Source organism: Notolepis coatsorum (genome assembly GCF_963971535.1).
Source record: "Notolepis coatsorum genome assembly, chromosome: 10".
NCBI lineage: Eukaryota > Metazoa > Chordata > Actinopteri > Aulopiformes > Paralepididae > Notolepis > Notolepis coatsorum.
This window is the reverse complement of record NC_140174.1, coordinates 78,395,562-78,623,061: the sequence shown is the minus strand read 5'-3', so window position 1 is coordinate 78,623,061 and position 227,500 is coordinate 78,395,562. Positions and strand designations below refer to the sequence as shown.

At 44.8% G+C, this 227,500-nt stretch overlaps 2 protein-coding genes across 2 annotated transcripts; one reads left to right on the top strand and one right to left on the bottom strand.

Annotated features, from left to right (window-relative positions):
* Nucleotides 1-62,247: 62,247 nt before the first annotated feature.
* LOC311235601 (uncharacterized protein) lies at nt 62,248-172,926 on the bottom strand (the record flags this gene model as incomplete). The annotated part of the gene is made up of 6 exons (XM_084323066.1): nt 172,821-172,926; nt 172,265-172,490; nt 86,795-86,881; nt 85,300-85,369; nt 62,761-62,916; nt 62,248-62,450 (listed from the first exon to the last, which is right to left on the bottom strand). The coding sequence occupies exons 2-6, from the start codon at nt 172,400-172,402 to the stop codon at nt 62,248-62,250; spliced, it is 654 nt and encodes a 217-aa protein (XP_084179192.1). The 5' UTR covers nt 172,403-172,490; nt 172,821-172,926.
* Nucleotides 172,927-219,290: 46,364 nt separating this feature from the next.
* neurod2 (neuronal differentiation 2) lies at nt 219,291-222,446 on the top strand (the record flags this gene model as incomplete). The annotated part of the gene is made up of 2 exons (XM_084323454.1): nt 219,291-219,337; nt 221,338-222,446. Exon 2 carries the CDS (start codon nt 221,343-221,345, stop codon nt 222,444-222,446), a length of 1,104 nt encoding a protein of 367 aa, XP_084179580.1. The 5' UTR covers nt 219,291-219,337; nt 221,338-221,342.
* Nucleotides 222,447-227,500: the final 5,054 nt, after the last annotated feature.

Below are 227,500 nucleotides of genomic sequence, written 5' to 3'. Positions count from 1 at the left end.
ATAGCTGTGGATGAGTCCACTGACACCACTGAGAAGCCTATGTTCTGAAGAACCGTTCATGTTCTGAAGAACTGTTCATGTTCTGAATTGTTATTGCTAAAGATTGAGAAGATTGGATCAGTTGTACTTTTTTTTTGGAATACTTGAAACCCTTTTTTTGTGGAATATTTTATGCTGCCCAGCCTCACCCAGACTCTACCTCCAGCGGCCCCCAGGTAAATTGAGTTTGAGACCCCTGATCTACAGTATAGGTCCACGCAGGCCTTTCTAAATGGGTCCACTGTGTAATGAGAGAAATGGAGGCTGTCAGAGCCAATAAGTAGGTGTCTGAGTGGAATAAGGCTTGATAGCACAACAGGAAAATTGTGAGGGGAGCATACAATCTTACATGTTTTCTTGTAAACATTGTTACATATGGACTATGTTGGATGGTCTTCTCTGTTTGTGAAGGTGTAACTATCATTGGTATTTGTTTATTTTTACATTTACATTTTTAAAGCCCTTATTGTGTAAACTATCCCCCTACATCACAACACTGTTGGGATGGAATCTCTGAACCTATTCTACATGTTCAAATTACAAAATTTTGCTCTGTACTAGGAAAAAACAAATTTTTCCAATTGACTCTGAATGCTGGAGGTTCTTCCTTCTTTTGCTGCATTTAAAAGTATGATCTCTGAGTACTGTGTGTCGACTTGTAAATGCTGTAAATGAGGTTAACCTCAGTGTCTTAGGTTTGAAATGAAATCTGGCCACTTAGTTCCCAGTCCCAGAAGCCCAGTCCCTGATCATTATATTCCCTATCAGAGGGAAAATCCCTTCCACCAGAGGCAGTGAAGCCCATGTTAAAAAGCGTATGTTCACCTAAATCACGAGAGCTCATGACAGAGTAATAAAAACGACTGCTGTCTCGAGCAGCTGTAGGCTACTGTTTATTTACAGCACTGTACCTCTGGAGCAAACCTCCAACTTGACAACGTGGCACTTTTTCAAACCTGTAGCCTGTCCTGCAATCTCTCGTAGCCATCGCTAGGACTCCCTAAAAGCCAGGTGTCTCAGCACCATAATGGAATGACCTCTACTGAGGTCTCCCTAAAAGTCAGGCGTCTCAGCGTTGTAATGAATTACCTCTACTGAGGACTCCCTAAAAGCCAGGTGTCTCAGCATTGTAATGAATGACCTCTACTGAGGACTCCCTAAAAGTCAGGCGTCTCAGCATTGTAATGTCATCCTTTCTTCTCTGATGACAGATCTGATGAAGTGATATTTTATATACACATGTTTACACCTCTGTCGGCACACAGGGTTTCTAGCGTACACTGGTCAGATTGGCTGTGGGTGAGAATGTCTCACCGTAGTCTATACCTTCCCTCTGACTGTAGCCTTTAGCTACAAACCTGGCCTTGTACTGGTCGTGGCCTTCAATACCCTCCTTGATTGAGTACACCCATTTTCCTCCCACTGTCTGTCTACCCTCTGGTAACTTGGTTAGAGTAAAGATATGGTTGTCCTCTAGGGACCTCATCTCCTCATCCATTGCTCTCTCCCATTTTCTTGACTCAGGGGACACCATGGCCTCTTTAAAGGTCTGAGGTACACCACTCACTACTCTGTAGCAGTAATCTATGCTGGTAAGTGTACTGTCATCCTCGTCACTTTCTCTCTGGGCATAGTCTTTCAGATACTTTGGGGGTTTATGTTCCCGGGAGGGATATCTCCCACTGCATGAGGCACGTGATAGGGTGCTTCCCGTCATCATACTCTGGGGGTTGTTGACTGTCTGTCTGCATGTCTGTGCTCAGTACACTAGGCTGTGGTGTCTCTCTTTCTTCACACCCTACTCTGGAGTCCAGCTCTGGCCCCTGTGTCTCGTTCTCACAGGTTGTCTTTGTGACTAATTTTACTAGCCTGTGTTTTTGCACTTTCCCTTTACCGGGATAGTAAACTAGAAAAGCGGGGCTGATTGATTGATTGATTGAAAACTTTATTAACAGATTGCAGAATGGGTACAGTACAGTACAGCTCAATACATACAATTGTTAAGGGGATGCAGACCAGAGAAAGACTTTCGTCTTGTTTACATCAGGGTCCCCCATTTTCAATTCATCGTAACATATATGACATACATGACATACAGATAGACAGTACTGCTACATCTATACATTTATGACATACCAGATTTGCAATTACTGTACTGTTTGTGATACAAACCACACACACACACACAGGGGAGGGGATGTTGTCATGGCCAGTGGCCTTGTTAGGTTGGAGGGCGCTCAGTTTTTTGAGTACCTCATCTGTTGTTACCATTTCCAGTTTGAAGTCGTCTTTGTGGACCCCTAGGTTCTTGTAGTATGCTACTATGTGTTCTACCCCATAATGCCCTGAGTGGGAGGGTAGTTTGTTTACCAGTGTTGTGGCTATGTTTGTGAAGAAACTATTTAAGTAATTGGCTACATCCAGCTTTTCTGTGATGAGCGTGTTGTCCGTCTTTATGTTTATGTTTGAGAATCTGGTTTTAAGTTTTTTACTGCAGCCTAGTTGGTTATTGAGTAATTTCCAAAGTTCACGTGGTTTGTTTTTGTTTTCCTCGGTTTTGTCATTGATGAAATATTTTTTTGCTGTTTTGATCATGGAGTTTACATCATTTCTTAGTCTGTTTCTTTCCAGTTTGAGTTCAGTCACGTGGGCTTGGAGTTCACTGCTCGTGCTTATGGTAAGCTTTGACTGACTTTTATGAAACTCAGAGCATTTTTTGTCTCTGGTTTTCATAGCGGTCAGTATTTCAGCGTGCATCCACGGCTCCGCGCGATCTTTTACCCTGGTGGTTCTTAGGGGGGCCATGTTGTTTAGTATCGTTGAAAATTTGGTTTTGAAGCCAAGCCATGTTTCTTCAACCAGTGTACCATTGAGCTCATCTGACCAGTCCAGACCCTCCAGTCCAAGGTTAAAGGCCTCGCTAGAGTAGGTTTTGAGGTCTCTAGATGTGACTGTTTTGTGACAGCCAGCCTTTTGTTTTAGCTTTTTGCGCATACAGAATATCATATAATGATCACTTAACCCGCATGCTATAACCCCTTTATTGGCGATCTTGGACTTGTCAGAGGTCAGGATGAGGTCAATGGTAGTCTGAGTTGACTCACACACACGTGTGGGTTGTGTGATTAGCTGGCTGAGGCCGTGCAGATCACAAAACCTATTGTAGGATTTGAAGACGGGTGCATCTTTTTGTTGCATATCCGTGTTCCAATCCCCAATAAGAATCATTTCTGTATCCTCAGCTCCAGCTAAGCACGCATCCAACACATCATAAAAGCCATTTTGGTCTGGCGGTCTGTAAATTGTGCCGAGTAGAACAGATTTAGCCCTTTCAAATAGAATTTCTACAAAAACAGTTTCAATAGCCTCATGATCTAGGTCTGTACGGTTAATAAATTTGGTGTCTTTATGGATGTACATACAGACACCTCCTCCATGCCTGTTCCTGTCATTGCGGACTAAAGAATAGTTCTCTAATTCAATTTCCGGGTCTGTTACTGCCCTTGTCGTGCCCTACAAAGAGTCCTTTTTCACACCTGGACTCGAGCTTTCCTCTGTCCTGCTGGTAAGCATAACACACTGACCCAAACTTGTGCATTCTGGCTAGATCACACCTTTTTCCTGTCAGTGCTGTATACGGGGTGGTGTCCGTGTGCTTATTAAAACACCGATTTCTGGTGTAAGTGGCTTCTTGTACCGCATAATGCCATAGACTCTTGGATAAGTTACCATCTGTTGTAGCCAATTTAATGATTTTCTGCAGTTACTTCATTGAATGAAGGCACTGTGTTACCGTGAAGGTGTTGACCAATTAGCTGGCAGTGGGCACAGGAGGCAGGGCTCAGATGTGCTCAGGCGCAGCCTATATGTATGTGTTCACAGGTGTGCAGCGGGAGGGAATTGGGTAATTATCACAGGGAAGCCACACTGTCTTTTAACCGTGCGCGTTTGTTTTGTTTTCAGTTATATTGAGTCACTTTTTGGGTTTTATTTTGTAGCACTTATCCTGTGTTTAAGTTCCAGTTTAAACACAGAGTTTACAGTATGCTTATATTTGTCCACACTGCAAGTAAGAATAAAAACTCTCAAACATACTCAAGGAGAAGACATCATTTTATTATCAACAAGCACCACTCGTTGGTAAGAGCTTCACCCCGTATTCCCTCACTGGCATCTTTTCTTGTTAGGTTGCCCTTACACAAGTTAAAAGACAAGCTTCCAAACAAGATTGTTTTGAAGACAGACAGACACGGAAGGAGTCAAGGAACAGCGCCCCTTTCATTGACGTTTCTGCCGATTCAAACCACGATATCAACACGCAACGCGGAACAACACATCAAAGAAGCTACGGTGAGACGGATTCATGAATGAATGAAATAAAGTTGTGGAAGGAGTGGCCTCGCGCAACTGGATATAGGCAAATCCCATCAAGAATTCTAAGTAAAACCTCCGCCTATTGCTTGACATTATAAACATGAGTAACGTGGGGAATCAGGAAATTAACGTTGAAATGGATGCAGCTGTCAATCAAAATGAAACAGAAAATGAACTTGGCAAAAGGCTTTCTAAGCCCACGTTTAAAGCTTTGGAAACAAAAATCATGTTATTGCATAAAGAAAGGAACTTTGGGCTGAAACAATTGTGTAAAATGGCTAAGGAGTTGGATCAAATGATGGGCTCAAATGAAAATATTTCCGTCATGCAAATCAAGCATGACATATTGTGGAAGTTGTATGGTGAAACTACACGGTTGCATGAATCACTAAAACCTCTATTGCCTGACGACGAAATGTCTAAACAAACAAAATGGTTTCAAGGTCACATGCACAATGTTAATCAGATCATTGACAAAATGAAGAAATGGGTGCTTTGTAACAGGGAGCAGTGCACGCACACACACGTTGATGACAATGATTATGAATTCAGTGGTGTGCCCAATGCAACTGAGGTTGTGGTTGATCCAAAGAACAATGCTGTGTCGAGTACAAATGAGGTTCTGAATAACGACGGTTCAAATAACAATGCTGTGTCGTATACAAACGAGGTTCTTGATAATGATGGTTCAAATTTCAACACTGTGTCAAATGGAAATGAGGAGGTGGATAGTATTGGGCCACATGACAGTGTTTCCAATACGGGTAAATCAAGTGTGTCATGTGGTAGCTCTACCAGACACTCAATGTCATCAAACATGTCTGCATCCATCCTGGCGCAGGCCGAGGTGGCGGCACTCTTGGTAATGGAAATGGCTTTAAAAGAAAGTCATGAACTGGAAGCCCAGGAGTCACAATTAAAGGCACAAATGGAAGCCCAGGAGGCACAAATAAGGAAAAGAAAGCAATTGCTTGAAATACAAAGTCAAATCGCTGCTCAGACAGCTAAGGTGACTGTTCTCAGGGTCTGACATTGAAAGTAGAGTTACAGACGGAATGAACTCTTATGTGTCAAAAGAAAAGGCTGCTCTCAACCCCTCTGCTGTACAATTCATTCAAGGAACCAAAACAAAACCAAGTGCTCCAACTCTCACTGCAAGCATGCCACAAAGATCTCAACACCTACCTCATGCTGTATATCCACCACAGCAACCCATTCAAAGCAGTGAGGATCAAGGCAATATTTTTACGATCATGCAGAAGCAAAATGACATCACAGCATTACTTGTGCAACAGCAATCTTCCCTATCACTACCCCCCAGGGATATACCAATCTTTGATGGAAACCCTTTTGAGTACAACACATTCATTAGAGCCTTTGAACATGGAGTGGAAGCAAAGGCTGCTAACAGTGTGGACTGCTTGTACTACCTGGAGCAGTACACTCGAGGGCAACCTAAAGAGCTGGTAAAGAGCTGTCAACATATGCCATCCGACAGGGGGTATCAAAAGGCTAGAACGCTTCTGCATGAACGTTTTGGAAATGAGCAGAAAATAGCCACTGCATATATGGAGAGAGCTTTTGGATGGGCACCTGTAAAATCAGAGGATATCAAGGCCTTACAAGCATTTTCATTATTTCTACGCATCTGCTGTAATGCTATGGAGGACATCAGCTACATGTCTGAGATGAATATGCCATCAAACCTACGGGCAATAATCATGAAGCTACCTTACAAACTCAGAGACAGATGGAGAAACATTGCTTTTGAGCATCAGGAGAGACACCATCGTCAAGCAGGTTTCAGTGACATTGTCAATTTCATTGAAAGACAAGTGTCTATTGCATCTGATCCACTATATGGGGACATTCAAGACACTGCTGTCTCAATGTCAGAATTGAAGATTGGAAATAAAGCATCACAGGGACGCACACAGGAGAAAGGAAGCAGTTTTGCTACATCCGCGACATCTGTTGAGTATGAAAATCAAGAAGAGAGAGACTTACCTGATAAACCAACAAGAGGGTTCTGTCTGCTGTGTGAAGAGGGCCACAGTTTGGAAGCATGTCCTAAGATGGAGAAGAAGCAGCATTGTGACAAGATTGACTTTCTAAAAAGGAAGGGTGCTTGCTTTGGATGTCTATCTGTCGGGCACATAAGTTCACAGTGCCACAGCAGGCTGTCTTGCAGGATATGTAACCTGAGGCACCCTACCATTTTCCATATCCATGAAAGGGAATGGAAAGAAATAAAATCACAACAAAAAGACACGAGATGAAAACAGTATAAGTCAAGTCACCATTCCCAAGACTTGTGGCCAAATAGGGGCCGGAGAACAGAATTGCGTTTTTTCTATTGTGCCTGTACAGATCAAGGCAAAGAAAGGCAGCACAATCTTAAAAACGTATGCATTCCTAGATCCCGGCAGTTCATCCACTTTCTGCTCTGAGCAACTGATGAGGAAGCTCAATGTGAGAGGAAGGAACACTAGATTCCTAATGAAACCAAGAAAGCTTTGTCAACAGTCACGTCATCTCGGGACTAGAGGTCGCTGCACTAAATGGTGACACCTACATTGAGTTGCCCGATGTGTACACCAAACATAAGATGCCTGTGACTCGCGATAACATTCCACGACAGGACGATTTGTATGCTTGGCCATATTTGAACACTGTGGAAATTCCTGCTATTGATGCTGATGTGGAGCTGTTAATTGGAACTAACACTCCAGAAGCAATGGAGCCATGGGAGGTGATAAACAGCAGGAGTAGAGGACCTTATGCTGTTAGAACCCTTTTGGGATGGGTTGTCAACGGACCATTGAGAGGAGGCAATGAGAGTGGGATTGGCTGCCCCACAGTCACAGTCAACCGCATATCCATTGCTATGGAAGATCAGTCAAAGGAGCGTCTTTCAAAAACCAAACCTATAAAAGCTGAGAAGGAAAGGACCCTCAAAGAGAAAGACAAGCCCAAGGAGGAGAAACCTAAGGCTCACAAAGAGGAGAAAAGATCCAAGGAGAAGTCGTCCTCAAAGGCTGGCAGGAAAAGTGAACAGAAAGAGGAGAAACATCTGCAGGTGGACAAGGAGAAGAACACCAGGGAGGAGAAGGAGAAATCTAAAAATGAGAAAGCACCAAAGGAGGAGCAAGAATATGAAGGCTACGACGTCAACAACCGTTTCCTGAACACGGAAGATACCAAGCTCAGTGCCTCCGACGACCACCACGACAGGTGGGCCTCAGACCTCTCCTCCGATTCCTTCCTCTACGGGGACGACAGTTGGGACAGTCCTGTGAAGGAGTACAAGGAATACAAATCCCACAAATACCGTGTAGCTAAGTTAAGTGATTCTCCAGGCCTCTCTGACTCCCATAGGAAAGACTCAACACCTGATCAAGATGAAATGGACCACTTTCCAACAGGAATAACAAAAGAGAAAGACCACAGAGAGAAGAAGGAGGAAAATGGCATATTTGACATGGCTAAAGAGAGGAAAGACTCCCTGGAGAAACACAACAAAGATAAGAGACTCTGTGAATGCTACACACACACAAGGAACACAAGGAACATAAAGACAATGTCAGTTGACTCTAATCAGGAAAAGAAACAGGAGCCAAAGGACAGAAGGAACTTTGTCGCAGGAGATGTCGTCATGGTTGCGGACTCTAATGCCCCTCGTGGATCCTGGCTGTTGGGCAAGGTATTGCAGACCTTTCCCGACAGACATGGACTTGTGCGATCTGTGAAAGTTCAGACCAAGTATAACATTCTGGAGCGACCGATCACCAAGATCTGTCTTCTTTTGGAAGCTGACTAGATTGATACCCATTTCTTTTGGATTACATGAACTTTGAACATTACGAATTGAATACCAATGTGGACTATGTACTTGGCTACAATCATTTGCATGCATTGAATTGTTACGTTTTATACAGTATCAATTGGGGGCCGGTGTGTTGTAGCCAATTTAATTATTTTCTGCAGTTACTTCATTGAATGAAGGCACTGTGTTACCGTGAAGGTGTTTACCAATTAGCTGGCAGTGGGCACAGGAGGCAGGGCTCAGATGTGCTCAGGCGCAGCCTATATGTATGTGTTCACAGGTGTGCAGCGGGAGGGAATTGGTTAATTATCACAGGGAAGCCACACTGTCTTTTAACCGTGCACGTTTGTTTTGTTTTCAGTTATATTGAGTCACTTTTTGGGTTTTATTTTGTAGCACTTATCCTGTGTTTAAGTTCCAGTTTAAACACAGAGTTTACAGTATGCTTATATTTGTCCACACTGCAAGTAAGAATAAAAACTCTCAAACGTACTCAAGGAGAAGACATTATTTTATTATCAACAAGCACCACGCGTTGGAAAGAGCTTCACCCTGTATTCCCTCACTGGCATCTTTTCTTGTTAGGTTGCCCTTACACCATCTATTAGCTTACACCTAGCCATTTCGAAAAGAGTGCGTCCTTCCCTCTCTGCTATCCCGTTCTGGTGCGGGGAGTAAGGACAGGACGTCTCATGTCTTATCTTGTTCCTTCTCAACAGTGATTGGAACTCTCTATTTGTGAACTCGGTTCCGTTATCTGACCTCAAGCATTTTATGTTGTCATAAGGGGGTACATCTGCAAGGAATTTCTCTGTGGCTTGGAGTGTGTCACTCTTTGCTTTGAGAAAGTAAACAAACACTGTCCCTGTACACACATCTGTAAAAGACTGTACATATTTAAAGCCACCTATGGACTCATTGTGAGAGTGGGTTTTAAGCAGAGCCCAATCGCTGAACACAGGAGAGGAGAATGGAGCGTTTCAAGGGGTTTTAATGATATTCCCAAGCAGGCAAGAATTACACCCAGAAATGTACAACAGGTATGAATAGGGGGATAACGGGGGCAGGCGCACTCCAGTGCCACTGCAGACGGGAGACACGGTTTCGTGTTTGAGAGAGGGAGCTGGAACTCCTCTGTAAGCTCCAGGGGGGTCCAGACAGGAACACGCTGGCACGGAGGTCATGGGCACAAGAGAGGGAAGTTAGTACAGGGATGATCACACGGGGATACGAATTATGCAGAATGTAATATCATAACTGTCTATTACTTTTCTTGCAATTGAGCCAATTTTCCTTAGGTACGGTTTTGAGGGGTGTGTTCAACAGAATGTAGTATCAAAAACACATTCACAAAAAGTATGGGTTACTGAATGCTGAACTGCACTATTATAATCACTAAGCCAGACCTTACCTGTGTCCCTGTATCACTTGTCTCTGCTGCCCTTTGATTAAAAAACGTCCCTATGTCCATTTTCCTTTTTTTGGGGACATATTTCAGTTAGTCACAGTAAAAGTCACCTAGTAAAAGTGAGATAATTGACAATATCAAAACATGCTAGGGCTGTACCGAATAGTTCGAAGCTTCGTTCATAATGTTGACATTCGAATTCTAAATCAACATACAAAAATTGTAATAATTTTTTATTTTTTTTAAATTTTTTTTAACATTTTTATTTGCCAAGGTATGGCGAGTGCCATACCTTGCCATACCAAAATGACGCCCTTGATTCATTTCACATAGAATCAGTTTTAACACAGTAGATAAGTACATTTTAGGCACTGTCATTTACAATAGATGGAATTTATAAATAGACAGATACTGTAGATATGGTAGGATTTATAGATATGGTAGATCATAGATACTGGAGATACTTTTATGGATAGTTTTATATTAGCATAAAACCTGCAATATTATAACATTCGCTATGACTATTGCATGTATCGTGTAAGCCTTAACGTTCCTCGTCATCACGGGAAGGAAAAGCCTGTTGTGTAGTTTGTTGTGTATTTCGTATGTAAAGCATTATTCAAGGCTAAGCCTGTTCACCGTGTATTTCACGCTATTTGTTTGCCTCCGTGTTTAGTTAACCGTTTTTTGAGAATACGTTTTCTCCACCTTTATTTTCTCGTATGCTGTACAGTCAGATTATTGTTTTGTGTTGTTTGGAGACAAACCTTTCTCCCCTTTATTTGATCGCATTTTGTATGACTTTTTATGATCGGCGGCTCAAATAAACACTGTTACTTTTTGGCTAATCTACACCTGCATCCTCATCTCCTCTGTTCTGCACTGTATTTAGGTCCAACACGTTAAATCCATTCGTTATAACGGGAGGTGCTTGAGCTGGAACCCTGGGACGATGGGAGGTGCTTGAGCAGGGGCCCTGGGACGACGGGAGGTGCTTGAGCTGGGGCCCTGGGACGACTGCAGCCGTTGATGATTGGGTTGGAAAGTGGCAGCGGTGTGACACCATGTAACACCAGTAATAGAGCAGAATGATAGACCGTGCCAAGGGATTTAAGAGTGGAAAGAGCAGCATTTCAATAAATAAAATCACCATAATCCAACACATAATCACACAACCAATATATCATGATTTCCAATATCCAAAATAACTTCATGATTTATTTTTAAATAATGAATGTCATCCTTGTATTCATAAAGCATGCATGAGATAGATCTGCATGTCTTAATAATAATAAATTGTATTTGGTGGCACCTTTCACGACACCCAAGGTCACCTTACAGATCATTAAAAAAACACAGCAAGTCAGTTAAACGTTGATGTTAAAACAAACAACAGGAAGTATAAAACGGTGAAGTTAAAATAACAAAACAAACAAACAGCAGGGGGTATAGGACAGTGACACAGCTTATAGTGAATATGCGAGTTTAAACAGATGGGTTTTCAGTTGTGATTTAAATGAGGATAGGGAGTCAGACTGTCGGACATGTGGGGGCAGGGAGTTCCAGAGTCTGGGAGCCGAGCAACTGAAAGCTCGGGCACCCATGGTGTTGAGGCGTGAGCTGGGGATGGATAGGAGTCCGGTAGAGGATGAGCGGAGGGTGCGGGAGGGGGTGTATTCCTGGAGGAGGAGGTTTTTGAAGTCGATCCGGTAGTGCACAGGGAGCCAGTGTAATTGAATGAGGACGGGGGTTATATGGTCGGATGAGTTGGTGCGGGTGATGATCCTGGCAGCAGAGTTTTGTATCATTCGGAGTCTGTTGAGTTTGGTGGGAAGGAGAGCGTTGCAGTAATCGATCCGAGATGTGACAAATGAGTGGACCAGGGTTTCAGTGTTTGATTGGGACAGAGATGGGTGGAGGTCTTCTTTGGCAAGAGGGTGTAACTGTTTGACCTGGAAGATCTAGAATGGATCTTCATGAGCTCAATACAAATATTGCTCACAAATTAAATATTTAAAGTCAAAGTCAAAGTCAACTTTATTGTCATTTCCCATTGAAGTCCCAGAGGGCTTCAATTACATATAAATCTTCATGGGAGTTTCCTAAAACACCACCACTAAACATTTAGGCCTGACAATAGTTGTTCCTATGATTAAATGTAAGATTATTAAGTATTTTTGGAGTTTTGTAAATATATTTTTTTTTATTACAGGGGAAAGTAATGATGGTCTTTGAATGTCTTTGGATCTGAATGGTCTTTGAATGTGTAGCTTACATTAACATGAAAGGGGATATATTTATGTTTCTGAGTTACTTAATTCATGTTTCACAATAGTATTACACATGGTTTAATGCATTTCCATTGTATAGTTGACGATGATAAACAACACACATCAATAAACAATAAAAAATTTACCTACAGTATAAGCTCTCATTTCTCCATTGTGACCTCCACAGGTATTTTTATTATCATTATTATCATTTATAATTTATTTTTACATCCAATTATATAGGTCCAAACATGTTACCAATGCAGGTGCACATTTCACCATTAGCAGGTAAACATGTTGTAGGGAACACATTGTGTTTAAAGAGCTGCCATCCATCATAGCAGAAAGCTTTGAGTCCTTTTTTTAACAAGAGAACTCGAGACAGGAATAACATAATGCCCGGCAATCAGCAACAACTCTCTCTTTCTGCAGTCACTGACTAGTGCCTTGTCTCCATTAGCTACGTTCAGCCTGGCTCAAGGCAGACTGACTACAGTAAAACATAAGGCAGACTGTCTACAGTACAACACATGGCATATTAATTATTCTACATTATTACATGGCGTTTTCACATTCGCCGAAATGCTTGCTTGTGATTGGTCAATAGCGCGCGTCAGAGGTCAGTTATCAGACAATAATGACCGCTGTGGGACAATAATGACCGCTGTGCGCAGCTGTTCGCAATCAAGCCCACTACAACACTGTATCAGTGCAGCCAATCAGACACACCTGCCGGGCTGCCCGCGATAATAATAATCACTTTATTTGGGCTGACAGAGCCACAGAACAACTGCGATTTGTCAAATGAATTAGGTATATTGTTAGTAAGTTAGCCATGTAATAAGCGGGATAATGTATAGCTTTACTCGGTCATCATCGCAAAATAATTGACCTTCACTGACGTTTAAAACACCTCGCCGAGGCGGCTCTGTATTTTAAACTACGCGTCGGTCAATTATTTTGCAACAATGACCTCGTTACATACATTATCCCTTACGTAAAACACAAGGCTGACTGACTATGCTACAGTAAAAGGAATTATCAGAAAGAAAATGTAATGTCTATTTTTAAACCTTCAGCAACACTAAGCTGTTTCCATTTTGAGCTCCGTATGAGATACAAAGAGTATCTTAATCTCTATCTTGATTGGCCAACCACATTCCAAGGCCAAAACAACAGCTGCAATACCATGACCCCATACTGTATCCATGTGGCAACTATGACAACAAGCTAAACACAACAAAAACACAATACAAAACACACATCTTGTACATATTGACAGTGGCAATTTGCAAGACTTTGAGAATCGCTAGTAAATTCCAATATTGAAAAAAAAAAAAAAAAAACCTGGTAGCATCTAACAATATTGTTGGAGTCAGGTGACAAAATTGTATCTCGAAAAGGTCAAGATTCCTTTTAGGGAATTGTTAAAAAAGTTCAGATTTTTCAGTTGGCAAACCATGCGATTTTAATATGATATAATAATAATAATAATAATAATAATAATAATAATAATAATAATAATAATAATAATAATAATAATAATAATAATAATAATAATAATAATAATAATGACTTGGATTTATATAGCGCTCTTCATGAGACCCAGAGCGCTTCACAGAGTCCATTATTCGTTCATACACAGTCATACAGGTGGTGGTAAGCTACAATTGCAGCCAGAGCTGCCCTGAGGCAGACTCACAGAAGCGTGGCGAATAATCAACGCCTACGGCCCCTCCGACCACCACCAACATTCATTCACATGCATACACATTCATACGAGGCAAGTAGGTTAAGTGTCTTGCCCAAGGACACAACGGCAGTGGGATGGACATGGGCTTGAGCGGGATTCGAACCACCAACCCTTGGATCATTGGACAACCCGATCTACCCCTGAGCCACGCCGCCCCACAGTTGTGAATGGGTTTCATTGGGCCCTGCTGTGATCATGAAGCTTATTCAGAACATAAAGGACCACATACACTTTAACAAGTATACAGAGAAAATTGAATTAAAGTGAAAAACATGCAATAAAAAACTACAACACGCAAAATGGAGTTACAGCGTGTAACGGGATGGAGAAGAGGCAGAGACTAAACAAAGCTTGACTGACCGAAACACAGTCTTTTTTATTAAAAACGTGTCTTTTACTAAACACAACCAAATTACTTACAACAACGTGAACATAAAACCAGGTCTTCTCTGACCAAAATCCTCCCTCGAAATGAAAGAAACCAAAAACGTAAATTGATCCAAAGCCAACAGCTGGGACACCTGTTCTCTGATGAGGAGGCATGGCCTCGTTACTTCCCTCATGTGTCTCACCAGCTGACTGACTGACGGCTCTGCTGCTCTTCCACACAGTCACATGACAGTGGTGATATGGTGTCATCCCTCCTTCTCTCTGCTTCCCGCTCTCCTCTTCTTATCCCCCCCCTCTCCTCTCACCCCCTCTCTCAGCCTCTGTGAGCCTCCTGGGACAGCACCCGTCCCAGGGACCTCGGCATCTTGATGGTCGTCCTCATGTGAGGTGACTCTCTGCCACCGCCAGCAGCCCCTCCCTCTCCCACCACAGACCTCTTCGGTACGCTCACGCACCGCACTTCCTGCAGGACAGGCGGGGTTGTGGGGGGTCCCCGCTGCGCCCCGGCCGCGTCTATATTAATCCCAGCCCAAGAGTGCTTCGCGTTTCTCTGATTGGCCACGACGCCCATGTGACCGCGGCGCGCGGCAGAGCGGTAGAGCGGAAATAGGCTGCTGCCTCCGCGTCAAGAAAGACAGACAGGCATTCTATTGCCATGCTCTGCGTCAAACTCTAACCTTAACCAACTCCGAAAGAATGCCTAAACTTAACCCTAACCTTAACCAACTCCGAAAGAATGCCTAACTAAACTTAACCCTAACCTTAACCAACTCCGAAAGAATGCCTAAACTTAACCCTAACCTTAACCAACTCCGAAAGAATGCCTAAACTTAACTGGCGAAAGAATGCACGTTTATATAGAGAGATGATAAATTAATTAAACGTAAAAATTGAAAAAATTGAAAAAATTGAAGTGATTCGAACTTGTCACCAACGCACCGCACCGCAGGCTCCACAGCAAGGCGGCAAACGAGTTGAGCTAACCGTCGAAGTTAAAACAGGGGGGATTAGGGCTGCATAATGCCGCGGCAACCTCTCGCTCTGCCGCTCTGCCGCTCTGCCGCTCCGCTCTGCCGCTGCCGCTCTGCCGCGGGGCGGTTTTATATCTGCATCACACCAGGTCTGCAGTGTGGGAAAGTATTTTCTCTCTCCTTGAAGCAGACTGTGTTTATCGTGCCGTCTGCCTCATTTTGTTTACGTCGACCAACCAATCAATTGATCTCATTATGTAACTGAAAGGTCTCTGAATATCTGATGTGTATGTGTATGATCGCGTTGCCATCAACCTGTGCTGAGGCTGCGGCTGCGGCACAGAGTTCAGGCTGTGCCAGTGTGCAGTGTAGCTCTGTCCTCGCTGCCAGTCATACTCCTGCAGGCTACAGGCCCCTGCTCTGCCCAGCCCGCCCTCCTGCACACTATAGGCCCCTGCTCTGCCCAGCCCGCCCTCCTGCACACTACAGGCCCCTGCTCTGCCCAGCCCGCCCTCCTGCACACTACAGGCCCCTGCTCTGCCCAGCCCGCCCTCCTGCACACTACAGGCCCCTGCTCTGCCCAGCCCACCCTCCTGCACACTACAGGCCCCTGCTCTGCCCAGCCCGCCCTCCTGCACACTACAGGCCCCTGCTCTGCCCAGCCCGCCCTCCTGCACACTACAGGCCCCTGCTCTGCCCAGCCCGCCCTCCTGCACACTACAGGCCCCTGCTCTGCCCAGCCCGCCCTCCTGCACACTACAGGCCCCTGCTCTGCCCAGCCCGCCCTCCTGCACACTACAGGCCCCTGCTCTGCCCAGCCCGCCCTCCTGCACACTACAGGCCCCTGCTCTGCCCAGCCCACCCTCCTGCACACTACGGGCCCATGCTCTGCCCAACCCGCCCACCAGGACACTCGCACTGTTCATCCCTTCCGTCCAGAAGCCCAAATCAGACTCCAACATCAGAACGGTTGTCGTGTAACATCTCGTCCGTCTGACTCCGCTACGTCGGGAAATTGTCTCTCCGTTCTTAATTCAAATTCGATCTCACTCTGGATCTCAGCCGGACCTTGACGTTTGCTTGCTTCCTCAGATGTTCCATGTGTGTCCTGCCTGCTGTCAGAGTGATTGATCTCTGGTTAAAGTCAGTGGGGCAGGTCTTTCTGTGCTCCTCCTCCCCAGTGGAGAGACGTTGTGAGGGTTGTGTTTATATAGTGTCCTGTCTGTTTCCACTGTTGTTTCAGAGTAGCTTCATCAGCCACCTGTGTGCTGCTGAGTTTGGACACCAATCAACTAGCTGGCAGCGTGAGCCGGGAGATAATGAGGCTAAAGCCTGAAGCCTTGACACACACACACACGCACGCACGAGCACGCGTACGCACACTCACACACACACACACACACACAAACACACACACACACAAACACACACACAGACACTGTACACGTACATGCACACGCACACGCACACACACACACACACACACACACACACACACACACACACACACACACACAGACACTCTACGCGTACATGCACACGCACACACACACACACACACACACACACACACACACACACACACACACACACACACACACACACACACACACACACACACACAGCGTGTGCACACAGACACAGATGGACAGAGAAAAACAAACACACATCACATCCAGAAGGACACATAGACACTCTCACACACACACACACACACACACACACACACACACACACACACACACACACACACACACACACACACACACACACACACACACACACACACATACACACAAACACACAAACACACAAACAGACACTGTACACATACATGCACACGCACACGCACACACACACACACACACACACACACACACACACACACACACACACACACACACACACACACACACACACACACACACACACACACACACACACACACACACACACACACACACACACTTGAGAGATAACGAGTGATGGAAGGATTAAATCCTCCAAAGCCCTCTACACACTTCCACCCAGGGGCGTATCTAGACCCAGCACTTCAGTAGGGCACAGAAGGGCACCAAAAACTATGAAAAAATTTGGCCGGTTTTGGCCGGTTTGTGGGCGAAAATGGGTGGATTTTGTAACTATTTTTTTTTAACTTTATTTCGGTTTTAGGGTTAGGTTAGGGTTATGTTATTTAATTATTTTGGGGAGCCAGCCCCCCAAACTCCTGAAATGCATAGAAATCTATGAAATAAATAAAACAATCTGACATTTATATTAAAAAGAGCTAGCCACCCAAACCCCTAAAATACATAGAAATCTATGCATTTTGGAACAGTTACTATATATATATAGTCAAGAAAGCATTTAGTCATACTTAAAGTTTAAAGTGCTTTACTTGCATTGAACATTGCATTGAACATTGAACATTGAGGAGACATCATTAGAAAGCACAATGTATGTTTCCATAGTTACGCAGATGACACACAATTGTACATCTCCGCTGAACCAAATGATCACACAGCTATAAACTCCATTTCCGCCTGTCTCTTAGCAATAAACAAATGGATGACGAACAACTTCCTAAAATTAAATGAGGGCAAAACTGAAATCCTACTAGTCGGTCCTATAACAAAAAGAGAAATGTTACAGAGCAATATGGGGCAACTTACTCCTTGGATCAAACCCGAAGTTACAAGTAAGTAACCTACACTGGCTTCTGGTAACATTTAGAATTGATTTCAAGGTCCTCCTCCTTATATACAAAGTATAAACATTGCGATCATCTACTACTGGTCTATTGAAGGTTCCAAGCCACAGTCTAAAGAAAATCAGGGATGCAGCCTTTGCTAACTATGCACCAAAGTTATGGAACACACTACCTATGGACATTAGGGAAGCTAGATCTCTTAATATTTTCAGAAATAAGCTAAAAACGTACCTCTTCACCATAGCCTTCTAATACACCCCGCTGTTGATTGTACTGTAGCACTATTTTACTCTGGCCATTCTATTGCATAATTTTACTATCTATTCTACTATTCTATTATTGCACTGTATTATTGGTGTGCAAACCAGTCAACTTACAAAAAAGAGCCTGTTGGAGGATTTCAACAAGATAAATGCAGTGTAAAATATTTCACTATAATATTTCAAAGCGAAGTAAAAAACATTATAATAATTATTTGATCATGTTAAATGATCATTTGATCATGTTAAAAAAGGGAAAATAAAAAACATTTGTTAAAAAAATAAAATTATCACTGGGGCACAGATGATCATCAGTAGGGCACGTGCCCTACTGATAGTGGTCTAAATACACCGATGCTTCCACCCCACTGTTTACTACTCTGTCACCCCCCCCGCACACACACACCTTAACCCCACCACGCATCCCATCAGCTCCTAAAGCCATATCCAAACATATCCAGCCATGTGTTTGTGTGTGTGTGTGTGTGTGTGTGTGCGTGTGCGTGTGTGTGTGCGTGTGTGTGTGTGTGTGTGTGCGTGTGTGTGCGTGTGTGTGTGTGTGTGTGTGTGTCAACAAGGCCAGACAGATCCCCACCACCACCACCTCTAAAGCCAGCCATGACAATTCTTCTCATCTGAAGCCTTTCTGCAGAGTGTCAAATCTCCTGTCTCAGCCAGGTCTAAGTTTAGATGCTGCTTGTAAGTTTCTCCTAATACAAGCTCAGTTATGCAATCCCAAGACCACAGTATGCACAAATAGGCATTTTTAAAACAGGCAATATTTGTACTACATGCGAAAAACTGCATGGTTTTCGGATAGAAGACTGGAAGTGGTCGTGGTTTATACCAGACATTTTCTTTTGCAATGCAAAATAGTTGCACCTTCAAAGCATCAAATTAATTTAATATTGGCATATAATTAATTATGATTAATTAATTATAACTAAGTTTTATGAACTGTCTGAAGTTGAACCCCCCCTTTTACTGGGGGACATTGAACAATCAGAAACAGAAAAAGATAGCAAGTTTCAAGTTTGTTTATTATTTGTCACAACAAAATACAGAATACTTTATGATGTATGAGCCCCTGAGAGTGTGCTACTGTACATACAGTAAAAAAATAAGTTATTAAGAAGTAAGTAAAAAGTAAGTCGTTTTTGACGGCAGACCTACAGGTAGTTTTTGAAGGCAGACCTACAGGTAGTTTTTGACGGCAGACCTACAGGTAGTTTTTGAAGGCAGACCTACAGGTAGTTTTTGACGGCAGACCTACAGGTAGTTTTTGAAGGCAGACCTACAGGTAGTTTTTGACGGCAGACCTACAGGTAGTTTTTGAAGGCAGACCTACAGGTAGTTTTTGACGGCAGACCTACAGGTCGTTTTTGATGGCAGACCTACAGGTAGTTTTTGACGGCAGACCTACAGGTAGTTTTTGACGGCAGACCTACAAGTAGTTTTTGAAGGCAGACCTACAGGTAGTTTTTGACGGCAGACCTACAGGTCGTTTTTGATGGCAGACCTACAGGTAGTTTTTGACGGCAGACCTACAGGTAGTTTTTGACGGCAGACCTAAAGGTAGTTTTTGACGGCAGACCTAAAGGTAGTTTTTGACGGCAGACCTAAAGGTAGTTTTTGAGAGCAAACACATGGTGGTGCTCATACATGACTGACTTCCTGTCATTTTATGTGCCAACTCTTAGATGGACCACAGCCGACCTCCTGTTACCCTGCATTGTAAAACTAAACAAGTGGTGAGAGTGCTTTCAGCTACTACGCCCCAAAACTTTGGAACACTCTCCTGCAGGTCATTAGGACAGCAGACTCGGTTGACACTTTTAAAAAACAACTCAAAACTGACCTTTTTAAACTATCTTTATTATCTTTATTTTATTGTCTTATTTTTAGTGCTGTCAATAGATTAAAAAAATTTAACTAATTAATCTCACAATTTTCTGTAATTAATCTAGATTAATCGAGATTAGAAATGGCATTTCTCTACTTAAGACCAGGGACGCGGGAACTAGGGGTGCGGCAGGGGCAGCAGCACCCCCTGCTGGCGGGGAGTGTAACTGCAACTGCAAGGTTGTTTTGGATTTTATTCCAAATTTGTAACCGAGGCTACTCATGTCACAGAGCAGAACGGCACTGCAGATTTACCCTACTCTTGGAATTCATTCAGATCGTCATAGGGGCGCTGTCTCGATAATGCAGTGTTATTAACAGCGTGTAGCCGACGCATGAACCGGTTGGGATTCGAATAGACGCGGCCTGGAAGCGTCAACGCGGAACTGGAAATCCGTTGGTAAAAAAAAATAGACACAGCGGCTGCGCCCTGGGATCGTTTTGGGACGCTGAATTCGCAGTAAAGGAATATATGAACAAGCCAGCAGAACTATCCGAGCCCCCGGGAGGGTGGTCGAAGACCTTTTGCATGTCGGCGATCATGTATGCGGGGAACGAATTGCAGAGAAAGGGCGCAACAGCCAGGTGGGGTAAGCTGGGCTGTGATGTGTGCATCATCAGAACGATTACATTGTTTGTCTCGCACGCTCAGAGCGCGGAGTTGGGCAGCGGTATCCTCTAGTGAACGAGAGTGTTGGTTATGACGTGACAGACAGTGGAGCTGTTTGCAGATAGCGAGCATTTTGACGTGTTGCGTGGTGGCGATGTCTCGCAGACAATACAAGTATAATCATATAATATATATATTTTATAATTTTTTTTTAATTATATATATAAAAAAAAGAATTAATCAAAAATTCATCGATATCTCAGCACCCCCACTTCCCGCGGACTTCCCGCGTCCCTGCTTAAGACCGAAGCTTGTAACAGATATTTACTTGAGTAAAATCATGGAATGAATGTAAAATCAACACAAATAAAGTATATTTAGGCTACGTTTAGACGGAGAGAGTCTGAACAGAAACCGCAAAAGTCGTCTTACGGTCTCACTTTTAATTTTGCATTTAGACTAGCGTTTTGGGATGGAATTCTCCGTGCAGACGAGGCTGTAACAACTCGAGACGACTGAGCCCCGCTGTCACACGATTGGCGCATATGTCACATGATGTGCTGTGAAGACCCGCCCTATTCTGCCTCTGATTCGCAGACTGTGGGTGGGGAATGTGATTGGACCAAAGCAGAGTCACTCACAGACAGTGGGTCCAGTCACGCCGCGGGACAAATTCTTGTGTATTTAAAAGTACTGCCAATGTAGCCTTCAGGTGATCAGCATGGATAGAATCAGACATGCTTTGTTTACGCTTCTAGGCTACTGGCGCATGCCTGTGATGTAAGCAGTACGCGCGACGAGAGCCTTGACAACCCTTTCGTCATCGTTTTATGCGGTTTGACAGTTTAGATGATAGCGCAAAGGTTTATCGTTTCTAGGAATTCCACCCTGGAAGGTAGTCTCACTTTTTTGCGGTTTCACCCCGTAAAAACGCTGTTTCCGTATAAACGAAAGGCACATCCGAAAAAATATTTTTGCGGATTCACCTGCTAGCGTTTCCGTCTAAACAGGGCCTTAGATTCAAAGACTATTTTAATAGCTTTCTTTGAATACAGCCTCTCTCCTGTGAAATACAAATGTTCAACTAAACCATCAACATTGACTCAGCTAGACCTCTTTCTTATATCCGCAGCTCTAAAATTGAAGATGTTTCACTCCATAGATTAATCTAGATACATTTATTTTAATGCTTTAAATAATTTAAATTAAACTCCAAAGTTAAAGCCTTACTTATTTTTCTTTATTTCTATAATTTTTATTTAATATTTTATTATCGTTTTTATCATTTTATTTGTTCTTTTTACAATGTCTTATTTTACTTAATTTTTTTTTATTGTTTACTGTCTAATTTCGCTATTATTATTATTTATTTATTTATTTGTATTATCCTTTTGTTTTGTTTTTTGTGTAAAGCACTTTGAGCTGCAATCTGTATGAATGGTGCTATATAAATAAACAGCTATTATTATTAATAATTTGAATAGGAAAGATTCAAAACATGTTTAATGCATAATAGACAATAATATTGACATACAGTGTTGAGCTGCATCTCAAATTATTCCTTAGGGTCCCAGCTTTCCAGCGGTGTATGGAACCTGTGACTTTGATCTTGGAACCACTTTGAAAAAGTCTTAAGTTAATGACCCTTTATGAGCTTTTGTTTTGAGTTTTTTGCTCACAGTCCTACCTTTCCCACTCTCTGAAGATAGTTGTTATATAATAATAATAATAATAATAATAATAATAATAATAATAATAATAATAATAATAATAATAATAATAATAATAATAATAATAATAATAATAATAATAATAATAATAATAATAATAATATTGTTCAATAACAATAAAAAAAAAATCTAAAGAATAGCTTAACTTGCTAATTCTCATTGAAAACTGAGCCTCTCCTAAACTCTGGCAATGCCCCTGCTAAACAGTCTTGAAATTGCACAAATTGGGTATGACTGCCATCCAAAAAAAGGTGTCTTGCTAAAATCTCTATGTTAAAATAGTACCAAATTACAGAACATTTCATAAATTCAAGGTCTTGAGGTCTTTCTGTGGTCAATAATGGATCTGTGATGCACCAAAGTTGTGTAACTAATGCTATCAATCCAAATCTTGGTTCAGCAATCTATTACACATAAATCTGTTTTATTTATATAGAATTGCTTAACCTATACAGAACCATTCTGTTTTTATTATGTCTCCTCTTCTCAATTTAAACATCACAGTGACTCAGGGCTAGATTTACTGAGATAAAAACTGCTGAACGAGGCAGCTATAACCATAAAATAAAAGGTGCTATAGGCTACTGATATTCAGGCCTAGAGGCACAATTACCCCTTATCCCCCACCTCACATACCACAGCTCCTAATCCTCACTGCTGGACACTTAAAGGTGCTGTAAGTGTTATTTTGTTGTTAAAATAAGTGTTAAATAGCTCTACATTTGCACATTATTTTACTTGTTTCAAGCAAATAATTGCTTAAAACGAGTTTTCATTTCTTATTTTTGTTGTGTCCATGTGGAGTTCTCTCTGCTGTTTGAATAACGTGGGATGTATTTCTCTGTTTACTACAGAGTGGAGGGACTTGTAGACCCATGTTACTGACCAAACACTTTATATCAATGATGGCTGTCAGAATGTAGAGCTATTTTAACATGTAGACCACTTATTTTCACAAAAAATACCACTTACAGCTTAAAGCCATATCCAAACTCCACCAACAGACACCAACACACGCAGTCTTGTCAGAGAACAAGTGTGCGTGTGTGTGTGCGAGCGCGCGCGTGTGTGTGCGTGTGTGCGTGTGTATGTGTGTGCAGGGCCGGATTAACCACCGGGCCGTCCGGGCCACGGCCCGTGGGCCTCTAGTGACGAGGGGCCTCAAAAAAAAAACTTAAATTTCTTATTTTTTTGGAGGCCCCTCGTCACTCGAGGCCTTTTGGAGGCCCCTCGTCACTAGAGGCCCCAAATATGTTTAAATTTTTTTAATGTACTATATACCTGTATGTCATGTATGTCATGATGTCATATATGTTGTGCATGTCATACATGTCACTATGAATTGAAAATGGGGGACCCTGATGTAAACAAGACGAAAGTCTTTCTCTGGTCTGCATCCCCTTAACAATTGTGTGTATTGAGCCGTACTGTATTATTTGTACCCATTCTGCAATCTGTTAAATACAATTTTCATTAATTCATTAATTCACAGACAGTAACACAGGACAAAAACACATTTCAACCCCCTCCCTTCCCTAATTATAATTTAAATTGACATTCACGTAAAAGTAAGCTTACTATTCTAACATTATATTCTTGTCTCCAAAGTGTGTGCATGTTTTTTTTCTTCCTGAGAATGGCGCCATCCCCCCATCTGAACATGATGTGTTTTTTTTCTCTTCTTGATTGATTGATTGAAAACTTTATTAACAGATTGCAGAATGGGTACAGTACAGTACAGTACAGCTCAATAATTGTTAAGGGGATGCAGACCAGAGAAAAACTTTTGTCTTGTTTACATCAGGGTCCCCCATTTTCAATTCATCATAACATATATGACATACATGACATACATGACATACAGATAGACAGTACTGCTACATCTATACATTTATGACATACCAGATTTGCAAATACAGTACTGTTTGTGATACAAAAATAGTCCAGAAAAGAGCGTATATACATTTGACGTAGAAACTGTACATTGGAGGAGGTTGGGTAGGTGGGGTGGGTTTGGGGGGGTGGGGGGGACTGTACATTGGAGGTGGTTGGGTGAAGGGGGGGGGGGGTGGGTAGGAGGGGTGGGTGGGTGGGGGACACTGTACAACTGTACAAGCAAAACTGTACATTGGAATATTGACAAAACCATACTTGGTCATTTACTGTACATTGGAGGGGGTTGTGTTAGGACATTCACAGGGGCCAGTTTCGAATTGCAGTCTCCCGTAGGTGTTCTTTGAGAGTGTTTTTGAAAGTGGGTAGTGATTCACATTCTTTTACAGCTTTGGGTAGGGCGTTCCACATTGATGTGGCATAATTGCGAAACGTGTTTAGTCCCTTGTTTGAGCCGAATCTGGGTTTAACATGATTTGTGGAGCTCCCTCTGGTGTTGTGATCGTGGTATTCACTGACCTTTGGGAAGTATTTTGACATGTGCATGGGTACCTTGGTCGTGTAGTGTATCTTGTAGACCAGGCCCATTGCAAGTTGCTGTACTCTGTCATCTACTCTACGCCATCCTAGCTTGTCAAAGTGGGCAGGGGTGATCAAAGTCCTTTTAGCTTGGTCCTCAGAGCCCACCACTTCTAAATATTCTATATATTTTTTAAAGTGACATATAAAAACGCCACTGTGCGCACGTGTACTGTATGTGTGTCTGGGGGGGCCTCCACAAGAATCTGGCCCAGGGGCCTCTGAAGTCTTAATCTGGCCTTGGCGTGCACGTGTGTGTGTGCGCGCGTGTGTGTGTCAACAAGGCCAGACAGATCCCTACCACCACCACCACCACCTCTAAACTCTAAAGCCAGCCATGACAATTCTTCTCATCTCTTAAGCCTTTCTGCAGAGTGTCAAATCTCCTGTCTCGTTTAGATGCAGTAAGTTTAACGCTAAACCCTCTTAGACTGTGCATGTCGGGTAGAATATCTTTCAGAGGCTGTAGTGGGGCTGAGTGAGGATTGTGGTGTTACAAAGAGAGACGTCGAGGAATCCATAGATACCAACCATGACATGCTAGTTTACGGTAAAGGGACTAATTATAAACAACATTTTGAGGTGAAACATTGGCATGGCTGTTTTCAAAGGGATTCCTTGACCTTTCACCCCAATTATCTCTCCTTTTGGGGAACGGATTAGAGAATGAATTTCACCTTTAGTTTTATTCATATAGAATTGCTTAGCCTATACAGAACTGTTTTTATGACGTCTCCTCTTCTCAATTTAAACATCACAGTGACTCAGGGCTAGATTTACTGAGATTAAAACTGCTCAACAAGGCAGCTATAACCATAAAATAAAAGGTGCTCTAGGCTACTGATATTCAGGCCTAGAGGCACAGTTGACGGTAACATAAACCACGTTGTCATGGCTAGCGTCAGCCTGCGGAGTGCGAGAGCGTGGCTGTCTGCAGGCGGCAGATAGCGCTTGTGGGCGGTCAGTCGTACGCACTACTGCCTCTTTGTGTTGCAGTAAGAGCAGAGACAGTCTACAGTATATGATGAGGAGACGCAGGCGCACTGTGGCAGTTTTGATGACAAAATCCATAGCACTAAAGATGGCAGCAACAGAGAAACTATAAAACCATGCATATTCAGTTAATTCATTCAATTCATATGCGATATGATTTTCCATTGAGGAAAACTATAATCTGCTTAATCTTGAGGTTAAATGTGACTTTTAACTCATTCAGCGCCAGCTATTAGACGTAGCAAGGCCACGCTTTAAAAGATAGGAGTGGGTCACCTTGTTTGTAGAGCTATAACTATATTCTATGGATACAATACTATGGCCCATTTTACATCACCTATCTATCGTTCAATATGTGAAAAAGAATACATTTTCCATCCATACATTCCCGTGTTATACCGTGGTGAATATAAGTATGGTTCTAGAGCGGTCTGGGGTAATTCCCGAAATGCTGAGTTATAGCCTTATAATGTACGTCAATTCTACTATAGACGTTGCCGTTTCTTGCCTGTACACGCTACTATTCCCAAATCACATCTATGTCATAGGTATTATGTTTCATCATGAGTGCATGAAAGGGGGGGGGGGGGGGGGGTCGTTTCTGATTATTTGATTGTCAGTAACGGCATTCGTATTGAACACTAAAAACGCTCATCAGCCCGATCGGTATAAAAGCATTGCAAGATCAACAGATAGTCCTTACCTGTGATGGGGAGTATTCCAAAAATAATATTCCAATTGTTTGATCGCCATCTGGTACATCCGATGTCCATTTGGTCCACGGCATAACCCACCACAACATATGGATCGGAGATATTTTACGCGCTTCAATGGAACCGGGAGAACCTGCTCCACTCGGCCGACAAGAAAAAGTGAGACCGGAGACATTTGGCCATTACACAGGCCAAGATACAAGGTTACAAAGGGTGCTCGATACCGCCGTTTAGCTGGATGCGGCCGGTATTGCACTTTGGCGATCTCAGACTCATTCCCTATGGTAACACCAAGGTCCCTGGATGAATAATGAATAAAAATATAGAATAAAAGAAATAACGATGAAAACCCGACTATACTCTGTCTGGCGCTGAACGGTTGGCGAGTTAACACAACTTTCCTCGGGTCTGGCGCTGATTGAGTTAAATATTTATAAAGGTCCCCTCCACTCAAAAACAAAATATATCTATTTTTTTTACAGTTAACTAATCTTGAAGGTATGATTTTGACTATACAGATTGTTATTCATTGATAACTTCACCAGAGCACCCTTTTCACATTCTTCCACTCAGTACTTCCTTCAAATCTGAGCCGGCTTCCAACTAATCCTGGGAACCTATCATGGTCTCTATTGCCCAGCTGGCCACTGTCATCCATCCAGAAAATGCTGACATGAAACTTGTATTATAAGTTGATACCTGTCTAGTGTATATGCACAAAAACTATATATTTTTCCAGTGAATCTCTTAGTTATAACAAGATTGTGTACGCTGTTGTGTTTGGGTGAATCACATTTTTGGTGAACGTTTTAGGTGGAAAAAGAAAAAGTTAACCAGCTCGGGGGAAGACGTGAGGTGGGAAGGGGGCGGGGGGTGTCCATACATCCTTGCGTTCTCAATGAGGGCAAAGGAGTAGGGATGCTGCTAAGACATTTCAGTCGTTTATAGTAGCAGTAGGAAGCAGAGGCAGCTATTGTAGGTAAGGTGCAACTAGGCCAGGTGGGCTTAGGGCTCAGTTCAGGGAAACTAGGATGAGCAAAGCAGGTCCCACAGAAAGGAGGAAGTTGGTAGTGGAGCAGGTACGTCAACAAGAGGAAGTAATGAGGTGTATAAAGGCTGTGGCCCAGGCTAAACACGGACAGTGGATGAAGAGGAAGCTTAGCTGGAGGGACCTGTGGAGTATGGAGGAAAATCTTATACAATTCCAGATGGGGCTACTTATGATTTGCTGCCATCACCACAGAACCTAAAACAGTGGGTAGATGGGGACCCATCGGATCCACTGTGTTCAGAGATGGCAATTTTGTGGCATAGGCCTATTCTGACAGGCTGTAAGACTAGTCTTTCTCAAGGTCGGCATACATGGTGACATTACCCCGGTTTTGAAGGAAAACCCATTGTTCCACAAGAGATTGTTACAACTAACTTGATGCCCCGATAATGTTTTTTGCCGCCAATACCAATACCAATAGACACCAATTTCCTCTCTGTGCACTTGGTAGCCTAGCTTAGCACAACTGAATGGAAGCGGATACGGACCACTAGCCTAGCTGTTGGCCAAAACATCTCTCCCAGAGTTTGAATTTTATTTTAAGTTTTAGTGATTCGTATCCACTTCCATTAATTTGTGCTAAGCTAGGCTAGCTTGCAGCCGGATAGCTTTCTACTGAAGGCACAGAGAGGAAATTGGTGTCTATCTTCTTGTCTGACTCTGGAGAAGACGGTACGCGCATAACAGAGATAAATAGAGATAACAGGCATGTGTCCTTGTGTTCACTTCACACACACAAACACAGCCACTACAAAACACACACACCTGCCTACAACATCCCGCTATAGTGGCTTTAGCAGAGCCAGGTAAGAGTTGTTACTACCCCTAAGGTCAGAGGCAGATGACGGACAGATAAGTGGTGGGGACAGGAAGAGATAGAGAGGAAAGAGGCCAGATAAGGAGGACAGACATGGCAGAGCGGCGGAGCTGTAAGAGGAGCAGGACACATAATGGAATAATGGACATTTAGCTAGAGCAGGGCCGGGGGAAAGTAGGGGGAACATAGGGCCCACAGGCCTTATTTGGCATTTCCGGGCCCTCCAGAGGGTTCAAAGGGGGGAGTGAGAAGAAAATGTCTGATCTGTTTTGGATGCAATTTGAGGCGTAGAACGTTAAAAAGAGAAAAAAATTACTTTTCTATTTTCACAACTGAATAAACTGTTAGATGGAAATAGCTGGGATCCTGCATGGCCCTCATTCATCAATAATGCATAGAAAGTGTTCTATTTTTGTTCCTAAGCACGGAATTTAGAATGTCTCTACACACAGAAAAATCTGGATTTATCAAACGTGCGTACACAGGTCCTACGCACACCTGCAAGTACTCCGTGTTGATAAATGCCACTTGTTCTACGCTCCACGCTCGTGCACGATTTTAAGTATTTTAAGTATTTACATACAGGCGGCTGAGTGGCGCAGTGGGCAAGGCGCTCGCCACTAACGCAGGAGATGCTGGTATCGAGCCCAGCTCTCGGCGTTGCTACGGCCGTCATACTAACACAATTGGCAATGTTAGAGGGTGGGAAAGCCGGTGGGTGGGGATTGGACGTTGTGGACAGCGACTCCTACAGGTCGGTTGGGTGACGCCGGTACGGCGGAAACAGGAAGTATCGGGGGCAGCGTGAGCCTCCCACGCGTTACTCCTCGCCACTGAGAGTTTGAGCTGTTGCTGTGAAAAGATGCGACAGGCTGCCTCCTCGTGTACCGGATGGGACACGTGATGCAAGGCTTCTATCCTCACTACAGCCGACCAGTGGGAGGCATAGTCTAGCAACGTTCAAGACAGGGGAGGGAAGAATTGGAAATACGAAATTGGGATGGGAGAAAAATTGAAAAATAAGGAGAAAAAGTGGATAAAAAAAAAGTATTTGCATACAGAACCGCCCGTAATTAACCATATACGGTAATGAAACACCCCCATGAAATGTGGAAAAATGGACTAAGCCGAGCGAACGCGTGTTATGGGATACGCGGCAGGCTGACAGACGTGTACAGTGTACACGGTGATGTCGGATATATTAACTTCCTAAAGAGTCAAGACCATTGCTGCCTGGGCAGCGCAAAACACTAATAAAGACCGTTAACCACTGTTTGGCATTTGTGTCATTAATAACCATGCTGGAATATGAATGCCTTTTTTCGTTTCGTTCTTTTAAAGTTCGATTAATACCCAGCTGGATTAAAGTTCCCCGTCAATTTGATTCCAAATCGCGACGGATTCTCTGTCAATTTGCTACCTGCATGGTTTAATATGATTTGTAGAGGCATACAATCTATTTTGATGTCGGTATTATAGCCTATATAAATTATATATAATAGCATAGCCTACATTATGCAACAGTAATTTGCGCATAACGCATGGCACAGACACGGAGCCGCGCGAAGCCTGCATACAGTAAACTAACTTGATCGTTAATCTAACTGTTGTCCTTGTATCTTTACGCTTATGAAAACATTTAATAATATTTATAGGCTATAGGCCCTCGATTGGCCATAATAGCCTATTCTCAAATGGCTAAATCTCCTCGCTGACGGACCCAAGTATGTCTCCAAGGAATCGTGGGGCTCTGGGGAAGAAAGGTTGGGAATCCCTGCATAGACTATCCTTTATAATGTTATAGGCTATTTTATTTACAGTAGTCTATTCATGATTTTTTTCCCATAGCCGTCTCAGTTATGCTGTGGCTGAGACAGATCGGGATTAATGAAGCTGCTATATACTGCTTCTCGGCTACGAATTAAAGCCACGATTGAAAATAATGTACTTCCTTTCTTGACAATATAGCCTACTATAACAATAATATGAGAGCATACAAGAACAATGAAACTCACTGCCTATGTGGTCAATAAAAACTTGAACTTGAATTCCATCACGTCTGTGTGCGGGAGCTCACAAGGCTGTTGTCACAATGTAAATAAAAACGTGCACTGAAAAGTTACAGTATGTAGATGGTTGATTATTTGTCATCAACCCTTGCAAAAGTGTTATTTAATTAATTGAAAACAGCATATGTAAAAGCAAACTGGCAATAGAAAATATGTTAAAAATAATCTAGTTGATAAGTCAAGATAGACTGTGCTCACAAAATATAACACTGGGTGCTGAAATCCTGTGGAGTATATTAGAAAAAGAAAGCAATACGCTTGGACCAGCACTCACAGATTTTGATTATTTAATGGCAGCCTGAAACAAACATGTTTCGGAACTATTTATGTTCCTTCCTCAGTGTTGATGGCTAGCAAATGTTCTCACCGACTATAATTTTTATATACCAAGTGTTGTGAAGGATCAGATTAAACCGAATATATATATTTATTTATGGATATATATTTAATAGTATTTGTATATCGTTTGATATCCCTTGTATATTCTTTGTACATATACACTGAATATCCCTTTAGTCTACTACAGCCCATAATAGTTCATTCTCTCATTGGACAAGAACCTGGCGCCAGCAGACAGGCCCCTTGAGTCAAGTTCAATAGTGCCGATGAACATGTCCCAACTAGCCCCGGTTCCGCGTAGGAATACGGCTACCGAAATACGAATGGTACTATTTGTTCACCGTGCATATAAATAGGGCGCAAGTAAAGTAGAACTTTCTTTTAGTCCATTAGTCCTTTACCCTCCAACCTAGTAACAGACGTGAAGCCTCACCCATGACCCACGTGTGGTGCAGTATGGCCTATTTTGGCCCCAGAATAGGCATTGAGACCTCGTGTAAATTCATAGCTGAATTGTCATAGTTTGGCACTGTACCGTCGAGTGGGACGTATTTCTATTAAGTAATAATAGTCTATTATGTATGGTGCATCGTTCGGTTAAAGTTCTAAAGTGAGCAGCACCCCCATCGTTTCCTCGCGTTATCTAGAGTCTTAACCAGGCTGGGCAGACCACGCGTGGTGCTTTCATCCGAGGAGTTCTGGGCGAGGACGAGTGGACCTGCACATTGGATTACCTACCCGGACGACTGCTGAGCCTATACGGCATGGAATATCTATTTGCTTTGGGTGCTTTGATTTGTGGAGCGGATAACAGCCAACGCCAGTGAGTGTTGGAATTACCCCCGAGAGGAGCCCAGGTGAGACGGCGCTCAACCCAGACCGAGGCCGCCTCGCTTCTCCTTCGTTGTGGACCTACAGCTACCGTCTACAAGAGGGCCCAAGTGTATTCATCTGTGGATCAAGATCCTGCGGGCACTGTTTTCTGTACCTGAATTCTCCCCAGGAATCGTTGGCCAGATGGGATGCAGCTGACGGCTCTCCAAACCCCCCCCCCCCCTTACTGACTTACAACCAGCAGGACCCCTTTAGTATCCCGCTATAATCCTTAAGTACCATCGCTATAGTTTCCCTAAAGAACCAGGTTGTATACTTGCTTCCTGCGTAACCAGAGATTGGACATTCAGTGTTGATTTGCCTACGAATACTCATTTGCCTTACAAGTGCATTCAAATCATAAATGTAATTAAGTGAATGTTGTATATACCCTTTGCTATATTAAACCTTCGACTGTTATATTTGTGTGGACCTGATTTCATATGTGGGAAAGTGTTCATCATACTTAGATATCGTGTACTGGATGGCCAGAAGTTAAAGTACATCAAGCGGTAGTGGTTTAATGATACCATACTTATCAATACAGTCAGGGAATTGTACCCCTCAGTTACACCAAGCAAAGCAGGAAGTGACATCATCCACAGGTGTGTTGAGAGTTGCTATAAGGTCGAATTTGACCCAGGAAGTACTTTGATACCAAGAGTCCATTCTTAAGTCAAAATTACCACAATATAGAAATAATAAATGTAGATATAAAATATATAAACATAAAATTGTTGTTATACTAGAAGCACAAATAAAACAAAAATAATAACATCTAGTATGTATGGCTAGATAGATGCACTCTAATGCCTTATTCATTTTAAAGGGGAACAAACAGGAAAAAACAGGAAAAAACAGGAAAAAAGGAAAAAACATCACCACTTCGGTGTACTTGAGGTTGTTGGTCAACTCACCTCTAAACAGGTTGTTGGTCAACTCACCTCTAAACAGACCTTTAAATATACCTGAGACGTCTGTTCGAGAAAATCTCTGTGTGAATGTCCAACAAAATTAAATATATACAAAGTACATTCAAACTTATTACATAAGTATACCCGAAACTAAATTGCATATATCTTACCCCTATTTTTTATGGGCTAAAAATAGATATTTACTGACTTACTAAATAAAAAAAAATTCCCTTGAGTGCCTCTGTTGACAGCCTTGCATCATTACATCAGATAATTGTATTTGGACTTGAAATATTCAAAATGGGGAAGGTCCTAAAATAAAAACGGGTAAACACTTTTTTTCTTCGTGTAAATATAAAATTTTATTTCCTGTTTTTTCCTGTTTGTTCCCCTTTAAAATGAATAAGGCATTAGAGTGCATCTATCTAGCCATACATACTAGATGTTATTATTTTTGTTTTATTTGTGCTTCTAGTATAACAACACTTTATGTTTATATATTTTATATCTACATTTATTATTTCTATATTGTGGTAATTTTTACTTAAGAATGGACTCTTGGTATCAAAGTACTTCCTGGGTCAAATTCGACCTTATAGCAACTCTCAACACACCTGTGGATGATGTCACTTCCTGCTTTGCTTGGTATATAAACATTATAGTCGGTGAGAACATTTGCTAGCCATCAACACTGAGGAAGGAACATAAATTGTTCCGAAACATGTTTGTTTCAGGCTGCCATTAAATAATCAAAATCTGTGAGTGCTGGTCCAAGCGTATTGCTTTCTTTTTCTAAAAATAATCTAGTTCCCTTAAAACGCTAACGCTATTAAATAAAAATATATAGTTGAGGTTCAAATAAGAATATGACTTGGCCAGGAAAAAAAGCAAATTGCACGCTCCATGGTGACTCTTTCTTGTGCGCGAGTGTGCCCGGTGTAGATGCGCTCCTGTTGGGGTTGATCAGAGGAGTCATCCATGGCTTCAGTAGATAGCCCTGATCCCCTGCATTTAAGTGATATTTTAATTACAGATACCCCAGTAATAACATTACAATTTAATTAAATAAAATTAGGCCTGGGCCGTGCGTTCCTCCTGGCCACCGGCAATGACTTATCAGCCAAATGCAACGATAAACCATGATGCATTCATTCGGAAAAACCTATTCCAAATGATATTTATAGGGTTTGACAATAATTACACTAATGTTGCTATTTTACAATTAACTATAATGAATTACGGGCCATACCAAACACGTCAGTGTTGAAACTAATGCACAAAAGCTTGCAGTTTTCTTATTCTACCGCTTGGCGCCATATACGCACGGTCTGAGCTGTGCGTATATACGCACAATCTCAAACACACGTTCAAGTTGATAAGTCCCACACTTTGCTTAGAAATGATCGTACGCACGGTTTACGCACATATCTGTGCGTATGCACCATTGATAAATGAGGGCCCCCAGTCTGGAGCAGGGAAGCTACCTGGAAAGCGTCATGGTGTTGTTTATTTTATGCAGGCTTACATGCTCATGGTATTTGTTTGCAATTACAAAGAGATATCTTCTAGGCTTGTTTGGTTCATTCTGGCTCAACAATATTTAGATTTGTTCAATTGTTCAAAATGGTTTAGATGGTTGTATTACAAAACTACACAGTGCAACTTTAATCATATTGAAATGGTAAATGGTGCAGTTATATAGCGCTTTTATCCAAAGCGCTTTACAATATTTGTTCCTCACATTTTACCCATTCACTCACACATTCACACACACCGATGGCGGAGCAGTTAGGGGTTAAGTGATTTACTCAAGGCCACTTCGACATGCTGCCCGGGAGGCGTCTATTTTTTTACCAACGGATTTCCAGTTCCGCGTTCGCGGTCTGCGATCTGATTGGCCACTGACGTTTCTGGTGCGATCTGATTGGCCACTGACGTTTCTGGTCATGTGACATGTGCGCCCAATCGCGTGACGCCTGTGTCTTTGCCCATTTCCGCCTTGAACGGCATGCAAACTACCTAACGCCTAGTTTATCACTGTAGGTTAGAGTTTGGAATCAGGGCTGGTGTTCTATCGCCCTGCTCTAAGACAAACTCTAACCTTAACCAACATCGAAAGAGTGCCTAAGCTTAACCGGTGAAAGAAACAGGCATCACGCAATTGGCCGCACATGTCACACGACCAGAAACGTCAGTGGCCAATCAGATCGCAGAACGTGCACGTGGAACTGGAAATCCGTTGGTAAAAGTATTGACGCGCCCGGGAACAGGAATTGAACCGGGAACCTCCGGATTACCAGACTACTACATATCAAAGAACCCACATAGACCAATTTTTGTCTTTTTTAGAGGGCGATAGCAGGTCAACAGTAGATGCCACATAGAAGTGGTGCAGCTCAGCTACCATTTGTTACACAGATTTGGTGCAAAATGTGTGATGGTTGTAGTTTGTTCCTTTGTGTTTTTAGTGTGTATGTAGTGTTTGTGTTCTATCCCCTGCTTCCCCCTCCCTCCTCTGTTAGCTCCTCTCCTGCAGCGTGGCAGGGGGCGTGGCTGATGAGGTGGCACACCTGAATCCACTCATCTCATCCTGCAGACAATAAAACCTTGGTTTGATCTCCACTACATTAAAAACCTACTAAACAGAAAAAAAGGGCCTTCATGGCAGGGGACACAGAGCGGGCCAAGGCTGTCTAAAAGGAGCTCAGGGCAGCCAAGGAGCTATAGAGACAGACTGGAGGAGAGACTACAGAACAATAACACCAGAGAGGACAGCTATAGAGACAGACTGGAGGCTACAGAACAATAACACCAGAGAGGATGAGCTATAGAGACAGACTGGAGACTACAGAACAATAACACCAGAGAGGACAGCTATAGAGACAGACTGGAGGCTACAGAACAATAACACCAGAGAGGATGAGCTATAGAGACAGACTGGAGGCTACAGAACAATAACACCAGAGAGGACAGCTATAGAGACAGACTGGAGGCTACAGAACAATAACACCAGAGAGGATGAGCTATAGAGACAGACTGGAGGCTACAGAACAATAACACCAGAGAGGACAGCTATAGAGACAGACTGGAGGCTACAGAACAATAACACCAGAGAGGATGAGCTATAGAGACAGACTGGAGACTACAGAACAATAACACCAGAGAGGACAGCTATAGAGACAGACTGGAGGCTACAGAACAATAACACCAGAGAGGATGAGCTATAGAGACAGACTGGAGGCTACAGAACAATAACACCAGAGAGGATGAGCTATAGAGACAGACTGGAGGCTACAGAACAATAACACCAGAGAGGATGAGCTATAGAGACAGACTGGAGACTACAGAACAATAACACCAGAGAGGATGAGCTATAGAGACAGACTGGAGGCTACAGAACAATAACACCAGAGAGGATGAGCTATAGAGACAGACTGGAGGCTACAGAACAATAACACCAGAGAGGACAGCTATAGAGACAGACTGGAGACTACAGAACAATAACACCAGAGAGGATGAGCTATAGAGACAGACTGGAGGCTACAGAACAATAACACCAGAGAGGATGAGCTATAGAGACAGACTGGAGGCTACAGAACAATAACACCAGAGAGGATGAGCTATAGAGACAGACTGGAGGCTACAGAACAATAACACCAGAGAGGACAGCTATAGAGACAGACTGGAGGCTACAGAACAATAACACCAGAGAGGATGAGCTATAGAGACAGACTGGAGGCTACAGAACAATAACACCAGAGAGGACAGCTATAGAGACAGACTGGAGGCTACAGAACAATAACACCAGAGAGGATGAGCTATAGAGACAGACTGGAGACTACAGAACAATAACACCAGAGAGGACAGCTATAGAGACAGACTGGAGGCTACAGAACAATAACACCAGAGAGGATGAGCTATAGAGACAGACTGGAGGCTACAGAACAATAACACCAGAGAGGATGAGCTATAGAGACAGACTGGAGGCTACAGAACAATAACACCAGAGAGGATGAGCTATAGAGACAGACTGGAGACTACAGAACAATAACACCAGAGAGGATGAGCTATAGAGACAGACTGGAGGCTACAGAACAATAACACCAGAGAGGATGAGCTATAGAGACAGACTGGAGGCTACAGAACAATAACACCAGAGAGGACAGCTATAGAGACAGACTGGAGACTACAGAACAATAACACCAGAGAGGATGAGCTATAGAGACAGACTGGAGGCTACAGAACAATAACACCAGAGAGGATGAGCTATAGAGACAGACTGGAGACTACAGGCCAATAACACCAGAGAGGACAGCTATAGAGACAGACTGGAGACTACAGGCCAATAACACCAGAGAGGACAGCTATAGAGACAGACTGGAGACTACAGGCCAATAACACCAGAGAGGACAGCTATAGAGACAGACTGGAGGCTACAGAACAATAACACCAGAGAGGATGAGCTATGGAGACAGACTGGAGGCTACAGAACAATAACACCAGAGAGGACAGCTATAGAGACAGACTGGAGACTACAGGCCAATAACACCAGAGAGGATGAGCTATAGAGACAGACTGGAGACTACAGAACAATAACACCAAAGAGGATGAGCTATAGAGACAGACTGGAGGCTACAGAACAATAACACCAGAGAGGACAGCTATAGAGACAGACTGGAGGCTACAGAACAATAACACCAGAGAGGATGAGCTATAGAGACAGACTGGAGACTACAGAACAATAACACCAGAGAGGACAGCTATAGAGACAGACTGGAGACTACAGGCCAATAACACCAGAGAGGATGAGCTATAGAGACAGACTGGAGACTACAGGCCAATAACACCAGAGAGGACAGCTATAGAGACAGACTGGAGACTACAGAACAATAACACCAGAGAGGACAGCTATAGAGACAGACTGGAGACTACAGAACAATAACACCAGAGAGGACAGCTATAGAGACAGACCGGAGACTACAGAACAATAACACCAGAGAGGATGAGCTATAGAGACAGACTGGAGACTACAGAACAATAACACCAGAGAGGATGAGCTATAGAGACAGACTGGAGGCTACAGAACAATAACACCAGAGAGGATGAGCTATAGAGACAGACTGGAGGCTACAGAACAATAACACCAGAGAGGATGAGCTATAGAGACAGACTGGAGGCTACAGAACAATAACACCAGAGAGGACAGCTATAGAGACAGACTGGAGACTACAGAACAATAACACCAGAGAGGACAGCTATAGAGACAGACTGGAGACTACAGGCCAATAACACCAGAGAGGATGAGCTATAGAGACAGACTGGAGACTACAGGCCAATAACACCAGAGAGGATGAGCTATAGAGACAGACTGGAGGCTACAGAACAATAACACCAGAGAGGATGAGCTATAGAGACAGACTGGAGGCTACAGAACAATAACACCAGAGAGGACAGCTATCGAGACAGACTGGAGGCTACAGAACAATAACACCAGAGAGGACAGCTATAGAGACAGACTGGAGGCTACAGAACAATAACACCAGAGAGGATGAGCTATAGAGACAGACTGGAGGCTACAGAACAATAACACCAGAGAGGATGAGCTATAGAGACAGACTGGAGGCTACAGAACAATAACACCAGAGAGGATGAGCTATAGAGACAGACTGGAGGCTACAGAACAATAACACCAGAGAGGATGAGCTATAGAGACAGACTGGAGGCTACAGAACAATAACACCAGAGAGGATGAGCTATAGAGACAGACTGGAGGCTACAGAACAATAACACCAGAGAGGACAGCTATAGAGACAGACTGGAGGCTACAGAACAATAACACCAGAGAGGATGAGCTATAGAGACAGACTGGAGGCTACAGGGCAATAACACCAGAGAGGATGAGCTATAGAGACAGACTGGAGGCTACAGAACAATAACACCAGAGAGGATGAGCTATAGAGACAGACTGGAGGCTACAGAACAATAACACCAGAGAGGATGAGCTATAGAGACAGACTGGAGGCTACAGAACAATAACACCAGAGAGGACAGCTATAGAGACAGACTGGAGACTACAGAACAATAACACCAGAGAGGATGAGCTATAGAGACAGACTGGAGGCTACAGAACAATAACACCAGAGAGGATGAGCTATAGAGACAGACTGGAGACTACAGGCCAATAACACCAGAGAGGACAGCTATAGAGACAGACTGGAGACTACAGGCCAATAACACCAGAGAGGACAGCTATAGAGACAGACTGGAGACTACAGAACAATAACACCAGAGAGGATGAGCTATAGAGACAGACTGGAGGCTACAGAACAATAACACCAGAGAGGATGAGCTATAGAGACAGACTGGAGACTACAGAACAATAACACCAAAGATGATGAGCTATAGAGACAGACTGGAGGCTACAGAACAATAACACTAAAGAGGATGAGCTATAGAGACAGACTGGAGGCTACAGAACAATAACACCAGAGAGGACAGCTATAGAGACAGACTGGAGGCTACAGAACAATAACACCAGAGAGGATGAGCTATAGAGACAGACTGGAGACTACAGAACAATAACACTAAAGAGGATGAGCTATAGAGACAGACTGGAGGCTACAGAACAATAACACCAGAGAGGACAGCTATAGAGACAGACTGGAGACTACAGGCCAATAAAACCAGAGAGGATGAGCTATAGAGACAGACTGGAGACTACAGAACAATAACACCAGAGAGGACAGCTATAGAGACAGACTGGAGACTACAGAACAATAACACCAGAGAGGACAGCTATAGAGACAGACTGGAGACTACAGAACAATAACACCAGAGAGGACAGCTATAGAGACAGACTGGAGACTACAGAACAAAAACACCAGAGAGGATGAGCTATAGAGACAGACTGGAGACTACAGAACAATAACACCAGAGAGGATGAGCTATAGAGACAGACTGGAGGCTACAGAACAATAACACCAGAGAGGATGAGCTATAGAGACAGACTGGAGGCTACAGAACAATAACACCAGAGAGGATGAGCTATATAGACAGACTGGAGACTACAGGCCAATAACACCAGTGAGGATGAGCTATAGAGATAGACTGGAGGCTACATAACAATAACACCAGAGAGGATGAGCTATAGAGACAGACTGGAGGCTACAGAACAATAACACCAGAGAGGATGAGCTATAGAGACAGACTGGAGGCTACAGAACAATAACACCAGAGAGGACAGCTATAGAGACAGACTGGAGACTACAGAACAATAACACCAGAGAGGACAGCTATAGAGACAGACTGGAGGCTACAGAACAATAACACCAGAGAGGATGAGCTATAGAGACAGACTGGAGGCTACAGAACAATAACACCAGAGAGGACAGCTATAGAGACAGACTGGAGACTACAGAACAATAACACCAGAGAGGACAGCTATAGAGACAGACTGGAGGCTACAGAACAATAACACCATAGAGGATGAGCTATAGAGACAGACTGGAGACTACAGGGCAATAACACCAGAGAGGACAGCTATAGAGACAGACTGGAGACTACAGGCCAATAACACCAGAGAGGACAGCTATAGAGACAGACTGGAGACTACAGGCCAATAACACCAGAGAGGACAGCTATAGAGACAGACTGGAGGCTACAGAACAATAACACCAGAGAGGATGAGCTATAGAGACAGACTGGAGACTACAGGGCAATAACACCAGAGAGGACAGCTATAGAGACAGACTGGAGACTACAGGCCAATAACACCAGAGAGGACAGCTATAGAGACAGACTGGAGGCTACAGAACAATAACACCAGAGAGGATGAGCTATAGAGACAGACTGGAGGCTACAGAACAATAACACCAGAGAGGACAGCTATCGAGACAGACTGGAGGCTACAGAACAATAACACCAGAGAGGACAGCTATAGAGACAGACTGGAGGCTACAGAACAATAACACCAGAGAGGATGAGCTATAGAGACAGACTGGAGGCTACAGAACAATAACACCAGAGAGGATGAGCTATAGAGACAGACTGGAGACTACAGAACAATAACACCAGAGAGGATGAGCTATAGAGACAGACTGGAGGCTACAGAACAATAACACCAGAGAGGATGAGCTATAGAGACAGACTGGAGACTACAGAACAATAACACCAGAGAGGATGAGCTATAGAGACAGACTGGAGGCTACAGAACAATAACACCAGAGAGGATGAGCTATAGAGACAGACTGGAGACTACAGAACAATAACACCAGAGAAGACAGCTATAGAGACAGACTGGAGACTACAGGCCAATAACACCAGAGAGGATGAGCTATAGAGACAGACTGGAGACTACAGAACAATAACACCAGAGAGGACAGCTATAGAGACAGACTGGAGACTACAGAACAATAACACCAGAGAGGACAGCTATAGAGACAGACCGGAGACTACAGAAAAAAAACACCAGAGAGGATGAGCTATAGAGACAGACTGGAGACTACAGAACAATAACACCAGAGAGGATGAGCTATAGACAGACTGGAGGCTACAGAACAATAACACCAGAGAGGATGAGCTATAGAGACAGACTGGAGGCTACAGAACAATAACACCAGAGAGGATGAGCTATATAGACAGACTGGAGACTACAGGCCAATAACACCAGAGAGGATGAGCTATAGAGACAGACTGGAGGCTACAGAACAATAACACCAGAGAGGATGAGCTATAGAGACAGACTGGAGGCTACAGAACAATAACACCAGAGAGGATGAGCTATAGAGACAGACTGGAGGCTACAGAACAATAACACCAGAGAGGACAGCTATAGAGACAGACTGGAGACTACAGAACAATAACACCAGAGAGGACAGCTATAGAGACAGACTGGAGGCTACAGAACAATAACACCAGAGAGGATGAGCTGCTATAGAGACAGACTGGAGACTACAGGGCAATAACACCAGAGAGGACAGCTATAGAGACAGACTGGAGACTACAGGCCAATAACACCAGAGAGGACAGCTATAGAGACAGACTGGAGGCTACAGAACAATAACACCAGAGAGGATGAGCTATAGAGACAGACTGGAGGCTACAGAACAATAACACCAGAGCGGACAGCTATCGAGACAGACTGGAGGCTACAGAACAATAACACCAGAGAGGACAGCTATAGAGACAGACTGGAGGCTACAGAACAATAACACCAGAGAGGATGAGCTATAGAGACAGACTGGAGGCTACAGAACAATAACACCAGAGAGGATGAGCTATAGAGACAGACTGGAGGCTACAGAACAATAACACCAGAGAGGATGAGCTATAGAGACAGACTGGAGACTACAGAACAATAACACCAGAGAGGATGAGCTATAGAGACAGACTGGAGGCTACAGGGCAATAACACCAGAGAGGATGAGCTATAGAGACAGACTGGAGGCTACAGAACAATAACACCAGAGAGGATGAGCTATAGAGACAGACTGGAGGCTACAGAACAATAACACCAGAGAGGATGAGCTATAGAGACAGACTGGAGGCTACAGAACAATAACACCAGAGAGGATGAGCTATAGAGACAGACTGGAGACTACAGAACAATAACACCAGAGAGGACAGCTATAGAGACAGACTGGAGGCTACAGAACAATAACACCAGAGAGGATGAGCTATAGAGACAGACTGGAGGCTACAGAACAATAACACCAGAGAGGATGAGCTATAGAGACAGACTGGAGGCTACAGAACAATAACACCAGAGAGGATGAGCTATAGAGACAGACTGGAGGCTACAGAACAATAACACCAGAGAGGACAGTTATAGAGACAGACTGGAGACTACAGAACAATAACACCAGAGAGGACAGCTATAGAGACAGACTGGAGACTACAGAACAATAACACCAGAGAGGACAGTTATAGAGACAGACTGGAGACTACAGAACAATAACACCAGAGAGGACAGTTATAGAGACAGACTGGAGACTACAGGCCAATAACACCAGAGAGGATGAGCTATAGAGACAGAATGGAGACTACAGAACAATAACACCAGAGAGGATGAGCTATAGAGACAGACTGGAGGCTACAGAACAATAACACCAGAGAGGATGAGCTATAGAGACAGACTGGAGGCTACAGAACAATAACACCAGAGAGGATAAGCTATAGAGACAGACTGGAGACTACAGGCCAATAACACCAGAGAGGATGAGCTATAGAGACAGACTGGAGACTACAGGCCAATAACACCAGAGAGGACAGCTATAGAGACAGACTGGAGACTACAGAACAATAACACCAGAGAGGATGAGCTATAGAGACAGACTGGAGGCTACAGAACAATAACACCAGAGAGGATGAGCTATAGAGACAGACTGGAGACTACAGGCCAATAACACCAGAGAGGATGAGCTATAGAGACAGACTGGAGGCTACAGAACAATAACACCAGAGAGGACAGCTATAGAGACAGACTGGAGGCTACAGAACAATAACACCAGAGAGGATGAGCTATAGAGACAGACTGGAGACTACAGAACAATAACACCAGAGAGGATGAGCTATAGAGACAGACTGGAGGCTACAGAACAATAACACCAGAGAGGATGAGCTATAGAGACAGACTGGAGACTACAGAACAATAACACCAGAGAGGATGAGCTATAGAGACAGACTGGAAGCTACAGAACAATAACACCAGAGAGGATGAGCTATAGAGACAGACTGGAGGCTACAGAACAATAACACCAGAGAGGACAGCTATCGAGACAGACTGGAGGCTACAGAACAATAACACCAGAGAGGACAGCTATAGAGACAAACTGGAGACTACAGAACAATAACACCAGAGAGGATGAGCTATAGAGACAGACTGGAGGCTACAGAACAATAACACCAGAGAGGATGAGCTATAGAGACAGACTGGAGACTACAGAACAATAACCCCAGAGAGGATGAGCTATAGAGACAGACTGGAGACTACAGGCCAATAACACCAGAGATGATGAGCTATAGAGACAGACTGGAGACTACAGAACAATAACACCAGAGAGGACAGCTATAGAGACAGACTGGAGACTACAGAACAATAACACCAGAGAGGATGAGCTATAGAGACAGACTGGAGACTACAGGCCAATAACACCAGAGAGGATGAGCTATAGAGACAGACTGGAGGCTACAGAACAATAACACCAGAGAGGATGAGCTATATAGACAGACTGGAGGCTACAGAACAATAACACCAGAGAGGATGAGCTATAGAGACAGACTGGAGACTACAGGCCAATAACACCAGATAGGATGAGCTATAGAGACAGACTGGAGACTACAGAACAATAACACCAGAGAGGATGAGCTATAGAGACAGACTGGAGACTACAGAACAACAACACCAGAGAGGACAGCTATAGAGACAGACTGGAGACTACAGGCCAATAAAGCCAGAGAGGATGAGCTATAGAGACAGACTGGAGGCTACAGAACAATAACACCAGAGAGGATGAGCTATAGAGACAGACTGGAGGCTACAGAACAATAACACCAGAGAGGATGAGCTATAGAGACAGACTGGAGACTACAGAACAATAACACCAGAGAGGACAGCTATAGAGACAGACTGGAGACTACAGAACAATAACACCAGAGAGGATGAGCTATAGAGACAGACTGGAGGCTACAGAACAATAACACCAGAGAGGACAGCTATAGAGACAGACTGGAGACTACAGAACAATAACACCAGAGAGGATGAGCTATAGAGACAGACTGGAGGCTACAGAACAATAACACCAGAGAGGACAGCTATAGAGACAGACTGGAGACTACAGAACAATAACACCAGAGAGGACAGCTATAGAGACAGACTGGAGACTACAGGCCAATAAAACCAGAGAGGATGAGCTATAGAGACAGACTGGAGGCTACAGAACAATAACACCAGAGAGGATGAGCTATAGAGACAGACTGGAGGCTACAGAACAATAACACCAGAGAGGATGAGCTATATAGACAGACTGGAGGCTACAGAACAATAACACCAGAGAGGATGAGCTATAGAGACAGACTGGAGGCTACAGAACAATAACACCAGAGAGGATGAGCTATAGAGACAGACTGGAGGCTACAGAACAATAACACCAGAGAGGATGAGCTATAGAGACAGACTGGAGACTACAGAACAATAACACCAGAGAGGACAGCTATAGAGACAGACTGGAGACTACAGGCCAATAAAACCAGAGAGGATGAGCTATAGAGACAGACTGGAGGCTACAGAACAATAACACCAGAGAGGATGTGCTATAGAGACAGACTGGAGGCTACAGAACAATAACACCAGAGAGGATGAGCTATATAGACAGACTGGAGGCTACAGAACAATAACACCAGAGAGGATGAGCTATAGAGACAGACTGGAGACTACAGGCCAATAACACCAGAGAGGATGAGCTATAGAGACAGACTGGAGACTACAGAACAATAACACCAGAGAGGATGAGCTATAGAGACAGACTGGAGACTACAGAACAACAACACCAGAGAGGATGAGCTATAGAGACAGACTGGAGGCTACAGAACAATAACACCAGAGAGGATGAGCTATAGAGAGAGACTGGAGACTACAGAACAACAACACCAGAGAGGATGAGCTATAGAGACAGACTGGAGACTACAGAACTACAACACCAGAGAGGATGAGCTATAGAGACATACTGGAGACTACAGGCCAATAACACCAGAGAGGACAGCTATCGAGACAGACTGGAGGCTACAGAACAATAACACCAGAGAGGACAGCTATAGAGACAGACTGGAGGCTACAGAACAATAACACCAGAGAGGATGAGCTATAGAGACAGACTGGAGGCTACAGAACAATAACACCAGAGAGGATGAGCTATAGAGACAGACTGGAAGCTACAGAACAATAACACCAGAGAGGATGAGCTATAGAGACAGACTGGAGACTACATGGCAATAACACCAGAGAGTTTCAGCACCTCTACAACCTCTCCCTGAAGCTGGAGAGGGTGCCCCAGCTCTGGAAGACCTCCTGCATTGTCCCGGTGCCTAAGAAGGGACACACGAGTGCCCTCAGTGATTACAGGCTAGTTGCTCTGACATCACACGCCATGCAGACCTTTGAGAGGCTGGTCCTGCAACACCTCAGGTCCCTGGCACGTGACTCCCTCGACCCCCTGCAGTTTGCATATCAGAAAAACATCAGTGTGGAGGATCATCTACATGCTCCATAGAGCCTACACACACCTGGAGAGAGAGGCTTCTTTGACTTCTCCAGCACCTTCAACACCATCCAGCCTTTGAGGCTAGCGGAGAAGCTCACAGTGATGCAGCTGGAGCATGGCCTGGATCACTGACTAGTCACCAACAGACCACAGTATGACTGTCAGATGTGCTGGTGAGCAACACCAGCGCTCCCCAAGGAACTGTGCTGTCACCCTTCCTGTTCACCCTCTACACCTCCGACTTCTGCCATAACTTGAGAGGGTGCCACCTGCAGAAGATCTCAGATGACCCCTCCATTGTGGAGCTACAGCAACCACCTCCAACTCAATATCGGCAACACCAAGGAGATATGGTGGTGGACTACTGGAGAGGCAAGAAGAGGCCTCCCCCAACTCCCATCACCCTCTGAGGGGATGAGGTGGAGACATACACAACACATTAGACTGGTCGGACACAGAGGCCCTCTACAGGAATTGACAGAGCAGGCTGTCCTTCAATGTGTACAATAGACTGCTGCAGTTGTTTTACTAGTCTGTAGTGGCCAGTGTCCTCCTTTCTGCCCTTGTATGCTGGGGGGCTACATCAACTCAAGGGACACCAGCAAACTGAAAACCGGCCATGGGCTAAAACAGCAACATTTTGTTGCTGAATGATTACGTTTGCATGTCCAAGTTAAAAAGAAACGCAGTTTTGGCAGGAAAACGCAGTTTTGGCAGGAAAACGCGCTTCCCTAGCGGGAACGCTGAAAAGGTGTTTTCGTTTTGGAAACTCGCAGACAATGGTGCCATGTAATTTGCGCGAGCCGGATACGGAGCCGTTCGGCCCAATGCCCATGCGCAGTAGAGACCGACGCCAAATTCTCCCCCTCCCAGACCCATGTCATGTCAACAAACCCTTACCACGCAAGAGTCGACTGCATGAGCAGCTCAGAGCTCCTCTTTCAACATAACAAGCATTAAACAAAATGGCCCAGTCATCTATTCACGTTTGTTTAATACATGAGGCGTTGTCTAATGTTATCTAGCTACTGATAGCTCCTGATATCAACGTCTGATATCATCAGTTTGGCATTCGTTTTCGCAGGTGCTGGCTGGCTAGCGTCGCTCGTGAGCTAACGTTAGCTACCTAGCTAACGTTACTCTTTAAACAAAATGGCCCAGTCATTTATTCACTTTTGTTTAATACATGAGGCGTTGTCTAATGTTATCTAGCTACTGTAATGGGAATTATTAAAGGACAAACGATGAGCCGCTTACATTAATCATTCTGAGTCATTTCCACGACACTACTGATAGCTCCTGATATCAACGTCTGATATCATCAGTTTGGCATTCGTTTTCGCAGGTGCTGGCTGGCTAGCGTCGCTCGTGAGCTAAAATTAGCTACCTAGCTAACGTTACTTTCAGACCCTGTTAGTCAAGTTGAACTATCGCTCTGGGGACGCTGATTAATATAACAAGCTACAACAGTCTGCATTCCCTTAACAATTGTTTGTATTGAGCCGTATTGTATTGTACCCATTCTGCAATCTGTTAAATAACGTTTACATCCATTCATTCTGCTAGCATTAACGTTACTTCGCTGCTAGCCACAATGCTATACTGTTATACTGGCATATCCCAATCACGTTAGCATGTAAGCTAACAAAATCGGCGATATTTTTGTGAGACTAAACTCCGCTCTTGGTGGTCAATTGTGTTGATGTTAGTTTTGTTTCATCAACAAATCTATGGCCCTAGTGTAACCGCAGCCTGAACATGCTGGTGAGGAAGGCTAGCTCTGTAGTGGGAGTCGAAACTGGTCAAACAAGAGGTGGTGGCAGAGAGGAGGATGAGAAGGAAGCTGAAGGAAGAAACCCCTCCCACTCCATGTATGAGGAGCTAGTCATTGAACAGTTGTACAGTGTTTCCCCCCCACCCAACCCCACCCCAGCTACCCAACCTCCTCCAATGTACAGTTTTTACGTCAAATGTATATACTCTCTTTTCTGGACTCTTTTTGTATCACAAACAGTACTGTATTTGCAAATCTGGTATGTCATAAATGTATAGATGTAGCAGTACTGTCTATCTGTATGTCATGTATGTCATATATGTCCTGATGAATTGAAAATGGGGGACCCTGATGTAAACAAGACGAAAGTCTTTCTCTGGTCTGCATCCCCTTAACAATTGTGTGTATTGAGCTGTACTGTATTGTACCCATTCTGCAATCTGTTAATAAAGTTTTCAATCAATCAATCAGTCAAGATGAGGAGCACGTTCAGCCAGACTCACCGCCTCGACCCGTCCTTCGTGCCGGCGGCCATCACCAGGCTCCATAACCGTAGCATGGACTGCTGCCAGCAGCTGGAGAACTAACGGCTGCAGAACTACAGTATTAGGAATGCCTGACCACTAAGTGTGTCTGACTCTTAACCACCAAAACCTGCACAGACTACAACATTATGACGTATATCATGCCAGTTAGGGTAACTTGTGTATACCATTTTCTTTTTCTCTTTCTCATAGTATACATTCAGATTCAAATTCTTTATTGCCTATATTTATTGTAACATATAATATAACAGATAGGGCATACAGACCCTCATCTGCACCTTTGTTTACACTATTTACTAGGGATGTCCGATATTATCGGCCTACCGATATTATCGGCCGATATCGGCATTAAAATGTGATATCGGAAAATATCGGTATCGGTTTTCAAAGAAAAAAAAAATATATATATATATTTTTTTTACATTTCTATAACCTTTATTTACCCAGGCAAGCAAGTAAGAACAAATTCTGATTTTATTTATTGTCAAAAGTATGCATAATGTTGTGTTAATTCCACAGCAAGATATATGTAATGTTAATTACCTGAAATTATTTAAAAAATTTGGGGGGGAAACCCTGCATATATCGGTATCGGTTGATATCGGTATCGGAAATTAAGAGTTGGACAATATCGGTATATCGGTATCGGTAAAAAAGCCAATATCGAGCATCCCTACTATTTATTTTCTCATATTTTTATATTCAGAGTTCATTATACTGTTTACACACGTCTATATTCAGATGTCATTTTATTGCCTACTGTATATTTATATCTTTCTACTATTACCCTGCCCATAACTGTACCTCCCCTCCCTCCCCCATGGTGCCATGACACCCGAATTTCCCCAAGGGGATCAATAAAGGAATATCTCATCTTATCTTACTTAGTGCTCAGAAGCCCCCGGCCCCCATGGTCAATAAACCCAGGAAAGCCATATATTCTCCAGATGCCCAGCAGGTGGTTGTAAAGTTTCAGAGATCAGTGGTGGAAGTAAACCATTTCTTAAAGGGGCACTTCACCAAAAAACAATGCTGATTTATTTTTGCACATAATCTCACACACATCCAAAAACGCTAAACAGTTTTGCACACATTAACCCTTTGGTGCGTTATTGAAATCATCTGGGCTTGCACGCACCACGTGCACGCGCGTTCCCGGCGCGTGCGCGCGCTCCCGCGAATGCGCATTTAATGTCCCCTCGCTTGAGCACAGACTAAAGACAGTGCCTAATTGCCTCTACGAATGGAATGTAACACATGTCTTCACAACAAGTTAGGTGTGAATGTATCTGAGAACGTATTTAACACACCTGACGACCGGCGCTATTGATATGCAAATAGCGAGTACTTATCTGGGGTAACCCCGTCCCATGAAGAACGCATGCCTCGTGTGGCAGTGAAAAGGTTAACCTTCTGTATTGTCACAGTGAAAGGGTTAACCCTTTGGTAGAGTGGTAGTGAAAGGGTTCATTTAGTTTGACGGTTATTGAGAGTAAATTTGTTTGAATATGATGTCATTGGGGACATTGAATCCTTATGTTGAATTAATTACAGCTTCATGAAATTATGTAGATAAAAAAAAAGTCAATACTTTGTTTTATAGGGACTGCTACCTTATCATTTCATTGAGGGCTATGGTGACATCTAGTGGTCAATGGCAGTATCAACAATGACCACTAGGTGACAGCAGAGCATTTACTTGGCCAGCGTGGTTGAATCAATATAGCAAGCAATATTCACATCATATTTTTGTTTTGGGTTGTGAACGGACGGACGAGCGGCTGCCTCTTCACTTCCGCTCCCATGTTAACGGACGATAGTAGGCACACTCTAGTCATAGATATCTATGGGCACACTGGCCGCGAGCGGGAGCGCGCCTCGCGAGCAAGCTATCTTTTCGCTTCATCCTATTTGAGGCGGTGCGGGAGGCATTGTCACAGAAATACAATTGAATATCTGCATTCTTACCACAGATATAAATGTTGTTCAACCAGCTGTGTCTGTATCTGCAAATAAACGCCTCGAATGTTTGTCTGTATGTTTGTTTATACCTATATTACAATGTTGCATAATAATAATTGTTACAAAGGATCAGATTAAACCGAATATATATATTTATTTATGGATATATATTGAATAGTATTTGTATGTCGTTTGATATCCCTTGTATATTCTTTGTACATATACACAGAATATCCCTTTAGCCTACTATAGCCCATAATAGTTCATTCTCTTATTGGACAAAGGACCAGGCGCCAGGGGACCAGCCCCTGGCGTCAAGTTCAAAGGTACCGACGAGACATGTCCGTACTAGCCCCGGCTCCGCTCAGGGATACGGCTACCGAAATGAGAGTGGCACTATTTGTTCACCGTGCATATAAATATGGCGCAAGTAAATGTAGAAGTCCCTTACCCTTCGTCCCAACTTAGTAACAGAACGTGAAGCCTCACCCACTATGCAACGTGCGGTGCAGTAGGGCTCGTATTGCCCCAAAATAGAGTCGTGTTATCCTAATACGTTTGTTCAACGTATTGTTCGCTCCTTGCTAGTAAAAGCCTTCATTACGAGTCAAAGACCACGTGAAGTGAGTAATTGTGCGTCTACATAGAGCACTTATTGCCGCGTGCTAATAGGATAGTAACGTCAAGTTCAACTGTGAACTACCGCGCACCGGAGGATCTCCCCGGCGCCAGCAGAGCCTTTTCCGGCAGGATTATTATTATTCTTCATTGCTTTGACTGTGGCTGCTGGAGCAGAGAACCGTCTACCCCGCTGCTGTGTGGGATCTACCGTGAGGACATCATTCGAGCCCGTCTCAAGGAGAGACTCCACGGCTTCACCTGTGCGGCGCGCACCCTGGGATTACAGCTGCCGTTTTCATCCGCTGCTCCAGGGAGTAAGATCGCCCCCCGAGCAGGGCTTGTTGAAGTCCCTGTGGAACCCATTGACTTTGCATAGAGCATTGCCTCCCCCTGCTGGCTTACAACCGGTAGTACCCCCCTTCCAGTATCTCCAGCTATCTCCCAGGAGTACCAGAGATATAATTCCTAATATTCATTATTGACTTGCCTACGCACATTCTTTGCCTTATAAGCGCATCTAAGTAATGTAATATAATACTTTTGCTGTAATAAATATTCTAAACGAGTATTTGTGTGGAAACCGTTTCATTGTGGAGGAGTTCTCATCTGATATACTTGTGTACGGTATGGCCAGTAATGTACATAAGACGGTAGTGGTTTAATGATACCATACTTGATTAATACAGTCAGGGAATTGTACCCCTCAGTTACAATTGGTCCTTCGAGCCCCGGATAATAATTAGCGTAATATTAATATAATATTAATATTGACATGGCCGATGACGAACACTCCACAAACGGTTCTCCTAAGCTAGATCGCCCGCAGCGCAGACGGCAGCCACCTCCCTATCTAGAGGCATACGCTGTCAGTCCAATACCTAGCTTTAAAGGGAAATTAAATACGGATAAAATAACTAAAGCGGATAGTAAAATTATGTCCGACCCTATCAACCAGGCTACCCCGCCAACAGAGGCCCTAGTGGGTTCTAATGTAACTGACCAAGCTCACGGTGGGGACCAGGAGGGAACTGACACGACTTTATCCCCAGACAACGTCGACGAGGTAGTCCCCGGAGAGCTCCAGGATAAAGAAAGCCCTCCCGGGATGGAACCCGACCCACCACAAGAAGAGACGCGCACCCAGGAGACGGATCTCCTCGGTACGCAACAGGAGAACGGATCTCCAACAAGTACCGCCGGGAGCCGATCGCCCCGAACGGCGTCTTCCCCCAGCGAGGCGGACAAGATGCTGGCGCAGGCACTCATCGCCACCCTGGCAGCCTCCACCGAACGCGATCGACTTCAAGCGCAACAGACGCGCGAGCGCGAACATTTTGCAGGCGAGCGAGAGCGCTTCCAGGCGCAACAAAGGAGTGAAGACGACCGCATAAGACTGGAGACCAGACGCCTCCAGACAGAAGAGAACATTGAGAGAAGCCGTGCCGATGCAAAGCACGCCGCCGCCAATGCACAGCGCGACGTCGCAAATGCACAGCTCCACGCCGCCCATGCCAGCGCCAATGCCCAGCGCGACGCCGCCAACGCACAGCGCGACGCCGCCCAGGCCAGCGCCAATGCGCAGCGCGACGCCGCCAATGCCCAGCGCGAAGCAGCGCGCGACGCAGCCCATGCCCAGCGCGAGGCAGAGCGCGACCGGCTGCAGGCGGAGCTGATGGACAAACTGGTTGCCATGGCGACACCCCCTCACTCTGCACGGAGCTCTCAGAGATCGTCAAGACATGGGTCTAGGACACATTCCCCTACCCGACGAAGCGACCCGGGACCCCGCCAACAGGAGGATCCTGTCCACGTCTCCGAACCCCCTCCCCGGCCGGTCCATACGAGACCCAGCAACCGGGAAGAACCGGACCACGCAGAGAGACTGAACAGAAGACTCCAGGTCCTAGCAGAGGGAGAGGAGGAGGAAGAGGAGGAATGTCAAGCCGACCAGCAGCAACGTACTCTGGCCCAGGAGGCCCAGTACAGCCCCGACCAGCAGCAACGTACTCTGGACCAGGAGGTCCAGTACAGCCCAGAAGTTAGCCCCGAGGCCCTGCGCTACAAACCCCCGACTCCACTCACGGGTGAGTTTGACGCACCGCCAGCCCCGAGGGACAGCACCTGGGTACCCGACCTTCGGTACCCACCAAGTACCAGCCCAAGACGACACGCACGGGGAGACTCGCCTAGGAGGCCTCTTCCCCAACGCTCACCGATGTGCCAGTCATCCATGTCATCGTACCTTGGCACACCGACGTTTCCAGACTTCACCCATGAGAACCGAGCACAGTACACGGAGCTACGGATGTGCTTAGAGACAATGATGGTTGATGTAGCTGATGAACGCCACAAGTATGCTACCCTATTGAAGCACCTCAAGGTGCCCCGAGCGCACAATATAGCGCTGGCCTATGCCAACTCTACTACCCCATACACAGCGGCTCTAGCAGCACTCGATCAACGTTACGGACGCGTATGGGACTATGTGATACAGGAGATAAGAGACATTGACCGTCTCCCCCCAGCCAGAGACAACAGAGCATTAGATGACCTGTCTATCAAGGTACAGTCCCTGGTAGGGATGCTGGGGTCCCAAAAGGAAAAGGGTATCTACGAACTGTACGCTAACTCCAACGTAGAGAGGATATTAGAGAAGCTCCCTCCCGCCCGACAAGAGCGCTTCAGGCGGCAGAGAGACTACCGCGACCCCAACGGTCCAGAGGCATCCCTCCTAGATCTATCTGAGTTCCTCGCCAGGGAGGTCAGTAGCCTACGACTCGACACGTTCGTATGGAGTGGACCAAGCCCAAGACTCGGACCTCGGGGACAAACGGATAACCGCCGGTTGGTGACCGTTATGCACCAAGCCGAATCAGTACCGCAGCACAAGAACCACAACACCCCCTCGACGAAAGAGGACCAGTGGAAGATTGAGTGCCAGTACTGTGAGGGAGAACATCGGCTGTACCAATGCGACACTTTCGGTAAGCTGACCACGGACGAGGTGAGTCAGTGGACCAAGGACCACCGCCGCTGCTTCCGCTGCGCGCGCAGCCACCTAGCAGCTGAGTGCCGCTTGAAGAAGAAATGCAGCAGGTGCGGTGGCACCCACCTGGAGGTCCTGCATGACATCAACAGGCGTCACCCAGGACAACAGAGTGGGCCCGTCGCGGTAATGTACCATGCCAAGGCGGTGGCACCAGTACCGAAGAGCCACCAGACCGCTCCCTACTGTACCTACTGCGATGGCGGACACTGGCTGGCACAGTGCGCCGAATATAAGACACTGAACCCCGTCCAAGTGGACCAGTGGCGTGAGGCGGCCCAGGCGGGCGCCGCTTACCGCGCAGCACGGTGCGGAGCCCACCAGAAGGTCCAAGGCAACCAACCAACAGGAGTGCTCCACATTGACCAGCATAGCGGGACCCCCCGAGTGCTCCTCAAAGTGGTCAGAGTGCTCCTGAGCTACGAGGACAAGGTCCTGGACACTTACGCCGTCCTGGACGATGGGTCTGAAAAGACTCTCCTCCTCGCTTCCGCAGCAGCCCAGTTGGGCCTGCGGGGTGTCAAAGATACCATGACCATACGCACCATCAGAAGGGACCAGAAGACCATAAAGGGTGAAAAGGTCTCCTTCAAGATAGCAGCGGTGGACCAGCCCGAGAAGCAGTATAGTATAACTAACGTCTTCACCAGCCACGACATAGGCTTGTCTCAGTACACCTACCCCATCCCACAGCTGATGGCTAAGTATGTGCACCTACGTCAACTACCTATACCGCTTATCGACGGCGCCACACCGACCCTGCTCATCGGCTCCGACCACGCGGACCTCATTCTCCCAATTGAGGCGGCCCACGTCGGACCCAAAGGATGCCCAGTCGCGGTTCAGACCCGACTGGGATGGACGCTCCAGGGCCCCCTCTACGGACTTGACAGTCAACCCACGTCTACACGCTGCCTACACACAGAGGCGAGCGACACCGGCCTCTCCCCCGTACAGCAGAGGCTATTGACATTAAGCGAGAGGCCCGTGAGAGAACCGTGGGTACCAGAGGGAGTTCGGAACTCCACCCCCCTCAGCTGCGCTTCAGACGTAGCTGACCTCGAACCCAGCACACCAAGCGACTCCTTGACGGGGCGGCCGGGACCGGCCCCTCCTCAGATGGGGTACAGAGCAAACAAGAGAAACAGACGGAGGAGGAGAAAGCACAGCCAAGCACAGATCGAAGCAGTCTCAGGCCCGCTTCCTCCTAAGCCCCCCTTCATCCCGTCCAGTCGTCATGACCATAGACCAGTCACTACCCCGAGCTGCGTGGCCGGCCGGCCGCGTAAGCAAAGTGACCACTGGTGCCGACGGAAAGGTCAGAGTGGCAGAAGTGCTCGGCCAAGGGCGGACCTACAACCGACCCGTGGCGAGGCTGATAGAGTCGCCAAGGCTCCCCGACTCGCTTAATGACGACCATGACCCCTGACTTTGTGACCTGCCTACCCTCACAACGGACATTGAGTAGTGGACAGTGCGGTTAATCTGTCTCTGCTTAGCTAATTAGGTGGGACTAATTAGGGGGCGGCTGTTACAAAGGATCAGATTAAACCGAATATATATATTTATTTATGGATATATATTGAATAGTATTTGTATGTCGTTTGATATCCCTTGTATATTCTTTGTACATATACACGGAATATCCCTTTAGCCTACTATAGCCCATAATAGTTCATTCTCTTATTGGACAAAGGACCAGGCGCCAGGGGACCAGCCCCTGGCGTCAAGTTCAAAGGTACCGACGAGACATGTCCGTACTAGCCCCGGCTCCGCTCAGGGATACGGCTACCGAAATGAGAGTGGCACTATTTGTTCACCGTGCATATAAATATGGCGCAAGTAAATGTAGAAGTCCCTTACCCTTCGTCCCAACTTAGTAACAGAACGTGAAGCCTCACCCACTATGCAACGTGCGGTGCAGTAGGGCTCGTATTGCCCCAAAATAGAGTCGTGTTATCCTAATACGTTTGTTCAACGTATCGTTCGCTCCTTGCTAGTAAAAGCCTTCATTATGAGTCAAAGACCACGTGAAGTGAGTAATTGTGCGTCTACATAGAGCACTTATTGCCGCGTGCTAATAGGATAGTAACGTCAAGTTCAACTGTGAACTACCGCGCACCGGAGGATCTCCCCGGCGCCAGCAGAGCCTTTTCCGGCAGGATTATTATTATTCTTCATTGCTTTGACTGTGGCTGCTGGAGCAGAGAACCGTCTACCCCGCTGCTGTGTGGGATCTACCGTGAGGACATCATTCGAGCCCGTCTCAAGGAGAGACTCCACGGCTTCACCTGTGCGGCGCGCACCCTGGGATTACAGCTGCCGTTTTCATCCGCTGCTCCAGGGAGTAAGATCGCCCCCCGAGCAGGGCTTGTTGAAGTCCCTGTGGAACCCATTGACTTTGCATAGAGCATTGCCTCCCCCTGCTGGCTTACAACCGGTAGTACCCCCCTTCCAGTATCTCCAGCTATCTCCCCAGAGTACCAGAGATATAATTCCTAATATTCATTATTGACTTGCCTACGCACATTCTTTGCCTTATAAGCGCATCTAAGTAATGTAATATAATACTTTTGCTGTAATAAATATTCTAAACAAGTATTTGTGTGGAAACCGTTTCATTGTGGAGGAGTTCTCATCTGATATACTTGTGTACGGTATGGCCAGTAATGTACATAAGACGGTAGTGGTTTAATGATACCATACTTGATTAATACAGTCAGGGAATTGTACCCCTCAGTTACAATAATAATAATAAGCTCTTGCTGCTGCTGGGGCTACACGCTGCTCTTTCAGGAGTACAGTCACACTGATCATCATTCTAAAATGACTGACTTAGCATATAGAGGCATTTACAGCTGTCCCAATGTAAATGTGCCTTCCTCTGTGCGCTTCCGCGCGCTCAAGTCGTAGGTCCAGTGTGCCTGACCAGGCGCGCGATCTCACGAAGCCCGGGAGCCGCCGTTAAATTCATTCGTTAGCAGTGTGCCCGTGCCGTTAGGGCTTGTGTCCACCAGGGACGTTTTATGAGTTGTCAGCTCCTTTCTGTCATTCATTTCTATGCTGGAGAAGCGACAGGCACGCTCCTCTTCCCAGAGCCGCGCCTCACGTTTTATGAGCTCTCGGCGGCAGCGTTTTTGGTCGGATCGCTCCCAGCTCATAAAGTTGAAACTAGTTAAACTTTTTGGAAAGGAGCGCGGTCATCAAGGTACTCATCGAGGAAGGGGCGGAGCCGCGGCTGGCGCGAGCCTCAGAAAAACGTATTTTTTTTCTTTTTTCAAATCGGTCCGCCTTGAAAAAAAGGCTTTGAGTGGACACATAGCCTTAAGGTGCAACTCCCTCCCCTAAAACCAGTGGTGCAGTCGTAATATGGGCCAAGGCCAAACGCCACGTGCACGCGCATACATGTTCCCTCGGTTGCGCACAGAACAGATGATATCCTTCCACGCAGTCGGGAGATCAAGCAACCCCCCACCTACAGGGCTTGTATTTGGTTGTCGGTATCCTATTATTGTGAGGTTCGCCTCTTCCCTGGACCTTTAATTCCTGTTCCCTGGACCTTTTATCTTCCCTGGACCTTTAATTCCTGTTCCCTGGACCTTTAATTCCCTGTCTCCTCACTTCACCAGCCCCCACCCTCGCGTTGTCGTTGTTTATGTATTGCATTCCCTGCCTCGCTCCGTTCCTTTAAGGTACTGTGAGGTTTCTGTGTTGATTGGTCCTTGCCGAACACACACTTCTAAGTCAAGTATCAATTACCATCTCGCACCTGATGTGTGTTCTAATTAGCGCCCCAGTGGGCTTTAAATACCTCGATCTTCCCCCCAGTCCTCGTCGGGTCGTTCTCTATCTGTAAGCTCCTACGGGAGATTCTCTATAACAGTATCTTATCTGTATCTGTATGCTGGTTCATCTCCGGCGTGAGACGAGGTGCCAGCCACTCCAGACGTCTAGCCTGCGCGCTCCTACTCCATCCCTGTAAGCAGCTCTGGCCCTCGCCCTGTCCGAGGCCTTACCCTGTTTTCTCTGTCCCTGTCTCCAGCCCGCCTCCCCGGGCCTCTGTCCCTGTTCCCCTCTCCAGTGCCCCTGTTCCTGCCCTGTCCTTTGCCCTGGCCCTGTTCCTTTAGCCTTAGCCCCTTAGCCTGCTCGCCTCTTAAAGGCACAGTGCCAATTTTCCCTAATTCTTGTTTCCAGTATTTTGTGTTCTCCCTTAGCCTGCTCGCCTCTTAAAGGCACAGTGCCAATTTTCCCTAATTCCTGTTTCCAGTATTTTGTGTTCTCACTTAGCCTTCCCCTTAGCCTGCTCTCCTCTTAAAGGCACATTGCCCTTTTTCCTTGTTCCAGTGTTTTTGTGTTCTCCCTTAAAGGGACAGTGCCGCTTTTTTGTTTGTATTCAATAAATGCCCTGTCTTGGCTTACTCTCATACCTGTCTTGTGTTGTGCGATTGGGGTCGGTTACAAACCATAACAATTATTATGCAAAGTCTAGGTGATAAGTGCCGGCAGCCGGGGTATACGGGCCGAGAGTCATTTTTGTGTCGTCGCGCCGTATACCGCGACCGGCACTTATCACCTAGACTTTGCATAATAATAGGATGCGCGTACTTCTGCCTCAGTGACGAAGCCCAAACGTCGTTTGACCGCGTATGCCCAGCACTGCACCCCTGCCTAAAACCTACAACTGTGATTCTGCCATTGAGCAAGGCACTTAGTTCCCAGCAGCTCCAGTGGAGTTGGATGTACTTTATACAATGGCATGCACATTTCTTGATTCTGATTGGCTGAAACAGTCAAGTTAGACGTTGTTATTTCGTATAACACACTCCACGGGACCCCAGATCCCTCCCACAACCGATTTTTTTTTTCTATGAGACTGAATGAATCCGCCATAGACAGACAAATGGAAGTATGAATATATTTTGAACGAATCCTCCAAAAAAGATAGTCAACTGGAATATGTTAGTTCGTTACACATATGTTGGATTATGTAATTGGTTTGTCATGACCCATTGTGAAACAAAAGAAAAATCACGGATAAAAAAAAAAAAAATAGCCGTCACACAAAGCGATTTCACTGGATGTCCCGGACACAATGAAAGTATGGATATATTCGTAACGAATAATTAAAAAAAGATACAGTCAACTGGAATATGTTAGTTGTTTACACATATGTTGGATTATGTAATTGGTTTGTCATGACCCATTGTCAAAACAATAATAAATCGCGGGATTTATATGGTTTGTTGTTAGATGGCATGCTTTGTAGCACCTGCCTCTGCTTCTAGACACGGAGGCAACTTTATTTTTTGACCTACTTTTTCTGTGGATGGTTTTGTGAATAAATCTCCATTATGCTTCAATTACTGTGTGTTTATTGTATAGCAATAAGGTTGGGTGAATTGGGCCATTGTATAAAAGCATTACATCACTTGAAGTCGTGTGTTATACTGATTAGATCACGCCTAGGGGGGTATAACTACCCTCCGCTGCGCGTCTAGGCGTGATCTAATGAGTATAACACACTCCCGCGCGTGATGTAATGCTTAAATAGACAACTCCCAGAACCACAGGAGTTAATAATCCATGCAACTTTGTTGTGTTAAACCACTAGTTACAATGCTATACGCGTCTTGGTATTTTGCTGAAAAAGAGTGTTACCTTTCCCTAAATAAATGTTGAGACACACACACACAATATATGCATTTTTTATTAGCAATGAACAAAAAAAATCATTTACTTCATAAATGAAAAAGAAAATAGACACAAAACTCATGCAATATATCCCACATGCCTTAATACGCACAGAACATGCATTGTGCTCCGGTTCTTCACTCAATCACCATGTAATAATAATATCAAAGCAGAGAAAGTCTGCTGCTTTCTGAAGTCTGAAAGTCTTCATTCTAGCGGTTAGTCACAGAAATCTGCCCTGGTCTATAGTTTGGCTTTGGGCTGCATTCAAATACAGGCCTATAGTGCAGGAGTGATACCCAAAGAGAGCCTTCTTTACTGTGAGCAGCACAGGTGTGATGTTGACGTGGCTCCGTAGCGGGTTAGTCTGGCCTCATTAACTGAGACGTTAGAGTGTTATAGAGATTTTCAAGGATGTCACTCGAAAGATACAATTCACTTTTAAATGCAGTTTTTTTTAAGCATCTTCTTGGCCTGCTTGCCAGATAGAGCATCACACATGAAGAAATGAGGAAAAGCAGTTGGAGCGTGCGAGACAGCGACTCGTCAGATTTTATTAAAACAGAACAAAAAAAACAATTTCTTGATTCAGAACAATTTGATCATGGATGAACAAAATATTCAATGGGAATGGTTGATTTGAATTTCATGGACTTTTTAAGCACCTTGTTAAAAAAGGAATTCCAGGCCTTGATTTATAATTTGTTTTTATCAAGCACTTTAAGCACTTCAAGGGTGTGTGTCCTGCCCTCTGCTCAGTGAATCAACAGTAGAATGAGAGTCTGTATACCGTGGGTCAAATGGTGGCTGGAACAGCAGCCTGGCAGCTGAGGTCTGACACCACAGGCAGCAACACGGTCTCACCAGAAAACTAGTACTAATCCAGCACAGGAAAAAAAACTACATAATGTACGTTATGTTATAGCCATGAATTATGTATTTACTGTATTGTATCTGCAAAAGGTCCAAAACAAAAACGCATCAACCAGGAGTTGAACCAACAACAAAAGATTTTCTGAAAATGTAAAAAGTTCAAAGAATTTGAATATATAATATATGTACTTATTTGTAATATATACACATGTTAAATTTTCGATACAATACGTAAATATATTACCTATGGCTATAACATAATAGCTTTTTTTCCCTGTGATCGATTAGTACATTTATTTACATATTTTTAAGTGAGATCGGGCTGCCATTGGTTAGCGTTAACCGAGTGTGTTAACATCACCATTACACCGGTAATCTCAATAAGGACCGCCCTCTAGGGTGTTCTGAATTTAATACAATGGTTAAAGACGTCTTCAAAAGGAGTGTATACACGTGAATAATACAAAAAAAATAAAAAATAAAAACAAGAGGATGTCATAAAAATGGTCACTTTATCTCCCATGGTCTCCATACTATTTGGAAGCTGTACTTTATAAGAATGACATCGCTGCCTCTTTGACTAGTGAGACAGCTTGGCTGGAACCACCCATTGTAGTGTTATTGTCTATATAATGATCTTAGCAGAAATCTATGAATTTGAGGAAACAGTATGTAAATGTTTCTAAAATTGAGTATACCTAATGTCTTTCTGAAACTGAGTATACCTCATGTCTTTCTGAAACTGAGTATACCTAATGTCTTCTTGAAACTGAGTATACCTAATGTCTTCTTGAAACTGAGTATACCTAATGTCTTCTTGAAACTGAGTATACCTAATGTCTTCCTGAAACTGAGTATACCTACTATCGTTCTGAAACCGAGTATACCTAATGTGTTCTTAAAACTGAGTATACCTAATGTCTTCCTGAAACCGAGTATATCTAATGTCTTCCTTGGTCAAGGTGGGGGGGTTGGCTGATATAGGGGGGTTACTCTTTAGCTGACAACAGGTAGATGCATACCATCACATACAGACCTAGAATCATAAGAAGAGAGACAGTGTCGCCATAGAAACATTAGACAATGGATTCCCCGTTACCACTCACATTGTATGCAATACGCAGCATTGTTTCCCAGTGCTGTTTAAACGTTGGGGCTGTGACCCATCCTCTTCATATTATTCTAGCAGGAGACCAGGGTTGTTATGTGTTATTATTAAACACATGTGTTATTATTATAAAAAAAATAAATAAAAAAAAGGTCTACACATGATGACAAAACATTCAAGCTTCCTCAACAACAACAACACCACCAGAGGTTTGGTGACCGAGGATGCAGAATTGTCATTGGAACATCAAGGAATGCTGTAGAACGCTTGTCCCATGACACCCCATTAATACTTTACTTGAGCAAATGGTAACACAACCTCATCATACATATAAACCTTGGCTGCCCCCTTTGGCTTAATTCCATTCTCAAATCTTGGACCCTACTCTTTCCTTGGCTGCAATTCTCCCTCTTCATTCTTCACCTGCTCATTATTCATCTGGTTCTACACCTCTATCACAATCCCTCCATCCCTCTTTCTCTATCCCTTCCACATGCTTTTAGTGTCTCACTTACTACATACGCACACACACACACACATGGATGCACGCAGGCACACACAGGCACACATAAACACCAGTGAGGAAGATAGACAAATGCAGGTAGACCAAGATAAAAGCAAGACACACACTCCCACACTCGCTAACAAACACACACACACACACACACACACACACACACACACACACACACACACACACACACACACACACACACACACACACACACACACACACACACACACACACACACACACACACACACACACACACACACACACACACACACACACACACACACACACACACACACACACTATGTTAGTCAGACCATCATTAATTCATCCTCATGTACAAAAGAAAATCCCATAATCATTTCCCTCTTCTCTCACAGAATGACTTCTCTCTTTCCTTTCACTTTCTCTTTCTCCTCCTCCTCCTCCTCCTCCTCCTCCTCCTCCTCCTCCTCCTCCTCCTCCTCGTCATCTCCGTGGGGGGGTCTGAGGAGGCTATAGTGGTGGGCACTTCCTTTTGAGTTGACCTTTGACCCTGGCAAGAAGGCCGACTGACCAATCACAGGTCTGTTGCATTCTGGGAAATGTGAGGAGAAAAAGTAAGTTAGCCCATATGGAATTTAACTATATTAAAATGTATAGTATTCTTGTGTTTTTATGTACAGACTATGGCGAATTACCACATAAATACTACATATTTGGTTTACCACCAGCATTTCTACATAGTGACATACAACAAGTGATATACAACAAGGAATACAATAGTTTTATTATAGCTCATTTTCAATTAGGGACTAGGGTGTGATAAGTGTAGTTAATACAACAATATGTGCCTGCCTATGTGCGTGTTTGCGTTTTGGGAGTGTGTAAGATTCCAACCCTCCCACCTGTAGCCAGCGTCGGGGTTAGCTTGAGGCTCTCCTGCGCCTCCTCATTCTCTTCCTCGTGCTCCTCCTCCCCAGAGGAGGGTTCATCTCTCTCTACGGAGCCAGAGGAGTCCAGGCCAAGAGCCTTCATGTGAGCCTGAGCCATCCTCTGGACATCTGAGAGAGAGAGAGAGAGAGAGAGAGAGAGAGAGAGAGAGAGAGAGAGAGAGAGAGAGAGAGAGAGAGAGAGAGAGAGAGAGAGAGAGAGAGAGAGAGAGAGAGAGAGAGAGAGAGAGAGAGAGAGAGAGAGAGAGAGAGAGAGAGAGGGTGAGAGGGTGAGAAGGTGGGAGAGAGAGAGGGGGGGAGAGAGGGTGAGAGAGGAAGAGAGATTGAAAGATTGAATTTAAAATACTTTCTACATACGCTCCAAGCTGCACTAGAATGTACAGAGTGGAGTGTGTTCCGCGACAACACAGATAATATTAATGACTACATGGAAACAGTGCTGAACTTTGTTTGTACTTTGGTAGAAGAAACAATCCCCTCTACCACAATTAGGGTTTACCCAAACCAAAAGCCTTGGGTAGACAAATCCGTCCGCGAAGCTCTGAAGGCACGCACCTCAGCCTGCAACGGCGGGCTTGTGACAGGCAACATGAATGACCACAAGGTGGCAAGATACAATGTTAGGAGGACAGTAATAGAAGCAAAAAGGCACTACAGGGATAAAATTGAACTTCAATATGAACAGGCTGACTCTAGAGCTATGTGGCAGGGCCTCAGAACGGCGACCCCCTCTGCGTGCCCCCCTGTCTCCGGAGGTCTCGTAGCGGTGACCGGAGTGCCGGATGTCCCGCGATGATGTCGGGGAGTTCGCGACCCTCTCTACGCCGCCCCCTATCTCCCTGTCTCCGGCTGTCCCTGAGCAATGACCGGAGTGTTGAATGTCCCGTGACTAAGACGGGGAGGACGTGACCCTCTTTGCGCCGCCCCTGTGCCTCAAATAGATCCGCTATCAGCTCTATCTTTAATCTTTCAAAATGTTCAGTTGCTATTGCATGCACTCATCTGTGTTTCACTACACACATGAGTGCATGCTTACCAACTGTCCGTCTGCAACACTACTATCACCGACATCTAAGAAGGGAGATCCCCCCTTGAATGGCCCTTCTAAGGTTTCTCTCCTCCACACTGCCTGTGGAGCTTTTTTCCCTATTGTTAGGTTTTAGTGAGTTTTTCCTTACCTTCGCGTGGGGTATGTCTGGGAGTGCTTGCATTCTTTCATTTATTTGCATTCATCTAAAAATGTTTGGACCTTATGGTGTTCTTGTTCTGTCCTTGACTTATTGTTATGTTTTCTTCTTGACTTGTTTAAAGAAGACCTGTACGGCCCATGGGGACATTAACGTGTGTTGTCGGGCCCTATAAATAAATTTGATTTGATTTGACAGATTACAAAGGCACCTCCCTCAAACTGAACAGTGACATCCAATTGGCAAATGATCACAATACCTTCAATGCGAGGTTTGAGGCTGGAAATAACAGCACCAGCCTACAAACCACTGCAATGGAGGGGGGGGGGGGCACTGCTGATGGAGACTCAGTGTTCAGGATAACAGAACATGAGGTGAGGAGGACCTTTAAGAAAGTGAATATCAGGAAGGCAGCAGGACCGGACGGTATCCCTGGCCGCGTCCTAAAAGTCTGTGCCGACCAACTGGCCCCCGGGAATTCACTGACATATTTAACCTGTCCTTAGAACAGGCTGTCATCCCCACCTGTCTGAAGAAGTCCACCATCATCCCTGTACCCAAAAAATCCAAGCCCGCTTGCCTCAACGACTACCGCCCTGTAGCCCTCACCTCCATAGCCATGAAGTGCTTTGAGAAGCTAGTGAAGGGCTACATCTGTTCCTCCCTCCCCATCAACCTGGACCCCCTGCAATTTGCATACCGCCCTAACAGATCCACGGAGGATGCCATAGCCCATGTGCTGCACACAGCAGCATCACACCTGGACAAGAGGCAGGGGAACTATGTGAGAATGCTGTTCATTGACTACAGCTCAGCATTCAATACCATAGTCCCCTCCAAACTCATAGCCAAGCTCAGGGACCTGGGCTTGAACTATGACCTCTGCCAGTGGGTCTTGGACTTCCTGACGGGTAGACCCCATGTGGTGAGAGCAGGCAACTGCACCTCCTCATCCATCACGCTCAACATAGGGGCCCCCCAGGGCTGTGTTCTGAGCCCCCTCCTCTACTCCCTGTACACACATGACTGCGTGGCACAGCGGAACAACAACACAATCATCAAATTTGCTGATGACACAGTAGTGGTGGGCCTGATCTCTGCCAACGACGAGAGGGCCTACCTGGAAGAGGTAGAGAATCTGTCACAGTGGTGTCAGGAGAACTGCCTCTCCCTGAACGTCAGCAAAACAAAAGAGATGATTGTGGACTTCAGGAGGTCGGGGGTCAAGGACTACAGCCCCCTCAGCATCGACGGGGCACCGGTTGAGAGAGTGAACAGTTTCAAGTACCTCGGAGCCCACATATCCGAGGACTTGACATGGACCACACACATTGACAGTGTTGTGAAGAAGGCACGACAACGCCTCTACTTCCTCAGGAGCCTAAGGAAGTTCCAAGTCAGTCAGAAGATCCTTAGGAACTTCTACTCATGTACAATAGAGAGCATCCTGACTGGCAACATCACCTCCTGGTTTGGGAATAGCACTGCACAAGACCGTAGCAGACTACAAAGAGTGACACGCTCAGCCGAACGCACAATTGGAGGGGGGCTTCCCACCCTCCAGAACATTTACAACAAGCGGTGCAGGGGGAAGGCTAAGAGAATCATCAAGGACTCCAGCCACCCGAACAACTGCCTCTTTGAACTGCTGCGGTCAGGCAAGCAATACCGGAGTCTTAAGGCGAGCACAGAAAGACTCAGAAGAAGCTTCTATCCCCAGGCCATCAGGCTGCTCAACGAACAATAAACACTATGCAACAACCATCAAATGCACACAGCACACACTCACTTAAACAAACAACACACTGCAGCACCCACTCTCCACACTTTAGATCACCTAAACACACTTTACACTTTATATTTATTGGTAAAGGATTTGCACTACAACTCGTACACCTTACTGTAAATTGTACCTAAATTGTACCTCATCCCATTTCTGCTCTGCACTATATAGTATTGTATATTAGTACATTGCATAGTATATTGTATATTGTATGGTAACTCAGTTCCTTCTATTCTGCATCGAACATTGTACATATGTCTATACTAAACACTGTGACCTCTATTTTTACTTCTATTTTACATGCTATACTATTTTATTTCATTTTATTTCATACTTATCTTGTCTAGCACAGTCTTTGGAGCGTAACAGTAAGAAGCATTTTGTATAAAAGTATTCTGTACTTCTGTATGACAACTATTAAAGAAACTTGAAACTTGGTAAACGGTACCCTATCCCCCCCCTCCCAGTGAGCTGTGGTGTTCCACAAGGTAGCATACTAGGTCCGCTACTGTCCTAATTTATGCAAATGACATGTCGTCAGCTTGTGACTGCAACTTGTTCCTGTTCGTGGACGACTCAGCCCTGCTGGTCTCTGACAAGAACAAGTTACAGGTTGAAAAAACCCTCAGCTCGGAGCTAGGCAAAATCTGCACCTGGCTCGCTGATAACAAACTATCATTACACCTGGGTAAAACAGAGTCCATTTTCTTCGGTTCAAATAACAAACTCAGCAAGACCGACGGCTTCTCAGTTACAGTGGGTGACAATATTGTCACAAGGAAAGATTAAATTACATACCTAGGTTCCATCCTAGAGGCAAATCTTTCCTGTGACAAAATGGCATCCAATGTAATAAAAAAAGTCAACCAACGAACTAGATTCTTGTACCGGATCTCCTCTCTGGTAAACAAGAATACCCTGAAGACTCTGGCAGGAGCACTCATTCAAGGGTACTACGACTATGCTTGCACCTCATGGTACCAAAGCACCTCAAAAGCGCTAAAAACAAAATTACAAACACCACAAAACAAACTGGTCAGACTACTGCTTGAGCTTACTCCTAGAACCCACCTCACCCCTACCCACTTTGACAACCTAGGATAGCTTAGAGTAGACGACAGAGTACAGCAACTTGCAATGGGCCTGGTCTACAAGATACACTACACAACTAAGGTACCCATGTACATGTTAAATTACTTCCCAAAGGTCAGTGAATACCACGATCACAACACCAGAGGGAGCTCCACAAATCATGTTAAACCCAGATTCGGCTCAAACAAGGGACTAAACACGTTTAGCAATTATGCCACAACAATGTGGAACGCCCTACCCACAGCTGTAAAGGAATGTGAATCACTACCCACTTTCAAAACCACTCTCAAAGAGCACCTACAGGAGACTGCAATTCGAAACTGGCCCCTGTAAATGTCCTAACCCAACCCCCTCCAATGTACAGTAAATGTCCTAAACCAATAATACACGAGACCCTCTTCTTGGGACCAAGTAAGGATTTGTGGATAATCCAATGTACAGTTACCCCACCCCGCACATTTTTGCAAGTCCAAAATTAATGTTGTTGTTTACATGTTGCAGGCGTGTATCCCTACTTCTCTTTTCCCCCACATGGAATGCACCTGATTGGATACATGACTGGTGCTCTAGTGTGACATCTGGTGGCTGAATGTTATCTATACAGCACCTTTAAATAAAAATAGGAAAGTATTTGATGTACCAATGTATTTTATATAACATTCAATTCTTGATCCATTGACCTCTAAATGTGATGTTACAGTGGTATGTGGTCCAGTTATGCTGCTCTGATTACATCCTCTCAAAGTAGGCAGGCTTATCGACGTATGTATTGCTATTAACACTTTGAGTGCCACGGACGCTTTATGTCGTTAGTTCATACCGACTGTTGAATGCCAGCAACGCTATATAGCGTTTGTTTGTCGTTTTTTTTCATTATTAGCGATTTGAATTCATAATTCATCAATCGAGCCTCAGGTTAGTGCAGCAACCTCTCTCTGAGCTCCATTGGGAAAATACCGCCCCCTATCGTCTCTCCCTGTGTAACTGCACCCCATTGGATTAGACTGGGGGGGGGGTCCAGTTTCCTCATTTTACTTTTCCGGCAAGCCATCTGAAGAGACCGAAGTGATTGCCGAGCCAGAAAACAGTGTGGAATACATATTTACAGTACCCAGCGCTGAATCAATAAACGCAATCGATATTTGGAATGGCGATCAGGAATTGGAATAATCTTTTTGGAGAACATCTAATCTGAGGTAAGGAATCTATTTTACCAGTCTTGGTGTAATCGGATCTGTTTTCACAAAGATATCAGTGTTTGCCCTTCTCTAGCGTGCATAAGTACACATATACTATCGATAATCTAGCGTTTATTTGAAAACGATTCATAAATAGGCCGAATTCTTTTTTGTGTATTCCAGAATATTCCAGTAAATGCCGTTTATCACGGAATATTTATATTTTCCTGAAACTTTCAAGAAAACAAAGGCTTTTCAAATTGCTATAAAACGGAAATGAACCGATTAAAAAACAATCCGTTTCGACAATATTGACTGCAAACAAGTCATTGATAAGCGACGGGCAGATTAGACACATAGCCATAATTTAAGACATAGATTATGCGTTCACAACGCTATCATTGAAGTGGGTGCTGGCATTCAACCATGTTTTACCATGTTAACCAGTGGCACTGATAGTGTTAAGGCTGAGACCACTTAAAAAAAAATTGCATGTGTAAAAAAAAAGAAAATATTTAAAAATACTTTTTTCTTAACCCTTTCTCCGCCGATGACGTGTTTACACGTCTTTCCTCGCCATGCGTAATCTGCCAATGACGAGTTACGGCGTCTTTGAGATCAATATTTCATATTTTCGTCATGGTATTCACATTTCACCCACGGAATCTTAGCTGGTGTTGTAGGACTCCACTCAACTCTGTAACGCTTCAATTCCGCCACCTGGTAGCCGATCGGCGAGTTGCCAAAACCGGAAGTGGCCGAAAGTGCTTAGTCCGTCCCCTATTCTGTCCGGCCACTCGCTATCGCTCGCGGGACTCTATCCAGACACCGTGCATATCGATCCGTTGCCATAACTCAATAAACAACATGATTGGACGTGTATTAGTATTATACAAACCGGAAACTGGATCACCTAGATCAACATCCCATAATAGCGATCTTTTTGCTCCACGCTCATCACCAAACGGTAAGAGGAGACTGGGGTGAGTTTCAGCGTTTTTCTTTACCATTTTCGATACAAACTGCTCTGATCTATATATCACCCATACTACATAAATCATTTAACGTCGGTCATAGAATTATAAACGACCCCCCCTCCCCCCTCCGGTCAACCGCAGATGATCAGTCAACACGTCTAGGACCGTGTACAGTTGAAATGTTTAATCTGGCGTCGATCGGTATCAAACTGCATTTGATGATCTAATATATGCATTTATGGCTATATCTCACGTTCTATGAAATACTGCAGAAAACGATAAAAACATATTTATACTCTAGACCGTATTATTGTATGAATGTGTGAATGAAAAAGTAAAACGTTCCTACATCCTGAACGATAGATAATTGATGTTGAATGGGCCATAGTAATGTCAATTTAGCAATACAATTAAAAAAGTTATAGCCCTGCAAAGAAGGTGAACATCTCCATAGACAAATAGAGCTGGCAGAGAGGCTACAAGGATGGATATAAGCTCCGGCAATGAATGGGTTAAAAAATATACATATATTTATTTAACCTTCGTTTGTGTCAACTACAGCATCGTAAAAACTACAGTGAGTGCATGTGACACACACACACAAACTAACGTTAAATAATATTTTTTTCTTTTTTTATCTTTCTAGGGCTTAACTTAGTGTACAAGCAAATGTACCCTACTTCAGTACTAGAATAAAAAAAATACTTAGTTACTTTACACCACTGGTGAGTGACTTTGTGAGTTAGTGACATAGCCGGTCTAAGTGGTCCTTTGCTTTGCATTTAATTTTTTTTTATCAATTTGGCCCAGGTTGAACACAACTGCATTAGGATATCTCTGACCATTACAGGGAACATCTTATGTATCTTTTCAACAATTCTATATGAAGGAACAAGTCTAAATCCTCCAGTGTATTGAACATGCTGTTTTTATTTTTTTTATTGATCTTTTTTCCCCTCCTTTTTCGGTTTTTCTCCCATCCCAATGTTAGTCGTTATGCCAATTCCCAATCCCCTTCCTGGTCGCGTGTATCACTTCCGCAACGGATTTAGTCGGATTTCGGTTTCCGGGTTCGCCTGATTGGCCACTAAGCCCACGTGACCCTACGCTAGCACGCCCCCCTTACCCCGCTTATGCCTGAGAGTCACACACAGCTAGCGGCAGGCAGAGAGCCTTGCTACTACTAGCCGAGTGATGAATGAAGCTGTATCTGTTTCACCTAACAGCACTATTGCTCCGTGATCATAGCCATCCATCTCTAAAGCTAACCACTATTTGTAAAAGCCACAACCACGTTACCATATGTAATAATGTAAATCATTGTGTCGTTGTACATATTGTGTATACACCGTTAGAAGCTAACGTAGCTTAGCTTGGTAGCTATTGTTGTGCTAACGCCATCCCGACACCCAGCTTGTTGGCCAGCATGAATGCCCGATGTAGAAGGCATAGACGCAGGTCGCTTGTTGGCCGGCATGAGTGCCCGATTTGGGGTGGTTCTCTCCTCTTTGTGTGCCTTTGTCCTTGCGGGTGTTCTGCCGGGGGAGCTTGTGGACGCGACAATAGTGGTGGTTGTAGGGTGTTTGAGCTTGTAGCGCTAGTTAGCTCATAGCTATAGTTAGCTTCTAACGGTGTATACACAATATGTACAACGGCACAATGATCAAACACCTTATAAATACTATTTATAAATACTATACATGTCCATAAGTTCCCTGGCAGAATACTTGTGAGGACAAGGGTATACAAGGAGGAGAGAACCATTTTAAATCGGGTATTCATGCTGGCTAACAAGCTGGGTAGCTATGAGCTAACTAGCGCTACAAGCTCAAACACCCTACAACCACCACTATTGTCGCGTCCACAAGCTCCCCCGGCAGAACACCCGCAAGAACAAAGGCACACAAAGAGGAGAGAACCACCCCAAATCGGGCACTCATGCCGGCCAACAAGCGACCTGCGTCTATGCCTTCTACATCGGGCATTCATGCTGGCTAACAAGCTGGGTGTCGGGATGGCGTTAGCACAACAATAGCTACCAAGCTAAGCTATGTTAGCTTCTAACGGTGTATACACAATATGTACAACGACACAATGATTTACATTATTACATATGGTAACGTGGTTGTGGCTTTTACAAATAGTGGTTAGCTTTAGAGATGGATGGCTATGATCAGGGAGCAATAGTGCTGTTAGGTGAAACAGATACAGCTTCATTCATCACTCAGCTAGTAGTAGCAAGGCTCTCTGCCTGCCGCTAGCTGTATGTGACTCTCAGGCGTAAGCGGGGTAAGGGGGGCGTGCTAGCGTAGGGTCACGTGGGCTTAGTGGCCAATCAGGCGAACCCGGAAACCGAAATCCGACTAAATCCGTTGCGGAAGTGATACACGCTTCCTGGTCGTTGCGCACCTACCCCCTACAGTCGGTCTGGGAGAGTGGAGGCTATCACATGCTTCCTCCGACACATGTGTAGCCAATCAACTGCTTCTTTTCACCTGGCAGCGCGGACTCTCACTGGGAGAGTGTAACGTGTGGAAGGATCACACTACCTCACCCAGATCCTTCCCTTGCTGTGCAGGCGCCCCGACCGAACTGTAGGAGTCGCTGTTTACAACGACCAGGACCCACCCTCACCGGCTTCCCACCCACTGACACTGCCAATTGTGTCAGCACGGACGGTCGACCAAGCCGGAGGTACCGCTGCCAGTCGGATTCGATCCCACTGTCTCTGCGGTGGTAGACAGACGCTTAGTCTGCTGCGCTACCCGGCTGCCCGAACATGCTGTTTTTGGTAGATAATATCACAAACACAATTATAAATAATTTTGTTCCCTGCCTGGCTACCCAACACCCAAAAGTTAAAATAAATTTTTTTACACACTGGGCAGTGCATTAGTTAGGCTCCAAAAAGCACAGATAATTGATTCATCAAAGCGAATGCATCCCTTTTGTTCCCATTGTGACATCGCAGAGGGGAAGTAATCCTGAACAACGTGTTAATCTGAAGACTTCAAACCCTGGCTAAAAACCAAAAGGAGTACAGTACATTATTATGTAAGTTCCCCTAGTGCCTAAACAACATGCAGACACTCCACCACATGTCCCCTTTAACCCGTTCACTACCAAATGGTTAACCCTTTCACTGTGACAAGACAGAAGGTTAACCCTTTCACTGCCACATGATAAAGGGTTAAAGGCCCACTTGCATGTTGTATTTTTGTTCAATAAACAATGTGACTAGGCCAACGGTGACTTTCATGAAGAGGGGAAAAAATGTTGTGAAATTGACCCAGTTTTAGCGTTTTTATCAAACATTTTGTCCGCCCAACCACAACCACGTAGATATTTTAATCCATGGTTCATAACGTGCGCGTGTCATCTTAATGATGACGTCACACAAGGTACAGGGCAGCAGGGGGCCTGAGAATCACAGGCAGGTAGTGGCAGGAAGCAAAGAGCCTTCTTGTTACTACTAGGCTAGCCGAGGATCTAGTATCTGTTTCACCTAACACTATTGCTCCGTGATCATAGCCATTTATCTCTAAAGCTAACCACTATTTGTAAAAGCCACAACCACGTTACCATATTTGTAAATACTCATGTAAATCATTGTGTTGTTGTACATATTGTGTATATAACGTTAGTAGCTAAGTTAGCTAGCTTGCTAGCCAGCATTCTCGAAACTCCTAATATGCCCCGATTTAAAATGGTTCTCTCCTCTTTGTATACCTTTGTCCTCACAAATAAAGTATTCTGCCAGGGAACTTATGGACACGACAGTAGTAGTAGTTATAAGGTGTTTGAGCTTGTAACGTTAACGTTAGTTAGCTATCGTGGTAGCACGTTTCGTGACTGTGATGCACCGAGTGCTATCCGAGGGGCTACTATCGTATCAACATGCCGTGACGTGTAGCTTGCTAGCCGGCATGATGCGTGTGCAGTGCTTTGCCCCACAGGTCTGAGAAGAGGACCTGCACATTTTACTCGTTCCCCAAACTCTTTTAGGGGGCTTTCTTACATGCCCAGATTTAAAATGGTTCACGACAGTAGACATAATGCTAACGTTAGCGGGGTAACGTTAACGTTAGCCAGAGTCATATAGCCAGCTTGGTACTATGACCCGGACGGGGATCAGGTGACAGCCTAACTGATGAATAGAGCTGCTGTACTGAACAACAGGCTGCCTAGTGGTACATGTCGTTCTTTTTTTACGACATTAAAAACCTTATAACTACCTTGTTTCAACCAAAAATGCAGTTGTAGCTGGTCCATCAAAGTCTCACCGACGATTAAACCCATTTGCGTCTTGTAAGGCGTCCATTTGGATCAAGGAAATAGCTTTCTGCACTCGTCAAACTCCATTGTAGTGGATCAGAAGTAGGGGAAAGTTACCTGCAGTGACGTCACGGCACTGATAGCGTCTGATAAGCTTTTTGATTGGCTCCATACATGTTATTCGTGCGTGGACATTTTTAACCCTTTCTGAGTGGAATTTCCGCCGTCAAATGGAAAAAAATGTATAATGAAAATAGATACCAATGATGTAAACTACCCATAATTGAAGAGTAGGGTTTAACCTGCAAGTGGGCCTTTAACCCTTTCACAGCCACACTACAGAAGGTTAACCCTTTCACTATCACACTACAGATGGTTAACCGTCTGTAGTGTGGTAGTGAAAGGTTAACCTTCTATAGTGTGGTAGTGAAAGGGTTAACAGTGAACACCAACACACTGGCAGTTTTTGGTCGTCGTGACACAACAGACATTTAGAAACACTTCCGACAAGTACTGAGACAGTACAGTTCCCCATAGTGCTTGGTACACACACACACACACACACACACACACACACACACACACACACACACACACACACACACACACACACACACACACACACACACACACACACACACACACACACACACACACACACACACACACACACACACACACACACACACACACACACACACACACACACACAGAGAAATACATGGATTTGCACTCAAGTGGAAACACTACACATGCCATTAATGCGGTTGCCACTGTGTGTGTGAACTTGACCAGATGAAGCACTCAAATGAAGAGCCTCTTCAACTGCATTTGTACAGTAATTCCATGAGTGGGTGACCGTGGCCCCATCACCTGGAAGCACAGTGTTTACAGGCTTTAAAGGGGAACTATGTCCATTTTCATTATTCAGACATGTTATTCCTATATATTCCTATATTCCACCCACAAAGCTGGCAGCACCCTGGATCTCATATTCTCCCGGGCCGTGACTCCAGCATAATTAACACCATGGTAACAGTATCAGATCACTTCTTTCTATCCTTTTTACCAACTCTAATGCTAAACCCCCAAACCACCCACTCCAACTCCAACTGTTTAATTCAGACACAACCAACGCTTCCTGTCCCCCTCCACCCTCTCCTCTGACGTCCTGTCTGCTCTCCCTTCAGATATGGCAACCTCCACCCACCTATCTGCCCTCTCAACCTCCTTCGACAAGCTCCGTCCCTGAGCCTGCCAGCCATTCCATACCCAGACCATGGCTGACAGATGCAGTGAGAGAAGAAAGACAGAGCCTGACAGTGGCCGTTCAGGAAGAGACAGCACTGTATCTCTCTCAAACAAAGCCCCATGTTCTCCAGTGTTATCCCATAATATCTGAGTTTGCAATGCATGTCAGGTACCACAACAGAACAATTTTGATTGACAGTCGATTCTGCCAATTACGTCACACCGCTTGCACCCACCTCTGCTGTTCTTACCACCAATTGGCAAGCGCTTATTCTTTTTTTTACTTACGGAAAGTCCGCCATTAGGCTAAACGAGAAATCAAAACAAAACTCCCGCTAATAACGTGAGCTCCCCGCCGCCCACTAGTACCAGCGCTCCGCAGGAGGAGGACCAAACTAGGCATGATGATTTTACTGCAAATAATGTTATAATAAAAGCTTTTCTATACATTTGTCTGATTGATTGATTGAAAACTTTATTAACTGATTGCAGAATGGGTACAATTCAGTACGGGCTCTCTGAGCAAAGGAAGGAACAGCGATATGAAGATACCAATGCTTGCTATGGTCGGGTAAATATGCTGATGTTATTGAACATGTAACTATATGTAACGTTAATGCCACAAAAACGAATGCCTTTGTTAATCATAACGTTGATGGAGTAGCGTGTGTGGGGGGGTTGTGCAGTTTGCTTAACTAAAACCCCATGGTACGCTACTGAAATGTTGTTTTCAAAGTTTGAACATGTGTACTGGTTAGCTCAACACGTTAGCTTAACGTTACATGTAAGTAGTAGAACGAATAATCTAATTCAGATTCAGGGTATGGTCACCCAGGTTCTGAGTAGGGATGGGTATCGTTAGGATTTTATCGATACTACTACTCTTATCGATACTGCTTAACGGTTCGGTACTTTATCGATACTCTTATTGGTTCTTTTTGATTATTTTGCACGAAAAAAAACAATTAATTAAGAACAGAATCGACATTGCTTTATTATTCTTTTATATAACTATATAAATATAAAAATAAATATAAATAAATATTATTTCTTCAGCAGCAACAGCAGCAGCAATGTTTTAAATGTGTCTGAATTATAGACTTTTTATAATTAACAACAAATGTAAGATAAAAAAGTTGGAGTCATACAATACTATTTTGATTGACAGTCGATTCTGCCAATTACGTCACACCGCTTGCACCCACCTCTTCTTCTTACCACCAATCGGAAGCTCTCATTCGTTTTTTTACTTCCGGAATTTCGGTCATTACTCTACTCGGAGCTCAGGCTAATAACGTTAGCTCCCCGCCAGCCACATTGACAAGTACCAGCGCTTATACATTACTGGCAAATGTCTTGTTGCACTTGTGGCAACAAGCGTTGTCAGCATCGACTTTAGTAAAATAGACCCATACTTTTGAACGTTTCGTTCTGTCCGCCATGATGAGAGCAGAGCTGTCTGTACTGTAGCCTACAACAGCACCTGTGTGTGTGTGAGTGAGTGTGTGTGTGTGTGTGTGTGTGAGCACAGCACAGCCCGCTCCTCGCGCAGGCAGAGAGACTGAGGCAGGAGAGATATAGAAAACAGCCAACAAGATTAGTTTGCGACGTTTAAATTCCTCAAAAAAAAACTCCATAATTTCTCGAGTACCGATAGCAGTACCGATAACGTCGGAGCTTATAAATACTCCGGTCTTTTCTAATATAGTACCGGTTCCCGTTTAGAACCGGGGTCCGGGGGTCATCCCTAGTTCTGAGTTAATTTAGGAGTGAAATGCGAATGAAAGGGTTGAAATCAGTACTCGCAAGGGTGCCCCCAAATATTTTTTTCCATTCGCACAGGCTATTTTTAAGGGCAATATGCGACGCCCTCGTCGCACTGTACAGCCCTGTAGATGACACTGAGAGCACCCAGGGGAATGTTCTGAGTTCATAGATACATTTTCTATTTCAGAACTGAGAACACTATTATAGTGTCATGGTCCCAGCCAGGGATCATGCTCCAACAATATGAACAGTGCTTTTCTGCCGCCCTCTGCTGGCCAAACGCAGCAGCTCCAGATATTGGACTTTATTCTGGATGTTATTAATGGTGCTGTGTTTTATCTGTTCATGTTGTGTGGTGTGTAGCTTGTGTTTTAAAAGGTTTATCTTTACATGTTTCCTTAAAAGGTTTATCCTTACATATGTTCCTGAAAGGTTTAACCTTTTCATATGTTTCCTTTAAGGTATCCTTTTCATGTTCCTTAAAGGTTCATCTCTTTTGCATATGTTTTTATAAGTGTTAATACTTATAAGTGTTTCCTTTAAGGCTCATTCCCTTTAAACATGTTTTTAATAGTGTTAACATCTTTACATATGTATGTTCCTTTAAGGGCTGTTTGTTTTACATGTTTCCTTTTAGATATTCCTTTACACATGCTTTTAACAATGATGTGAGTTCTTTTACTAATGAGTGCCAGCTGGTATAGGCCAGGCATGGCCAAGACAGGTGACACAAGGTATTTAGTCAAATAACTCACATCATTGTTAAAAGCATGTGTAAAGGAATATCTAAAAGGAAACATGTAAAACAAACAGCCCTTAAAGGAACATATTATGTAAAGATGTTAACACTATTAAAAACAAAAGCACTGTTCATATTGTTCGAGCATGATCCCTGGCTGGGACCATGACATATAGAATGAAGCTCATTTATGTATAAAAAATTAAATATACATTGTGTGCGTCCATAAATTCAGTCTCCCATTTATTGTCAATGGAGCAGCTCCAGACTTTAGCCTAGCTAGAGTTTTAAGCTATGCTAATGGTCCGTATCTGCCGATTTGTGCTAAGCTAGGCTAGTTTGCAGCCGATAACTGTCTATCTTGGAAATTGAGTAAATTGGTATCTATCTTCTTGTCTGACTCTAGAGAAGACAGGAAGCTTATTTCTCATAATGTTGGCATGTTCGTTTAATAAATGAGTACCTCAGACAAAGAACCATATAACTCAATTTGAAGTTTTCAGAGGAGTGTTGTGTTCATTCATAGTTAAAGACAGTAGAGGTCAACTCCTTTCTTGTGATGTATCACATTCACACTAAGTGATTTGGATTGGCTTTACAACAGCAAAATACATGGGCCGTCCAAATAATGACCACGGAGAACAGAGTTATATGGTTCTTCAGTGCAAGGGTTAAATTATTGTTGGATGTAAAAGTCACAGACTCAAGTTTCTCATTAATTTCCTTTCACTGTACGATGATTTCCGTTAATTTCCATCACAGTCCTGTCCTGCTCTTTGCTTCTATAATGCTAACTCACTGATCATTTTGCATATACACCACACACACACACACACACACACACACACACACACACACACACACACACACACACACACACACACAAGCACAAGCACAAGCACAAGCACAAGCACAAGCACAAGCACAAGCACAAGCACAAGCACACACCATGCACACTCTCCCCCTCTGAGGCTCCAAGGTCACAGAGTCCTCTGCAGCCAGTAAGCACACATTGGAAATGAAAAACGTGCAAGCAGGATATTGCTCTGGTCTTCATAAACAGTATGTCTGTGTGTGTGTGTGTGTGTGTGTGTGTGTGTGTGTGTGTGTGTGTGTGTGTGTGTGTGTGTGTGTGTGTGTGTGTGTGTGTGTGTGTGTGTGTGATTGTGAGTGTAGGCTATGCGTGTTACTACCATCAGCCTCCTGTATTATTGCAAGTGGACATTCGCAGGCATATGAACATGCTCAGTAGATATGCTCCTGTGTGTATAGTCCTGTGTGTGTGTGTGTGTGTGTGTGTGTGTGTGTGTGTGTGTGTGTGTGTGTGTGTGTGTGTGTGTGTGCGTGTGTGTGTGTGTGTGTGCATGTGTGTGTGTGTATTGCAGTTGTGTGCCCCATTCTGTAATCCTGGATTTATGCTGCAGTGTCACAGCTGTCTGCCCTTAATCTCATGATGAACACACGTGTGCGTGCGCACACACACACACACACACACACACACACACACACACACACACACACACACACACACACACACACACACACACGTCACACACACTACAGCTATTTGACTCATTATAGCCCAAACGGATACAGCCCACATGGTGTTATGGCCACAACAGCATTAGGTTAGATCTGCCACATTTTAAATGGTCTTCTATCTGTTTGTTTGGTCTTCTAACCGGTTTTGATTGGTTCATAGCCGTGGTATAATGAGCATAATACAGCTATGATTCTAATTCCTTTTCATAAGTCAGTATCACTACGCGTATGAGGGGGAAAAAACTTTAGCATAACGTTACTGTGGTTTAAGCAGCTACACCTGCCCTGGGTCAAGCTAATCAGACCTGGGATCAGCTACACCTGCCCTGGGTCAAGCTGATCAGATCTGGGATCAGACCTGGGATCAGCTACACCTGCCCTGGGTCAAGCTGATCAGACCTGGGATCAGACCTGGGATCAGCTACACCTGCCCTGGGTCAAGCTGGACAGACCTGGGATCAGACCTGGGATCAGCTACACCTGCCCTGGGTCAAGCTGGACACAGGATAAATCTGCAACCCTCACACACACTTTGACTTCTCCAGCACCTTCAACACCATCCAGCCTTTGCGGCTAGTGGAGAAGCTCACAGTGATGCAGCTGGAGCATGGCCTGGATCACTGACTAGTCACCAACAGACCACAGTATGACTGTCAGATGTGCTGGTGAGCGACACCGGTGCTCCCCAAGGAACTGTGCTGTCACCCTTCCTGTCTGTCATGATGTTTCCATCTGCTCTGGCTTGTGCCATCTTGCCACCTCTTCAATAAACTGCACTGTGCTGTTCATACCACCTCTGCCTGTGACTCTGTGTCAGAGAGCCCTGTAGAAAGACACTTTGGTTGAGTCAGTGTGACACCGTTTTTCTAGGGGGTACACAACAAATGGCAACACAGTATGAAAATAAATAGCTAAATAAGTTGCATAGCATAATTTTGAACATTATTATTTACTAATGAAAACTATTTAAATTGAAGTGTGTCCTTACTTTCATATTGCCGTAGACTACTTAGTAACCATTTTATAAAAGCAATAGCTCACTTCAGGAAGTGAATCAAGTTACACCTCTGCTTCACGTCGGGCCAAACGCTGCCCCTTAGCTGTGATATATTAACCATATACCATGAGCTGTGATATAATAAAAACCATATACCATGAGCTGTGATATAATAACCATATACCACGAGCTGTGATATAATAACCATATACCACGAGCTGTGATATAATAACCATATACCACGAGCTGTGATATAATAACCATATACCACGAGCTGTGATATAATAACCATATACCTATGAGCTGTGATATAATAACCATATACCACGAGCTGTGATATAATAACCATATACCTATGAGCTGTGATATAATAACCATATACCACAAGCTGTGATATAATAACCATATACCACGAGCTGTGATATAATAACTACAGATGAAGCCAAAAATAGTCCTGGAACCACTGTTTGGGGACTGTTTGGGCATCGTTAACGGTAACAATGACCAGCGGGGGCGCTCGAATACAGCTGGTGACAACGTGCCGACGTGCCTGCTCTCAGTTCATTCAGGAAGAGCTCCGCCCTCGACAAAGGGAGAGTGAGGCAGAGAGAGAATGAGAGCGAATGGACCAAATGCACTGTGTTCTGACCACATGTGTTTGGCTAAAATACATAGTATTGTATTGTATGTATAGTATTGTATCATGCCTCGTTTTATAAAATGTCCTTTGGGCGCAAGCTTTTTTTTTTTTTTTTTTTGTCGCCGCTTTTATTATGAAATTCGTGGCTCTGTGCCTCACTTGTTCAAGTGTTCAACTTGACCGACCATTGCCCGTGTCTGAGACCATACCATTTGCATCGATTCCCTGGCCGTGCAGACAACCAAGATATTCGCCAGAAGTGGATTAAGAATACCAACCGAAAGGACTTTGTTCCCACTAAAAACAGCACGGTAGGTTTTGTCAGTCGACAATCTCACAATGGCAAATGTTAGCATACAGCTGCCTAGCCTAGCGTCTAGCCTTAACATGGTGAAAACACGTCTTTAAGCTATTGTATTGTACCCATTCTGCAATCTGTTAATAAAGTTTTCAATCGATCAATCACTAGCTAGCTAGCTAACGTTACCAAACGATATATTGATTGATTGAAAACGTTAACAGATTGCAGAATGGGTACAATACAGACCAGAGAAAGACTTTCGTCTTGTTTACATCAGGGTCCCCCATTTTAAATTCATCAAGACATTTATGACATACACAACATACAGATACACACTACTGTTACATCCAGACATTTATGACATACAGGATATACAGACAACTCTGTCTATATATAGACAGTTTCTAAAAGAGAATATCTACATTTGAGGGGGAGGAAACTGTACATTGAACTGTACATAACTATCAATAGACTAGCTAGCTATTTGTCTGTATCTCTGTCTAGATAGATGCATGATTAGCTATTGATAGTCTGTGTCTGTTATATCAATTCAATATTGCCAGAGACAATTGCACTGCTACTTGCTTGGCAACATTGTAACAAAATGCAGTCGTGCCAATAAAGCATTATTGAATTGTATTGACAAGAAGGCAAACTTTTTTAGTAATCCAGACAGTTCCCACACCTAATAATTGGCCGTCTGTCTAGATAGGTAAGTAGATAGATGCATTAGCTACTTATAGTCTGTGTCTATTTTCATGTCATTTTCCATACCCAGTTCTCTTCTCTAATGTATTTTCTTTTTATGTTGCAGGTACCTGTCAAACTGGAGACTCTTTCCACTCCATCGCCTTCAGCTACAGAGTGGGGTTTTGCACTGTAGCAAGGATTTTGCGTAGTGTGTGTGAGGCTATGGGAGTGTATGGTCTCCGACTACATGCCTGTACCAGCGGCTGAAGCCTGGAGGAAGATTGCGGGGGGACTACGAGAGGCTCAAGTTCAAGTTCAAGTTCAAGTTCTTTAATAGTTGTCATACAGAAGTACAGAATACTTTCATACAAAATGCTTCTTACTGTTACGCTCCAGAGACTGTGCTAGACAAGATAGTATCAAATAACATAATAACATAATATAGCATGAATTTAGAAGAAGAATGAGGTCACAGTTGTTCGGTATAGACATATGTACAATGTTCTGAGTTACCATATAATATACAATACACAATACTATGCAGTGTACTAATGTACAGTACTATCTAGTGCAAAGCAGAAGTGGGATGAGGTACAATTTTAGGTACAATTTACAGTAAGGTGTACGAGTTGTAGTGCAATCCTTCATCCATAAATATAAAGTGTGGGGAGTGGGTGCTACAGTGTGTTTGTTTAAAGTGGGTGTGTGCTATAAAGTGTGTGTAGTGGGTGCTACAGTGTGTTTGTTTAAAGTGAGTGTGTGCGTGTGGATGTGTGTGCTATGTGTGTTTGGTGGTTGTTGTTGTGTAGTGTTCATTCATTGTTCGTTTAGCAGCCTGATGGCCTGGGGATAGAAGCTACTTCTGAGTCTTTCTGTGCTCGCCTTGAGACTCCTGTGTCGCTTGCCTGACGGCAGCAGTTCAAAGAGGCAGTTGTTCGGGTGGCTCGAGTCCTTAATAATTCTCTTAGCCTTCCCCTTGCAACGCTTGTTGTAAATGTTCTGGAGAGTGGGGAGCCCCCCTCCAATTGTGCGTTCGGCTGAACGTGTCACTCTTTGTAGTCTGCTTTGGTCTTTTGCAGTGCTATTCCCAAACCAGGAGGTGATGTTGCCGGTCAAGATGCTCTCTATTGTACATGAGTAGAAGTTCTTAAGGATCTTCTGGCTGACTTGGAACTTCCTTAGGCGCCTGAGGAAGTAGAGGCGTTGTCGTGCCTTCTTCACCACACTGTTAATGTGTATGGTCCATTTCAAGTCCTCGGATATGTGGGCTCCGAGGTACTTGAAGCTGTTGACTCTCTCAACCGGTGCCCCGTCGATGCTGAGGGGGCTGTAGTCCTTGACCCCCGACCTCCTGAAGTCCACAATCATCTCTTTTGTTTTGCTGACGTTCAGGGAGAGGCTGTTTTCCTGGCACCATCCCGCCAGGACCTTGACCTCTTCCAGGTAGGCCCTCTCGTCGTTGGCAGAGATCAGGCCCACCACCACTGTGTCGTCAGCAAATTTGACGATTGTATTGCTACTCCGCTGAGCCACACAGTCGTGTGTGTACAGGGAGTAGAGGAGGGGACTCAGAACACAGCCCTGGGGGGCCCCTATGTTGAGGGTGATGGATGAGGAGGTGCAGTTGCCTGCTCTCACCACCTGGGGTCTGCCAGTCAGGAAGTCCAAGACCCACTGGCAGAGGTCATAGCCCAAGCCCAGGTCCCTGAGCTTGGCTATGAGTATGGAGGGGACTATGGTATTGAATGCCGAGCTGTAGTCGATGAATAGCATTCTCACATAGTTCCCCTGCCTCTTGTCCAGGTGTGATGCTGCTGTGTGCAGCACATGGGATATGGCGTCCTCCGTGGACCTGTTGGGGCGGTATGCAAATTGCAGGGGGTCCATGTTGATGGGGAGGGAGGAGCAGATGTAGCCCTTTACTAGCTTCTCAAAGCACTTCATGGCTATGGAGGTGAGAGCTACAGGGCGGTAGTCGTTGAGGCAAGCAGGCTTGGATTTTTTGGGTACAGGGATAATAGTGGACTTCTTCAGGCAGGTGGGGATGACAGCCTGTTCTAAGGACAGGTTAAATATGTCAGTGAATACTGGGGCCAGTTGGTCGGCACAGACTTTTAGGACGCGGCCGGGGATGCCGTCCGGACCTGCTGCCTTCCTGATATTCACTTTTTTAAAGGTCCGCCTCACCTCATGCTCTGTTACCCTGAACACTGCGCCTCCATCAGCAGCCGACCCCCCCCCCCCCATTGCCGAGGCTTGTGAGCTGGTGTTGTTATTACCAGCATCAAACCTCGCATAGAAGGTATTGAGGTCGTTTGCTAAGGAGATGTCATTGTTCAGTTTGAGGGAGGCGCCTTTGTAGTCTGTCATCGTTTTGAGCCCCTGCCACATAGCTCTAGAGTCAGCTTGTTCAAACTGGAGTTCAATTTTATCCCTGTAGCGCCGTTTGGCCTCTGACACTGTCCTCCTTACGTTGTGTTGCGCCACCTTGTGGTCATTCATGTTGCCTGCCACTAGGCCGTCATTGTATGCTTTGGTGCGCTCTCTCAGAGCTTCACGGACGGATTTGTCTACCCAGGGTTTTTGATTTGGGTAAACTTTCATTTTGGTAGTGGGGATTGTTTCTTTCACCCTAGTACAGACATAGTCCAGCACTGTCTCCGTGTAGGCATTAATGTTATCTGTGTCGCGGAATACAATCCAGTCTGTGTTGTGGAACACTGACCGGATCGTGTCCTCTGACGTCACATCCCATTTCTGCACCTCTCGCGAGACTACGGGAGTACTTTTAATTCTTTGTCTGTACTTTGGTGTAAGGAAAATGGATGCGTGATCTGACTTGCCAAAGCCACTATCAGAATGAGCCTTGTAGCCACCTTTAAATTGCGTGTAACAGTGATCTAGGATGTTACCGCCTCTGGTGTTGCAAGTCACATGCTGGTAGAAATCAGGCAATACCTTTCTCAGATTGGCGCTATTGAAATCTCCCAGTACTAAAATGGCGGCGTTAACGTTCGTCGCTTGTATATTATTTACCTCGTCGTGGAGTCTGGAGAGCGCGGCGTTGTTGTTGGCTCTGGGCATTCGCCAACTGAGGGGCCTGCTGCCTCCTCTTTTATTTAATTTTTTTTTTTATCTTTTTCCCCCTCCTTTTTCCTCCGATTTTCTCCCATCCCAATGTTAGTCGTTATGCCAATTCCCAATCCCCTTCCTGGTCGCTGCACACTTACCCCCCACAGTCGGTCTGGGAGAGTGGAGGCTATCACGTGCTTCCTCCGACACACGTCTAGCCAATCAACCGCTTCTTTTCACCTGGCAGCGCGGACTCTCACTGAGCGGGTGTAACGTGTGGAAGGATCACACTACGCCCCGACCGAACTGTAGGAGTCGCTGTTTACAACGACCCGGACCCACCCCGCCAGCTTTCCCACCCTCTAATACTGCCAATTGTATTAGTGTGAACGGCCAGCCAAGCTGGTGACAACGGCGGAGCTGTGAGCTGGATTCGAACAGGCAAATCCAGCATCTCCGGCGTTTGGTGACGAACGCAATCTCCGCTACGCCACCTGACCGCCCCTCCTGCTGCCTCCTCTTAATAATATTATTAATATCCATAACATAATATTTTAAGTTTACCTGAGTTAACCATATGGTTAACCATGCGCCCCTCGCGGCAAAGTGTCCATGAAAACTAAAGGCTTCATCTGTATATACTAGGGATGTCCGATATTAGCTGTGATATAATCACCATATACCATGAGCTGTGATATAATAACCATATACCACGAGCTGTGATATAATAACCATATACCACGGCCTGAGGTAAGCTATTGCTTAATTCTCCATCATTGAATAGCTCAGACAGAACAACCTTCACAAACCAAAAGATTGTCAAAATGTGAATCTGGAAGACTGCATCAATTAAGCTAATTGTTCCTATGCATACTGTATACATACACATGCACACGTGTGCATGTATGCACACACACACACACACACACACACACACACACATACGTGCATGCACACAAACACACACACACATGCACACACACACACACACTAGTGGATCTACCTTTGAGTGAAGGTGGCTGGTAAGTGTTGACCAGTTTTTTCTGCAATGCTCCAGTCTCTCCCAGAACCCACTGCAGAAGACAAATACAATGTCATTATCCTGTCGTCACATGACAGCTATGTACAACCCCACTGTACAAGTTCACATGGTCATGAAGGTTTTCCTTAATTCCTGAATCGTTTTTGGAGATCTACTGTAAGTTGTTGTTTTAGCATGACAGCAACAATATACATTTACTTGTTAGGCATTTATACATACTGTTCTTACAAGTGCCAACATAGCAAGTAGCCAAACATGAGGAGTGCAGAGGACACACTGATCCAATAAGCAGCCTGACAATATGGAGCTAGAAATAAAAGCTGCCTACAGTACTAAGGATAACGAAGCAACAGGTCAAACAGTATAACCTCCTCTTCCTCCACCTCCTCCCTCCTCCACTATCCTACTCCTCTTCCCACATCCTCCTCCTCCACTCTCCTCCCCCTCCTCTTTCTCCTCTCTCCACATCCTCCTCCACCTCCACCCCCTCCTCTCTCCACATCCTCCTCTTCCTCCTCCTCTCTCCTCCTCATCCTCCCCCTCCTCTCTCCACATCCTCCTCCTCCTCTTCCTCCTCTCTCCTCCTCATCCTCCCCCTCCTCTCTCCTCATCCTCCCCCTCCTCTCTCCACATCCTCCTCCTCCTCTCTCTTCTCCTCCTCTCTCCATATCCTCTTCCTCCTCCCCCTCCTCTCTCCACATCCTCCCCCTCCTCTCTCCACATCCTCCTCCTCCTCTCTCTCCTCCTCCTCCTCTCTCCTCTACTCCAAGAGGAGGCTGTCTTTGACTAGCAGAAGATGTTCATGACAGTGGACACAGTGGTCCTCAACCTGGGGCCCCGGTGGCACAAACATCATGTTTAGAATCTTTAGTACAGATGCTTTTTTCTTATAAGCCCAAAGTCCTCCTCCAATCATTCATCAAGTTAAAGTGGCAATTCTTAAGATCCTCATTTTTGTTTATTTTGGCGACATCTATTGGTGATAAGTGGTCATTGCTCTTGTGGTTTTGCACTGTATTGACTTGCTGTCCATCTTGAATATTCATGCTAACTACTGAGTTAATCTTCTATTCATTCCAAACAAACTGTTGTTGTGGTGATGTAAAACACATCACTTCCTGTGTGCCAGATGATTTTCCGGGGAATGTCCTACCAGACACCAGTGTTTAGAACAGCAGAGAACAGTGAATGTAAAAACATTCTTAAACCATGGTAAGAAGTAGAATCAAAAGAGATTAAAGGGGACATTAAATCATTATTTTGTGTCAAAGTCCACCATTCTGTCATTGCTTGATTATGTAGGAGGGTCATGAACAGGCATTCTGTTTTTAGGGGCCATGAACAGGCATCCTTCTGTTTTTAGGGGTCATGAACAGGCATCCTCTGTTTTTAGGGGTCATGAACAGACATTCTTCTGTTTTAGGGGTCCACTGCACTAAGAGGTCTAGTCTTGTACCTGGTGAGGGGCGCTGCTGTCCTCAGGAGACGGCGGTCTGTCTGTCAGTCTGAACAGAGTTGCTGGGGTCGGTCTCCGCCGTCGGATCTTAGAGAATAACAGAGAGAGAGAGACGAATTCAGCACCACTATAATGTTCACACGTCTGTATATATATGTACTGTATGTATGTATGTATGTATGTATGTATGTATGTATGTATGTATGTATGTATGTATGTATGTATGTATGTATGTATGTATGTATGTGTGTGTGTGTGTGTGTGTGTGTGTGTGTGTGTGTGTGTGTGTGTGTGTGTGTGTGTGTCTGTCTGTCTGTCTGTCTGTCTGTCTGTCTGTCTGTCTGTCTGTCTGTCTGTCTGTCTGTCTGTCTGTCTGTCTGTCTGTCTGTCTGTCTGTCTGTCTGTCTGTCTGTCTGTCTGTCTGTCTGTCTTCTGTCTGTCTGTCTGTCTGTCTGCCTGTCTGTCTGTCTGTCTGTCTGTCTGTCTGTCTGTCTGTCTGTCTGTCTGTCTGTCTGTCTGTCTGTCTGTCTGTCTGTCTGTCTGTCTGTCTGTCTGTCTGTGTGTGTGTGTGTGTGTGTGTGTGTCTGACTGTGTGTGTGTGTGTGTGTGTATCTGTATGAATGTGTTGAAATGTGTAATATAATGTGTTTATATGAATTGATATTTCACTATGACAGAGTGGACATGTTAAGCTTGACAACATCCAACTAAACACATAATATGATGAAAATTATGAAATTCAAGTGTAAATATGTACTCTACAACTAGCTGCTGTTTCAGCCTCCATTGAAGAAAGACAACATGACAGTAATAATGTTAAGGGTTTCTTAACACTTTGCATGCCACGCCCGAGATTTCTCGGGTTTACCCCCCGCGGGTTGAATGCCCACTCACAAGAATTCTCGTATTTTCTCTTTTTTTTTCTTTTTTTAGCGATCTGAAATCATATTTCATCAACCAAGTCTACCGTTGGAAATTCAGCTACCTCAGGCGCTCAGATGTGAAAAAAGCGCCCCCTATCGTCTCCCAAGTGGTAATTCACCCTTTTGGATTGAACTCAATGAAAATTAATGAAAAAAAAAACCTGCACTCCACATTTTACTTCTCACTCACGCAGCCGGCATCTACCAGCTTCATGCTGGACTCTCGGAGCCGCGGGAATATGTGTTTTACTGTATACACGGTGAATCAATAAAAATATCGATTTTTTCGAATGGCGATCAGGAATTGGAATAATCCATTTGGATACCATCTGATCTCAGGTAAGGAATCTATGTTACAAGTCTAAGGATAATCAGACTCGTTTTCACGGATATATAAGCTTTTATGTGATTATGTGATATGGCTGTTTGACTATGCGCGCCGTCAGGAAATAGGAGAAGCGATTTTCAGCGCGCGCCACGAGTAGGGTTGGGCACCGAAAACCGGTTCTAATAGGAACCGGTTCCTAAAGTCCGGAAGTAACATATTTGAATTTCGATTCTAAATTTCAATTTTTTTTTTTTTTCTACTTTTTTTTTTTTTACTTTGTTAATTAATACCCTAGTTACAGTACAGCAACCAAATTAAACTGTATCAAGTCAACTGAAAATGTGAATAGTATGATTTTCTTTTTGAAATAAAAAAAAGAAAAAAAAATCTCCTTCGAAATAAGCTGTGACCTGTTTTGACCTGCACCTCAAAGAATCGGAATCGAGAATCGTTTAGAACAGGAATCGATATGGAGAATCGGAATCGGAACCGGAATCGTTCAAATCCAAACGATGCCCAACCCTAGCCACGAGCGTGCATGCGTACACATATACTATCGATAATCTAGCGTTTATTTGAAAACGATTCATAAATAGGCCGAACAATGACAACGTTCTAGAATATTCCAGTAAAAGGCGATTATCATGGAAACCTCTTTTTTCTCTGTGAAAACGAGGGGTTTTCTAAATGCTATGAAACGGAAATGAACCGATAAAAAAACAATCTGCTTCGACAATGTTCACTGGAATAGGTCATTGATAATGCGACGGGCAGATTAGACACATAGCCATAATTTAAAACATAGATTAGGCCAGTGGTTCCCAAAGTCGGGGTCGCGACCCAAAGGTGGGCCGCGAGCAGCCACGGGAGGGCCGCGAGATGATTTCCAAAAAATAAAAATATCACAGCAGAGTGGGGGCTCGACAGCGGGGGCTCGACAGCAGAGTGGGGGCTCGACAGCAGAGTGGGGGCTCGACAGCAGAGTGGGGGCTCGACAGCAGAGTGGGGGCTCGACAGCAAAGTGGGGGCTCGACAGCAGAGTGGGGGCTCGACAGCAGAGTGGGGGCTCGACAGCAGAGTGAGCACTCGACAGCAGAGTGGGGGCTCGACAGCAGAGTGGGGGCTCGACAGCAAAGTGGGGGCTCGACAGCAAAGTGGGGGCCCGACAGACAGCAGAGTGGGGGCTCGACAGCAGAGTGAGGGCTCGACAGCAGAGTGAGGGCTCGACAGCAGAGTGAGGGCTCGACAGCAGAGTGGGGGCTCGACAGCAGAGTGGGGGCTCGACAGCAGAGTGAGGGCTCGACAGCAGAGTGGGGGCTCGACAGCAGAGTGAGGGCTCGACAGCAGAGTGAGGGCTCGACAGCAGAGTGAGGGCTCGACAGCAGAGTGGGGGCTCGACAGCAGAGTGGGGGCCTGACAGCAGAGTGGGGGCTCAACAGCAGAGTGGGGGCTCGACAGCAGAGTGGGGGCTCGACAGCAGAGTGAGGGCTCGACAGCAGAGTGAGGGCTCGACAGCAGAGTGGGGGCTCGACAGCAGAGTGGGGGCTCGACAGCAGAGTGAGGGCTCGACAGCAGAGTGAGGGCTCGACAGCAGAGTGGGGGCCTGACAGCAGAGTGGGGGCTCGACAGCAGAGTGGGGGCTCGACAGCAGAGTGGGGGCTCGACAGCAGAGTGAGGGCTCGACAGCAGAGTGGGGGCTCGACAGCAGAGTGGGGGCTCAACAGCAGAGTGGGGGCTCGACAGCGGGGGCTCGACAGCAGAGTGGGGGCTCGACAGCAGAGTGGGGGCTCGACAGCAGAGTGGGGGCTCGACAGCAGAGTGGGGGCTCGACAGCAAAGTGGGGGCTCGACAGCAGAGTGGGGGCTCGACAGCAGAGTGGGGGCTCGACAGCAGAGTGGGGGCTCAACAGCAGAGTGGCGGCCTGACAGCAGAGTGGGGGCTCAACAGCAGAGTGGGGGCTCGACAGCAGAGTGGGGGCTCGACAGCAGAGTGAGGGCTCGACAGCAGAGTGAGGGCTCGACAGCAGAGTGGGGGCTCGACAGCAGAGTGGGGGCTCGACAGCAGAGTGAGGGCTTGACAGTAGAGTGAGGGCTCGACAGCAGAGTGGGGGCTCGACAGCAGAGTGGGGGCTCGACAGCAGAGTGAGGGCCTGACAGTAGAGTGAGGGCTCGACAGCAGAGTGAGGGCTCGACAGCAGAGTGAGGGCTCGACAGCAGAGTGGGGGCTCGACAGCAGAGTGAGCGCTCGACAGCAGAGTGGGGGCTCGACAGCAGAGTGGGGGCTCAACAGCAGAGTGGGGGCTCGACAGCGGGGGCTCGACAGCAGAGTGGGGGCTCGACAGCAGAGTGGGGGCTCGACAGCAGAGTGGGGGCTCGACAGCAGAGTGGGGGCTCGACAGCAAAGTGGGGGCTCGACAGCAGAGTGGGGCCTCGACAGCAGAGTGGGGGCTCGACAGCAGAGTGAGCACTCGACAGCAGAGTGGGGGCTCGACAGCAGAGTGGGGGCTCGACAGCAAAGTGGGGGCTCGACAGCAGAGTGGGGGCCCGACAGACAGCAGAGTGGGGGCTCGTCCGCCGTACATCATGGCTGCCTCCGCCGTACATCATGGCTGCCTCCGCCGTACATCATGGCTGCCTTCGCCGTATATCATGGGACAAACTACTGATCACTATTATCACTATGTAAGAGCAGTCCGGTGCCAGTTATTCCCAAAATCTGGATTATGTCTCGTTCTAAATGGCCTTCCTAGTTCATTGGTCACATCAGGTCAGAGCTGCTGGATTACCTTTTTTCACTGCGCAGCCAATGGCAGCAAGCCAGGGGTGTAAAAAGTACCCAGAAATTATAAATTTTAATTGTAAAAGTCAAGAAGTTTCTACTTTTAAATGTACTTACGTACTAAAAAGTAAAAATACAATTTTTTTTTTTATTCTGGGGTAATGAAATGTATCTATCTATCTATCTATCTATCTATCTATCTATCTATCTATCTATCTATCTATCTATCTATCTATCTATATATCTATCTATCTATCTATCTATCTATCTATCTATCTATCTATCTATCTATCTATCTATCTATCTATCTATCTATCTATCTATCTATCTATCTATCTATCTATCTATCTATCTATCTATCTATCTATCTATCTATCTATCTCTATCTTTACACCCCTGGAGCAAGCAGCGCTTTCATGTCAGGGACTCAATCATCGAGGCTTCATCACATGGCCTCTAGAAGGCATTATTTGATAGCCGTTTGCAATGCATTCTCGGGGGCTCACAAGTAAATCTTTTGATTGCACCTGTACTTGTGCTTTGTATAATAGTCCCAAAAATGAAGTGCAGCGCGGTCCGATGCCTGTTGATTCCGAGGAAGATGCTCCTGCAAAAGACTAGATGTTATGAGTGCTCCAGTGTACTTTGGGTCTTCTATTCTGAAGGGCCCTGGTGAAAAGGTTGCTTATATAGATAATACAATTTCATTTAACTTCATTGAACACAGGCGCCATGGGTCATTGGTGCTGTTTTTTATTCAATTATTTCCCTCGCTGTCTCTATAGATGGTTTCATTGGATTTGTGTTGCTAGGGAACAGCTTTGACCTGAGATTATTTTCTGTCTTCTACTGATTTTAATAAGGCATAATGCTATAAGCACCCAAGTGTCCATAGCCAACAATGCTATTTTCACCCGCGGTCGAATGGCCAATGTGGGTATTTACACTCTGGTGTATATAGCATGGCAGAAACAAGCACCCAGGTGTCTGTAGCCAACAATGCTATTTGCACCCGAGGTCGAGGGGTTTGGTTGTAAATCACACTCCTATGCAGAGCTGTCTCTACACCTGTACGTCACAGCCTTCAAAACGTCATCCAACTCTCTGCGTAAGAGAGTGGGTGTAAATAACCAAATAGGTGACTATTCTCACCCGATGTGCAAATAATAGACACTATATTTTAGTAAACACTGCAAAAGGAAATAAACTTTGGTATGTTTATGTTGTCAAGTTGAAACTGCACTGTAGTGCATACAGGAAGTTGCAGAATCACATATAAACTAGAAAGAGAAGGGAACCTTTTAGTTTGGTGTTCTTTTTGTTTTGTTTGTCTTATTTTGTCTATTGTGTCTCTCGTAGGGCTTTGTTAGGTTAGGAGAGTTTGCGTGGAGATTTGGTAGGTATTAGAATTTGTATATATTTTTTTTTTGCAGCGTAGGGCTGAACGATTTGGGGAAAATATGTAATTGCGATTTTTATGACAGATATTGCAATTGCAATTACATTTCCGATAATACATTTTTTAAAGCAGCCCAACAGAGGTTTATTGTAAATAACTATTTTTTATGTTGTATGATCATGTATACATTTATTATGTATTATATTTCTTTATATTTAAATATCAACATTATATGGCCATAGTAAATACTATCTCTCTGACATCATCTGGTCTTTCCAAAGACCAGATATGGGTAACGAGTGCGCGCACGCACACACACAGAAAGGGAGAATGGCTTATAGCAGACTTAATGATTTTAGAATATTTCAGCTTATGAAGTTAAATGTTTATTATCATCAACTATCCAGTTCGTTTTTATAGTGTAATGTTTTGCTACTTAAACGTTCATTGAACGTACAGTACTGAGAGGGAGAGAGCGAGACAGGCCCAGACCCCCCCCCCCCCCCCCCCACCCTGCAATTTTCTGTGAGCAGGGTTAGCTAGCTTAGCTTAGTTAGCGTTATCAGTTAACATTTGTTTAGGTTTTTAGCACGACGTGGGCATACAGGAATGGTGAGGATGTAAGGCTTGACCTCACTACCCAGCCACACCATAATGTGTATTTCTGATTCTTCACTTGGACATTCCAATGGACATGATGTAATGTTTATATTAAAAACGAATAAAGACTATTGTTAAATAAACAAGGAATGGGAGGGACACTAAATACCCAAGACAAAACGGCTGCAGAGGGGCCATTGTGACATCACACAAAATAATAAAAATACAAATTACACAACCTGGCTTACATTTATGTTGCTATTACATTTTTTTTTTTTTTTTTTATCTTTCTTCCCCTCCTTTTTTCCCGATTTCTCTCCCATCCCACCCTTCCTGGTTGTTGCGTACTTTCCCCTACTGTTGGTCCGGGAGACCGGAGACTGTCACATGCTTTCCTCCGACGCATGTGCAGCCTGGGGCAGGCCAACCTGGCCGCGCAGGCTCTCACCGGGGAGAGTGTAGCGTGTGGGAGGCCACACTATCTCTCCTCAGTTCCAGCCCTCGCTGAGCAGGCGCCCCGACCGAACTGTAGGGGTCGCTGACCACAACGCCCAGGACCCACCCTTCAGCTTTCCCACCCTCTGATACGGCCAATTGTATCAGTGTGAGGGGCCAGCCAAGCTGATAGCAACGCCGGGAGCTGGATTCGAACAGGCGAATCCTAGTGTCTCCCGGTGTTGGTGACGAACGTAGTCTCCGTGCGCCACCTGCCCCCCCCTATTAAATTTATTTATTATGCTGTTTTATGTTTTATTATTGTTTTCTTTCTTTCTTTCTTTCTTTCTTTCTTTCTTTCTTTCTTTCTTTCTTTCTTTCTTTCTTTCTTTCTTTCTTTCTTTCTTTCTTTCTTTCTTTCTTTCTTTCTTTCTTTCTTTCTTTCTTTCTTTCTTTCTTTGTATTATGTTGTTTTTCAACACACCCATAACACAACCATATGTGTTTATTTAACAAATATTTTAAGAGTGTATCAAGATGTTATACAGTATGTGGGAGTTTCGCTCACTGCTCTAATCTTTGCTGACGAGCTATGCGTTCCTCCCTCTCCTCGCTGTACCTTTGTACAATCTGCCAAAATGCATTGTCACTACTTTCAAAATAGCAAAGGGATGGAAAGCAGCCAAACCCGAGGGTGGCATCACATTTTTTTAAGGAGGAGTGGATCAGATGCTTTTATCATCTTGTATTGGTTTTGACTGCAATAATCACTGAATAGTACTTTAATCTACCTTTTGCAACAGGTCCAACCCATTGTGTGATTCCTTATTGAGTAAATTAGGTTTCTATATGGAAATGCTTACATTTATCAACAGGCTATACGATACATCTCCATCTCCCTCCCAAGCCCTACATATATACTCAGAAATGTAATTGATTAATATGTAGTGCCAGACAGCACAGCAGAACCCCTGGTGCTGACCCCCATCTCCAAGGCAACCACTTTCACCGCCCACCTACGTATATGAATATTATATCACAACACTGTCCCCCGTCTATTCTGGTATACTGTGCCGGTCCACACTCACTCGTACAATCATTCAAGTGCACGCTAGTGAAAAGACTGGTCTCTATGGTCAAACAATTTGGTGAAAAACATAAAATGCCACTAGAATAAGTACTTACTACTTCATATATAAATTGTTAAGAGTGTATTGCAATAAGGGGTAGGATTCCTGAATCGAAAGAGACAGTTTTTTTTTTATTATTTGATCTTACTTTGTTTTCTTTCTTCTTTTCACAGCAAATTATCTTTGTATTTTTTACATTGTTATTTCTTGATAAATTGTGTTATTCACGGCTAGACGTAATGAACCCAAATGCAGAACACAGAGACAGGCAGACAGGTATTGGTAAAACAGGCAGGGGTAGAGTGTGACAAAACCATTAATTCATTCATAAATTACTATATAATAATCACTATATCTGTCACAATCACGGCCAGAGCCTCTCTCTCACCCCCTGCTTCCAAGCCCTTATATGGGCAGCTTCCTGTCGAGGTGTTCACACTAGGGGTGGGAATCACCAGAGGCCTCACGATACGATACTATCACGATACTTGAGTCACGATACAATAGTATTGTGATACTGAATATATTGCGATATGCTGAGTATTGCGATATTAATATTGCGATATATTGCGATTTATTACCTTTTTTCAACTGCAAAGTAAAACTTTGTCAACATGTTTTATCTAATAAAATAAAGTTCAGTCTGTTCATCTCACTTCAATCATTTCTATTGCAGAACATGGTATTTTCTCAAGTAGACAGATGTAAACACTGTAATCTGTGTTGCATGTACCTGACAAACTGAACTGTTTGTATTAGTCATATTCCAACTTAACTGAATGCACACGTGTGCATGTGGACTACTGTACTATTATAGGTATTGAAATGAACAATGCAACTTCCTTATACAAAAAAATAAAAAATACAAAACATTTCTAAAATATTTTTTTATAAATAATTAAATATCGATACTTGGCGTCCCTGTATCGATACAGTATCACCACGCAAAGTATCACGATACTACTACGTATCGATATTTTCCCCCACCCCTAGTTCACATGCTGTCAGGACTCTGCTATTTGCACACCTGAGCCTCATCAGGCCATCACCAGCTCTGATAAGAGTCCTGTGGTTCCTGCCACTCAACGTCCGAGTGTTGCTATACCTACCTAGGTACGAGGACGTATCCTACCTTGCTGCTCTGTCTAAATCCTTGCCTTGCTCTAACCTCTGTTCTCCCTGTGCCCAGGACCACCCGCTGCCAGCCTACGCTGTCTCATAGACACCGCCCGCCAGGACGTTCCCGTGGAGCACGAGGAGTGCTCCTGCTTGCACCTGTCGAACATTCCTGTATTGTTTACCCTGTCTGCATGGTACCTATTGCCACCCGGAATATTAAATCAACCTATACCGCTCCATTCTCTCTCTCTTGTGTTCTACTATTGGGCTCCAGTTTAACGCTACCCTAACAATATCAACCAAAGTTGCCACATTGCAAGTATGGATTGTGGATTGTTAAAGTGATGCTTATGTGCATTTGTAAGTTCAACCTCAACTTAAGTGTTTATCTATGACGAGGCGCAGGAGACCCGTTCAAAGCGGGTTGTGTGTTTAAAAAAAAGATTATTAGTTGGCCAGTTTACTTTCAGTTCCTGAAAAAGTTGACTTTTGAGAATACAAGATCCTTTTGAGAATCCATCAGACAATGTCTTCTTGTATCCTCTGTGTCATGGTTTGAAGTGTGGATGGGGGTTACCGGTATTGTCACCCATCTAGATGGTTGGCCAGGCCATTGTTGTATGGTTTCATAATAATAATAATGGATTGGATTTATATAGCGCTCTTCGTGACACCCCAGTGACCCCAGAGCGCTTACAGAGTCCATTATTCGTTCATACACAGTCATACCGGTGGTGGTAAGCTACAATTGCAGCCAGAGCTGCCCTGAGGCAGACTCACGGAAGCATGGCGAATAATCATCGCCTACGGCCGCTCCGACCACCACCAACATTCATTCACATGCATACGAGGCAAGTAGGTTAAGTGTCTTGCCCAAGGACACAACGGCAGTGGGATGGACATGGGCTTGAGCGGGATTCGAACCACCAACCCTTCAATCATTGGACGACCCGCTCTACCACTGAGCCACGCCGCCCCACTCATGGTAGATGATTGGGCGGATGGAAGCCGACTTGAGAAGGGATGGATTAGTTCAATGGATGCATGGAATAAATGTACAGTAAGAACAGATTACACTGGCTGCCTGATGTCACTGATGTCACAGGTCAAGATTGGATCACAAACTGCTGGTAGCGAAACGACCCCCTCCACATCTGCATTCGTGGAAGTTAACAATCTGTCCATATTATCTGTGTGTGTGCGATGGCCACCGAACAGGAAGGTTATGCCAACTGCCACCATGACAGCAATTTGAGTGTCTCAAAAGCAGTTACTGTATAGAATGAATGAAAACGTGACAACTCTAAAACGTGCTATAATCAGTTGGGGAGGACATTCTTCAGAGTTCACAGATACTAAATTATGTTAAGATACCAGATTTGATTTGCCCCAAAAGATCCGAGTTACTTGTGGCATGTTGGTTACACTTACTGCATTTCAAAGCATTAACGGTCACAGCTGTTTCAATTTAGTTATGGCTGTAACTGTTGTCGAGAATATCTTAACCGGAGCTCAAAACAACATGCCTTCATGCTTTTTTATCTACTTATTTTATTTAGATCACGTTTCTCCCTTCAGCACTTATATCTTCACGTGAGTTCGGCAGCCTCTGATATCAGCTGCCTACAGCCGCCATCTTTGTTAACATGGAATATTACTGCATGTAAGTTATAATGTAAATTCATACTAAGTTGTGATTTACACATTACTAAAATGAAAGTTGCACCACAGAAATAAGTTACAACATAACTCTAAGTAACAACTAAATAGTTACACATGTCCTAGGGTAGGTGTAAATCATACAATGTAACTCTAAGTAACAACTAAATAGTTACACGTGTCCTAGGGTAGGTGTAAATCATACAATGTAACTCTAAGTAACAACTAAATAGTTACACGTGTCCTAGGGTAGGTGTAAATCATACAATGTTAACTCTAAGTAACAACTAAATAGTTACACATGTCCTAGGGTAGGTGTAAATCATACAATGTAACTCTAAGTAACAACTAAATAGTTACACATGTCCTAGGGTAGGTGTAAATCATACAATGTAACTCTAAGTAACAACTAAATAGTTACACATGTCCTAGGGTAGGTGTAAATCATACAATGTAACTCTAAGTAACAACTAAATAGTTACACATGTCCTATGTCTGTCACACAGTATAATTTTCATTAATTGCATGCCATTTTGCAACACATGAACCATTAGAGACCTAATTTATTCATATGACTTTTCAATATTGATCTAACTTACTATGATGTGCTATAATGCCAAGTGGCTCATGCCAGCCAGAAAATGAATATGCACAGTAACCATGACGATGGAACTCTGTCTCTTTGATAATTGATTGGCCACTTTACATGACTTTACATTCAAACTAGTTAGGTTATGGCCCAAGTAATTGTGGTGCAACCAATTTTAGTAGCTGATTTAGTTACAAACTAACTAGTAGTTACTAAGCATCTAGAGTAAACTTTACACCCTAACTTAGGGGAGAACTTACACATAGCGTAATCAATGTGAAAGGATCATTTCTAAACTTATGCATTGCTTAAACTATGTTGCTTTTATAAAGTGGCCAGACTGTAGCCTCTGCATGGATACAATAACAACAGGTGAATATGGTAAAAGCTTGTTGAAATGCATAAATCATTCAACCTGGCTTCTATTTGTCTAAATGCAGTATTAGCAATGAGGCCTTGGAGTTTCAAGCAGTTGTTGAGCCAATCACAGCTCAGTGTGTAGGTGTAACATGTGGGGTGGTTTTCAGGCAGGAGTAGTTCTTATTGATTCAGGAACATTCTGTATGAAATTGATACATATCATTCACATACACATTGGTTGCTTTTTGTTTACAAATGTATTTACTTTAATTATCCCCCCTATCTAAAGCAGTTCCTAATGCCATATAGTTCAACTTATAATTGAAGACATACGGATCATCCTTTCTTTATCATACCTCGAACCACCAAAGCAATCGGTCGACTTGCCTTTAAATATAAAGCTCCAGCTGATTGGAACAAACTGCCTAGTTCACTCAGATCTCTCACTTCATACCGGTTATTTAAGATATCTTTGTTTACTCATCTACAGACTACTTGCACCTGTTACTGATTTACTGTGTTAGGGTTTACATGTTTACAGCTCAAACTGTAATTTTGTATGTACACTTATATGGGAACATATATATATTGCCGATCCTCTTGGGAGGAATCAGTGTGGACTGTGGGGGTGAGCTTGGGAGAGCGTCTGTCAGTGTATAAGTGTATTTTTTTGTTTTGTTTTGTTATGTATTGTATTGTATGTTTTGTATCTTATGTTAAGGACCCCCTCGAAAACGAGATGGCATATCTCAAGGGGTTTATCCTTCAAATAAATGTCAAATACATGTTGTCAGTTTGATGGCAATTTGAATGTCTTATATTTGAGGGATCCAGCTAGAGGGGATCTTACAAAAAATATGTAATGTAACTGAATAGGCATTTATATATTTCTATTCTCTTTAAACAAAGGTGGAGGAAAAACATCACAGAATGGCCTCAAACAACTGGATGTTTGACTTTTTTTTTATTGTTTTTTATGTAACATGGTTCCAATTCTGCTTCTAATTCTCTCTCTCTCTCTCTGTCTCTCTCTCTCTCTCTCGCTCGCTCTCTCTCCCTCAACACGACAATACAAATCTATCTAACGTTACCAGACGACATCTGCACAACATAGGCTCCAAACAGCGATCGTCCATGAGTTAACACTGCTGCTCATCATCACAGCAATGCTTACTAAAGCATAATGTTAGCTAACTATAAAAACACATGGCACCTGCATGATAACTGTAATTTACTCACCATTAGTAGTAACTTTAGAACTTACTGAATCTCATGAACTCGTGATCAATGTCCACAATATTTTTGAAAACTCATTTTTCACAACAAAAATCCCTTTCCACACCAATAAATGTCTACACAACAATGCTAAAATGCACATTTCTCTTCATGGTCCTGATTGCAGAGAAAATAGTCCCTTTTCAATCCATACTTTTGGACATTGGTCATGATGTTAACGTTTTCCATTCCAAAATGTAACATGTTAATTGTAACTCTTAAGAATATGATTAATTTAAAATGACTGGTTAACTGGCTAACCGGATATTCTTGCACATCCCTAATTTGAAGTGGAAATACTCAGAAATATACAGTCAGATATCTCTAACCCTGACCCAATATACAGTCACACATCTCTAACCCTGACCCAATATAGTATACAGTCATACATCTCTAACATGTCCCTGACCCAATATACAGTCACACATCTCTATCCCTGACCCAATATACAGTCAGACAACACTGTCCATGAGGCAGAACGGTACCCCAGATATAGAAATAGCCCACACACTTTAATCAGCTGAAACACAGGAACTGTAAATCTCTTGCTTCAAACACACATCATACATGTAATCTGCTGGAGGAATAATCCCATCGAACAGGCAATTTAATTTTGACACAGTCTGTCTCTAGGGACGAAATTCAATCCCATATAAAGGATTTAGGACTTGTGATCATGGCTGAGTGGCTCTTGATTGATTTAACCTTGGCCCTTTTTGTCACCCGTCCCACCCTAACCTATTTAAAATGGGAGTAAATGGTTGCCAAATTTGGAGAGTAAAAAAGTAACATGTAATGGGATTTATACAACGGCATGCAAATTTCTCGATTCTGATTGGCTGAAACAGTCATTTTACACGTCTTTATTGGCAACAATTCCACGCTGCTGGCCCAGGACCCGCCCACAACCGAACCACATCACATCACTCCGCCGGATCACAAGAAGGTGGACAATAATCTTTACAAATGGATATGTTGATAGCGACTAAACAACTAAATATCAAGCGATTCTGTCACAGCGAATGTCTTAGTCGTTTAAACAATGTTGGATGATGTAATTGATGGGTCTTGAATCATTCTGTAACAAAAGAAAAATCGCGGATTGATTGATTGATTAATTTACAATTTTTTTTTCAATTTTTTTTCCCTTTCGACTGTCAGCGCTCGCTCTAGTCTCCACCCACCGCCACACCCCCCCCCCACACACACACACACACACACACACACGCACGCACGCACACACACACACACACACGCACACACACACACACACACACTCTGCCTGCAACGCGGGGGATAGTCAGAGGGTGCTGCGCTGTTCTAAGTGAGCATGGCCTATTGAGTTGATTGATTGATTGATTGCTAATTTTATTACTGTACGCTTGGTTTCCAACTGGTTAAGTTTAGGCCCTCTACAGTAGGTTTAAAAAAATAAATAAAAGAATAGGGTGAAGAAAACGTTTTTTTCCTATAGGGCAAAGAAAACGTTTTAATTTGTTTTACCTACTTTATATAGAAGCATCTAAGAATGAAGTTCTATGGAAAGTAGGTCTGCATTCCCTTAACAATTGTGTGTATTGAGCCGTACTGTATTGTACCCATTCTGCATCTGGTAATAAAATGTTCAATCAATCATTCCAATAATACACAGTTGGATGTGTTAGTTGGTTGGATGCACTTCAAGCTGCTTCCACATGAGGCAACTTCTCTCAATCATTCCAATAATACACAGTTGGATGTGTTAGTTGGTTGGATGCACTTCAAGCTGCTTCCACATGAGGCAACTTCTCTCAATCATTCCAATAATACACAGTTGGATGTGTTAGTTTGGTTGGATGCACTTCAAGCTGCTTCCACATGGAGGCAACTTGTCTTTTTTGTAGTTGTGGGAACAACTTTTTCTGGCGGATGGTTTTTTCAATAAATCTTCGATTAATGTGTGTTTATTGCATAGAAATAAGGTTGGATGAATCTGGCAGTTGTATAAAAGCTTTACACCACTTGCAGTCGTGATTTGTGAACAATAAACCATGCCTAGGGGGGTCTAACGACCACCCCTAGGCATGGTTTATTGTTCACAAACCACTCCTGCGCGTGATGTAATGCTTAATAACATATCAGATTACAAAGAACAGGAAACGAACAGATTTTACACATTGTAAAATAATTATGTGATAACTTCTTAGACTCTTCATAAACATATATGAAGTGAAAACAGCATTTGATATTGGGAGAGTAACGATAATAACATCATTTCACATACGTTGAAATAATGGTTGATACTGGTTATAGATGATGAGGATGATAATAATAATAATAACACTTCAAAATGACAGTATGCAAATCACAACAAATGCTTTCTAGGTGTTCATAGTGAAGGAAACGGGTGCTTTTGGGTGTTTTTCAATGTATGTGATGTATAGATTGGGGGGAGATGAGAGCATCTAAAGGGTCGAAATGTGCAGGCTGACGGTGGTGGAAGAGGAGGTTCAGAGCAAGCAGGGTGATTGGGAGCAGCACACTGCCAGCGAGAGAATGTTTTGAATTCCTTGTAAGAACACATTGATAAGAGCGAGTGTGGGCCCATAGAGCGAGGGAGGGGGGTGACATCCTTAATGAAAACAGTAGAAAACTGCATTTTGATGTGTGTAAAGGTTAAACACGGTTGTCATGACAGCGCGTCGCCTGACAACCAGGAGAGGGGCGGGGGCTATCGTTGCTATGATGAAGATCCTATAAAGCTGACAGTGGTTCCGGGTAGGGCAGACTAAAATCTGACTGAGACTAAGAGGGAAGAAACCAGAAGAGACTCTCTCTCCTCTCATCACGGAGGGGGGGGGGGGGGGGGGGGGAAGAATGACACATCATCATTAGCTTCGGCTAACATGAGGAGGGTTCAGGCTAACGACCAGGCCTGACCACTATTGGACTGAATAACAGCAGAGACGATAGCAATGAAAATACAATCGGATAACATCTGGGCTGAGGCTTCTGTTTATATCAATAAACAACTCTTCTCCTTATTACGCTGTGTCAAAGTGTCAAATTCTTACGAAGGTGGAGAATTATTATGGTTTGCGGATCGTACTAATGGGGAGAGATAAGGATTATATTCAGCCAGTATCTGAGACGTCAGGACCATTAAAATCACACAACGCAGAGGAATTGGATGGAGAGAGGATAACACAAGAAGACGTGATACTGGCCAGATTGATCAGAATCTAACAATAGTGAACACACACCCACACATGACCACACAGACGAACAGGCAGAGAGCAGTGGTTATAGAGGAGGTCCTCTTACTAAGCATCTATATTGACCACTTGCACAATGTAGGCGCGGCATATCCGGTTACATCTTCCGCCGTGTAGACTTCTTCCGGTCCCATCACAATACAATCACTTTTTTCTTTTTGAATTACTTTTAAAAATTATTTAATAAGCAAACGTTTGTAAATTGTGTTTGTCAGCAGGGTCTTTTAAGGTTTTTGGGCTGTATTTCATGTACAAAAGTTTACAGTTAGTTAGCCACATTAGCAGTTAGCTCCGCCTAATACAATACAATACAACCAATAGTTTACCAGATTAACAGAACGCGTTCACAACTTTCCAGAATATCAAACGTGGGTCTAACAGATGCCACGTTATATGTCTCATTTCATGCCCCATATCTAACAGATTAATGTATGGGATTTGAGCGGAGCTTAACTCTTTCTGCGCCATACCCGACATTTCTCGGGTTTCAAATCCAGCGGTTGAGCGCCAAACCCGTCATTTCTCGGGTTTAGATCCTTTTTAATTTTTTTCTATTTTCCTATTCAAAACTGTCGCATGGACCTTGGTGACTCATCTGAGTACTTGAAATGGCAATGACGATTTAATCCCACCAGGTGGCAGTATCGTCTACCTTATGAACATGCATGCATATGGGCCAGGTTAGTGTGGGTGGCCCCAGCCCCCAAACAACTATAGGGACTCACTCTACTAGTAGGTTGCGAGCAGCTGTGAGCAGGACGACAATGGCGATCGCCTAGAGCAAACTATTGGATATTATGAAAAAGACTAAATGGATTATATGGATGATGATTATGGACGATAAGGTGCATTTCCTAACGTTATATGTATTGATCCTGTTCTGTTTCAAGACACTTGGACTCAAAGTGAGAAATGGAGTACCTCTAAAACAAAGGTAACGGCTATTTTACATCTACTTTACCGAAACTCCATCATAAAACATGCGTTTGTATGATCGCAGCGTTGGAAAACGACCCCCCGCCCCGATGATTTTGTGAAGAAACATAGGTAGTGTATCTTTTGACAAAGGTAACGCCTATTTTACGTGTACTTTACTGAAACTCCATCACAAAACATGTGTTTGTATGATCGCAGCATCGGAAAACGACCCCCCCCCCCCCCCCAGCTTTGTGAAGAAATAAGGTCATGTGTTTACCTTTGACCTGGCAATGATATAGGTTTCAGGCGAGCAGCCGCGAGATTTGCGCATACGCTGCACAAAACACACTTTATCTCACAATCTAGAAAAATCTAAAAGTGCACTTTCTTCAACCTCGAACCTAAATTCCTTAGCAACCCGTGTTACCAAGTAAACAAATCACGGAACGATAGCCAGTTAGCCCGCACCAGCCTAGTACTACTAACGTTAGCTCACGGAACGATAGCCAGTTAGCCCGCACCAGCCTAGTACTACTAACGTTAGCTCACGGAACGATAGCCAGTTAGCCCGCACCAGCCTAGTACTACTAACGTTAGCTCCCAGAACGATAACCAGTTAGCCCGCACCAGCCTAGTACTACTAATGTTAGCTCCCAGAACGATAGCCAGTTAGCCCGCACCAGCCTAGTACTACTAACGTTAGCTTCCAGAACGATAGCCAGTTAGCCCACACCAGCCTAGTACTACTAACGTTAGCTCCCAGAACGATAGCCAGTTAGCCCGCACCAGCCTAGTACTACTAACGTTAGCTCCCAGAACGATAGCCAGTTAGCCCGCACCAGCCTAGTACTACTAACGTTAGCTCCCAGAACGATAGCCAGTTAGCCCGCACCAGCCTAGTACTACTAACGTTAGCTCCCAGAACGATAGCCAATTAGCCCGCACCAGCCTAGTACTACTAACGTTAGCTCCCAGAACGATAGCCAGTTAGCCCGCACCAGCCTAGTACTACTAATGTTAGCTCCCAGAACGATAGCCAGTTAGCCCGCACCAGCCTAGTACTACTAACGTTAGCTCCCGGAACGATAGCCACGTAACCCTCTGCTGGCGTGTGCTGTGCACTACAATCAACTCCGTGTCAGTGTAATAGCAGTCTGTGACGTCACGGTATTGAGAATCATACCGGCGGGATTTCGAAATATCCTGGTATACCGTAATACCGTCATACCGCCCAAGCCTACTGACCGCCCTTTATTAAATCATTTTTAATCAAATCTAATTTATTTGTAAGGCCCGAGAACACACGTTAATGTCCCCATGGGCCGGACACATCTTCTTTAAACAAGTCAAGAAGAAACATAACAATAAGTGAAGAACAAAACAAGAACACCATAAGGTCCAACAAATTTAAAATAAATGCAAAATAAATGAATGAATGCAAACACTCCCAGACATACCCCACGCGAAGGTAAGGAAAAACTCACTAAAACCTAACAATAGGGAAAAAATGCTCCACAGGCAGTGTGGAGGAGAGAAACCTTAGAAGGGCCATTCAAGGGGGGATCTCCCTTCTTCTCGGTGATAGTAGTTTAAAAGTAATTCAAAAAGAAAAAAGTGATGATAAAGTTGTTTAATTGACGGGAGAAAAGTTGCTAAAGTCTATGTATTGTGATGGGACCAGAAGAAGTCTACACGGCGGAAGACGTAACCGGATATGTCGCCCCCACATTGTGCAAGTGGAGAATTGACTGCCATGGCTGGATTATGCCACTAGGGGGGAAAAACTGAATTGGAATACTAATTTCTAGGGCCATTTGATTAGATTAGATTAGATTCAAATGTATTGTCATTATACAGCAGCAAAAAGCAGCAGCAAAAAGAAGTGCCCGGTCGGTAATCCAGCCACGTTGACTATAGATCCTATGGATTTTGGAGTTCAATAATATCTGAAGTAACCTAAAAGTTATATAAATCATCAGACTTCCAGTGGATTGAATTACTAATTAGTAGGCCTGTCCCAGACTAAGGATTTGTATAGTCGACTTTGATTGGCCAAAACTTGTCGATAGTCAACAAAAAAATTATAATAAATAAAAAAGAATTTGAAATATATATATATATATATAATATTTTTTTGTATCATTCCATTTGGGCTGTGGGGGTGCTAAACTTTTTGGGCGCCAAAAACGAGTACACTCGTGTTTTGTCGCCAACACTTGAACGCCAAAAACGAGTACTGGATCCTTTGATATTTTTCCTTTGATCCCCGTTCTAAACACTCACCCAGAGCTGCCTGGGTCTCCCTGGCACAGCTGCCTACGTTGGAATTGCAATGACGATCGAATCCCGCCAGGTGGCAGTATCGCCTACCTTTTAAACTGGGGATATCAGTTGTCTTCCAGTACTGAGTTACCTCCGGCTGCTTCCGGAGTGGATCAGGACATAGCAATCGGCCGGAGATTTGGTGCCTCATACCTATTATGTCCCGTATGGTAGCCATGCCCAATATACACGAGTAATCGCGATCGCCATGGGATGACTGGGTTTTATTAATTTTGGAGTACCTTCTGACTGAGGTAAGGTCTATCTTAGGTAACCTGCTGGTATTTTTTTAACCTAAAACATGCTTCTGTGGGGAGCTCCAGTAGCTCACCGCGTACCTCGACCGCTATTTCGGCGTCGGGGACAACCGTGCGCGTCACGGATCTGGGGTACACGAGTTCGACTCCCGGACTCGCCGTATTTTCTCAGAGTGTCTTCCCCCCATCTATACCCCATTCAACCTGTTTCTGTCGGTCATACTTGACCAGAAAAAGCGATAAACGCGAAAAGAACCAGCTGACTGGTCAAAGTTTAAAAAAAAAAAAAAAAAAAAACATGCTTCTGTACCAATCACAGTGTCGTACTTTACCGGATCTAAAACATGCTCTTGGTAACGATCGCAGTTTCGAGTCAAAGCGACCCCCCCCCCCCCCCCCCTGATGATTTCATGAAGACACATATGTATATGGTATATGTGACTCGCCATGGCTAAAGCCGACTTGTGACGGCGAGTTACAATCATCGGAAATCGCGAATATGTCTCGCACTTCAGAAATATGTAAAAATCGAAATATCTTTTGACTGCTTTGAAGTGTTCTTTCTCTGTTCCCTTATTTGCAAAACGTAATAGAACTTGTAAATGAGTTAATTATTGTTATTGTCCGACAGTATTGTGTCCCAATGCTGGTAAAAAAAAACTACACCGCCGGGCTGCTCAATGCTTGGGGTGTGGTCTGGCGTGAATGGCGTGGCATTCATTCATTACAGGTACTTGAGAGAGGTGTTGAAACACACACTGCTCTGCTTTCATCATAGCAGAGAGAGAGAGAATGAAAAAATACATGCATGTAACATTAAGTTACACTTCTTAACGTTATAGCAACTTAACTTGTGTTCCGCGGAGAAAAGACGCCTCTCAATATAGGTCTATATTATTTACGCGAGTCGGCCGTTCTATCCCCGTTTTGTCCCAGACATTAAACAACATTAAATCACATTTAAATGTCACAAATTTTATGAGCAAATGAATTTCGTTCGAATGGATTTAATGCTACCCAATGTCATAATAAAGTAATTTAATCGACTACAGTTGACCACTGTTTTCACTGACAGCAACCTGGTAGCTGGATATGGATTTTGACTATACCTTGTGACTGGTAGACTAGAGCAGCTAGTCACAGCAGTAGCAATGACGTTAACGTTACTTGACGATTCACTTGCCGTTTGCAGTGGTCGTTGCATAGTGTTTAATTGTACTGAGTTTTTCTCCACTTGCTCACGGTCCTTGCCATAAATAGTTTTGGCATTTCAATTTGGCTAAGGAGGCTGAGAGACTTGCTTTAGCACAGCAACGGCCGCTAAGCCTAAGCAGGAAGGCTGCAGGCCCAGATGGTATAACAGGACGCATACTTAAGTCCTGTGCAAACCAGCTTGCCCCGGTGTTCACCGCCATATTTAATCAATCCCTGGCGGAGTCAGTAGTCCCTGCCTGCTTCAAGATGTCTACCATCATCCCTGTACCGAAGAAACCCTCCCCAACATGTCCAAATGATTACAGACCGGTGGCACTCACCTCTGTGGTCATGAAATGTTTCGAGAGGCTGGTCAAGGACCACATTTGTGCCTCTCTCCCCAGTGATATGGACCCTATGCAATTTGCATACAGGACAAACAGGTCCACTGATGACGCGGTCTCCCAGGTACTGCACAGCACTCTCTCCCACCTTGACCGTCAGAAGGGGGGCTATGTGAGACTGTTGTTCATTGACTACAGCTCAGCGTTCAACACCATAGTCCCCACCAGACTGGTGGACAAGCTGATCGAGCTAGGCCTGAGCTCCGCCCTGAGCGCCTGGGTACTGGACTTTCTGAGTGAAAGACCCTAGGCGGTCAGGGTGGGGGGTCAGACCTCCAACACCATCACCCTGAGCATCGGGTCCCCCCAGGGCTGTGTTCTAAGCCCCCTGCTGTACTCACTCTACACACACAACTGTGTGGCCAAGTTCAGCTCCAACTCCATAGTGAAGTTCGCCGACGACACGGTGGTGGTGGGGCTGATCTCGGACAACGACGAGAAGGCCTACCGAGAGGAGGTTGAGGTACTGGAACGCTGGTGCCAGGACAACAGCCTGCTCCTGAACATTGGTAAAACCAAGGAGCTGATCGTGGATTATAGGAGAGGACAGCAGGAGACACACACACCACTGATGATTAACGGGGCTACCGTGGACAGGGTGAGCAGCTTCAAGTACCTGGGGGTCCACATCTCAGAGGACCTGACATGGTCAACACACATAGACACAGTAGTAAAGAAAGCGAAGCAGCGCCTCTACCACCTGAGACAGTTAAGGAAGTTCAGAGTATCGGGGAAGATACTCCAGTCCTTCTACTCAGGAGCTGTAGAGAGCATCTTGACCGGAAACATCACTGCCTGGTATGGGAACAGCACGGCACAGGACAAGAAGGCCCTACAGAGAGTGGTGCGCTCAGCCGAGCGTACCACGGGTATTGCGCTACCTCCCCTGCAGGCTCTATACAACAAGAGGTGCAAATCCAGAGCCTGCAGGATAATGAAAGACCCCCACCACCCCAATAACAGCCTGTTCCAGCTGCTGAGGTCAGGCAGACGCCTGCGAACCCCAGCTACTAGGACGGAGAGGCTTAGGCTAAGCTTCTTCCCCCAGGCCATCAGAGCCTTGAACAATGAACATTGAGAGACACAGAAACTGAACTATCCACACACAAGCACACACAAGCACATACACGACACGCACGCTGAGCACGCTCACACACTAGCAGCCACTTTAACACTCATGCCGCACACACGCACACTTATGGCCAGAGGAAAGGCCACTTTAAAGTAGTATAACATCAGGAACAGTGCATTGCACTACTAAAGCTACCTAGCATGTCCTATATGCTCTGTAAATACTAATGTACAGATACCGAGATGGCACACCATGTACCTGTTTATTGCACTGTTTTATTGGATTCTATTAATATGTTGTACCACTGTATTTCTATTGGATTCTATTATATGTTGTACCACTGTATTGCACATCGTCGCGGGCAAGACCAGCCACATTTCATTGTATACCTGTATGCCGTGACAATTAAAACTCTTGACTTGACTTGACTTGACTTGACTTAAGCTAATGTTCTAACGTGACTCTGCGGCACAGTTCCATTCATGAGGAAAAGGGGGGGGGGGGTATATTGACGAGGCTTGACAACAGAGGTTCAAAGATAACTTCACATTTATTTGGCTATTCGTTTCTTTATATCGCTTTATCCATCGGGGCTGCTCCCGTGTCCAACTCTGTGTTGACAATCATGGTGTGACATCATCAGCTATGGCATCTCAAAACTCTCAAACTCAAACCTATTACATCACGCTCTCTCTCTCTCTCTACGTTGTCAAACATGTACACTAAAGTTAAGTTATGTTGGCGTTGTATTGTGTTTGAGTTGTTTGAGGGAAAGAAACCTCCTATCCTGCTGTAGTTTTTATTTTCACTTTGTGCCGCTTGATTTGATTATAATTATTTCATGAAAAAAGGTTTTCAGAGATGGAAGTAGAATAGCTGCCATACCAGTGTTTTACCCCTTCAGAAGCATTTAAATAGACATTAAGATAAAGGAATATAACGTGACCATACCGTCCAGCCCTGCTTGCTATCCTAGGTAAAACTAACAATGACCAACATCTAGGGCTGACCTTCGATATTTTTTCTGGAATTCGAAGCTTCGGGGCCAAGATTCAATTTTAATTCGAAGCTTCGAAAAAAATAATATATTATGTTGTGGGACTTGTACAGCACTTTGTTCAACTTTGTCAGTGCTGTAAAGTTTAAACCTTTTTAAATCTTAGGCAAACGAAACACTTTGCTTTCATGAAATATTGTAAGCCGTCATTTGAGGCTTTATAAAAGCAGCACAATGAACACAAATCTGTCAGTGCCGAGTCCAACCTCATCTTAAATAACAAACAGCATTGCTTGTTGTAATTAACAAAGAGAGGCAGAGTTGATTTTGATTTTTTTTTTTAAATAAAATCATATATATATATTTTTTTATAATCAAACTTTATTTTCCTATTCGAATCCCATGCCCATCGAACGAAGCTTCGAAGTATTTAAGACAGCCCTACCAACAGCTCAACTCTTCCAGAACATTGAACACTGAACTCTCCACAATGTGGTTCTTGTATAGTATAGTATAGTTCACTACCACACTACATACGGTTAACACTTTCACTACCACACTACAGAAGGTTAACCTTTCACTACATTTATTTTACCTTTATTTTACCAGGTAGTCACTTGAGATCAAAGATCTCTTTTCCGAGCAAGACCAGAAGGTTAACCTTTCACTACCACACTACAGAAGGTTAACCTTTCACTACCACACTAATTTTTTTATTACTATCATGACAAAATGTTTCCCAGTTTGCAGGGTCACAAGACAAAGTCATTGTAATAACAAAGAGCCTCAGACCGGAAAGCTGCCAGGTGTTAATTGCCCTAGAGAGAGGGGGGCCATGGATTACAATGAATTCTGGGTAGTTGTAGTTGTTTTACACTGTAAGTGAATAACCTGCTTCTCTTGAAGGCCCTTTATCTCTGAATACGTTTTGTGATATCACCATGATTCATAGGAAGTAGCTTGAAAAGTATCCCACCAAAATGTTCAAGTGATGGCTTATTTTCAAGGTATGAATCTGTACTTTCATAATATGTAAAAAGAAAAAAAATTGAAGATGCCTCAACATGCCCCTAATGTCTATGGCTAGTCACATATACCTTTAATTTGGAAGTTTTTGGAGTTTCAGGCGAGCAACCTGAACAATTTGGGCATAATGCATATAACGCGTCATATCTCGCAATCTAGGAAAAAACACTGGATTATTTGGAAAGGGGCGATGTTTAGCATGGAATAGCGCACAAACTACAGTATGTAGAAATTAACTCGTTAGTCAGTGTAGGACTATGAACAATGCCTGTCAAATGAGCCATACTATTGTTATTGTCTCCATAGCTATAATACAGAACACACAATGGGTCCGCAAACATCGCTAAAATGGTCAATAACGCTGGCGCCATTGAGTAGAGATGGGAAAACAGCGTGGCGGTCAATGAGTTAATGTCTGAAGGAGTCGACTGAAGGCTTCTTGTCCTCTGCGAATGCATGCAATTGGTCCACTGATGGATACATCTTGATATTTGTCTAGTGTGTGAAATCCTCTTTCAGTGCCTCTGTGCCCATTTTCTTAGGCAGTTAGTCTCGCTGGTATGAGTGCGATTAGCCTTAGCCACGCTTCTAGACCTCTTTGCTTTTGGAAAGAATGATCCATTCTTAGCATTCGACTAAGAGGTTGGCAGTCAACTACGGCTCCTTTTGATCGATTAGTTGACTATTCAAATAGTCGGGGTCAGCCCTACTAATTACATTCAATAGCAAATAGGCAAATCACCATTTTGAAAGCAACCTTCCAAACCCTGCCAGCTCACCACGTGGATCCAGGGGAATAGATTGGGAATGAGCCTCGACAGCGGTGGAGAAAATGTGTTCTTGGCACAGTTCCTTCCTGCCCATTCTACCCTCAATCCAGGCCTCAGCCACCCATAACTAATCTCTTTTGGCTTTAATCACTTTTAATCAGTAGTCTCTTTGTCTCCGTGTCGTCGACTCCTCTCCTCACGCGCCTCCTGTTTGCTGGTCGTTCTCTTCTTCTTCTTATCATCTTTAGATCTCCCTCTCCTGTACGTATCTCTTGTATCGTTTTCCTGTACTTGGCAACCAAGTCTCTCTCTCTCTCTCTCTCTCTCTCTCTCTCTCTCTCTCTCTCTCTCTCTCTCTCTCTCTCTCTCTGTCATGCTAGTGGTGGTGGGTGTACTGTGACCATAAGCAGCAAATGTATTTCAGTCTGAAAGGTTGGTATACCCTAAATACCTGAAACAAAAGAAAAGCTGAGTGTACTCTGTATATATCTGTGTATACCAAAGTGAAGTGAAGCAGATATACGCATACCAAAGAATATACCAAGCATTAGGGATGCCCCGATCACGTTTTTTGCCACCGATAATGATCACTGATCGTCGTGAGCCATATCGGCCGATACCGATCGTTTTTGATTAAAAAGAAATTAAAAATTATTTTATATAAAAAGTTTTTTTTTTTTTTTTTTAATAAAATATATATATTATATAATTAGACTTGTACTTGTATTATCTGCGAGACATCGCCACCACGCAACAAGTCAAAATGCTCGCTATCTGCAAACAGCTCCACTGTCTGTGTGTACTCTAGTAGCCCAGCTCCAAAACGGATTCTCCGGCGCTGCAGCGGGACCCTATTGGTAACGTTATGCTTTGGTCATTTCACATTCAGCAAGCCCTCAGCTCGAATACGCATTAAATCAATGTTATAAGACATTGATATCAAGAGCTATCTGTAGCTACTGCTAGCCGGCTAGATGACGTTAAGACAGAACTTTAGTTCAATGGGACATTTCGTTTTGAACAGTAAACTAACGTCAGCTAACGCAAGCTAACGCAAGCTACCGGAGGTATGAACATGGACTACTAGATTTTCTGGATCATTTGTTGATATCAGGAGCTATCGGTAGCTAGCCGGCTAAATACCGTTAGACAATGCCTACTAAATGTGAATAGTTGACTGGGTAATTTTGTTTAAACAGTAAAGATAGCTAGGTAGCTAACGTTAGCGCAGGTCGAATGCACTACAGACTCGAGCAGAGGAGCCGCACCTCTTTGTTTACAAACTCTACACGGGGGCGGGCGGGGCTAGGGAGGAGGAGCAGTTTGCAGGTCCTGTGCGTCTGAGACAAGCGAGTGAGATATCCACTTGATCAGTTTCCGCGATCGGCGAATATGACTCATTATCGGAATTCCCTGATCGCATATTTATACTGATTATCGGCCGATAACGATCGGTGGCCGATCGATCGGGGCATCCCTACCAAGCATATACCAAAGCGAAGCAGGCTATTCTCTGTCCTGGCTCCACAATGTTGGAACAAACTTCCCACCACACTCAGAACAGCTGAAACCATCACAGTCAGAACAGCTGAAACCATCACAGTCAGAACAGATGACACCATCACAGTCAGAACAGCTGAAACCATCACAGTCAGAACAGCTGAAACTAGGGATGCACCGATATGAAAATTTGCCACCGATACCGATTGTTCAACTAACACAATCGGCCGATACTGATACCGATACCGATACTTGTGGCAAAATAATTTTTTTAAATATTTTTAAAATATAATTTTGTTTTTGTAATGTTTTTTTTTGTAATTTTTTTTTTTTTTTATGAAACTACTGTATATTTGTCTTACAAATTGTGCTCACCGATATGAACATAGGCCTCTTTACTTACTTAAAAAAAGGAAACATCAAGAAATAGCACTATCTCTCTCCCAGTATGTTCTGCAGGGCTGCAGCTAGATACTAGTTCTCCCAGCATGGTCTACCTGCTGGGCTGCAGCGAGATACTATTGTCTCAACCAATGACATTTTGATTGACAGTCGATTCTGCCAATTACGTCTGCTGTTACCACCAATCGGCAAGCGTGTTGCATTTTTTACTCCTGCTTTTGTCCGCCATTGATTTTGACGACAGAGGTTTTCTAGAACAACAACACGGCGCGGCCGACGTTTAGCTTTTAGCTCCGCAGGATGACTTAAATGAGGCATAATGATTTTACTGCAACTAATGTTATAATAAAACAAAGCCTTTCTATACATGTGTCTGATTGAAAACGTTATTAACAGATTGCAGAATGGGTAAAACTCAGGGCTCTGTGAGCAACGGAAGGAACTGAGCTAGTATGAACGCTTGCTACATTCGGGTAAATAATATGCTGATGTTATGAACGTGTAACACTAACGATAGGTTATGTAGATAACCTAGTTATATTAGTATAGGCTAAGCTCCCGCTCTGAGCCTTACGAGATACTCTATATCGCCTGTGATACCTAATGTATCTCCCACGAACAAAAACACATGCACCCCACCTGTATGGGGCCCCGCCCCTTATGGTGGTACCACCCATATAATCATGACTCTGGTCATGACACACCCTTCCTCGCCAAAAACCCGTCCCAGGAAAAGATCCCTCAAGAGGGAACTCAGGGCGCGCAGAGCGGGAGCTTAGCCTATACTAATATAACTAGGTTATCTACATAACCTATCGTTATATTTCGTATGGCATCGCTCCCGCTCTGAGCCTTACGAGATAATGGGGAAGAGCGGGCGCGAGACCCGACAGATGTACCCCCTGAGGACCCGTAAGCCCACATCAAGGGGTGCGGGGAGCCCTGTCACCCCATCCTTCCTAACGAAGGGGGGGCGCAGTCAACTCCACCTGAATGCGAACAAGAGGGAGCCAGAACCCCTTGAACACACCGTACAGGCGGAACCACGTGTGACTCAACACACTGCGGCCCATACCCATACACTCCTGCTACCCGACCAAAGGACGGGAAGCAGGAAAGGCCACAGACCCCAGAACCGCCTGGGAGACAGAACCCCCGGTCATGTCCACGAGGAAAAACCTTACAAAGGAGCCCGGGGAGGACCATGAAGCTGCAGCACAGATGGCCTCCACCGAGGCCCCACCCAGGAGAGCGGCAGAGGCAGCCACCCCACGAGTGGAGTGCGCCCTGACGCCCCCAGGGGGATCCCGCCCAGCCAGCGTGTAGCAGAGGGTAACACCCTCGCACAACCAATGGGACAGGCGCTGCTCCGACAGTGCCTTACCAGCACGAGCCCCACCGTAACAGACAAAAAGCTGGTCGGTAACCCTGAAATCCTGAGTACGGCTGAGGTAAATCCCCAAGCACGGACTGGACATGACAGGTGAAGGCCCGCATCTAACTCACCAGTGTGAGGAGGAGGACGAAACGCCTGAACCACAATATCCCGGGAGCGGAAGGAACTCCGGATATTCTTAGGCACGAAAGCAGGATTAGGTCGCAGAGTGACACCGCAATCGGTCCGAAAAGACAGGCACTCTGGACGTACCGAGAGAGCACAGAGCTCACCTACGCTTTTAGCGGAAGTGACAGCCAGAAGGAACGCGGTCCTGAAGGACAGCTGTCCCAACGGCGCCCGCTCGAGCGGCTCAAACGGGGCCAAGGACAACCGACCGAGGACCAATTGAAGATCCCAAGTCGGAGCCAAGGAGCGTTGCACCGGCTTAACGCGTCGAGCGCCAAGCAGGAAACGCTTCACAAGAGGGTGGCTGAACAAGACATCCCCTCAAACCCCTCATGATAGGAGGATATAGCTGCTGCATATACCCCCACCGTCGAAGCCGACAGTCTATCAAGGAGAGACTGGAGGTAACTAAGGACAGCAACCAGGGGGCAGGAGACTGAGTCCTGGCCCCCCGCCTTACACCACACTTGGAACATACGTCATCTGCCCGCGTAAGCGCGACAGTGGAGGGAGCATGCGCATTCCAGATGGTAACACCATCAGGATCAAGGACCTGCGCCCCTCAACGTACCCGTCCCAACAACTGACCTAACAGATGTATGGGGAAGAATCCCTGGCGGCACGGCATCGGTCCCAGACCTGCCTGGCCATGTCCAGACGCAATCCTCACCCGTCAGGATGAGGGCCGCCCCGCGACAGTACACCTGCACCCACATTCTCCCTGCCGGGGATGTGGGGAGCCCTTAGGCCGCGCAGATGGAGGACGCCCATAGCCAGCCGCCCGCCGCCTGGTGCAGACAGGGGGAGCGTACTCCTCCCTGTCTGTCGATACACGACACTGACGTCGTATCGTCCGTCCTGATCAACACCATTTGTGGACCAGAAGGACCGCTTTCAACACCAACACATTGAACGTAGCGCAGACCGGGCAGCATGGTTTGCCAGCTGCCCCCTACTGCGTTGGCCCGACGCGTCACCAGCGAGGGAGGCGTCGGTGAAAACGCGACGTGAGACAGCGCCGTAACCGTCCTAGGACGAAACCTCCCGAGCGTGTTGACAACACGCTCTGAGATGGATGCCCATAGCCCTCCAACCGTTGACTGGGAAGAGGAATACTCTACATCCAGTCTACAGCAACCCCAGGCTGGTAGAGACCTGCCTGGTACGAGACCTGACGATCCACCTTGACCGCGAAGGACCAGAACGTCACCAGGGCAGAACACTCCGTAACCCCGGATGACGCAGAGGCCCCAGTGCGGCCTCCACGCACTTGGTGAAGATGCGGGGAGCCAGAGAAAACCGAACGGCAGCCTCTGGTACTCATACGCTAACCCTGCAAAGGAAGCGTAGGTAAGCCCTAGGATGGAAGATCGGGGATGCGCATACGCATCCTACAGGTCTATGGAGGAGAACCAGACCCCCACCTGACAGTGTTCAACAGGTAGGAGACGATCCAAAAAATGCTGAACCTTCCCATGGGACAGGTCCAGCATGGGTCTTACACCCCTCCCTCCCGACTTCTCGGGCAGAGAACACCGGGAGGAGAACGCCACGATGATGGCTTGCTTCGTCCACAGAGATTGGATCTCGTCGACCAGAGCTGTCCCTGCTGGAGACCCCGACAACAGGGTCTGTACCAAACCTGAAAACGGGTGGGGTTGTGTAAACACAAGTCCCCGCCTCACCGTTCTCTCCATCTACCTCGACATATGGTACTGCCGTAGTCATATGTGACGACACTCCCAACGCACCCGCCGTCACGTGGCGCAGGTCCGCCAGGAACTGTAGATAGTTGGCCCGGTCCCCCCCGCTGTGCGAAGACAACCCTGGAATCGTGCGAGGAGCGCGTTCCGTGTCGGAACACCTGACCCTGACACCACCCACGAGGCAATCGCACCCAAGGGGGAACCCCGACAGAAAAGGGCCTGTCTGATACGGGGGGCTTCCGATCAAAAAAGCCCCCCCACTGAACACCCCTCCAGAACATGCTGAAGGAGTTGTTCTGCAGCCGGACATGCAAGGTGTAAGGCCCCCATGGGTTCCTACACACCGTAGCCCTGCAGTGATATCACTACCACCCCAAACCATGTGAGCTGCGACCACTTGCCAATATTCCAGGAGTGGGAGCACCAACATGATACCTGGCCTGGCGAAGGCGAGGCCGGGGAAGCCCGCACTGTGTGCCTCAAAAGGTTTCGAGCCCCCCTGCTGACAACACTTAAGTTGACAGACGTAACACCAGGCTCAACCAACACAGTTCAAGGTGTGGGAGCCGCTTGACAGCACAACATTCTCACGGACAGACCCAGGCTCAGCCATCAACTGGGTGTCAGCCCCTGTCTCCATGAGAAGCGAAAAATGGGGCCGCATACGCTTCAATGAAGGTTCGCGGCCCGCAGCCAAAGGAGAACGCTCAGAGCCCCGCTTCTGGGGGTACCAGAGAGAGGATTGAACGGGGAGCGGGCTGCTCGCGGCAAAATGACGACGGAGTGGTTTACCAACACCGAAATCACCCAAAATGGCCGATCCCTCGGCCGCCAAGACTGTCGGCCTCGCGATACCCTGTCGATTCTCCAACCAGGGCACCACTGGCGGGGGAAACATGGCCGCCTGTCGAGGGCCCCGTCATCGCCGCTGACGAGGCCGTGCTCTCTCCTCTTCTGGCTGCGCGGTGTGAGGCGGTGTAGGGCCTAGGACAATACCGCCCGCGCTCCAGCAGAAGACCAAAATCCCCTGCGGAGAGGGGAACCCTGAGCGGTTATAGCTTGCGGCTGGGTCAAAGCTAATAACGTCAACATCCTCGACGGAGTGGTTTACCAACACCGTGCGCGATGTGTCGACGTCGGCCGGCCCTCAAGGCCCCTCCACCAGACACCATTTCTGTAATAGAAAAAACACCAATTCGAACACAGTCCTAATCGTTGCCAATTCCATACCGTGGCGGTACAAGCCTTAACAGCCCACCAGCCACTCGCCAGGCCGACCATGGTGTCGGCCGGGCGGGGCATTGTTTCAATATATCAAAAACAAAGGACTGACGTTAACATGGAGCACCAGTGGTGATTGCAAACAGCACCCTCCACTGTGGTGTGGACCATGAAAAGGTTAAATGAATAAAAGAGCTAAACCACAAAAACTGTAGAATGAGCAAACCCATACACACAAAGTTTAAGGGGAGACGGACCAGACCCGTCTTCATTCAAAATATTCACAACAGAACACCAGCCCTAGTTTAGCCCATTTACCAAAAAAGGTAAACAAAGCCCCCCCCCCGCACTACTCCCCCAGTATACCGATTGACCGTCAGTATGAATGGTTTGAGAGGAGAGAAAGCTGTAGCAAGACAGCCTTCTCATAGCAGAGTGACAAAATGAAACAATAGCCCCCTACACAGGGCCGCCCCAGGAGATGGGGGCCCTCGCGTCTAAAAACGCACAGGGCCTCACATTTCTCCCAAGCGGCCCTGCCCTTATACTACTGCAGCCTAACGCCAGGCAATGTGGAACCCAAGACAACAATTGCCTGTGCACAGACACGCAACATGTTTACCATGTCGGCTGGACCCATAGCCCCACTACCCGACGCCAACCCAGATGGGAACACCGTTCAACAAACCCCGCCGGAACACAAGGTAATACCTGGCTAGAACCTAGCCACGACCTACCCCGTTGTCAACCCATTTACCCGAAAAAGGTAAATAGAACTCAAAACCCCACAACAGCTACCGACTGACCTTCATTGATGAACCGGGCAAGAGGCGGGAGAGTGACAACATCTCACGGCGGAGACATTAAAACAGCATAGCAATTAGCAGTAGTGATAGCATGCGGCAGTAGCGATAGCATGTTAGCATAGCTTTAGATGTTTTAGCAGCACGCCCAAGACAGCTTGGAAACCGTTCCCTGCAGAGAACGTTCACCAAACCATCTTGCCCCTGGCGCCAACACACAACAAGGTTGTGTCAACAACACAAACCAGCATTACTAACACTAATACCCATGCCTGAAGACACAGGGCCTACCTGAGTACAAGCTGGCCCGACAGCCAGCCTTGTACAGCTGAACCTCGATGTGCAGTCATCAACCGAGGAACATCACAGGCCCGTCGTGTCGCCGAAAACATGCGTCGAAGATGCCAGGGGCCAGCAACCTCCGGTAAGCTTCCAACATTATTAATCTCCCTTAATCTTTTCATTCCGCTAGCTCGCATGGTGCATAGCATCCAGTACGCTGGGACGAAAATAGAGGAAGGGTGTGTCATGACCAGAGTCATGATTATATGGGTGGTACCACCATAAGGGGCGGGGCCCCATACAGGTGGGGTGCATGTGTTTTTGTTCGTGGGAGATACATTAGGTATCACAGGCGATATAGAGTATCTCGTAAGGCTCAGAGCGGGAGCGATGCCATACGAAATATAACTATATAATGTTAATGCCACAAAACGAATGCCTTGTTAATCATAAGTAGTAACTTTGATGCAGTAGCTTGTGTGTGTGTGTGTGGGCCGGGGGCGGCGTTGTGCAGGTAGGTCGCGAGTGAACTTTTTTTTGTCTTGACGCTACACAAATTGATGGATATTTATCGGCTACTGCCATGTTATAATAAAACAAAGCCTTTCTATACATGTGTCTGATTGAAAACGTTATTAACAGATTGCAGAATGGGTAAAACTCAGGGCTCTGTGAGCAACGGAAGGAACTGAGCTAGTATGAACGCTTGCTACGTTCGGGTAAATAATATGCTGATGTTATGAACGTGTAACACTAACTATATAATGTTAATGCCACAAAACGAATGCCTTGTTAATCATAAGTAGTAACTTTGATGCAGTAGCTTGTGTGTGTGTGTGTGTAGGCCGGGGGCGGCGTTGTGCAGGTAGGTTGCGAGTGAACTTTTTTTTGTCTTGACGCTACACAAATTGATGGATATTTATCGGCTACTGCCATCGGCACATTCGAGCTTATCGGCCGATAGGCCGATTGCAGTCAACAAGGCACTTATCGGCCGATACCGATACCCGACCGATACATCGGTGCACCCCTAGCTGAAACCATCACAGTCAGAACAGCTGACACCATCAGTCAGAACAGCTGACACCATCACAGTCAGAACAGCTGAAACCATCACAGTCAGAACAGCTGACACCATCACAGTCAGAACAGCTGAAACCATCACAGTCGGAACAGCTGAAACCATCACAGTCAGAACAGCTGAAACCATCACAGTCAGAACAGCTGACACCATCACAGTCAGAACAGCTGAAACCATCACAGTCAGAACAGCTGACACCATCACAGTCAGAACAGCTGAAACCATCACAGTCAGAACAGCTGACACCATCACAGTCAGAACAGCTGAAAACATCAGTCAGAACAGCTGAAAACATCAGTCAGAACAGCTGAAACCATCACAGTCAGAACAGCTGAAACCATCACAGTCAGAACAGCTGACACCATCACAGTCAGAACAGCTGACACCATCACAGTCAGAACAGCTGAAAACATCAGTCAGAACAGCTGAAAACATCAGTCAGAACAGCTGAAACCATCACAGTCAGAACAGCTGAAACCATCACAGTCAGAATAGCTGAAACCTGCCCAATGTTCCGCCATTGACTAAAAACACACTTCTTCAATCAATATCTAAAATAAAGAAAATAAAAAAAAAAAACTTCTTACTGTCTTTTACCATAATGTAGGCTAATTTACCATTATCTACTATGCTACTATGTCTATACTAGTATCTACTATGCCAATACTACCTACTATGCACTATGTAGCACTCAAGTTCGACACCTCCCAACCTCTCTCTCTCTCTCTCTCTCTCTCTCTCTCCTTTTCCTCTATCTCTCTTTCAGCTTGTTGTGTTTAATGCTGCGCACACGTCCCTGGTTCAGGTTGGGTGGTCCTGGTGGGACGTGTGTCCTTATTGAAATTCACACCGAGCTCATTGCTTTCAGTCAGTGGGAGGGAGTAACAGGGTTGTCCCCCTCAGGCACAAGATCCCAAGGAGGAGGGCCGTCACCCTTGACCTTTGCAGAGGAGCCGCACAGAGGAGGCCATTCATGTGCTAATTATGACATTATCTGCGCTCCGAGTGGCCTCGATAAAGAAAACAACAACTTGGCGGCTTGTAGAACTCGTCGCTCTGTGGAACTAGAGAGAACCGTGTCAAGTGATGAGTATATCGTTCACAAAGCGATGGGGTGTGATGGTTAAGGTGAGGTGTGATGGTTAAGGTGAGGTGTGATGGTTAAGGTGAGGCATGATGGTTAAGGTGAGGCATGATGGTTAAGGTGAGGCGTGATGGTTAAGGTGAGGCGTGATGGTTAAGGTGAGGTGTGAGGGTTAAGGTGAGGCATGATGGTTAAGGTGAGGCGTGATGGTTAAGGTGAGGCGTGATGGTTAAGGTGAGGCGTGACGATTAAGGTGAGGCATGATGGTTAAGGTGAGGCGTGATGGTTAAGGTGAGGTGTGATGGTTAAGGTGAGGCGTGATGGTTAAGGTGAGGTGTGATGGTTAAGGTGAGGCATGATGGTTAAGGTGAGGCGTGATGGTTAAGGTGAGGTGTGATGGTTAAGGTGAGGCATGATGGTTAAGGTGAGGCGTGATGGTTAAGGTGAGGCGTGATGGTTAAGGTGAGGTGTGATGGTTAAGGTGAGGTGTGATGGTTAAGGTGAGACGTGATGGTTAAGGTGAGGTGTGATGGTTAAGGTGAGGCGGGATGGTTAAGGTGAGGCATGATGGTTAAGGTGAGGTGTGATGGTTAAGGTGAGGTGGGATGGTTAAGGTGAGGCGTGATGGTTAAGGTGAGGCATGATGGTTAAGGTGAGGCGTGATGGTTAAGGTGAGGTGTGATGGTTAAGGTGAGGCGTGATGGTTAAGGTGAGGTGTGATGGTTAAGGTGAGGTGTGATGGTTAAGGTGAGGCATGATGGTTAAGGTGAGGCGTGATGGTTAAGGTGAGGCATGATGGTTAAGGTGAGGTGGGATGGTTAAGGTGAGGTGTGATGGTTAAGGTGAGGTGTGATGGTTAAGGTGAGGTGTGATGGTTAAGGTGAGGCGTGATGGTTAAGGTGAGACGTGATGGTTAAGGTGAGGCATGATGGTTAAGGTGAGGCGGGATGGTTAAGGTGAGGCGTGATGGTTAAGGTGAGGTGTGAGGGTTAAGGTGAGGCATGATGGTTAAGATGAGGCGTGATGGTTAAGGTGAGGCGTGATGGTTAAGGTGAGGCGTGACGATTAAGGTGAGGCATGATGGTTAAGGTGAGGCGTGATGGTTAAGGTGAGGTGTGATGGTTAAGGTGAGGCGTGATGGTTAAGGTGAGGTGTGATGGTTAAGGTGAGGCATGATGGTTAAGGTGAGGCGTGATGGTTAAGGTGAGGTGTGATGGTTAAGGTGAGGCATGATGGTTAAGGTGAGGCGTGATGGTTAAGGTGAGGCGTGATGGTTAAGGTGAGGTGTGATGGTTAAGGTGAGGTGTGATGGTTAAGGTGAGACGTGATGGTTAAGGTGAGGTGTGATGGTTAAGGTGAGGCGGGATGGTTAAGGTGAGGCATGATGGTTAAGGTGAGGTGTGATGGTTAAGGTGAGGTGGGATGGTTAAGGTGAGGCGTGATGGTTAAGGTGAGGCATGATGGTTAAGGTGAGGTGTGATGGTTAAGGTGAGGTGTGATGGTTAAGGTGAGGTGTGATGGTTAAGGTGAGGCGTGATGGTTAAGGTGAGGTGTGATGGTTAAGGTGAGGCGTGATGGTTAAGGTGAGGTGTGATGGTTAAGGTGAGGTGTGATGGTTAAGGTGAGGCATGATGGTTAAGGTGAGGCGTGATGGTTAAGGTGAGGCATGATGGTTAAGGTGAGGTGGGATGGTTAAGGTGAGGTGTGATGGTTAAGGTGAGGTGTGATGGTTAAGGTGAGGTGTGATGGTTAAGGTGAGGTGTGATGGTTAAGGTGAGACGTGATGGTTAAGGTGAGGCATGATGGTTAAGGTGAGGCGGGATGGTTAAGGTGAGGCGTGATGGTTAAGGTGAGGCGTGATGGGTAAGGTGAGGCGGGATGGTTAAGGTGAGGCGTGATGGTTAAGGTGAGGCATGATGGTTAAGGTGAGGTGTGATGGTTAAGGTGAGGTGTGATGGTTAAGGTGAGGTGTGATGGTTAAGGTGAGGTGTGATGGTTAAGGTGAGGCGTGATGGTTAAGGTGAGGCGTGATGGTTAAGGTGAGGCATGATGGTTAAGGTGAGGCGGGATGGTTAAGGTGAGGCGTGATGGTTAAGGTGAGGCGTGATGGGTAAGGTGAGGCGGGATGGTTAAGGTGAGGCGTGATGGTTAAGGTGAGGCGTGATGGTTAAGGTGAGGCGTGATGGTTAAGGTGAGGTGTGATGGTTAAGGTGAGGCGGGATGGTTAAGGTGAGGCGTGATGGTTAAGGTGAGGCGTGATGGTTAAGGTGAGGCGTGATGGTTAAGGTGAGGCGGGATGGTTAAGGTGAGGCGTGATGGTTAAGGTGAGGCGTGATGGTTAAGGTGAGGCGTGATGGTTAAGGTGAGGCAGGATGGTTAAGGTGAGGCGTGATGGTTAAGGTGAGGCGTGATGGTTAAGGTGAGGTGTGATGGTTAAGGTGAGGTGTGATGGTTAAGGTGAGGCGTGATGGTTAAGGTGAGGTGTGATGGTTAAGGTGAGGCGTGATGATTAAGGTGAGGCATGATGGTTAAGGTGAGGCATGATGGTTAAGGTGAGGTGTGATGGTTAAGGTGAGGTGTGATGGTTAAGGTGAGGAGTGATGGTTAAGGTGAGGCGTGATGGTTAAGGTGAGGCGTGATGGTTAAGGTGAGGTGTGATGGTTAAGGTGAGGTGTGATGGTTAAGGTGAGGTGTGATGGTTAAGGTGAGGCGGGATGGTTAAGGTGAGGTGTGATGGTTAAGGTGAGGCGTGATGGTTAAGGTGAGGTGGGATGGTTAAGGTGAGGCGTGATGGTTAAGGTGAGGCATGATGGTTAAGGTGAGGTGTGATGGTTAAGGTGAGGCGTGATGGTTAAGCCGAGGGGCGTGATGGTTAAGGCGGGCGTGATGGTTAAGGTAAGGTGTGATGGTTAAGGTGAGGCGTGATGGTTAACACAATCTGCGCCAACAACGTTTATATACCTTTTTTTAGATTTTAATATTCTATTCAATGTCACGGACCTGTATGTTGCAGTTAAAAAGCATACTGGGACCCCGAGGGCGAAGTACCGGCCAGATCCGGCTAGGTGGCAGTATCGAGAGTGCAGTAAACCCTGTTCCAGACCGTGTGTTACGTTTAAATCCCTCCGGGCGCCAAGTTTAGATGGAGCCGAGTAAATCGCTTCATCCAACCACTTTGAAACGCATCTGGCACACTCGATCCATAAGTTGTGCCAAATTATATCCGGGACCAGATGGACACCAATACTGGAAATTGCGATCAGACAATTGGAATATTCTTTTTGGAATACCCCCGACCAAAGGTAAGGACTATCTGACATCAATTTCAGCTTGATCCAACAATGTTTTCATATCGATCCAGCTGATCAGCATCTGTAGTGTTCAACAAGAAAGCCGTTACTGGCCATCAAAGCATAAAAAAACGACCCCCCCCCCTTTTATACATTCATGATGAAACATAATACCTTTTATATACATTTGATTTGGAAATAGTAGCGTGTCCAGGCAAGAAACGCCAGCGCTTATAATAGAATACACGTAGCGCCCTTTATACAACGGCATGCAAATTTCTCGATTCTGATTGGCTGAAACAGTCATTTTACACGTCTTTATTGGCAACAATTCCACGCTGCTGGCCCAGGACCCGCCCACATCCGAACCACATCACATCACTCCGCCGGATCACAAGAAGGTGGACAATAATCTTTACAAATGGATATGTTGATAGCGACTAAACGACTAAATATCAAGCGATTCTGTCACAGCGAATGTCTTAGTCGTTTAAACAATGTTGGATGATGTAATTGATGGGTCTTGAATCATTCTGTAACAAAAGAAAAATCGCGGATTGATTGATTGATTAATTTTCAATTTTTTTTTCAATTTCTTTTTCCTTTCGACTGTCAGCGCTCGCTCTAGTCTCCACCCACCGCCACACACCCCCCCCCCCCCCACACACACACACACACACACACACACACACACACGCACACACACACACGCACACACACGCACACACACACACACATACACACTCTGCCTGCAACGCGGGGGATAGTCAGAGGGTGCTGCGCTGTTCTAAGTGAGCATGGCCTATTGAGTTGATTGATTGATTGATTGATTTCCAACTGGTTAAGTTTAGGCCCTCTACAGTAGGTTTAAAAAAATAAATAAAAGAATAGGGCGAAGAAAACGTTTTTTTCCTATAGGGCAAAGAAAACGTTTTAATTTGTTTTACCTACTTTATATAGAAGCATCTAAGAATGAAGTTCTATGGAAAGTAGGTCTGCATTCCCTTAACAATTGTGTGTATTGAGCCGTACTGTATTGTACCCATTCTGCATCTGGTAATAAAATTTTCAATCAATCATTCCAATAATACACAGTTGGATGTGTTAGTTGGTTGGATGCACTTCAAGCTGCTTCCACATGGAGGCAACTTGTCTTTTTTGTAGTTGTGGGAACTACTTTTTCTGGTGGATGGTTTTTTCAATAAATCTTCGATTAATGTGTGTTTATTGTATAGAAATAAGGTTGGATGAATCTGGCAGTTGTATAAAAGCTTTACACCACTTGCAGTCGTGATTTGTGAACAATAAACCATGCCTAGGGGGGTCTAACGACCACCCCTAGGCATGGTTTATTGTTCACAAACCACTCCTGCGCGTGATGTAATGCTTAAATAAACCAGCTTTTCATGAATTATCCCGGATCACTCCTAAACTATACTTATATTCACCATGGGATAACGCGCGAACTTATGCATGAAAAGATTATCTCTTTTTTGCATGTTCGACGGAAGAAAGTCACTGTCAAATGACTATAGTATTGTCTCCATAGCTATAATATAGAATATAGATATAGCTCTACAAACAAGGTGACGCACTCCTATCTTTAAAGCGTGGCATAGCTAGAACGGGACCAGGCTAATCCCTGGCGCTGAATGAGTTAAGGCGGGGTGTGATGGTTATGGTGGGTTGGCCTGGGAGATATGGCCAAAATATCATATCAATATATTTTTCTTCAAATAATGGTATTTGATGGTATTTAGTTTTCTATTATACAACGGCATGCAAATTTCTCGATTCTGATTGGCCATTCACACGTCTTTATTGGCAACAATCCACGGTCCTGGGCTCAGGACCCGCCCACAACCAAATCACATAACCCTCCCCGGCTCACTCCGGGAGAAAACAAGATCGCGGACAACAAAATGGTTATGTTGAAAGCACCATAACGACTAAATATGAAGCGATTCTGTCAAGGGGAATGTGTTAGTCCTTTAAACAATGTTGGATGATGTAATTGATGGGTCTTGACTCAATCTAGAACAAAAGAAAAATCGCGGATTGATTGATAGATTAATTGATTGATTTAAATTTCTTCCTTCCTACTTTCTACTGAATGCAGCGTTCTCTCTCACACTGTCCGACGCTGGCGTACCCACAAACACACACACACACATACACACACACACACACACACACACACACACACACACATACACACACACACGCACACACACACTGTGACACACACACACACACACACACACGCACACACACACACACACACTCCTGTCTGCAACAGCGGGGGAGTCAGACTGAGAGAGAAGCAGCGCTGTTTTAAGTGAGCATGGTCTATTGAATTGATTGATTGGTTGATTGCTAATTTTATTACTGTACCCCTGGTTTCCAACTGGTTAAGTTTAGGCTAAAAGAAATAAATAAAAAAATAGGGCGAAGAAAACAATTGTGTGTATTGAGCCGTATTGTATTGTACCCATTCTGCATCTGGTAATAAAATTTTCAATCAATCATTCCAATAATACACAGTTGGATGTGTTAGTTGGTTGGATGCACTTCAAGCTGCTTCCACATGAGGCAACTTCTCTCAATCATTCCAATAATACACAGTTGGATGTGTTAGTTTGGTTGGATGCACTTCAAGCTGCTTCCACATGGAGTTGTGGGAACTACTTTTTCTGGCGGATGGTTTTTTCAATAAATCTTCGATTAATGTGTGTTTATTGTATAGAAATAAGGTTGGATGAATCTGGCAGTTGTATAAAAGCTTTACACCACGTGCAGTCGTGATTTGTGACCAATAAACCATGCCTAGGGGGGTCTAACGACCCTCGGCTGCGCCTCGGGCCTAACAACCACCCCTAGGCATGGTTTATTGGTCACAAACCACTCCTGCGTGTGATGTAATGCTTAAGTACAAATTGAAATAGCCTATATTCTTTAACTTTTTATGCTGCTGCAAGGACATTTCTTTGGAGTAACTTAAAAACATACAGCATTTTTACAATAATCTGTAGCCTAATGTGTAGCCTATTGGTGGTATAGGTATAGTCATTCATTCATTCGATCTTTATTTAATCTCGAACGATAATTGAGAGCAAGCTCTCATTTACAATGATGTACAGTAAACACATAATAAAAAACACATAATGAATACAAAAAACGACAATATAGAAACAGAAAGTCAATCAATTAAACATTTCAAATAATAAAGAAACTGCAGACTTTGGAGAAATGGTTTGCTATTAAAGATTTTAACTGACCAATAGATACTAATGAATTTAGTTTTAAAGTGCATTGCAAAACATTCCATGTTTCTGGGGCACAGAAGCTAAAAGATTTTCCTAATTCAGTGTAAACTCTATAGTAAAAATCCATACCCTTATGACATGACAGTATACCTTCATATTCAGTACACCTCCCAGCCCTAGTTTATGATAAGGTTTACAAACAAACTTCAAGGTGAAAAGCCTTTGAAACGCGGATGCCTTCTAGTCGTGACTGGATCCGAGCTGCACCTGTGTTTCAGGAGGTCCGACGAGTAACTGAGTGACACTGAGGGACCAGGGGTAACATTCACTGTTCACTGGAATGAATGAATGAATGAATGAATGAATGAATGAATGAATGAATGAACTTTATTAACAGATTGCAGAATGGGTACAGTACAGTACAGCTCAATACATACAATTGTTAAGGGGATGCAGACCAGAGAAAGACTTTCGTCTTGTTTACATCAGGGTCCCCCATTTTCAATTCATCGTAACATATATGACATACATGACATACAGATAGACAGTACTGCTCCATCTATACATTTATGACATACCAGATTTGCAATTACAGTACTGTTTGTGATACAAAAAGAGTCCAGAAAGAAAAGAGTATATACATTAGGCGTGGAAACTGTACATTGGATTGGGTAGGTGGGGGTGGGGGGGGACTGTACATTGGAGGTGGTTGGGTGGGTGGGGGGGGGGGGGTTGGTTAGGAGTGGGGGGGGGGGGGGTTGGGTAGGAGTGGGGGGGGGGGTTGGGTAGGAGGGGTGGGTGGGGGACACTGTACAACTATACAAACAACACTGTACATTGGATTATTGACAAGACCATACTTGGTAATTTACTGTACATTGGAGGGGGTTGTGTTCGGACATTTACAGGGGCCAGTTTCGGGTTGCAGTCTCCCTTAGGTGTTTTTTGAGAGTGTTTTTGAAAGTGGGTAGTGATTCACATTCCTTTACAGCTTTGGGTAGGGCGTTCCACATTGATGTGGCATAATTGCGAAACGTGTTTAGTCCCTTGTTTGAGCCGAATCTGGGTTTAACATGATTTGTGGAGCTCCCTCTGGTGTTGTGATCGTGGTATTCACTGACCTTTGGGAAGTATTTTGTCATGTACATGGGTACCTTGGTCGTGTAGTGTATCTTGTAGACCAGGCCCATTGCAAGTTGCTGTACTCTGTCGTCTACTCTAAGCCATCCTAGGTTGTCAAAGTGGGCAGGGGTGAGGTGGGTTCTAGGAGTAAGGTCAAGCAGTAGTCTGACCAGTTTGTTTTGAGATGTTTGTAATTTTGTTTTTAGCGCCTTTGAGGTGCTTTGGTACCATGAGGTGCAAGCATAGTCGTAGTACCCTTGAATGAGTGCTCCTGCTAGAGTCTTCAGGGTATTCTTGTTTACCAGTGAGGAGATCCGGTACAAGAATCGACCCTTCAAGTCTGCTCCCTAACCAGACTCTTTCAGTGAAACAAACAAGTGGTTCGGTTTTTATCATATAGCAAAAAGGACTCAGATGAATGTCATTAATCAGCACCTGTTTTTTTTTACAAGAGGAACCGTGTGTTGTGTTCTCGTGTGTCGTGTTCTTGTGTGTCGTGTTCTCGCGTGTCGTGTCCTCGCGTGTCGTGTCCTCGTGTGTCATGTTCTCGTGTGTCGTGTTCTCGTGTGTCATGTTCTCATGTGTCGTGTTCTCGCGTGTCGTGTCCTCGTGTGTCGTGTTCTCGTGTGTCGTGTCCTCGTGTGTCGTGTTCTCGTGTGTCGTGTTCTCGTGTGTCGTGTCCTCGTGTGTCATGTCCTCGTGTGTCATGTCCTCGTGTGTTGTGTTCTCGCGTGTCGTGTCCTCGTGTGTCATGTCCTCGTGTGTCATGTCCTCGTGTGTCGTGTTCTCATGTGTTGTGTGTCGTGTGTTGTGTTCTCGTGTGTCGTGTTCTCGTGTGTCGTGTTCTCGTGTGTCATGTCCTCGTGTGTCATGTCCTCGTGTGTCGTGTTCTCATGTGTTGTGTGTCGTGTGTTGTGTTCTCGTGTGTCGTGTTCTCGTGTGTCGTGTTCTCGTGTGTCGTGTTCTCGTGTGTCGTGTTCTCGTGTGTCGTGTTCTCGTGTGTCGTGTCCTCGTGTGTCATGTCCTCGTGTGTCATGTCCTCGTGTGTCATGTCCTCGTGTGTCATGTCCTCGTGTGTCGTGTTCTCGTGTGTTGTGTGTCGTGTTCTCGTGTGTCGTGTTCTCGTGTGTCGTGTCCTCGTGTTTCATGTCCTCGTGTGTCATGTCCTCGTGTGTCGTGTCCTCGTGTGTCGTGTTCTCGTGTGTTGTGTGTCGTGTTCTCGCGTGTCGTGTTCTCGTGTGTCGTGTTCTCGCGTGTCGTGTTCTCGTGTGTCGTGTTCTTGTGTTCTCGTGTGTCGTGCACTCAAATTCAGAGTGCACACCCGCTACTTCAAATGATGATGATGATGATGATGATGATGATGATGATGATGATGATGATGATGATGATGATGATGATGATGATGACCAAAGCACCAACATGCGAGGGAGAGGCCTAGTGTGACTGAGCCTTAATTAAGGGCGCATTGGCGGTTTGAGTGTCTGGCTAAGATCAATACTGGAAGTGAATGTTCCCCATGTCAAGTCTTGTTAGTTATTTAGCTACTGAATAAACCTTAGATGTTCCACACTGCAGTTAGTGCCCAGGTTGATCATTGTGAACACTGCCAAGTGAACACTAGCATCAACACCAGGGACTGGACTGTTTCAGTCCAGCGGGGGTGAAGAATGTGCTCCGCAGGCTGTCCGTCAGACTGTAAACAGCAGATGTGTGAGGAGAGATACTTTCTAAATCTAATATTTTGTTTTTTCCCCCCACATTCCATGGTGGATGCAAGCTGGCCGAGCAGATGCCACGAGATTCCTGAGTTCTTTAAAAAACAGGGAGGAATTTGAATTCCTTAACGTGGTGGAACCGAGTTTGTTTTCGCGCCTCCAGTGGTGATTCTCTCCTCTGGGAAGGAACAGTTGGAGCGGATGAGTCAGCGAGGGATTAGTTTAGGACATGAGCAGCGAGCCAGAATTCAGACATGCTGGAGGTACAGCAAGGTACAGACATGAGCAGGGAGCCAGAGTCCAGACAGGCTGGAGGTACAGCAAGGTAAAGACAGACAGTAAATCATACTTATCCCTCGCCTGTCATTTGCAAGGCTCTGAACACTAAAGTTGTCCGATGGTAACTGTAAATTCAGTCCCAAGCCTTCTCTCTCTCTCTCTGTCTTTCTCATTATTTTGTCTGTGCAAATCATCTTGCTGAACCCTCTCTCTTTCACATTGTTCATGACGGCGTCTGCAAACAGTTAGTGTTGGAGATGTCATCATCATCGTAGTTTGTTTTTCCACCATCAGAGGAAGCCATTCACTGCCATTCATTATTGTACAGTATGGAAAACAACTTCCACTGAAAAAATTGCCTGGGTTAGATTATCGATCACAGTAAACATTACGTCAGTGTTTGGTTTTAACATTATAACAATAATGCTGTGAAGAAGGCGCCTCATTCTGCCCAGCTTCGCTTGTACTGAACCAAGCAGCGCGTCTCGGGGTTGTGGTTCTGAAAATATAGAACCAATTTGACATGCATTACTCATGGTAATGAGAAGATAAGCTTTCTCTAGGCTTTTGAAAATGTAGGGGAGACCTGGTCACGGAGCAGCTGAGAGGAGAGAAGATTCTCCTATCGCTGTCAAACCGCATCGCACCATCACCTGGTTTGGGAACAGCATGTCCCTGCAGTGAGGACAGCTGAAAAGATCATGGGTGTCACTCTGCTGACATCTATGATGGACGGTGGTGTTTTGGACGGTGGTGTGTCCAAAAGGCACTGCAGCAGCAGCTGATACCCCCCCCCCCTCCTCTTTGAACTACTACAGCGGTTCAAAACTACGGGTCGCGACCCACAGTGGGGACGTGGGTAGGTGACAGCACATTGGCAAGTACATTTTTTATTATTTATTTTTTTTATGTTCTGGCATATTTTGGCTAAATATGCCTCGTTTTATAAATGTGTATTGAGAACATAGTGCTGTAATTACATTTTCTTTTTTTTTCTCTACTTTTTTTTTTCTCCCATTTTCTATTTGTCTCCCATCCCAATTTCGTATCGTCCAATTCTACCATCCCCTGTCTCGAACGCTGTTAGGCCATGCCTCCCACAAGCCGGCTGCAATGTGGACGAAGCCTTACATCATGTGTCCCCTCCGGTACTCGAGGAAGCAGCCGTCGCATCTTTTCACCTGCACAGCGCGATCTCTCAGCGGCGGGGGTCTGCGTGGGAGGGGCACGCCGCCCCCGTCGCTTCCTGATTCTGCTGCGCAGGCGCACCAACCGACCTGTAGGAGTCGCTGTCCACAACGTCCGATCCCCACCCATCAGCTTCCCACCCCCTAATACTGCCAATTGTATTAGTATGAACGACCAGCCAAGCTGATAGCAATGCGGAGAGCTGGGCTCGAACCCAGCGTCTCCTGCATTGGTGGCGAGCGCCTTGCCCACTACACCACCTAGCCGCCCCTGTAATTACATTTTCTAATAAATATGCATGATCAAGTTCAACAACATGTGCTTTTATTTTGATATTCCTTAATTCCATGTTACTTGAAATTACGTGATACATTAAGTGTGGGGTCACCAAAAGAAATCCTAAATAAAATAAGGTTGTGGTATAAAAAAGTTTGAGAACCCCTGCACTACTACAGAATCAAGAGGTTTATTTGTCACATACATACCAGGGCATACAGTGAAATACTACCATCTGGGAGGAGGTTTCAGAGCATCCGGGTCAGGTCTGCCAGACTGTGCAACAGCTTCCTCGACGCACAACTTTCCAACAAGAATGATTACTAATATTTCCAGGGGTCCAAGCGAACAGACAAGGTTTTTGATGGCGAACACAATGTCAGTGTCTTTTTCAAAATGCCACCATGGGAAGTGCATTTTCATCATGCATTTGGTTGTGTTTGTGTGTGCGTGTATCCATCCGCAGCTAATCTTGCAAACTACAGGGTTGATTTGGATGAAACGTTGCACATAGGCTGACAGCAGGCCAATGACCTGAATATTTTTGTTCAAATCGATCCACAACAAGTATTTGATTTGAATTATTTTCCATCATTGTGCATTGAAATAGAATCAGTATGTTTAGTGTATGTTTAGTCTATACTTTAGTTTATAGTTTTAGTTTACAGTTAGTATAGTATAGTTTGTATAGATAGAATATATGTTGTGTATTATGTTTAGTTTATAGTTTTAGTTTATAGTTGTAGTTTACATTTATAGTTATAGCTTATACTTATAGTTTGTATATATATATACATTTGTGTACTATGTTTACAAAACTACTATGGTCGAGGAGCCGGGAAAAACAAGCATCTCACGTTTTCTGAATGTATGTACATTAAAAAAAATTAAAAAAAAGCGGTGAAAAAAAAAAAAAAATAATAATAATCTGAATCTGAATCAGTAGGCTATAAAATGAAACCTTTTGGACACAAGAGGGAGATAGCCTACTACACAGGTCCACTGCTCAGAGCCTCTGATGGCCTACTACACAGGTCCACTGATCAGAGCCTCTGATAGCCTACTACACAGGTCCACTGATCAGAGCCTCTGATAGCCTACTACACAGGTCCACTGCTCAGAGCCTCTGATGGCCTACTACACAGGTCCACTGCTAAGAACGAAAGGTTATCCTATAACCTAGTTATATGAATACTGGCAGAGCGTCTCGCTCTTGCCATTATGAGATAACTCTTATCTCCTAGCACCTACTGTGCTCATGAACAAACAATTTGCACCCATGCATGTGACCAGGCCACGCCCCAGCATCCTCCTATAAGACGCCGGACATGGTCACACTCTACCTTCCTCGGAAAAAAAAGTTGAAAACATTGAAAACCCAACCAAGGGACCTCAGGGCGCTAAGAGCGAGACGCTCTGCCAGTATTCATATAACTAGGTTATAGGATAACCTTTCGTTATCATACTGGTCACCCCCCCCCCCCCACCTACCCAATCCAATGTACAGTTTCTACGTCAAATGTATACTCTTCTTTCTGGACTCTTTTTGTATCACAAACAGTACTGCAAATCTGGTATGTCATAAATGTAGGGTTGCCACCCGTTCCTTAAAATACGGAATCGTTACGTAATTGTAAACTAAAAGACGCGTTCCGTATTGAACTGATAAGGGACGCCCTATGTTCCATATTGTAAGGTTGCCAGTTTAGTGAGAGAAATGAGTCAGCCGGCGTTCAAAAACAAGCCAAAATAGTCAAAGTCGGGGGAAATAAACAGACATGGCAACTCTGTTATGGTGGGCGTGCGCTCAGCAGCTCACCGACCAATGAGAGACTAGTGTGTAGTCTTATTTTGTTTATGAGAAATATTTATACTTTGCATAAACCTGTGTGCCTCTTTTTGCAGCTGGTGCTTATTAGTGATGGTCATGGCTATGGCACTAGACAAGCCTTGAAGGGTCGGTTCGCCCTGCCGAGACCCAGAACTGAAGCCTTAAAGAAAACTGTAATGTACAGGGCAATGTCCTACTGGAATAGACTTCCACAATATTTGGTTTCAATTACCAGTAAGGTGGGATTCAAGAGGAGACTACGAGTGGCTGTAATGCAGAAAGAGGTTGATTTTGGTTGGGTCTAATCTGTGTCTAATGAATGGGTTCTTGTGTTGGGTTATGTGTTGTTTTGGAATGTGTTTGTCTAGTGGTTATGAAGAGTATTAGAGTATGAGTGTATGGAATGTTGTGCTGTTTTTGAGCACGTTTTAGTTTGCTCTGAGATGTCTTTGTTGTTTTATTGATATTTGTTGTTTTATTGATATTTGTTATTGTTGTCTTTGTTGTCTTTGTTGTTTTATTGATATTTGTTGTTTTATTGGTATTTGTTTTTGTTCTATATTAGAAAATTTGGCATACATATTTGGTTGTATGTCTGATTTTAATTGGTTTAATGTTCTATAATTGTTTGTATATTTTATTGTTGTTTTATTGATATTTGTTTTGTTTTTATGTTGTTTATTGATTATTCTTGTTTAATTTTATATGTTTGGATCCAGACCCCAGGAAGAATAGTCGCTGCTGAGGCAGTGACTAATGGGGATCTGAAATAAAGAAATAAAGAAATGAGAATTAGCGCTTTCACGTTGCTAGGAAGAGTTCTGTGCCGCAGCTGTCCCCAACCTCTGTCTGCGCGCTCGCTTTGAAAAAATCTACTCCACCGCGTCCTAAAAAGACAAAACGCCTCCAGAAATACAGACCTGAGTTGGAAGAGGCAAATCCCTGGGTTGATAGTGTCAATGGAGATGTTTACAAAGCTAATTGTAAAGTATGTAGGCGTGTGTTTTCTGTGGACATCAGACAGCATGCCTCCGGAGAACAACATGCCAGAAATATAAGAACTCAAAGGACCCAAGCACAGGTGTCACAGTTCTTCATGACTGAAACATCTCCTGAGATTGATTCGGTATGGGATATTTAGTGTGGGTGACCTGGCGAAGCCAGGTTGCAGCCCACACTATACATATCCATACTCTTTTTTCTTTCTTTCTTTATTCCACCGATTTTGCAAACACTTTGCAACACGTAAGCGTTCGCGCCCCATACACGTGAAAGGTATCAAAACGAGCGGCTTGCCTATGGCAACACCGGTCTCCGAACTCGTAAAGTTTCACCGCACCGTCTGGCTACGAATCGACTTTAAACGGTAAAATTTCAGAAATGCATGCAATTTAGAGTGCGAGATCCACCGATTTTCCAAACAACACTCGTGCCAGAGCGTTCGCGCCCCATACACGTGAAAGGTATCAAAACGACCGGCTTGCTCCAACTCGATGTGCTATTCGAACTCGTAAAGTTTCACGGCACCGTCTGGCTACGAATCGACTTTAAACGGTAACATTTCGGAAATACAGTGCAATTTAGAGTTTCAAACACTTTGCAACACGTAAGCGTTCGCGCACCATACACGTGAAAGGTATCAAAACGAGCGGCTTGCCTATGGCAACTGCGGTCTTCGAACTCGTAAAAGTTTCACCGCACCGTCTGGCTACGAATCGACTTTAAACGGTAAAATTTCGGTCCCATTGGGAATGCATTGCATTTTAGAGTGTAGCAGCTGAAATAATCTTTTTCCCCCTACCTTGGGTGAATTGCAAGTGTGATCTCAATTTTGGACGTAGAAATAAAACAAACACATCAAAACGATGACACGGCTGTCATCCCGCTCACAAAAGAAAAATAAATGGAATTGGACATTTCTATCTCAACTGCCGACCATTTGTTTGAAGGTTCTCCTCCCCATTGACCGCCATGCAATCGCCCTCTAGAAATCCATTTTTTTTTAGCCTTCTGTTCCGATCGCCGAAGGAGTGCCACAATATCGCACGAATGCCACAATCTCGCGCACAACCCTTCGCCTACTCGTTGTAGTGCTCTTGTACGAGTCACAACGCTTCATCTCTTATAGTTTTCTTTTAATCAACGTGACAATGCAGTCATGTAAAGAAATTTCAGAATATGCAAGTCATTGTGCTCATGGCTGATTGGTTCAGGCTTAACAGCTGTGAGGCTCAGGGCTCATGGCTGAGCTGACCTGCCAATGACATCATCCACTTAACCCATCATTGGCCATCACTGTGTTGCACTACTGAATTGCTGGACAGCGCCCTCTGTCTTGTGGGTTGTGTCATTGTACTCAGTAGGGATATCCTCTTTCATTTTTCATTGGTCCATGTTGACCACCTTTCATTGGTCCATGTTGACCACTCCCCCGATCCTTAGACCACGCCCCCTTAGGCCACACCCCCTCAGTGTATCTCTTGAACCGTTTGTCGTAGAGACTTGCAGATTGTGCCATTGGTCGATGTTGACCACCTTTCATTGGTCGATGTTGACCACTCCCCCTGTTGACCACCTTTCATTGGTCGATGTTGACCACTCCCCCGATCCTTAGACCACGCCCCCTTAGGCCACACCCCCTCAGTGTATCTCTTGAACCGTTTGTCGTAGAGACTTGCGGATTGTGCCATTGGTCGATGTTGACCACCTTTCATTGGTCGATGTTGACCACTCCCCCTGTTGACCACCTTTCATTGGTCGATGTTGACCACTCCCCCGATCCTTAGACCACGCCCCCTTAGGCCACACCCCCTCAGTGTATCTCTTGAACCGTTTGTCGTAGAGACTTGCGGATTGTGCCATTGGTCGATGTTGACCACCTTTCATTGGTCGATGTTGACCACTCCCCCGATCCTTAGACCACGCCCCCTTAGGCCACACCCCCTCAGTGTATCTCTTGAACCGTTTGTCGTAGAGACTTGCGGATTGTGCCATTGTACTCGGTGTAATAGTGTAATAGTGTGTAATAGTGTAATAGTGTAATAGTGTGTAATAGTGTAATAGTGTGTAATAGTGTAATAGTGTAATAGTGTGTAATAGTGTAATAGTGTAATAGTGTGTAATAGTGTAATAGTGTAATAGTGTGTAATAGTGTAATAGTGTGTAATAGTGTAATAGTGTAATAGTGTGTAATAGTGTAATATTGTGTAATAGTGTAATAGTGTGTAATAGTGTAATAGTGTGTAATAGTGTAATAGTGTAATAGTGTGTAATAGTGTGTAATAGTGTAATAATAGTGTAATAGTGTGTAATAGTGTAATAGTGTGTAATAGTGTGTAATAGTGTAATAGTGTGTAATAGTGTAATAGTGTGTAATAGTGTAATAGTGTAATAGTGTGTAATAGTGTAATAGTGTAATAGTGTGTAATAGTGTAATAGTGTAATAGTGTGTAATAGTGTAATAGTGTAATAGTGTGTAATAGTGTAATAGTGTAATAGCGTAATAGTGTGTAATAGTGTGTAATAGTGTAATAGTGTAATAGTGTGTAATAGTGTAATAGTGTGTAATAGTGTAATAGTGTGTAATAGTGTAATAGTGTGTAATAGTGTAATAGTGTAATAGTGTGTAATAGTGTAATAGTGTGTAATAGTGTAATAGTGTGTAATAGTGTAATAGTGTAATAGTGTGTAATAGTGTAATAGTGTAATAGTGTGTAATAGTGTGTAATAGTGTAATAGTGTGTAATAGTGTAATAGTGTGTAATAGTGTGTAATAGTGTAATAGTGTAATAGTGTGTAATAGTGTAATAGTGTAATAGTGTAATAGTGTAATAGTGTGTAATAGTGTATAATAGTGTAATAGTGTGTAATAGTGTAATAGTGTGTAATAGTGTAATAGTGTAATAGTGTGTAATAGTGTAATAGTGTGTAATAGTGTAATAGTGTGTAATAGTGTGTAATAGTGTAATAGTGTAATAGTGTGTAATAGTGTAATAGTGTGTAATAGTGTAATAGTGTAATAGTGTGTAATAGTGTAATAGTGTAATAGTGTGTAATAGTGTGTAATAGTGTAATAGTGTGTAATAGTGTAATAGTGTAATAGTGTGTAATAGTGTAATAGTGTGTAATAGTGTAATAGTGTGTAATAGTGTAATAGTGTAATAGTGTAATAGTGTGTAATAGTGTAATAGTGTGTAATAGTGTAATAGTGTAATAGTGTAATAGTGTAATAGTGTAATAGTGTGTAATAGTGTGTAATAGTGTAATAGTGTAATAGTGTGTAATAGTGTAATAGTGTGTAATAGTGTGTAATAGTGTAATAGTGTAATAGTGTGTAATAGTGTAATAGTGTGTAATAGTGTGTAATTGTGTAATAGTGTGTAATAGTGTAATAGTGTGTAATAGTGTGTAATAGTGTAATAGTGTGTAATAGTGTAATAGTGTAATAGTGTGTAATAGTGTGTAATAGTGTAATAGTGTGTAATAGTGTGTAATAGTGTAATAGTGTGTAATAGTGTAATAGTGTAATAGTGTGTAATAGTGTAATAGTGTAATAGTGTGTAATAGTGTAATAGTGTAATAGTGTAATAGTGTGTAATAGTGTAATAGTGTGTAATAGTGTGTAATAGTGTGTAATAGTGTAATAGTGTGTAATAGTGTAATAGTGTGTAATAGTGTAATAGTGTAATAGTGTAATAGTGTGTAATAGTGTAATAGTGTGTAATCGTGTAATAGTGTAATAGTGTGTAATAGTGTAATAGTGTAATAGTGTGTAATAGTGTAATAGTGTGTAATAGTGTGTAATAGTGTAATAGTGTGTAATAGTGTGTAATAGTGTAATAGTGTGTAATAGTGTAATAGTGTAATAGTGTGTAATAGTGTAATAGTGTGTAATAGTGTAATAGTGTGTAATAGTGTGTAATAGTGTAATAGTGTGTAATAGTGTAATAGTGTAATAGTGTAATAGTGTGTAATAGTGTAATAGTGTAATAGTGTGTAATAGTGTAATAGTGTGTAATAGTGTGTAATAGTGTAATAGTGTGTAATAGTGTGTAATAGTGTAATAGTGTGTAATAGTGTAATAGTGTAATAGTGTGTAATAGTGTAATAGTGTGTAATAGTGTAATAGTGTAATAGTGTGTAATAGTGTAATAGTGTAATAGTGTAATAGTGTGTAATAGTGTGTAATAGTGTGTAATAGTGTGTAATAGTGTGTAATAGTGTAATATTGTGTAATAGTGTAATAGTGTTGCGGGTTGTGTCATTGCACTCAGTAGGGATATCCTCTTTGATTGGTCTATGTTGACCACTCCCCCGATCCTTAGGCCGCGCCCCCTTTTTGTATCCTTTGAACCGTTTGTCATAGAGACTCGCGAGAGACCCTCTCCCCCGTTGGCCGGCGGTGCACAGGCGTCACCCACACTTTCACAATTTCCCCCGCGCGGAATTGTCTAGTATTAATTACATCTTATTTATCTGGTTGTGTTTTTAACTAGATGTCAGTATTTCTATACCTGCCCTGGCAGAGGCAGCCTACATATTGGCTGCTGAATCTGATGTTGATTGATTGATTGATTGAAAACTTTATTAACAGATTGCAGAATGGGTACAATACAGCACAGCTCAATACTGCAGACCAGAGAAAGACTTTCGTATTGTTTACATCAGGGTCCCCCATTTTCAATTCATGACTATGTTGGCATAGTCTAGGGCTATTTCAGTTGACTAATATGGTTGATTGTTCATTAATGTTGAGTTAATACATAAATAATATAATTCATAAATACATAAATGCAAAAATACTTAAATAAATACTTAAACATAAATAAATAGTGTTCAGACAACAATATAAAAGTCAATGTCATACTGTTCAATTTCATTTCATTTAAATTTGATCATCCCACTCCTCCCCTCTAGGTTACTGCAGCTGAGGTGACACAGGTATACCACACGGTTAAACACAACCTCAGCTACAACAGTGCTGACTGTGCACACAAGCTCAATCAAAAGGTTCTACATGATTCTAAAATAGTAAAGAAAATGACTTTAGGAAGAACAAAGGCAGAGGCCCTTTTCAAAGACGTCCTTGCTCCAAAGGCAGTGGGTGATGTTCTCAAGGCCTTAACATCAGACAAACCCCTCCCATTCTCCATACAGACGGATGCATTTCAGGAGTTTGGGGGGCTGGCTCCCCAAAATAATTAAATAACATAACCCTAACCCTAAAACCGAAATAAAGTAAAAAAATAAATAGTGAAATAATCCGGCCATTTTCGCCCAAAAAATTCCCCAAAACCGCCCAAAACTTTTCTTGCGCGTGCTACGCGCACGCTCAATTATCTGTGACCCTTATTTCAATTAGTCAAAGGTGGCAACCCTACATAAATGTATAGATGTAGCAGTACGGTCTATCTGTATGTCATGTATGTCATATATGTTACGATGAATTGAAAATGGGGGACCCTGATGTAAACAAGACGAAAGTCTTTCTCTGGTCTGCATCCCCTTAACAATTGTATGTATTGAGCTGTACTGTACTGTACCCATTCTGCAATCTGTTAATAAAGTTTTCAATCAATCAATCAATCGCGTCTCGCTCTTGCCATTATGAGATATGGGACAGAGCGGACGCGTGATCCGACAAGTGTACCCCCTGAGGGCCCGTAAGCCCCACTACCAGGGAGGAGGGGAGTCCCATCCACCCGCCCATCCTAACGAAGGGGGGGAGGCAGTCAACTCCACCAAAGTGCGGAAAAAAGGGGGAACCAAATACCCTAAAAACGCACAGTACAGGCGGGACCACGTGTGACACAGCACCCTGTGGCATACACCCACACACCCCTGCTAGCCCACCGACTGGCGGGACGCAGGAGAGGTCCCAGACCTCAGAACCGCCTGGGAGACAGAACCCCCAGTCATGTCCATGAGGTAAACCTTAACAAAGGGACCCGGGGAGGACCAGGAGGCCGCAGCACAGATGTCCTCCACCGAGGCCCCCCCTAACAAGGCGGCAGAAGCCGCCACTCCACGAGTGGACACGGACAGGACACGACAGGTGAAGGCCCGCCTCCAACTCACTAGCGTGAGGAGGCGGACGAACGCCTGAACCACAATATCCCTGGAGCGAAAGAGCTCCGGATATTCTTTGGCATGAAGACTGGATTAGGCCTCAGAGTCGCACAGCTAACGGCCGAATAGACAGGCACTCAGGCCGCACCGAGAGAGCACACAGCTCACCCACGCGTTTAGCGGAGGTGATGGCCAAAAAGAACGCTGTCTTCAAGACAGCAGATCCAATGGCGCCTGCTCAAGAGGCTCAAACGGGGCCTCCGACAACCGGCCCAGGACCAGTTGGAGGTCCCACTCGGAGACAGAGAACGTTCCACAGGCTTGAGACACCGAGCGCCAAGCAGGAATGTTCCATGAGAGGGTGGCTGAACAATGTTTCGCCCCCACACTCGACCATACGCCACTCCCCAGCGTAAGCCGCGGCAGAGGACGGAGCATGCGCGTACCGGATAGCGTTAACCACAGAATAGTCAAGACACATCCCCACCAGATTCACACTGTCAGCAGCCAAGCCTAGAGGCTGCCCCAGAACAGGAGGCAGAACAGAGTTCCGCGTGCCTGAGAGAGCGCCCGCGGTGACCATGGAACAGGCCACGGTGGGGCCACCAAGAGCTGAATCAGGGCCGGGGACCACACAGCTGAGCCCCGGCCCGGCACGACCAGGACCAAGTCCCGCGCTCCCGACGTACCCGCCCCAACAGCTGAGCTATCAGGTGTAAGGGGGGGAATGCGTACAGAATCCCGGACGGCCACGGAATCGGTCCCAGACCTGCCCGACTATGTCTGGACATAATCCCCACTCGTCAGAGTGAGGACTGCCCCGTGACATCACACCTGCACCCACATTCACCCTGCCGGGGATGTGGAGATCCCTCAGGCAGAGCAGATGGAGAACGCCCATAGCCAGACCGCCGCCCGGTGCAGACGGGGGGAGCGCACTCCACCCTGTCTGACAATATACGACGCTGACATCGTGTTGTCCGTCCTGACCAAAACATGCTTGCCCCACCACTGCAGGTGAGGGCACCAGACCCTCCCCAGAAGACGAGGTCCCCCAGTACTGACATGGGAACCTTCAGCCGCTTCCATATGTCTCACACCGGGTCCATTTCCATACTGGAAAAAACCACCTCTGCATCCTCCTCATGAAGAGGCCAAGAGGGACCCCAGCAGCAGGCGCATCACGGACAGTGCTGTAACTGTCCTAGGACGTAACCTCCCGAGCGCGCCAATAACCCAACCACTCGCCGCCGCTCCGAGAGGGATGCCCAAATAGACCTTGAGCTTAGAAAAAGCCCAAGTACTCCACCCGTTGACTGGGAAGAGGAGAACTCTTGAGACCTGGCGACCTACCCTGACCGGCCAAGGACCAGAACGTCGTCCAGGGCAGAAGTCGTAACCCCCGACGACGCAGAGGCCCCAGCGCGGTCTTCACACACTTGGTGAAGATGCGGGGAGCCAGAGATTAGCCGAACAGCAGCCTCTGGTACCCGTACGCTAAGCCCTGCAAAGGAAGCGTAGGTAAGCCCTAGGATGGAAGACCGGGATGCGAATACGCATCCTACAGGTCTATGGAGGTGAACCAGGCCCCCACCTGACAGCGTCTAACAGGTGGGGGACGGTCAACATTCTGAACCTTCCATGGGACAGGTCCAGCATGGGTCTGACACCCCCCCCCCCGATTTATTGGGCACCAGAGAATACCGGGAGGAAATGCCACGCATCACGTCCTCCTTTGGGACCACGGCGATGGCTTGCTTCGCCCACAGAGATTGGATCTCGTCGGCCAGAGCTGTCACTGCTGTTGACCCTGACAATAGGGTCTGTACCAAACCTGAAAACGGGTGGGGTTGTGCAAACACAAATCCCCGCCTCATCGTTCTCTCCATCCACCTCGACATATGGCACTGCTGTAGCCATATGTGATGATAATCCCAAGCGCACCCGCCGCCACTTGGCGCTGGTCCGCCAGAAACCGTAGATAGGCGGCCTGGTCCCACCCGCTGCGCGTTGCCAACCCTGGACTCGCCAACCGGGCGAGCAGGGCGTCTCGTGGAGCTGGGATATCTCACCCTGACACTACCAACGAGGCAATTGCACCCAAGGGGGGACCCCGACAGAAAGGGCCGGTTTGATACGGGGGAAGCTGACATCACACTGGGTGAGAAAAGCTTCCCACTGAACACCTCCCCGGCATGGATTGCTGAGGAACTGTTCTACAGCTGGACATGCAAGGCGTGAGGTCCCCACACTGCCCGATAGGGTGGGTTCCTACACACCGTAGCCCTGCAGTGATATTACTACCACCCAAATCACGTGCGCCTGCCTGACCACCGCCGGTCTTCCGGCCGTGGGAGGCACTAACGTGATACCCGGCCTGGCGAGGGCGGGGCTGGGGGAACTCGCGCTGTGACCCCCTGGGCCTCAAGTTCCCCCGCTGACAACCTTCATCGTTGACAGAGACAACACCAGGCTCACCAAACACAGACGCAGAACGTGTGGCGTGGGAGCCGCTTGACAGCACAGCATTCTCACGGACAGACCCAGGCCTAGCCAGCAACTGGGTGTCAGCCCCTGTCCCCATGAAAAGCGAAACGTGGGGCCGCTTGTGCTTCACTGAATGCACGCGGCCCACAGCCAAAGGGATCAAGTCAGAGCCCGTATCCCGCTGGTGTTGGGGGGGGGGAGTGACCGGAGAGCGAGCTAGACACAGCTAGACGGTGACAGTTTTTTAGGGCGTGCTCATCTAATGTAGCCGATCCCTCGGCCTTGCGATCACCTGTTTTCTTTGGGGAAACATGGCCGCTGGTTGGGGGCCTCGCCACAGCCGCTCTCACCTCTGGCTGCGCGGTGTGAGGCGGTGTGGGGCCTAGGTCAAATACCGCCCGCACTCCTGCGGAAAGACCAAAGTCCCTCTGCGGAGAGGGGAGCCCTGAGGAGGGAAAAACCTTCTCTCCTCCTCAAGGGGAGACTGATCCAACCAAAGATGTCTGTAAACAAGCGTTGACAGCATCCTAGCCCTCCCTGCGGTTATAGCTTGCGGCTAGGTCAAAAGCTAATAACCTCGAAACCTCGTGCAATGTTTCAACGCCGGCTGGCCCTAAGGCCCCACCACCGACACCATTTTTGACCGAAAAAACAGCAATTCGAACAATGTTGCTAGTCGCTGCTAATTCTATACCGCGGCGGTATAGGCTTTAACAGCCCACCAGCCACCTGCCAGGCCGACTCGCCCATTCACCCATGAAAATGGTAAACAAGCCCCCGCTAAACCCCCAACATTAGACACCGATTGACCATCAGCATGAATGGTTAAGAGGAGGGAAGACCTTTTAGTAAAGACAGCCCTCGGCAAGGAACAAGAACGGAGACCCAGCATTGTAGCATTAGCATTAGCCACACGCACTAGGATAGTTGGGAAAACACCCAAAACAGAGTCATGACGACCATGTTTTCCCAAATATCCTGCCCCTCGCGCCAATACACAACTTGGCTGTCTCATGGGACAACGTGCAGTATCACAAATGCTAGCATTAATGCCTGGCAGCGCAGGCCCTACCTGTGTGCGACCTAGCCCATAGGGCTGACCTTTGAAGCTTTTTTTGGCAATCGAAGCTTCGGGGCCGAGCTTCGAATATATATTAATTATAACTATTTTTTTCTTTTTTTTTTATGTTGTGGGACTTGTACAGCACTTTGGTAAACTTTGTTGTTTTTAAATGTGCTCTATAAATAAAGTGGATTGGATTAATTAATTAAGTAGCCCCTTTCGTGACTGTGACGCAGCCAACAAGGTTTCACTCGGCTGCGCTGCCTGGGTGCAGTGGGGCTGCTCTCACAGCCAACGACATGACATTACATAATTATGTTGCAACCTTCGTCTATCAAGCAAACAATTATATTATATTTAATTTATAATTCATAATTTATAATTATATCAGACAATGCACCTACAAAAGCAGATGATTACAATTAAATTAGCCAACTTGGTAACACATTAGTCATAGCAGCATAGGCATAGCCTTATTAATGTTTTGTGTGGCGTCGCCGTCGTGTACAACGATACTTACGTTTTTTAGGTGATTTGACAAAGTTGTTGTAGAGTTGTGATATGCCATTTTCTTCTGGCATATCTGGCACTCTGCTTTTTGGGCATTGTCTTTGCATATTTTAAAGTGTAACCACACGTCTGATGACTTCTTCGTCGACATGTCTGCTGCACATGTCCTTGTTGTTTTCAACACAGATAATCTCCACGTGCTTGTTGTAGAGAGGTGGAGTCAAGGTGCAGCTTACTTTCGTTTCATTGGAATGGAGGCGGGAAGGCGCCGCTTACATTCGTTTCATTGGAATGGAGGCGCAAGATTTTGGAGGCAAAAAAATAATATAATAAAAATCTATTTTTTTTATTATTTTATTATTTTTTTTACTTCGATATTTTTTTTTTTATGTTCGAAGCTCGTGCCATCGAACGAAGCTTCGAAGTATTTAAGACAGCCCTACTAGCCCAACAGCTAGCCGACGCGCGACGTCCCTCGATCCGCTGTCATGAGACGAGGAAACCCCAGGACTGGCCCGCCTGTTAGGATGTGCCGAGAAGATTCCAGGGGCTGGTGAACCTCCGGCGAAAAACCCAACATTGTGTAATTTCTCTCTGCATTTCATAACAACTAGTTCATGGAGTGCACTGCAGCGTCCATGTTGGAAACAAAAAAAGAGGAAGGTAGAGTGTGACCATGTCCGGCGTCTTATAGGAGGACGCTGGGGCGTGGCCTGGTCACGTGCATGGGTGCAAATTGTTTGTTCATGAGCACAGTAGGTGCTAGGAGATAAGAGTTATCTCATAATGGCAAGAGCGAGACGCGATGACAAGTATGATATATAACCTCTGATGGCCTACTACACAGGTCCACTGCTCAAAGCCTCTGATGGCCTACTACACAGGTCCAACGCTCAGAGCCTTTGTGTCTCTGGCACCTGATCAATATTTTGCTGTCAGAACAGTCTTACTGTATGTTTGCGGGTTAAAGCTGCAGCAGGCAACTTCGGAGAAATGATCAGGAGTGAGTTTACCTGGCCAGCAGAAATAGAGCAAGCTCTGCATCACTTTTCAAGGCCATGCACACGTAACAAATGTTTTCCACAGACTCCCAGAAGCTTGAAGGAGGAACTATGGTTAATTTAAGAATTCATTCTAATGAATGAAGAGTTCATTCTTATGGTCTAAGACGGTCCCAAAAGATATACTGTACTAGTGAACACAAACGCTCTTGAATTCGAAAACCTCCGATTTACGATGTCATCAGGTATAAAGTTTGAAGCTGCTCTGTGGACACTGAATTAGGAGAGACAGTAAATGTGACACTGAAAGCACTCAGGGGAATGTTCCGGGTATAACAGGTACATCTTTTGTTTCAGAACTGAGAACACTAATATAAAGATCATCTGTGTATAAAAACAAAACATTCCGTGGGTCTTCCATTCATTGTCTGTGGAGCACCTGGAGACTCTCCTACACTGATACTCCTGATGACGTCACACGTGTGAGTCTTAACTTCTCTGGTTCCTGGCTTTGGGAGGGCAGCTCATGTTCACAGATATTAATTGAGCTCTCCTTGGCCGTGGAAATGACATATTGGAATTCTTAATTTAGGTGGTGTTCCCCTTTAAAGTCAGCTTTCTTGAAACACAGGACTTTGAGGAGTCAGGAACAATGTTAACACCAGGGACAGAGTCTGCCAACTAGGGGTGGGAATCATCAGTTTCATCACGATACGATACGATATCGATTCTTTGGACAACGATACGATATTTGCCGATATCACAAAGTCTGCCACGATACGATACGATACGATTCAATTCAGGTGTCTGCGATCGATATGAGGCGATATTATGTGCCCATTTAACACAATCAGTCACATTTAGATCAACTAAAAAAAGGCTACGGAAATATCAATTGATGTATTTATTTTTTAGCTCTTCCAGACATTTAAATGAAAAAAATCTATTGTTTTTAATACAAATAGACCTCCTGTTCACTTTTGTTTTTATATATTGAGCTTTAACACACACACACACACACACACACACACACACACACACACACACACACACACACACTCACACACACACAGTCCCCCACAGCCCCCACCCCTCCTCCTTCCAAGTCCCCTTTCCACTCTCCTGTTCTCTCTCACGGTTAGCTGCTTAGCTTTTAGCAGCCAACGCGACGTTCATTTAGATATTTAACGCGACGTTGGCATAAAGGAATGGCGACGATGCAACGCCTGTTATATGCATTTGACCCGTTGCGGGGAAAAAACTGCACAGACTTATATCGGCTCGCAAAATAGACGCTCTGTAGTGCTTTACAGCAGACGCAAACACTGCTGTAATTTCTACACGGAGTTTCACAATACTGGGCGCCGGCGGATATGACTCGCGGGGATTTTCAAAATAAGAGTATCGCAATATGAATCGATCTTTTTACGTTGCGTCGATCCTATTTGATTATTGATAATAGATCGATATATCGATCTGGATCGATGTATTGTCCCACCCCTACTGCCAACGAGGTGAAATCATCATCATCATCATCATCATCATCATCATCATCATCATCATCATCATCATCATCATCATCATCATCATCATCATCATTATCATCATTGTTGTGAAGGATCAGATTAAACCGAATATGTATATTTATTTATATATATATATTTAATTGTATTTGCATATCGTTTGATATCCCCTGTATATTCCTTGTACAATATGCATTGAATATCCCCGTTTCTACTAAACAGCCCATAATAGTTTCATTCTACCATTGGACTAGAACCTGGCGCCAGGTTGCCATACCCCTAGGTTCAAGTTCAATCGTGCCGCCTAACATGTCGAGGCAGCCCCCGGTTCCGCGCAGTAATATGCCGGGCGAAATACGTGTGGTACTATTTGTTCATAGCGCATATATATATGACGCTCGTAAAGTAGAACTTTCTTTTAGTCCAGTTCTTTACCCTCCAACAGAGTGACAGACGCAAAAGCCTCCCCACGAAGCACGTGCGGTGTAGTAGGGCCTACTTGGCCCAGAATAGGCATTGAGACATCGTGTAGATTAATAGTTGAATGGTCATAGTTTGGCACCATACCGTCGAGTTGGACGTATTCTATTAAGCTAATAATAGTCTATTTATGTATGGTGCATCGTTCGGTTCGAGTTCTACAGTTATCAGTACCCCCATCGTTCCTGACGTTATCTGGACGCTTATCCAGGCTGGTCAGACCCCTAGTGGTGATTGCATCCGAGGAGCTCCGGGTCAAGAGCGACTGGACCTGTATATTGGATTACTCTACCCGACGACGGCGAGCCTTCCACGGCTCTTGGATTATGCTTTATGTGCTTTGATTATTCCATGGATAAAGGCCAACACTGTCGAGTGTTGGAATTACCCCCCGGAGAGGACTACAGGTGAGGCGGCGCTCTACACGTGAGGTCGCACCACGTCTCTCCGTTGTGGACCGGCAGATACCGTTCCACAGAGGGTCCAGCTGTGTTCGTCTGCGGCCCCAGGTTCTGTGGGCACTGGGTCTAAGACTTTGGATTCTCCCAAGACACCGTCGGCCAGATGGGATACCGCCAGCGACTTCTCTAACCCCCCCCTCCTACTGTCTTACAACCAGCGGGACCCCCCCCCCCCCCTTAGTGTATCCAGCTATAATTATTTAAGTACTATCGCTATCGTTTCCTAAATATTCCAGGTTGTATACTTACTCCCTGCGCAACCAGAGATTGGACATTCAATGTTGATTTACCTACGAATACTCATTTGCCATAAAAGTGCATACTTAACATTTCAAATCATAAATGTAATTAAGTGAATATTGTGTACACCCTTTGCTGTATTAAATATTCGATTTGGTCCATTTGTGTTGGTTCGTTTCATCAGGTGGGAAAGTGTTCATCATACTTATATCTTGTACTGGGTGGCCAGAAGTTAAAGTACATGAGGTAGTGGTATTAAATATCATATCTAACAATACAGTCAGGGAATTGTACCCCTCAGCTACAATTGGTCCTTCGAGCCGGAGGGTAACTAGTGTAATATTAATATAGTGTTATTAATATCGAAATGGCCTATGATGAACACTCCACGAAACGATCCTCCTAACCTAGAACGCCCGCGGCGCAGACGACAGACACCTCAGTACTTAGAGGCTTACACTGTCAGTCAACTACCTAGCCTTCGACAAACGGTAAACGTAGTAAAAGTAGAAAGTAAAATTATGTCTGACCTTAACGACCAGGTTTCCCCGACCACAGAGGCCCTAGTAGGTCCTAATGTAACTGACCAAGCCCACGGTGGAGACCAGGAGGGAATTGACATGCCTTTACCCCCCGCCACTACTAAAGAAGTAGTCCCCGACACGCCCCGGGAGGAAGACAACCCTACAGAGAGAGAACTCTGCACGGAAGAAGAAGAGGAGAGCGCCGAGGAACTAGAGCTCCAGGACTCCCCAACGAGTACCCCCAGGAGCGGTTCACGCAGGAGCGGCTCACCTCCACTACCGCCTTCCCCCAGCGAAGCGGAGAGGATACTACAACAGGCGTTCCTCGTCAGCCTGACAGCCTCTACCGAACGCGATCGGCTCCAAGCACAGACGCTTAGCGAGCGCGAACGTCTCCAAGCCCAGGCGACCAGCGAGCGCGAACACCTCCAAGCACAGCAACGGAGCGAAGAACAGCGCACAAGTCTGGAGATGAGACGCTTCCAGATGGAAGAGAATATGGCAAGAGACCGCGCCGACGCCCAGCGCACCGCTGCCGGTGCCCAAAGAGACGCAAAGCGCGACAGATTACAAGCGCAACTAATAGAGCAGCTGATCAAAAGGACAACTCCCTCTCCCTCCGCCAGGGGCTCAAGGAACTCGTCGAGACAGCAGTCAAGAGCAGCGTCACCGCAACGAGCAAGCGACCCTGAACTTGACCAACAGACCGAGTCTAGACCCCCCGCAGACCCCCTTCCCATACCGGTCCAAGCGAGACCCAGCTACAAGGAAGGCGCGGCCTACACTGCGGAGAAGCTAAATAAACGATTACAAGATCTGGAAGATTTGATAGAAGAAGAAGAGGGAGAAGAGGAGAACCAAGCCCGACGACAGCACAGTACTCCACCGGACCAGGAGGTCCCATACAGTCCAGGCTATACCCCCGTGGCGCTGCGCTACAGACCCCCGACTCTATTTACGGGTGAGCACGACGCACGACCAGCCCCGAGGAACAGTACCTGGACCAGCGGGCCATGGTACCCTGCCAGTACCGGCCCACAGCGAGGCGCAAGAGGGGACTCGCCCAGGAGGTCTCTCCCCCAACGCTCGCCGATGTATTCGCCATCCACGACGTCATACAACGCCACGCCATCAATCCCAGACTTCGTCTACGAGAGTCGAGCACAGTACACGGAGCTCCGGATGTGCTTAGAGACAATGCTGGCGGATGTCATTGATGAACGCCACAAGTATGCAATATTATTGAAGCACCTGAAAGTACAGCGAGCACACAATATAGCGCTAGCCTATGCTACCTCCTCGACCCCATACACAGCGGCCCTTGCAGCGCTGGATCAAAGATATGGACGTATATGGGATTACGTAATCCAGGAGATAAGGCATATTGACCGCCTACCCCCAGCCACAGACAATCGCTCACTAGATGACCTGTCAATCAAAGTGCAGTCCCTGGTGGGGATGCTGGGAGCTCAACGGGAGAAGGGCAGGCATGAGCTGTACGCCAACTCTAACGTTGAGAGGATTTTGGAGAAGCTGCCACCCGCAAGACAGGAGCGCTTTCGGCGGCAGAGGGACTACCGAGATCCCGACGGCCCCGAGCCATCCCTCCTTGATCTGGCCGACTTCCTGGCGAGAGAGGTCAGCAGCTTACGACTGGACACCTTCGGGCGGAGCACGCCAAGCTCCAGAGAGGGACCCAGGAGAATAAATGATGGAAGAAGATCGGTGACTGTCATGCACCAATCAGAGTCAGTACCGAGCAGTAAGAGGCACGGCACCCACTCGAGGAAGGAGAAGTGGAAGATAGCGTGTCCCTACTGTGAGAAAGAACACTGGCTGTCACAATGTGACACATTCACAAAGATGAATGCAGAAGAAGTGAGCCAATGGATAAAGTCCAACCGGCGCTGTTATCGATGTGCGCGGCCCCACATGGCAGCCGAATGCCGCCTAAAGAAAAGGTGCAGCCGGTGCGATGGAGCCCATCTAGATATACTACACGATAGTAACGGAAGACGGCCTACACCTGCACCACGGAGCGGCACCAAGGCAAGTGTCATGTACATTGACCCCGCCAGCAGCAACGGAGCTCAAGTGCTCTTAAAGGTAGTCCGTGTGACATTGAGCTACCAGGATAAAGTCATGGACACTTACACCGTCCTTGATGACGGGTCAGAGAAGACCCTTCTGCTCGCCTCCGCTGCGACTCAACTGGGACTGCGGGGGAGCAAGAACGAAATGACGATTCGGACAATAAGAAGAGAGTTGAAGACGATAAAGGGCGAGAATGTCTCCTTCACTATCGCAGCCAACGGGCAGCCAGAGCGACAGTACAAGATCACAAATGCTTTCACCAGCCAAGAAATAGGACTCTCGCAGTACACCTACCCTGTCACCAAGTTGATGGATAAATATGTGCACCTGCGCCAATTACCTATCCCGCTCATAAACGGCGCTACCCCGACCCTGTTGATAGGCTCCGACCATGCAGAACTCATAGTCCCGATTGACCGGGTCCACACCGGTCCCCGAGGCTGTCCTGCAGCCGTCGAGACCCGCTTAGGATGGACATTACAAGGCCCCCTCGCTAAATCTCTCAACCGAACCGCAGCCACTAGCTGCTTCCACTCCCGAACGACAGAAGAAGACACCACTCTCCTGCAGCATGTCGAGAGGCTATGGACCCTAGAGACAATGCCCTTTAAGAACGAAAGGAAAGACATTCGCTCTAAAGAAGACATTTACGCCATCCACCTACTCGAGCAGGGGACAAAGAGAGTCACAGTCGGCGGAGTGATGAGATACGCAACTCCACTCCTGAGGAGAGAGGGAATGCCCCCCTTTCACGCAAAGAAAGACGCCACGGAGCGCTATCTACTGAACACAGAGCGGCGCTTAGCCAAAGACCCCGCTCAACAGAGTGTGTACCGAGCTGAGATTGAGAAGCTAATCACAGCGGGACACGTAACAAAGATTGACATTAAAGAGGCCGATCAGACGACCGAATCATGGTACGTGCCGCATCACAAGGTCCATCACAATGGCAAGGATCGCATTGTGTTTAACTGCAGCTACCAGATCGGATCCCAAATTCTGAATAAAGAGCTTTTGCCCGGCCCCACACTCGGCCCCTCCCTACTAGGCGTGCTACTGCGCTTCCGCCAGGACAAGGTGGCTATAAGCGGGGATATCAAAGGGATGTTCTTGCAAGTGAGACTAGTAGAGGAGGACAAGCCTCTGCTACGGTTCCTATGGAGAGAGAGGATCGGAGATGAGAACCCAGCCATCTACCAGTGGGAAGTACTCCCCTTCGGAACCACATGCAGCCCGTGCTGTGCTACATTTGCACTACAGAAACACGTCACAGAGGACCCAGAAGCAGACGAAGAGGTCCAACACAGTGTGAAGAACAGTTTCTACGTAGACAACTGTCTACAAAGCGTCTCGACTCAAGAAGAAGCCGAGGCTCTCCTAATCAAGTTACGCGCCTCCCTAATCAAAGGAGGCTTTGATCTCAGGCAGTGGGCCAGCAGTGACCCGCACGTATTGCGCAGCCTCTCCTCCGCAGACAAGGCTGCCAGCAGCGAGACCTGGATGGCGACAATCCCAGGAGAAGCCCAAGAAATGACACTAGGATTAGTCTGGCGCTTCAAAACAGACTCGCTCCACTATAGACACAAACCCTTGGCTCCAGAGCAAGGAAGGTCGGCGGCGATACCGACCACCAGACGGAGTGTGTACAGAACACTCGCCAGACAATATGACCCGCTGGGATGTATTCTACCTTACACCACCAGGGCAAAGATGATTGTACGAGCACTATGGGACAAGGACCAGGGCTGGGACGACCCAATACCCGCACACCTTGCCTCAACATGGAGAGAGTGGGAGACGGAACTCCGCTCACTCCCAGGTGTTAATATACGCCGCAGCTACTTCCCATCCACAGTGAGGCCAGAGACATGCGAGATTGAGCTACACGTCTTCAGCGATGCCTCCGAAGTAGCCTACGGATCGGTTGCTTATTTGCGTGCCCAAGAGATGGGAGGAGAGATACACACTGCTTTCATACTGGCCCGCTCAAGGATAGCCCCACGTAAGCAACAATCTATCCCACGTCTAGAGCTCTGCGCAGCCCTCGCAGGAGCGCATCTAGCCACGTTAATCCAACGTGAACTCACCATTCCAGTGCATAGAACAATCTTGTGGTCAGATTCCACGACAGTACTCACATGGATTAAGTCTGATTCATGCAGATACAAAGTCTTCGTGGGAGTCAGAGTCACCGAGATTCAGGAACTAACAGGAGAAGCAAGCTGGAGATATGTGGATACCAAACACAACCCAGCTGACGTCATCACCCGGGGAATGTCCCTGGATGACCTAACCCGTCACAACATCTACAGTGACGGACCAGCATTCCTCCAGCTCCCGGAAGGAGATTGGCCTACGCCCACCCCGAGGGAAGCAAGTAGAGAGGAGGCTGAGAACAAGAAGCCTATGTTCTGTGGACTGAGCACTGTCGCCTCCACAGACCCGAACATAGATGACTGCATTACCCTAGAGAGTGCGCAACAAAGGACATTCCTGCGGCACCACCCAGAGATTCAGTCCACCACTGACATGTCAGCAGCTGACTACGAAGAAGCAGAACTTCTTCTACTACAACGAGCCCAGAGAGACTCGTTCCCCGATGAGCTAGACTGTCTACAGGGAGGAAACCCCGTCCCATCAGACAGCAGACTGATTCACCTGGCACCAGAGAGTGACGCACATAATCTCATCAGAGTAGGTGGTCGCCTGCGGAGAGCCCCCGATCTACCAGATGACATTAAGCACCCGATCGTCTTGAACAGCCGACACAAGGTCACAGAGCTGATCATAAAGAAATACAACGAGGATGTGCACCACGCCGGAGCAGAGAGAGTCTTCCAAGCTATGGGCCCAGAACTTAAGACCCACCTCGCTCCAGCCCAGGTTGACTTCCAGTTTAATCCCCCGAACGCACCCCACTTCGGTGGAACCTGGGAACGAGAAGTACGTTCTATAAAGACAGCCCTGTATGCCGTACTCGGAGCCCAGACTGTGGCAGAGGAAGTCCTAATGACAGTCCTCACGGAGATCGAGGGAGTATTGAACTCCAAACCCCTCGGTTACGTCTCCAGTGATGTAGCAGATGTCGACCCAGTCACCCCCAACACACTCCTAATGGGGCGGCTGGACCCCGCGCTACCCCAGACAATGTACAGGCCCGAAGAAGCGAACGGCCGAAGAATGTGGAGGTACAGCCAAGTACTAGCTGACAAGTTTTGGAGCAGCTTCCTACTTCACTACCTACCGTCTCTACAGACCCGCCAGAAGTGGGTAAAAGAGAGAGACAATTTGACAGAAGGAACAGTCGTCATGATAGTTGACCAGTCACTCCCCAGAGCTATGTGGCCGGCTGGCCGCGTAAGCAAAGTGATCACCGGTGCCGATGGCAAGGTCCGAGCAGCTGAAGTACTCGTCCAAGGGCGCACCTACACACGGCCCGTGGCGAGGCTCATAGAACTGCCCCGACTCCCAGATACTATCGATGATGACCATGACCCTATGACTTTGTGAGTTGACTGACCTTACAGCGGACCTTGAGTGGAAGACAGTGCGGTTAATCTGTCTCTGCTTAGCTAATTAGGTGGGACTAATTAGGGGGCGGCTGTTGTGAAGGATCAGATTAAACCGAATATGTATATTTATTTATATATATATATTTAATTGTATTTGCATATCGTTTGATATCCCCTGTATATTCCTTGTACAATATGCATTGAATATCCCCGTTTCTACTAAACAGCCCATAATAGTTTCATTCTACCATTGGACTAGAACCTGGCGCCAGGTTGCCATACCCCTAGGTTCAAGTTCAATCGTGCCGCCTAACATGTCGAGGCAGCCCCCGGTTCCGCGCAGTAATATGCCGGGCGAAATACGTGTGGTACTATTTGTTCATAGCGCATATATATATGACGCTCGTAAAGTAGAACTTTCTTTTAGTCCAGTTCTTTACCCTCCAACAGAGTGACAGACGCAAAAGCCTCCCCACGAAGCACGTGCGGTGTAGTAGGGCCTACTTGGCCCAGAATAGGCATTGAGACATCGTGTAGATTAATAGTTGAATGGTCATAGTTTGGCACCATACCGTCGAGTTGGACGTATTCTATTAAGCTAATAATAGTCTATTTATGTATGGTGCATCGTTCGGTTCGAGTTCTACAGTTATCAGTACCCCCATCGTTCCTGACGTTATCTGGACGCTTATCCAGGCTGGTCAGACCCCTAGTGGTGATTGCATCCGAGGAGCTCCGGGTCAAGAGCGACTGGACCTGTATATTGGATTACTCTACCCGACGACGGCGAGCCTTCCACGGCTCTTGGATTATGCTTTATGTGCTTTGATTATTCCATGGATAAAGGCCAACACTGTCGAGTGTTGGAATTACCCCCCGGAGAGGACTACAGGTGAGGCGGCGCTCTACACGTGAGGTCGCACCATGTCTCTCCGTTGTGGACCGGCAGATACCGTTCCACAGAGGGTCCAGCTGTGTTCGTCTGCGGCCCCAGGTTCTGTGGGCACTGGGTCTAAGACTTTGGATTCTCCCAAGACACCGTCGGCCAGATGGGATACCGCCAGCGACTTCTCTAACCCCCCCCTCCTACTGTCTTACAACCAGCGGGACCCCCCCCCCCCCCCCCCCTTAGTGTATCCAGCTATAATTATTTAAGTACTATCGCTATCGTTTCCTAAATATTCCAGGTTGTATACTTACTCCCTGCGCAACCAGAGATTGGACATTCAATGTTGATTTACCTACGAATACTCATTTGCCATAAAAGTGCATACTTAACATTTCAAATCATAAATGTAATTAAGTGAATATTGTGTACACCCTTTGCTGTATTAAATATTCGATTTGGTCCATTTGTGTTGGTTCGTTTCATCAGGTGGGAAAGTGTTCATCATACTTATATCTTGTACTGGGTGGCCAGAAGTTAAAGTACATGAGGTAGTGGTATTAAATATCATATCTAACAATACAGTCAGGGAATTGTACCCCTCAGCTACAATCATCATCCTCATCATCATCATCTGTCTTACTGCCACTTGTTTCCAGAGAACCTCTTACCTTTGCGGGGGCCCACATGTGGGCCCTTTTTAGGACGATTTGCCCACCGGAACTTTAACAACCCCTAGTGGCTCGGGTGTGCATATTTTGTAATACAATATATATATATCGAATTGAAGGCTTATTTGTTGCCTGTCGATAGCGACAAAATCCTACAAAATCCGTTCAGCGGTTCTCGAGTTACATGCCGGTATTTGAGGCTTGTGCAAAGTACACGTTATTGCGCAAAATACCACTCCCGACTCTTGGGGCTCTAGTTCCGTCAATCTAGATCCGATCTCGAAAATTATTATGGAGGGTTGTAGCCAATGAGTGTGGCTACTGGTGATGTATGAATTAGGGATCTGGTGGAAAACTAACGAGCGAAAACAGGACAAGAAAAACAGCAGAATGAATTGAAGTCTATGAGAAAACTCAGTTTTTCTTTTGTACACAGTTTACCAAAATCACTCCTAATCACTCATTTCTGAATGGATCTTTATGAAATTTGGACATGTACTACATAAGGCTTCAGGCTATGGGTCCGTATGGATTTGTAAGCCCCCAGGCATTCTGTGGGAAATACTACCTCTGGACCACTAACTACTACAGAAAAACTTGAGTAACAAGTTTTTCTACAACTCAAATTCAGACCTATGTTACTCTGTTACGTTAGCACTCAAATTGAATTTTCTTTCTGGAATCAGAAACTTCAGAACGTCCTCTTTCAAAAGAGACCAGGCTCATGCATGTGCTATAAGTATAAAGTATGTTGTTTTGGTTTGCAAAAAAAGTATGCAATCCTCAAAAATGAAAACTAAAAAGGCCACTTTTGGGGGCGCAGGTTAATAGGTTTTATAACTAAACCAGTTGATGTGAAATTTACTCATTCATTTGTATTTTCAACCCTTCAAATTGTCTATAGAATAAGAAATGTTATCCAAATTGTTCAATAAACTACTGAAAATGGCTTAGCAGCATCTCTACACCTTTATGGATCTATAAATATGCAAATTGACCATAAGTAGCCTACCCATCATTGATATTTACCAGGAAATGCATGTTGGCAGCTTATATTCTTTCAAGATATATCAATACCTACTCTTTCTGTGTACGCTGAAGCTAAAGGTGTCAGGTTATCACATATTGGATCATGAGAGGTTCGACCTATTAGTGACATCACATATGCAACTCAGATTTCAGGGAACTACAGAGAAGCTCTCCCTCTCCAGGGGAAGAATGTGAAAAAGGTGCTCTGGTGACAAGTTCTGCACAAATAACAATCTGTATTACTTTTTTTTTTACTGTATGTAGCACACTCTCAGGGGCTCATACAGAAACAAGCATTTCATCATAAAGTATTCTGTATTTTGTTGTAACAAATAATAAACAAACTTGAAAGTCATGCCTCCAAGACAAATTAATCATACAAAATAAAAGATAGAAGAAATTTGAGTGGAGAGGATCTTTAAGACTCAATACAAGATGAAATTACTTGTAAAGTTGGGGAATAAACTATTTTTTGGGGGGAGCCTACCGGCCGAAGCTGCATGCCTCAGCTTACACCCCTCTGTGCCCAGAGGCCCGCAGGAAACATGCACAGCTAAAAAAGAGAAAAACACACAGTCCTGCAAAGAAGCATTTGCCTAGTTATGCAACTGGCTGGCTTCACTGGTGTTTTCATGTGACTGTCTCACTTCAGACTGTACACACCACAGAACAGAGATAGCAGTCTGACATCATCAGTCCAACAGACACTATATGTTGTAATATTATTGGTGAAAAGTGGCCAGATGGGTGAGCTTTGTGTAGGGCTGTGGAGTGTGTGGTCTAGAGGCTAGAGAAACTGTCCAGTAACCAGAGGGTAGGGCAGTGCAGTGTGTGGTCTAGAGGCCAGAGAGACTGTCCAGTAACCAGAAGGTAGGGCTGTGCTGTGCAGTGTGTGGTCTATAGAGGCCAGAGAGACTGTCCAGTAACCAGAGGGTAGGGCTGTGCTGTGCAGTGTGTGGTCTATAGAGGCCAGAGAGACTGTCCAGTAACTGGAGGGTAGGGCTTAGGGATGGCACCAAATCCGATATTCAGTATCGTTATCGGTCCGATACAGATACTGGCCAAATTCACAGGATCGGATATTAGAAAAACAGGAAGTATTTTCCGATCCGATACATGCCGTAAAGCGAGCAGTGTCACGTGAACAGTAGTAATGACAACAACATTAGCGTTAGTCGAAGGTGAGTGAACTCGTTAGCAGCACGCCGCGATCATGTCAGCTGTGTGGAGTTATTTTAAGCTCAAAGAATAAAAAGGCAAAACAGCTGAGTGTAATATCTGCAACGCAAGTATTTCTAGGGATGGCAGCAACACTGGAAACTTCAATACCACAAACTTAATTAAACACTGTCTTGCAGATTCATCATGGAAAGGAGTATGCCGAGTTCATGTATCGAATGCCAAGAGGTAAAGTTTGAAAACCGATACCGATATTTTCCGATATCACATTTTAATGCCGATATCGGCCGATAATATCTGTAGGCCGATAATATCGGACATCCCTAATTTTAAGTGTTATTAGCAAAATATGAGCATTGCACCGGAAATGTAGTGCCGTGTGTGGTCTAGAGGCTATGAGACTTGTAACCAGAGGGTAGGGCTATGCAGTGTGTGGTCTAGAGCAGCGGTTCTCAACAGGGGTTCCGCGGCACACAGGGGTGCCGCGGAGAGCTGCCAGGGGTGCCGTGAGATGCCTGGGAATGTTCTTTAAAAATATAGAATGACAACAGTCTTATTTTGAAAATCCTGTAGCCGGTCACATTTCTGCCCAAGCGCAGCTCCAACTATAATAACTAGGCTCCGACAGCTAGCAACATTCAGGTCATTATGATACTTGTTGTGAAGGGCCAGATTAAACCGAATATATATATTTATTTATATATATATATTTAATTGTATTTGTATATTCTCTAATATTCCCTGATATCCCTTGTATATTCCTTGTACAATATGCATTGAATATCCATTCTAGCCTACTGAACATCCCATAATAGTCTCCATTCTACTATTGGTCGAGACCTTGGTGCCAGGCTGCCATACCCCTCAGACCCAGTTCAAACGTACCGCTCGACATGTACGAACAAGTCCTAGTTCCGCGTAGGAATTTGGCTACCGCACCACTAATGGGACTATTTGTTCATAGTGCGTATATATACTGCGCTACTAAAGTAGGACTTTCTTTTCAGTCCAGTTTCTTACCCTCCAATAGAGTCACAGACGTAAAGCCTCCCCGCGATGCCACGTGTGGGAGTAAAGGCCTCTACATGCTACAGCAAATTCAAAGCAACTTCAACACAACATCGACAAAGCAACGGTGTTGCAGACACATTACCTTTATGCTTCTGCAAAATCAACGCGCAGCCTATGATGCAACAAAATGTACCCCGGATGTGCGGCTCGAGCGCGCCCAGCCCGCCTGAATACTTTGGGCAGCCGAAGGTGCGCACTCTAGCAATTACAAACGGATTTCCCTTCTCAACCATACATCGTTAGTATAATAATAGCCCTGTTTATGTTTGTTTTCGCTTGTGTTCTTGTATATAGTGTAATATAGTTATATCGCCACATGATCCACATCAACCCAGTCCATCCCCATTGTTTCCCCAATCTCCTTCCACGGATTCATCGTCATAATGCTATCCTTGTAGTCTTTAGACCCGCTATTATATAAATGTTTGTACTTTCGGACCTCCTCTGCAATACGTTCCTGCATTTGATTCATTTTAAACAAACAATTAAACAAGTGTAATGAAACAATACACTAGCTATCGAGCTCCTGTCAGAAAGTTTTCTTTTGGTCTCGAGCTCCTGTCAGAAAGTTTTCTTTTGGTCTCGAGCCAGGAAAACACTAGAAGTGACAGACAGCCCCGCCCCCATTCACTACCAACCAATCACTGCTACGCAATACCAACGCAACGGGTCTTTAGATTAGATTTTGGAGACAGGTACGCAACGTCCTCGCAACACAGTCTACAAGACTGTCTGCAACAAGCGCGCTGAAATTGCGCCGATGTTGTGTTGAAGTTGCTTTGAATTTGCTGTAGCATGTAGAGGCCTTAAGGCCAAGTTCGGCCTACCATCGGTATTGAGACATCGTGTATATTAATATTTGAATAGTCATATTTGGCACTATATCGTCGAGTTGGACGTAGTCTATTAAGCTAATAATAGTCTGTTAATATATAGTGCTTCGTGCGGTGAGAATACTACCGTAGTCAGTACCCCACCGTTTCGGGCAGAGAACTGGCTGCTTACCCAGGGTGGTTGACCCTATGTGAAGCTGCACCCGAGGAGCCCCAGAGCCGACGAGCGAGTGGACCTGTATACCGGATTATTCTACCGACGACAGCCCGCCTTCCCAGGCACGGATTATGCTTTGGATACTTTGATTATTCTATGGATAAAGACCCCCGACACTACCGTGTGTTGGAACCCCCCCCCCTGGAGAGGACGCAAGGTGAGGAGACGCTCTGCAAGACGAGGTCTCTCCACATCTCTCCCCCGTGGACCGGAGAGAGCCGGCCCACAAAGAGTCCACCTGCTTTCATCTGTGGTCCAAGGATCGCCGGCGCATTGAACGGCACTACAGTGGGTTCACCTGGGATACCCTTGGCCGGACGAGGCAGCTGGATTCTACCCCCCCCCCCCTCCTACTCCTGTCGGCTTACAAGCGACCGGATTAACCCCCTCTAGTGTATCCAGCCTATAATCATTAAAGTATCATTGCTGTTATTCCTTAACTATTCCAGGTCGTATATTTACCACCTGCGCCTTCAGAGATTGGACATTATCTATTGATATACCGACGAATACTCCTTGCCATAAAAGTGCATACTATTTCAATTCATAAATGTAATTAAGTGATTAAGTGTTTATTCTACACACCATCGCTGTGTAGGAAATAAAGACCTGCTTCTAATTCGTACATTTGTGTTGGATCCGTTTCATCTACGTGAGAGTGTTCATGATAATATATTTATGCCGTGTACTGGGTGGCCGAATATTAAGTACAAAGGTAGTGGTAGTAAGTATCATATCTAGTAATACAGTCAGGGAATTGTACCCCTCAGTTACAAATTGGTCCTTCGAGCCGGAGGGTAATTAGTGTAATATTAATATAGTGTTATTAATATTGAAATGGCCTATGATGAACACTCCACGAAACGGTCCTCCTAACCAACGCCCGCAGCGCGAACGACGGCTCCCTCAGTACTTAGAGGCTTACGCTGTCAGTCAACAACCTAGTCTTCTACTAACAGTAAACGCGGTAAAACTAGAAAGTAAAAGTATGTCTAACCCCAACGCCCAGACTACCCCGACCATAGAGGCCCCTACGGGCTCTAATGTAACTGACCAAGTTCACGGTGGGGACCAGTGGGAACCAGACATGACTTCACACCCCGCCAGTACTGAAGAAGTAGCCCCCGATGAGTCCCGGGAGGAATACAACGCTACCGAGAGAGAACTCGGCACGGAAGAAGACGGGGAGAGCACCGTGGAGATAGAGCTCCAAGGCTCCGCAAGGAGTACCCCGAGGGAAGGCTCCCCTATACAACCGCCTTCTCCCAGCGAGGCAGAGAGGACCCTACAGCAGGCATTCCTCGTCAGCCTGAAAGCCTCTACTGAACGCGATAGACTCCAGGGTGAACGCGATCGATTGCAGATACAGCAACGGAGCGAAGAAGAGCACATACGCCTGGAAATAAGACGCATTCAGATGGAAGAGAATGTGGCCCGAGACCGAGCAGACAGCCAGCGAGCAGCTGCTGGTGCTCTACGGGACGCAGAGCGCGACAGACAGCAAGCGCAACTAATAGAACAGCTGATCAGACGGACAACACCCTCTCCCTCCGCCAGAGGCTCCAGGAACTCGTCTAGACACACCTCCAGGGCGGCATCCCCTAGCCGAGTAAACAACCCTGAACTTGACCAACAGACGAGGTCTATACCCCCCACAGACCACCTCCCCCCACCGGTCCAAGCGAGACCTAGCAACCGGGAAGGAGCAGCATATCCTGTGGAGAGGCTAAACCAGAGACTACAAGCACTGGATGACCTAACTGAAGACGAAGAGGAAGAGGAGGAGAACCACGCCCGAAGACAGCACAGTACTCTACCGGACCAGGAGGTCCGGTACAGCCCAGGCTATACTCCCGCGGAGCTGCGCTACAGACCCCCGACTCTATACACGGGTGAGCACGACGCACGACCCGCACCGAGGAACAGCACCTGGACAAGCGGGCCATGGTACACTGCCGGTACCAGCCCATACCAAGGAGCGGGAGGAGACTCGCCTAGGAGGCCTCTCCCCCAACGCTCGCCGATGTATCCACAGTCAGCGTCATACATTGGCACGCCTATGGTACCCGACTTCACCCAAGAGAACCGGGCCCAGTATACAGAACTCCGCATGTGTCTGGAGACCATGTTGGTGGATGTATTGGATGAACGCCACAAATACGCCATCCTACTGCAGCACTTAAAGGTGCCCCGCGCACATAATATAGCGCTCGCCTACGCGACTTCCACCACCCCATACACAGCAGCGCTGGTAGCATTGGACCAGAGGTATGGGCGCATATGGGATTACGTGATCCAGGAGATCCGACACATCGACCGCTTACCCCCAGCAATAGACAATCGAGCACTGGACGACCTGTCCATCAGAGTGCAGTCCCTGGTAGGGATGTTGGGAGCGCAAAGAGAGAAGGGGAAGTATGAACTTTACGCCAACTCGAATGTGGAAAGGATTCTGGAGAAGCTGCCGCCCGCTCGTCAGGAGCGCTTTAGGCGGCAGAGGGACCACAGAGACCCGAATGGCCCCGAACCGAACCTCCTCGATCTAGCAGACTTCCTGGCGAGAGAAGTCAGCAGCCTACGGCTAGATACATTCGGACGGAGCACCCCTGGCTCCAGAGAAGGAACCAGACGACTAAGTGATGGAAGAAGATCGGTGACTGTGATGCACCAATCGGAGTCAGTGCCGAGCAGCAGGAGCCACAGTACCCCCTCCAGAACGGAGAAGTGGAAGATAGTGTGCCCCTACTGTGAGAAAGAACACTGGCTAGCGCAATGTGACTCCTTCCCCAAGCTGAACGCGGAGGAAGCAGGTCAATGGATAAAGTCCAACAAGCGCTGTTTTCGCTGTGCGCGCTCACACATGGCAGCCGAATGCCGCTTAAAGAAAAGGTGCACCAAGTGCGATGGAGCCCATCTGGACATACTTCACGACAGTAACAGACGGCGCCCTTCACCTGCACCATCCAGCCGCAAAGCGAGCGTCATGTACATCGATCCCGCCAGCAGCAGTGGAGCCCGAGTACTCCTAAAAGTAGTGCGTGTGACACTAAGCTACCAGAATAAAGTCCTGGACACTTACGCCGTCCTCGATGACGGGTCAGAGAAGACCCTGCTGCTCGCCTCCGCTGCGGCCCAGCTAGAGCTGCGGGGAAGCGAAACCCAAATGACAATTCGGACAATAAGACGAGATTTGAAGACGATAAAGGGCGAGAATGTCTCATTCTCTATCGCAGCAAGCGGCCAGCCTGAGCGACGGTACCAGATTGCAGACGCTTTCACCAGCCAAGAAATAGGACTGTCGCGGTACACATACCCCGTCGCCAAGCTGATGGAGAAATATGCACATCTGCGCAAGTTACCGATCCCGCTCATAGACAATGCTATGCCGACCCTGTTGATAGGCTCCGACCATGCAGACCTCATTGTCCCGATAGACCGGGTTCATACCGGACCCCGAGGCTGCCCTGCAGCAGTCGAGACCCGTTTGGGATGGACTCTCCAAGGCCCGCTCGCCAAATCTCTCAACCGAAGTACAGCCACTAGATGTCTCCACTCCCGAGTCACAGAGGGAGAAACCGCACTCCTGCAACACGTAGAGCGGCTATGGAGCTTGGAACAAATGCCCTTTAAGAATGGAAAGAAAGACATTCGCTCTAAAGATGACATTTACGCCATTCACCTCCTCGAGACAGGGACCAAGAGAGTCCCGGTCAACGGCGTGTTGAGATACGCCACGCCACTCCTGCGGCGAGAAGGAATGCCTACTTTCCACGCCAAGACAGACGCCATAGAACGGTACCTGCTGAACACGGAGCGGCGCTTAGCCAAGAACCCCGCCCAAGAGAGTGTATACCGCGCTGAGATTGAGAAGCTCATCACAGCGGGACACGTCACAAAGATGGACATTAAAGAGGCTGACCAGACCACTGAATCGTGGTACGTGCCCCACCACAAGGTCCATCACAACGGTAAAGACCGCATAGTATTTAACTGCAGCTACCAGATCGGATCCCAAAATCTGAATAAAGAGTTACTGCCCGGTCCCACACTCGGCCCCTCCCTACTCGGCGTTCTACTCCGCTTCCGCCAGGAAAAGGTGGCCATCAGCGGGGACATTAAAGGAATGTTCCTGCAGGTGAGATTAGTAGAGGCGGACAAGCCCCTGTTACGGTTCCTATGGAGAGAGAAGCCAGGAGATGAGCACCCAGCCATCTACCAATGGGAAGTCCTCCCCTTCGGAACGACGTGCAGCCCCTGCTGTGCGACATTTGCACTACAGAAACATGTAGCAGAGGACCCAGCAGCGGACGAAGAGGTCCGACACAGCGTAAAGAACAGCTTCTACGTAGACAACTGTCTACAAAGCCTTTCAACCCAGGAAGAAGCCGAGGCTCTCCTGATTAAACTCCGCGCCTCATTGATCAAAGGCGGCTTTGATCTCAGGCAGTGGGCCAGCAGCGATCCGCAAGTACTGCGCAGCCTCTCCTCCGAGGACAAGGCAGCCAGCAGCGAGACCTGGATGGCTACAATCCCGGGAGAAGCCCAGGAGATGACCCTGGGATTGGTGTGGCGATTCAAAACAGATTCGCTTCACTACAGACACAAGCCCCTGACTACGGATCAGGGAAGGCCGGCGGCGGCGCCGACCACCAGACGGAGTGTGTACACAACACTCGCCCGACAATATGACCCGCTAGGATGTATTCTACCGTACACCACCAGGGCAAAAATGATTGTACGAGCATTGTGGGACAAGGACCAGGGCTGGGACGACCCCATTCCCGCACACCTTGCATCCACCTGGAGAGAGTGGGAGATGGAGCTCCACTCACTCCCAGGCGTTAATATGCACCGAAGCTACTTCCCACCCACGGTGAGGCCAGAGACATGTAAAATGGACTTACACGTCTTCAGTGACGCCTCAGAGGTCGCATACGGATCAGTAGCCTACTTGCGGGCCCAAGACCAGGGGGGAGAGATCTACACAGCATTTGTCCTCGCCCGCTCGAGAATAGCCCCACGCAAGCAACAATCTATCCCACGTCTAGAGCTCTGCGCAGCCCTAGCCGGAGCGCACCTAGCCACGCTCATCCAACGTGAGCTCACCATACCGGTGTCTAGAACAATCCTGTGGTCAGATTCCACGACGGTACTCGCCTGGATCAAATCGGACTCATGCAAGTACAAAGTCTTCGTGGGAGTCAGAGTCACCGAGATTCAAGACTTAACCGAAGAGTTAACCGGAGAAACAGAGTGGCACTACGTTGATACAAAACAGAACCCAGCTGACGTCATCACCCGGGGGATGCCCCTGGATGACCTCACCCGTCGCAATGTCTACAGTGACGGCCCCGCATTCCTAAGACTCCCGGAAGGACAGTGGCCCATGCCTATCCCGAGGGAAGCAAGTCCAGAGGAGGTGGAAATTAAGAAGTCTGTGTTCTGTGGATTGAGCACCGTAGCCTCCACCGACCCTAACATAAACGATTGCACGTCCATAGAGAGTGCACAACAAAGAACATTCCTGCGGTACCACCCGGAGTGCAAGTCCCCCGCTGATATGTCAGCAGCTAACTACGAGGAAGCAGAATTGCTTCTACTGCAGCGAGCCCAGAGAGACTCGTTCCCCGATGAATTGGCCTGTCTACAGGGAGGAAAGCCCGTCCCATCCGACAGCAGATTAATTCACCTGGCCCCCGAGAGCGACGCTCACACCCTCATCAGAGTGGGTGGTCGCCTACGCAGAGCCCCCAATCTACCGGATGACATTAAATACCCGATCGTATTGAACAGCCGACACAAGGTCACAGAGCTGATTATAAAGAAATACGATGAGGATGTACATCACGCCAGGAGCAGTTTCCTACTGCACTACCTACCGTCTCTACAGACCCGCCAGAAGTGGGTAAAGGAGAGAGACAATTTGACAGAAGGAACAGTCGTCATGATTATTGATCAATCACTGCCCAGAGCTATGTGGCCGGCCGGCCGCGTAAGCAAAGTGATCACCGGTGCCGACGGCAAGGTCCGAGCAGCTGAAGTGCTCGTCCAGGGTCGCACTTACACCCGTCCCGTGGCAAGGCTCATAGAACTGCCTCGACTCCCAGACACAATCGATGATGACCATGACCCTACAACCCTATGACTTTGTGAAGTTGACTGACCCCTACAGCAAACCCTTATGTGTAAATAGACAACGCGATTAATCTGTCTCCGTTTAACTGATTAGGTCTGGGACCTATTCAGGGGGTGGCTGTTGTGAAGGGCCAGATTAAACCGAATATATATATTTATTTATATATATATATTTAATTGTATTTGTATATTCTCTAATATTCCCTGATATCCCTTGTATATTCCTTGTACAATATGCATTGAATATCCATTCTAGCCTACTGAACATCCCATAATAGTCTCCATTCTACTATTGGTCGAGACCTTGGTGCCAGGCTGCCATACCCCTCAGACCCAGTTCAAACGTACCGCTCGACATGTACGAACAAGTCCTAGTTCCGCGTAGGAATTTGGCTACCGCACCACTAATGGGACTATTTGTTCATAGTGCGTATATATACTGCGCTACTAAAGTAGGACTTTCTTTTCAGTCCAGTTTCTTACCCTCCAATAGAGTCACAGACGTAAAGCCTCCCCGCGATGCCACGTGTGGGAGTAAGGCCAAGTTCGGCCTACCATCGGTATTGAGACATCGTGTATATTAATATTTGAATAGTCATATTTGGCACTATATCGTCGAGTTGGACGTAGTCTATTAAGCTAATAATAGTCTGTTAATATATAGTGCTTCGTGCGGTGAGAATACTACCGTAGTCAGTACCCCACCGTTTCGGGCAGAGAACTGGCTGCTTACCCAGGGTGGTTGACCCTATGTGAAGCTGCACCCGAGGAGCCCCAGAGCCGACGAGCGAGTGGACCTGTATACCGGATTATTCTACCGACGACAGCCCGCCTTCCCAGGCACGGATTATGCTTTGGATACTTTGATTATTCTATGGATAAAGACCCCCGACACTACCGTGTGTTGGAACCCCCCCCCCTGGAGAGGACGCAAGGTGAGGAGACGCTCTGCAAGACGAGGTCTCTCCACATCTCTCCCCCGTGGACCGGAGAGAGCCGGCCCACAAAGAGTCCACCTGCTTTCATCTGTGGTCCAAGGATCGCCGGCGCATTGAACGGCACTACAGTGGGTTCACCTGGGATACCCTTGGCCGGACGAGGCAGCTGGATTCTACCCCCCCCCCCCTCCTACTCCTGTCGGCTTACAAGCGACCGGATTAACCCCCTCTAGTGTATCCAGCCTATAATCATTAAAGTATCATTGCTGTTATTCCTTAACTATTCCAGGTCGTATATTTACCACCTGCGCCTTCAGAGATTGGACATTATCTATTGATATACCGACGAATACTCCTTGCCATAAAAGTGCATACTATTTCAATTCATAAATGTAATTAAGTGATTAAGTGTTTATTCTACACACCATCGCTGTGTAGGAAATAAAGACCTGCTTCTAATTCGTACATTTGTGTTGGATCCGTTTCATCTACGTGAGAGTGTTCATGATAATATATTTATGCCGTGTACTGGGTGGCCGAATATTAAGTACAAAGGTAGTGGTAGTAAGTATCATATCTAGTAATACAGTCAGGGAATTGTACCCCTCAGTTACAATACTCTTATTTTGAAAATCCGTGGTGTCGTGACTCATATCCGCTCCAGCACACAGCCAATAGAATGCATCTCCACACAGCAGTACTAGTAGCGTCTCAGAGCAGCTGTAGAGTCTGGAACAGTGAACAGACACATTGAAACAGAGCAAGGATAGTGTTTTTGCGACCCAAAACAAATCCCTGCTGTTTTATGCCGCAACGGGTCAAATGCATATAACATGCTTTGCAATCCTTGCCATTCCTTTATGACCACGTTGTGTTTAAGACCGGAATTAACGCCCCGTTAGCATAAGCTAACAACAAGCTAAAGCCCTGTTCAGAGCGACAGAGAACAGCAGAGTGGGGACTTGGAAGGAGGGGCATTCTCCCTCTGTGTGTGTGCGTTTGAAAAGATATGATGAAGTCAGACGAGTATATTATATTGATAGTAAATGTACTGAGGGTGGACAGACAGATGATGTTGATATTTAAACATAACAAATACAATACATAATAAATGTATGCATGATCATTATGCAACAAAACAATTGCAGGAACGGTTTGGGAGAGGAAGGGGTTGCGTGTTCCAAAAAATGTACTTAAAGTTTAAAGCTCAATATATCAAAACGTGGCACTTTATAGTGAACAGGAGGTCTATTTGTATTAAAAACAATAAATAGTTTTTCATTTAAATGTCTGGAAGAGCTAAAGTTTTTTTCTAATGTTTGTAATGTAATTCCTTACACGTAACGTGTCTGGCTGTGTGACGTCAACTTGTCAGCATGAAAATGACATGCAACTAAATAACACAAATACAATAGGCACATTTGTGACTGTTACAAATATAACATGTTTTATACTTGTGCTACAAGATTTTGGCCTGTGCTACAAAACTATCAACCTCTGTAGCACCAGTGCTATGTGCAAAAAAAGTTAACGTACAGCCATGCAACTATTTAACTAAACAAATAGTCTATCTAGTGCTTCATGTGTATACAATAATTGCCTAATCTAATAACATGAACTAAAAAAGAAATCGATCACACATTTCGTAAAGTTATTATAGAAACTTCACCAACTTAATGTCCTCGGCAGGCGTCATTACTTTTACCAACAGATTTTCCAACGCATTTCCAGAGCAGTCCTATGTCCGTTATCAAGGAAATGCAAAGCGGCTATCGCAATCGTCGTTGTGATAATAATCACTAAATGCATTCAGTGCTGGATCTAATCAAATGGATTTATCGAGACACCTATGGAAAGTTCAAGACCGGACCACACAGCTTCTGAAAAGTGCTAATTACACGCTTCCGACGGCGATGGTCTACTCGCAGAACAAGTGAGTGTATCAGCCGCTGTGTTATGATTATTATGATACAAAATGTTTATGAATGAATGAATGAAAACTGTATTTAACAGATAAACAGTAAAAGGCACTCTGCAGGGATGTGATGTCATAATCAATCGTCACCTCACTAGAATAATATTTCCAACGTGAACCGCAAAGCTGAATTTTCACACAAAATGGACAAGTTTTTAACTCGTCCATCGAAACAGGTTACAGTTACCAATACCAATTCAGTACCTTCCAGTACCAATTCGACCGCTGAGATTGCCCCAGTCAAACAGTGCAGCTGCAATGTTGTGTTCTCATGCTAAACCAGACTGGTATCATGTTGTGTGATCCTTTTCTGTATTTAAAAAGAAAATACATGATTTTCTGTTTGAGAAATGGTCACACTATTGCTATATTTATTTATACATTTAGACCTGAAACGCCTGCTAATAATGCATTATATAGCCTGCATATACACACAAATGTGTTTCCCGGTTTCAATGGGTTAAATAAACGTTATTTTGAAAGCAAGCACTTTTGTCATCATTGTAGCAAAAAAGACAGGACCGGAAAAGTCTTTATCGTATGTAGGGGTGCCCTGGAATATTTTATTGGACACAGGGGTGCCTTGGCAGCAGAAAGGTTGAGAACCCCTGGTCTAGAGGCCAGAGAGACTCGTAACCAGAGGGTAGGGCTATGCAGTGTGTGGTCTAGAGGCCAGATAGACTTGTAACCAAAGGTGACACAGGTTTGATCCATGTAACAGCTCAATGTGCCCATCCCTCTCGAGGTGCCCTTGAGCAAACACACTGAACCTCAACAACAACACAAATGACCCTGACCTCCCCTGGTGAAATTACTATAGGCTACATGTTTATGTCTCAGGGATATGCAGAGAAATACATTCCTAATGACACTGTGTGTAATATGGCAAATGGAATGCTCCAAATTCAAGAATGTACAGTATCTATTTTGGATGGAGATGGAGGGTCGTGTGTAAAAGGCTCTTTTAAGTGTTCAACATATGGCTGAAAATTCCCTCAAATTAAAGTCTGCACAGTCTGCACTTCTAATTTAAGATTAGATTAGATTAAATGTTCTGTCATTTCTCAAATACAAGTTCAGAGTACTTAAGACTATAGATTGGATATAGTGGTATAATCAAGGTAGTTATAAGTATACAGTGCAAGACAGCTGTAGGCAGTAGATATGGCGTTGAGTATAGGCAACAGAGCCAGAGTTAATACGGTATGGCGAGAGAGAGAGAGAGTGTTTGTGTGTGTGTGTGCGTGTGTGTGTGTGCGTGCGTGTGATTTTTCCAAGTCATTCTTTAAAAACTCCCAAAAAAACTTCTGTTTTCATAATCTTTCGCCGTTACTGAAATGTGGTAGTTATTTTCTGCTGATTCACCATCGTTATTAGCTTCTAGTGTATCTGTAAACTGAAGAAAGTCACCACATTTGACTAAAATACCAGGCTAACATCATATGTGTCACCTGTGTGATGTAATACAGTATCTGAGGAAGAATTCCTCCACTTCCTTTTTAGACAGTGTGTTAAGACACAACCGAGAAGAACTCAAACTTCTTAGGAAAATAAATGTTGCTAATATTAAGGATAACACACATGTTGTTTCAACAGGTTTTTTAAAGGGCAACTACGCCCATTTTCAGAATCCATACATGTTACTCCTATGGTGTGAGACGGTCCAAAAATTTTAGTGACTCTCACCCAAATCCAAAAACGAGCGTGCTAAAACTAAAAAATGTGAGTTCTAAGACTCAAATAACTAAAAAAAAATTTAAAAAAAAATAGTACTAAAACTCAACCCAGGGGAATGTTCTGATTATGGATATGAAAACGGTAATAAAATGTTCTGGTCCACAAAATCAGTCTCCCATTCATTGTCAGTGGAATGGCTCCAGATCTTATACCTGATGATCACAAGTTTGAGTCTGACTTCTCTGGTTCCTGGCTTTGGGAGAGTGTAGCTCATGTTCACAAATATTGATAGAACTATTGATGGATGGACACAATAATATTGCAATTCTTGATTTGGGTGGTGTTCCCCTTTAACAGATTCAGCTCGTCTTTTTATTTTTATTTTCCAAATCCTTGAGGGGACATAACGTAATTTGGTCCTTGCATTATAGCAAGAGCACACACATAGTCTCACACGCGCGTATATAATATGCTCACCAGATCCATCTGCCCCGGGTCCAGCTGGCTGGCTATACAGGAAGGGACGGGGACGGAGAACTGAATTCTCCTTCTCTCCTCCTTGGCCACCTCCTCCCGCTCCATCACCTTCGTCTCGACGGGGAGCAGTGGGTCCATTTGCTCCGGAAAGTCCGCTCCGCAGCCAAACTCACAGATGGTCCACCGACCCGCGCCGTCAAATACCTCCAGAGTCCGCCGACTGCACCTGATATCCCCGGAAAGTCAAACGGTGAAGTCGATTTGCAAACGTCACGTTGAGAAGGGAACTTTATTAATCCCCGGTGACAAATAGATAGATGGGTTATAATGATGCACACAGGGCCATACTTTTAATCTGACACGACAGGCTCGACACGACGTTGGCGGCAAATAAACACTATAACAGATATGAAACACGAGCAAATTGTGTGGTTGTAATTAACAGGAACACAACAGAAAACTCACTAGTTTCAAAAGTAGCGATTGACGTGAACAGGCATTTATCAGTGTGATGGCAGGTTTGCAGATTTGCTGGTGTGGTCTGTAGCCTACTTACTTCACCTATCTGATCAACTGTCCTACAATTGCGGCTTCTCGTCTCCCTGGAGCTGTCTGCCCGAGTTGGCGAGTTGTATCCTCCAACTCTGTCTGCTGAGATTCCCCCTCTATCACTCTCCACACTATCTTTCTCAATCTGAACCTGTGCTGCGTGATGTGAGAGGCATGGGAGCAACGGAGGAGGAGGGGATGGGTGAGAGAGAGAGAGAGAGAGAGAGAGAGAGAGAGAGAGAGAGAGAGAGAGAGAGAGAGAGAGAGAGAGAGAGAGAGAGAGAATCGAGAAAGTGAGAGTATGAGAGACAGAATGAACGAATGAATGAATGAAAACTTTATTAACAGATTGCAGAATGGGTACAGTACAGTACAGCTCAATACATACAATTGTTAAGGGGATGCAGACCAGAGAAAGACTTTCGTCTTGTTTACATCAGGGTCCCCCATTTTCAATTCATCGTAACATTTATGACATACCAGATTTGCAATTACAGTACTGTTTGTGATACAAAAAGAGTCCAGAAAGAAAAGAGTATATATACATTAGGCGTAGAAACTGTACATTGGATTGGGTAGGTGGGGGTGGGGGGGGACTGTACATTGGAGGTGGTTGGGTGGGGGGGGGGTTGGGTAGGAGTGGGGGGGGGGGAGGGGGGGTTGGGTAGGAGTGGGGGGGGGGGGGGGTTGGGTAGGAGGGGTGGGTGGGGGACACTGTACAACTGTACAAACAACACTGTACATTGGATTATTGACAAGACCATACTTGGTAATTTACTGTACATTGGAGGGGGTTGTGTTCGGACATTTACAGGGGCCAGTTTCGAGTTGCAGTCTCCCTTAGGTGTTTTTTGAGAGTGTTTTTGAAAGTGGGTAGTGATTCACATTCCTTTACAGCTTTGGGTAGGGCGTTCCACATTGATGTGGCATAATTGCGAAACGTGTTTAGTCCCTTGTTTGAGCCGAATCTGGGTTTAACATGATTTGTGGATCAGAGTGATCATTTACTGTAAATCAATTGTTATTGAATAGCTTCTTGTGTATATCATTTGTTTGTGCTAATTGGGACATAGATTATTGTTTATTTATTTCTAATTTAAATGTTGGTACCAAAAATGTTGGCAACATATAGGTTTCTCATGTCAGTAAAGCATATTTGGATTTGAGGGGGCGCAGAGAAAAGAGATGCTGTCAGTGTCCTCCTTCTCGCCATCATTGATTGTCCTTGACCTGATTGATTGCCTCCAGAGTCAGCTGGACAGACCAGACGGACAGTAAAATGCTCTTGTGTTGCAAGCATCACAAGAGAAAGGGAAGCATCATGGTAGTTTTGTTGGTTGTTTTATTTTTACCATGATATCTACCTACCGACCATTGTGTAAATAATGTACCATGGCACGAGGGTAAAAGTCGAGTGCCAACTTTTCTCAGGCTTCGTATGGCTTTAGAATGGCCTTAAAGATGACAGCAATTTTTCAGTTTTCAGATCATGGAGGAAGGGATAATTTTTGGACCATTCTTTGGAATGCCCCCTTGGCAGAGGTCTGTAAACCAGAGGAATGTACTACAGGTGTTTTATGTTACAGCCCGCATGGGGGGGATAGCTCACCAGAAGAGAGGTTATTGTGAGAGGAAATAGAAATGGTTAACCATAGGTAAACCTAAGATACAGAGTATTTTCTGTAACCTAACATGGTGTCAGAAGTGGGATAAATCAAAATATTTTCAATGAAACGTCCGGATTGTAGGTCCAACACGTTACAATAGTATGACGATTGATTGACCGGTCGGGTGAGAACAATGGCCACATCTCGGTTTATGAACACTTGTGGAATGCTAACAGCTGACGGTAGTCAACACAGCTAATGTGCGATCCCGTGAAATCAGCTTGCTTCTCTACACCTAACCTACCACCACACTCAGTAGAGTGCAATCTTCCCACTTTGTATTTACTTTCACATGCATCAGGGGTCACAAATGTTCACAGCAAAGGTTGTGACTGTAATTTGAAAATTGTTCAGCCTGATGGGGGCACTAGAGGAAAGGTCATCGGGTCACCAAAATCAATAGGTTTCTTCCTCTAGGGTTCATGAATATTCACAGCAAATGTTGTGACTGTACAACTAACGAGTCAGGAGATGTGCTCCTTTGATTGATGGGGGCGATAGAGGAACAGTCATGGGGTCAGCTAAATCATGTGTGATTTATTCAATTATGGTTTAAGTAATGCTTATTCAGCACTCATGCATTTATTAAGCGTTACTTCAGGGATCTATTTTAACTTTACAATTACAACATGAACAAACATATTCAATAAAATGTTTCAGAGACATTAGCTAACCGTTAATTATGCCCTTATTGTAAAGTGTTACCTCACTCATTTGTCAGCTGACTGTCACTCTGGTTAAGAGCATCTACTAAATGGATATTAATGTAAAATGCTTACATCATGCACACAGGATTGTCTGAAATCAATTTTCATAACCATACCATCTCCCTTCACCCTCCATCCATCACTGGATTAAACATTGAAAAAACATCTGCACAAGGGAGTGTTTGGTGGTAAAACACATCGTCATGGCAACAGTTACTTCACACACAGAGCTTTGTGTCGGCAGAGTAGTAGCTATAGTGGCCTTGTGTGTGTGGGCACTGGGCAGTGTAGCTACTCACGTTTAGCCTCCCATCACACCCCTGTTTTAGATGTGCAGAGGTGTATTGGGGAGAGGGTGGGCGTGGGGAGTGGGGGGAGGTCGGGCGTGGGTGGTGATTGTCTTTCAAATGGTCATTCGATGCTCACTGTATATAATCTATAATCACAGTTAAGACAGTGGATGCGCTCTCCGACTTAAAATAGCACTAGAACTGGGCATGTGTGAGAGTGTGTGTGCATGTTTACCGGCACGCATGCGTGACAGAGATAAAGAGAGTTGATAGAGAGAGTGTGTGTTTATTAAGATTTTCATCTAAATAAATGTTACTAGCTAAGATATATCGCTGTGAGAGGTAACAAAATGATTCAGGCTATCGCCTGCTGATGAAAGCCCTCGCATTCGCAGTATTACAAACTGGTTGTCGGTAGCAACATTCCTGGGAAATATTCCAAGCTGAGACATAGAGGAAATCGAGACATGGAACTCCCTGGCTATTTGCGTCACCAACTCAGGGAAAATAAGCAGAACTAGGACTATACCAAATTAATGGAGTGGGATGTAAAATTGCTTATACCAGTAAAAGTAGGGGAGGCTTATTTGATTGAGCAACATATTTGCCATGTTTGGGGTCTTAGAAATGTATTTCATGTCATTCAGTGGTTCTTTCTTAAAAGGGATTTTTGTTGTATTTTGGGTGCTGCATACTGATGACGTATTTTGACGACTTATAGACAATAAGGGTAAGGTACAGTACGCTAGTTCCAAATGAGCAGATATTTTATTTACAATATTGAAATTGACTGTTTCGTCAATGATGTGAAGTCTTCTGTGAGGACATTGCTTGCCGTTCATTTGGTGTGTTTTCAGCTTATCAACCCTTCATCTGGCCATCCGTGAAGTCTGCGTTGTGTTTGTTATTGGTTGGTTGATGGCAATCTTACTGGCTGTCACACACTGTTTCACCCCGTCGATACATCCGTAAATAGAAGAATTAACACTGGAAATGTGGTCTGTCTTTTCTTGATGGTTGTTTATTTTCATAAACATAGACTCGTACAAGATGGAAAGTCTTTGACGGTCTAATGAACCTAGATTAATAGATTCATCTCTCGATACCCGCGTGATGGTCATTGCAGCCTAGCTCTCTAGCCGAAGCCTGTAGCTATCTGTTCTGTTAGCCTGTAGCTAGCTCTGTCCTCGTGGCTGCTCCTCCCTCACCCTCCAGACTCGCAAGAGGTTGGAGGGATCTCTGCTGTCTCGCTGTCAACGCTTGTCTGAGTCAACCCGGAAGAACCCACAGCTATAAAGTATATTTCCCATAGCAACACCCAATCTCTCGTTACTAATCGACGCCAGCCGCTGTTACCTCTGACCCAATATAGATGTTGCCTATGGCTTTAACCTGTTTATCTGTAGACCGTTTTCGCCTAAAGGTACATGCCTAAGTAAATGGAAGATTGCTCCACTTCAGCAAGGTCAATTAGCATGTTCTTGGTATCTAGGAACATCTAGGGATGGGGGTATGTATTTCCAGTGTCAGAAATATTGTGTATGTTACTAGGCTGAGTAAATTGTAATGAATAAATTAATTATGATTAATTATGATTTATTATTTTGATGATGATGATCACAAATTGATGCGGGGCATGAGAAAATGCTCACTGAGCTCATTCACCACCTTATTGAGATCATGTGTACAAAAAATATAAGCAAATGAACCGCGGGAAGATGATTAAACAGAAGGATTTGTAGATACAGTAATTAATGATAATCGACTTTAATTATAAATTCATATTTGACCTTGAACTTGACCTTGACCTTATTATGGCCAAATCATACATCTATGAATCTGGATTTAGTAATTTCTTGCGGTTTTTACGATAATTTGCATTTTTCGATACATTTGTATTTCCGATAAAACATATAAAACATCGGTAAAAATGAAAATATACACTTTGACTACTGTTTTTGATAGGGTCATGGTATTTACTCTTGGCTACAAAAAAAATATTTAAAAACATTGACCTCTTAACATCCAAGGGCCCACATGTGGACTATTCTTTGCTGACCTCTAGTGGCTCGGGTGTGCATTTATTTTAAGTTAATTCAGTTAATTCTATCTATATTATAGATAGATAGATATATTATAGATAGAATTAAAGCTTTAAAGAATTAAAGATAGAATTAAAGCCCTATTTGTTGCCTGTCGATTGCCCTTTCAGGTGACAAAATCCGTTCAGCGGTTCTCGAGTTACATGCCGATATGTGAGGCGTGCCCCAAAGTACGCAAAAGTACACATTACCACCCCCGACTCCCGGGGCTCTAGCTCCGTCAATCATTTGGCGATCTTGAAAATCTTTGCACAGGGTTGTAGCCAATGAGTGTGGCTTTCCAATGATACCCCATGATATGATAATTGGGGATCTAATACGGTCTCTATTGATCGATTTATGATAAAGAAAAGCAGGGTCCCCCTATAGGGGGACCTTAAGGCTTAACAGGTTTAAATTAACACTCTCTCTCCTGACCTTGGCCAGTGTCTTATCTGCTTACAGGCCCACAGTCTAACTTGAACACACACGTACATAGGAGATGTCTGTCTCAGCTATAGGTTATAACCAAATGCAAATAATTGATTTCCTTCACCCAGCTTATTTCCCTCTTCCTATAGGCTACTCTTAAGCTCTTTGGCAACAGTAAATGCAAGGCTCTCGACTAAGCCATGCAAGAGGGTTGCTGGTAAATACAATTTGCTGTAACTGGGTGTGACAAGGAAGAAATCCGGAATCCTTTGCTTGCATGTCTTTAGTCAGAGAGCTTTCAGCTTTCATTCACCACAGAACAAAAGCTCTATGGCTGCTTTTAAAGGATTTAGCCCATGCATGCATGTAACCATGATTTAAAATGTAGCTAAACTATAAAGTTAGCTGCAAGGCACAACTGTGACAAGTTCTGTTGACACATTAGTAATAACGATTTCCGGATCATTTTGTTTCAGTTGTGAAAATTATGGTAGGTTTTGAGCTATTGTATTCCATGCAAGTATCAGTCAACTTTTGTATGATAATCGATACCGATTGTCACATCTTATGACACTGTCGAACTGTGAAGTATTATGCAGAATTGTCCCTTCACTTTTGAACTAGTAATGACTATTGCACAAGTCCAAATAGTCTATTGCAGTGCAGCAGTGATAATGAGAGACAGAACTCCATGTGCCTCCAGGGCCTCTCATTGGCTACAACCCTGTCCAAATGATTGATGGAGCTAGAGCCCCGGGAGTCGGGAGTGGTATTTGCGCAATACCGCATACTCCGGCGCACGCTTCACATATCGGCATGTAACTCTACAACCGCTAAACGGATTTTGTCACCTGAAACTATTGGCAGGCAACAAATAGGGCTTTAATTCGATATATATATATTGTATTAAACAATATGCACACCTGAACCACTAAAGGTTGCCAAAGTGCCGGTGGGAAAATCGTCCTCACATGTGGGCCGTTGCATAATTAACCTCCTGAACTGATGCATTTGGCCTACATGTATACAAATTAATGCAATAATATTATTGTTTTCAGATTTCAAAAAATGTTCTTGCCTTATTGTAACATATACTATAACTGACTATAACCGGGCATACGGACCCTCATTTGCACCATTTTTCTCATATTTTTATATTCAGAGTTAATTATATTGTTTACACTGTTTATTTTTCTCATATTTCTATATTTAGATCTAATTGTATTGCCTATATGTATGTCTTTTAACATTAAATAGCCTACAGGTGTGCTGTGCCTATGACTTTTCTATATGGTCACTGACACATTATGATGTGAGATTTACAACATGTTTGATGTGCTCATGAGATGGTCAGGCAAGAATAAAAACAGATCAAAGAAGCAGGATGACTTCATGGTCAAATTCCACCCACTTACTCTCATGCTATAACCCATAAACTACAGTATAGGATACATTTTTGTCGGACCAGGAGGGAGGAAAGTCCAGGTTGTTGATTGGATATTGCAGATAATAAAATCGCTTGCTGATAGTTTTTTGATGCAGCTGTCGACCTACATTAAATAAAAGATTAAAAGGTTCTGTTTTGCAAGACCGCAATGTTGTGAATTATAAAACAGTTTTCACTCTGCAATCTTTTTAGTAGGGACATGTCCCTAGCGTCCCTAGATAAAACTATGCCTATGTGTCTACATCTCTGCAATGAGCCGTTACAGGAGTATGACTGGCATGGGACTCTCAGGTAACTCAGGTAACTTGAATTATTATTGTACTTTCTTTAACTTTTCTTTTATTCTTTTCTTTTTTAAATGGATTTAATTTACAGTACCTATAAACTGAACTGCACTGAACTGATTAAGGAACTTTGAAGAGAAGCAAATGTTATTTTAGTTTTCTGTTATTTTTGTTCTTTTGGGTATTTATTGAATTGAAAAGTAAGGACTATCTTGTGGTTTTCTGGGAGGAAATGTTTTTCCTTTTGCCTTCCATAACTTATAGGGGATTGTGAAAATCGCCTTTTCCTGTGTGTTGCATTGTTTTTACAGAATGAGGGGTTGTCCCAACACTGAGAAAATGTTAAATATGTGCATTGTCCTTTTATGCTGTTCAGCTGTGATATAAATCAGTGTTTACAGCTTTATCGTTGATCGCTATCACCTTCCGTGAAGTCTCTGCATTGTGTTTATTTGTTGTTGTTGAGGCAATCGTTTGGTGGAAGTCTGTCCTCCCACGTACTGGATGGAACACTGTTTCACCCCGTTAATGCATCCGGACAAAAAGGTACTGCAATTGTTGTCTTATATCAGAAAGGAGAATGTTTATTTTGCATAAACCAAGGTTCTCGTACAGCATGAAACTAATTGAAAGTCTTCAGAGGTATAAGAAACTAGATTAATAGATTCTATCTCTCTCAATCGCTTGGTGGTTCTGCGGCCTGTCTGTTAGCCGAGTCCTGTCTGTTAGCCGCTAGCTATATCTCTACCTCGTGGTCTTCCCTGCCCCCCAGCCTCCGAAGAGGCTGGCTCAGCTGCTTGATGTGGTCCGTCTCGCTATCCAAACTTCTGGCTCCCTACCGGAAGAACTAACAGCTTAAAGTCTCTCTGTCTCTCTCTCTCTCTCTCTCTCTCGCGATGTTTCTCTTGAATCTAACTCTGTCTCGCTCTTGTGTTGTTTTGGCTATCTCGTCACCCTAGCAACGGCTAATTATAAGGTGTTTTATTTGACCTACGTACTTCTGTTATAACCATAATGAAAACCAGTGAAATCCTTCAGCTGTGACAAGAACCCTCCCTCTTGAAACGAGCCATTCAGAATTGCAGCCACAATCGCTGTAGTTAATAATGTCAAGATGTCTTGAGTCATATTTGATCTGCAACTAGGGATGTCCGATATTATCGGCCGACCGATATTATCGGCCGATATCGGCAGTAAAATGTGATATCGGAAAATATCGGTATCGGTTTAAAAACAAAAAAAAACAATAACAATATTTGTTATATATATATCCAGTGAAATTATTAGTTACCTGAAATTATTCTGTTTTTTGGACGGGGAAACCCTGCATATATCGGTATCGGTTGATATCGGTTGATATCGGTATCGGAAATTAAGAGTTGGACAATATCGGAATATCGGTATCGGTAAAAGAGCCAATATCGAGCATCCCTATCTGCAACATCTAGTCGGAAAGTTGGATTTGAATTTGAAGAAGATATGGAAGCAGATATGGATCACTAGCCTAGCTGTTGGCCAAAAACACCTGTCTCTGTGTTTTAAGCTATGCTAGTGGTCCGTATCCGCTTCCATTCGTTTGTGCTAAGCTAGACTAGCTTTCTACTGAATGGACAGAGAGGAAATTAGTATCTATCATCTTGTCGGACTCTGGAGAAGACGGCAAGTGCATCTCCCATAAGGTTGGCCCGTTCCTTTAAATTGTTAATACACATAATTTAATTGAGATCTATTTGTTGTTATGTGTTTTATACTATATGTTTTACTTTTAGGTATGTGTTCTTGAGGGTTCAAGATACAGTATATGAGTGTAGTATTTTTTATTATACTACTCTATGCTTGGGTCTTGTGTACAGTTGACTGATTAACAAATATTGACTCACAACCTGACGAAAATATTGTTTACGCACTGACCTAACTGGTGGCAACCCAAGCAACTGGTCATACCGTTACTCCAGATGGGACCCCAGCATAGAGCAGTATAATCATGTAGTGATCTGCTATCACTACCACGGGAGATTCTTATATTTAGGCACATCCATACGTCACACACAAGCCCACACCTGTCACACACACACACACACTGGTAAACCAATCTATTCATTCACCTTTTTAAATGGCGAGTACACTGAAGTCCAAGATCTCACCTGTTTTATTTATGTCAGGTTGCTCGCGTGAACTCAGTCACCAACTGTTTACAAACCAAATAGTCAAGGAATGGGACAACCACATTTAATTTAATTCTATTTAAAAACCTTTATTTATACTCGAAAGGCAACTGAGGTTTCCCTCATTTACAGTTATGTCAAGTTTACATACAGAGATAAGCAATCATAAATAAAGCATATAAAATCACACAGCAAATAAAAACACAATAAGACAACAAGACGAGGGTAGACATAAGCAAGGGATATAAAAGAAAAGATATAAAAATGTATTAAAACTAAGGCTGTCAAAGTTAACGCGGTATTACTGCGTTATCGCCCGATTCTATTAATGCCAAAAAAAAATTTAACTCACGATTAACTTTTAAGAATTTTTCTTTTTACTAGACTTCACTCAGGTGTATTGTTGATGCTCTCATTGATACTATGTTTGTTTCTGAAGTGTGTGTGTGAGATATATATAGAGAGAAGGGGGTGAGAGAGATGAGGAAGGGGCAAGAGAGAAAGAGAGCTGGGAGAGTGTGTGTGTGTGAGAGAGAGGGGGGTGTGTGATTACTCAGCCCTTGTGTGGGTGAATGTAACAAGTTCCTAACGTTTTCTTTCCCCTATTATTTCATGCACAGTTTATTCATTGTTTTAAATTATTATTTTCTTTTATTTGTATTTTCTTTTTTTATAATTTTTTAAACAAACACATAAACAAACATGACAACACACGATAAGATATACAAGCATTAGTTGACAGTGCACATCCAATGAAATCACATTTTAGTTAATTGTCTTATATAGGATATACCCTTAATACCTGTTATCTAAAAACCTACACACATATGCTCCAGCTCGTACCACCCCCTCCCGGACCCCCCATTGGATAATCCATCCATTTCCCCTCGCTCCTAACCAGACATTACCATTATATGCTAGCTTTTATTTTCTCCACCACTTCTAACCACAATGTCATTTTGGATTCATTGAGACCCAAAATTCTTGCTGTAGATATTTCTTGATAGATCACATCGAGATATGTAATAATCCAGACCTTTCGGCAATTTTTTTCCGGTTGGAACCATCGTGATGCTATCAGCTTTTTAGCCACTGTGATACCCGATAAAACCAATCTCTTTAGCTGTGGATGTACTGCACACTCAAAAACATCATTCAGCAGTAATACAGAGGGGTGTACAGGTATATTCCAAGTTAAGAGATTTGATAATTGCTGGGTCACCTCTTTCCAGAATATCTTAACTGGTGGGCAGTCCCAGTACATGTGCATAAAGGTCCCCTCGTCCCCATTTGTACATAAGGAGCATTTGGAGTCTTGTATAAGACCCATTTTTTTCAGTCTTATAGGAGACAAGTATGTCCTGTGAATATAGTTAAGATTGATTTGTTGATGGTCCGGGTTCCTTGATGTGAGTCGAACATTTGCCCAGGCTTCTTGCCAATCAAAATCACTTTCCAGGTCTGGTATATCCCTCCTCCAGACGGAGTCTAGGTGGAGGGTTTCATATGAGGACGTTAGTAATTGATGATAAAAATCTGAAACAAAACCTCTTGAAACCTCTCTCTTTCATAGAAGAATTTGTGGTATCTGTGGTGTTCAATTGGTTTCGTTAATGGAACACCTTGAGTCTTCAAACATAACAATAACTGTAAGTAAAAAAAGATGTGTGGACTTGGTGAGATTAAATTGTTTCCGTATTTCTTCATAACTACAGAAACCCTGTTTGTTAAAAACATCCCCTAATGAGTGTATGCCTTGCTTTTCCCATATAGGGAATCTTATAGGTCGTTTTTCAATCAAGAGTGCATTGTTATTGAATAAGGGAGTATGATTGTGCCATTTATGTGGGTTAGGATATTTTTTTTGTGTTTCACGCCATATCCGGATCGCATGAGTAATTATGGGGCGAAATTTCCGTTCGCAATGCTTGATTGATAGTTTAGTGTATGCTATGTCCTTCAGTCTATGTGGGGCTACTATGTTTTCTTCTCATTTTCTCCAGGATACTAATGCTTGGGGATCAAACCATGTTGTCAATGGTCTTAATGTGTACGCCTTAAAATAGTGGAAAAAATCTGGAAATGCCATGCCACCGTCTGCTTTATTTCTCTGTGCGGTGGATCTTTTTATACGTGGTGGTTTGTTATTCCAAATAAATTTGTATGTGGAGGAGTGTAATCTTTTCCAGTAACCCTCTGGAGGGGGTAACGGTAGCATTGAGCTGAAGAAGTTGATTCTAGGTAGTACGTCCATCTTAACTATTGATATCCGTGCCTGTACTGAGTTTTTAAGTTTTGCCCACCTATCAAGGTCGTCTTTAATTTTGTTTTGGATTTTTGTGTAATTGTGCTTCACCGTTTGTCTTATGGTGGGGAATATTTCCACTCCCAAACATCTAAAATGTTTTACCATAGGTATCTCTCCTGGGAGGGTTATATCTTTTTTTGCAGGGGCGTTAAGTGGAAGGAAAGCCGACTTCGGCCAATCTATCTTGAATCCCGATAAATCTCCAAAGTTCTCAATCAACTTGAGCAGATGAGGCAGTGTGGTGTTGGGGTTTTGCATGAACAGTATTACGTCGTCCGCATATAAACAAATTTTATGTTGTGTGCCCTTGATTACGATTGGTTCTATGGATTGGGATTGTCTTATATATTGTGCTAAAGGTTCTAATGATAGATCGAATAGTCCAGGACTAAGAGGGCAACCCTGTCTAGCTGAGCGTGATACCGGAAAGATTCCGGAGGTGATTATACCTGTTGTAATCATGGCCGATGGGTCTTTGTATACTACTTTAATCATATCAATGAACCTTTCCTAACCCCATCTTCTCTAATACTGCCCATAGATACGACCATTCCAGCCTGTCAAAAGCTTTCATTGCATCCAGGGACAGCATCGCCTTAGGTATGGTGTCGTCCTTGTCGGCATCTAGTACGTGCAGTATTCGTCTTATGTTATCAGTGATCAGGCGGCCTCTTATGAAGCCAGTTTGGTCCGGATGAACTAAAGACGTCATATGCTTTTGTAATCTGATGGCTAATACCTTAGAGTACAGTTTGATATCGGTTCCGAGGAGGCTTAAGGGTCTGTAACTACCGCACTCGGTGGGGTCTTTGTCTTTTTTGAGAAGGACTGTTATGAGTGCAATATTGTCGTTCTTATGGAAGTTCCCCTCCTTGACTGAGTATAAGATCATATTTAGTAATAAGGGTCCAATTATGTCCCAACAAGAGAGGTACATTTCTGGTGGGATACCGTCTCTTCCAGGAGCCTTACCACTTTGCATTTCGGATATGGCCTTCTTGAGTTCCTCTAGTGTGATCGGTGTTTCTAACTGTTTAGCGTCATCCTCTGAAAGTTTAGGGAGAATAATTTGATTAAGATATGTGTCCATTTTGTTTTGATCGAAGGTCGTTTCTGATTTATATAAGTTGGAGTAGAATTCTTTGAATGTCATGTTTATTTTTTCAGGGTCTGTTTCAAGTACTTGTTGTGCTCTAATGGTAGTTATATCTGCAAATTTTGCATTAATTCTTAATCGCATGGCTAATAGGTGACTAGGTTTAGAACCTTGGGAGTACTGCTGTTGTCTTGTGCTACGTATTTGTATTTCCGATTGTTGTCTGTATATGGCATTGATCTCTTTTTTTAGTACCTTAACTTTATTCTCTAGTCGAGTTGAGTTGTTGTATTGTAAAGAATTAAATAACGTTGAGTAAAGCGTTTCCAGTTCAGCGAGTTTTGTGCTGATTGATTGATTGATTGAAACGTTTATTAACAGATTGCACAATGGGTACAGTACAGTACAGCTCTATACATACAATTGTTAAGGGGATGCAGACCAGAGAAAGACTTTCGTCTAGTTTACATCAGGGTCCCCCATCGCATCGATTCTTGCGCATTTTGGAGGAAAAGCTATCAGTGAAATCCTTGATCATTCCCTTTACCGACATCCATATTATTCTGGGGTCTTGCACCGAGTTTGCATTCTCCCGTAGGAATACTATAAGAGCTTCTTTGAGTTGTGTAATGAATTCCTTGTTATTAAGCAGCATAGAGTTAAATCGCCATCTTGGGGCTCGGGAAGATAGTATACCAAATGTTCCTTTTAGGAGTAAATAACAGTGATCTGATAGTGCATTGGGTATCATTTCCACTTCATAGTTATCAAATAGTCTCGGGGATGCAAAGACATAATCTATTCTGGATAATGTGTTATGTCTCGCAGATCGACAAGAGTACTTTCGGGTCGTGGGATTAAGTGATCGCCATAAGTCATTTACACCTGTAATCTTCGACCAATCCTTTAATGCATTAGATGAATTATTTTGTTCGCTGGAAAAGGCGAGGTAAGATTTGTCCATCCTTGGATTCCAAATGGCATTAAAATCCGCACCTATTATAAATGAGTAATCGGGAAGGTCTAACATTGCTTTGGTTAGTGTAGTGAAGAAACCCACTTCGTACAAATTTGGGGCGTATACCGCTACCAACGCTATTTTCCTGTTCTTGTGTACAATCTTAGCTATAGTTATCCGACCATCTACATCAGACCATACTCCCTTTAATTCAATATTCAACTTACGTCTAACGACTATGGCTACACCTCGAGTTCTCGTACCAAAAGAAGAGTGACTAATATTATGATATGTGTTGTCCGCTAACGTATCTATGTCTTTCTCTAGAATGTGCGTTTCGCTTAGCAGAGCAACGTCCACCTGTTCTTTTTTCATCAGTGTGAGCACGCTTTTGCGTTTGTGTTGGTTATTTATTCTCCCAGTGTTCCAGATCATTATATTCAAACTAGCCATAATCTATACATGTTGTTGTGTAGTTATTGGTAATGCTTCTGGAGTGCGAGGCAACAATAGATATACATCCAACTAGTGAGGTCCCGTTGAGAGCCGAGCTTAAAAACATACATATATACAAATAAAAATCCCCTTTCCCCCCCTCCCACCGAGAGTCGTACAGGATTGTGTCCCATAGACACATCCTACACGTATGACTCCCTCCCTTAGGCCACCGGATTACCCAAATTGAGCTTTGTAATCCTATTCTTCCTATGCTAATTGCCATAGGATCTAAAACGTTCATTCTAATTCAATAGAATGTCGCTTTTGGTCTTGCGCCTTCCCATTAATGTACTAACAATAGTTTGAAAAATGAAAAATATACCTTCATTAATATATTCATTTGAACCTTCTACTAACTTATGTAGGAAACATCAGAAAAAAGGAAAATAGTGGAGATAAACACTAACACATTAAAATGAAAAAAAATAACAATGTAAGATAAAAAATTAAAAAAAGGAGTGAGAACTAAAATAAAACTCATCAGAGAAAAACAGAGAAAATAAAATTGAGTAAAGAGAAAAAAGAGAAAAACAGAGACTTTTAGAGCTACATTGTGCAAATCTCTAAATCAGTGGAGTAATTATTTAAAATATTAGAATAACCTTGTTGTGCTTTGTAAGACCCCAGGTGGTAAGAGCAGGCAACTGCACCTCCTCATCCATCACGCTCAACATAGGGGCCCCCCAGGGCTGTGTTCTGAGCCCCCTCCTCTACTCCCTGTACACACATGACTGCGTGGCACAGCGGAACAACAACACAATCATCAAATTTGCTGATGACACAGTAGTGGTGGGCCTGATCTCTGCCAACGACGAGAGGGCCTACCTGGAAGAGGTAGAGAATCTGTCACAGTGGTCTCAGGAGAACTGCCTCTCCCTGAACGTCAGCAAAACAAAAGAGATGATTGTGGACTTCAGGAGGTCGGGGGTCAAGGACTACAGCCCCCTCAGCATCGACGGGGCACCGGTTGAGAGAGTGAACAGTTTCAAGTACCTCGGAGCCCACATATCCGAGGACTTGACATGGACCACACACATTGACAGTGTTGTGAAGAAGGCACGACAACGCCTCTACTTCCTCAGGTGCCTAAGGAAGTTCCAAGTCAGTCAGAAGATCCTTAGGAACTTCTACTCATGTACAATAGAGAGCATCCTGACTGGCAACATCACCTCCTGGTTTGGGAATACCACTGCACAAGACCGTAGCAGACTACAAAGAGTGACACGTTCAGCCGAACGCACAATTGGAGGGGGGCTTCCCACCCTCCAGAACATTTACAACAAGCGGTGCAGGGGGAAGGCTAAGAGAATCATCAAGGACTCCAGCCACCCGAACAACTGCCTCTTTGAACTGCTGCGGTCAGGCAAGCGATACCGGAGTCTTAAGGCGAGCACAGAAAGACTCAGAAGAAGCTTCTATCCCCAGGCCATCAGGCTGCTAAACGAACAATAAACACTATGCAACAACCATCAAATGCACACAGCACACACACCCACATGCACACACTCACTTAAACAAACAACACACTGCAGCACCCACTCTCCACACTTTAGATCACACAAACACACTTTATATTTATTGATAAAGGATTTGCACTACAACTCGTACACCTACTGTAAATTGTACCTAAATTGCACCTCATCCCATTTCTGCCTTGCACTATATAGTATTGTATATTAGTACACTGCATAGTATTGTATATTATATGGTAACTCAGTTACGTCTATTCTGCATCGAACATTGTACATATGTCTATACTGAACACTGTGACCTAATTTTTTTACTTCTAATTTACATGCTATACTATGTTATTTTATTTCATACTTATCTTGTCTTGCACAGTATCTGGAGCATAACAGTAAGAAGCATTTTGTATAAAAGTATTCTGTACTGACAACTATTAAAGAAACTTGAAACTTGAAAACTTATACATTTAGATGTGGCTAATGTCTTTTTTTTTTTAAGGCTTTATTAAAGCCTAATTAAACTTCAGTCCTTGAATCCTATGCTTATTCACACCGGATGTTAGTGTTAAATTTACAGGCTTTCGTTGAAGGGGTGCATTATATTCTAGAAGGTTGTAGAATACTAGTAAATATGTAAACACTGCTGTTATGTTCCAGAATGATCTTCCTACCCAGGGGTCATGACCTTCTAGTATTTTCCGGGATATTCCTTTGTGTCCCTGAGCAGTCGAGAGAGGAGCCCAGAATGTTCCAGAATGGTCATAATGTCAATGTTGGGATTATTGTCTCCACAGAGACCAGAAGACTGTAAATATAATGCCTTACCAGCCATATTAAACATCTTGTGCCTTATTGTTGCCAGCGTGCATATCATCTGTTACTTTTGTTGAGCCGTGGTAAAGTCATTCTAATAAAATTACTAAAATACAAAGAGAAAGAGAGAGATGAGTAAGCTTATCTGATTCGAGCCAGTGTTGCGTCCTGCCCGGGGGGACCAGATCCATGTTGCTTCATGTAATCTTCTGCGGCTTTAGGCGTGCGTATTCCCTGCCTAATACCGTCTTTTCCCAAGATCGATAATAGTGCCGGGTAGTTAAGGATTGGCCTGAGACCACTCTTAAACATTCTCTGCATCACATCCTTGTAGGGGAAACGCTGAGCGATGGCCTCCTTACATAGATCTTCATAGATAGATATTGAATTTTCACCATATTTCAGTTTCCCCCTTTGATTGCGCGCTGCTCTAATGATGGCGTCTCTTATTACCGTCTTACACAGGGTAACAATGATAACTCTCGGACCGTTACCTCTTTGGCCTCGTGTACCGACTCTATAACATTGGTCCACTGTCGGCGCTGTGGGAAGGGTGTTATTACCTAAAATATCTACTAACACTGTTGGAAAGCTGTCGTCTGTGCATTTGACTGATTCATCCAGTCCCACAATGCGGATATTATTTCGCCTGTAGTAACGTTGGGTCTCGAGCTGCCTCTCCATTGCTTTCTCTTCGACTTCTTGTATTTTCTTCCGACACTCTTCTTCCACCTGTTTTATCTCCTTCGATAACTCTGTTAATCCATCGTTGAGGTTCTTCTTGTTCACTTGGACCATCTGTGTAATTTCTATCACCGTATTCTCCACTGCCGTGATTCGCCCGGCCTGTACAGTGGCTGCTTCCATAACCATTTCGAATTTAGCATCGACGTGTGCTTTGAATTCCTCGATGTGTAATCAGGATAGTCAGAGAGTTGAAGTCGGGTTGTGAAATTGCACTGCTTGTGTCAGTTGATGTTGTGGGTGCAATGATGGACCCGATGGGTTTGTTGGAGATTATCTTCTCAAATTCCCCTGCTTTATCTTTTACGGTATTTTTACACGTCGTTACCGTTGTGTCGTCAACTGCTGTCTCACTCTCGGGGCCAGTCGTCGTTGGTCCCGGTATATTCTCCACTATAGTCCCCCCATCGGGGCTAGTCAACAACAGTGCCACCGTTGCCTCGCTTCTTGTATTTTTGACCGTGTCAAAATAGGCGCCGTTGGGGTATCTGTGCCGAATCTCTTTCCAACCTTTTTCTTATCCTTAATATCCATGTTGAGTCTTTATGTCTTTTGATATAGTTAGTAGAAGGTCTTATCAATACATACGATGTGGTTTAATCTCTTTTGGTATTGTTCAAATAAGGTTTTTAAACGAAATTAACGTTGACGGGAGCGGAGCTATAACCAAACGCGTATCGCTTCACATTGCGTTCAAACCGGAAAATTATTATTTTCTTTTAAGTTATTTTGTGCATCACTCTGTTTTGAATTTGATGCAAATTTGCAATGAATGAGGGTCATCCTTTTGTGTTAAATGGCTGCATAAAGCAAGCATTTGTTGACTCGCATGTTGATAAGAGTATTAAAACTTGGAACTTGAAAAAGATCTGTTTAAGGTAAAAAAAACAAAAAAAACGATTAATTTGCGATTAATCGCGAGTTAACTATGGACAATCATACGATTAATCGAGTTAAATATTTTAATCGATTGACAGCACTAATTAAAACACATACAACTTGATTGACAAATGTTGGAGATCAAGGTCTTAAACTCTGCAACAGAGGGGAGGATCTCAATCCTTAAGGACTGTTGGAGTTCATTCATTCCATGAGCTGAGGGGCATCATAGCAAAATGCAGATTTACCCTGTTCCGAGCAAACTTGGGGGACCTTAAGACCAGCCAGTCACTAGAATGGGTTCCATAGGTTCCAACAGTCCATTCAAATAATGATGTAGTATAAGAAGATAGCTTACCAGTAAGGGCCTTAAAAATGAACAAATACCAGTGTTTGTTGCGCCAACCAACCTTCTCATAAAGGACACAGTGTTGAGTGTCATGTCAGTGATGAATCTGAGGGCAGAGTGATAGACAGAGTCCAAGGATTTAAGGGTTGGAGGCCGCAGCATGCCTATAGATTACATTACATCACCATAGCCCAAGACTCTCTGATTTATTGGAACTGGCCGGACGGTAACACGGTAACAAATAATTGGTGTCAGGTATATTGCCATCTTCAGCCTTGAGGTTATATGCAGACTGGAGATCTGTTTTATTTTTCACGAGTGGGGGTGCGTCTATGACTGGTGTGAGTGTGTGACTTATGGACGTGCCAACATAACCTTGCATGGTAGTGACAGTAGATCACTACAGTACTACCACAGGAGAGGAAGACATCTCACTTGAAAGTGACTATTTCTTTTATCAAATCTTTTTTTATTTTCCCTTTTTCACAACAAACAAAACACAATACAATAATACATAAGACACCACAAGACAATACTTCAATAATATTAACTACAATAACAATAACAATAACAAAAATAATAATAAATACAGAATAAAAATAAAAACAACACAAACACCACAAAAGACATTAGACATTTCCTCCCCCACTCCCACCCCAGGACCACTGGACCCCCCAGGACCAACACCCCAACCCCGCTTCGCTGCTGGTGGTCTTTACCTCCTCGGCCGCTGCGACCCACAACTCAATGCTGGCCTGTCCCACTCCAATTACACATGCAGAAGAGATTTCCATATAAATAACATCCAGTAATGTCAGCTTCTTGGTTGCAGTAACGCCCGCCAGAATGATTCTTTTTTGTTGTATGGATGCTGGTAGTAATGATATATTGTTCAGAAGTAGTGTTGCTGCCGTACGTGGGATTGTTATGTTACATATATTTGAAAGTTGAGTTGTGAATTTTCAAAAACGAGCTACTGGTGGGCAATCCCAAAACATGTGCACAGAGAGTCTGTCACCAGTCCCATAGCAAACAGCTTCCTAGGTGTGAGATACATCCTATGAATATAATTAAAATGTATTTGCTGATGATTGGGGTTGCGGGAGGCTAATGTAACATTTGTCCAAATATCATCCCAGTCAAACTCGGAGTCTAATTCTGGGATGTCCCCTCGCCAGACTGCATCCAATGATACGTTTTTATATGTGGATTTGATTAAAGGAAAACTCCAACATTTTGGGAAATTAGCTTATTTGCCATTTACCTTGGAGTTAGACAAGAAGATACATACCTTTTTCTTCTCTGTGCATGCAGTAGGAGTAGGAAGACATTGGGAACTAGGCTAATGGAGGAACCTTCTTCCAGTGACTGACGCTAAGCTAGGCTAACGGTGCGCGTCTTCCTACTCCTACTGCATGCACAGAGAAGAAAAACGTATGTATCTTAACACTCCAACATTTTGGGAACCCTGGAGTTAGACAAGAAGATGCATACCTTTTTCTTTGTGCATGCAGTAGGAGTAGGAAGACGTTTGGAACTAGGCTAATGGAGGAACCTACTTCCAGTGACTGACGCTAAGCTAGGCTAATGGTGCGTGTCTTCCTACTCCTGTTCCTCGAACGCTGATTCAGTCTCGTTAATTCGAACCAGACTTGATACTCAGGATAATTGCGCGCAGCCGCCTCACCTGAAAAGACAGCAGGTGTCGATCGCAGAAATCCTGATTTTCTAACGGCATTGATTGATTGATTAATTGAAAACTTTATAACAGAATGCAGAATGGGTACAATACAGTACGGCTCAATAGCCTCGCCGACAAGTTAAATGCATAATCTATAGGCAAATTTTAAGTCCCTCATTACCCCAATCAATCAGATTATATTTCTTTAAATGTGCCTGCTGGCAGTAGGCTTAATGGAATGAATGATCGAATGAGATCTTGCTAGCGAAAATAATTAGTTAAACTCTTTCAGAATAAGTAGACAAAAACAAGCCCAAATAGTATCTAATTGATATGAATTAATAGATACGTATGAGGATATCTGTACTGTATGTGCTTAGGCAGTAGCGGCTCGTGGATGCTTCGCCACTAGGGGCGCTATACCAAACATTTTGCAAACATGTACAGTACCACGCAACCGACTCATGGCAAGACGTGAGCGATTCGACTCACGCTCACGGCAATGAATCGGCTCTTATGAACGAGTCGCTCAGCTGTTACTACAACAACACACAACCAGTCAAATAAAGTATAGTCTAATTCACAACTTGAAACACAATATATAAATAGAAAAGTTAGAAACAAAACTCGCTCCGTCTCCAAACACACACAGATCTCTCCCTCTCTCCTTCTCTCTCTCACACACAGCGTGACGTGGAATCGATTCGTTACACAATCAGACCTATTATATACCAAGAATAACTTCAGTATGAGTACAGGGCTGTACACATATTTTGCATATTGTTAAACGAGCCAAGGCTAGCTATTAAACTATCGATATGAATCGAAAATCTGGGACCCTGATGTAAACAAGACAAACGTCTTTCTCTGGTCTGCATCCCCTTAACAATTGTGTGTATTGAGCCGTACTGTATTGTACCCATTCTGCAATCTGTTAAATAAAGTTTTCATTCATTCATTCATTCATTCATTCATTCATTCATTCATTCATTCATTCATTCATTCATTCATTCATTAAGGCACGTTCCTATGTTTATTTAGAGTGGAGAGAACCTTTTCTAAACCTAGTTTTTATTATCATTATCACATATCTTTCAATATCTATACGAGGTTGCCATTGCAGTCTCTATCCCCAACTATTGTACCCATTCTGCAATCTGTTAATAAAGTTCTCATTCATTCATTCATTCATTCAAACTAGTGCTGTCAGGCGATTAAAAAAATTAATCTAATTAATTACAGGATTTGTAATTAATTAATCTAATTAATCGCATTTTAATCGCATAACCATTTTATGCCTGATATTTTTCAATATTATTCATATTTCAAATTGCATGAGTCCGGATGGCAGAATTCAGTACTGTATCTACAAAACCTTCTGTTTAATCATCTTCCATCTATTAATTTGCTTAGATTTTTCAGGTCTGGTCAATTTGAGCATGGTGTTATTCACAGTCAAAGATACAAAAAAATTTATTGATATTCTCATTTGGTTCATTACAATTTACTCAAAATATAATTTTCATTCAATCAATCACCGCTCAGATTGATTGATTGAATGAAAATGTTATTAACAGATTGCAGAATGGGTACAATACAGTACGGCACACAATTGTTAAGGGGATGCAGACCAGAGAAAGACTTTCGTCTTGTTTACATCAGGGTCCCCCATTTTTTATTCATAATGAATTGTAAGTAAGGGTGCAACTTGCACCGTGCAATCCATTCTTTGTGGATCTAGCCCACAGTATTTCTGACACTGGGAATACATTCCCTGAGATTCATAGATGTCCCTAGAATCAGATACCAAGAACATGCAAATGGACCATATTAAAAAAGAAAAAAATCTGTAAATGTGTATTCTACATTTTTATGGAATGAATGAGATGCAAAAAAAATATTATAAAAAAAAAAAAAAAAAAAAAAATTGTAATTAATTTTGAGTTAATTTTCATAACGCGATAATTTGCTGTGTAATTAATTAATCTAATTAACGCGATAAACTGACAGCCCTAATTCAAACATAGACGATATTGAACAAGCCATAATCCACGTATTTTCAATCCAAAAGAGAGAGAGAGAGAGAGAGAGAGAGAGAGAGAGAGAGAGAGAGAGAGAGAGAGAGAGAGAGAGAGAGAGAGAGAGAGAGAGAGAGAGAGAGAGAGCGAGAGAGAGAGAGAGACTCACTGTTTAGTTGACACGTCCAGGGCAGGACTCAGGGCTTGCCTTGATAAAGTGTATAATCCACTGTTGATGTATTCCAGACCACTGTCCACTGTGTCCAGACTGCATCCGCCATATAGCTTGTTAGCCAAGTGTTAGCTTGTTAGCAGAAGCACCACACAACACAAGTACTTCATTCCTTTGTCCATTTACGCTCGAACAGACTGCAAACTACCTGGCGTTCTATCGCCATGCTCTAAGACAAACTCTAACCTTAACCAACTTTGAAAGAGTGCCTAAGCTTAACAGTCTAAATAACTTGCAGTCACGGCACGCTCTAAGACAAACAGCTGCGCCTGCATCTCACAACAACACAACTATCTCTACCGTCCACCAACGGACCAACCTAGGAATAAGCTAGAATTGGAACATTAGAAATTGGATTCGGCCAATCAGAGATAGTCTCTGTGAAATTATGCTACGGAAAAAAATACTGGCGTCGGCCAATCCGAGAGCGTCTCCGCGAAATGCGGCTACAGAAATTCTTGACGCTACTGGCTAGACCGCTTCAAATCGCGCCCGGATTCCAACATAATAGTCATATTTCAACGCACAACGCGTTATGCACTGATTGGCTGTGACGGATACAGCGATCAAACTGTGACGCGCACTCAGAGCGCTATCGCGTCTAGCCCGGGCCGAGAAATACAAAAAAATAAAAAAATAAAAAAAACGTGAGGTCACTTCCTGCTCAGGAAAACGAGTGTTTTTTTATTTTAGATAATAACGTTATATTGTGCATTGGAAATACAAACATACTTAAAATGAGTAAATATTATTCATTTTAAACATGTTTATATTATTTATAGGGCTATAAAACAAAAAACTAAAAAGTTTTATTTTCTTCTTCTCTGATTTAACAGCAGGTGGGGCGGCGCCCGTGCGCCCCTAGTGGCAGAGCCGCCACTGTGCTTAGGTATCATGTAGCCTACTATATAAATACATGGTTCCCAAAGTTTTCAAGGCACGACTCCCGAAATAACGTGTCAGAGAGGGAGTTGGAGGCTATACAGTTTCACTATTAATCAGGTTTTAATCGGTTTCGAACATCATCCATACATGCATTGAATTGATTAACCTTTTGTTCATACCAGTCATGTTCATCACCCTCTTGTTCATCATCAGATAACAGTGCTTGAACAGATAAATGCATTTTCTCAAATTCTACAAAACGTCAAAGGCTTACAATTGCTCATTCATTTTATCAAGTCACATCACGTCATCAAATCCGTAAAACAGCGCATCTCATCAGACATTTTAAACCCAGTTACAATATCTGTGAGAATGGGTTTTAAGCAGAGCCCAATCGCTGAACACAGGAGAGGAGAATGGAGCGTTTCAGGTTGTTTTAATGGTATTCCCAAGTAGGCAAGAATTACATCCAGAAATGTACAACAGGTATGAATTTGGGGATAAAGGGAGCAGGTGCACTCCAGTGCCACTGCAGATGGAAGACACATGTTCGTGTTGAGAGAGGGAGCAGGAACTCCTTGGTAAGCTCCAGGGGGGTCCAGACAGGGACACGCTGGCACGGAGGTCCTGAGCACAAGAGAGGAAAGTTAGAATAGGGAATAATCACACAGGGATGCCTAGCAGAGGCATCGTACCTAGGTAATGATACTAACACCACGACGACTTCTGGTCAGCGTCGTCCGGTTGAAGTAGGGTCTTCATCATCAGGGGATGGGATACAGCTGTGAGGAGTGAGGTGCCTGACAGCGTGTGAATCAGGGGATGAGGTGCAGCTGGGTTGAGTGACGGGAGATGAAGGGGTGCTGTTGATGTAATTCTGGATGTAATTCTAAGGGCGTGAGGCTTCCGTGGTGGATGGAAGGGAGGATGAAGAGGAGTGCGTGGTGAATGTGGATGGAAGGGAGGATGAGGAGGAGTGCGTGGTGAATGTGAGGGGAGAAGGAGGAGGGGTGAAGTACGCTCTCGCTGTGATTATGACAGGACCCCCCCCTCTACGGGCGCCCAGGCTTGTCAGGGTTGGCCCGATGGAAATCCCAGACGAGGTCTGGGTCCAGGATCATCTGGCGGGAGATCCAGCTGCGCTCCTCTGGGCCGTAGCCCTCCCAGTCGACCAGGTACACAATAAACAGATCTGGATCAGCCCACCGGTTGGCAATGTTGTAGTATGAAGGGGTGTATGGAAGGGGAGTTGAGATGGTCCGACACCTGGACCAGTCGAACCGGGAGAAGGGTTGCTGTCCGGTCCCGCAGGAAGTGTTACAGTACCCCGCCCTCGAAGGTCGACTCCCAGGCGGCCCAGCAGGCCCCCCGGGAACGGGAAGGGTGGGAGGGAGGGATGCCGCACCGGCAACGAGGAGCTGGGGGAAGGGGGGTCGAGGAACAGGGCCCGTGGGAACAGGGTCGGGGGGAGGGGGTTGACGAGAAGGACTGGAGCTGGGGAGGATGGAAGGTATAGGCGACTGCTCCGGAGTGGAACCTGGGGCTGGGGTCTCCTCGGCGGCGAGACCCACCGCCGAACCCCGAACCGGAGGCTCCCTGACGGCAGGACACGGTGCAGGACCCCCGACTGGGGTCCCTCCGGCAGTGGAATCCAGCGTCGTCCTCCAGGTCTGCCATGGTGGCGGCTCGTCCTTCGGAACCTCCCAGGGCTGAGGAGATCTCGACCAGGACGGCGAGGAGGACCTGCGGTCCTGGGAACCCCGTCTCCCCCTGGGGCTGTGGCGTCGGGATCCGCGCCCTTTCCCAGACGCTCCCCTGCTGACCAGGCGACTCCCCACCCATGGGATCCAGCACAGGAGTGGCCGTGGCGAAAGCACCCAGTGTCATCGGCGCCGCTGGGCCGGCCACTCCGTCCCATGGTGCCAGACCCCGAGCGGCCGCCTGGTCGGCACACAGGACCGAAGCGCCCAATATTCTGAGCGCGAAGCTCGCCCTGTCTCCGTCCTTTACTGCTGAGTCCCGGAATGGCTGGTTCATTCTGTTACGATGGTGCCGCTTTACTGGCATGATGTGGTGGAACTCAGTTTGCAGTGTAGAACGGAGAGATAAACAGGATACAGGAGACGGCGTAGTGGTGAATAATAAGGCTTTTACTTAGAACAGAAAACAACAAACACGACTGACAACAACGGTAACAATTAAACAATGAACCAGCAAGTGTCTGCTGGCCCACAACACCTAATATACAAACACTAATTAGAGACAGAGGGTAATTACAAACAGGACACAGGTGTGGTAGACAGAAACAACAGAACACAGAGCACACTGGGAAAAACAATAACAATTGAACAACTGAAACCAACAAGATTAAAACATATTTACAAAACACAGACAGGGAAACACAAGTCTAACAAAGTGGAGACAACAACGACAACACAGACAATAAACATAATAAACATAAATGGCAGTAAATCATATTAATCAGGTGAGTGAGCTGATGCCAGATCTGCCAGATCTGAATCAGCCCACCGGTTGGCAATGTTGTAGTATGAAGGGGTGTATGGAAGGGGAGTTGAGACGGTCCGACACCTGGACCAGTCGAACCGGGAGAAGGGTTGCCGTCCGGTCCCGCAGGACCGGGGGAAGTGTTACAGGTTAGTTTATGGGAAACAGACTTGAGCGGCAGGTCCCGAGACGAGAGCCATACTGTACCATCTGACCTGGTTGATAGTCGGGAGCCGGGGTCCGGTGGCGGTCGGCGAAGCGACGGTTCTGGTCTGTGGAGCGGCGAAGGTGGTCCTGTACCGATGGAACAGCGATCTCCTCCTCCTGGGCAGGGAACAGCGGGGGTTGGTAGCCCAAAGAGGACTCAAAGGGGGACTGACCTGTGGCCGCCGAAGACAGAGAATTGTGGGCGTATTCGATCCACGGCAGGAAAGTGCTCCAGCCGGAGGGGTCCCGGGCTGTCACGTAGCGGAGGGCGGATCCCAGGTCCTGGTTGACCCGCTCCGACTGGCTGTTGGTCTGTGGGTGGTACCCGGAGGAGAGACTGACCGTGGCCCCCAGGGCCAGAGAGAAGACCCTCCAGACCTGGGAGAGGAATTCAAGTCAAGTCAAGTCAAGAGTTTTAATTGTCACGGCATACAGGTATACAATGAAATGCGGCTGGTCTTGCCCGCGACGATGTGCAATACAGTGGTACAACATATAATAGAATCCAATAAAATACAGTGGTACAACATATAATAGAATCCAATAAAAACAACAGTGCAATAAACAGGTAACATGGTGTGCCATCTCGGTATCTGTACATAGTATTTACAGAGCATATAGGACATGCTAGGTAGCTTTAGTAGTGCAATACACTGTTCCTGTTGTTTTACTAGTTTAAAGTGGCCTTTCCTCTGGCCATAAGTGTGCGTGTGTGCGGCATGAGTGTTAAAGTGGCTGCTAGTGTGTGAGCGTGCTCAGCGTGCGTGTCGTGTGTGTGCTTGTGTGTGCTTGTGTGTGGATAGTTCAGTTTCTGTGTCTCTCAATGTTCATTGTTCAAGGCTCTGATGGCCTGGGAAAGAAGCTTAGCCTAAGCCTCTCCGTCCTAGTAGCTGGGGTTCGCAGGCGTCTGCCTGACCTCAGCAGCTGGAACAGGCTGTTATTGGGGTGGTGGGGGTCTTTCATTATCCTGCAGGCTCTGGATTTGCACCCCTTGTTGTATAGAGCCTGCAGGGGAGGTAGCGCAATACCCGTGGTACGCTCAGCTGAGCGCACCACTCTCTGTAGGGCCTTCTTGTCCTGTGCCGTGCTGTTCCCATACCAGGCAGTGATGTTTCCGGTCAAGATGCTCTCTACAGCTCCTGAGTAGAAGGACTGGAGTATCTTCCCCGATACTCTGAACTTCCTTAACTGTCTCAGGTGGTAGAGGCGCTGCTTCGCTTTCTTTACTACTGTGTCTATGTGTGTTGACCATGTCAGATCCTCTGAGATGTGGACCCCCAGGTACTTGAAGCTGCTCACCCTGTCCACGGTAGCCCCGTTAATCATCAGTGGTGTGTGTGTCTCCTGCTGTCCTCTCCTATAATCCACGATCAGCTCCTTGGTTTTACCAATGTTGAGGAGCAGGCTGTTGTCCTGGCACCAATTGAGGGCCCCTGTCGGAGACGATGTCCACCGGGATCCCGTGGAGGCGAAAGACGTGGAGCACCATCAGATCCGTGGTCTCTGCAGCAGAGGGGAGTTTGGGGAGAGCAACAAAGTGCACAGCCTTCGAGAAACGGTCAACAATAGTGAGGATGGCTGTGTTACCGTGTGAGGGAGGAAGGCCGGTGACAAAGTCCAGGGCGACGTGCGACCAGGGCCGACCGGGAACAGGGAGCGGACGAAGGAGCCCGGCAGGTGGTCGGTGGGAAGCCTTTCCACGAGCACAGATGGTGCATGCCAGGACGAAGGCGCGGGTGTCCTCCCTCATGGAGACCCACCAGAAGTGCCGTTTCAGCAGGGACAGGGTACGGTCGATCCCAGGGTGGCAGGTGAACCGGGAAGCCTGAACCCACTGGAGCACCTGGGAGCGGACAAGGTCGGGGACAAAAAGCCGGTTAGGTGGACCTTTACCTGGGTCCGGCTGGGCACGCTGAGCCTCCCTGATGATGGACTGGATCTCCCAGGTGGCGGCGGCCACCAAGCAGGAGGTGGAGAGGATGGTGTCGGGGTGTGCGGGACCCTCTTCGGGGACAAACTGCCGGGAGAGAGCGTCCGGCTTGGTGTTCTTGGAACCAGGCCTGTAGGTAAGGGTGAAGTTAAACCTGGCGAAGAACAGCGCCCAGCGGGCCTGGCGGGAGTTCAGGCGCTTGGCCGTCTGGACATAGGCGAGGTTCTTGTGGTCCGTCCAAACCAGGAAGGGGACCTCTGAACCTTCCAGCCAGTGCCTCCATTCCTCCAGGGCTAGTTTGACTGCCAGGAGCTCCAGATTTCCGATGTCATAGTTGACCTCGGCTGGGGTCAGGCGGCGCGCAAAGAAGGCGCAGGGGTGCAGTTTCTGGTCGAGGATGGAGCATTGGGAAAGGACCGCCCCCACTCCGGTACAGGAGGCGTCCACCTCCACCACGAACTGGCGGGACGCGTCCGGCTGGACGAGGATGGGTGCGGTGGTGAAGCGCCGGCGCAGCTCGGCGAAGGCGGAGTCCACTCTGTCAGACCAGACGAAGGGCACAGAAGGCGAGGTGAGTTGGGTGAGGGGTGCCGCGACCCAGCTGTAGTCCCTGATGAAGTGCCGGTTGAAGTTGGCAAACCCCAGGAAGCGTTGGAGCTGCTTGACATTGGTGGGACGAGGCCAGTCGGACACCGCCTTAATCTTCTCGGGGTCCGCCCGGATCTTACCGCCCTCAATGATGTAGCCAAGGAAGCCGATGGAGGAGACGTGGAACTCACACTTCTCCGCCTTGACGAACAGCTTGTTCTCCAGAAGGCGCTGGAGGACCCGGCGGATGTGCTGGACGCGCTCCTCCATGGAGCGGTAAAAAATCAGAACGTCATCCAAATAAACAAAAACAGAGCGGTAAAAAATCAGAACGTCATCCAAATAAACAAAAACGGAGCGGTTGAGTACATCGCGGAGAACGTCATTGACGAGGGCCTGAAAGACAGCAGGGACGTTGGTCAGCCCAAAGGGCATTACCTTGTACTCGAAGTGGCCGAGCGGGGTCTTAAAGGCCGTCTTCCATTCGTCTCCTTCCTGGATGAGGACATGGTGATAGGCATTCCTGAGGTCCAGCTTTGTGAAGATGGTGGCACCCCTAGTGGCGACCGAGCTGATTGTAGGCAGGCTACGTGACAGTGAGCACTCCAGCTGGTCACCAAGCCAGTAGGCCAGTTTATGATGGGGTTGTGTAATTTGAGCCCGGCATGCCAAGGACAATGGGATTGTGGGGAGAGTTGGTGACATGAAAACGAATACTCTCGCTATGGTTTCCGGATAACAGGAGGCGGAGGGGTACGGTGTGGCGAGTTATTCACGTGAGCAGCTTCCCGTTTAACCCTCGAGCGTCACGGGGTATTGGCAGGACGTCCGTAGCGATGTGGTAGTGGGAGACAACCCCAGCGTTGATGAGGTTCTCGTCAGCACCTGAGTCGACCAGGGCGGACAGCGGGAGTGATTGACCATTGAGATACAGCATGGCGCTGAATTGCATGTTCGGACCGGAGCTGGGAGCGATATCAAGGCTCGAACAGACACCCAGCGTCACTGCCGAGCTCCGTCGTTTGGGCGAATCGAACATGAGGCAACGGAGTGACCGAGTTGGCCGCAGTATAAACATGCCCCCGTAGCGAGCCTGTGACGGCATTCATTGGGGGGAAGGCGCGAGCGGTCTAGGTCCATGGGCTCGGGGGAACTACTTTCTGCGCGGACGGCACGGGGAGAACAGGTTGAGCAGGGCACAGGTGGGCGAGTGGCGCTAGCCTTCTCTCGGCGGCGTTCACGGAGGCGCATGTCCAGTTCCCTGGCTAAATGGATTAGCTCATCTAGGGAATTCGGTTTTTCTTTAGACGCAAGTTCATCTTTCAAAACGTCGCTCAGGCCTTGGCGGAAAGCCCCTTGCAGTGGCGTGTCACCCCAGTCGGAGCCGGCTGCTAGGATATGAAAATCGATAGCGTATTCGCTCACACTGCGACTTCCTTGGCGGATCGTGAATAAGCCGGCCGCTCTATCCGAACCACCCGGAGGGTGGTCGAAGACTTTGCGCATGTCGTCAATATATGCGGAGTATGACTCGCAGAGGGGAGAATTATTGAAGTGGAGAGCGGTTGCCCATTCCAGCGCAGCACCCGTGAGCAGGGCCGACAGGTAAGCGACTTTAGACCTCTCGCTTTGGAAAGTGTGTGATTGTTGCCCGAAAACTAGCGAACACTGAAAGATAAAGGCTCGACATTTGGTGACGCTTCCGTCATAACGCTCCGGCATGGGGACGTGGGGCTCCCTGTGCAGGGGAATCGCAGCAGTGGGTGGGGAGTCTGGCGGGGCTTGCTGAGCCGTGACGTGTGCCTCGAAAAGGCTGTATTGTTTGTCTCGTTCCGCAGAGCCGAGTGTGAGAGCGGTAAGCTGAGCAGTGACAGCGTCTATTGAGAGGGCGAGTTGGTCTACCCGAGCGGCCTGGCCGTTGATAATACTCACGGACTGTTTCTGAAACCTCCTCCATTCCTCGATCTCGTGTGTAGCTGGTTCTGACATCTTGGTCGTGGTGTTTTGTGAGAATGGGTTTTAAGCAAAGCCCAATCGCTGAACACAGGAGAGGAGAATGGAGCGTTTCAGGTTGTTTTAATGGTATTCCCAAGTAGGCAAGAATTACATCCAGAAATGTACAACAGGTATGAATTTGGGGATAAAGGGAGCAGGTGCACTCCAGTGCCACTGCAGATGGAAGACACGGGTTTGTGTTGAGAGAGGGAGCAGGGACTCCTTGGTAAGCTCCAGGGGGGTCCAGACAGGGACACGCTGGCACGGAGGTCCTGGGCACAAGAAAGGAAAGTTAGAACAGGGAATAATCACACAGGGATGCCTAGCAGAGGCATCGCACCTAGGTAATGATACTAACACCACGACGACTTCTGGTCAGCGTCGTCCGGTTGAAGTAGGGTCTTCATCATCAGGGGATGTGATACAGCTGTGAGGAGTGAGGTGCCTGACAGCTGTGTGAATCAGGGGATGAGGTGCAGCTGGGTTGAGTGACGGGAGGTGAAGGGGTGCTGTTGATGTAATTCTGGATGTAATTCTAAGGGCGTGAGGCTTCCGTGGTGGATGGAAGGGAGGATGAAGAGGAGTGCGTGGTGAATGTGGATGGAAGGGAGGATGAGGAGGAGTGCATGGTGAATGTGAGGGGAGAAGGAGGAGGGGTGAAGTACGCTCTCGCTGTGATTATGACAATATCACAATAACGTGTGAGTGACAGTGATGCAATTCAACAATCCACAGATTCAGATTCCTCGTAATTCATATCCACAATCCACGCATATAAAGACGCTTCAATTTATGCTTGAATGAAACACAATTCGGGCGCTCCGCCGCAGATACATCCACAGCGAAGAATATGAAACTAATCAGAGCCAAACGCCCGATAGGTTTCATTCATTAAAAATATCCCAGCAGGGTTTCACATTTGCAATGCTCCGCGTTATTAAAACAACTACAACTACATGTGTGTGTCGCGACGGACGTGCATTATTTAGGACAAAGGAAATTCATAGGCTGAATATGATTTATATTATTTTACATTTCAAAAGCCCCCTCTAGAAGAACAAAGCACAAAAACATAATTCAGAATGGTATAATGGGATCTAGACTGTGAGAATTATTTCAGGAAGGGAGCTGGCATTTCTTTGCAAGGGTGTGGCCATGCAGGTTATCCAGCTAACTGAAGTTAACCCTGCGCTGGAGCAGGTTCAAACTTTCTGATCTGTTGCCATAGCGATTTAGAAAATCGCACGTCGGGGAACGGAAAGTTCTAGCTTAAGTCAAGTTATCCTGAAAATTATCCGGCTAACTCAGTTAGCCAGGTACGAGGAACAGGGTATCGAGAGAGTTTCAGAATACAAATTACGGAAAAAGATTGGCTTTTTGTATAGAAATAGAGCCAGCTTCCCTATGATTAGCAGAAAGAGAGTTGTTGAAGCAGTATTCCTATCTGTTTTGGATTACGGAGATGTGATTTATAGACATGCAGCAGCTTCCACTCTTAAGCCATTAGACTCTGTTTATCATTCAGCCATTAGATTTATCACCGTTGATAGTTATGGTACTCACCATTGTATCCTATATAATAAGGTCGGGTGGGCCTCTCTGGCAGAGAGACGTAAGTTGCATTGCAATCTTTTTATTTATAAATCCATAATTAGATATTGTCCAAATTATATTAGTTCTTTATTGGAATGGACCACTGGACCCTGTCGTACACAATCCAGTTTTTGGCTTAGACTTAGAGTGCCTAGAGTTTGTACTGAACTTGGTAGATCTGCTTTTGGCTTTTTTGCCCCTACATCATGGAATACCCTGCAGGAAACACTGAAACTAGACACTCTAGTGTCTATGGGTTGGTTTAGAACCCTAATGACCAATCAGGTCACCACAATATATAATTGTTTTAAAATTATTACCTCTGTTTTAATTTTTTGCTATTTTATTCTTTTAAAACGTTTTTTTTTAATGTCTTTTAAAATGTGCTAATTATTCTGATTGTCTGATGTCTTTATATTTATGAACACACTGTGACACTTGTATATGTAACATCTTGACGGCACTGTAAATGAGTTTAATTACTCAGTGTATTATCGAGTATAAATAAAGATTGAATGAATGATACGCTTGACAAAGGGGTGTGGGTTGAGCCCACGGCACCCCATGAGCCTTGAGCGCCGACCTTAGTTGCAAGTAGAGGAAGAATGATTTGCTGGGGAGATCATAAAACTCTGCGTAACTAGTAAGAGGTAAGGGATATGTACAGATATAGATATGATATCTACAGATATGTAACAAGCATTATATGCATGTATGTACAGACAGATGTGGATAAATATCTATGGTAAGAATAAATGTATCTATGTGTGTGATATATACAGCATTATTGTACATGCTAGACTATCATACAGAGATATGGGTTATATGCAGGTGTATAAATAGGTATATAGAAGGATTATATGCAGGTATATTCAGACAGATATGTATATATATATGCAGTAAAAATATAAATATTTAATTTATACCGTATATAGTGTATACGGTACTATTGTACATGCTATCATACAGAGTTATATGGGTAGTAGTCTATACTATGAGATAGGTAGTTAAGATTATATGATTACTATGATTAGTGTTGAAAGCAGGTATAAATTGAGTATAGGCAACAGAGTTCAATGTTTGTACAGTATGGGTAACAGAGCCTAGGGTGTAGGCCAGTGGTGCCCAACCAGTCGATCGCGATCGACAGGTAGATCGCGGGCTGATTTCAAGTAGATCTTGATTAATAAAATTCGATTATTAAAAAAAAATAAAAAATTTGCTAAATCAACTCTTCCTCTCCTTGTTAACTACAACAAGCAATGCTGTTTGTTATTTAAGATGAGGTCGGACTCGGCACTGACAGATTTGTGCTCATTATGCTGCTTTTATAAAGCCTCAAATGACGGCTTACAATATACAATTTTGGCTGGTAGCTCTCGGGCTAGGTGGTAAATAAAAAAGTAGATCTTGGTTCAAAAAAGGTTGGGCACCCCTGGTGTAGGCAATGGAGTCAACATCCTAGGCTGTTTGTCCGGTTTTCACCATACCGTAGTTTTCACATGTTATTCAGAAAGCTACTAGTCCAAACCCAATTAAATTCCATGACACCCAATTGAATTTTGGAAAAATGCATCATAACTCCTATGGTGGAAATTGTGGACGCTAGACGGTATAACACTTTTGTCTGTGGACCAATGAACAAACGTAGCGAGCTGCTGACTGCCGAGTCCAATGATGCCTCCAACAAGAGTCTATGAGAAACGGTTCATGAGTTATGAAAGGGGGCATGGGAGACAGCCCAGGGCAAACCGTCACCAATGAAAAATGTATTATGCTGAGTCCAATTATGCCTCAGATAAATGTGGACGACGAACGGATCATGAGTTATGAAATGGGGCATGGCTAAGGTATAGGGGGCAGGGCTAACTAACACCAATTAACTAGAAAGGACGTTGTCGTATATTATGGGGTGTGGGGGTCTCCCCCATTCACACTAGTGCCACCAAGTCAAATATGCACACACACTTTCCAATAAAAAGGTTACATATGTGACCATTTGACTTAGTCTGAAGCCCTGAATTAAGGTCCTGAATAGAGTCCTGCTCAAAATGCAGTAAATTATAATGTTGAATAAATAGAACATATAGAGATAATCTGAAATACCAAGTTGACATCACTTCTACACAGCTCACAACCAAAATCACACTTGGCCAGATGGTGGTGCTATTATCAAACATTAGATTACAAAGGTTTTCATAGGAGAGTTTCATAGGCCAGTTATTTATGTAACTGGGCAACTTGGATAGCACAAGTCCTATGAACATCATTATAATGTTTGATATGGTGTAAAGTACAGTTTGTAACCATTTCCTCAGTAGAACATAATGGAGACACGTCTGGTTTATACTGTGAGCTTCCTGTTTTGGAAAAGGACACTTGACCCGCTGGATTGGGGCCTGGTAAAAGGAGGATCAATATTAAAGTGATCAGTGAAATTATGGCCTATAGGCCTATTAGTCAACATCATGCCAGACAAAATTTAAATCCAAAAAAGTGAACCCATCTGATTTTATTAGGATCCACATTAGCTGGTGCAGGACATCAGCTACTCTTCCTGGGGTCAAACACATAACATATAAACATGACAATAGATAAGACATTTACAGACAAAACAACCAAGTGGTATTAAAATCAGAAAGTGACAATATCCTTTCTCTCAAACATATTACTATACATACCGTATTCTTAATCATATGGAATCGTATATATCACATAGCCAAAGCGGTTATCACAGTAGAATAGAATCATTCAACAGGTACCTTAAAGGGAGGTGTGTGATGTGCTCATCCTCTGGGCCTGGTTCCAACATGAATCAAACACTGAAATACTCGAGGACTTGAAGCTTTTGGCGATGGGCCAGAACTCCGACCACAGGACTTGGTGAGTAAGCTAATGGGATTACCTCAACTGCATTACTAGCAAGTATTCCATACCACTTAATGTCCAAGAATCCAAACGATCCCTTTAAGTGGCTCGTACAATTGACAGCCTTAAAGGGGCAGTTCACCCAAAATTCAAAACAACATATTTCCCCCTTACCTGGAGTGCTATCCATCTATCCATTCAGTTAATTGTAGTGTAATTCGAAGTACACTCCCATTGATTATTATGAGCGGGGTACTTCGGTAGAAAATTGTTCCTACATGAAACTGTTCACAACAAGGCTTGTGGATTATCTTGAGTAACCGGGTCATGCTTTCTGGAAAGAGACATTGCTTTAGATTTTTTCAAACATATTTTGGGGTGATATGAGCGCCACAAATGAGTGCCATCCAGCTCCATTGTATTGGAATGACAGCAGATATCGCTATGGCTGATATCTCCAAAACAGGGCGAATCACACAGAACTATCTGGGTGGATAGATATCATTCTGGGTGTAGCAGCTAGCATTCAGCTAGTAGCAGATAAATAGATATAATAGTGACTAGAGAGAGGGAGAGGCTGTATCCAAAATAATTGGTAATTGTTTGACACACAACCAGAAAGTAGTAATAATGTTGGAGTTGTATACCTGTCTGTAAAAACTAAATAAATACAAATAAATAGACAGATAGAAGGCTTAACAGACAGAATTCACTAACATTTGGCGGCAGATAAACCCTGCAGCCAGGGACGCGGGAACTCATTCTGACTTGGGGGTGCGGTCGAGTCAGAGATAAATAATAATAATACCGTCATATTAAATGCATGCGTGAAGCAGAAGACGATTTATTGCAAGCGGCAACAACAAGCATACATCACCAGCCTACCCCACCTGTTGCGCCCCCGTACCAGAACGCTACGACGTTCACTATTCGGACAACAGCCGCACACTTCCAAAGTGATTATACATCTAAAATCGCTTACCTGCTCAAGGGTCCTGCGTTAGAATGGGCGACAGGCAGCTCTCCACTTCAGTCAGTTCTTTATCCATTTTGTCCAGTCTTCTGCCTTGAAGGTGAATTTCTCTGGCGGGGGAACTTTAAACTGACTCATACTTTCGCTTTCACGCCGTTAGCACTAGCTACCCTGCTGTCTCTAAACTCAAACTCAAACTAGTACTAACGTTACTGTAGCAGCCTACTCTAAAGTCTATACCAACGGATTTCCAGTTCCGCGTTGACGCTTCCAGGCCGCGTCTATTCGAATCCCAACCGGTTCATGCGTCGGCTACACGCTGTTAATAACACTGCATTATCGAGACAGCGCCCCTATGAAGATCTGGCAATGAAGTAGGGTAAATCTGCAGTGCCGCTTCGCTCTTTGACATTGAGTAGCCTCGGTTACAATGGAATAAATGCCAAAACAACCTTGCAGTTGCAGTTACACTCCCATCCAGCAGGGGGTGCTGCAGCCCCTGCCGCACCCCCCCTTCCCGCGTCCTTGCCTGCAGCTGCACTTGAATGAAGTGATTATGATTGTAATTCATGTGGGCTGTTAGTGAGTACAGTTTGATACAACACTGCCTGGCCCATGTTGTCACCTGTAAGACACAGACTTAGCGCCATCTATTGGTCAAATTACAGGACCTGTCAAAGAAAACAGTTTATGCAAACACTAGTGTGTCTTCAAAGAGCATTTACCATAATGCTTCACTGATGATGCACACTGTATGAGTGTGTACACTGTTCTAAACCTGGAGATGAGAGATATAACACAGGTGTTAGTGTTAATGGACACACACCCATGCGCGCACACACACACACACACACACACACACACACACACACACACACACACACACACACACACACACACACACACACACACACACACACACAAACACACAGTGGGCTTGTGAAGGCTTTCCAAATGTAATCCATATAATCCATTACATATTCCTGATTACTTGCTAACACACAATACAAATGTAGATAGATGGATAGATAGATGTGAAAAATAAAAACTTTAAATATGAAAAAAGTGTAGACACCTGCTTGGTATTGGAATTTGTTTAAATGTTTTGATCTGGTTGTTTTGTGTTGGTTGGAGTTTTTCTGCTTGAGAGCTTGAGGTGTGGCCGGCAGTAACAACCCTCAGCTCGGAACTAGGCAAAATCTGCATATGGCTCGCCGACAACAAACTATCATTACACATGGGCAAAACAGAGTGAATGAATGAATGAATGAAAACTTTATTTAACAGATTGCAGAATGGGTACAATACAGTACGGCTCAATACATACAATTGTTAAGGGGATGCAGACCTGAGAAAGACGTTTGTCTTGTTTCCATCAGGGTCCCCCATTTTCAATTCATATAGACATTTATGACATACATAACATACATGACATTTATGGCATAGGGACATATAGGTATTTAGTACTGATACATTTGTGACATAGGCGGTATTCAAATATACAGTACTGTTACCCCTAGATCCTGACAGAGTATATACATATGATGGGGAGGGGACTGTACATTAGGAGGGGGTGGGTGGGTGGGAGGGGAATATACATACGGCGGGGAGGGAATATATACATGCGGTGGGGAGGAGACTGTCTATTAGGAGGTGGTGGGGGTTTTGGGCATTTACGGTGGCCAGTTTCGAATTGCAGCCTCCCGTAGGTGCTCTTTAAGGGCGGTTTTGAATGTGGGCAGGGATTCACATTCCTTTACAGCTTTGGGTAGGGCGTTCCACATTGTTGTGGCATAATTGCGAAACGTGTTTAGTCCCTTGTTTGAGCCGAATCTGGGTTTAACATGATTTGTTGAGCTTCCTCTGGTGTAGTGGTTGTGGTATTCACTGACCTTTGGGAAGTATTTTGACATGTACATGGGCACCCCGGTCGTATAGTGTATCTTGTAGACCAGGCCCATTGCAAGTTGCTGTACTCTGTCGTCTACTCTAAGCCATCCTAGGTTGGCAAAGTGGGCAGGGGTGAGGTTGGTTCTGGGGTTCAGGTCAAGTAGTAGTCTGACCAGTTTGTTTTGTGATGTTTGTAATTTTGTTTTAAGCGCCTTTGAGGTGCTTTGGTACCATGAGGTGCACGCATAGTCATAGTACCCTTGAATGAGTGCTCCTGCCAGAGTCCTCAGGGTATTCTTGTTTACCAGAGAGGAGATCCGGTACAAGAATCTAGTTCGTTGGTTGACTTTTTTTATTACATTGGATGCCATTTTGTCACAGGAAAGATTTGCCTCTAGGATGGAACCCAGGTAGGTAATTTCGTCTTTCCTTGTGACAATATTGTCACCCACTGTAACTGAGAAGCCGTCGGTCTTGCTGAGTTTGTTATTTGAACCGAAGAGAATGGACTCTGTTTTGCCCATGTGTAATGATAGTTTGTTATCAGCGAGCCATATGCAGATTTTGCCTAGTTCCGTGCTGAGGGTTTTTTCAACCTGCAATTTGTTCTTGTCAGAGACCAGCAGGGCTGAGTCGTCCGCAAACAGGAACAAGTTGCAGTCACAGGCTGACGACATGTCATTTGCATAAATTAGGAAGAGTAGCGGTCCTAGTATGCTTCCTTGTGGAACACCACAGCTCACTGTGAGGGGGGGGGATAGAGTACCGTTTACCTCTACCATCTGTTCTCTCCCCTCCAGGTAGGATTGCATCCAGCTCACTGATAGGCTATCAAAACCAATTGCTTTTAGCTTGTCCATTAGAATGGAGTGATTGACAGTGTCGAAGGCCTTTTGTAGGTCCAGCATGACCATGCCGCAGTATTTGCCAGCGTCCACCTCTTGTTTGATGTGGTCGTTCAAATAGAGGAGGCATGTGTCAGTGGAGTGGGACGTTCTGAAGCCAGATTGGAATTCGTAGATTAGGTTTTTTTCCGCCAGGTACTTTTCGACCTGTTCGTAGACTATTTTCTCCATGACTTTCGAGATGGAGGTAAGAATAGAAACAGGGCGGTAGTTGCCTGGGTCTAATTTGCTGCCCTTTTTGTGTAGAGGGGTCACTCTCGCAATTTTGAAGTCCTTGGGGACGTGCCCCTGTTTTATAGAGAGGTTTATTATGTGTGTGATGACTGGGGTGATGGCGGCTGCTGCGTCTCTGAGGAATTTGGAGGGGATGTTGTCATGGCCAGTGGCCTTGTTAGGTTGGAGGGCGCTCAATTTTTTGAGTACCTCATCGGTTGTTACCATTTCAAGTTTGAAGTCGTCTTTGTGGACCCCTAGGTTTTTGTAGTATGCTACTATGTGTTCTACCCCATAATGCCCTGAGTGGGAGGGTAGTTTGTTTACCAGTGTTGTGGCTATGTTTGTGAAGAAGATGTTTAAGTAATTGGCTACATCCAGCTTGTCTGTGATGAGCGTGTTGTCCGTCTTTATGTTTATGTTTGAGAATCTGGTTTTAAGTTTTTTACTGCAGCCTAGTTGATTATTGAGTAATTTCCAAAGTTCGCGGGGTTTGTTTTTGTTTTCCTCAGTTTTGTCGTTGATGAAATTTCTTTTTGCGGTTCTGATCATGGTGTTTACGTCATTTCTTAGTCTGTTTCTTTGGATTTTTAGTTCAACCACGTGGGCTTGGAGTTCACTGTTTGAGCTTTTGGAAAGCTTTGTCTGACTTTTATGAAGTTCAGAGCATTTTTTGTCTCTGGTTTTCATAGCGGCCAGTATTTCAGTGTGCATCCATGCCTCAGCGCGATTTTTAACCCTGGTGGTTCTTATCGGTGCCATGTTGTTGAGTATTGCTGTGAATTTGGTTTTGAATCCAAGCCATGTTTCTTCAACCTGTGTACCACTGAGCTCATCTGACCAGTCCAAGCTCCCCAGTTCTAGGTTAAAGGCCTCTCTAGAGTAAGTTTTGAGGTCTCTAGATGTGACTGTTTTGTGACAGCCGGCCTTCTGTTTTAGCTTTTTGCGGGTACAGAAAATCATATAATGATCACTTAACCCGCATGCTATCACCCCTTTACTGGAGATCATGGACTTGTCAGAGGTCAAAATGAGGTCAATGGTGGTTTGTGTCGAATCGCATACCCTTGTGGGTTGTGTGATTAGCTGGCTGAAACCGTGCAGGTCAGAAAATCTACTGAAGGCCTTGAAGACGGGTGCTGATTTACGCAGCATATCCGTGTTCCAGTCCCCAATAAGAATTTTTTCTACCCCCTCCACCCCAGCTAAACACCCATCAAGTGTGTCATAAAACCCACTCTGTTCTGGTGGTCTATAGATTGTGCCTACTAGTACCGGTTTCGCCCTGTCTAATAAGATTTCAATCCAAACAGTTTCAATTTCATCATGGTTAAGGTCAGTACGGTTGATGTATTTGGTATCCTTGTGTATATACACACAGACGCCACCTCCATACTGGTTCCTATCCCTCCTGACTATTGAGTAGTTTTCAATTTCAATCTCTGGATCCTGTACAGATGAGTCTAATTTTGTTTCTGTGAAACACAATATGTTAGCCTTACCGTTTAAAAACAACTGTTTGATTTCAGCCAGTTTCGGTCTCAGGCTATTTGTATTCAGATGAAATATGTGAAGTCCATTTTTGCTTGTAATAAGATTGACGTCGTCACAGTTGAGGTAATTCTGTTCAATTGTGTCCTGTCCTGTGGTGGGGGGAGGGGGGGCGTTGTTGCTGTTTGTGCCGTGGGTGGGGAGGGGGGGGAGGGGTGATGCTTTGTCCTTTGCTGGTGTCTGTATTCCTTTGTGTGAAAGCCCGCGATGTGGGGGGGGGGGCTGGTTGATTACAGATATGTCTGATTGTACTCCATTGTGGGGGAGGGGGGGTGCCTTTTGTCCTGGCCTCGGCCCGGGTAGACTTGCTGGCATGGCGGCCTTGGCGGGGCCAGCCAAGCTAACCGTCGGGTCCTTGGTGGTCTCGATGTCCCGCGCCGCTCTCCCTTTAGCCACTCGCCGAGTCCGCTGGGGCTTCTGTGAGGGTATGTCGCCGCTTGCTGGTCGGCTGGTGCAACTGCTGGCTGAAGCGTCAATTGCGTGGATGCTGTTGATCTCCGGCGCCGGTGTGAGGAGCGATGCCTCGCTGTTTAGTCCCCGCGACGTGCTGGGCGCCTCGGTTGTGAACCCCGGTTCCTTCCCTCTCGCTGTGGCCTCTCGTGGGTTCTTTTGCAGGGGTGGCAGAGGAGGAATGTTGCCGTTGATCATGTCGTTAGCCGCAGTATGTGTGGGTAGCCGTTGATCTGTTGTGCTGGCTGCTGCTTCTTGGATCAGCAGATTTGACTGTAGTCTCTGGTTCCGTGTCATTACGGGACCAGGGTTCTGATGAATGTCACCCGACATGAGCAGGTATAATAAAAACATTGATCTCTTATTACACTTGCCTGCCGGGGGTAATTTCTTTCGTTCCGGATTTGCAGTAAGTACTGTGTGGATGGTCGTGGCTCCGAAGGCTGGATGTTTCCTCTCCGAGCCCGTTAACAAATAGAAGTCGCAATGGGACTGCTGTTTTACGTTTTCGCTATCCTCCACTTCTGTCTGGAGTTGCTGCTTGAGTTGTGAATTCAGGTACAAATCCATAATCCACAGGAGGGAAAGTAGAAAATGCGCAAAGTACTTTGTTGTTGTTGCTCTGTTGCGTTGGTTACGGGAGCTACGTAAAATGCGACCGTCCATGTTGAAGCCGGATGCTGTAAAAAAGAGTCCATTCTCTTCGGTTCAAATAACAAACTCAGCAAAACCGACGGCTTCTCAGTTACAGTGGGTGACAATATTGTCACAAGGAAAGATGAAATTACCTACCTGGGTTCCATCCTAGAGGCTAATCTTTCCTGTGGCAAAATGGCATCCAATGTAATAAAAAAAGTCAATCAACGAACCTGATTCTTGTACCGGATCTCCTCCCTGGTAAACAAGAATACCCTGAGGACTCTGGCAGGAGCACTCATTCAAGGGTACTACGACTATGCTTGCACCTCATGGTGCCAAAGCACCTCAAAGGCACTAAAAACCAAATTACAAACATCTCAAAACAAACTAGTCAGACTACTGCTTGACCTGACTCCTAGAACCCACCTCACCCCTGCACACTTTGCCAACCTAGGATGGCTTAGAGTAGACGACAGAGTACAGCAACTTGCAATGGGCCTGGTCTACAAGATACACTACACGACCAAGGTACCCATGTACATGTCAAAATACTTCCCAAAGGTCAGTGAATACCACGATCACAACACCAGAGGGAGCTCCACAAATCATGTAAAACCCAGATTCGGCTCAAACAAGGGACTAAACACGTTTCGCAATTATGCCACAACAATGTGGAACGCCCTACCCAAAGCTGTAAAGGAATGTGAATCACTGCCCACCTTCAAAAACACTCTCAAAGAACACCTACAGGAGACTGCAATTCAAAACTGGCCCCTACAAATGTCCTAACCCAGTTGTACAATAAAGACCAAGCATGGCTTTGTCAGTATTCCAATGTACAGCCCCACCCAACCCCACCCCACCTACCCAACCTCCTCCAATGTACAGTTTCTATGTCAAATGTATGTCAGTATTCCAATGTACAGTGTCCCCCCCCCTACCCAACCCCCCCCCCCCCCCCCCCCACCTCCAATGTACAGCCCCACCCCACCTACCCAACCTCCCCCAATGCACAGTTTCTATGTCAAATGTATATACACTCTTTTTCTGGATTTTTTTAGTATCACAAACAGTACTGTATTTGAAAATCTGGTATGTCATAAATGTATAGATGTAGCAGTACTGTCTATCTGTATGTCGTGTGTGTCATATGATGAATTGAAAATGGGGGACCCTGATGGAAACAAGACGAAAGTCTTTCTCAGGTCTGCATCCTCTTAACAATTGTATGTATTGAGCTGTACTGTACTGTACCCATTCTGCAATCTGTTAATAAACTTTTCAATCAATCAATCAATCAATCCCCCCTGACCCCACTCGACCTCAACCCACACACATCAGACCAAAACAGAAACTGTAAACAACGTGCAATGCCAAGCCTAGGCTATTTTGCCTTAGAGGCACGGCATTACAGATTACCTTTAAAAGTAACAAAAGCAAAAAGACACATTCTGTGATATTTCTGTGCAGCTCAGCATGCTATTTAGCACTCAACTTCAATGCAGACAGCTGTTAAATTAAAGTAGGCTACTTATTCTGGCTCTGTTTACTTACCCATAAAGTTGACAGGCTTGCATTTTGAACATCCATAATGTTTTTGTACACAAAACCTAGTAGCAAAAACCAGTAACTGCAGGATACAGATCAAAGTAAAAAGTAGGATAATTATTTTAAAATGTAGTAAAAAAAAGCTCCCTAAGTACATTAGTAAAACACAAGTACTTAAAACCCCCAACTAAGTAAAGTACAGTGACTTTCCAACCTAGGTGAAAGGTCAAGTTAAATCACTCATAGTCTTGTATCGGTAAATATTTTGTAATTGGTATCAAATTTTGCGCTTTCGCCTTTAATCACTTGTGCACCGCCCTTTTATTACCAGTAGATGTCGCCCACACATTACTTCACGAGGCCATTCAACCACTTCACCTGAAAGACAGCATGTAGAACACAGGCTAAAAGAACGAGAAAGACGTTCCATAACCCCACTTGTGTGAGTAACATCGAAAGGAATTTCTTCTCGTTTCTTCTCAATGGAAAACTAAAATATTTCATAAATGTTTGGCTTTTGGATTAGCCTTCGATAAAATCATCTCATTAGATTTAATTAAAAGGGATATATTTTGTTAGTTTTGATCGCCAACAAATAATGGCTATACAACACAACTAACTAACTAATGGCTGTCATCGGTCTTCTCTGGAGATGTTTATTTTAACAGTGACTAATAGTTGGGGATAGAGACTGCAATGGCAACCTCGTATAGATATTGAAAGATATGTGATAATGATAATAAAAACTAGGTTTAGAAAAGGTTCTCTCCACTCTAAATAAACATAGGAACGTGCCTTAATGAATGAATGAATGAATGAATGAATGAATGAATGAATGAATGAATGAATGAATGAATGAATGAATGAAAACTTTATTTAACAGATTGCAGAATGGGTACAATACAGTACGGCTCAATACATACAATTGTTAAGGGGATGCAGACCTGAGAAAGACGTTTGTCTTGTTTCCATCAGGGTCCCCCATTTTCAATTCATATATATTCAAACATATCTATGTTTCAAATCATACATTCACGAAACACCTCGCTGTTGGCTGATCAAAAAATTACTTTGGTTTAAGTTAAGAATGTAAATAAGGGAGTCCTCTAGGATTTATTATATACTGCTGACCCATGTCGTTTGCCTTTCTTGTATTGTGTCTGTCTGCACAAAGAGGGAAAGGAGAGCTTCATTTGTATTTAAAATAGAATCCAAGATTAATCAATGTAGGCCAGAAAATGATCAATAATGTAGTTATGTTAAACAATGAGAGATAATCTATCCATATATATATGAAGGGTGGGATCTCTGTCAAATACAGAATTGTTTTTGAAGCATTATTTCTGCATGGTTGTATTCCAGGGAAATGTCTGTTATCAGAACTTTGCAAGATGCCATCAAGCTTCGTTTGAGAGCTAGATTGCTTGAAGGGGAACTACACTCAATTTAAGAATTCATACATGTTATATGGTCTAAGACAGTCCAACAATATTAGTGAGAACAAACAACTCTCTCCCAAATCCCCAAATTAGAGTGTTAAAAACTTGTGATGTCATCAAGTAAGTCTGGAGCTGCTCCACAATGAATTGTGTGAGATGGTACAGGTGACACTGAGAGCACCCAGGGGAATGTTCTGAGTATAGATACATGTTCTGTTTCAGAAGTGAAAACACTATTATAGAATGAAGCTCATTTAAGTATAAAAACTCAACGATTCTGTGCGTCCACAAAATCACTCTCCCATGTTTTTCCACATTTGTTTTTTATGTTGTGAACGGCAAGAATGTCATTATGTCACATGTGAATAGTTTATATTAAACCCAATTTGTAAGCAAATGCTACAAATGTAAGCTTATCTGGACACGTGTTTTTGATGTTGTTTTATTACATGAATATCCAGTGTAATATGTTAGTCCACATCATCAAACCTACAAGACAAGCACCACATGAATGAAGGAACATGAACATGAATTATTCTATGTTGTTGCATATAATTGCTTCATTTCTTTGAGTCAGTTATTTGGTCATTATTTTGACAGAATAACCCATTATGTCATGTTTGCTGATGTGCATCAATGTGGATTTTAGTGGAAGGGGTAATGTATTAATTATTTTATTAAATTATACAGTATTGCCTTACAAGTTTGTCAACTAATTGAAACAGTTTAATATCCAGGCCTATTCGTTCAAGGGAAACGTTTGGAACACATTTTCCAAGAGAGCAGAAAAAGCCATTGGCAAACTCTGAACTTCAATAATGAAGTGTGTGACCTCAAGATTCAATTAGTCAATAATTGAATGACCAATTAGTAGGTTTGGGTTTTTAGCTCTGTGCCTGGTGTAGGCAGGAAGGGTGGGGGGCACAGACACCCCCAGTCTTCATCAAGCAGGTTTGAATACTGCACAACTATTACATGAACTTCTGTTGGTCTGTCATGCAAGCAAGTCTTCTGCTCCATATATTTTATTAAGGATGGAGAGACATATAGACACGCACACACACATGCACACACACACACACACACACACACACACATTTGTATCCCTTTGTTTGCTGATGCTTTACTGCGAATAGTGGCCCTGTTGCCCAAGCTAACTATACCCCTTCCCCCTCGCTCGTTCTGTCTCTCTCTGTCTCTCTCTCTCCCCTCTCTCTCTCTCTCTCTCTCTCTCTCTCTCTCTCTCTCTCTCTCTCTCTCTCTCTCTCTCTCTCTCTCTCTCTCTCTCTCTCTCTCTCTCTCTCTCTCTCTCTCTCTCTCTCTCTCTCTCTCTCTCAGTTCTGCCTCGATCTTGTCTTCTGTCCCATCTCTGCACTGTGTGCCACCTTTGGCACCAGCCCGCCCACTGGTATCTCTCTCTCTCCGCCAAGCTGGCACCCCTCGCCACAACTCTCAGAGCACAGCGCTCTGTCATAGCTCAGTTCAATTGACTCGTTTAGGCAATTGCACCCTGACCCATAGGTGCCGCAGCTCTGTTTGTTAGAGAGGCCTTTGTGTGTCTGTCAAAAGAGTCATCTTATTGTTTCGCCACATAAAATAATCCCACTATTTCATAAAAGGAGATGCTCTTATGCTAACTGGAGGTCTAACTCATTTGGCGAATATCTATTATGAGATACCATTTTAATGAATAGGAAATAAACGTTATCGTTCAAAGTCAAAGACTGCATATTGTTCGAAGTCTATATCTCGGTTTTTATTTAGATATAGACTTCGAACGAGAACGTTCGTCCTATTCGTTTTTTGTTACTCTCTCTCTCTCTCTCTCTCTCTCTCTCTCTCATCCCATTTTCTCTTCGCTCTGGCTGTGTGAGCGCTCAGCGCGGTGACAGATGGCGAGTCGCTCTCCCCCTGGGAAGCCAATCTCTGTGAATGCGGGCGCGTGTCAATCACCCGCTCTCATGTGATGGCTCTTGCCAATGACGTGCCAGCCATATGGCCTGGCATCATAGCTGGTATGTAACCCACCCAATCCTGCCTCTGAGATGCCACACTGGCTGCGCGCGTTCGGACAGGGGGGATAGCACTGAGCGCCCAGAAAGAGCAGACTAGTATTTAGTACGGTGCCGCGCCTATCTGTGTGTGGATGTGACCGGCCACCCGGAGAGAGAGAAAGATGGTGTAAACAAACGCGCTTTTGCTCCATCACCGAGCTCCACCGCGGAGGTAGGTTGGGAATTTTAGATCAAGGAATTATATGAATTATAATGGGTCTATATGAAAATTATTTCTTTACCCCCTATTGATATTCTATTGCGTAAAAGGGTCAACAATATAAGCGGATGTTATGTTGGCTCTTTTCTCCTTGAATTTAAGGCATGCTTTCCTCCGCTCTCTTCTGTCTCTGGGCATCGGATGTAATCAAAGATAGCCTTTTAATCCCGCTTCGAGCTCTTTATCCGGGCTTTCGTGTCGCCTACGGAGAGAGATTGATCCACCTAGGCCTATTCAATTTCACAGATTAACTTTCGATAAATCTCCCAAATCGAGATTGATCCTAAAGATATTACGCAATTCTCTGCTCGTGGCTTAATCTGCAGTTTAATTTAACGAATTATTGGTGTCATTCATTTCATAAAGGTTCGGTGGTCGGGGGGTCCCTTAAAACGTTTACTTTAAACATTTGAGATTATCAAAAGAAGGCTGTGTGTGTGTGTGTGTGCGCGCGCGCGTGCGTGTGCGTGCGCCGTGTGTGTGCGCGCACACTGTGGGGGTAGAATTCTCAATAGAGTTACATAGCTAATTGACAAGGTATTGGTTGGTGTTAATTACATTGTGTTTATACGATTAGAAAAAACCACGCCCCTGCTCTCCACATGCACAGCTGAGCTCAGGGGGAGCCCGTATCCTTTTAAAAATATATATTGTTTTATGTGTTAAAAGCAAATAATATATAGCCTATAGATTTTGTGAGTTTTCATAGCATATATTATTGTGCAATAGGCTAATCTGAAGGATATATATGGCTGAATCGATTCGTTCTTATAGCATCTGACACACCAGAAATTGTGTATATGTTTCGTATAACCCAATTATACCGCCATATTTAATTACAAAATAAATACCCCCCCCCCCCCACCCGTTGAAATGTGTCATTCAAATATATAATTTTCGATTGGTGTCGAATTATATTGGCCTAATTTTCAGTAGGATGCGGGCATGCAGCCAAACATCACTTGGCGAACATTCCAAGATATTTTCTTTGATTTTGGAAATGAAGGGGATGGCTGCTCAGACAGACTTCATTAAATAATTGCAGAGACAGAAAACATTACGATAGCCATGCAATCAATCGTCTGTCGTTTTATTTCGGAGACCCACTGGATAAAATGTGGCTTTCTTAACCTTCTGTGTATTGTCGCAGTGAAAGGGTTAACCGTTTGGTAGTGCGGCAGTGAAAGGGTTAACTGTTTTGGGTGAAATGGTCAAGGTGAAATAAACCCAGAACGTGTCCTGGCTGCCTGTGTTGGAATGCAGCCAGATTATTAGAGTGGGAGGCGCAGAGGGCTGAATGGGGGTAGGCTACCCGGAACCTAATGCGCCCCTTGGGGCCTGCTCTTTGGGGCAGACAGGCACAGCTCCGCGGCGACCTGCAGCTCGAGAGGCCAGACAGACCAGGCACGTGGAGGCCGAGGAGCTATGGGCTTGGAGAGCGCTTCTTCCCCTGTCTGTCACAGTAGGATCAACATAGCCTATTATGTATTTTGGCCAAATGAATGATATAGAAAAATATTTAGCATATATCGCAACTGGGTATAGGCTAATTGTTGGGACAACAATTAGCCTATACCCAGTTGCGATATATGCTAAATATATAACAATGTTGGCCAATATCTATGTTGTAATGCGTATAGGCTATAGGCTGATAAATCATTCACTCTTTATCGTTAATTTACAACTGTTATAGGTTTATCATCAATGGCCTATATAATTTGCCTTGTTTTAGCATAACGTTAAAGCGAGCGGGTATGGACAAGGGTGCTTATATGGCATAATAGTGAGAGAACATCACAGGTTTTACCTAATACAACCTGCGTCAGATTTATCCAGTTGGCTTATTACTTTGATAGTGCACCCATGGGCGCACATGCAGGAGGAGTATAGTGCATTGTAGGTCTATCGCACCACCTATAGTAGTGAGTGTTGATTGTTTCTCTTGCAGTGCGCTAGCCACCATGTTGAGCCGCCTGTTCAGCGAGGTGCTTCCCGACGTACAGAGGCTCGCGGCGGGCTGGGTGCAGGACGACAGCGAGAGCGAGGACTCCAAGACCAAGGAGGAAGAGCCCTGTCGCCATGGCGACGACCTGGACGACCCCGACGACCACGACGGGCTAGAGGACAGCAGCAGAGCGGAGTCCGAGATGGCGGGGGACGACGACGACGACGACGAGGACAACGAGGAGGAGGGGGAGTGCGGCGGGGAGGAGAACGGAGGGGACAAGCCGAAGAAACGTGGCCCAAAGAAGCGCAAAATGACGCCGGCGCGCATGGAGCGCTCTAAAGTTCGGCGTCAGAAGGCCAACGCCCGGGAGCGCACGCGCATGCACGACCTGAACTCCGCGCTGGACAACCTGCGCAAAGTGGTGCCGTGCTATTCCAAAACCCAGAAGCTGTCCAAGATCGAGACTCTAAGACTGGCCAAGAATTACATCTGGGCCCTCGGGGAGATTTTACGCAACGGGAAACGTCCGGACGTGGTGTCCTACGTGCAGACTCTGTGTAAAGGCCTGTCCCAGCCCACTACCAACCTGGTGGCGGGGTGCCTCCAGCTGAACACCAGGAACTTCCTGACGGAGCAGTGTACAGACGGTGCACGTTTCCACGTGCCCAATTCTCCGTTCTCCGTCCACCCGTACTCCTCGTATCAGTGTTCTCGCCTCGCCAGTCCCCATTATCAGGCCGGCTCCAGCGCGCTGAATTTGCGGAGCCACCACGGCTATGGCCCTGGCTACGAGGCCGTATACCCGGCGGGCGGCACATCCCCTGACTACAACAGCCCGGACTATGAGGGCCAGCACAGCCCGCCCGTCTGCCTCAACGGCAACCTGTCGGGGAGGCAGCAAGAGTCGCCGGAGGCGGACAGGAACTATCATTATTCTATGCACTACTCCGGACTGGCCTCGCGGCCCCCAGCTGCCCACGGCCTGCCCTTTGGCCCCTCAGGAGCGCGCAGCGGTGGCGCGCATTCAGAAAACATTCCGCCCCCCTTTCATGATGTGCACTTGCACCATGACAGGCCGCCTGCCTACGAGGAGCTCAACGCCTTTTTCCACAACTAAACCCCTCAAATGACCGAGCAAAAGCGTGGACCCTATAATGACAATCGTAATGTTATGTAATGTATGAGTATGTTGATGGAATGGAGTGTGGGGGGGGGGGGGGGGGGGGGTTCTGAGAGGATGGGGGATGGAATTGGCATAAAGGGACCTGATGATTCTCTTTGTAATTGACGTCATCCATCATGTAAATTTGACCACGGTGTGTGACTGTCCCAATCCAATATTTCCAATCATGTCCTGTGCAGACTATGATGAGTGCAATTGACCTAAATGATGTACAGGCCTACATGAAACATGTTATGAAACAACGAAAAAATAAAAGCATATTTTATAATTGTCTGAAAATTGGATGGTTCAGAAAATCATCTGTTGAATTTGAGGGTGGAATTATAAGGGGCAATCGGGCTATGCGCTTTCTGAACAGGCCTGCCGCCTTCATTGGTTATCGTGCTACATCCAAGGTCGCAATGATAACTAACTTATTTATTCAATAGAGGCCTACAGGCCACACATGTGCACACATGTGCACACACACACACACACACACACACACACACACACATACACACACACACACACACACACACTCACACACACATCACACACACACACACACACACACACACACACACACACACACACACACACACACACACACACACACACACACACACACACACACACACACACACACACACACTATCATAGACGACTTTGTCGATATTTGCAAATAATTAGCTTTCAGCATTATATCAAATAATTCGACGTATCCTTCTATCTATCCTCTTAATAAAGACATATAGCCTATTCAGCATTATGTATAATCTACACTATATATTAATACGTTCAAATATGGTGGCATGGTCATTTAATTGAGTTAATGTTGACCTGGTTATTATTATGTTAAGAAATTATGTTTATTATCAAGCGTATTGATATCTGAATGTAATAAAGATATAGAGACAACCTTATAGGCATCAACCGGATGGTTGCGGCCTGCACAACAGTGTCTATACCTTCATAAAACGCGGCACATTATGGCTATCCATTAGAGATTGTAATAAAATAGAATAAAACGAACAATGACACATGCCATGTCGTTCTCATAGCATTACGAAAACAGTCTGAGTCACATTGCTTCTGATAAAAATAAAACGTCACCCACGTATATAGCATCAACATGTCGGCTTATGGTGGCCTTTTCCCCGTCTGCTCTGACGCTCTAAAGACGCAGCATAAAAAGACGAACTGTTTGAGCAGGAGAGAGAAAAGGTATAGTAGTTGAAGGTCTTTATTGGATATACTGCAAAATTATGGAACATGCTGAAAGAGCTTGTCCAATTAATAGGCATTATATGCACATCAAAAATGAGCCTGCAGTTGGTCAAACGTCAAATGGGATAAAAAGAGGTTAATATTTTCCATAATAAATCTGTAGATCTGTCCAAACACATGGCATTTTGTCCTTTGGTGCATCCATCCACATTTCGAATTGTACATTTCTTATAGAATTTATTTTGAGTATACTGTATAGTTACACACTTACACTGCTTACAATTCGGCTCGTCTTCACACACTATCGTTGCTGTTGCCTCTATCCACAATGATACACCGTGCCTCACCGAGAGCGGGCCTGAATACAACGTTGTCAACAAAAGTTTCTAGGTTTTCACAAATCATTGCACACCCTTTCACTGCCACACGACAGAAGGTTAACCCTTTACTATCACACAACCGACGGCGATGCTCCATCATTAGCATCATTAGGGCTAACCTTCTGTATTGTCGCAGTGAAAGGGTTAACCACGAAGACATGGAGCATCCCAACTCCACTCCCTCCTCTATTTATTTATTTATTTTGCTTACAGGTGTCCTAATGGGTCGAAGGAAATGATTAAGCCTATTATGCTATACAGTTCCTTATATTCCACACAGTGAACTAACAAGTAGAGTTTATTTTTGGATAGACTACATTGTTAAATTAAATTGTTTTGAAACCCACAACTCATCTGCCATCAAAGGAATACTCCACTCAAAAGATAATGACAGCTAATTTATTCTGTCCATTATCTCCACAACTGTCTTGTAGAATCACTAGAGTTATTGAGTGAACGGTTTAGAATGTATGATGTCACATATTCCAGGAAGAAGACTATATTTTGTACAGCTCAGTGAAATGATGAAAATAAATAAATATAATTTGGGGTATGTGTATATGTTTTGGTGGAGTGTTGCTTTAAATTAGGAATCTAAACATTATAATAGTCTTTATACATGCATGGAATGACTGAGCCACTTAACAAAAAAAGTGTCAAAGTATTGCAGTTTTTTTCTCAACACCAACAGATTAAATGTTAAATTGAATTCACCAAACGAATACATGTCACGATTTGTCACAACCTCAACACATGTCAGAGATTAAAACAAACAAACAAAAGACTGGACACACTTTTCCTTTTGAAATGTCAACATATTACAGGCACTCTCACTCATTATCTGTTACATATCTCCCAGAAAGGGCAGCATGTCTGCCGGAGGGCCTTGGCTACAGCCTACTTGCTATACACCTATAGCCATATATACTAGCTACTCCGAGTCTAGCTATACTCCTAGCCTGCATGCTCCTATTTCATTTCAACCTTTATTCTTAGCCTATCTGTTTTTCATCATTTCATGATGCTGGTTGTCGGATTTAACCCACAAACGGATGCTCTAACCACTTTTGATTGAATTAGGCATTGGTTAACAACAGTTGCCGTATACATTTGAGCACAAGCTCAATAAAGTAAGTAGCAGCAATTGCTACTTTGTAAAGATAGGCATGCCTCCCCAAAAAAAAACTCCATAATGTAAAGCATGTGGTCAACATGTTGAACTTTGACACCAAATATTGCTTTTGATTTCCTCTATCATCTTTATTTATTTCCCCTGTCATCTTATACACATCCCACAGGCTGTGAACCATGAGTACATTTAAAAACAGCTAATACAAAAAGTTGTTTAGTTTGCTTTTAGTAAGGACTGAGAGAGGAGAGCTGTAAGATTGAAACTATATGGATGTATTTCCAGGTGAATGTATTTAGTCTCTGATGATCATGTTGTACATTGTTGTAGCCTATATGTTTGGGAAGACAATAACAATGATTATGGATTAATACAATCGATTTAGATGATTAATTATGAATATGAGGATGAGTGCATACCAAACTTTGTAGGCCTATAAATAGCCAAAGTAATTAGAGGTTACATCCCATTTGGTGATAACTAATTTGGCATTAATGCCCACCAATAGAGGCCTTGCACAGAATGTTTGTGTATTGTCTTTCTTAATTCCATGGCTGCCTGTAACCGTTGGTAACCATGCACTTTCAAAAGAAAATGCATAATTTTGGTGCAGTGTAAGTAAAACACTGGAAACGCATGGTGTTACTGTTCTGTGAATTGTTTACAATATCCAGTAATAATATACCAAATTAGTATGTTTTTGTTGATTTCTCATATATCAACACATAGCAACTGTTACATAGCAACCATTATCTACCTCATACGAACAAACTACAAACATTTTGTGCAAGCTTAGCATCTATTCTATGCTTTCTTTGTTTTTTAAACATAATTTTGATGTTTAGAACCACTGTATTAAAACAGAAAGGATTCACCGTTGCATGTGGGTTTACAGGCTGGGTGGGAGCTTTGGCCTCTTGCCCCGGGTCCCATATGTTCTGGCGGGCATGAGAGGAAATCAGCGCCGGGCACCGCGGGTGAAATCTGGCCCATCAAACACTGACATAGGCAAAAGTAAAATGGAATAAAATCATAGGCGTATTCCACAGGCTCAGGCTGTTTGTTGCGGATGCATTCTAATTGTTTTGTTTAGAATTGCCAGACGATTTGCACATTTAACCTGCACAAGCCATCCGACGCTGATGCTGATCAAAGAGAGTTGGAGAGGGTGGAGCAGGTGAATCATTGGCTATACAGGTGAAGATACACCACGATCAAAGTAATAATGGTCTCTCTCTCCCTCTCTCTCTTTCTCTCTTTCACACTCTCTCTCTCTCTCTCTCTCTCTCTCTCTCTCTCTCTCTCTCTCTCTCTCTCACTCACACACACACACACGCACGCACGCACGCGCGCACACACACACACACACGTCACACACACACACACACACACACACACACCCCAATCCAATAGCCTATTAATATTGTTATTATTTATTAAAATAAAAAAAAAATATATACACATGAGGGCTAGTATATGCCTCCAAACTTGTTTCGGTTCTCAGAACTATTGGAGCAGCTCTGGGGTGTTATTAGTGTTGATAGGCTAGCTATATCTTGATATCAAGATCCTTTAGGTGTATAAGTGCTCCAGCGTGCTTTGTGATCAAGCTTGATGTAAAGCTCCTTGGTCCGGTGTAATTGTTTGAAAACTCGATGTGTCTGCAGTGCAGGCAAAGTTAACCTTGAAAGCATATTTGTAGGCAGATTGACAGAGACCCGTCACACAGGGAAAGTTTGCTCTGGAAACTTAGAGTTGAGCTGGACATATTGAACAATCAAATACCTATATCATCACTTACCTAATTTTCAATTACAATGGATGCATTTATATTGTTGCATTGCTGCATCATTATAATTATCCTAACCCTAACTCTTTCTCAATCAACATGGACTATATTAATTGCATTGTTTCATCTGTGAAAACGTTTTCCTTGCTTTGTGTTTAAAACATTTAGTAGAAATATGTGCTTGTAACAATTATCAAACGTCAAAATAAAGTCTACAAGACTTTCTTCATTTTCAACTCTTCAAGACAGCAATGAAGAGCATTGAAAGTGTATTGTCAATCATCGACATATAGCGTTGCGTACAACATGAGGTCTGCAGTGTTTTCGAACCACTTTTAACCATGCGTTCTTCGTGGTTCTTGAAGTAGGCTATAGTGGAAACAGAAACAAAAACCCACCTCAGAGAGGTTCTGAACGGGTCCTTTATAGAAAGCTCCTCAAGTTCCTTTAAACAAACAAACATTTTGTCAGAATTAATAGC